This window comes from Rhyacophila brunnea, unplaced genomic scaffold, assembly GCF_057557595.1.
Source record: "Rhyacophila brunnea isolate RB1 unplaced genomic scaffold, BYU_Rbru_1.0 scaffold_14, whole genome shotgun sequence".
In the NCBI taxonomy this organism is placed as follows: Eukaryota; Metazoa; Arthropoda; class Insecta; order Trichoptera; family Rhyacophilidae; genus Rhyacophila; species Rhyacophila brunnea.
The window spans coordinates 31,701,889-31,990,246 of NW_028232796.1; the positions used below are offsets into that span (position 1 = coordinate 31,701,889).

General features: G+C 31.2%; 2 protein-coding genes, 1 non-coding gene and 1 pseudogene across 3 annotated transcripts; all 4 read left to right on the top strand.

Annotated features, from left to right (window-relative positions):
• The first annotated feature begins 14,118 nt into the window (after window positions 1-14,118).
• On the top strand, window positions 14,119-82,063 carry LOC147075863 (uncharacterized). The gene is made up of 7 exons (XM_085942192.1): window positions 14,119-14,213; window positions 16,380-16,537; window positions 41,453-41,561; window positions 42,755-42,969; window positions 60,782-60,896; window positions 70,121-70,273; window positions 81,069-82,063. The coding sequence occupies exons 1-7, from the start codon at window positions 14,174-14,176 to the stop codon at window positions 81,176-81,178; spliced, it is 900 nt and encodes a 299-aa protein (XP_085798318.1). The 5' UTR covers window positions 14,119-14,173; the 3' UTR covers window positions 81,179-82,063.
• A 19,525-nt stretch (window positions 82,064-101,588) lies between these two features.
• On the top strand, window positions 101,589-226,743 carry LOC147075864 (uncharacterized). The gene is made up of 6 exons (XM_085942017.1): window positions 101,589-101,805; window positions 143,783-143,935; window positions 158,686-158,812; window positions 176,647-176,789; window positions 210,211-210,352; window positions 225,005-226,743. Exons 2-6 carry the CDS (start codon window positions 143,899-143,901, stop codon window positions 225,243-225,245), a joined length of 690 nt encoding a protein of 229 aa, XP_085798143.1. The 5' UTR covers window positions 101,589-101,805; window positions 143,783-143,898; the 3' UTR covers window positions 225,246-226,743.
• Window positions 218,805-218,866, top strand: LOC147075865 (small nucleolar RNA SNORD36). Its single transcript, XR_015070004.1, has one exon. It is a non-coding gene; the product is annotated as a small nucleolar RNA SNORD36 (small nucleolar RNA).
• Window positions 219,054-220,168, top strand: LOC147075866 (ATP synthase mitochondrial F1 complex assembly factor 1-like; annotated as a pseudogene).
• Window positions 226,744-288,358: the final 61,615 nt, after the last annotated feature.

Below are 288,358 nucleotides of genomic sequence, written 5' to 3' on the forward strand. Positions count from 1 at the left end.
TACTGTATGGGTACACAGCCGGCGGTCAGACCGCGCCGGTCAATTGGAACGCTAGAGTTCTGGAGTTCTATGCCCGGAATTACAAAGAACGCCGTACCTCCCGTCCAGTCCCGTCATAGGAATTTGAGCAGTCACACAACATAGAGCGAAACCACACGGGGGAGTGAGTACGCAACAGCGGTGCTTTCTCACTTCCACTCGCAGTCGGAATATAGCGGTCTCGCATTATGCAGCGCCTGTGTCACAACGACGTTTGTATACAAATGGAACGCTTATTGTTGACCGCCACCTGTCTGCTGTCCCTGAACGTTAGCGGTCAACGGTCGGTTGAACGCAGAACTCCGACCGCTCTCTGTCTGCGCAAGCCCTTAATTGCACAGGTGTAACGACTCCAGTCGGCCGCGAGCGACGCTTTGGGGATAACGTGTAAACCCGCGTCCCGCATTTTATTTTGATAATTCTATAAGTATTAACAAATTTCAAGATGTTCTATAATTTTTCTTTAATACTTAAGCAGAGACAAGTCGTTTATTTTTTTAGTCTTGATAATGTACATGAACAGTTTTTATTAGGTATGTAAGGTAAGTTCTCATCGTCAAGATAGTTTTCTGATTTTTCTTCTGAGAATAATGTAGTTACTCTTATAATTAATAGTTTAAAAAAATATATTTCCACCTTCAACACCATCTTAGAACAATTTATATGATAAATAATGTAGAGTCGTCACTTCATAACTTTGCACTTGGATATTTTATTAAATATATCTATTACCTATTTATTTATTACTACTAATACCGGGGGGAAAGATGAACTCACATGTCTTCTGGGTAGATGTCCTGATCCGGTATCACTTCAGGTTGCAGGTCATGTGTGGACATCAGGATACATAATTCAAGATAAAACACGTCTTTAATTTGACAGTCCCACGTGGAACTACATTTATTTACGCTAGGGCATAGGCAAACATTGATAATATTACATCATTTTTACATCTTAAGAGGTCTTAAATTAGTTACCGCACTGTCTTTATATTAGGGGTCGGTTTATCATTATTATCCCGCGCACTAAGCACTGATTCACTTTTTCGCTCACTAGGGAATTGATTAACTTTCTTTGGGTTTTTGCGCGAGTCACCGATTGGTATTACAACGATTACGGGTTATTGACGATTGATTTAAAAATGGGCCGGGAGCGTCATTAATTGCGCGGGGGCACGCCTCACGCCCCTCCGGCGTGAAACTTATTTCATGTTATCGCTTTGGTAGGTAGGTCCGGACTGACTTTTCTTTTTTAAAAGCATCTTTTAATTTTGGCGGGTCCATTCTACGGAAGGGAAGAGAGAGGGGAAGGTTACTGAACAACGCTACATTCACTTGGCCGCTCAATCCCGTGCTAGGTAAAAAAAAAATATGCACCCTTGTCCCTCGTCGGCACGCTGCTTCCGCTGACAGAATGCGTTTTGCAATTATTATTACGTGGATCAGGGAAGCTAAACATTTAGCCGGGGGCGTTTTGATTAGGTTGTGGATTTGTGATTTCAAATTGCGGACCAAGGGTTTTTTCGTCTGGTGACACTACATATTATATTAATACAAGTGAATATCATTTGATCTAATTTAATGCGAGGTAATCAGTCGAAGAGGCGTATCAGTGCAGTAAAAAAGTGAAAAAAAGTGCTAAGTTATAAAGCGTATACTCTATAAATAAGTAAATTGTCGTATATAATCCGTTAGCAACAGATATTAGCATTTATCCTTTCGAATATGGACAACCAGTATTCAGAGAATCAGTAGGCAAAGCATGAATCCATGTTTAATAAGCTTAGCCGTCAGGGTTTAAGTAACTATCAAGCCCCCCCCCACGAGGAGCAAGGCGCCTAGTTTTCTTTCGAATTCGGACAACCAGCATTCAGAGAATCAGTAGGTTTGCCTACATATCCATGTTTTTTCGAACACAACATTAATACAGTTCCATTAACTGACTTTTTTCTAAAAATATTTTTTCTAGTAGGTCTGTAGTAGATGTTTTCAAATTACGTATATTCAACATAACAAACAACGTTACATTCTCAAATCTTGTGAGTAATCTGTAGAATAGATTCTAGGGTTTTAGGTACGACAAATAACCATAACCTTAATTATTATTAAATATGGAAATAATAATTTTACATACCAATGCACAGTGGCATAATAGGTGTGAAGAACTGGAATTTCGTTGCTGACTAGATAATGATTTTTAATTACCACCTTTAAAATGCACGTAAATTACATCGATCGGCCGCCTTGTCATTACGCGTCTTCAGCGTCCAAGGTATTAACGTGCAAGAATTAAAAATAAACAAAATTTTTTATCCTACAATAATTACGTTATCAATTATTATGTACTGTTTATCGATTATTTGGTCTTTCATCTGGATAATAATACTAACTTATTGGACGCTAAAAAAGCGCCTAGTGCGTAAAGATTAGGAGGCCATTAGATATAATTAGCATGCTATTTAAATGTGGTTATTAATTAGTAATAATCTAGTCAGAAGTTAATGTAAATATTGAGAATTCACTGCTTTTTCTTCATAAACACATTCCATGCTGGCCAGTTAATTACCACAATACGGTCACTGCTAAAGACACGCCTGGCGTGTATCAATTATTAGCGTAGTAATTATCTTGTCAGCAGTGAAAGTAATAGCCACGCGCCTAGCGCGTCTTTGGCGGTAAAAGAATCAAGTATATAATATTATTATGAAAAGTTCTATGATTTTCTTTCAATTTTAGGGGGCCTTACATTTTTGAAAATATTATTTAATTCTGTTAATGATAACCAGACAACATCGAATTTAGTATTTAAAGGTCCCTTAAATTTTTGTATTACGTCTGGAGCCCAATTTTTCTTATTGACCCCGGCGTTAAAATACCTTACTTCGCTCTTGCTTACGAAATATAGTTTCCTTGATAGTGGTGATGGAATAATGTTTATAGGGGGACTTTCGGCAATCATTTACTATTACTTTACATAAGGCACGTCTCTAAATAATTATGTATACTAGTATAGAGTTCCTATTAAATTAAAAAGCAATTATATGATTATTCATAATATATCCTTGAATAGGCTATCCATCACTTAGTACATAATATGTACAATAATAATTATTATTGTCAAATTTTCCGTGTAATCTGAATACACATATAAAGATAGCAGAAGAACTAAAAATTCTTCTAATTGCAGGAAACAGATATTTTAAGTATATCTGCTATGTAACGACGGCTGCTTTTGTTTTTGTTTTATCACTATTTTTTATGTAGCATTTTTTATATGTGAAATAATAATGTACAAAAGAATAACGTGTTGATTTTTAAGGAAATCTGGTATAATAAATACCCTAGCTTTATTATAAGGCGTTTTACGCCATCTATGATGTAGAAAAACGCTAGATTTAATGTCTTATAATAGCATAACGCTGATTTTACCACAGGATAGGTAAGTAATTTACTTGGTATTGTGTGTGTACCATGAAATCTCCTATCATAGTATATAAGTTACGATAATTATTTATTTAAGTACCTAATAACTTATGCTACGTTGTAAGTTAGTTGATAAGAAAGGCTTGTTACATCATTCATAAAATCTGGTTGACAGCATGTACCTAGGTCACCCAACCCGCCTCAGTTATTTGCCCGACGCTGATTTCATAACAAATAATGCTTTCTTGATACAATTAGCTATTTGTAATAACCTGGAATGCACGCTCAGCAATATTGTATTTATAAATGTCTCGTTAATTATTTTATATTATTTTATAAGGCAATCAGGAAATGCTAAGGGTGTCACATTTGCGTGAACCCTGCGTAGTTCATGCAATAAACAGTGACATGCAGCCTCAGGTCATAGCTCTCAAGCTATTGTAGATTTCCTTTGTTTGGAATTGATATAAATTCTCGGGGCGCGAGAAACCTGACATCACACGTCGTCAAATCTTTCCAACTACGGTCAAATCTCTGATCGCCGAATCCGTAATTTTTCTCATAATACGTCGTCGTAATTTAAATTGTCAAATTAATATTCAACTATAAATGTACTGTCTGTAATTTTTGTATCATTTATTGTTGAGGGTAATAAATTGGGTATTTACTAATCACGCATTCACCTTCGATTCATTGAAGTCAACCTACCTACCACATCCATCAACCTCCTCTTCCCCTCACAATAGTGTTATTGAAAATATTTTCAGAATATTTCAGTTATCGGGTAATCATTCCCTTGATCACCAAAAGTAGAGACGCCACTGTCACTACTTCAAGGGTGTCGAAACTATAATATTATTTGAATGCTTTGGCAAAGTTACATACTTAAATAATATTACATTTTGATCAAATGCGTTTGAAGATTTATTCGGATGAGTACCCTTTTGAAAGTTATTAGATTATTGCTATCAATAGACCTTATTCTCGAAGGAAATCAAAATAGATTTGTTTGACTATAGGAAAATCATAATGCTGTGCATTTGCTCAGTGATATCGTATTATAAGCTTTTTTATTGTATTCGGGAAACAAACAGTAATACGCATATCTAGCTTGTAATGATTAAATATTGTATATATATTATACAATATACAGAAGATGTATCAAAAAATTGCGTGTTAACATCACGTCAGAGTAACCACTTTTGGGGATGATGAGGAGGTAGACAGGTGAATTGATTGAGGCACCAGGGATGTAGATGGATGTAGGTGTTTATTGTATTGATGCAGAGTGAAGAAAGTTACAATCAATCGTCGGTGTAAAGATTAACGGTGCAAAGTAATCGCGGTGAGCTCGTGCTAAGACCGAGCTACGATCCGGTTGCGACGACTACCGATCTACTGTTTACGATAACACTTAGAGTGACAATGGTCGAGTGTGAATTAAGGTGATTGTGTCGAGTGACGAGTCAGGAGTGAGTTCTTCTCAATTATCTTTCCATATTTATATAAATGAAATCAATACATTGCAAGATTCACTGTTAATCTAGGTTACTAAATCATACTAGTCATCGTTGAACTAGGTTATGGTTATGTATGCTATTCGGTTACGAGGAAGTGCAGAACCAAGCGCTTCCGCAACTCCGATTTGTTTCGAAAACTAAATATGAATATCAAAGTCTATTATATTTGAAATGCTGAGTGATGTACTCACGATATATTTTATATTCTTTTTAACACTACAATAATAGGCCAATAAGCATAATGACAGTAATGTAGTAGTAGAAATGCAACAACAACATCCACGTTTTGAGAAAACAATAAAAATATATTGTGATCTCAGCCAGAAACTAAAACGGAGCTCCTGGATGAACCCAATGCCTCACTCACTGGACCATGAGAGCCTTATATGATGATCAGACCATAAAACGCCAGAAGCGCGACGAGTATTCTCAGATATTACCAATATTGAATGCGCGTTACATATAATACGTAACATCTTTATTGCACGGATGAAACTATTCAAAATTATATCGACTGTAGAAAGGAAAAAGGGCGTAACTCTCAGATGTTCAAAGTAGGCTGTTTTGCATAATAATACACGGCTAAATATACGTTGTGTCCAAAGGATGTAAGCTGAAAATTTTGATTTATTATCTAAATTTAGTTAGCAATTTCATAAAAAGACGGAAGTTATGTGGGAAAAACGAATTAATAATTATTTTTAATTAACTCAATAATTTTATTATTATCACATTAGGGATATAAAAACCAAATCTAATATATAAAAAATAATATTTGTTCGTATTGTATGCGCTGCCGTACCGTTCATCCGATTGCGATAAAACTTTGTTAACTTATTGCTTGCACTTCCGCAAATAGTATAGGCTATATCTTATATATAAAAATGAATGTCTGTCTGTCTGTATGCCTGACTGTCTGTCTGTCTTTCTGTCTGTCCCGTATGCGTTCCTATACCATTCATCCGATTGCGATGAAATTTTGGTAAGTGGTTGTATGCATACCCGCAAAGGTTTTTGAATTAGAAAAATCATCATCTTCTTCTTCTTCATCATTCTATTTTCTTTTATTCGTATGGTTCCTATACCATTCATCCGATTGCAATGAAATTTTGGTAAGTGGTTGTATGCATACCCGCAAAGGTTTCTGAATTAGAAACACCATCTTCTTCTACTTCTTCTTCATTATATCTTCTTTTATTTGTATGGTTCCTATTCCATTCATCCGGTTGCAATGAAACCTTCGTTAGTTGTTGTGGTAACACCTGCAAAGGTTTCTGAATAAGTACAACCATCTTCTTCTTCATCATTCTATCTTCTTTTATTTGTATGGTCGCTATACCAGTCATCTGATTGCGATGAAACTAACGTTAGTGGTTGTGCCAACACCTGCAAAGGTTTCTGAATTAGTACAACCATCTTCTTCTTCTTTTTCATTATATCTTCTTATATTGGTATGGTTCCTATACCATTCATCCAATTGCGATGAAAACTTCGTCAGTTGTTGTGGTAACACCCGCAAAGGTTTCTGAATAAGTACAACCATCTTCTTCTTCTTCATCATTATACCTTCTTTTAATTGTATGGTCCCTATACCATTCATCCGATTGCAATGAAACTTTCGTTAGTGGTTGTGCCAACACCTGCGAAGATTTCTGAATTAGTACAACCATCTTCTTCTTCATTATATCTTCTTTTATTCGTATGGTTCCTACACTATTCATCCGAGTGCGATGAAACCTTCGTCAGTTGTTGTGGTAACACCCGCAAAGGTTTCTGAATTAGTACAACCATCTTCTTCTTTTATTTTATATTATTCTATTCGTATCCGTTTCTATTCCATTCATCCGATTGCAATAAAACTTTCGTCAATAATTGTGCCAAAACCCGCGAAGGTTTCTGGATTAGAATAACTATCTTCTTCTTCTTCTATTTTATCATCTTCTATTCACAATGAAACTTTGGTGAATTGTTGTGCGCATGCCCACAAAGATTTCTGAATTAGAAAATCATCTTCTTCTTCTATTCGCATGCGTTCCTATACCATTCATCCGATTGCGATGAAACTTTTGTCAGTTGTTGTGCGCATACCTGCAAAGGTTTCTAAATTAGTATTATATAAAATACAACGTTTTTTGTTTGTTTGTTCCATGCAATTTTGATTTTTTTTACTGCATATTAATAACATTAATAACGTTTGCATATTTTGGATTCGATTTTAATTTAGTGGTCTTTTGTTTGACCTTTACTCCTATAAGAATTATTTTCATATTGCCATATTGTATAACACAGATATTTTAATAAAAAAAAAATAGTTAACTCTTATTATTTTTTAAATATCTAAGATAAATATAATCACGAAGCGACCCTGTGCGAAGCCGGGTACTTCAGCTAGTTATTAATATTTATCATGCACTTTAAGGTTATGACGTCTATTTTGTATTTTAACTTTGACCAAAAACCATAACAAAAACGCTTTTGTGCCTCCTGTAAAATTTGATTTGTGTGGATTACGCCCTTTTTCTTTTCCATGTTCGATATATTATTAAACACGTATAATGATGCCTCATACAAAATGAAACCCAATTCTCATTATTGTTGTGTTCTCTGACTGTAACCTCCTTACGACGTGTTAAAGATGGATTACGTTTCAGTAGACGGCAGAAAGTTCGTAAGGTAGTATAACGTACTATAAGGTAGAGATCTCACGAGGTATAAATAGATGTTTCTTTTATTTCCAAGATTTTTATAAGCGTTGATTTTCAGGCGTCATTAGGGTTTTATTTTACCCTACACGTCTTCAGCCTAATGCTATATATTTTTTGTAAAAATAAAATTATACTTTACCTATGTATTTAAAAAAATAACTACTTTCATTACAATACTCATAGATTTTTGATCATTCTAAAAAAATATGCACTTTAGTGTTCAAATATTTTATGGAATACGGCCCGCTAATAATTTATTGTTATACTGTTATAATTATTATTATACTATGTAAAAAAAATGAAAAACAATACTTTTACGTGAAAAATACCTTTACAAGTAACAAATAAAAATGTATTTAACCTCTTTACTGACTACTTATTACATAAGCACTGGGTGTATACAATTAGTTTCTACTGGCTGGTTTTAAACTGTTAAATTTACTGGTTGAGTAAATTTGATAGGCTTACTTGACAAAGATAATTAGTCGACGTGATAAAACCTCTGGCAATCTAATGAATCACAATTTAACAACGGAACCGTGAAATCATAGCTAACTTAATAACAGCAAAAAAACATACTACTTTATGGCGTGAGATCTGTTTTTAGTTGTTTTATGATTTATTTATTCTTTTATTTTGTTGGTCGGATATAAAACATAGTCAATGACATAAAAACAGGTTGTCAAGAAATAGTTATTAGTTGGGCTAATTGTGGTGGCCGTCATTCCTTATTTCCCCATCTACCTCAAATCCTTATTTATTGTTGTCGCAAGACATCATTTGATCTTCATATATTAAGTTTATTCTCCATTTTAAAACAATTAATAACTATTTTTTTTAAACTTTTAATTATTCATGCCTGCCCGTAAAAAATACAAAAATATATAAAACAAGTGCATTTTTGGTTTTTCGAATTGCGTATCGATAGAAATTTACATATGTACCTACTTACGATAATTAGCGTAATTTGAGATATAATCCGTTGCAGCTTTTAGTAGAGTAATAAATTAAAATCATTAGCTTTTAATACTTTAGTTAATGCCTTCGTGCGGTAGTATTTCTAATTTAGAATATTTAAGAAGGTTAGCACACAACATTGAAATTTAATTTTTAACAATTTATATTTTTTATATCTTTCGTGTATCTAAAATATTATAATTTTATGTAAAAATAAAAATTGTCTTATTTATAAATTGTTCTGTCTGCGGTAATATCCGGGTGGTTTTGTCGGGACCCCCATAAAATACCCCTCGATCTCTACATAATAATAATATAGTCCAAACTATTTGGTATTCATAGTGTCTGTACAGTATATCCGCTATAAAACCAGTCAGCCGTATGCAGAGACAAGACACTTTATTACTTCAACTAGTATCCGTCGGTAGAAAAATGTTATAGTGGTAATAATAGCTGCAGTCGCATGCAAAGAAAGTCAACCAGAATAATTACCGATACTATTTGTCATGTAGGGTAACATTTTTATCATTTACCATTTAATTTAACTACAGGCCACATATAAATAATTTGCATAACATTTATCAGAAAAAAACAAATTGCAAGAAATCATTTTAAAAGATGAAACTTGCCTGCAATCTAAATAATATTATAATATGTAATAAAAACGGCATAAAAAATTAACAATGTAGAACATTTTTTTAAATAATTCTATATGTATATTTTAGAAATTTAATTATTATACAACATTTTAACGTAGATAAGGTTTATTGGCAGAACCGTTACACGGAGGTGTCATATTGTTTTTACAATATAAACCAGATAAACATTATATCTGTGGTACAGTCACCGGGGGCTTAAAACTATGCTAATAACAAACATCCGGCGTAATCAAGAAACAAAATATTTATACTATCCTGGACGAAAACCAAAATATTTGTAATAATCAGTCTCATTATGTAGGTAGGTACATTATGAAAAACTGTTATTTTTTAATACAACTATTTGACGATGGCCGAACGGCGTACGCGTCGGCTTATTATATCGTGTGGGACCCACGTTCGAATCTTGGGTCTGGCAAATACATATAATTAATTTATTGTTTTAAAATTTGTGTTAGGAGTCAGAGTATGGACCTACTTGGTTGAGCAAGTGGTTTACATCCATTTTTGTATAAACAAAAATCTGCTAATACAAAACCTCCACTCTGTGGAGGCCCATAATTATGATCTTCTTAGAATCAGACATGGTAAAAAATATATTTAAAAAAAATGCTGTGCAGTGTTTATACACAAAGAATATAGTTTTGCGCATAAAGTAACTACGATTGATTAATTTTGAAAAATTTTGACTGATTTAAGTGTTGTATTACCAATTCCATTAAATTTGAGTTATTTTTACTGGCCCGTGTCTTGTCTTTTACCATCTTTAGGCACCACAAATTACAGTACGGGTAGCTTAAAACGATCAAAATGTAATAGACCAAAACTAATCCACAGTAATTTATTATTTACTTTGGGCAGCATATTTACCACACACAATAACAACGCTGCATTGAGTATGGAAGTATGGGTATTAAGCAAATCTTTCCTTTAGCATTCTATTCATTGGAGTGCATGTATTTTTATTCGTTTCCGATAACTAAATATGGATGAGAAAACCATTTCCTCGGGCAATATATATTTTATTCAGATGTATTCATATTACCCAGTACGGTATATATTACCAGTGGCGTAACAAGGGGTAGACGAGCGAGGCAGCTGCCCCGAGCGCATCTTGGGTAGGGGGCGTAAAAGTAGAGTTTTGTTTAATGCATAAGAATAAAAAAAAAATAACAGAAAATTTCACCGTAAAATGACGAAATTATGGAAAAACGAACCATCTCTTGATTATGATAAAAAAACAATGTTTAATTGTAAAAAAAATCACCCATATAGTCAATATTTGTGTGTACAATCGCTATAGTGAGATAAAGTGAAATAGTCGAGTCTGTCATTTGATTACTGAAAGCTACACCTACACAATGAATCGCTGATATTCAAAAAGAAATGTAAAGGTCCAATTGAAAGACAAATACAAATGTTGAATTTATTTATAATATCCTGTAACTTCAAAGAAACAGTGAGATAACTGAAATAACCCACTATTAATAATATTACACAAAAAATACAATTATTATGTTTTACAAAACATAATTTTATTTGAATGAAACATTAATGTTAAATTATCTCAAAACTAGTGTTTGTTTGATAATATGTTTATGTAAATAATAAGAACATTTTTTTAAAATTATTAATAACTATTAATAATTATTAATAATGTCCTTGCTTTTTCGTACAAGGCGGTTGTAAGTTTTTTTGAAAAATCAGAAACACCCAGGTTTTAAGAAAAGCACATAAATATTGTTGGGTACCTAAGGTTAGGTGTTGGGTACCAAATTGGAAAGCGGCCACACTGAATAGGGACAGGTGGAGGGAGCTGTTGGAGGAGGCCAGGACCCACACCGGGTTGTCACGCCCCTGATGATGATGACGTAAATATTGTACCCTCATCAGGAATCGAACCAAGAACTCTTGGGTGGAAGGACAGTGCCTTACGCATTGCACCACGAGAGCCGCCAATAGGAACAATTACGATTTCGACTGTTAAGTTTTTCAATTAACAGTCTTAGTGTTAAAAATTCACTGTTTTCCCTTCATAATTAAGTAGAATATGAAGAGCTTTATGATTTTGATAATAATTTATTATTATTATTTGATCGTTATGTTTTTCAATTCAAGGGGTAGTATGATTTTTAAAATCTTTTTAATAGTTATTTGGTCCGTATTAAGTATTTAATTACTTTATAGGTTTGTTGTAAGTGTGAATAAGTTTTGTATGACGATACTGGTACATTTTTTTTGTTACTAGGCCTGGCACTAAAATATCTTTCTACGCCCCTGTCTGTTACATTTAAATATTCAGGTGCAATGAAATTGTACTTTATACATATTATACAATTTGAGATTAATAAAGGGTATAACTCTGCATGATTGACATAATTTGATGATGACATAATTTAAATGTGTTTTATATAAAAAAATACATTATCTAAAATCCTAGAAAAAGCTTGATGAAGTGCTTATTTTCCATTGTGCTATCATCACAAGCCGTCTGCTTCGTGTAAATTTTTTCTTATAAGTAAATAGAGGTGTTTATAGGCATGTGGAGGGCTGACAAATAATTTTTTTATGAGTTCTCCCACTATAAAAATAAAATATAAACCCTAAATCACAAAATAAAAAAAAATATTATTAAGGATGACAGTGACACATAATAATATAAGTGGCTTATTTTTGTGGAAGTACCTATATATTGTATGAGTGGTTATGTTTTAGATCCTTATTATGTTTGTTCCAAAGATTTTCTTAGGCGTTAAGTAATATGATATTATGTTATATTCAATTTTGTAAAATACGTATATTTTGAGATTTTCAATAATAAAATAAATAAATAAAAATAAAAATGCCTTTTTATTTATTACAAACAAAAGTAAATGACAGTTAATTGACTATTATAAATGAATATATTATATATAAACTATGAATATATCCATTATGTATATATATATATATATCTATGATTGTAATATCTACTTATTTTCTAGTTTATATAGTATTAATTATTATTAATTTTTGTGTAATACATATATATATTAAAAAAAATATATTTTGTATATAATACTATTAGATAATATTTATAAATTAAACATTGATATAATTAGTTTGTTTGGTTTGTAAGAACCCCTCTTCGGGTGAAGGCCTCCTCCAAAGAGTCGCACTGGACTCTGGTCCTAGACTGGTTTTTGGCTAGTTGTAGCCAATTTGGGGCCCGCAGTGTTTAGGATGTCGTCCAAGATTTTTAATAATGTAATTTAATAAATGCATGACTGTTTCAAGACCCCCTTTTAAATCTTCGAATTGATTGCATTATCAGTATTTATTTGATTGTTTTTGAGTTAAAACGAAACAGACCGACAAATATATAGTTAATGTACTGAAGCAGTATGAAAACACTCAAAACGCTAAAAGAAAGATAAATATTTCTAAGTCATTGGCAGACACTTTAATATGATTATTAGTATATATTTCGTTATGGTATTTATGTATTTTTAAACACCCGTTAGTGTATCGTAAAAAAATGTTAAACCATGCGATTCATATGTACTTTTCATGCACTGCAAACTGCGATGACAAGAATGATTTTTCAATTTTTAAATATACGACAGTCTGTTCTTATATTTCGATGAAAATATACGTATAATTGACGAGTGGATAGTGATATTAATACAATATCAATTAAATAAAAACATATTTTCTATATCTTTCCATTTAAGTGATAAAATGTATAAACAGTGAAACAAATAGTTTATAATATTTATTAAGTTTTTTTATAAAAGTATCTTAAAAATATTTAAACTATAGTATTATTTATTTTGGAACAATTATTTATTAAATAGAATCCTAAAATAATCAAAGAGAAGTTATCATTAAATTTTTGAGAGTTGGTGAGACTGTAATAATATGCTTGGTATTGCAATTTTATTATCAAACAAAATATTCAAATTTTATTTACAAATCAGTAAAGTTTTGTTTTCGAACAGTCCAGTTGTGAGCAATTTAATATGGAAATTATGTTTCAAAAAGTAACCTTTTACGGTCTGTTAATTGTTATTATTTTACAAGAAGCCATTTCCTTTGAAATGGACAGAAGTTACGTGGTTGGTAACCATGGCAACGCTCACGTCCGTTTAAACAACTTTGCTTCATACGAGTTAGTACCAAAATTAAATAAAGCGACCGACGTCAACGAAACGTCGGGCCACACAAAGAACAGGAAAAGGTTTTTAAAAATTAGCTCAGCCAAACTTTTGACTGAATCGGACAGCAGGGATTTACAAACGAAATCACAAAATAAAAAAACAGTGCTCGTATTTGGCGCAGGAAATTTATCAATCAACGCCAGAAATAAATCAATGAATTCTCTCGTTGATTTCATCCGTTCAATTCCTCGAGAGAATGTGGAAAAAAATCGAAATATATTCGCAGTGAAAGACTTTCAAAACCTAAAACGTATATTGGACGACAGTCGAAGAGTCCAACACCGAATGAAATACATGTATGAAGTCCCTATGATAGAAAAACAATACGAATTAAAAGTCAACAAAACTACCAATAATCGATTAATATTTGAGTATAAGAATCTGACAAGTGGTATTTCAAATGTCCAAAAGATATTATCTAATTCGACCATATTGGATACCAAAAAAAATAAGGCAGTTAATAATAGTTATCTGACGTTTAAAAATCGTGACTCGGATTTCGACAAAGTTTTAACTGCGGAAGTTAAATCCCAGGACGCCAAAGTTACGAAAGGACGGTTTTTGAACATTTTTGAAGTGGTGAATTTTAACAATGTTGATTGTGTTTCAAGTAATGGGCTCACTGGGACATGTCTACATAGATTGGAGTGTGCCGAAGCTTCTGGTATCGAGATGGGATCGTGCGCAGATGGATTTGGAATCTGTTGTTTGTGTAAGTACTTATTTAGTGATTTAAAATTATTGTTAAATAATTACAAGATAAAAAGAACTTTTTATATACAACGTTTTTGAATTCTGTTGAACCATATAAACTTGACTTGACTAGCTTAAACGATCAAAAAATTTTGTACTTGACATGTCATATTGATTTCCATAGTAACGCTCGTATAAAATAATAATTTAGTTACCTTAGACCCCAAACAACCAATAATGGTGTCGAAATAACTTTTCATACAAAACAGAATTAACTAAAAATGAATTCAATTCTACTTAAAGATGGCTAAAAGTAATAAAAAAATGCATTGGCATTGTGTTCTGATATATTCTATTTAAAAATCGATTGCAAGATTTGTACTGGACAAAGAACTACCGAACAAATAAGAATACGAGCTAAGAAAAACGTTGTAAAACGAAAAACCTAATAGGTACCTCCAAATATTTCAAACAAACGAGGGCTCTAAAATAGTTTCCATTTTTGAAAAATACAATTCAATAAAAATGTTTTCTTTCCTTTTATACGTATAATTTCTATAGAAAACGTATTATAAAATGTTATATATTATTAGTATAAAAGCAATATTTAAAAATTATTTTTTTTCAGAATTAATTATCCATACAAAGTTATTTATAATGACAACATTTTATAAAAAAAGAAACTGCCTGATTTTGTTTCTAAAGTTGGGATTATATTGAGATGCATGTCGCGTACTGTCACGCTGTCACGGCGACAAATTTAAACTATGGTTTCGTCATTTTGGAGAATATTTTGAACGGACACGAACTATGTAAATTCAATGATGGAGTAACCTAGTAACGAGTCTCTATAAAATAAATAATATTTTGAACAGAACCCAACCAACAGACCATCGAAAGACAACATTCTTATAGAAAATACAAAGATTTTGACAGGAGTCAAAAATGTGTAGGCATATAGAAAATAATAAAAAAGTTCATTGAGTTATGCAAGTGTCGATGCAGTGCGGTACGCATGAGGTGACCTCATTCTTCTTCTGGTAATTTTGGCAGATTTTGCTAACTGTTAAGTAATGTTCGTTTAAAGGTTCAAAATGTGCTACGGGATGGTAGCATCAGTCTGATAACATTCTAAACACAGAGAAAAACGACCTTACACACGCAACTGTAACAGAACGTGACAGCACATAACGTGATCATAATATATTTGAACCTTAAACCTCTAAGATAAATACTATACTTTGCAAATCGTTTAACTTAAATAAAAAGAAAGAGGAATTTGATTTAAAAAGAGAATAAAGCTTATTAAAATTTTTAGTGTTTTCAACGGCAAATTGATATTTTTCAATGTGATTTCGGTAATAAATGTTTTGTTTTTTTTTGTAAAAGGCACATATAGAATTAATCCAGAGACTCAAAATAAAATAAAACCGCTTAAGATATATTTATACAGAAATATAATTCATTACGATCCGACTGGAGAATTCGGATAGATATTAGTTATATATAACTTTAAATGAAATCATAGCAGAGTGAAAGAGCTTACTTTGGACCGCCTTAGCTCTATTCTGGGAGTAGCAGATGACCTTGATGAGCTCAACTACGGACCTTCAGACATGAGGAAATTACCAAAAAGATAAAACTTTTCCCATTGCATAGTTTGTATACTATCCAACTGCAATTTAAAACTAATCGAAATATAATAAAATCGTTTTACATTCGGAGATTAAGATAATTTGACATTACTTAAGTTATGAGGCTTTTTTGTATTAGGTATCATAAAGATAATAAATTAAAAACATTTTTGGATATTAAAATCGAGAAACTTTTCTACAAAATAATTTAGTTAAAAAACAAATTATTATATAAGTAAATCCATTTTTTGTTAAAACGTTTCATAATATAATATTATTATTTATTTTTCACCCTTACTTGGTGGAAATATTCAAAATTATAAACACTTAAATAGTAGGTATGTATGTATCTATAGTCTAAGGTAGGTATACACTTTCGTAAGAACATTTGAAAATGTTCTGCAAACAAAACTGATCTTGTGACAAATAAAAATGTGAAAATACAAGAAAATATAAAAGGATTACTAATAAATACAATATTATTTAAGTGTTTGTTATTTCGAATAAAAATACAATAAAGCGTTGTCTCACAATTTAATAATATATTTCAGTTCAATATTCATGTGGTGACCAGACATCGTCAAACTGTTCGACTTTCACAAATCCTGGATTTCCAAAACCCTCCACAGATAGAATTTCTTGTACGTTAACCATACATAAAGCTGGTTCTGGGATAAATCAATTGAAACTTGATTTTGTGCAAATGGAGGTTAGTACCTACTATAAAAGTTATGGTTTATATTTTTTGAATTTTCTTATCATTTTCTCACATTTTGTAACTTTTCTGACAATATGTATAAGCGGTTTTGACGTACCTACCTATTATATGTATTTACAAAGTGCACGGATATTAAAACAAAACTAGCAGAGCCAGCTGGCGGTCGCCAGTCTGTCTCGCTAGGTCTTGCAGACGGCTTGGCGGTGTTGGATATTAATATAATTGTGAAGTATGCGTAGACGGCGCCTAAGTTTTCCCTTCGAGATGGATTTTCATTCACCTCTGACAGTTTGACATTTTGCCGATTTGTCAGTTTTACGATTTGCATATCGCCACTACAAATATAAATTTGGGGTCATATGAGTAGTCTATTCTGGAGTCTGGCCGTCACAATATCGTCTGACACTACTTCAGGATAATAGGCCTAGCAGAACAGCTGGCAATCGCCGATTGCTACCACTAAAATTTTAATAGTATATACCTAATATGTTTATATATTGAACTTTTTCATTCATACTTATTTGTTTTCGTTGAACCAAGAAAATATATTACACATGTTGTTGGTTAGTTTTTTATAATTCATTAAACCCTGCCTCAACCAAAAAATAGTGGTAAACAATATTATTCTATCTATTAATTATCCAAAATGATGTATGATTTAATGGCATAATTTTAAATATTTTATGAACAGATTGGTTTTACCAGGGTTTAATTGAATTTTAAAAACTAACCAACACCATCTGTATATTATTGTAATCTTAGTTCAATGTTAACAAATACGTATAACTAACAAAGTTTAGTCTGTACTATCTATGGTGGATCCACCCTACCTCCACCCATCACCACTGCAAGATAGTCTTATTTTTCATACATTTAGATTATTGCGTTATAATATGTTGTATTTATTCAATGGTGGAAGATCCATTATTATCCACTATATCTCATAATAAGTCTTTTAAGATACTCGTAATTACCACTCTGAATGTATGTGTCCATAAATGCTTTGCTTAGGAGCAAAAATGGTATTTTATTTTAAAATTCGTAAGTACTATTCTATACTATTTAATGAATAAATTCCAACATGTTAAATTTATTATTTAACAAATTATCTGGGTGGAGAAATAGAAAAAATAATATTTTATATCATATACAAAAATTGAAAAAGTAGCAGGTACTTACTTATTATACCTAATTGTGTCGTAAAAAGGTCATAATTGTCTATATTTGACTATAAGTATATTATATTTCACTTAAAAGTTTAGTGATCAAAGAACAAACTCATGGATAATGTCATTATTAAAAGAAACATTATTGGAATTTAATTTTTATTGAGTACTTATTAATAGTTACCAATGATATAAAAGAAGAAGAAAGATTACTGTAATTTTATATATAATTATTATTATAAAATATATAAACATCATTAATTTTTAATTACTTGTATTAAACGTCACATCAATTTCATTTACCTACCTAAATGTAAAAATATTACAATTATTACTGAATCAGGATGTGATACTTACTATTATATTGATAAGAACGTAATATGTATAATATAATGTAGTTTCTTATATTACTGAGTCTGAAATTATTCAATTTATTGATAGCAGTATTAAAATTATCTTCATCTTACAATAAATAATGTCTTGATTGAAATTGATTATTTACGGGTGCTAATAGAAATATCAAATTTTTTAGATTATTCCTGTAAATTCAATCATAATCATTAAATGACAATCATTAGTCTATTAGTTTGACAGATAAGTGGCAGTGAAGTGGTTTTAGATTATATTTTCGTAGTAATTAGTAAGGAAATAGGCATTTATTTCTTGTTAAAACTCATAGTACACCAATGTGGCGATTTCAGAGTTGAATAGTTTTGTGGAATAATCATTCTGATTTGTGAAATATCGATTACATAGAAAGTATTAAGCGACATTATAATTAATTTGCGGTAGATAGACAGCAAAGTAGCGAAAATGGATGGTGACGGATATAAAACGCGATTTAAAAATGATATTATCTGTGATTGTGTCGAGTTTTATCAGATTGTGCCGGATTCAAATTTAAGCTAATTCGGGACTCTAAAAAATGAATTGAAATAGTTTAAAAATCAACAAAATGATATTTAAATAAAAAAATTGGTGCGTTTTCCAAAATCTCTTAGGATAATAATATATAGGAGATAATTACAATTATCTATATTATAGAAAGAACTTTTTATATACAACGTTTTTAAATTTTCTTAGAATCATATAAACTTGACTTGACTAGCTTAAATGATCAAAAAAAAATTGTATTTGATAGAAATAATACTGACATGTCATTTTGACACTCATATTAATAATTTAGTTGTTAGGACCCTAGCAACCAATAATAGTGGATTGGATTACGGATTTCTTCCGAAATAACTTTTCACACAAATAGAATTAGCTGAAAATGAATTTAATTCTACTTAAAAATGGCTAAAAGTATTAAAAAATGCATTGGCATCGTGTTCTGATATATTCTAAAAGTTTGAAATGTCTAGCTAGTCGGGATGTTAGTTAAAAATCGATTTCAAGATTTGTACCGGACAAACAACCACCAGACAAATAAGAATACGACCTAATAAAAATGATGTATCAAAAAAGGCATAACTCCTCACACCATATAAAATATAAAATTAATGGTAATTGTTGATTTAAAAATATAAAAATAATGAACATTTCATAACGGAAATAACTCAGGCAGCATAATTATTAGAAATTATTATTTTCAAGAACGACATTTCAACCGATATATTGATTGGAAGGAGTACCCAGGTGGAAATGGAAGATGTGTGTTTTAGTCCCACTTGATTGATTTTATAATACGCTTGTGTGAATTATATATAATATATATAAACTGAGATCTATCTCTTCATTAATTTATGGTCGCAACATTTGATAAGAAATGTTAACATATTTTTTCCTTTAATAATTAAACCGTCTTATTCTCTATTCTAGTGTTGGGATTATACCTCTAATATAGGGGTACCATATTGGCATGTCTCTATTGCTTAGCTTATATGTTTTGTAATTTATATTTTGTTTTTGCACTCATTTCTAGACTCTGATATTTCATTTACGTTATCAAAACCCAAATAGGTTAATTGGTTTTCAAGTAATTTCAAAAACACTATTGAATTAATAAAATATATATAATAATTATGAATTCTGAGCTTAGCAACGACCAGTAAAATAAAAGTTACCTTTTAATAAAATATTTTTTTATTGAACATCTTGCATAGTCTGAAAACACTTCTGAGAAATATATAACAACTAGAAGAAATATTTTTCAAAAAAGTACGATACCCAGCAGGATTCTAACATGCGCCCCCTGGGATTCGTTCCAATGCGGACTGATCACTAAGCTATAATACGTCGCGTTCTATCTAATTGGGACTAAGTTAATTAGTTGTTAATAAGGCTAATGGTCGGCAATAATAAGTAACGCAATTTAGAAAGCGCTTCAAAATGTATTGTAAAAGCCACCAGTTAATTTCATCGCAATTATATAGGAAATGACGCATACAAGCTTAGTAGTCAGTGCACGTGAGTGCGAATACCAAAGGACGCTGATTTGAATCCTGCTGCATGTCGTATTTTATTCACAAACAATTTTTCTAGTGGTTATATTATAGTTGCCAGAAGTATTTTTTGAATTATGTATGTTACTAGCATTTAACGTTATCAGATGTTTTACTTGGGGCTTATAAAACATAGATATGTACTTTATATTCTGAATATAAGCGATATGCTTTTTTTGTATTAAGCTTTCACTATTACGAGAATTCAAAAACCATATAAAAAGAAGATTGCAATCCATAATAGAATAAAGCCGAATTATTCTTACATGTGAGTTTTTTTTAATAAGTTTTATTGTTACTGGTTGTACTATTTGAGTAAGAAAAAGATATACTATGAACATCCAATGAACTTGTATGGTACCATAGGGGTTTACCGACTATACAATTTTATTGATATTCTTTCTTCGTATCTATATATTTGTATAAATCATATTACTCAGCATTAAATTAGTGATAACGTTTAATATGTAGGTTTTGTTGTTAAAACAAAACATTAGAACAATGGTAGTTGTCAGCGTTTCCTCAATCAAAAGTAGTATTTATTTTGATTGGTAATTACGACAATATCTATTGTAATATAATATGTACTGTAGTAATATAAATAATAAGGAAAATCTATGAATCCTCACTCAACTCACCGACTACGCCACGAGGCATGCTGCTATAATAGTATATTCGTTATTCCACTCGAATTAAGTCTTTCAGTGTATCAATTCCTTGATCATAATGATCTCATCTGCACATCATTACCTCGCGATAATAATCTAACGACATCACTCTTATTATTGCATTCAGTGTATTCTAGTATCAACCAATAAACTCTCATCTCAAAAAACCGAGCAACAACGACTCTTCATATACCACCATCTCATCATACAGCCAAATATTCTTATTAGTACATTCATACTCCTGCGCATCTATTATATACACACGACTGCTTTCGGCCGCTACAACAGCTATCTAGGATAGGAAAGTATCAAATTATTAGCACTTATTATAACATTGACAATACGTTAGTTGTAATTGTTACAGTAAGTACTATATTTTAACAACATCTCTCTTGGCTATGATAAATGTCAGAGCGAGATAGTCAGTTTTGACTGTTAAGACGGTTAACTTTGTGTAATTGTTAGAATACGTGTTACTATTTCGATACTTTCCTACCCTAGATAGCAGTCTTGTGTATAGAATACATGCGCTGAAGTATAAGAAGTTTGATAAACAACTGATTGTGTTTATTTTTGGGTTCTCCGTCAAGCTCTGCCAACTTGGTGCCATAGTTCCTACATATGATTTAGTGAGGACACGTCTTATGGTACACCAATCACATTCTCTGAGAGTGTTCTCATGTATGCAAAGAGAAGCTCTACTCAATTCTGATCAAACTTCAACGCAAAACCAGTGGCGGTTCAACTTTAGGGGCTCAAGAGGATGGCACCCGCTAATAAACAAATGACAATGACGACAAAAAAAAAATTAATAATATACATTTTATTTCATAAACATTAGCCGTTTCTTCTAAAAAATAAACAGTAGAAATTAATTTTATAGTTTATTAATTTTAGTATTTAATGATATTTTTTGAATTTAGTTGGCTTATTTTTAATATTTTTTTTGTCAATCCCATTTCTTTATGACACCGATAAGACACGTATAGCATCCCATTAATGCAATCAACGTCCAGCGGCGGTGATTTTGCTATTCATCCCATTCTCATACGAATCTGCTGAATGAATGTATTGTGTATTAATGATATACGCGTATCCAGCTTAAAAGCTATCAAAAAATTGAGTTGATGTCATGATAGGTACTTTTGAAAGAATCGCCGTTAGTGTCATAATGTAGGTATTAATAATGTATAAAACATAGGTACTATTACGTATTTTCTGCATACATGCTGATTTACCGTGCCCTATACGATTGCGTTTCTTATAATAATGCATGTATGTACATCCCTATCATTGTATCTTATGAAGTATTATTATAATATAGCTACCTATCTACTAATATTAGGAACTATTTCAGTCTGTATGAAAACATTGTTTTAATGCAAAAATGCGTTTATTTATAAGATGCAAATAATAAATGTATTAACGGCATAGAATTAATACTGGTTCATAATATCTGACCGTATCACGAGTATAAAAACTATCAATGGTGGGAACAATCGGCTATTCAATTCAATTCAATTCAATTTATTTATTTTTACATATTGTGGACATTACAAATTATAAGTTTAAGACGTTCACAACATGACATAAAAAAAGAGATAGATAGTATGTTATTAACAGTAGAAATATGTACATACAAAAATATTAATTATATAGGTACATGGAAATACACCGGATGAGTTAAGCAGACCCTATTTATAAAAATTTATAAAATAACGTCCACCTATACTCATCCTCACGTAAGTGGAATATATCAACACCCGAAGCAATTTCGTTGAACATAGTTATCGCCCTCCCAATTGGCATTACCAGTGGCAGGTTGGTTCTGCACCTTGGGAGAATAAACAACTGATATTCTCTATTTCTAAGATAGTTATCAGGGACACACAGGTCAACACTGCCCAGAATGGCCGAGTTCTCGTTTATACCTCGTGTGATCATGGCCCCCACAAGGAGGGGCTGACAGGGCTCTAGCCTAAGGGGCCGGGCTCAGCAAGGCCCCGGCGTGGCGAGCCAACCATACCGAGATAAACACGGATCACAAATTTACTCTAATGGTAAAAAAGCGCTATTTTCCTTTGATTAATAATTAAGACTATTTTGGTTGTACAATGAAATTTTTTACTGTGTGACTGTACTCAACAACTCCATAATTTAAATGGATGTAAGTACATATCAAAAATATAAAAAAATGAAAAAAATACACCATTAAATTTGGATAACGCTACTGCAGCGCGTCACACTGACTTTACCCTTAGCGGTAGGTAGGGGGGCCCACAGGAAATCATAGCCTGGGGGCCCGCTTCAGGATGTGGGGGTCATGATTATGATATAATATCCACAAGAATTATTTAATAGATCGAACTATTATAATAATAACGGATCTGGCGTACTGTACAAAACAAGGTCTTTGGATGATCTTTCAGGGATGTTCCAAGTAAAATATTCAAAGCGTCCTTCTCATTCGTAGTGCTGTGGTTTGAACACAAAATGATGTGGATATGTGTAAAATTGTAGTGAGATAGCTTGGCAGTGGCATGCTTAGATATTTAATTTTAATCAATTGTAAAAAAACAACGATTTTTGCTTTTAATTCTTCAATATTTTGACGTAAACTTTGGATAGTTAATTTGAAATTGGTTTTGAAAAATCTCTGAACTTTTTACACATAAACCAAGAATCGAAAAAAATATTTAGAATAAACAAAAATATAATTTATCTATCTATATCATTCAAAAGATTTATTATGTAGTTGTTTTATTTATTTAGTAACGGTTTTTATTCAAATGTTGTGTCTAACCCTCACCGGCGATTTTATTTGACGCAAATGACGCAATCGATTTGGATTTAGAAGGGGGCCTCGGGATAGTTCAAACCAGCCATAGAAGTAGAAGTTAAAAAAATTCGTAGTTACTTCAAATCAAGTATGAATATTAATATTACCTGTAACTAACATCAAAAAGGCCGTAACATAACTACTCAAACCTCAAACAGACCTTATTTATCAGTGAGTACTAGTTACTTGCGTTGCTAGTTGATATTAATGTTTTTTTTTTAATTTTTATCATGGGGGCTCAGAATCAGTACCTAGGATCTCTACGTCCCTAAAACCACCACTGACAACTTTTTTGCATTCCACTAATCACATTTTCTTTCCACTATATTTATAGACCAAGTAGTTAATTATTATTCTACGTACTGTTGTGTCCTTCCGATGAGTGCTTTAAGGAAACAGGTGATTTGGGCTGGCAGGTATCCTGTATGGTTTGATGGTGTTAACTTTCCTTAAGTTTATTATCAGAATTGGGACACGCTGCAAAACTCCTTGATGTAATTCTTCACAGATGTACGTTTAAAGACCGTAAGTATTTGAAGGTAATTTGTCAGGCTAGTTACCTTCTAAGATGCTGGAGCGGTTGGGTGGTGATAATTGATTATGAACACGGAAAATTAATAGAATTTTACGTAAAAGTAAAACGTTACTATTTATTTCAGCGTAATTTCAGTACACAATATTTAACAGACAAAGTTTACGTACTGTACAATGGTTTGGAGACAATAGACAAGGGTGACAACATTTCTTGGGGTTTATACAGCTTATCTAAATGAGTTCTTTGATTTGAATCAAAGTTCAATTGGATGTGCAGGTGTCCATCCAAGGTGTGAGCTTACAGCAACGAAAAATAACAGTTAATGGGTTTCTTGGCCTGGGTCAAAGTCTAAGGGGGTATGCATCCCATAGTGCGCACGTGTACAAATCAACATTGATAACAGTTCGAGTATAAGATGGAGATAAAATATTATGCTGCTCACATAAACAAAACACATATTTAATTTTAATTATTGAGATATCGTACACGTGTGTATTCACAAAGTAATAGATTCGTTTAAAATGTTATCTCGATTAATTTATTGTTTTTAGATAAAATACTAAAGTATTGTGAGTCTTTAAGAACGTTCCTTGCTTGATACAGTCAAGTAGGTATGTACCTAAGTATTTATATTATATTGTTTATTTAAAATTCTTAAGATTCAAAAATCAAATGTTATTGTAAATTTGATAGGTGTGACGCCTTATTAGTGTACACAACAGTACGATGGCCGTTGCAAGGAAAATGCAATTGCATTTTCCTTATTATTTTATTTAAATAATGTTTTGAATAATAGCATAATATTGTCTTTCGTCATAAAGTGACAGAATAAAAGATTTTCTCTTTTGTACACGTATCCTGTGTGGGTGCAATACGTTGGTATGAATTCGATACAAACAGACCCACTCCCATTCATACATGTGAAATGTGCACTACATGAGGGTGGTCGAATTTGTAGAGGGCGGCCAAAAAATATTTTTAGGTATACAAGTCTTCAAAAGATTGTGCCCATCACCTTTCATAAAATATTTTCTCAGCTGAACAGAAATCAGCAATAACTGATGTTGATATAACTTTACATATATCATATTGCTAACTGCACTTTTGACCAAAAATGAGATTTTGTTAGCATTTTGTTATAAAGCATGTTTTCTATGCTCACACAAAATTTGAAACTCCTAAACCTATAAATAAATGCGTTTTCGTTCTTCACACAAAACAGCCAACTGCATGTGCCAAATTTCTAATATCCTCGAAAGAAGTCCGATCTTTATATATTTTTTCTTTATATTATATAAAATGGAAGCTAAAATAGTGTATTGATTCACAATGCAGCTTATTTTGTAAAGAAATATAATTTCTAAGTGTATTTTTGGAATTGTTAGATTTCGCTCGATAGTTAAATTATTAAGTATTTTCTCCATCCCGAAAATTTTTCCAAATGGAGTTAGCCGGTTTGAAGATTAGGCAGTCCTATATTGATTTTCGTAGGATGGCGAGAATGAAAAACCATAAGCACTAACCTTATATTGTTAGTAAGTTGAGGAAATCCCTCACTCTTATCTCACAAGAGTCACACACGCAGACAGTGTCTTGTATCAGGTTGTATCATACTTCACTAGATTGGTTGAAGTGCATTGTCTTTGAAAACACGCGGCTTTGATTTCGCTAAGTCAAAATACTAAATAATATCAATCAATTTTAATAATTTTAATAATATCAATTTTTAAATTTCATATTATGTACTGAAAAATGTATGGAACACCTTTTGTACACATCTGCTATTGCGTATCAAGAAAAACGTATAAATCAAATATAAAATACTTACTGTATTACATATATGACTCATATTTCAATTTTTTGTTTTATTATTTTGCAGCAGTACCTACCTCTCTCAATCACATTCGTTTTCATAATACATAGGTAGACAGACAATCTATTTTATGTTATAGCTTTTTCAAAAGGTCACGGAATAATATGTGATATTTCATAACTTCTGTTGTGAACTATGGGTGAAAAAGTGAATGAATATTTTTATTGCATTAAATACAGAACAGTAAATATTAAATATATTTGAAAATAACAAGGCTTGTCAGGTTATTTGTTTGAACCAATTTCACCCTAACTACCCTCCGTACCCGGGCCCTTAATCAACAATAACTTGTTGTACATTGGCGTTAATACAGTAACGTTCAAATAAGTGTAAAAACGAACCAATATGAAATTACTAGTACAAAGTAATTATTTTAATTAATTGGTTTATGGTCAAGATAGCTGATTTTCGAATATATAATAAATAAGAACTTAGATATAACGCATAACGATACATATTAAAACAAAACTGATAAATAGTTAGTTTTATAAAAAATAAATATAAAATATAGACAAACTAAGATTAAATTGACACACACACCAAGCGAAATCAAATGAATAATTTGAATTCATTGAGAATTATTTTATGCAAACTATTTTTTTATCAACAATAAATCAAAATATTGCTGGGAATACTTTACCAGCGATAGGTACCCGTATTTACAATTAAAACCGTGATTAAGTAAGCGTTATAAATTTAAATTATTTATTAATTTTATATTCTACTGTTTACATATTTTTGCCATTGTAAGTTCATTAAAAAGTATTTTTATTATTTACGGAAAATTATAATTTAACACTTTTAATTGCGGTAAGCGACGTTGTCATTTTACTCAATATTTTAATTATCTGTCATTCTACTCTAATCCATAGTGTTCTCATCTACTTAATTAGTTTAACATAAAATCACTCTTTTAAGCAGGGTAAAATCACTTCTTCTTCTTTAGCCATATCCGCCCCTTAGCTAGAGCATATGGACACCACGCGGCGCCTCCATGAATCCCTGTCGCTCGCCAGTCTTCTTGCTTCGTCCCAGGTCAAACCAGCATCCCGTAGCTCCGCCGTATAAACTCTGTAGATTGTATTTAGGTAAAATTACACTAAGAAATAAAGCATGACTTTAATAGCTATAGCGAAGTGCCTAGAATCTTTTTCGCTTGATAACATTAAGTGCAAGTGCACATCCTCCGTTTAACAGTTTCACCTATATTAATTCATTATATTATTATTATTTATATTATTATGTATATTTCCATGCATCTCACCTATCTATTGCAACTAATATCCAAAGGAGTCAAAAGAGTCTGCCAAGTATTAACTAAATTAGCATTTTAATTAAAACCAACCAATTAAAAGAGTCTATGATACTATCATTAGCTTTTTAAAAGTATTTGATTTGTATTGGTAATAATATAAATTTAAATCCATTAATTGAGCACCACTGAAATTTTGTTATATTTTCATGCGGTATTTTGTAATTATTTCCTTGATATGAGGTTATAAACTCATTATCGAATAAGTTGATAAAAGTTTTTTTTATATTATTAATTAACTATTTACTCATTAAACTATTTTTCGTTAGTTTAATGGATAGTACTTCATTAATACCGTAAACTGTATCAAAGCTGCGATCGAGGTTAGTTTATCATATTTATGCGTTGATGTATTATAACTGTTACAATAAGTAAACCGTCTAAACTGTCAAAACTGTCTATCTCGCTCTAAAAGTTAACACAGCCAAGTACTGTTAAAGCATAGCACTTTTTTACAGTTCGCATGGTTGACTTATTGTAACAATTAACGACCTTGATGTCATAAATATGACAAACTATCATCGATAGCCGCCGATAAAAACCTTGTGTTGTATAGAATAGATGCGCAAGTATGATTACAAAAACATATTTTTGACTATAAATAATAATATTAGGTATCGATGACAAATAGTAACAACAAATAAATAAACATAATTGGAGAAAGTGACATATCGTTGACCTAACATTGCCACTTCGTATCTGGCATTCAATATTTTTGACTGGGGGGAGTTAAAATGTTATACAACAACTATTCAATGCAATTAAATTAAAACAAAAAAGATTAGTGTAAGAATAATTTAGTTTATTTTTTGAGGTAACTTTATTTTTATTTAATTGTTTACCTACGTGATTTTTTTTTAACATTTTACCCATTGATATGACAAATTAAAAAATATATTTAACCAGGATGGAAAAAGGGTAAAAATGAAATTATTAAAAAAAAAATACGATAGACTGCAAAATTCTAACAATATTTCTTTATGTATCGTCGTTTATTATACGATATTATGTAACATCTGCCTGAAAGTGTTTTACTCAAGCGTTACTGTAAAGTTAAAAAAGGTGAGCGTGGGTTTATTAGGTTGACTATAAAGTAACTTTCACAATGGCTGAGCGACTTACGCATCGGCTTATAATATCGTGGATCGCAGGTTTAAATCCCGGGTTTCACAAATAGACGTATTATTTTCTAATGTGTGGTTGGAGTCAGAGTATGGACCTAATAGGTTGATCAAGTGGCTAACATCCGTGGAATGGTACATTCTTAAATCTTGTGAATTATTCGTTGAATAAAAGAAATGGTTTATTAAAAATTGTTAGCAAGTTCAAGTAGACGTTATAACTACATATTTGGCGAGAGCCGGGCGTCGGTTAGTAATTAAGTTAATTAATAATTCTTGATTTAAAACACAAAAACCGATAGTCAATAATAACGCAATTTTATAAGCATTTAATGTAAGACCTAATTAATTATCGTAATTAAGTAAGAGCCCTGTAGCTTAATAGGTTAAACATATTGCCGCGATAGTAGTAGATATACGGGTTCAAATTCTGTGTCGTATTTTTTCTCAAATATGATTAAAGTTTTAACGTGATTTTTTCTAGTAGGTATTATTAAGGTACTTGTAGGTTATGTATGTTCAATATAATATATGGAATGTTATATTCTAAAAACTTGTGAATTATTCGTTTAGTGATAGTTTAAATGTTTGGGTTTTCATGATAAAAAAAATACATCGTCACGTATAAAAACTGTGAACTAAATAAATATAGCGTATACTATATTAAAGGTATAATAAGTAAATAATAAATAGGTGCCGACTAGCTAATGATATGAACTCTCGTCTCGGGTCATGGCGATTCTAGAGTTTCATTCTCTCCGAGAATTCCCTACCTCCCGGTGAAATTCAATTTCTGTGTAGGTGTTTATAAAGATAGGTGGGCGCCAACTCCAAAGTTGGAGTAATAAATAGTATGAAAAGGAAGAAAATAAAAGATTGGTTAGTTTAACAAATGAGGTTATATAATATTATGACATTACGAATTTTGACAGTTGATAACCATTTCGCCTCGCACAAACGTGACACTGTTTGAATCTACACGTGGAATCAAACGGCTATCTGACAAATTACGCTACTCTTGCAATTTTGTAGAAGTCAGGGACAAAAACAATATAAATGGAACGATACAGCTTACTAGATCAGGAACTATGGTTTGATCGGAGGGCCGAGAATAATATGTCGCCGATATTTGACATATCGCCCACTTTTCCGTACGTCCGCCATGATGTCTAAGGTAGCAATTAGCTGACCAACTCCGGTACGTCCGACCTGTACCGAGGTTCCCATGTAAGCGCCTCCAAAAAAACCTCTCTTCTTGATACTTTTTATTAATCTTTTTCGATCTGCCAATCAACAAACATTTTGACACTCGTTTCCGCTCGGCCGCCATCTTGGTACCATAGACGTTCGAGTGTTGCCAGTCTAGAAATCTTGAACGTCATACTAGTGGGCATGTTTATAACATGACAACATTTAAATATGTGCATACCCGTATAACAAGTGAAAGTATGTGTTTTTTAAATGTGAAAAATATGAATTCTTAGCTATAATATTGCCATGTAATTTGTGTAAGTACATAAAGTGAATGTTGGCTATATCAAGGAAAGGCCGCAAAAGAAACCAATGTACAAGAAGGCAGATAAGAGTACGCGACGTGATAAAGATCAACAAACAGATACATTGCAATGAGCTGGACATTTCGTTCGGTAAATTGACAGCCGCAGGAATATAGTGATACACAAAGAACGCTGAGATGATGTAAAGCCCGCTGGGTAGACGAACTCGTAAAGTTTTCGGATGTACGAAGCAGAAAAGAACTAGGGTCCACGGGAGCTAGGAAAGGCCTTCATCCAGTAGTGGATCTACCACGGCTGACGATGATGATATGTATCGTCTGTAAGTTATAAAATAAGTTGATTTCAAAGCAAATATTTTCCTAAGGAATTTTAAGCTTTTAACGGTCTAAAGAAACGTGTCCGGAAACTTGTATGTATGAAGTTCTCCGTATTACACTTCACCGTAAAATGTCGTATCGGAAATATATGGCTGTATATTAAAGACCATCCAACCTCTTTGGGTCGTATAGTCTTCTTCTTCCACCCTGTCACGTCCCAACATTGGGGCATAGGGCAAGCACAAGTTGGCGCCACTTCCCTCGGTCCATCGCCAACTCTTTCGCCTCCCGCCATGTCAGACCTGCAGCACGTAGGTCGCTCTTGTAGCACCGCTGCAGGGTGAGGGAGGGCCGGCCACAGCGATGGAACCCTTGAGGCTGTGCCACAAGGGTACGAAGTGCCGCACTCTTTGGCGGCATCCGGAATACGTGTCCCAGCCACGTAAAGCGTCTAGTAAAGTAATGGTCGTATAGTACTGACATAAAATTCATGTATAAATAAAACACGTTTCTTGTCGGTTTACACTTTACAGGAAGCCAACAGCAAACAATTTTTGAGAATAGCCGATATACTGGATTATTTGTTAGGTTAGGTTGCATTCTTGAATTCATAAATTTTGCCAAAATCAGCTATGGAAATTGAATTAATGTTCATATTGAATCTAATAAATTTGGAGACCGTTTAGTATAAGAACGGTCATCTCTTTCCGATCAAAAGCTCACGGCGAACTGTGCCACGGTGCAAATATTTTACGTACAAAAAAATAATACATGTAACCGTAAAAAGAAGCTTTATTTTATATTGTGCTTTTTTCTCTGGTTGTTAAATTTTGGCTGATTGCCTGCGAATATTTTGAGTAACGTTATAAACACTAAATTAATACTTTCTGTCTCTAATTAATGAATACCCTTTGGCAAAATATATCCAGTTACGTGTATTGGCATGCGGATGGCGTTTTATGAGAGAGCCGGTTAAACCATTAATTGAATAATTGAATTGACATTTACGAGCGAAAATAAATAATCGTGAGAGTCCACTGCCAAAAATAAGGACATTTTTATTAGTCATAATTTCCCTTGAATGGTTGTGACTTTTGATTTTATTGTTTAATTAGCATATTATCAGAAACTTTATTTATTATACTAAGGATTAGCTTTCTTATTAACGATAATAATTAATTATGATAATCTTCCGTACATAATAAAACTACGAATAATTCAAAAATGTCTACGATAAAAATATGGAGCCACAATATTATGTGATATTATCATGATAAAATTAGCCACAAATCATTTCATATCGTGACTTAGGCCAGTTTCAGACGGGACACTGGTGTCGCGCTCGAATATAATAAGGAGGCCTTTGTATTCGAATAAAAGGGTCTTTGTATTATGTTTATGAATGTGAGCTAATGAGTCAACGCGTGTCCGGTACACTTTTCCGTCGGCTGCTACATTTCCAAGCCGCCGAGACACTTGTTTTTATTACCGCAGCCAGTTTTATGTTCTAATTTATAACGTGAAATTATGCGTTGAGCTCTGGGGCGTTCATAAACATAATACAAAGGCCCCTTTATTCGATTACCAAAGCCTCCCATATTATATCGAGCGCAAAACTTGTGTCCCGCCTGAAACGGGTCTTATTTGTAGCCAAGTTTCACGCAAATGGTCTGAAATTTATTTACCGTGATAAAAATATTGTTTTAGTCATAACAGTTTAAAACTCACGTAAAATTGTGTAAAACCTAAAATAATTATTATACGTAATAATGTAAGTAGTAAATTCACTTATAACAAGGAGCCGGCTTCAATGCAGACACAGATAAATTAATATTGTTTTAAATTAGATAAAGCTGTGCAATCTTATATATTGTAATGCATATAACATTGATCTAAACTTAAGGGGGGACATGCTCAGCGTAGGTCAAAATGGAGCTTTTTTCTATTTTCAAAGCATGATCCTGGACATACCTTAAACGTTGTAGATAATCTATTTATATAATTTTAAAGCCTTATTATCCTTTATATTTATTTTAAACATTTGATGACTGGATAGAGTATTTTTATTACATGAAATAGTATTTTTTTAAACCTCTCGCTCTAATGTTTTAGAATATAGTCATATTTCAATACATAAATGTGCAGTGGTTTTGAGATTTTTTACATTTGATTGATTATCAATATAATTTTTTATCGTAAATATTTCACTTTAAGTCGACATAAATTATACTGATGGTTTTATAAATGCGTTTAAAAATTAATAAATGTAAAAAATCTTAACACCACTGCACATGCATGTACTGAAATATGACTATATTCTAAAACATTAGAGCGAGAGGTTTAAAAGAATATTATTTTATGTAATAAAAATACTTTATGCAGTCATCAAATGTTTAAAATAAATATAACGGATAATAAGGCTTCAAAATTATATAAATAGATTATCTACAACGTTTAAGGTATGTCCAGGATCATGCTTTGAAAATAGAAAAAAACTCCATTTTGACCCACGCTGAGCACGTCCGCTCTTAATGAATATATTAAGATTATTTTATTATTGATGCACGGCTAACATCTAATAAATCGCACTTATAAAAAGTTTAAACTGGGTTGAATGGTAGCTATGAATTAAGTTATAACTTACTATGTACCTATCTTTTTTCTTTATAAATACGATAATGAAGATTTAATGAAAATTTTTGTACAACGATAGGGATATAATATAATAGTTTTAAATTGGGTGTATATTTTTGTGGTTTATATTATAAAAGCAACTGTCTTAAATCTTGATACTTGACTTTTTGGAGAAGTAAGCATGAATTACATCCAGCATAGAGTATATAAAACGCTTACTACTTAGTCACAAGCACGCCTCGAAAAATTCTATGGTAATTTTGTGAAAAATGGTGACGGGAGGTGGTCTTAAGCCATTTTTCGTCTGCAGAGTTTTTGAAATAGTAGTCTTATATACAAAAATACCTACTTCTATTAGACAATATATTGTTATATTTCTAAATTTATTGACTATTTAACCACTGCACATGCATGTACTGAAATATGACTATATTCTAAAACATTAGAGCGAGAGGTTTAAAAGAATATTATTTTATGTAATAAAAATACTTTATGCAGTCATCAAATGTTTAAAATAAATATAACGGATAATAAGGCTTCAAAATTATATAAATAGATTATCTACAACGTTTAAGGTATGTCCAGGATCATGCTTTGAAAATAGAAAAAAACTCCATTTTGACCCACGCTGAGCACGTCCGCTCTTAATGAATATATTAAGATTATTTTATTATTGATGCACGGCTAACATCTAATAAATCGCACTTATAAAAAGTTTAAACTGGGTTGAATGGTAGCTATGAATTAAGTTATAACTTACTATGTACCTATCTTTTTTCTTTATAAATACGATAATGAAGATTTAATGAAAATTTTTGTACAACGATAGGGATATAATATAATAGTTTTAAATTGGGTGTATATTTTTGTGGTTTATATTATAAAAGCAACTGTCTTAAATCTTGATACTTGACTTTTTGGAGAAGTAAGCATGAATTACATCCAGCATAGAGTATATAAAACGCTTACTACTTAGTCACAAGCACGCCTCGAAAAATTCTATGGTAATTTTGTGAAAAATGGTGACGGGAGGTGGTCTTAAGCCATTTTTCGTCTGCAGAGTTTTTGAAATAGTAGTCTTATATACAAAAATACCTACTTCTATTAGACAATATATTGTTATATTTCTAAATTTATTTTGAAAAATAATGCAACAATCACCAACATTTTGTGTAATAGCACCTGCTTTGATTAAGATTTACCCTGATTAGCGACGGGAAAAACATCGAAGGTGTCGGCAGTTTTACATATCTGAGGATGCACATTAAGGAAAATAGTTCGTTGTAAAGAGAGCTTTTATCCAAATTTGATGCAGAATATCTGAGATTCATGATTGTATTCGATTAATATGAAATGCGGCTTATTGAACGATTGCATTCTGACGATGCTGCTTTATGGTTGGGAGTCATGGTTCGAAAACAAAATATTTGCTGCAGACACTGGATGTGTTATAGGTTTAGTAGTATTCATGCGATAAGAGATCGGATCACGCAGTCTTTCATTTTATTGAAGGTGGATAAGGAATGTTGGACCTAGCTTAGCTGAGTGCTATGGATGCCTTAAGAGATTTTTTAACCCTGTCTCCATACTCTTCAAATCAATTCCATTGGATTCCAGCATCTTAAAAACCCGCATTTTCCATTGACAGAGTATGTAGGTACTATGGAGTTACAGAATATTGGTATGCTCTAGGAAAATGCAAAAAGACTGGAAATTAGTATCACAGATTCTAGTAGATGTTGTATAGTATTCACATGTATGATATAAACCGCCGTGGTCCATTGCGTAAAACGCTGACGATGGGTGGTGATGGGTGGTGATGGGTGGGGTCACAATATTTCTATGTGATTTTCTGAAAGTCTTGGTATTTGCGATTGTTTCACTTGGGCCTCGTGGCCTGTTGTCTTGTTAATAAGACTATAATATGCATACCTATATATTATTATACATACATAATATTGGATATTGACTGACGTATAATATTAGGGGTTCCGACAAAACCACCCGAACCAAAACCGCCCGGACATTGCCGCAAAAATAATTTAGAAATGAGACAATTTTTATTTTTACAAAATATTATTATATTTTACATACACTAATAAAAAAACATATAAATTATATAAAAATAGACATAGTTATAAAAAAAGCTGGGGAACAAATAAAAAAAAATCATTAAATTTGTATATAAGTAGACTTTATGACTCTCATTTGCATTTCTCGCGGGAATTTTTAGATATCCCAGGTATTCCATTAGGAATCTCAGGTATAAGCTTTACAGATGCATTGGATTAAACACATATTATCGGCGATGTTTTTATTTTTAGTATTAAGTATTAAGAGCTGATGATTTTAAGTTATTACTCTACTAACACCTGCAATGGATTAGATCTAAAATCGAAACTCAATTCGAAAGACCAAAATTAATAGCACTTGTTTTATATATTATTGTATTTTTTGCGGGCGATTCGTCCGGGTGGTTTTATCAGGGTGCCCTAATATTGGGTTTCCAATACAAAGAGTTATTTATTATTAAGTGCCTTTAAGAATTTACAAAAAATTCCTTGTTTACGCTGTAATAAAATCAGATTCCTAACATAAATGTTAAATACCTACTATCGTCTACTATTTTTTTTATGAAAGAACCCTGTATTCAGTACACTTCTTAAGTGTTCGTTACTTTTACATCAAACAACTTGAATTGTTCAAATAACTTATTCACTTACCAGTAACAGAGTCATAATATGTAAGTATATTCTTATGCGAGATATAAAAAAGAGCTAGAAAATCAAGTAATCTTGCCAGTAGCTTTATTATTCTTCGTTCGTGATAATAATTTTTATAAGAAATATCCCATTTGGCGCTTGCTCGTGCGTCGTCAACAGAAATCATATTTATTTCCCACAACGCTTGTTATTTATGTTGCAGGGAGGAATTTTGTGAAAGAAAATACCATACAGGCGTTTATAGAGAGAAGCCTCGTAAATCATTGATTATATCATGTACTCTAGACATTCTAACGTATGAAATAATATAGAATGATTATTTATTTTCCACCAAAATAGGGACTCGCCTTAGTAATAATTCATTTTTCAATTGGAAATCGTGGTTGTACGATTACTTGGAGTATGGACAATGTTATGAGGCACCTATACACTGTGGTCTTTATCATCTTAATTTGTTGTTTGTGATCTTTTATGTTGTTTTGCGAATTTGAAATAATATGTTTCGCTACCCTAAGAGTTATAAAGGTGAAGTTAGTTGTTTTTCATAACGTTGAATAGTAGTTATCAACTGCTTTATTTACTGTGTGTATCCGGATTGTAAAAATTGACATAATAACTCTATATCGTCACTGTTCTGGCAGAAGACATTAATTCGAAAAAATTACATATTGAGTTAGTTATACCAAAATGTTCCTTATTTCAAACTTTACCGCCTAGAAACCTTCTTAATAAATAAACAGTCTTTATTTAAAAGTCATCCTTTTTACGATTACTTAATAAACTCACATGATAGACCATTTCAAACATTTTAACAACTTCAAAGTCAAATTACTCAAAATTAGTATTCTCCAGTTAGTGTGTTCTGCCAGAACAGAGACGATATTATTAATTACTATCATATAAAACACCGCGCTCAAAAACCGGAGAGTGGAGATGTTCTCGATAAAAAATACTCGTTGCTGTGGAGTTACTGGTGATTGGTAGGTGATGCAGTTTCCTTTACTAGCTTTATATCAGCTACTAAGCCTTACCTTTGATCTATTTTTATTTTGATGTTGCATTGATTATATCTAAGTTATTAAATTATTTGACTCCTGACTACTACTCACCAGTCAATTATTTATTGTTGTCTCGCCATGGTGGATTTATTGCCAATATATTTGAAGTTGGTATTCTCACCCGACAAACATGTTCATAAACATACTGCAGGAATAAAACCAGATCTTATAGGAATGTACAAGAATGTGCTCCAAAAGGAAAGAGATGCTGAAGCCGGTCCGGCCTGGTCGCCACAAAGACCAATTTTGTTGTGTTTAAATAATTTGCGGTGTATTATTGTGGACGTCAAGATCTTTTTACATGGTTTTGTATGTCCGTATTGTTTATGTTATTTCACCCCATGCACATCTCTTCCATACGCAATTTTATTCAAAATATATATATATATAAACTCAGACAAACAAAGCACACTTAAGTGCGTGGATAACTTAGTGTTGGGTATCTGCTCATGATGTGTAAAAACTGCTGATAATTATCCACATCAAAACGTGGGGCCCCGTAATACGCTCAATTAAGACCGAGCGTGGTACGGGTTTGAAGGGTTCTATGTTTGTGTTGTTATTACTAAGGAAGCTGGGTATTAAGTGTCCCACAGTTCGGTCATATTTTGTTATTATTTTATACTCGAAGGAAGGTCGGTCAATTTATGACGCAATAGGGTCAGAATTACAGTCGATAAAAATAAATGAATGTATGTTGTAAGGAGTCTAGAATAGTGTAGTTAGGGGGGAAAAGTAAGAGTACTCAGTGGGTATGTTTATGTCCCAGTTCTAAAATATTTGCAATGATTTTTTTGGGATGGTTGATAATGGGGCTGAAGCATGGGGTTGTGGGTTAGGATAAACTCCATGTTAAGGTTGTGTTGGAGTGTTACTCTTCGAATGAATTACGGGGCGTTCGTGACCGCTAGAAAGTGACTTATTTTATTTTATATGGAGTAGATAAATCTAAATCCAGCATAGGCCCATACTGAGAAAGCAGGACGTAATAGGGCACATGGTAGCTGTATATAATAGTAGCTTTCTGCCGATGGCAAGTTTTCTCTTCCTTCCTAACGTGGAGTATAGTTAAGGGTAGATCAGCTTATAAAACGTACTTTATGGATTAAAAAAGATAACTATCGTGATATCGATGATCGAAGTGTGATAACTATATAAATAAAGGTTGTATCAAAAACAAAGTCGAAGTTCATAAAATTGTAATATTATAAAATAAGTATAATATATAAAATTGTATTACAGAACTTGGAAAGTTGGTGTGCTGCAAAAGAGCTTCTAGAGCTTTTTGCTCATGTTTGAAAAGCCGTAGATGAAATGATTTTTATTTGTTTATACTTTTTTACTATTTTGCATATGTATTGAAGTTTTCTTTTTGGTATATCTATATGTAATAATATGTAATCTATATAATATATAGATTACATATATATTATAATGTAAGTATATCGATTCACGCTTTAATGCGGTTACGATAAAAAAGATCAAATCGTTATAAATACAAGTTATATTCATTTATATTTTCTATGAAAATATATGTTTTTTAAATTTAAAAAAAAACTGACTGAATTCTTCAAAAATCGTTTCGTCATATTCAAGAAATTGTCAAACTACTTTTCAATGATAATTATATTATTATTGTACTAATAAATAACTGACTTTTATCTAAATTGTAAGTTTATTGTTTAACGAAAATACCATTTAATGTTTTTATAATTTGTATGTTTGTCATTAATTAAAATTCAATTATTTAATGACACTTAATTTCAACATTCGCTCGCAGATGTATTACGATCTTGGGTTCATTTTATCTTCTTCTTCTTCTTCTTCTTCCGTGGCGCTACATCCCGGGGTGGGATTTGGCCTCCTCCACAACCGCTCTCCGCTCACTCCGGTCTCTCGCCAAACTTCTCCAGTTACCGGGTCTTCCTATATGAAGCCAGTCCACTTATACGGCGTCAGTCCATCTCCTTCTTGGTCGGCCTCTGGGTCTCTTCCATTGGGGTAGCCACTTCGTCATAATCCTTGGCATTTTATAAAAAATAATGTTTTTTTAAATGAATATAAAAAAAAATTTAAACTATAAATTAGTCAAAAATCTTTTCTATATTTAAAGAAATACAATAAATTTTAATAAAAAATATGTTAAGAAATAATATTTAATAATAAGATGGGATTCTTTAACGAATTGAGAGTTCACAAGGTTTTTTTGTCAATTGTAAGTTCTTTGACTTTAAAATGTCCTTTTTAATGTTTTCAGATACATATTATTTAAAACATTTGTCTCAAATTATAAGTTTCATATTTCCCACTTAGTATTCGTCTAAATCTTTCAGGTGGTTTTTAAAGTTCAATAAGTATTTTTATTTTCTGATTCCGCTATCTTTTGTTTAAATATTGCCAATACTGTAAACATCCTTCATTTATTATTTGTATAGTTCAATTTTATTTAAAATAAATCTTTCTTTTGCGGCCAAGATATTATATTATATTATCAGTAGCAAAGGGTGGAGGTAAGCTATTAACCCTTTACTGCATGATTTTTTTTTTTGAAAAATTTTATTTTTTCTTGGTGTCAAAATGCCTTGCTAATGATGGAAAAATAATGAAAAAAATATTTTTTGAAAATATCATTAAATTTTGTATGTTACTGCGTGGTGTCGCAGATTTACGACATTTGGAAATCATACATTTTAGTATGACAAAATACAAAACCAAATGAAAACAATTATAAAAAACTAATGTACACACCTTATTTGATGTGTAGATATTTTTATTCAACCAATTTCAATCTTCTGTATATTTTTTTTTATTTATTTACAAATGCGGATTTTCGCGTACATACGAATTCGTCAACTGTCAAAGCAGAAATGCAGAGACTATAATGCAGAAATGCTTTATTTCTTGAAATGTCCAAACAAAATCGGTAAAGTAGGATGTTTATGGTAAAACAGTTTTCTAGGCATCGAAAAAGGATATTATTTGATAATTTACACAGATGGCATTGGCTATATCGAAATAGTTTGAAATGTCGCAAATTTGCGACACTATGCAGTAAAGGGTTAAGATCCGACATAAATAGTGCACACTAAACTTTGTCAGTCAAACATATATTATGTTTTCATTTAACTAAGACAACGATGTGGAGATGGTTTGTTAGTTTTTAAAATTCAATTTAATCCTGCCTAATTCAAGCCATACTAGATAATAGTCGTTAAGTAAAATATTCGTTTATCTAAAAAATATTGAAAATTAATTTAAGATATTTTATAGATAGAAGAATATTTGTAATTGATTGTGGTTTAGTTAGGCAGGGTTTGATGAATTTAACAAAACTTAACAACACAACATATAAATTGTACCTAGTCTTAGTTCAATAAAAACAAAATAAATACTTATACTGACAAAATTTAATGGGCACTATTCATTCCGGATCTTAAAAGCCTACATCTACCCTTCGCCACTGGCCCGTAGTATACTTAAACTATTATGGTTTGGTTAAAGAAACATTCAATTGCATTTTAAAAACTAACCAGCACCACCAGCATTTGTATTGTTAGTTCAATGAAATAAAATAAGTAAAAGTGATAAAATTTTGTGTGCACCATTAATTTATGTCCAATCTTATCAGCCTACCTCCTCCTATCGCCAATGCTATATATATCTTATAATACACACATTGTTACATTGAGGGCGGACGTGCTTAGCGTGGGTCAAAATGGGGCTTTTTTCTATTTTCAAAGCATGATCCTGGACATACATTAAACGTTGTAGATAATATATATATATAATTTTGAAGCCTTATTATCCGTCATATTTATTTTAAACATTTGATGACTGCATAAAGTATTTTTATTACATAAAATAGTATTCTTTTAAACCTCTCGCTCTAATGTTTTAGAATATAGTCATATTTCAGTAAGTACATAAATGTGCAGTAGTGTTAAGATTTTTTACATTTAATAATTTTAAACACATTTATAAAACCATCAGTATAATTAATGTCGACATTATTATAGTGAAATATTTACGATAAAAAATTATATTGGTAATCTCTGTGATCCCAAATTTGACAAGAATTAGGCATTTTATTATTCAAAAAATGGGAAAGATTAACACATTTGAAGATAATTCTAAAGATACTTATTATAAGGTATGTTTTTGACCATTCAAGTGCGATAAACATCCTACGAATAATAAATGCTTTATAATAATTATTGACCTAAGAATAAGGTAGTGTTTTTTTGAAATACGCCATTTCTTTTGGAATTCCCCAGTGGTTAAGCTACAACATACGGCCGTAGCCATAAATTGACAAACTATAATTGAAGTTGTGAGTAAAATTATGTTAACGCGCGTGTTTGAACATGTACCTAACCGATTTTTTTTTACCGGTTTCATTTAAATGGAACAAAAGCTCCATTTTGACCTACGCTGAGCATATCCCCCCACAACGTTTGAAAATTTGATAGGAACGTCACTATTTTTTATACAAAAAGTTGACCGCAACAACAAACAAGTTAGCAATCCCTGAAATAGAGCTCTATCATATTATGACTAAATGGATTGCTTTTATAGCAGTATATTATCAAGTTGCTTGGAGTGTAAACATTTTTGTGTTTATACTAGCATAGTTTTTACTGGAAACCATATAATTTCATGTAATTAATGTTTTTATTACTTTTATACAATCTCATTTCAGCTTCAGCCACCAACAAACGGGACCTGTGTTGATGACCAATTCATTATAACTGGACAAAATGTTAACAGCATTGTCCCAGTTCTATGCGGAATTAACAATGGACAACACAGTATGTTCTATTTTCAATTTTTACATTTTCGTTTCATAAATATGTAGGTAGCCCGCAAATACTCTTCTAACTGGGGAGTCGCTTGCTAGGGTGAATGCTTCGTGAAAGAAAATATAAAATTGCCCAAGAATATATTTTCCCCAAACAAATTTTATAAGTTTGAAATAAAATTACAATGTGTTTTAGATAAGGATTGTTATTGAAGAAAACATATTTTTTATATTTATATATTATAAAAAAGACCAGGTGGCATTGCCACTTGTCAACATTATTCTAGATGTGCTCGACTCATTCAATGTATTCAATGCGTAGACAATGATAGATAAAGAGTGTGTGTGCCGTGGTGTGATGCCCTGCGTTACAGAGAGATACATCGAGATGAATATATAATTAAATATAGCGATTTATTATGGAATGCAAAATGTGTTTTATTTCAAAAAATCTCTCCAAAATTACGAATCAATTGCAAAGTTCAATGGAAAATTTGTCGATTCATCAGCCGGGATAGATCCACATTGAATAAACAACAGATTTATAAAATTGTTAGGAAATTATAGCGTGATTAGTAATTGCATTTATTGCTAAGTTATTGGTGAATCACAGCAATGTTTTTGGATTCAAATCACATTCGGTAAGCACTATAGTTTTATTTTTTAATATAATATATTATTTTTTTAATAATATATTTTTAATAATAATATATAAATCATTTAATATAGTATTTACGGAAAGTATTGATAAAAACACTATTTAACTTCATCGTTATTAGATTAGATAAGATACGTATATAGCTTAGTGGTCAGAGCACAAGACATGTTGGGTGTCATATTTTTTTTCAACAATTTTTTTTAGTGGTAATATATTTTGCAGAAGTGTTTTCAAAGTATGTATGTTATAATATATACACCCACGGTGGCCACGCGGCTTAAGCGTTGGACTATCACAACATGGGTCTCAGGTTCAAATCCTGGGTCTGAAAAGTACAAAATATATTGTTTTTCAATTTGTGTGTGAGTCAGGGTATGGACCTAATAGGTTGAGCAAGTGGCTGACATCCATTTCTCGTAAAAAAAACTGTTAATACAAACCTCTACTCTGTGGAGGCCCATATGATCCTATTAGGATCGGACATGGTCGAAAAAAAAATATAATGTAACGTTTATGACAATAATAGAATTGTTTACTTTTTGTAGTGTACGTAGAAGTGGGGGACTCGCCGGGTCCGTTTTACCTGTCAGTGCTTACAGCATCAGCCGAGAGACGCCTATTTCAAGTGGGCGTCTGTCAAACAGCGTCGCAAGCACCTGTGGGCTGCCTGCAGAGTTTCACTGAACCTGCCGGGTCGATCGAGACTTTTAACTATCAAACGCTAGGGGCACTGCAAGCGAATGCAGCGCCGGGATATTTTGTGAGTATTTCTTTAATATTATTGTTTACCGAACTTGGAATATATTATGTAGGATGTAATATTAGTATATTATTTTATACTATGTTATTATAATAAGGTGTGTTTTAATCTGCAGAGTTTTTCTGTCTTTAAGTATGTTTCTCATATTATACTCAGAGATTTCAAATTGACTATAGCCCTCATAGTGAGCGCAAGGCTTCCTCCGGGGGCTTCGGGCTTAATCCCGGCGAGGTTATAAAATAGTATTTATGTGATTTTCTAAAATGGTTGTGTTTGTGTGATTGTTTCACTTATATTACTAATTACACTATATTACCTCCATATGCTCACCTTTCCCACGTGTAATCTTAACTTAAGGTCATGTTATACTGTATTTAATGTACATTTGAGTGCATAGCTTCGATAACTTGGATAACTGATCCTTAGAGATTCCCAGTCATAAAAAATGATGTTTCATATCTAAAAGTAGAGTCCTACGATACGCCTGATTAATACCAGGTATGGTGCGGGGCAGTGTGGTTCGGTGGGCCCGTTAACTTTAATGTCATTGGGCTTCATGGCCTGTCGTTGTCTTAAAAAGAATATTGTATGTGTGTTTGTGTAATTATATATTTTTAAACATTTAAATTATTATTACTCAATTTTCTAATTAATGTGGTAACAATACATAATATAAACACTTAGGCCTACCGCGCATAGACGATTACATAACCGGCCGGTAGCATTCGGACAATCGTTGATTTGCTCGCGCATGATCCAATTTTATTACCCGCCAGTATGTTTGAGCGCGCATGGTGTGATATACATCGGAGGCAATGCGCACGCACTGAAGATATGCGTCCGCACTGAAAAATTGTGCATGCGATATGATAAGAAACGTCAAAATGGATTTTGTAGAGCTTATATAAATATATAGGTATAGAGGTTTTGTATAGATTACTTATCAAACTGTTTTAAAACGTGGGTGTATATATTATTAATTTATAAAGAAAGAAACTGAAAAAATGGGACTGGTACGCGCATGCAAAGCCAATAGGTACGCATCGATGAACTGTCAAATGTGGATCTCGTAACGGTTCGATGTATGCGTGCGCTCTATACGACCGCGTCACTTGTGCATGCTTGTGTGAGTGCACTCTCGGCCGGCTATGACATATCATGCGCGAGCTCTCATTTAAAAGCATTGCCAATGGGGCCCCGGCCGATTCGAATCGGTGTAAAATTTTGTGTCTGAACACAGATTTTCAACTCGGCCGTTCGCTCGATCGTCCATGCGCGGGGTTGCATTGCAATACGATGGTTACAACTCCTCGATTGTTGACCGTACGATAGTAAATCGTTCATGCGCGGTAGGCCTTAGGGGTGGTTTATAGCTGATCAAAAACTATATTATTTAATCCTCGCACATGGATTCCGTGACGAAATGTAAATAAATGGATATCGTTGATTTACTTTACGATAAAATTAAACTTTGCACGTTGTTATCATTTTGCAGGAAATAAGGAATAGTGGAAAAATCGATTATCTTATTATTTAACATATATATTTATATTATAACCTTACAACTACAGTATAATAGCCAAGTCTTGTTACATTACATAAACCTTATACACCTAACAGTATTTCCAAATAATGATGTATGTAAATCATGCATACTGTATAATATGGGGAGTTACATTAGTAAGTTTCGCCGAATTATGAACAGTTACATGTTAGTTGTACGTATGCAGTTCATCGTGGGACACTTATTCGTAGTATGTGAAACATAAGTTGGTATAACATTTTATCAAATGACGAGTTCTTTGTTGAACATATCGTCTCTGTTCTGGCAGAACACACTAACTGGAGAATACTAGTTTTGAGTAATTTTACTTTGAAGCTTTTAAAATGGTCTATCATGTGAGTTTATTAAGTACTCGTAAAAAGGATGACTTTAAAATAAAGACTGTTTATTTATTAAGAAGGTTTCCAGACGGTAAAGTTTGAAATAAGGAACATTTTGGTAGAACTAACTCAATATGTAATTTTTTCGAATTAGTGTCTTCTGCCAGAACAGTGACGATATTATCTTACAAAATGCGGCGATAGTTTGCAAATAGTACTGTTCCAATTAGATTAACCCTAACCTAACCTAACTTAACTTAACCTAACCTAGCCTAACCTCACCTAGTAAAGACATCTCCACATGTTGTAGCATACGTACAAATATACTTCACAGTGAAATGTTCAACGAAGAACTCGCCATTTGATTAAATGTTACATGAACTCATGTTTCACGTACTGCGGCGCACGAATAAGTGTCCTGCGGTAAACTATTTACGTACAAATTTTCGGGTACGATTATGAATACTGATAAACTATTATGTTCGACATGAAGTAGTTTGAAAGGTGATTAAACAGAATTTTATAAATTTGTGGCATTCGTATCCATATAAATATTATTGAAAAAAAAATTTGCGACCTAGATCCATTAACATAATATGATACAAATGCACAGAAGACACTGACTATTTTTACTTATACTAAGGACCTGAAGAATCAAGGAATTTGTTCTGTGTTCCGTTCAGCATATACTAAGCAGTCTGTACCGTCCCTAGCATCACAATATATTCATGTTTTTACAGGAATTATTACTTATTAAGGCTATACCTCAGTTGTTGAGGCACGGTCTGAAAAGATCGTGGCTAGGCGATGCGCGAATTGCGGGTCGCGGGTGCAAATGACGCATGCCAAACGAAATATAATTTGTCATATAAATCCAAAATGCGTCCATTTAATGGCCTATTTATTGTTCTATTAGTAACAATAATAATATATTCATACACATGTTATCTTTTTAAAGTAAATGGGTAACGTTTTTAGTCATCTTTACACGATTTAAGAATTAATTCCCCCGTCGCCATCACGAAACAAATTGACGTATTCCCAGCTCGACGTTCTCTCTCCGAATGGCAGCAAGTTCCAAAATTTCGTCGCGCCTATGGTTGAAAATTATGTGCCGTTTCACTGATGTATCGCCTTAATGGAAATTTATCTGGCCAATACATCTGAGTACAAAGAAATTCATTCGTTATCCTTAATAACATTAAATTTATATTGTTCACTATTCAAGTAGCTTTAAATTCTAATGGGTTATTAAAATAAGTATGGATATAATTAACTTTTTTTTTTATTCAAATGAATAATTTAGAAGACTTGAGAATGTAACATTAGTTTTATTAAACTATTAAACATATATAATTTTAAAACACTTCTGGGAAAATATACAACCAATAGAAAAATTCTTTTTTTTTTTTTTTGTAAAAATACGACACTCAGGACCTGTAGCATCACAGCAGGATTCGAACCTGCATTTCTCGGGATTCCCGCCCACATACATTGACCACTATGCTATAGAAATCTTATCTAATTGAGACAAATTTTAACTAATGGTTATTACAATACTCTCTGAAACGCTTTTTAAAGTGCGTTACTATTTCCAATCGGCTTTTGTATTTTAAATGAAAGTAGACAGATATAATATTATATTGTAGTATTATTTTTAAGAACTATTAGTTAAAATTCGTCGCAAGTAAATAAGATTTCTATAGAACAGTGGTCAAAGAATGTGGGCGCGAATCCCGATGGATGCAGGTTTGAATCCTACTAGGTGTCGTTAAAAAAAAGATTTTTTATATTGTTTATATAAATTTTCTCCCAAGTCTTTTCAAATTATGAATATGGACTTAATTTGTCACTGAATTTACGTACGACTTTGTGTTTTCTGAGATACTTTCAATTAAAAGTTTTCCACACAACTTTTTCACCCACTTGCCATCAGTAACTTAGTGCATATTCAACCAAATTAAAATCACTTTATCTACACTGTGTGCTACAAACCGTTTGAATTACACTTTGTAGGTCTCTACCAAAAAGGAAAACTGAAATAAAATGATGTATAATTGAAGTTTTCTTTGTAATTTTAGAGCAAAGTGTAATAAAATGATAAGTTATCTATACGGTGATTGAAAACTTTCTGTTGTGTAATAGAGGAAGTTCCTTTTGACTAAAATAATATTTTATGATAGCGTTTTGATTTCTGAAAATTTTAAAAGATATAATGGGCCATTTTTTTCCCTTAAAGTCTTTTATGGATAATTGATACCAAACATAAAAAACAACATTATATAGGTACCTACTATCAATGTGGTTTAATTTTTTAACGTGTGTTCACGTAAATACACTTGCGAATGATAATCGTACATTGCTCACATTGATCCGTGACTCATTAACTGACAGCCAATAAACAGCCCCAAATGCTTTACATATTTTAACTATAGTAGGCATATGCATGAAATCATTACGTTGAAGTTCCCACCACTACCCGTCATATATGTACAGCCATGGATATGCAAGGCCGTTTACCATGATGCTTTAAACGTGTCTGAAATAAGTGATTTTAAGTGCTCATTCCGTCCCGAGACGGAGCCTCACGGGACTGATGCTGCAACCATGCACCGTAGTGCTTAAAAAAGAAAGTTAAGAAAGATTTTTTTTTTGACTGGCTCTGCTGTTTGCTGAAGTAAAGTGCCCTGTGTATCCGCATACTGAGTGTCATGAATTGAAATAGATGAGTCTATAGAGGAGTCGGGACTATCCCGCTCCCCATACGATGCTGCAAATTTCTCGAATGCCGCAAAGTTGGCCTCGGTTGGTATCAGATATCCATGTCCAATTGGGCCCGTGTGATAACGGACCCTGGCAAACAGCTCTGCTTGTTTGAGTTCCATAAGCGTGCAATGCCAGAGGAAGTGTTTAACATCTTGGTGGTCATGCCCGCAGGTAGGTACAACCCGGCCCATGTACTATCAAGCCAAACTCGTGGAGTCTAGCGGCGAAGTTGCAATGGCCGGTGAGGAACTGGCTAATTCAGTGCAAAGGTTGGAGTCTTTTAGTTGTCGGTAAGTGTGCCGCCCCTTGAGGGAGGCGGTCCATCTCGCCTGCCATGCCGCAAATTCGATCTTGTATAAAATGTCGCTTACAGTCTTTTTGTAAGGAGCGTCCTCGGATCTCTGCGGTGGTGTCAGATGGACACCGGCGTGTGTTGTGCTGATCCCATTCAAGAGGAGGGCGATCGATCCTCTGACTTGGACGTGCAGATCGAGAGGCAGTATCCCCGCGAGTACGGCAAGCGCGTCAGTAGAAGTTATGCGATAGGCTTTGGTAAGCGAGATCAGCGCAAGTCGCTGCCCGCTTAGTAGTGCGCGACTCACGTGAGTTAAGGAGATTACTCGAGAATGCATGAATGAATTAAATCAGTGTGAATTTAAATAAAAGCCTATTCTATATGCTAAATCAATATACACTTGACTAAAATAGTATACGTTCCAATCCAGATATTCAGCATCGGACAGAAAAGCGAGCTTGACTACGAGTTTTCAATATTTTTGTAAAAATTGATATCGTGACATCATTCAAACTTTTTTAGCATCAATTGAATGATTTGGACTCGAAAAACACGTGGTTTGAGTATTTTGTCATGCTGATAATGAAATAATAATGGCTTTATTGCAAGAAATATCAGTTCTTGTTGTACCACCCTAAAGTTTTTCTATCTCAGCTGTTTAGATTTATATTACTTATCTTAATAATACGAGTATTATAGAAGAGCTATTTCCTCGGAAAGGATGAATATTTTTCTATTGTATTGACTTGGAAGTCCTCACTTTTTGACAAAAGATTATTTTCAGTAAAGCTTGTTTTTCTTGAAAGAATAACTGATAGAAAAATATTGTGATTTTCTTTTACCGTTGAACAACAAAGTAATAGAAAATACAATATAAAATAAATATTTAAAAAAATCAAGTAAGTATTATCACCTTTAATAATATTGTATATTTTAATTACTGACTTCCCGATGTCGCGTCAAAGGCAGTGTGATGATCATGACTGTATTACCTGTGTTTTCCAAAGTATCAGTAAATACTTTTGTATTTTTTAAAAAACCCACGTGGATAATAATTAAAGAGTTATGAAATATTGATATAGAATAATCAAAAATTGTATCGCACAAGTATGTATAAAGTAAAATAACACCGCAAGCTTCTTTTTTTACTATTAGAGGAAATTTGTGATGTATGTTTATCTCACTTACCTAGTCAAACCACCATTCCGGGTTTATGTGCCTTTCCCTCCAATGCTGGGGATATGACTGTTGGTCTTGCTATTTTGCAGTTAGAAAAAAGTTAGAACGTAATTTTCAGATCTATGATAGCTAAACAAAATTTAAATGAATAAAAATTGTTCAAAAAACCATAATTAGTGTAGCTGCAGAATAATAGCGATATTGTTTAATATATCAAATTACTCTGCAGTAATATATTCCCAGCGAATCAATTTCCAGCAAACAACTCTTAGCTAGATCAGCAAGTTGATTGGCGAAATTAGATACGGTATATTATTACAACATATCACAGTACATTATATCATTACGGTGTATTAGCCGAATAATCATTTTTCATGGTATCATATTTTCTTACGACTGTAATAATAAATAATATTTCATTTCGCCACTCGATTTAAAACGCTGACTCTATAATTAGTCCAATATGATTATGTACCAGAATTTAATGTTAACGTATTACTTTTTATTGTATAAATAACGAAGAATAATTTATTTAAATGTCACTCGAATCCAAGTACCAAGCTCGTAACTATCTCAGTAGATTATATGTACTATCATTGTATAATATACTATTGTACCGATACGCTGCTAATAAATCTCACCCTGCTACATCGTAGACTTCATTATCATCATCCTCAACCCACACATCGAACACCACAGTAGTGACCCAACATTAGTAAGGAAAGCGTGTGAGTTAGTATGTAGTAGTAGCAAAGATTTTACAATAGATTTATTGAAATAGTAAGAAAACCAATGATTATTAACAATGCTTATAATGAATTACGTTGACAACGAAACAAAAGAGCGAATATAATCGTCAGCATATCCTCAATCATAACTAGATCAGTGTGATCTGTTATGATTTGTTCATTGCGACAATTAATATCTCTTGTAATATAATATGTACTGCATTTATATAAATTGGAAGTAAAATGCATGACTCTTCACTCACTCATCGAGTCCGTCACGAGATGCACTATTATTGTCACGAGTCCTTCACTTAACATAGTCAACTGTCATTCCACTCGAGTTCATTGATATAATCAATCTCTTGGTCACATCTATCTCACCAGTACATCATTGTCCGCTTATAATCTCACGATGTAATCTTTATTAAAGTATTATTGTGTTTATTGTATTCTTTCATCGATCAATAAACTCTCCTCAAAACATCCACGCAACAACGACCTTCTATCTCCTCCACCTTCGTTGACCGCAAAGTGGTGACCCCGACGTGATAACGAAAGGCTAAAAAAACACTTCATTAATGAAACAATAAGTATTTTATGGGTGAAGTTGTAAAAATGTCACCGGATACAATTATTGTATTATGTTTTGCAGTATTATAATACTGCAATGTAATACGAAATTCTACAATACTATCTTTCATATAAAATCATTAAATATATTATTATGTTATTTAAATAATAAACATCCTCAGTAATGCGGCAAAGAATAAATAAATAATGACACAGGTGACTAAAATATCTATCAAAAATTCCCACAAATTTAGTTCATTTATTTGCAAAACGTTTTCACAATATTTTAAGAAAAGAATTATCTGAAAAGACTTAAATTGGTCAAGAAGACTGATTGCACTTTTTTTTTGTAATTACGTGCTAAAAATATGTCTAGACAGAAATGTATTTAAGAAAAATTAACAAGAGATTAACACACAATCATAATATACCATATTTTTATAAAAGAAAAAGTAATATAAATACATAATTAAATCTGCTTGGCATGCCAGGCATTCTTTTGCATATAAGTTTGTTACCCCTGGGATTGACTATAGCATAAGAATACAACTTTTTAATTTAGCATAGCTTTTTTTCAGGTGCATAGCTCATTTTAAATATGTCAACTGACTTGAGTTACTGGGTCTTGTATCTGTTCGTAAACGTAAAAAATAACGTCGGTACGAAATTGGCAATGTTATTTTAGAAATTTTATAATGTAGCGATTCATATAAGTCTGTTATCAACAAACTGAATTGAAATGTGTAGCAGTGTAGTATGATCTTTACAAACAAATTAACTTTACTTTGAAACCGGGAAACAATTATTGTCACAGAACAACAATGGTATTTTCCTAAAATTTACTGTAGGTGTTAGTTATTGGGAAGACAATAAAATTATATCAATGAAAACATTGTTTTGCATGTTGTTTAAACTCAATTTCTGTTTTCAAATTTTCTGCTGAAATTTCATAAAACTTTTAACCAAAGACAAAAAGTTATATTTCGTGTTGTATTTTTAGACGAATGTTTCCCGCTTTTCTCATTAGTTTTCATACTTTTTCATCTCACAACGCTCTCGTGCGTCTTTTCACGGCGCCTTAAAAGTACAATGTAGTCAGGTGGCTGAGCCAGATCTGTTCTTCTCCACGCGATTTCTTACAATCATGAAATCAATCTACACAACTACGGGGGAAAGAACCGTCCTTCAAAATGTCACCACACATTATTTTTTATTCATATATTATAAAGTTACTTAGTATCCTCTTTTTTAAAACAGATATACATATTATTATATAAATAGGTACGATTGTTATGGCCGCAAATGAAGCAATTGTTGAGCCCGCGAAATCTACTCTAATGTAATACACATTATATCTTGAATTTGTTACCATCGAGAAAAGAACCCTTTAATACCATTTAATTCATGCCAGAAAAGAATCAGTAATCATGTTTCTGTAGCGCAGGGGGGGGGCAAACTTTTTGGATGGAGGGCCAAATTCAAGAATCCAAAATGAGCGGCGGGCCGCAAGTAAAATACCATTTTTAGATATACACTATTAATTATCACGAAAAATAAACATTACAAAAAAATTAATGAGAAGTATGAAACTGTTGTACATTTTTAACATTTTTTTAAATTCAGGTGTTAATTTTGTAGTTGATATTCTCAAAACTAAATGGGCCTGTAAATGGGCATCGGAGGTATTTGATCGTAAAGAATTTTTATTGAGGTTCATGATCGAAAATGTTTGTTCACATAATATATAGGTTGATCCAAAAATAACGAACATTTTTCTTGCATAATCTTTAAGTTGGTCGAATTTGTCTGAATTAAGGGCATTGTAAAATTTGGAGATTTCTTCACGACGATGCAATTCTCTTCAATGAGTGTCACAATGCAGATCAATAATCTCAAGTTGTAGCTCTGTCGGTACACTATCAATATCTATTGAAAATGGATCGCGTACTATTGCTAAACTTGTCTCAATTTTTCGGAAGTCACCAAATCTTTGTGAAAAATCGTCATTCAGAGCTTTAATAATTTTACCAAATTCTTCAAATTAATATTCTGGTATATTCAGCAACTTCAAAGATGGAAAGTGGTCCATGTTCATATTCGATATTATTGTCAAAGGAATAACTTCAGTTTTAATTGAAATCCATTCAAACTTTTTACCACATCATAGGCATATATTTTTTTCCTTGCAACTTTCCTTTAAAAGTATTTAAATGTGTCACGATGTTCATCGTAGAAAATAGTGGTTACATGGTGTGAGACGAGACGCAAGGAAGACGTACTGAGATAATACATTTACGAAACAATATTGTCAATATTTTTTTAAAAATTATAAAAAAAGTTATTCGTAATCAGAAGTACAATTAATGACGGCGGGCCGCAAAAAATACCCGGCGGGCCGCAGTTTGCCCCCCCCTGCTGTAGCGTAACTGCATTGGCACTTTCGCTTTCAAAAAAATACGGTCAAATTACACCTCCAGACCATAAGCCACAATGAACTGTTAATTTTTGTGGATGTAAAGGTCTTTCAAGAATAGCACGTGGGTTTTCATTACTACAAATGCGACAATTTTGTTAATTTATTACGCCTTAAAATGGAAATCTTTATGATGAATATGCTATGTAGTGCCATAAAAGGCTTATTGAGAACGACGTGTAATTGATTGTTTTGGAGTTTCAACCACACTTTGATACACAATATTGATATTTTCAGCAGTACGTTTACGTTTTTGACATGTTGGACTTTAACATTACAAAAATTGCCATTCATTTGACTTTAATTTTCTAGTTAAATTTTGAATAATAAGATCTGTAGATTGAAATTTTGACGATAAATTTCACGCAATGCCCGAAACGTGGCTCAAATAGATTTATTACTGTTGTAATAAATTTAAGCAACTTGTATACGCTGTACAACTGTGAATCTAAATTATTATAAACTATTATTATTCATTCAGTCATTCAGATTTTGAATAAGTTTTGAAAGCTCGTAAATTCATAGTATTACAATAGACAAGCTGGAGATTAGGTCATTAGCGGGCGTTTGCATCACATTTAAAAAAAAAATTAAAAACCCTGACTCGCACATTTATATTATTGCAAAATAATATTGATACAATTGTCAGGTGAGTAATTTACGCACTTTAAAATTAAATTGAATTCGCACATTAATTTTCCATTTGAAAATACTTCCTTTGGGGATATACCAATCGTATGATATTAATTTTACTAAGTGTGTTCCAACACCTTTTTGTTTGTCGGCGTCAGCAAAATTATTGTTTTTTATTATCAATATGTTAATTTTATTAAGGGCGGGGGAAAAGGCGTGTTTCTGAAATTTGACCATCAACTATAATTACAACTGACCTTTTTTACACAGCAACATCATTGTTAGTATAAGATTTGCCGGTTCTTCTGTATCCTTTAAAACATTTAAATATGATAACGGGGAACCTACCGGCAAATGGGGTGGGGGCTATTCCACCGATTTTTACAAAGATGTATAAATTATTTTGTGTTTTTTTTTTATATAACGGATCAATTGTAAGATTGTTTTATTGATTATGTATTGGTTGAGCTAATTATGGCGGCCTTATATCCTTGACAGACCTACTTTTAATGGGTAGCAATTCTGCAACCGCGTGATTGTAAACATCTTTAATCTGTCATTATTTGCACTGGTTTTGACCGACCATTCCCGCGCAGGATGACTCAATAACCAGTTAACGCATGATAATGGTAGCGCGAGTGAGTAAGAACCAGACCACGGATCTAGCCTCATCATCATCTGTTTGATTGTAAATACATATAACATGTAAAAACAACGTCATTACGTGCAGTGATTTTGACCATCCATTGCCGCGCACAGGATGACTCATAGCCAGTTAACGCACGAGAGTAGTAGTGCTAATGAGTAAAAATCAGACCACGGATCCAGCCTTATCATCATAAAATGTTGGTGTCTGGTATCCTTGGTATAACCTCACCCAGCATCCGAATCATTCCATCATATTAAAGTCCACTGAAAAGCGCCGCCGTTACTTACTTACTATAGTTATTCTAAATAGGATATAAATGTAGTACCATCAATTTATATTCCAGCCATTATAAGTGTAAAGTTATAATCGTGAGGATGATGTGGAATTATCTTCAACACAAATACTGTAAACTTAATGCTATAAACTAACCTTATAATATATTATTTATCACTTATATTGTATGTATGGATTATTTAAACCTGATTTTACCCCATATTTTACTATATTATTCATACATTTTGATCACTGCATTAAGAGTTGTACCAACTATTATTATTATTATTATTTTTTGTATATGAAATATATTTAAAACTCTCATGTTTTTATGAGAATATTTAGGTATTACCTACTTGGTAGAAAATAATGTGTTAGCGTAGCTTTATTTGCTTATTTAATTATCGTTTAAAATAATTAATAATTCATTTTGTGTTACAACTATAAACCGAATAACAATAAAAAGATCTTACCGTATTGCAGGCATGTACATCACTGTTGGGTGTATTTCTATATTTTTAAAATACGCTTTCTGAATGCTGACATAACAGAATGATAAGCTTAAAACCAGAAGCTTATTTTTTTAATTTTTGGGAGAAAAAAGTTTTTAAACTTCGCAAATTTCTACAGCATTTGAAAAATAATTGTCAGTCAAGTGAAATAGTATTAAATGAGGCCGATTAAACATCAAGACAAATACAAGATTATAAATTATTATTTGATCCATTGCACTGTAAAAATGTGTGGGTACTTCAACGAAATAAATTTTACTACATGGAAGAATACTGACAACGTGGAATAATGCCATTTTGACGGTACCCGACAAGGAAAAACATACATTATTAAATTTCAACACAAGGTTTCTTTACAATCAGGTATTCAATCAGGCAGATTCTGAAATCCACGGCTTTATAAATAAATAATCTAGAAAAAATATTATTATTCTGACGTTCCTGAATTGGTAGAAAATATTATTATAAACTATATCGGTGAGACTATGTTTGTATAAGACAAAATTATAGATAATTATTAACTTTAGATATTATGATGTATCATCATCAACCTGAATATACCTACTGCTGGATGAAGACCTCTTCAAGCTGCTTCCACTTCTCTCGGTCATGTGCGTTGCGTTGCCACGTACTTTCACAGAACTATATCATTTCATCGATCCAGCGGCCTCTAGGTCTACCTTGAGGGACGTTTTGTACCTCTTGGATACCACTGGATGACTAAATTTGTCCAACGATTGTCTCTTCTTCGAGCTATGTGTCCAGCCCATCTCCATTTGAGGCTTTTAATGAACTCTATTACATCGCAAACCCTTGTCTGCTTACTTATCCACTCATTCCTCTTTTTGTCCTTTCGCGTTATGCACAGCATAACAAGTATGTGCTACTCTAAGTTTTTGGATCTCTCTTTTACTAAGGGTCCATGTTTCCAGATATGTATAATATTATACCAAAAATTGATTTTTATTTTAACCATTATAATTATGTTATACTTAATATAATTATAGCTTCAATTTATTATATGAATAATAAATGAAATATTTTAAAATTATATAACCAATATTCACACCATAGTATGTACATAATATTACAATAAAATGATAATTACATTAACAATAAATACTACGTATTTATCAATATGCGAGGTGAAAGTAATTTACATGTTATTCAACATTTTTGTATATAAATAAATGTACATTTCCGTCTGTGCTTTTTAAAACATCCACAAAACATTGGAAATTTTTTTTCAAAGAGGTTAATATCGACGCGTCCACCTGTGAAAATTCACATGAAAGAATTTTCTGCTTAACGCAGTGTAGTGACATCCATTCCCGGACAAATTTCAGTCATTTCCTCTGGGAAAGCTCTTTATCATGATTTTACCATTTCCGGGAAATCTTTTAAGGAAAATTTTCATTAAGATTTTACTTGAAGCTTACGGCGTTTTTACTTCTCTGAGATATTAAAAGACCACAGAATGTTCTACAATTTAAAATACCTGTGTTTTAGCTATTAAAATTAAAATGATTCTTCAACATGAGTGACAAGTACCGCCATAAATCGTATTCAAAGTTATATGTACTTTTTGATGAAATAGATCATAGATACAAACTGTAAACGAGTTTATTTGAATGAATAGTATCGTTAAATGTCATCTCTCACTGTATATTACAGTGTATTATGTAAGTGTTTACTAACTAAACTAATTAGTGCTACCACTGCAGGCGCACCCAGGGGGAGGGAATTGAAATTGAAAGCCAATAACCTACTTATACCTTGGGCTTAGACAAATAAAAACACGGCAAAAAATGATTTGTAATTCCCAGCACCCTTTTTAGAAAAAATCTTAGATTTTTACTTAGAGAGACACAAAAATTTCGAAACACATGTCGGGTTTTTTTAGAAACCCAATCCCTAATGGAACTGTCAAAAAATTCTCAGTGTCCACCCTAATTCCGGAGTGTTGTGGGTCATGGCTGGGGAGGGCTGACAGAGCTCTAGCTTGGGGGCCCGTCGTGTCGGGTTGACCAGATAAGTGAGATATACACACATCATAAATTATCTTTAATAGTAAAAAAATGTCGCCTGCGGCGCTATTATATTTCATGCTTATGAAAATTTTTAATTCTATAATTGTGCAATATATTGTCTGCTTCGACAGCTCCATTATTAAAGTAGATGTATTAAAAATCGCTAATAATTCACTGTATAAGTAGGTACCCTTAATTTGAACGAAAACACTATTTGAAAAACGTTAATGTAGTGTTTCACACTGCCTTTAATCTTAGTTGTAGGTAAGGGGGCCGCCAAATATCCTAGCTTGAGGGCCCGTTTCAGGATGTGGAGATCATGGTGTAGATACACCGAGTGCAATAGACAAAAGACAGATAAACGAAAAATTAGGCTGTGAAGAAGAAAAAGAGCCTATAGGACTAATTTAAATTCTCCTCCTTGCCCCCCCCCCAATATTAAATCCTGGGTGCGCCACTGTACCACTGCACACACATGCGTTTGAAACATGGATTTTATAATGCAAGAAAAATCCAAAAAATACGTGTAGCGCAATGTGGCATGGAAAGGTGCATGTTAGACATAATGTGAAATAATCATAAAATTAATCAATTGATAAAAGTACACAATGTGATATAGGTAATAATAGTAACGGGCTGGATAAATGCTATCATAAAGAGATAGCCAATGGGCACTAAATGACCACAGGGTCGTCCTAAAACTCCGCTGGATAGACCAACTCATAATGGTTAGTGGATGTATGTGATAGCAATAACTAATGATCGTGGAGAGTAGAAGAGATAAAGTAAGACCTTTATTCAGTACTGAATCAACCCCGACTGATGATGCTGATATCCCTTTTTATTCCCTTTGCACTTCAACCCAGTGTAGGACTAATTGTTTCCCTATCTAAAAATCCCTATCCGTTTCGAGATAGTGATTATCAATTAATTCATGTAGCACATTAGTTAATATGTCTTCTCAAGTCGTTTTGCCATGGGTGTATCATTTATCCTGTGTAAATAGCCTAACCTTACAAAGCGTTTAATGTTAATGAGTTTGACTATATTATATACGGGTCCATATGACTCATAAAGTTCATTGTCAAACCTCTTTTTACCCCTTCTAATTTCCATTGGAAATAGAGCACACCAATGAAACCAAGTGACAAATAATAGTAAAACTATAGTATTTATTAGTGAAAATTATAACAATAATACTCAGGCTTTGATAAAATCACATAAATGTATTGTAAATCAAACCAAAAGTCACCGGATGAGAAGCTAAAAATGCCTTATCCATTAAATTATGATGAACTCAATATTATATCTATATTTTTGTAATAACATCAACTCTGTATACCTAATATAAGAAGATAAAATTTTGTGCACAGATGTTACATTAACAATAATATTATATTTTAATACAATTTGGGGTACCTACTCCAAACATTGGATCTAAATGCAATGTTCTTCTTAAAAAATCTTTTTTGTTAATGACGCCATAAAACTTTCTAAACAAAACACTTTCTAGATATAAATGTAAAAAACTTACATACCGTTGATCTACTTTTCGAGATATTTGATAGTTGAAGTTAAAAATTTCATCAGTGTCCATCGTCATTTTGCGCATATAGCGAAAAGAGTTTGAAACTCTGGCAGTGGGCTGAGGTGGTTGGCCGTAGCCTCGCTCGTATAGTACAAAGATGTAAAAAAAATGTAATAATAAGTGATATATATAAAAGAAAATAAACCAAATTAGATTTATAGATCCTATCATAAAATAATTATAATATGACATATTCAAAACTCAGCCCATGCCAATCGAACATCTTGATACTTAAATTAGTTTCGTTAAAGTACAGTAAGTTTTTGCTATTAATTTTAATGTTAGCTGAGCTGACTTTACGGCACGATACTAACTCCCTAGGTACTTTGTAAAATTAATTTGTTATGTTTATACAATATAATATGTTTATTAATATAAATGTATATAATATTTTTTTGCGTGTTGGGTATTATACGAGCACGTACACGGCGAGATCGGTATATTCATTAAATTATTGTTTACATAATAATATAGTGAAATTTTTCTATTGGGAAGGTCATGTCATAAGGATGAGAGACGCTCAACCACCCAAGTGGTCTTATTTATTAGGCTCGACAAAATGAGAGGGTTGGGAGATTTAAACTGAGGTTGTTGGATTATGTAGAACACAACTTCCTTAAGCCCTAAGCAGTGTAGGGCTTAGGGAGTTTGTAGTAGACAAATAAGAGTAAAGATATTTCATTGTGATGTCGCCAGATGTTATTCTTGTAAATGAGGAAATCTCGAAAACGGTCATTGCCACAAGATTTGCGGGTCTCTGCAAAGGGACATAAAAACACGTTATATAACATTAAAAAGAACATCTTTCCGTTGGGTATTTATATTTCAATAGTATTTTACATCAATGCCAAAGTGCGCCTGCTAAAGAAAAGTAGCTGAAAAAAAATCCCAGGACAGTAAAGTTATATTTACAGGAAATTAAATTTAGTTTTATTTTCAGTATTTTACTGATACAATTTACTGAACATAAAATAATATAATATATAAATATAACATATTATAATAAAAGTGATGCCAATCCATGAGTCAATAATTCAAGGCTAAAAAAATCTATGACTAATCTTATATTATTTGTATAATATAAGACAGAGACCGCACGTAAAATATTTGGACGTGGATGATTTGGATGCTGGGGGGGGAGGGGTTATACCAAGGATTCCAGCTACTAACTACAGCTACTACTTCTACTACTGATGAGGCAAGCGCGCTGGGTTACATCCGTGGTCTGGTTTTCACTCACAACACTACCACTCCCGGTTATACTGTATTTTTTGAGTCACGCTGTAATTTGTTGAATAGATAGTTAGAGAATTAATGAGTTGATGATTGTTTGAGAATAACCGTGATTGCCGTGACATTAGGTGAACCGTCATTTGTAATTGAATTACTTCATTGGTGCCGCTGGGGTCAAACAAGTGCATGTCTTAACGCGTTGATGCTCTAAAGATAATTGCCTGTCATTTAAATATTAATGTGTCTTGTAGTACAGTGCTTGGATAGCGGTTACAATTATGGATTTGGGTAGGGAATTTAATATATGGAATTAGTGCTACCATAATTGGTACAAACAGAGAGTTATAATATTAAATATATTTATAATTATATGAACAGACATATTATTTAGAAGTAAGACTCGTTTCATATTATAATATTGAACCAGACAAAACATCTCAAGGACAAATTGTTTCAAACTACATTTTTTTTTGTATTTTTTTTTGGATGTGTTTGCGTATGTTAGTAGAACATTCTATAGACTCCTCTACAGACTATATTTATGCAGATGGATCTAAAATTCAATAATTATGTTATTATAATATTTAAAAACCGATTCAAGCTAGTTTTTCTTCAATAAACATCTTGTTTAATAAGGTTATTATTTTAAAGTTTTTTTTATTTCCAACAGATTTTTGATGAAGCGCTCGCTTTGATATGCAATTATATGAATCTGTTGTGTCATCGCTGTAGGTTTGGTTTGTCGAATAGACCAAATGTCAAATGTTCAGGAGACGAAAAGCAAATTTCATTATTCTATATTTAAATGCATGTAGGTATTTAAATTTTTGTTTTTACAGCATATGCATGCTGTATTCATTACAAAGTAATTTAAAGAAAAGGATGGTTATGGTCCATTTAGATACAAAAAAAATCATTCTGCATTAAACGGTCGATTTCGACAAAAACGGATATTCGACAAACTAATCCTATAGCGACGGTGTGTATTTTTTATTCTAGAACAACCTGAACTATGCAATTTGTATTGCTAGAGCTCCTGGAACGTGCAGCGTTACGTATAGCAACACTGACGAGGCGGGAGCATACGAGTATCAAATTCTCAACTACGATTCAGGTAAGGTTTTAATTGATAGTATGACTTCACTATTTTCCCTTCTCCAATATAAATTATTCTGCAAAAAAACAACGAGCATAGAAAATGCTACGGAATTTAAATTATAGATGATTTACGTTTTGTAATATTTCATTAGAATTGTATTTATGATAATGTACAATATTTTATATGTTTGTACACCTAACTAATTCCATAACTCAGATTGTAGACTAACTTTTTAAATGACTTATAACATTATTAAGTTATTTTATTGTAATACCTAATTTGATTTATAAATAATAATGACATATCTATATTCTTTTTTAGTTGTGCATTTACTAATTGGTGCAATGTGCACACTGCATTAAGATGCTAAAGGGTGAAACCCGGATTGAAAAGAGTACCAAAGTCCAATAATAGATTAAAACCAATATGAATTTTAATTTTAATAACATCAATTCCCCTTAGTCGATAGTAATAATTAGTTAAATATTTTATTCATAGTAATTTATACATTAAAATTGTAAGATTTTTTCAATAGTTATTAAATTATGTGGAAAAATAGACTGCGGTAAGTATAACGTGAAGTGTGACCGTTTCGAGAACAACAATCCTCCATAACTCTTTTCTCTTCATTCCCCTCGCCAAGCAATCATTATTCGTTATTTGTGCGTGCTGAAAATCCGTGTAAAGTGTATAAATGTATTAATAATAATGCAAAAAGGCTTGGCAGTGGTAGCAGGAGGATTATACGTTGTACCTACTGTGAAGAAGAAAAAACAAAATGAGCTCATTGGGCCTATAAAATAATGTCGGTGATAGAGTCGCTGCAATGACAGGTAGTTATTATTTGACATATCAGTGTTACCATATAACTAAAAATATCCCGACAGATTGGAAAAATGTAGGTAGGTAGCACATTTTGAACCAAAGTAGGGAAAAAAGTATTCTAATTCTGCCAATCCATTCATAACATATCGCAGCGCCACGACTGCGGCTATGACACTTCAAGTTATAATTTTAGCAGTCTAGTAAATACTGTATTTTATTATAATTAATACAATGTTTTTCCACAAAGAACTAAGCTTCCGTAGCGTGAGGTGACCTATGAATGGTGAATGCATTTTGATTAAAAATATCTCCCCACCCATTGTCAAACTTTACAAAATTACTAAGTACATAGTTATTATATTTAAAAATATTCAACGCATCATTTTATTTAAGTTTTTTTTTTTGGAAAGAAGAATATTTGAGTCAAAGTCACCCCACGTTACGGTGATAATATAATTATAGCTATAATTAAATACCATTATAAATTATTTTGTCAACAAATTCGTATGCAATCATAAAACATTGATTAATATTTTCGAGTACTTCATTCGGTTCGTTGGTTACTTCAAAAAAATTGCGATATGACCGTAAAAAATATTTCACAAAACAATGCCGGTGTGAAAGCTTCGAAATACGAAAAGCACATCTCGTAGGCTTTCGTCCAAAATCGCAAATCAACTTTTTTATTTTCCTTCGCAGTTCGTTGTGAGCATAACCCCCGCCCCCAGGCCTTGAGTCGCTGTGGTAACCCCATTTCTTTTTGAAAGCATGTCACTAGCATTTCTTTTTAAGAGCTTTCAAATGACGTCATATAATCATCTAAATCTGTTATAAACATCAAAAGAGGCACACTTTTTTATGTTTAGTACACGCCTGAAATATTAATAGGTTATGGAGATGAATTTTTATTTACGTGTCTTTTTAGAAGGGTGGAATTAGTCAATAGTAGAAATAGTAAAATCCGATATGAATAGTTCACACTAAGCTTTGTAAATCAAATTTATTTGTTTTCTTTGAGCTAAGACTATGATGTGTAGATAGTATTTGTTAGATTTTAAAATTGAATTAAATCCTGCCTAATTCAAGCATTAGTAGATAATAGTCAAAAAATATTTGTTTATCTATAAAATATCTAAAGCTATGCCATTAAACCATACACAACTTTGGATATTTTATAGATAGAAGAATATTTTTTATTATCGATTATGGTTTATTTAGGCAGAGCCTAATGAATTTTCACAAACTAACTAATGCCATCTGTAATATTGTGTATTTTGAATTCAATGTAAACAAATAAGTATGACTGAAGAAGTGTCTACTATTATTTTAGTAGCATACCTACCTAAAATATTATAGTGTGGTTTAGGCAGGGTTTAATTGAATTTTAAAAACTAATAAGCATCATTTTGTAAATAGTATTTATAGTTCAATGAAAACAAATAAGTATGACTGACAAAGTTTAGTACAATATATCGTCGCTTAAGAAACAACACCGCGGAAGTCAATTAATTAAAATTGTCAGGGGAAACAAAAAACGTCTCAAAAAATTGAAAATTGATCCAGTATCAATCCAGTAGTACGTCACAATGATGTCATATGACGTCATGTCGATCGGGCGACTTCAACTCGCAAGTTCTAACGGTCGCTAGCAAGTCGCCCGGGGAGACCAGAGTCGCCCGGTGTGGCTCGGCTCTAAGTATATAGTTTTTATTGTAGTGAAATTTTAAATGTTGTATCTGATTAATGTTTATTACTATCGTAATATTGTTTGATTTCCTGTCCCATGACAGAGCCACAGTTAAATAAAGATCTATCCCTGTAGCCCAAGATGATTTATTTTTTTCAGGCTAGGCCACATCATACCATATCAGCTAATCTGCCAAATTCAGCCTGTTAAAAAAACATAAATTTTAGATTTTGTCAAAAAACACTAGGTAGGCATGAAAGCTACGTTATTTTATATTTTTTTTGAAGTACATGTTACACAGTTCAGTTTTAGTAATTTTGGTAATCTCAAATTGTAGCTGATTTATACGTTGAATGAAACATTGTTAAATAAAATGGTAAAAGCTTCAAGGCTTAGTATAAAATGACATGTTTCATTGAACGACATATTTTTCCGTGGACAGTTTTGTTTACAAAACTCCGACGATCGCGGATTTAAAAATTCAACGATATAGCATTGCATAAAATGCTCACAAACACACGAGAACAATTAATAATTAATATATTTTTTTAAATAGTGGACTAAAGCCCGGGCTTATAAACGTTTATTGGTAATTAAACAAATACATTATAATTAAATTATGTAACCATTTTCTATGTAATTGTATAATCGTTTAATGTACCTTACAATACAAATAATTATACGTAGGTACATTATTGGTTGTGAACATCTTAAAATTATAACTTGTAATGTCCAAAATATATTAAAAAGAAATAAATTGAAATTGAAATTATTGTAATGATAGTCTTAAAAATGGCTAGTTTTTTTTAATTAGGTATTTAGCATAGGTCGCCTAGATCCAATAGTTCAGTATAGTATATAGAATATATACAATTCGTAAAAGTGGAGAAAATCAGAATATTCCGTAGTTGTACATTTTTTTTTTTTTAATTTTAATATATTATGATAAAAATACATGACATTAATTATTATAGAAAAATAAATGATTTAATCATGGCACCCACAAGGGGAGGGTTGACAGGGCTCTAGCCTGGAGGCCCGGGGTTAGAGGGGAAGGTGAATCCTTTACTGAGCCGTTTTTAAAGAGGCACCTAGCGGAAAAATACGAAGCTTGCAATTTGAGATTTTTTATTGATAATTTACAATTTCAACTGTATTAATTGTTAAATATGTATCTGAAAACATTACTGGATTATTTGTTAGTTTGGGTTAGTTTAGGTTAGGTAAGGTTGGGTTAGGTTAGGTTAGGTTAGGTTAGGTTAGGTTAGGTTAGGTTAGGTTAGGTTTGGTTAGGTTAACCTAACAAATAATCCAGTTTATCGGCTATTTTCAAACCGAACATTACCATATTTTTTATTTTAAGTCAAAGATAAACTTACAATTGTAAAAAATGTAATAAAATGTGAATTTGTTGAATCGGACCGCACCCTATTGTTACATATATGTTATGGTCATATTTATTATCAAAATTTAGTTTATTAAGTTGTCTAAGCATCACTTAAGAGATTTTTGACTAATTCATAGTTTTAATATTTTTTTATATCTATTTTAAAAAACATCGATTTTTATAAAAAATATAAATGTGTATAACTTGAAATTCTTTTATTTATATCAAATCAAGCTTCAATATTGGGACCATAGATAAATAACATATATTAGATACATATTTATTAATTAGTTGAAAATGTAGATTATCAAAAAAAAATCTCAAATTGCAAGCTTCGTATTTTTCCGCTAGGTGCCTCTTTAAAAAGGGTTCAGTAAAGGCTTCACCTTAAATGAGAAAAACACACCGCAAATTTGCTTAATAGTAAAAAAAGTCACCTGTGGGAGCTATTTTCCTTGTTGAGTATTAGCATTTAAAATACTCGACTCTGCTATGTAATTTTATGTGATATAATGATTGTAATAATTAAATGACAATTCACGTATAGAATTTTACTTTATAATTATTTTAAGTGTGTTTCCAGACTTTGATTTACAAAATAGGTTTTTATCCAATATGGCGAAGGTTTCCATATTACTTGAGTACCACAAAATGAGGTCGCGATCAGTGGTTCATAACATGGTGAGTGCCAACAACTCAATAAATCCAGTTGATTTATTTAAAAATCCCTAAAAATACACGGAATACCCTTAACGGCCCACGTGCTCGTCATAGGTCAAAATTGAGTTTTTATTGTATTTTCAAACCATGATCCTGGACACTCCTTAAACGTTGTAGATAATCTATTTATATAATTTTGAAGCCTTATTATCCTTTATTGTTATTTTAAACATTTGATGACTGCATAAAGTATTTTTATTACATAAAATAGTATTCTTTTAAACCTCTCGCTCCAATGTTTTAGAATATAGTCATATTTCGGTACATAACTGTGCAGTGGTGTTAAGATTTTTTACATTTATTAATTTTTAAACGCATTTATAAAACCATTAGTATAATTTATTATGAGATAATTTTTGTAAAATATTCACGATAAAAAATTATATTGATAATCTCTGTGATCCCAAATTTGACAAGAATTAGGCATTTTATTATTCAAAAAATCGGCAAGATTAACACATTTGAAGATGATTCTAAAGATATTTATTATAAGCTATGTTTTTGAACATTCAAGTGTGATAAACATCTTATGAATAATGATTGCTTTATAATAATTATTGACCTAAGAATAAGGTAGTGTTTTTTTGAAATACGCCATTTCTTTTGTCATTCCCTAGTGGTTAAGCTACAACATACGGCCGTAGCCATAAATTGACAAACTATAATTCAAGTGGACTGTATGTATTTCAGATGGTGGGAATGAGGGACCAAGGGCATCAACTTAGTATTGTGCATGGCAGGCACGTATATAGTTTATAGGCAATTTAGTTTAGCGAAAATACGTGAGAATGAAAAAATAAGAATAACGAAGAGTGAAAATGACAATTCAGTTGTATTAAACTAGAGTGGTTAGATGATGATAATAATTCTATAAAAATCACTTAGCCACTTTAATATAACATTATCTGTGGTTTTCTGTCTTTTTGACTATCACTGTGTAATAGCTTAAAGATTAAATTCACATCTTATCATTTTGAAATCCGATCATCTCTTTGACGAGCGTTTGCTTTCATCTTGCATTCACTTATATGAGACCCTTGAGTAGAGATCCTGTAACAGATTTAAAGTATCGGATCGGAGGTACAAACAAAAATACGGTAAAAGCATATATACTATTATATAAAACATGAAAGCCTTAATAAAAAAAAAATATATATATATATATAATAACGAATGAAAATGTCAAAATAAAAGAGGAAAATGCGACCTTTCTAATATCTATCAGTCAAGTGAAAACATGACTTTCAAGTTTTGGTTATTTCAGAATATTCGGTAATATTCCATAAAATTCATGTTGTTATTTTGTAACAAAATTCTTGATTGAAATATACCTACATAATACAATACGAAATGTATTATAATGGATAGGCTACCTTCAGTTTCTATCTCGTTGTACACACAAAATGACATCGCGCATGAATTCAATGTTTATATTCTGGTTGAACCGATTATGATCCTAATCTAATCCTTAAACCCGCATAAATATCTCATACCTACTATCCTCATTTATTGTTGTCATCCAGGCGCTTAACTATTTACGAGTCAACAGTCGCCCGTAATTGATACAAAAGCAGTTATTAGTAGACCACGACCGTGACAACTTGCTACCGTGTGACCGTCGTCCAAGCATTATTTCAATTCAAGTCTCATTACGAGCTCAGTCAATTAGACCACCTATTAAACAGTGTTGCCGGCACAGGGAAGTGTATACCGTGCGAGTGATAAACATAACCATTTACGTACTAGTATATGAGTGCATGACCCGGTATCTGCTGCAGCCATAAAGTCGTAGAACATTAAGGTTAATGCCTGGATCGGTTTCCGTTTAAATCACCATCCCCCAGCATCCACACCCACAATCATCCTAAATAACAGTCCAAAAAATCGCAGCCATGTTCTATTGTCTCTAGAAGTTTTTGATACGGTTTTTTTAACCGTTGATGATAAATCTATTTTAGATCAATAGGATCCTAAACAAAAGTTTTTTAAAAACACTGCATAGGGTTCCCACGTTCGGACTACAGTACCGCCCCATTTTTCTATAATATACTATCACTGCATCACCACCTATGTATTGAATTTTCAATCCACGAGTAAGCTGAAAGTAGGCAAAAAGGCGATAAGAGATACACAGAAAAACCTGCAGCTTTGGCTTATCTTTATTTATTGTACAAATAATGAAGTAAATATTATCATATTTAAAAAATATATAAAATATGTTTTATTATAATAAACTATCATGGTTGTATTATAACTAAAATAACACAATCAATAAACGAAGGTTTACATCATCAAACCCTAATAATATATCATTAAATAATAGTTACCGAAATATACTACATTCAAGAGGTGTAAAATCTTCAATAGTAGGAAACAATGGCAACAATAAATCCGTTAGAATTAAAAATTAAATTCCATAAAGTACCTGTGGTCGATAGCATAAATATTCTATGTTACAATAAGTGCTAACACTTTGATGATAACCTACCCTAGATAGCTGCCGTAGCGGCCGAAAGCAGTTTTGCGTATAGAATAGATGCGCATCTTTGTTTAATAAAGAGAGAATATTTACAATAGAGTTTTTGGCGAGACAATTTTTTTATGTAAAGTGAAAATATCAAACGATCATATTATGGAAAGCTGTAAAGAAGATTATTCAACACCCTTATTATTTTCAAATGATTACGACAAACTTATTGTAATTATTACAATAAGTGCTAATACTTCGATATAAACCTACCCTAGATAGCGGCCGAAAGCAGTCTTGCGTATAGAATAGATGCGCTGAAGGATAAAAGACACGTTAATATTCAAGAGGCCGGAAGGAAAACGATGATCGCGGGAAACCTAAACTCTAGAAAGAAACATAACATTCCGGAAGGTATGACTGTAAAAGGAACTTGCAGCAAATAAATGAGGGTACATCGCTATTATGACCGATATTTAAATTATACATTGGCAATAAGAGAGACCATACAAGAATATTATGCAAAAGCTATAAAAATAAATCGAGCATTTTTTAGAAATCCATTACATTTCTTTGAAACGTGCACGTAATTTATTTCACAGAAAAAAAGATTTTTTTCCGTAGTCATAAAGATCTTTACTATTGAACAAGTACCTATCTAGATGGTATGCATTTTTGAAAAACGTTTCTAGGAAAAGCTATTCAGAAGGCTTTTATGATGATAGAAATTTCATCCCACAAAAGCTTTTTATTCCTCTTTTAAAGTTGGCTGATTGAGTTGCAGCTCTTTCAGGTATACTTTAGTAAAAGCTCAACTTGTAATCTAAGAAAAGCACTATTTATTTTAACAAATTTTTGCATTAATTAATTTACAATTAAGTTACAGCGAAGAGTGAGCGAAACACATATCGTAGAAACAGCATATAGGTACATATATAATATGATAACTAGTACATCTTTTTCATTTCTGTTTTCGATACGTATCCGCCAAAATATTAAAACATGTTCTTTCCTTGGATTATGATGTTTTAAAACCGCTACCAGGCACACTTTTATAATTATTTAGCTATAATTATATCACTGGTGATAACCATTTTTTAAATTATCATAACCACCAATACATAAAATATTTTGAATTATATTTTTTATTGAAAATACATGAATTAAAAAAATCTGACGTTATAAATCATGTAACATATATTATCTTTAAAATATATATTATATTTATTTATTTAGAAAAGAGTATTAAGGCATTACAGCGATTGGCCAATGTGCCATAATACTTAATAAATACAAATTACAAAAATGACCTAATTACAAATAACAAACAAAATAACAAGAATGTATGTGCTTATATGTAGATTTTAAAGTAAAACGATAAATACAATTATAAATTTAACATATTTAACACGTCCACAAACATATAAAAAAATCGCCCGATATATAGCATCATATCTGATGGGGTATAATGAAGACCGTAGAGTTACGAGTGATATTGGTGGGAACATGAACACTAATATTTGCCGGTATATACGGATTGTAAATTAACCCACGAAGAAGTAAGAAGAAATGCGTTAAGAGAGCAATTACTCTTCGTGCGGATAAGGATTGCATTGATAACATTACCCTGAAGAAAAATACCTAGTCGGAAAATTCATTTTATTATCATTACCATAAGGAAAAAACAGTAAATTGAGAACAAATAATCATAATAATAATATTTATTACAGTAATGTATAATTTATAAAACAAAATTATAAATCGTTGAAATAAAAAAGAAGAAAAGTAGAAAAGCATAAAAGCAGCATATCCAATTATAAAAAAAGAATTTATGTAAATAGATATCAGAAAAAAAAATATATTGCAGTGCTTGAGTGCCGGAATGGAGGTATTGAACATGTCAATACTATTAGAAAAATAGGGACACGAAATTGGATTATACTCAACAGTTGGAGGCAGTCAAAACATATTGAATACAAATCCTTCAGATAGTGTAGTTAGAAGCAATCTTATATTACCGGAACGTATATCCTTGAAAGTTATTTCTCGTTAGTCCACATTTTTATGATAATAATGCATATATTATAATATTATAATATTATGTTGTAGTTTCAAAAGTATTTATTTTTAACAAATTTAATGATTTTTTATAGACGGAGTTCCAATAATTCCTCCAGAGCAGGCCGGAGCTGAAATATTCAACTGCCCTGATGATTTTATAGTCATTAATGGAATTCGTCTTTGTGGAGAGAGACTGAACGATGCGAGTATTAGTGAAGACTTCACATTGAACGCCCCTGTAACTGGTAGGTTAATATATAATATTTTAATATTAAATAGAATACAAATATTTAAACAGTTCTATTGAATATTCGTATAAGTATTTTGGTTGAACACAGTTATTGCCCTCTCAATTGGCATTATAAATGACAGCTGAATTTTGCATCTTCAAAGAATAAATGGATAATGCTCCCGATTTCTAAGATACTTAGTTATTAGACATACATAAACCAATACTACAAAATAATTACAAGATAAAAAAATAACTTTTTATATACCACGTTTTTAAATTTTCTGTTGATTAAGATTAAAATGTCTGGCTAGTCGGGAAATTAGTTAAAAATCTTCAATCGTCCAATATAAATCTTGGACAAACGAGAAAAAAATGTACTGGACACACAAGAAAAAATTAGTACTGGACAAATAAGAATACGAGCTAATAAAAACGTGGTAAAATGGTAGAGTTCTCATTCACACCACGTATAAGTCGGAAAAAGTACTTGGCCAAATATAATAATTAATATTGTGTACAGGTGCAGTCTGCTAAAAAAATACAATTCTAATGGAATAAGCCAAACAAAGCTCTATTGTGTAAACTTTAAACGTATGTACAACTATATACGTTTACCAGTTTATCGCATAATAGAACTTTTAACAATGTGTAAAGTTTATACATACGAGTTTGAACCATGTCCGGTAAGTCACTTATACCTGAATGTAGCTGTTTGTATATGAAAATAATATCTGAGAAGTTGTAATTACATGCCAGGTAAACTAATCGTTGGACATAATAATTGCTTCGGAAACTTGGATAAACGTTTAAATAATGACATGGCTCACACTATATTATTGAATATTAGAATTTAATTTTGTTATTACACTGATAAATGTTGTTACAATGACTAGTTCTTACTAAAGATAAATCATACAAGTGGTTCGACATTCATATTAAATTTTATTAAAAGAGTTAAAATGAGTATTTCAAAAATCTATTAATTTACATCCTGGATCAAATAAATTTTAATTAGTTTCATGGCTCTTTGGATGTAGTTATCTTAATAAATTTGTAAGATTTGTAAATCCAGCGAAATACGTTTTACACAATTAAAGGGGTCCTTCGAAAAAGGGTCTGTTTATATAATATGCAACAAACCAACATTTTACAGGAGAAAGAAAACATAGGTAAATAAATAAATAATGAGAATTCCGGTGATGTATGGTAATATTTTTCATCATTGAAATTTTGCTTAACTTAAAAATTTAAATCATGGTGGCCGAATGTTGTGGGTTGAATCCTGGATCTGGCATGTGTTTGGATAATATCAACCTATTAGTTTCAGCAAGTGGCTAACACCCATTTCTCGTGTACAATCTTCCACTCCGTGGAGGTCCATTATGTTATTCTTAGGATCGGGCATGGTCTAAAGAAATTCTAACTAAAAATTAACTAAAATCCTTGTTATTTATTTGTTAAGTGTTTTCCTCTCTCGTATAAAAATAGTTTTTGCATACGGGTTACCTTTGCAAGGTAAGCTTTCATATTATTATAAATATATAACATTAATTTATTAATAATGTGAAATTTCTCAAAATTTATTAAACGAATAGTATTCAGAAATAGATATTTGATAAAGTATGTATTGACACATATGGACACATCAATTTTGTTGATGGTGTGACATGAATTTTTATTTGTTTTAAAAATTGTTTATTTACATTTTTTATGTATCTGTAATATAACAGAGAATGAATAGTGAAAATAAAATTTTCATATCGTTTTATTATCATCGTATAATATTATATATCGTATAATATTATTATACTTATGCCTAATTTGAAAACACTTCTGAGAAATATATACAGGGGGTCCTCATTATCCGAGGGTAATTGGGATCGAAAAAATTCTTCTTAAAGCGCTTAAAGGGCCAAAAATACTTAGTAACTGGGTTTAATAAAATTGGGGCACGATAAGAAAAAAAAAAGACACGTGAGCAAGACAGAAATAGCGTAGGAGTATGGGATTGAAAGATTGAAAGTAGCATTGAATGACTGTGTTTATGACTGAATTTTCCTGAAAATTCGTTAAGACGATACATACGTGTAAAGATGACTAAAAACGTTACCCATTTACTTGAAAAAGAAAACATGTCAATGAATATATTATTATTGTTACTAATAGAACAATAAACAGAACATTAAATGGACGCATGTTGGATTTATATGACAAATTATATTTCGTTCGTCATGCGTCATTTGCACCCACGACCTGCAATCCGCGCATCCCCTAGCCACGATCTTTTTAGACCATGCCTCAACTGAGGTATAGCCTTAACGCGGTGACTCGGATAACGAATACTCAAAACTGACAACCCCCTGAGTACTAACGCTAGAAAAAATATTTTTGAAAAAGTACCTACGCCCCTCCGGATTCATGCCAATGTGGCACGGGTCTAGGACGATTTGGCACCGCGAACTGGCCTCCGGCGATTGGTCTCCGGTAATTGGCCGCCGGTACAATCGGATGCCAATATGCATTTATGCATAATAATATACATGTTTAAGCTTTATTATAATATTAAGTCGATAAAACGCTGAAATATAATGTTATTTTCATTCTAACATCTAACATTATTTTTAATATTTGTTGTAAATATAAATAAGTACCCATGTATAGACAATAAATTAATTGATTATGCACATCTTTAAGTTTTAACGAGGGAAGAATTATTTTCTTTTAATAAATATCATAAGGCATAATTATTATTCTCAATCTATATTAAAAATGTATCAAGCACGAAATGTATAAGGTACAACTACTGATAAGATAGAAGCATATTAAACTGACTTGCTTATTTACTCCAACAAGTCGTAACGTACGTCTATTCCTTTGCGCATTTAATTCAACTGTGCGGCGTCCAATCCTCCCGGAGGCCAATTGGGTCGGCGTCCAATTGGGCCGGCATCCGATTGTACTGGCGGCCAATTACAGGAAGCCAATCGCCGGAGGCCAGTTCGCGGTGCCAAATCGTCCCATTCCCTGTGGCACCAACCACTATGCTATGCGAGTAATATCTAACTTAATTGCTTTTGCAATACTCCTTCTGAAAATTTTCAAATGGTTATAATATATTTCACAGACGTATTTTCAAAATATATTCGTTCAAGAGAAGAATTTTACGTTCTTAAATCTTATAAATGATTTTTTGAATAAAAATAATAGTTAATGTAATGTATGTTTTTTTTCCGACCATGTCCGATCCTAATAGGATCATATTATGGGCCTCCACAGAGTAGAGGTTTGTATTAATAGATTTTGTTTTTACGAGAAATGGATGTCAGCCACTTGCTCAACCTATTAGGTCCATACCCTGACTCACACACAAATTGAAAAAATATGTGTACTTGCCAGACCCAGGATTCGAACCTGGGACCTACGGCATGATAGTCCAACGCTTAAGCCGCACGGCCACCGTGGGTGTATATAATATGTATATGATATGTAAATAATATGTATATAATATGTAAAAAAATATTAATATTCAATTAGATAATTACTTAATAATTATTGTACATATATGAAAAAATTACAAATAAATCTGGCTAACGGCAAGTACCGTCTATAAGTTATGTCAATAGGTACTAGGTACAATAATTATTTACACTTAATTATTACAAAGATTAAATTTAATATACTTCAAGCCTGTAAATATTGAACGTATAAAATATTAATTTATAAAACATATATAATTTTGAAAAACACTTTCTGAGAGAGTATACTTTAACCAATAGAAAAAATCTTTTTTTTTGAAAAAAGTAAGTCACCCCGACGGAGAATCGAACCCCGTATCTCCCGGGTTTACGCGCCCCATCCGTCGTATTTAACCATAATAATAATCAAAATGATAAATTCTTAAATCTTTTGAATTATTCGTTGAATAAAAGAAATAGTTAATTATATATTAATTTATACTTTAAATCTAAAGCCTAGACTATTATAATATAATTACGCTTTCTATAAATTAATCGTCAACTAAAGATAGTTAAAGCTGAAACTGTCAAGAATACATGATTAACTCAGTTAATCGTTAAGCCAGTTACATACATATTGGATAATAGTGTATCTTTTATATATGTATACTAGACTAACAACAAGGAAATTGAAATTGAAAAAAAAACGCTAAGTGAAAAAAAATTGCAACTAATACAGAAGAGCAAAACCATTACTAAATTAACTAAAATACGTCGTATAGTAATATAATATCTTGTTTTCCCAATTTGTGTATGTACATAATGTCAGTAGAGGTAGGCTGTTAAGAGCATACTAAACTTTGTCAGTCATACGTATTTGTTTTCATTGAACTCAGAATATAATCTAAATATTGTGTTTGTTAGTTTTTAAAATTCAATTATACCCTGCCTAATCCTAGCCATCGTAAATAATTGCCAAAAACTATTTTATAGATATAAGAATATTTTTTATCGATTGTGGTTTGGTTAGGCAGGACTAAATTTATTTTAAAAACTAACAAATTTCATCTGTAATATTATATTCTTAATTCAATGAAAACAAATAAGTTTGACTGACAAATTTTATACAGTTTAGTATGCACTAATTATGTCGGATATTAACAGCCTACCTGACATATTATGTACATTCGTGACATGAACTGTAAAGGTAAAAGCAAGATACATGTTATATATACTTAAAATAATGATGCAGGATGCACATTTTGATAGTTTCGTGGATGGCTAAATGGATGAACGAAGCAATCATTAGTGAACACTCTATTATAAATAGACTTTCTTCGATTTGTTGTTCATGATTATTAAATGGCAAGGTAAAAAAATAATCGTGGAATTTTAATTACCACAAAAATGCACAGACTACAGTTAAAAGAATGGCTATCAACAATGTATTTGAGACGTATTCTGTGCGTACCGGATAATCTGGAGAGACTGGTAGTTTTAGGTAGCCTACTGTAGGTACGCTGGAGCCGTGTCCGGAACCTTCTACGTAATATGCAATTTGCCGTATCACAGTTTGACGTGAAATATTGTATTGGAAATATTACATGGCCGTATATTAAAGACAGCCCAACCGCTTTGGGTCGTATAGTACTGACATAAAATTCATGTCTAAATAAAACACGGCTTTTGTTGGTTTACACTTTACAGGAAGCTAGCAGCAAACACATATATTGGAATATTTGTCAGGTTAGGTTAAGTTAGGTTAGGTTTTCATTCTTGAGTTTATGAATTTTGCCAAAACCAGTTATGAAAATTGAATTAATGTTCATAATGAATCTAATAAAATTCGAGACCGTATAGTATACGGTCATCTCTTTCCGATAGATTTATCACGATTAACTGTACCACGGTGAATTTTTTTACGTAAAATTCACATGAAACTCGCTGGAGCGACTCAGTGAATGATTCACTATATCATGAGAGAAGCAAAAAATCGATAGGGAAAGAAAGTTTCGGTCACACAGAAGATGACGGAATGTCAAGGTGGTCACGATCCTCACCTATGAAGGGAATGACAAAGAAGAGAGATATTTGGTCAAGTTGCAGGTTAGAGGCATTAAAAACAAGTTATTTTCAATTAGACGGAAATCAAGAGATCTACAAATAAATTTTTGACAAAAGCCCTTTGTCACCGAATACTAAGAAATGTGAAGCAAAATCATTTACTGACGTTACGATCTACAGTCACGAAGTAGAAATGTTAACGAAAATAATATAGTGAAATACATAAAATAGAACGCATTTATTCGAGCATTTATTTGTGGTTGTAACAATATGATGCGAAGGTCTCGAATCTCGATCGTACAAAGGGAGATTTCCATTCAGATGAACTCAACCGATGTATTCATGCAATGGAATTGAATCACCACTGTGGGATGTTTTGCATCGTAAATCCGAAACGTTTCGTGTAAAACGATCGAAGATATCCCTTTTTTAACAACATAACTTTACCCCGTATAGTGTGCCTACATACTATAGTATATGTCTATTGAATAATAGTTACGGATTAAAAGATCCGGTCTAAATTCCGTTGGTTTGGCGAAATTTACCCGAACTAATGCAAATAACTACAACGAAGTTAGTGATGCTTTACAGAATCGGGTTTGGGCTCTTTGGCGTATGGTAAAAATATAAATTTTGGCGAACTAGTCTTTATTAGTAATAATAGACAATCTTATAGACTTATAAATATAAATGTTAATTTAATATAATATATATACATACGGTTATCAAATAAAATATATAAATATTGAACTTTTCTCTCAATAGGTTGATTTTATTACCACATATCGTCCAGATCAAAATAATTTAATTCATGCCACAAAAAATCAGTAATCATGTTTCTGAAGCTTTCTCCATTGACAGTAACTACATTGCCATTTTTTTTCAAAAAAAAATAAGGACCAATTATACCTCCAGATTACAACCTCACTAAACTGTTGATTTTGTGTATGTAAAGGCGTTTCAAGAATAACGTGTGGGTTTTTATTACTCAAAATACGACAAATGTGATTATTTATGAAGCCATTTAACCAAAATGAGCTTTATTGCTAAATAATTTTTTCATGAAATAATAATGGGTCTATTTCAAGTATCTCTAAAGCCCAATCAGCAAAATTTCGACACACCAAATGGTCATTCACCTTAATTTTTGTGTTAAGGGGGGACATGCTCAGCGTAGGTCAAAATGGAGCTTTTGTTCTATTTTCAAAGAATGATCCTGGACATACCTTAAAAAAACCGTTAAAAATCGGTTAGGTACATGTTAAAACACGCGCATTAACATCATTTTATTCCCTACTTCAATTATAGTTTGTCAATTTATGGCTACGGCCGTATGTTGTAGCTTAACCACTGGGGAATGCCAAAAGAAATGGCGTATTTCAAAAAAACACTACCTTATTCTTAGGTCAATAATAATTATTATAAAGCAATCATTATTCGTAGGATGTTTATCACACTTGAATGGTTAAAAACATAGCTTATAATTAATATCTTTAGAATTATCATTAAATGTGTTAATCTTGCCCATTTTTTTAATAATAGCCTAATTCTTGTCAAATTTGGGATCACAGAGATTATCAATATATTTTTTTATCGTAAATATTTCACTATAATAATGTCGATATAAATTATACTGATGGTTATATAAATGCGTTTAAAAATTAAAAAATGTAAAACATCTCAACACCACTGCACATTTATGTACTGAAATAGGACTATATTCTAAAACATTAGAGCGAGAGGTTTAAAAGAATACTATTTTATGTAATAAAAATACTTTATGCAGTCATCAAATGTTTAAAATAAATATAATGGATAAGGCTTCAAAATTGTATAAATAGATTATCTACAACGTTCAAGGTATGCCCAGGATCATGCTTTGAAAATAGAAAAAAGCTCCATTTTGACCCACGCTGAGCACGTCCGCCCATTATTTAAGTCTTCAAATGAAACTTTTTATGAAGAATATTTCGTCTAGTGCCATAAGAAGTCCATTTTCTTATGGCTCTTAAAATGGATCCTATGGCAATTTAAAAATCTATACCTAGTACTGATATTTGATAACCCTTCATTATAACATCGATAAATATTATAGATTATTATTTATAATGTGTTTTCATTAACCCACTTTCATTGTAATAGTACCACAATATGTATATAATATTATATTATATACTAACAATGACATTAATATGCACGAAGCATCTGTAAAATAAAATGACACTCACTTTGTGTAGGGTCTGCCGGATGGCGAAATTCATATTTTAATATCGGTATCCTACGCTCAAATGAACATTCTGCTTGCAAGCGGTCTGGTGATACCGCTGGGTCTGCCCATACAAAATTTCTGACTGTCATTTCCGTTATTATTGTGTTACAAAATGCCAATGTGCCTAGTTAAAAATTGTAAAAAAAAAATCTACGTAACACTCCAAGAAAGATGGGATATCATTTTTCATGTGTTAGTATTATTTATTATTGATAAAATGCCATTTTAAGATATTGATGAATGTTTATTCAATGCAATTGAATGGCAGAAACCATTGGACAGACGCCTGTGATGCGTTGGACTCATTTGCGTCTAATCTTCGAGAAGTTGTAAGTAACCGAGAATCTCTTTCTAACGAATGACACTAATACGCCATTACAATAAAGGTTATATTACTATTAATTCTCGAAGCTTGTATCGCATAATGGAAATAGATACGTCATATGGTCACGTGACGTATACCTATACATCTGTGAATGATTTTCATGCACAATTTCTCGTGCGCGCCGATATGAAGTGAGTTGTCCATTTAATAATACTCGTATGTCATTGTATACTGATAAAATAATTATTGGTGTGTCTGTCTGTATGCTTGTTTGATTGAAAGGTACTCGATGTCGCTACCTGAAAGCAACGGTGAGATAAAGTGAAAAAAAAACAAATTTGAGATAAGTATTTCCGTATCCGGAAATTTGTACGTAAACAGTTCACCGTAGGACACTTATTCGTGCGCTGAAGTACGGGAAATATGAGTTCGTGTAACATTTAATCAAATGACGACTTCTTTGTTGAACATTTCACCGTAGAATACATTATTGTGGGTATCTTACAAAATGCGGCGATATGTTCACGTACTGCGGCGCACGAATAAGTGTCCCACGATGTACCGCATACGTACAACTTATATTTAACCAAGTATTCCAATCGATTGCAATATATTCCATATGAAGCAAACATTACAGTTAAATTAACTCGAAAGTAGGACTTTTTACTTATCCCACTCTTGCTTTCGGGTGGCGATATATCAAAATAAACTTCATGTAAATATTATGATGGCGCGGGTAGAAAAGTACAGGCTTACAAATCGAACAATCTCCATATCAGAGGTAAACTATTATGAAAATACATCGCCAACTTTACAGGAGAAGCAAATTAGTATTGTTTATTGCTTTAAACATTTAGTATTTATTACGGAGTAGATTTAAAATACATATTCTTTTTTCTGAGATATGTTTTTAAAAATCATCTTTTTTCATTGTGTATTTCTATTACTTCTTTCCATCTTTCACACGAATAACGTCGTAGGAAATCACTGGTTATAATATAATAAAAGTAGATTAGAAGTTAGCAACAAACTACGTGATGATACAAACTTCGAACATGTTTTCAATAATGAAAAAATATTTAATTTCTGACATAAAGAATCGTCACTGAATTATTCTAACAGGCAGTTAAATAATATGTCTCGCCTAGTTATTATTATTACAATAGTTAACATCATGATAAAATATTTCAATCTGGGTTTAATGTGACAATATAAAAAATAATGAGATATCAAAGCAGGATTATCCACAATAAAAAAAAACATTTATTTTTACTTGCTATTTATTTTCACGATGATGAAAACCAGACATTTTAATACAGATAATACTTTGGTATTCCTATCACTATGCCGATTGAAATAGTAGATATAGTGAGATATAAATAAATAATATTGCAGTTGTTTTGAGTACTTGAAGAATATTATGAAAATAGTATGAATGTTCAATATCTATAGAGTTACAAGTTAATGATACTTCGAACACTGGAGTATTGCCTAATATTATCCTTAGAAATACTAATACAAAAACTACCCTCCCCCAGTTTTTAAAGCACATAATATTATAATATTGTGAATTCATTTTATTGGTTAGCATGTTTATTGGAAATATAAAATTTTGAAAAACCTTAGAAAACAATTTTGAACCAAGTGAGATTTCCACTTTCCATTTTAACTTACCTACCGACCCAAGTGTTGTTTCTCCGGTAAGTAAGTGGTTAAGGGGGATGCTTATATCAGCTGAGGCGCCTAGCTGAAAAATATGAAGCTTGCAATTTGAGACATTTTCTTGATAATTTACAATTTCAAGTGTATTAATCATTAAATAATATATATAGAACAATAAAAAGAAGAATATATTTTTAAATCAAAGATAAACTTACAATTATTGTAAAAAAATGTTATAAAATGTGGATTTGTGACAGGACCACGTCTTGTTATTACATTATATTTTATGGTTATATTTATTATTAAAATTTAGTTTATTAAGTTTTCTATTTTTTTTTGTACAGATTTTTGACTAATTCATAGTTTTAATATTTTTATATCTGTTTTAAAAACATCGCTTTTTATAAAAATAAAAATGTGTATAAATTGAAATCCTTTTTATTTACTCAATATTTTTGCAAAAAATATATTATGATGGTGACACACGGTAGGGTTGATTTATTATACCTAATTAGTTTGACGATAGTTTTTTTCATATTTCATCATTATTTTTATATATTTTTAATATCATAAAAATCATAAACCGTATTATTACGTTATAATGCTATCTTTTTAAATTACCACCCACACACATTTAGATGTAATGATAACGACCACATGTTATATATTGTTAAAAATGAAAAGAATATAAAATTAAACTATAAATGTAAATAATTAATTAATTTTTATAAAAAAAAACTAGTCACGTATGTAGAAACATAATCTTATTATATTTAGTGTAGGTAGCAATTTAATTTATCATATTACCACCAATCTACACTGTCAAGTGTTTTGAAAATGTTTTTTTTAAATCTGTAAGTTATTTAAAAAAATCAGTTTACATAATAAATTACTAAATGCAGTTTAATTATTTTCTGCATTGTTAAGTTTCAATGTTCTGACGTCATATTTGATCAAGTAAAATATCCGGTTAAATATTTTTCCATGTTTATTCATCCATGAAAAGTTACATTGTATTTTTTTTTCTTTTCAGAACTGAGCGCTGGACCAATTGTTTTTATTTTTCGCACAAACGGGAACGTAACTGGCAGAGGCTTCAAGCTGTTCTACAAACAAAACCCTTGCATTTCACCCCGAAATTAGCATGTGATTTTTTTTACTTTTTATACAGCAGTTTTTATTAAGAATGTAGTTAAAACTAAAACTTTTAAAAGCATTTGTGCTTAACTGTTCTGGTATGTAAAAAAGCTATATAAAAGAAATGTAATATATGTTCTTTATTCTTAGAAATCTCAGTCTAACAATTTTAGTTGTAGAGAATTAAGGCTCTTTGTTATTTTAAATCGTAAGTTTAAATTTTAAAACAAGTAATATACCTATTACTTATTATTTATATATACGATTGATTTGTCATAAACATCTTAATCTTGAGATGGTTTTTTTTTTAAATATATATTATCTTCCTAATGCTGTAGATACACCGCACTCCATGATACAACTATTTTTGTTTATATATATTAATGTCTTTATAATCACTTGGTATATTTAACTAAAAATGACAAAATTGTAAAATGTGAGGCATGACTCTTTTTAAGCGACTCAATTGTTCAATTGTGAAAATTTAATTATTGTAAGCGCAGACGGATCCATATGCGTTTTTTTTTTTTAATATAAAGTTGTCAAGGAAACATCACGGGTAGAATACGAGAAAGTATAACAAATATTATTTTCGCTAGCGTCCGGGATTTGCTTGATTACGCCAGCTGTCGAATGCTATGTGAATCAATGCCGCATGAATGCAATAACTTGCAGCACTGTTTGTCTTTCAATACATTTCAATTTATTAAAAATTACATAAATTTTGATTTTTAAGATTTTATTTGACAAGCCAGAAGGAATAGGTACTAAGAACTGTTTGGCCTCATTCATAATATTAAATTGATATTGTAGAGTCAGACGTACAAAAAAATGAAGCTTAAAAATATTTCTTCTTCTTCTACTTGCAAACTTAATTTGAAAACAAATTTAATGGTGAAATAAAACGAATTCAAAGTATATAGTAATTATTATTATTATTATTATTAAAAAAGCATGTTCGAAGTTTGTTGAAAAATAGATAAAAATGGTGACTGATGAAAATAACCGATTTTACAATCAACCTCCAGTTTAATATTATTTAGGTAACAAATTAAATTAGATTTGATGATATGAATATTGTACGCAAAATCAGAATCTAAAAAAAGTGGAAGTAATCCACTAGTTGTAATTAATAGAGGAGAATATTGAAGTAAGTGTATTTCTAGATAGAATTTGTTTCGCCATAAAGATGAAAAACAAAATTATTTCAAATATTTCAAGGATTTTTTAAATTAAATTAGTAGACAGTAGTGGAAAATATGATATGAACTTTTCTAGTATTATAGAAATAAAATAATAAACACTCATTTTAATATGTGAAATGAATAAAATTTTCCAGCATATAATTTGAAATTTTAAATAGAGAATGTAGATATATTATTTTAATATGAAAAGGAGTAGATTTTAGCGATTGTGTATTTATACAAAATTATACTAATGTGGATTAAGATAAGTTTTTGTGAAAATAAGATAATCGGATTATTCTTTGAAGGTTTTGAGTCTTCACCAGCTAAGGTGTCACTACAGATTTGTCATGAAAGTCTACACTATTTTCCTTAGCATTAATTTTTATTTTCAAAATTAATAATGCAGAACCTTAAACCTTAGGTCTTTCGCTCATGGGGAAATTAAAATCTGACGAACTGATTGATGATGGAACTCATAAACCGGCCAGTGACTGATGCTTAGCACACGGCGATACTGAAACCTAATAATCTCATAACCTCAAACTGTCAAACCCATTATTGTCTGTCCTACTTCATTCTTAGCTTTTTCCGTAATATCGTTACGGACATATTCTGGCAGCCTGTGATAGGTGATATACAGGCGGGAGTAATTCTCAATACCTGCCACATATTTTAAATTAAAAATCGGTTCGCCCATCTTTCTGTAACTTTTGACGTCTTGGCTTGTTATTTCTTGTTCAGTTCAGTTCAGTGCCAAAAATTTTGGTAAAAAAATTAGATTTTTCATCGAATCTACTGATATTGGTACCACTGTTTTATGTGTTTTATGGGTGACTTGAAACTGAGATACTGGGGGACTAGCATGTCGCGTCTCATCGATTTCGGTCGCAAACGTTTTGAAACTGAGAGATTCCAGTCTTGCCGTGAGCGAGCTGCCATTGAAATACATGAGCTATATACTGGAGTTTCAGTCTCGTATTTTTTGAGTAATCACGTAAGCGGATGGCCGAACTGTTAAGGCCCACCCACATTGAGGTGCATGTCACGGTGCTTGTCGTCTGCTGTCACGGGCTGCCGCTACGGGAAAAAAAGTGTGTAATGTCGTTGTTCAAGGTGTTTAAAATCTCCCATCCCGTAGCACATTTAACCTTTAAACGAACATTGTCAGTTGGAAAAATTTGCCGTAATCATTAAACCAAGAATAAGCGTACTTCACGTGAACTTCACTGCATCAGCACCTGCGTGATTCAATGAACGACAATTGAACGTTTTTATCATATTCCACATACCAACACTTTCGTCTGTCACGTCAAAACTGTCAAACTGACGTTATTTTTTTGTTTTTAGCAGTTGGCACTATGTATTTTCTATGAGAATGTTGTCTATTATCTATAGTCTGCAGACTGTGTTCTATTATCTATGAATATCATGCATCGTGTATTTTAACGTAGGCACACGTAGAAAATGGTCAAATTAACTGAAATTAGTATGAATAATTAATAATAATTCAAATTACTAATACATTATAGTAGGGACTCTTCATCAGTGTCATTATTCAGTGAATTTTCGAGATGGTGCATGTTCAAAATATTCTGCAAAATGATGAAGCCATAGACATTTTTATCTCCGTGAGTTCACGTAACAGTCCGCGACATGCACCTCAATGTGTGGGGGCTTTTAATTAAATCATCTCTCCTTTATTTAATTATAAAATTTACCATTTGACTTCGGAAAATGTATTAATTAGAATGAATTTCCATTAATCGTAGATGTGTTTAAATACCACACGGTCCATTTTTTACCAATTGTGGTTGTTAAAATAGTGGATTTCTTTATTGTTGTGGTTTATATAATATTATAATACCCAGCAATGATTTTCAAGGCTATTTGTAACATTTGAGTGACATCTGAGAAAACGCAATATAAATATCCGAAATTGAAAAAGCATTGACTGTATGAATTTAAATCTCATTCACTGGTGAATTTTGCAGCCTTTTGGTATTCGTCGAGAACTCGAAATTCAAATCTATTTATCGAATGGTTTTGACAAGATATTTTGATGTTTAATAAAGACGCGGCTACACGTGCACTGTTTTGTTTTGTATAATATACCTATGTTTGAAATAGTTTTGATTTTTTTTTAAATACCGACTGTCTATTATTATTTTTTCATTACATTATGACTCGCTTGCTTATTTTATTTGTTTGTTCTAATTTAAATTCCTCTCTCCTCTGTATGTGATTATTGTTACATATTATTATGGGGGGACATGCTCAGCGTAGGTCAAAATGGAGCTTTTGTTCTATTTTCAAAGCATGATCCTGGACATATCTTAAACGTTGTAGATAATCTATTTATATAATTTTGAAGCCTTATTATCCTTTATATTTATTTTAACCGGTTAAGTGCCCAAAGCGTCTTTGGACGCCCTAATTACACCAATTCTTATCTTAATTACTATCAATTAACTAATTGCGGCATAGAAAGGATTAAACATATTTGATGACTGCATAAAGTATTTTTATAACATAAAATAGTATTCTCTTAAACCTCTCGCTCTAATGTTTTAGAATATAGTCTCATATTTCAGTACATAACTGTGCAGTGATGTTAGAATTTTTCACATTTATTAATTTTTAAACGCATTTATAAAACCATTAGTATAATTTATGACGAGATGATTTTAGTAAAATATTTACGATAAAAAAATATATTGATAATCTCTGTGATCCCAAATTTGACAAGAATTAGGCATTTTATTATTAAAAAATTTGGCAATATTAACACATTTGAAGATAACTCTAAAGATATTTATTATAAGCTATGTCTTTGACCACTTAAGTGTGATAAAAATCCAACGAATAATGATTGCTTTATATTAATTATTGCCCTAAGAATAAGGTAGTGTTTTTTTAAAATACGCCATTTCTTTTGTCATCCCCCAGTAGTTAAGCTACAACATACGGCCGTAGCCATAAATTGACAAACTAAAATTAAAGTAGGCAGTAAGATCATGTTAACGCGCGTGTTTGAACATGTTCCTAACCGAAAAAAAAATCTTTTTTTTTAAATGGAACATGTTCAAACACGCGCGTTAACATCATTTTACTACCTAATTCAATTATAGTTTGTCAATTTTTGGCTACGGCCGTATGTTTTAGTTTAACCACTGAGGAATGCTAAAAGAAATGCCGTATTTCAAAAAAACACTACCTTATTCTTATGTCAATAATTATTATAAAGCAACCATTATTCGTAGGATGTTTATCACACTTGAATGGTCAAAGACATAGCTTATAATGAGTATCTTTAGAACTATATTCAAATGTGTTAATTTTGCTCATTGTTTGAATAATAAAATGCTTAATTCTTGTCAAATTTGGGATCACAGAGATTATCAATATAATTTTTTATCGTAAATATTTTACTAAAATTAACTCATCATAAATTATACTTATGATTTTATAAATGCGTTTAAAAATTAATAAATGTAAAAAATCTTAACACCACTGCACAGCTATGTACTGAAATATGACTATATTCTAAAACATTAGAGCGAGAGGTTTAAAAGAATACTATTTTATGTAATAAAAATACTTTATGCAGTCATCAAATGCTTAAAATAAATATGAAGAATAATAAGGCTTCAAAATTATATAAATAGATTATCTACAACATTTAAGATATGTCCAGGATCATGCTTTGAACATAGAAAAAAAGCTCCATTTTGACCCACGCTGAGCACGTCCGCCCTTAAGTACCTATTTTGAGTTATGGATACCATCCGTTAGGTAATTTTGAAAGCTATGTATTTCGTTCACTTTAAAATCAGTATTATTACTAAAATACCGTTAAAATCCTTATTGAAAAAATGGACATCTGCTAAATTAATACAAATTTCATAGCAAAAAGCCAGTAATTGCATCTATTTATTGCAGTTACTGCTTGTTTATTATTACTTTATTTGTATTTTAACATCATATAAATAAAATTATCACCGTTTTTTATTAATTCACAGTACTAAAGTTTGAAAAAAAAACACATTATGTCATTCATCTCGAAAGTGTGTGAGAATCAGTTACTGTCTCCTTCCTTAGAAGGGCAGTATTGGGACCATATTATACTTTTACATATTTATGTGAATGATCCTGTCCAAACAACATTGGATTACAATATCTGATTTTTTATAATTGTATCATATTGTATAATGGAGAAATTAGCTTTCCCGTATTTGTTGACCTCAATTCACTCTGTCAAAAGTATGACAATGGTTATATTCTTAACCATTGATTTGGACAACGTGTGTAGTATTTCATTAGAAAAGTGGAGTAACATCACGAATTTACCTGTATGAGATGAAATGTCCATAAAAATAATAGAAAAGTCAAATTAATGAAATTAAAAAGAAAACAATTGTTATGTTTTTAACGGCTCATCCAAGGTAAGCGCATTGAGCGGCGCGCGCTACTCAAACGCATAACCATATAAACGTAAAACTAAAAAAAGACTTTGTCTACGAACATTTTCACATATGGTTATACGTTTGAGTTGCGTGCGCCGCTCAATGCTTCGCCGACTTCGCCCATGTAAGAGATTCAACGGAGACTGCTGGATTTATTGCAGTTTCACGGAGTGAAAAGGGTCTCTGTTTAAAATACTAGGTATGTTTTTGTTTCATGTACACCAATATAATCACGGAAGATCAATAATTGATCGTATAGGTCGACATGGATTGAGCTGTCAGAAAAGTGCTAGAATTCATAATCGTCATTCTGTCACCAATCGTGTGATCTGTCGATCTTTCGTTTCGCCGAGAGTTCCGCCAAGGTAAGAGCATCTAAGTGTTACTCTGTCGACAAGATGGCCAGCGACCTGGTGGTATAACGATGATTCTATGGATGGAAGGGAAGTTTATGATTTGTGATGCCACTGCGTTGGATGCAATCGCGGCATCTAATGTAAATGCATCGGTTGAATCGTCTGGGTTTCGAGAAATTTTGACCCTGGGAACCCTATGCTTTAAAGGTGATGGCTGAGATTGGTCGTCGTGCCGCTGAATTGAGTAAGTACCTGAGACAGAAAATAAGCATAAAAATTTGTAATGAGGAAAAAGAGGTAATGTTGTCACTGTTTTAGGTAGTCTTGAGATGACCAGGGGGAGAGGACTAGAGGAGATATTATTATATATTCTAGGGGAGTTCTGGGGTATCGAGGGTTTTGTAAATATTATATACCTCTATCGTTATATATAGTTATTTTGTGTAAATCTTTTATTATTATTGTTGTGTATCTGCATATAAGTATATTAATTCACCATGTATTTTTCCATGCAACCTATGATTATAAAAAACTTGTGCTTATTTAAAAAATAAATGTGTTGAATTGAAATAACTAATATTTAAATTCTGAATAATAAAAGGTTTAAAAATATATTTTGTGTTTATTTCTGTAAATGATTCAAATTGTCATTATATAATATTATCTCTGTTTGGATGCCGTACCTGTTCAATTGTTTAAGTATATACGTCATGGGTAGCTGCCGTATATGCATAGTATAATTATTATTATTTGTCGGCAAAGCCTCAGGAGAATCTAGGTATAATATAATTATGTATCTCTTGTATATTCTATAACAGTAATATTATATTATCTAAGAACTGCATATACAAACTAGTTTAGTGATGGTTGAGAGATTTCTAGATGCGGAAACATACAAAGTACACATGGGTGCTCGCAGAATATAACCGTCTATAATAGCGTAGCTTAAAATCAAATCTTACACTAAGCAGGAACAAAGAACTTGAATAAATTATAAGATTCTTTGTGCAAGATAACATATTATTTTATTTACTGTTAATAATTTACACATTGATAAACTTAAGAACAAAGAGACATAAAGCACATTAATTCAAAGATGAATGAAAGAAAGCTTCAACCAATCACCGAAGCTTTAATGTGGGTATACTTATAAAAGATTTTTGTTAAAGCTGTGATGGGATGAAATGAAGGGACCAAAGTAAATGCAGTCCTTTTCAATAACTGGTAGTATGTCTATAATGATCGTTTGGCTTTTATTTTAGCACGGTTTCTATTCTAGTCTGTGCAGAACTTTTTTAGTATTCCAACCACATAAAAATTTAAAAATTATAACAAACGTTAGTGTAACAAATTGTGCAGACACTTATTATATTGTCCGTAGATTTATGCTCCATCAAGATAATTAAAATTATTTTTTTAAATTAGGTTTTACAAGTAATTTTAGTATCACGTCGATTAAAAAAATAACTAATATGATAGTGAAATCATAATTTTGAAAAACGTCACAAACATACATTGGGATAATGTCTTTCATTTTCAGGTGAATTGCCTCACCTTTAAGCTATCATGTAAATTATTTATTATAACTAGGTGAATTTTAACTGAGGAACTTTGTGATCAATTAAAAAAAATGATTAACTTTGGTGCTGTTTGTGCATTACCTGATAATTTTTTTCGGTGATTTTATGTTAACAGTAAAAATTTATAAAACATTATCTTACATTTGGTAATAAACTGATATTTGTATTCCATTTGAAAATGATCAAAACTCTACCGTAATATTATAAAAATATGTAAACAAACACAGTGATTAGTTTGGTCAAAACATGATCAAAAATCTTATCATATTTTGATCACTGATAAGTGACATTATTTTTCTAATTAGTAGAATAATTTAAAAAACATTTTTGTCAAAATATTCTTCTTAATTTATTTATTTTAATGGGTATTCTCAATATTAGACGAAAAATGTACTTACCTAAATTTATATGGACAATTCAAAGTTTAAAGTTTGCAGTAAATGTAATATTTTGGAGTTAATACGTTATGCCAAAAAAACCGAATTAATCGTTATAAATATGACTGATGCAAGCCAATTATTTTATTAATTATTTGTACTTATATAAGCTGCTTGCAACTATCGGGAAAAAATCTATTATGTACCTTGTCATCAATTCGGATTAGTCATAATAATGAATCACATTACTTATCGTACATCCGAAGTAAAGTGGAAATACCATTTAAAAATCATTTAGATAGATGTCTACTATTGTTTCTAGTATTTCTTTGGTTCTGAATAATAATTTCTTTGTGCCCATTGTATTTGAGTATGATCACCAGCAGAGTAGAGAATGTATTTTTTACACCTGGTCTATGATCTTACATACATTAAATTGTAGGTGTGCTTGGATTAATTTGTCGTATTGTGTTTTAGTGAATGTTTAGTTAGACACTAGAACTCTCTGTATATATTATATATTATACCTATTAGTTTTCCTTGAGAGGTGTTCTTAATTTAATTATTTAGCTGTTTAAAGCGACCAATGAAACAATTACTAGTGGTTAATTCAGTGGAACTCAATCATGGGTCGGAAAATATATTCAAATAAATAAAAATCTGATTTGATCTGACCAGGAGAGGTAGTCACTACTGTAGTTTTTTTTTACCAAAGGATGTTGATAATTGCAGATTTATCAATTTACAGGAAAAAGGTTTTTCTCACATACTAAATGGTTAAATATTAAATTTTTCAAATTTCTTCCAATACAGATTCTAAAAAATAAAATTAAGTTGTTAATCATATTTTATCATAATTCATTTTTAAAAATATTTACTTTCTTGTTTAACATAATAACGCAAGATAAATTAATTGGATATAAAACTTTTTCCTGTAAAAATATGTCAAAATGCCATTGATAATTCAAATGCAGCCTATTCGATGGTTGTATTTTGGCGGTGCTTTTTTTGGTAGCGAATTATGTTACCTTACAAAAGCTCTGAGCAAAGGAATTCTGAGCTCTGAGAATTGATGTTTGCGATGGATAATGTGAGTATGATGATATGATTTTAGGATTTTAGGAATAACTAGGATATAAGAGAAAAAATAATGTAGCTTTTCGTCATGCTGAGATTGAAGGGGTGACGTTGGACCTGGGTTGGCCCTGTGCTGCGGATGCCTAAATAAAACTTAAAGATGGCTTACTGTTCTTTCGTGCGCCGTGTACAGTCCATATCTTCCAGCTAAGGGGTAGACGAAACCGAAGAAGAAGAATTACCCCAGGTCGATAGTTTTTATTTTGTAAATATATTATATTATTTCAAATAATATGCCTAATTTTAAAATAATAAATGCGATAATGAAAAAATGCAAAATAGTTGAATATTAAAAATTGGATATAAACCTACACGATTTACAAAATCGACTTTTTGTTTAGATTTATGGAAACAGATGATATACATAATAAATATGTGTACAAAATATACCAAAATATACAATATATAATAATAATTACCTCTGCAAATTGATCAATTCCGCTGGGATTGACGATAAATTGTCTGTATTGTATCGATAAAATGAATCTATGGGCAACGTCTACGATGTAATTAATCTATAAGACAAGTGTTTTGTTTTTTGATTGATTGATAAATAAATTAATATCCTTGCTTTAATTCGAAATGAAAATTGAGCATCTGTCAATACTAAAATTGTTTACAACAATTTACGACTTTGAGAAAGTTTACAAATCTCGATTTTCTATTTTATTCACTTATTAAATTTTTAGTATCTACCTATAATAATATTATTATTTTATACATTATGTTTTATTCATAAAACACATAAATTATGTTAAAATAATTTTGTAATTTAGCAGTCATGAACCCGTATATCCACAAGTATCGCGCCAATATGCAACCATTTCATGTAGGACTTACTAATTTAAATTATCGTAATTAAATAGAAGGCCCGTAACTTAATTGTTTAAAGCATATTAGCGTGATACCAGTGGACAATATTTCAGTTCAAATTCCGTCAGGCGTCGTATTTTTTTCCAATATATTTTTTTCTGGTAGACATAAATAATATTATATCTGAGGTGTTTTCAAGTTAATCTATTACCAACGCCTAAAGTAATCCGTCAAAAAAATATCGAAACCTTTTCATCGATACTTTAAAATCAATATTTTCTTTGATACTGTACCGATATTAGATATTAATGGTTTTTATTTCGATATGACAGCCCTATGTACGCCTTATGATCCGAATAATTCTCAGCGCGACCTGAAAAAGCGAAGCACTGTATTAATAATATAATAAAATTGAATTCTATACGTATGGATATTTGAAAACCGCATAGTGGAAAAGTCTGTAAATAAAAGCTTTCATTTTACATAAACATGACAAAGGCTGCGACGTCAGTTGAAACATAAAAGAAAATAAAAGTCTTAGTATATTTTTAACCTTTCTTTTTAACCTTTCTAAAGGGAGGACATGCTCGTCGAAGGTCAAAATTGAGTTTTTATTGTATTTTCAAACCATGATCCTGGACACTCCTTAAACGTTGTAGATAATCTATTTATATAATTTTAAAGCCCTATTATCCTTTATATTTATTTTAAACATATTTGATGACTGCATAAAGTACTTTTGTAACATAAAATAGTATTCTTTTAAACCTCTTGCTCTAATGTTTTAGAATATAGTCATATTTCAGTACATAACTGTGCAGTGGTGTTAAAATTTTTTACATTTATTAATTTTTAAACGCATTTATGAAACCATTAGTATAATTTATTGCGAGATAAATTTTGTAAAATATTCACGATAAAAAATTATATTGATAATCTCTGTGATCCCAAATTTGACAAGAATTAGGCATTTTATTATTCAAAAAATTGGCAAAATTAACACATTTGAAGATAATTCTGAAGATACTTATTATAAGCTATGTTTTTGACCATTTAAGTGTGATAAACATCTTATGAATAATGATTGCTTTATAATAATTATTGACCTAAGAATAAGGTAGTGTTTTCTTTAAATACGCCATTTCTTTTGTCATTCCCTAGTGGTTAAGCTACAACATACAGCCGTAGCCATAAATTGACAAACTATAATTAAAGTAGGGAGTAAAATTATGTAACGCGCGTGTTTGAATATGTACGTAATCGAAATTGTTTTTATTTTTTTTAAACGGTATATGTTCAAACACGCGAGTCAATATCATTTTACTCCCTACTTCAATTATAGTTTGTCAATTTATGGCTACGGCCGTATGTTGTGGCTTAAAAACTGAGGAATGACAAAAGAAATGGCGTATTTCAAAAAACACTACCTTATTCTTAGGTCAATAATTATTATAAAGCAATCATTATTCATAAGATGTTCATCACACTTGAATGGTCAAAGACATAGCTTATAATAAATATCTTTAGAATTATCTTTAAATGTGTTAATTTTGCCAATTTTTTGAATAATAAAATGCCTAATTCTTGTCAAATTTGGGATCACAGAGATTATCAATATAATTTTTTATCGTGAATATTTTACAAAAATTATCTCGTAATAAATTATACTAATAGTTTTATAAATGCGTTTAAAAATTAATAAATGTAAAAAATCTTAACACCACTGCACAGTTATTTACCGAAATATGACTATATTCTAAAAAATTAGAGCGAGAGGTTTAAAAGAATACTATTTTATGAAACAAAAATACTTTATGCAGTCATCAAATATTTAAAATAACTATAAAGGATAATAAGGCTTCAAAATTATATAAATAGATTATCTACAACGTTTAAGGAGTGTCCAGGATCATGGTTTGAAAATACAGTAAAAACTCAATTTTGACCTACGACGAGCACGTGGGCCGTTAACAGAGATTATCATTAATAACGAGAATTTTGTATTAGGCTCTTTATCTGTATTTTTTACGTAAAAATACTTAATAATAATCAACAGAATACAAGAGAAAAACAGAAGAAAATAGGTAGGTGAGTAAATTGGACGTACAATCATATCTTATAATTTATATAAAATTCTGGTGGGTACTTGTAGGAATTTAGTCGAATTTGTCGAATATCTTATAATAATGATACGGTTGTTATCAGATTTTTGATATGAATCAATATTAAATGGATGTCCTTATTGAATCTAATAAAATTGGAACTTTACTATCTGCAATGCTCCATGAACAACGCTCGTTTTTTTTGATCTCAATACAAATCGGCCATCTTCTTCCAGTAAGACAGCTCACAGTAAACTGCTATGGGGAAATGTTACACGTACAATTTACATGTAACCCGTTTTTATTATCAATTTAGTTATAAAATTAAAATAAATTGAATTTGCTGCGATATGAGATGAAGCGCGGGTAAAAGAATAATACGAATTAATCTATTAAATTTGTTCATTCTGTATATTTGTGCCTCTTTTCTTTCCGTACTTCACACAGAGGAAGTCGTGGGTTTTCGTTACTATTAAGTAGATATGACCTATTGACCTCGATGAGTAATAATGACATTTTTATGTTCCATTATCTGGAGAGGTAGATCGACAACACCCAAGTTTTTAGATATCTATAATATTATTATTTAATATATGTAACCCGTTTTTATTACCAATTTAGTTGTAAGACTAAAATAAATTGGATTTGCTGCAATATGAGAAAAAGCGCGGGTAAAAAAATAATAATACGAATCAGTCTATTAAATTTGTTCATTTTGTATATTTGTGCCCCTTTTCTTTCCGTATTTCACACGGAAGAAGTCGTGGGTAATATTATTAGGTCGGTATGACCTACTTGTAGTACTCGATGAGCAATAATGACATTTTTATGTTCCATTATCTGGAAAAGTAGACAGACAACACCCATATTTTTAGATATCTGTAATATTATTTAACACATTCATCTATGAATTAAGGTTTCAGATTAATAGTGTTATATAAAAATAGTGTTTTTTAATTGTATATAGACGAACCACCCCTAAATTTTAATAAAATACTCTGCTACCATATTCTTTTCTTCTTCTTCTTCCACCCTGTCACGTACCAATATTGTGACATAGGACTAGCACAAGTTGGCGCCACTTCCCTCGGTCCATCGCCAACTCTTGTGCCTCCAGCTATGTCAGACCTGCAGCACGTAGGTCGCTCTTGTAGTACCGCTGCAGGGTGAAGGAAGGCCGGCCACGGCGACGGAACCCTTGAGGCTGTGCCATAATGGTACGAAGTGCCGCACTCTTTTGTGGCATCCGGAATACGTGTCCCAGCCACGTAAAACGTCTCTTCATGATAACTTCAATCACCGAAGGCTGTTGTGTATGCTCACGAACTCGGGTGTTTGTAACGCGGTCGTATCGGCTCGGGGTCGGCTACCATATTACCATAATGTATACCGAATTTAAAAACTCCGACTGTACGGAAAGTTAATAGTAGACAAAATATGACCGTATACCCTGATAGAACAACGTTGCAGAATTCTCTTATATTCTTATTTTCTATATTCTAAAGCCTTATTAAATATTGTCTCTTTCAATTTTGGTATTTATTTTTCAAAATTTATATTATTTATATGTTTGATGGAAATGTGTGAAGTTTCAATCCAATGGAAGACAACACAACTCTACATGACAGTATCTTGAAGTGACGCTCTCACATTAGCGCGTCACAACGTAGGCATAACAATAATCTGTCAAATATATTTCAATGTTGTTTACTATTATGAACAACAAGTGGTGAAGGGTGGCAGTAGGCTGTTAGAATGCGACATAAATAGTGCACACTAAGCTTTGTCAGTCATACTTATTTGTTTTCATTGAACTGATGATATATTTTTTTGCAGATGGTGCTGGTTAGTTTTTAAAATTTAATAAAACCTTGCCTAACCAAACCATAATAATTAACTATTTCTTTTATTCAACGAATAATTCACAAAATTTAAGAATATATCATTCTGATTATTGAACATATATTATAATTTTGAAAAGCACTTTCTGAGAGAATATATTATAACCAATGGAAAAAATCTTTTTTGCCAAAGTAGCTTGATTTGGTAGCGCACTGATAAGTAGTTATTAAAATTGACCAATAGTTAAAACTTGCCGCAATTAGTATGTCACCTTGTAGCATAGTGGTAATGCACGGATCAGGGCGTAAACCTGGGAGATACGGGGTTCGATTCCGCGTCGGGTTGGCTTACTTTTTTTTCAAAAAAGATTTTTTCTATTGGTTATAATATATTCTCTCAGAAAGTATTTTTAAAAATTATATATGTTCAAACCATAATAGTTTAGGTATACTGTGGGCGATCCGACAAAAATAGTGCACACTTTTTCAGTCATACTTATTTGTTTTCGTTGAATTAAGAATTAAGAATACATATTACGGACGGTGTTGGTTAGTTTTCTTAAATTCATCAAGCCCTTCCTAACTAAACCATTATCGATAACAAATTTAGTATTGTATGGTTTATTGGCATAATTTTAGATATCTTATAATTAAACGAATATTTTTCGATTATTTTCTACTATGGCTTGAATTAGACAAGGCTTAATTGAATTTTAAAGACAGACACCATCTCTACATTGTAGTCTTAGTTCAATGGAAACAAATATGTTTGACTGACAATGTTTAGTGTGCACTATGTATGTTGGATCTTTTTTTTTTTAGAATTATTAATAACCATGTTCTTGCTTTTTCGTACAAGGTGGTTGTTAGTAGTTTTGAACAAACACAAACACCAAGGCTTTGAGAAAAACACATAAAGATTGTGTGTCCTGACCAGGGAATTGAACCCAGGAACTCTCGGGTGGAAGGCAAGCGCCTTACACTTTGCACTACGAGACCCGTCTGTATGTTGGATCTTAACAGTTTACCTCTACCCTTCGCAGCTGATATATAACGAATATTTTTTTTTTAATATTATCTACAATGGCTTGGGTTAGGCAAGGTTTAACTGAATTAAAAAAAATAACAAACACTATCTACACATTGTACGCTTAGTTCAATAAAAAAAACGGTATGTGTACTTATGTACGCGCGTTAGCAGTTATTCTTCTTTGGCGTAACAAAACAAAAACAAAACTTGTGATTAACTAGATTCTTTGACTAGCTCTTAATTATTATCTTGTTAAATTACACACTCAAGAAAAGGGACCGCTTATTGGAATGCCGTTGGTTTATTTCTGTACACTTTAACTTATATTACTAACTGACGCTTAATCGTTTGTTAGATAAGGAATTGTAAATGGTCGACAATAATAAATCTGCTGCCTAGGCAACGGAACAATTCTAAACTATAATATTAAACTGTATTATCATCTCGATTGCAATTTCATACTGTGGCGTAAAGGTAGTGCGTTCGGGTGGTTCGAATCCAATCAAGTGCGTTTTTTTTTCGTGTGAAAAAATAAATTATGTGTTACATGGCACACGTCTAAAACACATTCTTATCTGATTTCCCAAACACGCCAAAAGAATTATAACTTCAAAAATACGTTTGACTAGTAAAGTTTAGTGTGCACTATTTATGTCGGATCTTAATAGTCTACCTCCACCCTTCGCCACTGATGAACAACGAAATGCCCTCGATAAAAATTTACGAAAGAACATATTACTTTTTATAGGCATATCACATTATTGCGGAATTTACATGAAAAAAGGTTGATCAAATTTCATCTAATTGAATCACGGATACAAAATTATAGCGGAGGCAAAATACGGCTATTTATACCTACATACGCCTTAGTATTTCACAAATTAAATTATTTTGTTATTGTGTTTCTATAATAGTGTATTTTATTTAAAACAATTGTTTTTAAATCAGTACCTACATAATATATTTTGTGAATTATTCAGTAGGTATGTATAAAAAATCGTAAAATTACTTATTAAAAATGAAACAAATAAATTAACTACGCCTACATAAATCATAGTGGCCGTTTAAAGATAAAAATATAATATTATACACAGAGCACCCACAGTGGCTGGTGGCTTAAGCGTCGGCATATAGCGCCGTGGATCCCAGGTTCGAATCCTGGTTCTGGAAAGTACAAATATTATTTTTAAATTTGTGTATGAGTCAGAGTATGGACCTTATAGGTTGAGCAAGTGGCTGACATTCATTTTTCGTTAAGAAAAATCTGTTAATACAAACCTTCACTCTGTGGAGGTCATTTTGATCCTATTAGGATTGGACATGGTCGAAAAAAAAACATTGTATTATTATATACCGTGGTATGAAATAAAATAACGATACGTTCAAAATACTAGTATAATATGCATAGTTTCAATCAATCGACTTTCAATTAAATTTATTTATTTTACATATAATGAATTTGACAAATTATAAATTCAAAGCGTTGACAACATGACATAAAATAAGTGTTAATAATTTTTAAAAATAAAAATACAGTGAAGTGTGAGTTAATAATACAATAAATAATAAAATTAGAAATAAAATAAAATAACAAAAATAACAAAATAATAAAATAAAAGTAGATGGAAGCACACAGAGTGAACTTTGATAGACCCTATCTTAAAAACTTTCAACGTTCACCTAAATTCACCCTTACGTAAGTGGAATATATCAATGTCCAAAGCGATTTCAATAAACATAGTTATTGCCCTCCCAATTGGCATTACTAATGGCAGGTTAGTTCTGCACCGTGGCAGAACAAACAACGGATGCCCTCGATTCATAAGGTAATTATTAGAGACACACAAGCCAACACCACCAAGATTGGCAGAGTTCACATTTACAGTTTCAGCTCAGTAAGACTTAAACATTCAAAGTAACATTGTGCAAAGTGAGTTATAATATAATATTATAAGCCTTATAAAAATAGCTCAATTTATAATACTTTTCAGTAATAATATTGTCTCCAGAAGGAAGGTAATGGTTAAATATAAATTATGTGTATGCAGCTCATAGGATCACAGTTTACCGTAAGCGGTCGTCCAAAAAACAAAATGATGCGTTATTTGTGTAGTATTTAACGAGCACCTACATGCTAATCTATTTTCGAATCATTCATAATTCTACATAAATATATGACACGATATAATTGTATGTATTTCTAATTTACTTCACTACTTATTATTTTATGTCTTTCCTTTATATTCCAGTTGTTTTTACTAGCTAGTATGTATTTTTAAATATTTTATTTATACATCTAGAATCTTGTTCAGGAGACTCATACTGCATTATTGAGCCATTTTATAGATACACATCAATGATGCTACACCAAATGGGCGGAAGGGATGAAATTATAGAGAAAAACAATAAATACTATTTTAATAGTAACAGCCAAGGCACAATCTGTTATGTAGAGCCATACAGAAGAATACTATCCTACTAAATTTAACATACTACTGGAGCTGCTAAATAAGTTATTTCTGTAGAAGAAAAAAATCTGTCCAAATTATATTTTTATTTTGACAAATTGATATTTATAACTAACCACTAATTATTTAAATAATTCCCTATGCTTATTTAAATACTTTCATATTGATTATTTTAATACTTAGCATTAATCATTTTTTACTTGCTGTTAATATTAAACAATTGCCACTATTTATATTAAATACTTACAATTTTTGCATATAATATTATATACTTACCGAATAATTTGAAGCCATAAAATAACCATAAATAGATCCACGGACTCATGGTGGTAGACAGTCTGTTCTTTTAAAATATATAGTCATGTTTGAAACGAATAATTATAATGTGAAGAAGGAGATGCCATTAAAGGCAAGATGATCCTCAAATTAACGGTGATTGTAGCACGCAGAAGACTATAGATTTCTTTTACAGTTCAAGAATTGAGAATTATGAAAAATACAGTTTGGAAAATACTTTGTCAAATATTGTACATGTCATAGACTACTAAGTAAAAGACATATATTGGATGGTTAAACCATTTTAGAAGAAGACTATGTGCCTAGATAATCTCTATAGTGAACAATAATTCTGCTATTAAGGTTGTGGAAACTGTCATTGGAGAAAGAACTTTTTCTTCTAAAGTTTATGTAACACAAGATGGATACATGAAGAATGAAAACCTTAGCTAACCTAACCTAACCCAACAAATAGTCTAGTATATCAGATATTTTCAAAAATTGTTTGCTGCTGGCTTTCTGTAAAGTGTAAACCGACAAGAATCTTGTTTTATTTAGACATATTATATAATTATTTCCGATACAACGTTTCACGGTGAAGTAAGTGTGTTACGATGAACTGCATATATAGATACGTACAAGTTTCCGGACACGACACAAGATATCCATTACAAGAGTTAAATTTGAGTAGTTTAAGTGTCTATAAAAAGAAAAAGTATTTATAGGGGACGGTAGGCTAAGTTTTAATTTATTAATTATGGAATTGGAAATGACCTGGCCAATTTAATATACATATTATTAACAATCTCAAAGAGTACGTTTATTTGTGTACGTAATAAACATTAATATAACTATAAAACCCCCATTGAAATTATCCGTAAATATGGACCTAAGCAGTGGATAAACAAGGTATGAAATTTGGTTGAAAGTTAACCTTTAGCTCGGGCAAAGTAAACACAAAATATGTTATTTATTAAAACGGCTAAAGTTTTATGAAAAGCCGCATCATGTTGATTAGAAAAGTTAACTACTTTTGTATTTTAGGGGAGTGTGCAATAACTTTGTAATTTCGGAATATTTGATATGGATCGACTTACTTAATGTAACAATCTTATTATAAAGTTCACCCTCAAGCAATTTAATAAAACGTCAAACTGTCATCATGTGAAAATAATAAGGCTGTTAAAAATTTTCTTTGGAGAAAGCTTTCCATATGATCGTTTTATATTTTTAGTTTACATAAAAGAATAAATTGTCTCGCCAAAAGCTTTATTGTAAAAATATTCTCTCTTTATTAAACATACATAATTCAGAAATACCTCAGCGTCGATGTGCTTTACCATTTTATCTACCAGCGCATCTATTCTATACACAATACTGCTATCGGCAGCTATCGAGGGTAGTTTTTCATATGTTTGTATCGAAATATTATAATTTTTACAAAAAGTTAGCCGTCTAAACAGTCAAAACTGTCTATCTTGCTCTAAGATTTAGTTTACCCAAGAGGGGTGCTGTTAAAACATAGAAACTAACTTATTGTAATTGTTACAATACGTGTTATTACTTCGATACAATACTATCCTGGATAGCTGCCGATAGCGGCCGATATCAGTATTGTGTATAGAATAGATGCGTACCTAATTACGACAAAATTAACTAATAAATACATAAACAACCGAAATGTTTATCAAAAAGACGGATTCTATTGATTTATAGACGGCCTCAGGATCTTTCAAGATCGTGAATTTGCTAATCATTTTAATCATTAATAGTTAAACTATAAAATGAGTAATTTTCAGGTATTTCCGAATTATGTATGTTAAATAAAGAATGATACCTACATTCTTATAGTTTGGAAACTATTCAATGAATAAAAAAATAATTTGCATATATTTTGATTGAGCTATTATGCTGTCTGTACCTTAGAGCTGAAAGTCTGGAAGTCACATATTATTCAATATTTTGCAGAAGAGCATTTTAAACATAGTTAATCTTCTAGTTAAAATACTCACTCGCGTTCGGACTAAAACTCCATAATATGTTGGAATTAATCTTTTTGTTATAGTTTAAAGAAAAAAAATACTTAAATTGGTCATCCACTCTTTCAGCTCTTAAGTATAATAATTGGACTACCGCCTTTGTAAGTATATATTTGGAAACCATTATGACATTTAACTCCAAAGTTTTCAGCATTAAGGAAACGTGAATACACATTTAAATCTGCATACTTAACTAAAAAATGATAAAAGGTACATTGTTATTTTGCAGAAAGTATTTATAATATAAAAAAAGAGGTAAAATTTTTAATGAATAAAAAAATATATCGAAATGGACATCGTGAAGTTATTAGAAATTAAACAGACAGTTAAAGATATGTACCGTACCTATTTGAATTCTATTAAGTCAACGTTTTTTGGAATTTGGTGGTTTTTTTAAGTTTTACTTGCAGATAAGTCGTTAAATATTTTATTTGCATAGTTTGAAGCAAAATGGATATTAATTAGCAGAAAAAACGAGCTAATGCCGACACAGTTAATGTATTTATAGCCTAAAAGTCTAGAGTACCTTTTTTCAATTTAAAAATTTTCGGTATAATTTTATGTCAGCGCAAATGAAAAAATCTGCCCCTAAAGACATTAAAACCAGAGCCAGCCGTAATTTGAATTAGGAAGAGTTTTCACAGCTTCCGAAATTTCCCGCTGCGCTTTGCGCCCCGCCTTACTTAAGGGATGAGAGGACGATATACTTTCAGTATGCGTCCCCACGTGGTGATGGATAGGCGGGTGGATCTTAGACGCGCACTGATAATACCGTGTTATCGATAAATAATTTGTTACGTTAAAACTAAAACAAAGTTTTATTTTATTTAAATTTAAATAATTCAAAAATAAATTATTTTGGTTGTTTAACAATATCATTTTCGTTATATTTCAGAAAATGATTGTGTAGCATAAAAAAATTAATGAGTGTTCAACCTTGTTGTCATTAAATTGGTGAATAAGGGTTTGTTATTTTTATTATCTTATTAATAATGTTAATTTAATTATTATTAATTAATCTATCGTTAACGTGAAAAAAATCCATTGCACTAGAATTATGATTTTTTTTACATTTTCAAATTTTTTGGACTGTCTGTAACTGTCTAAGAGTACATCTATCTAAATGCTTAGACAAAATTAACTACCTAATGATGTATTCGTTGACCGAAAAATCTATGAACAGTAATTTTAATGCCAAAAATTACTTTATTATCACTCTTTAACAAATTATTAAACATAATTTCAGTTTTCTGCAAAAAAAGTACATAATGAAAAACGAGGTCAAATATTTTGGTTAACCCACTTTTTATGAAAAAACTTGATGTAAGAGTGTTTTTGTCCTTCAATACAATCACTGCTGACCTGTTTATTAATATTGAATTAACACATTTAAATATAATGTTAATTATATCTAATTGCCAGGTAATGCAAACGCGCCAGTCGCGTTGTTAGCACTAAATGAGTTAATAGATATGTGATTTCTAATATTTATTTTTTTAGATAACTACGTAGTGCACACTTATATATCTTAATTTTAACAACACGTATATATGATAATTTAATTGAATCTTTTATTCAACCTTGAATAAACACAAATTTTTAATAGATTATGTATAATTTTTAAAACTACATGTTTTCAGGAACTATTGAATAAAAAATAGTAATATAATATGTCGAAAATGATTGTCTTTCCACAGTGAAATTTGAAATAATTACAGATAGCGTAGTTATTAGTAAATAACGAAATCATAGACACATCGATAGCTTAATGGATAAAACCACTCGATTATTGAATTATATGAATTTGAACTCATGAATTTAATTATGCAGGTTCCTCGTAATTTTAAGACAAATAATATTGTAGATAATGTAAAAATTATCAACATCAAATTATGTATTAATTATTCAATAATACAAACTTATATGAGGAATTAGAAGGCAATTTTGATTGTCATTAACAAAAATATTTTTAAAAATTAGACAGTAAAAATGAATTGAAGCAGGTGAAACCGGTTATGACTAGAAGTAAAATTAGCAGAACAAGTACTACGTCATATTGTATTTTATTGTAATTAATTTAATGCGTTTTCACAAAAAATTGACAGTTATTAAATATCTCCTCCAGTCCCCTGAATACATCAAGAGTACCTACTCAAAACAGTGACTGTATTAAATTAATAATATTCAGAAAATTAATACTTTTTATTAAGGTTACTACAATTTGTTTGGATTTAAATTGATTTAAGATTCAAACTTTTCTCTTGCATTTACATTTGGATTAGTCCGTAAGCTAGTCTCAAAGTGATTTTTTTAATCCAATGCAACAACATAATGGAGAACTATTTCTCGTAAAAAGTCTTTTGATGTTCATAATATGGTTTGCTTGAGATCGAACATGGTAATTTAGTTATTAATTACTTATCTTCCCCAATAATTATGTAGTAATTTTTAACTTAGTGGGATATTGATATATAATATATTCTGTGTCGGTTGTACGTTTGCCATTGATGAGAGGTACATAATATCTGGAGACACCAAATGGCAAAACCGTGGTCACAAAATGAAAAAGTACAAAACTGATATCAATAAAAATTTAATTTGTCTCAAATCAACGTGCTATTTCTCCAATTCGTTATTATTTTGATTATATGTCTGGTGACATATTGTATTCAAATTTCATACTTATTCAATTTTCTGTAAAGTAGTCACTATGTGACTTCTTGTGACGGAGTTGTAAATTAATGTATATATCTCAACTAGTAATACCTACTAACTCCTTTGACATGCTATGTATGTTTTCAATTTCATGCAAATCTGTACTTCATTTAATTGGCAAGGTGTCAGAATTTTGCTTGTGACATATATCATGAAAATATTCTTCAAAAATACGCAACAGAATTCAAGGAAACATTTTCTTCTTTTCAACATAAAAGAAAATTGTATCGCTTCCACTTATAAAATAAAACGTTCGTTTGTCGAGAATTCTGGGTGAAAGATACAGATAAAAAAATGTTTGAAATAATAATTGAGAGTTTGCACAACATTGTGTAAAGAAAAATTTCTGTTAAGGGGGGACATGCTCGTCGAAGGTCAAAATTGAGTTTTTATTGTATATTCAAACCATGATCCTGGACACTCCTTAAACGTTGTAGATGATCTATTTATATAATTTTGAAGCCTTATTATCCTTTATAGTTATTTTAAACATTTGATAACTGCATGAAGTATTTTTGTTACATAAAATAGTATTCTTTTAAACCTCTCGCTCTAATGTTTTAGAATATAGTCATATTTCGGTACATAACTGTGCAGTGGTGTTAAAATTTTTTACATTTATTAATTTTTAAACGCATTTATAAAACCATTAGCATAATTTATTACGAGATAATTTTTGTAAAATATTCACGATAAAAAATTATATTGATAATCTCTGTGATCCCAAATTTGACAAGAATTAGGCATTTTATTATTCAAAAAATCGGCAAGATTAACACATTTGAAGATGATTCTAAAGGTATTTATTATAAGCTATGTCCTTGACCATTCAAGTGTGATAAACATCTTATGAATAATGATTGCTTTATAATAATTATTGACCTAAGAATAAGGTAGTGTTTTTTTGAAATACGCCATTTCTTTTGTCATTCCCTAGTGGTTTAGCTACAACATACGGCCGTAGCCATAAATTGACAAACTATAATTGAAGTAGGGAGTAAAATGATATTGACGTGCGTGTTTGAACATGTACCGTTTAAAAAAAAATAAAAAAAAATTCGGTTAGGTACATGTTCAAACACGCGCGTTAACATAATTTTACTCCCTACTTTAATTATAGTTTGTCATTTTATGGCTACGGCCGTATGTTGTAGCTTAACCACTGGGGAATGACAAAAGAAATGGCGTATTTCAAAAAAACACTACCTTCTTCTTAGGTCAATAATTATTATAAAGCAATCATTATTCATAAGATTTTTATCACACTTGAATGGTCAAAGACATAGCTTATAATAAATATCTTTAGAATCATCTTAAAATGTGTTAATCTTGCCGATTTTTTGAATAATAAAATGCCTAATTCTTGTCAAATTTGGGATCACAGAGATTATCAAAATATTTTTTTATCGTGAATATTTTACAAAAATTATCTCGTAATAAATTATACTTATGGTTTTATAAATGCGTTTAAAAATTAATAAATGTAAAAAATCTTAACACCACTGCACAGTTCTGTACCGAAATATGACTATATTCTAAAACATTAGAGCGAGAGGTTTAAAAGAATACTATTTTATGTAACAAAAATACTTCATGCAGTCATCAAATGTTTAAAATAACTATAAAAAATAATAAGGCTTCAAAATTATATAAATAGATTATCTACAACGTTTAAGGAGTGTCCAGGATCATGGTTTGAAAATACAATAAAAACTCAATTTTGACCTTCGACGAGCATGTCCCCCTGTTATGTTAAACCAAATTTAATATCGACGATAAGGGTTTACAGTATAGACGTATGATTTTTGTTGTTTGGTGTGTGATATGGCATCTATTAATTGTATGCAGAAGGTTGCGTCGTTTGTGTGATATTATATGTTCGGGGCACAATAGAAATAAGACACACTGAGTATTTTCATGTGTTTGTATTTGATGTATTTGATATTTTTTGATGCATGGCATTTAATAATGATGACACATTGGTATTGATGTTATGTTACGTATAATTTACATTGATTTTCATCGTGTTGGATATTCAGTGAATTGCGAGTGAATATTTGACTCTACAGTTCTATGCGGAAATTGTAATTGATTTTTTGGCTGTAATTTCCACTTGGTATTATTGTCTGTGCCATACAAAATGACCACAGACAATAATACTTCGGTTGAAGAGTTGGGTAAACCTCTACAACAGTACTTTTATAACGATGTATATATTTATTAATACGAACAAAGAGCTTTTTTTAATGGTTTGAAAATTAGGATTTCGTTAGCTACAGATTAATTTGAATTGAAAATTAATCTATTATAAAAATAAATATATTTAGCATATTTGTTTTCCAAGATAAAATACACTCCTTAAATTGACGTATTTATGAATTGAATATACATTATTCAGATAAATAAATGTATTCAGTTGCCAAAAAATGAAGAAATGTTTTCTTTTTTATTTACAAATTATTCCAAAAATGCGGCTCAGATATTATATTATTTTTATCCTTGCCAATAAATTCTACATAACTAAAATCTTTGTAGATTTAATTTCAAATAGGTATTAGTATAAAAAGTCAAAGCCATTTGGCTACAATTAAAATATTAACATAATTATTTTGGTTATATTTTTTTTAAATTTAAATTAAAAAAAAATTATTTCACATTTCCACATATTTTTTAATAAATCTAATGGATGTTTTACTCATACTAGAAGAGTTTTCAATCGGTTATCAATTTATGATTACATATGTCCATAGCTATAAATAATGGAAATTTACTGGGAACTATGTCATCCGAATATAAAACTATCATAGATCACGTCAGAGTAATTACTTTACATGATGGATCTTCAAAGTAATTATTTTTATCTTTACATGAAACATGGTAATTAATTTAACTTTATAGTTTCATTGAAGTTCCATTGCATTCAATCTACGTTCGTTTGAATAAATTAATAATTTAATATTAATATTAGTAATTTTGATTGCCTATTAAAATGTTTTAACAAAAAGTGCAATCTAAGATAATTGCGATTTAAAATTACGTAGCAATTCTCATTATAATGTATTTTCAAAATTCCTTAATATTTCAAAAAGAATTTGGCAGTACATCCGTTATCAGTAATTCATCCGACATTCCTATAATACATAGTTTATATAACTGTGTTTTTACAGAATATTGGTATACAATTAAATTAAAAATAATTACAAGATAAAAAGAATTTTTTATATACAACGTTTTTAAATTTTCTGTTGAATGATATAAACTTGACTGGACTACCTTAAACGATCAAAAAAAAAATTGTATTTGATGGAAATAATACTGAAATGTCATTTTGACACTGATTCTATAGTAACGCACGTATATTATATAAATAATTTCCTAGCAACCAATAATAGTGGATTGGATTACGGATTTATTCCGAAATAACTTTTCATACAAAACGAAATTAACTAAAAATGAATTTAATTATACTTAAAGATGGCTAAAATTATTAAAAAGAATGCATTGGCATCGTGTTCTGATATATTCTAAAAGTTTCAAATGTCTAGCTAGTCGGAATAATCGATTGTAAGATTTGTACCGGACAAATAAAAATACGACCGAATAAAAACGTAGTAATGTAAAATAGACCTATTCGAGTTATTCATGTGAACACCTTTTTTCCTGATTGGATTTAAACATAAACAACATGTGAGTATGTACATATTGTTTAAAAAAATGCTTCGTAACTATAATTCATTTATTTTAATGTATATAATTATTTTACTTTTGACAGTTTCTCAAACGAGTAGTCTCCGACTAACTTTCTTCGAGGCATGTTCGTCTTTCATTCTGTTGAAGCACAGAGTTCTTAAAGCATTTTTCCCCGCTCGCACGTGGTGTAGTTTCCAATCCGATATTCTGATTTTTTGATATTCTGATTTTTTTATGCACCCGGCAATTACATGCGTGCTCCTATTTTGGGTGAAAGCTGTTTCCTCATGTCAGGCTCACCAGGTCCCAATAGCGAGGGCTGTGCGGCTGGTCAATACACTTCCTAGAGATGTAGACATTTTTAACGATGCATTAGGTATTTGGTTTTTAAAATCCTATTTTATTGTTTAATTTGTATTTTTCTTGAATTATTGTTTTTTTTAAATTTATCTTTTGTTTTATTTATTTTTTTACAATGTAATATATCGATCTAAATATAACTAACTTATAATACACAGATAAAATTTACAAGAACATCATATTAGATTTTTTTTTTTACTTTGATCTACTGAAATATTTTAAGTCCCGCCTACTATGTTGGTAAAGCAAAAGCTTGCTTTATAAGATACGTTTTGTAAAGCTCGTTGTAACCTTCAAATTGAAAACCTGGATATTATTTCTGTGAAATAAATATGCCCTAAATATTTTATAAAAGAAAATACTCTCACCATAATATATATGGGTGAATGATAAAATACTGATCATTATTATATTTATGAAGATTTCAGCGTAGTTTAAATAATTTTGATTCTCAAGAATCCGATGTGCACTATTATAAACATGACAATAATATTCTGGAAAAGAAAGTAATTCTGAGTAGTTAAATAGTGAGCGTAGAGAAAACACTGGGGTTAACATACACTTACATTAAAAAAAGGCTACTTCGAATAGAGACATGACATAAAGATAGTAGGTAACATGAATTGGTTAAATTGTAACAGTTATTAAAGCATTCTCTGACATATTATAAAGACTACAAAATAACCGAAGGTTAAGGACTACCGCCAGTGACGTCCCTAGATAAAATGCCGCCCCTAGGCAGCGCCAAAATGTCGCCCCATTTTTTAAAAAGTATTTTTATCATCATTTCATGAGTCCAATATCTAGGAAATGTATTGTATGGATACATTACTAACAACATATCAGAATGTAATTACTCGTAAATCTGCACGTGTTGTTTTTGGTTACCAAGGACGTAGAAGGGCAACGGAAGTAAACTAGATGTTGCGAACCCGACAAAACCAGTGAGCTGAATTTGTTAATGATAGTTTCGTTATTATTAAGTTTAGATAGCTATTTATATCTATATATTCCAAATGATTCTCCTCGATTTGCCGCCCTTCGAGTAACTGCCGCCCCCAAGCGACGCTCAATCTGCCTACCCCCACGGGACGTCACTGACTACCGCTCACGATAACGGCTGGCCACAACGATGCAATGCAAATAGGCCACAAACGGCTGGTCGGTGGGTTAAACGCCTGTCGCTACGTCTGTAGATTAATATATTGACCGGTCGTAGGCGGTGGCAATAACGGATGAAGTATAATTCACTTGAGATAGTAATATCGACTGTATTTAGGAAAAAGGGAGTAACCCACACAGAACAAATTTTACAGGAGAGGCAAAAAACGTTTTTTGAATGATTTTGGTTCAATATTAATAAAAAAAATAGTCACATACATTGGGTGCATGGTTGCTTATTTGTGTAATATCTTTTCGATCTACTCATAATTAAAGAAGTTATTACAGAAAAATCATTACAATTGAGGGAAAATGCTTTTTTCCTTTAATTAAAACTCAATTAAAACCTGAATTTAGATAATAAATCGGCATTTGCGGCTTACTTCCTTTTTACAGAACGTGTACTTAGTTGTATACATTATTAATATCTAATAAAGCACTTTTCGAAAAATCAAGGGTTACGCCCTGTTTCCTAAACACAGTCGATATGTATTAGGTAGGTACCTATTTGCAGAGAGGATAGGTAAATATAACACTATAATATCGATACCCCATTTAAATAATGAAACAACTCAAAATATCAAGATTTCCAGTTCATAATGCCATTCGATGTAGAAAGGTATTCTCTTTTCAGCACATTCGGTAAACAATTCAGTAAAAAAAGTCAGCAATTTCTTCAATGTGTCATAAAATCGAAAAACCTTTTCTGAGTTTAACTATTAATTCGTTACTGAAATCTCTGGCTTAATTCCTTACTAAATTGTAGAATTTCATGTTACATTGCTGATTACAGTTGCGCACCCAGGGGGGGGGGGGGCAAGGGGCCCTGGCACCCCCCAAAAATAAAAATTATTTATTTATTATTTAAATATTGAAATTGAAAGCCAATAAACTATACCTTTGAGCTTAGGCTTAGACAAATAAAAATACGCCAAAAAAATGATTTTTAATAATTCTCCAGCACCCTTTTTAGAAAAAAATCTTAAATAAGATGATTTTCAATTACTTATATAATTGTGCAATATATTTTTTGATTATTATGTGTCGATACTCGACAGCTCCATTATTAAAGTAAATGTATTAAAAATCGCCAATAATTCACTGTATAAGTACCCTTAATTTGAACTAAAACACAATTTGAAAAACGTTAATGTAGTGTTTCACACTGCCTTTGATCTTAGCGGTAGGTAGGGGGCCTGCCAAATATCCTAGCCTGAGGGCCCGTTTCAGGATGTGGGGACCATGGTGTAGGTACACCGAGTGCAATAGACCGATAAACGAGAAATTAGGCTGTGAAGAAGAAAAAGAGCCTATAGGACTAATTTACATTCTCCTCCTTGCCCCCCCACCCCATATTAAATCCTGGGCGCGTCACTGCTTCTGAATTCCACCAAACTAAACATACATTTTTCTCAAAATCAAGGCCTTAAAATTAAAATTAAAACTTCTGCAAAAAATTCAAACACCATTATCTTGGAAGTTTTTTTGAGTAATTGTACTATTGAAATATGGTATCGATATGTATAGAAATTAATGAATACTTATATTAATAATTATTATGACATTTTCGATTGTAATGAAAAAAATACTTATAATATTAAATATTAATTATGTTCTAATTTAACGAAGTCACACTGTAAAAAGAAGAAATAATATTATTAATATTCAATACCAAGTTATTTTGAAAACAATTTCATTCAATACCTTTGAACTGATATAAGCATTACCCCGTTTTCAATTAATTCATTTGAAATCGTTTAATACTACCTGATTCACAATTAAATTTACTAAGTAGAGAATGAAGGCTTTTATATTAAAATTTCTACCTACCTCAAAACATACTTGTCTTTGAAGTGCGATACAATATCTATATTTTCAAAAAGATATCTCAGTTATATATTTAGAGATTATGTTGTTTATTTAGCGAAGCTTTTCCAATATCAAAAGACCTTGGTTACATAATATTTTGTTCAAAAAGATCGACAATGATTTACAATATTTTTTCCACTGTTACTACTTCAGACTTACCGCATGAACATCAATCATCAATGTGTGTGTTTATAATAATAAAGTTTTTTGTTTCTATCAACAAAATTCAATCCATATAATATTTAGAGGTTTACAGTGAAGGGCACAAAAACATACCAACCCATTTTAAGTAAAACACAATAAATATAATATTGTAGTTTAATAATTAATAGCCAGATTAGTTTGATACGCTTCAAAAGGACATCAATAATTGGAGCATACCATAATAACACATAATATATTTAAACTAATAAATGTTAAAGGAAAAATTATTTATTGAAGAAATTAGGAACAATAATTTATTAAAATTCTAAGAAGTTTTTCGTTGAAAAATGAATCGATTAGTCTTAACTTGCATTTCAAAAAACACTGGTTTATGTTACTTGTTGGTATTTATATAAGTATACATATTAAGTTAGTATAAACAAAGCGGCACTCGTGGTGCAGTGCGTTTGGCGTTGGCCTTTTTTCCGGGAGCTCCGGGTTTGATCCGGTGATGTCAAAGTCACAATGTGATTTTCTGTTACTAAAAACACTATTAAATTACAAACTACCTGTCATTATAATAATATATTATAATGAAAAAAACTGAATAAGTAAAACATATTGTGTTTAATTTTGAATAAAATAATTGTTTTTAACTAAGAATATACACTTATTAATACATACCATAAATGATAAATTAAAAAAAAAAACTTTGCAACCTATGTAAAGGCTCCATCGCATATATTCTATACACAAGGCTGATATCGTCAGCCATTGATGGAAGTTTATCATATTTATGTATTGATATATTATAATTTTATTGTTACAATAAGTTAGCCGTCTAAACTGTCAAAAGTTTCACTTTTACTCTAAAAATGTACACACCCACGAGCATGGCCTCCACATCCTGAAGTGGGCCCCCAGGCTAGGATCTTTGGCGGGCCCTAGTCCCCTGTCGAGTATTGATATACAATTAATAATTGTGTCGTACAACCATATAATATTTAATAATAATATTATTGAAGAAAATAGCGCCGCAGGCTACTTTTTTTTCTAGTGAAGCAAATTTGTGATGTGTGCTTATCTTACTTATCTGGTCGACTCGCCTCGCCGGGCCCTCAAGCTAGGGCCCTGTCAGCCCCCCTTTGTGGGGGCTATGCCCAATAGTATTAAAACATAGCACTTATTGTAACAATTATAATGTCCCAATACATAAAAATGACAAACTACCTTCGATAGCCAATAGCCAATAGTGGCCTTGTGTACAGAATAGATATGAAACTGCATGTAACCATTGATAGAATAATGTAATGCGTTTATTTAAATAGTTCTATACACTATTTATTTCCTTTTTTTGTTAATTATAACATCAAATGACGTAGTTGTTAGAAGTAATTTACATGAATCAAATACGGACAAGTAGACTTTACAGATTTTTAATAACAGGTATATCTCTTATTTTTTTTCAAAATTAAGTTGACGTAATGACCTAATAAGTTTGGTAAGTGGCTGACATTTTTATCTCTCGAAAAAAAAATGTCACGAAACCCCACCTTGAGTCAGGTTACATGTACATTATACGTACAACATTTCACCGTAGCACAGTTTGCCGTATTGGAAAGAGATGACCGTACACTATATGAAGCGCCTAGTTTCAAAAGCCCCTAAAACGGTTTTCATAAAATTTTGAGTTAGATATATATTTAGAGATAAGTTTTTGTCCACTATAATATGTTGGACAAAGTTATAGTTTCAAAAAAGGTCTAAAACCCTCAATATTTATTATCAAAAATTAGGCTTAATTTCAAAACCCCCTAAAACAGTTTTCATATGAATTTCAAATCCCCCTAAAATGAATAAGCCAATCAGCGGCTGCTCTGATGGTCATGTGATACGGATTTCAATATGTCTGCCTGAACAAAATTAAAGTGACGTCGTGTTGATCGCTCTGTAGGTTAATAGTATTTTTCTATATTTATAATGAATGTTAAACTGATTATTGTGTTGAAACGTAAGCCCAGTGAGTCAAGGAAGCGTTTAGAAAGAAAATAAATATGGGACATCAATATCGATCGCCAAAAACGGCAAGTGAATATTGACAATAGTCAATAGTCATACTGTCCCTATTGTTGATTATAAAATTACTTGATTTAAAATTATTACAGTTTACCATTGAAAACGTTAAATATGTACCTATTGACTAAATACTTTTTTCACATATGTTATTAATTATCAGGACCGGTTTTACCAACTTATTATTTTCTATACAAATTTAAAAAAAATGCATAATAACAAAATATAAAGTAGGGACAGCCACTAACTAGAATATAAATAATTATATGTATACTATACCTATACCATTTATCCGATTACGATAAAACTTTGGTGAGTTATTGTGTGCACATCTGCCAAGGTTTCTGAATTAAAAAAATCATCTTCTCCTTCTTCATCATTCTATTTTATTTTATTCGAATGGTTCCTATACTATTCATCCGATCGCAATGAAACTTTCGACAGTTGTTGTGCGCACACCTGCAAAGATTTTTGAATTAGTAAAACCATCTTCTTCTTCTTTTATTCTATCTTCTTCTATTCGTATGCATTGCTATACCATTCATCCAATTGCGATGAAACTTTCGTCAATTGCTGTGCTCACACCCGAGAAGGTTTATGAATTAGTTTAACCATCTTCTTCTTCTTCTATTCTATCTTCTTCTATTCGTATGCATTGCTATACCATTCATCCGATTGCGATGAAACTTTCATCAGTTGCTGTGCTCACACCCGCAAAGGTTTCTGAATGATGGTTGTACTAATTCAGAAACCTTTACGGGTGCGCGCACAATAACTGACGAAAGTTTCTTCGCAATCGGATGAATGGCATAGGAACCATACGAATAAAAGATGATAGAACGAAGAAGAAGAAGATGATTGTACTCATTCAGAAACCTTTGCGGGTGTGCGCACACCAACTGACGAAAGTTTCATTGCAATCAGATGAATGGTATAAGAACGCAGACAAATAGAAGAAGAGGAAGAATATGGTTTTTCTAATTGAAACACCTTTGTGAGTGTGCGCACAATAACCGACGAAAGTTTCATCACAATCGAATGAATGGTATAGGAACCATACGAATAAAAGAAGATAACATGATGAAGAAGAAGAAGATGATGATGATTTTTCTAATTTAGAAACCTTTGCGGGTGTGCGCATAATAGCTGATGAAAGTTTCATCGCAATCGGATGAATGGTATAGGAATCATACGAATAAAATAAGATAGAATGAAGAAGAAGAAGATAAAATATTTTTTTTCCAATTCAAAAACTTTTGCGGGTGTGCACATAATAACTCACCAAAGTTTCATCGCAATGGGATGAATGGTATAGGAACGCATGCGTGACAAACAAACATTCATTTTTATATATAAGTATAGATTACTGTTCTATTTCATTATTATTTGTAATATTTTTAATTATATAATATGTATGTACGCAATAGTAAATTCTATATCATTTACATAATTTATATTGTTAATTTTAGTTACGAGTACCTGCTTCGAATAAATATTTTTTTAATTTGTACAAAACATATTTACTTTTTCTCCAAGAAATATAACCACAGGACGCCTTTTGCAATTTTCTCATGCGCCCCTGCATGAATTACCCCCTAAAATCATACATGTTAATTTAAAAAGCTCCTAAAACGGTAGTTGAGTTTCAAAGTCCTCTAAAATGAAAATCATTTGATTTTTAATATATTCTCTCAGTAAAATATGCAAAAAGTGAGTAAGAGATACTAAATATTATACTCTTTATAGTGTATAAATCAAATAATAAATACATAAAGTTCACGCATTCAATAAATAATATGACTTTTCTCATTTTTTTCAGATCTGTCAAAAGTCGTTTTAGGGGCTTTTGAAACTATACGCTTCATATGGTCTCCAATTTCATTAGATTCAATATGATCATTATTTCAATTTTCATAGATAATTTTGGCAAAATTCATGAATTCAAGAATAAAATCCTAATCTAACCAAACAAATTAATAATCTAGTATATCGGCTATTTTCAAAATTTGTTTGTTGCTTGCTTCTCGTAAAGTGTAAACAGACAAGAACCGTGTTTTATTTAGACATTAATTTTATGTCAGTACTATACGATCCAAAGGGTTGGATGGTCTTTAATAGACGACCTTATATTTCCGATACAAAATTTCACGGCGAACTGCATATGTGCAAGTTTCCGGATACGCTTCAGTCAGCCAGGGCTCACACAGGATTGTAGACCCGATGCACAAAAAATAATATGAATAATGGGGAATGGGACGATTTGGCACCGCAAACTGGCCTCCGCCGATTGGCCTCCGGTAATTGGCCGCCGGTAAAATCGGACGCCGGCCCAATTGGACGCCGACCCAATTCGACGCCGACCCAACTGGCCTCCGGGAGATTGGACGCCGCACAGTTGAATTAAATGCGCAAAGGAATAGACGTACGTTACGATTTGTTGGAGTAAATAAGCAAGTCAGTTTAATATGCTTCTATCTTCTCAGTAGGCGTACCTTATACATTTCGCGCTTGACACATTTTTAATATAGATTGAGAAAAATTATTATGCCTGATGATGTTTATTAAAAGAAAATAATTCTTCCCTCGCTAAAACTTAAAGATGTGCATAATCAATTAATTTATTGTCTATACATGGGTACTTATTTATATTTACAACAAATATTAAAAATAATGTTAGATGTTAGAATGAAAATTACATTATATTTCAGCGTTTTATCGACTTAATATTATAATAAAGCTTAAATATGTATATTATTATGCATAAATGCGTATTTTAAGATAGTATGAAATTACAAACAAAATATTAAGTAAGTTATCTGCTAAGTATAAATGTTTCAGTAGTTTGATTGATAAACTACTTAGGTACTGGATGCCGGATGAAATCCCGAAGGCCGAAATCCCGAATGCTGAAATCCCGAATGGCCGAAATCCCGAAAAATGAAAAAATACAAATATCAATAATTGCGCAATTTTTGCAAGAGAGACAAAAACCCATTTTTTGTGGAAATATAAAAAATGTAAAATACAAACATCAATAATTGCGCAATCGTGAGCGCAATTTTTGTAAGAGAGACAAATCCCATTTTTTCGGAAAATGGGTTTTTCTGATTGCGCAATTTTTTTCAGGAGAGACCATTTTGTAGAACGAATGGATTTTGTGCATCTTACAAAAATTGCGCAATTCACGATTGCGCAATTATTGATGTTTGTATTTTACATTTTTTTTATATTTCCACAAAAAATGGGTTTTTGTGTCTCTTGCAAAAATTGCGCAATTATTGATGTTTGTATTTTTTTTATTTTTCGGGATTTCGGCCTTCGGGATTCCGGCCATTCGGGATTTCAGCGTTCGGGATTTTGATATTCGGGATTTCGGCTTTCGGGATTTAGGCTTTCGGGATTTTGGCCTTCGAGATTTCGTCCGGCACCCAGTACCTAAGTAGTTTATCAATCAAACTACTAAAACATTTATACTTAGCAGATAACTTACTTAATATTTTGTTTGTAATTTCATACTATCTTAAAATACGCATGTATGCATAATAATATACATGTTTAAGCTTTATTATAATATTAAGTCGATAAAACGCTGAAATATAATATAATTTTCATTCTAACATCTAACATTATTTTTAATATTTGTTGTAAATATAAATAAGTACCCATGTATAGACAAAAAATTAATTGATTATGCACATCTTTAAGTTTTAGCGAGGGAAGAATTATTTTCTTTTAATAAACATCATCAGGCATAATAATTTTTCTCAATCTATATTAAAAATGTGTCAAGCGCGAAATGTATAAGGTACACCTACTGAGAAGATAGAAGCATATTAAACTGACTTGCTTATTTACTCCAACAAATCGTAACGTACGTCTATTCCTTTGCGCATTTAATTCAACTGTGCGGCGTCCAATCTCCCGGAGGCCAGTTGGGTCGGCGTTGAATTGGGTCGGCGTCCAATTGGGCCGGCGTCCGATTGTACCGGCGGCCAATTACCGGAGGCCAATCGGCGGAGGCCAGTTCGCGGTGCCAAATCGTCCTAGACCCGAATAATGAACTTGTATTTTACTTAATTCATTCAACAATTTATAACTTAATAAAAATATTTGATATCACTGTATTGATATTTCATAACGTATTGATGTTTCTGTAAGCGTTCATTGGCAAAAATCCAGGATATATGAAAGTAGTTTAATTCGTTGAGCATGAAGTAATCATTGATATATCCAATAATTGTTTGGACTTGGGGCAGTGGGGATAGGATCCAACCAGTATTATTGAATTTCATTGATGGATATACGCATTGCGCATACGTTAAACACCCACTAGACAAATCATAGTATGTGGCTGTCATTGGAATCCCAAATCTCAATTATAATAATATTTCATGATATCTCACTCGATTATAAGTTTTCGCGAAAGACCGAATTGCCGTTATACATATTTATTATATTGCATCGATTGTACCCTTGTCGTTATTTGAATCAGTAAATAAATTCTCACCTCCTCCATCATCACGAACAAGTAGTACTACAACACCTATCTACAATACCTACACCAATACTTATCATTTATCGATTCAAAGAATACCACATGTGTCCAAGAATCCTACAAGTATAATAACAAGAAACAGAGAATTCCCCATTTTTACCCATATTTGTCATTAAACATAATAATTAATATTATATATAGTAATTATATCAAACGTGTTTAGGAAAAAGGGCGTAACCCTCACAGAACAAATTTTACATGAAAGACAAAAAACGATTTTTTAATGATTTTAGTTCAATATTAAAAAAAAATAGACACAGACATTGGGTGCAAAATGATTGATGATTTGGTTTAATATATTTTCGATCTAATATTAATTAAAAGAATTATTACAGAAAAATCATTAAAATTGAGAGTAAATTCTTTTTTCCTTAAATAAAAACTTAATTAAAGCTCAGTTAAAACCTGAATTTAGATAATAATTCGGTATTTGCGGCTTACTTCCTTTTTACAGAACGTGTATTTAGTTGTATACATTGTTAATATCTAATAAAATCACTCTTCGAAAACTCGAGGGTTACAGCCTTTTTCCTAAACACAGTCGAATATATATATTATGTTCACATCCTGGGGAGGTTTTTATCACAATATGTCTGATTCTAATAAGATCATAATATGGACCTCCACAGAGAAGAGGTTTGTATTAACAAATTTTGTTTTTACGGAAAATGGATGTTAGCCACTTGTTCAATCTATTAGGTCCATACTCTGACGCGTATTTAAGTTAAAAACAACATATGTAATTGCCAAACCCAGGATTCGAGCCTAGGACCGACGTTATAGGCCGAAGCTTAAGATTATTTTCAGATTATTAGTACCAACCATAGTAAATTGTATAAGTACATTTTGTGATTCACGGCTTCAAATCCTGGAATGGAATCCTGGGTTTGGAAAAATTTACATTTCAATTTACACTCAAAAATATCTGTTCTGTGTGCCATCTGTTAATACTGACAACCTAATACGTTTAGAAACTGATAATTTATTGGTTTGCCCCTTCTTTCAATGAAGGAACATCATATAAATAAAAATTAGCATTTAACCAGTGGTCAGAATAGCGTATCGACAGCTTGCGCGTTTGCTAATTAAATGTTCTATGAATCAATCCCTCCCGCTATCTTTGATTTGTACTGTTTGTCCAGTAAATCATGATGGTTTTAATCGATCAGTATGATTGACTCTATCGATAATTTTCTTATAGTGCATAAGATTTGCCTTTCATTAGGCAGCTCCGGGGTTGATCCCGGTGAGGTCCAATATATTTATATGATTTTCTTCAAGTCTGGGTGTCTGTGATTGCTTCACTTCCATTACAAAATACACTACTGTTTAGTTTTACAATACTACTGTAATTGGGCCTATTAGCCTGCTGTAGTGTTAAAAATAGTATGTGAAAATTTGACAACATTAAATTGGATTCGAACCCGTGACCGACGATTTAAGAAGCGGGAATTTTGACACACGTTTATGGATGGCTACCGTCATTTGTTTCTGCTATAATAAATAATAATAAGATAAAATGGAGACTTTTAATGCTAAATATATAAGTACTAATAACTTACTTTAAACTGTTACTCAAAGTAATAAGTTTTAGTAACAAGACAATGATAGTAGAAGTAATTAATGAGAATAATGGAAGCTAAATACCATCTGGTATCTTGTTATCGTAAATGTATACTTAATTTAATATGAAACTTATTCAAAACTTTCTACATTTATCTGATTGAACGTGTTTCTACCTTACAAGTATAATAGTACAATATGTATTATGTAAGAATACAGAGATTTTTTATTTAAAGTTTGCTGATAATAATAAATTATAATAGTTTTATTATGTTTTCGGCAACGGAAATCCTTACCAATGGGCTCCGATCCTTCGGGTAGTCCAGTGTAAGGTGTATGTCAGTAATAAGACTTGATGTATGTTAATCTTTAGGGATGTTTATTCGTTATGTCCCAATTTACAGTTATATGGTGTAAAAATAAAAAAGAAAGAACTCAAAAGAGTTCGATCCGCAGTGAAACAATTCGGTGAGTAGACCTGAGTTAAGTTTGAACAAGTTGAATGATATTAGAATCATTTACAATAATACAAATATGAAATCGTAAGTAAGTAATATTAGTGACACTTAGTTTACGTATAAGAGTTTATCTGTATGAAGTAAGACAGCTAGATAGGGTGGATAAATTGGGGTTGATCAATAATATAATATTGCGTAGGTACATTGTAATAGTTCGTCTAAATCACACCGATCGAATATTCTTAACGCACATAATTAGTAACTTAGGGTGTCGATAAATTAAGGGGGGACATGCTCGTCGAAGGTCAAAATTGAGTTTTTATTGTATATTCAAACCATGATCCTGGACACTCCTTAAACGTTGTAGATGATTTATTTATATAATTTTGAAGCCTTATTATCCTTTATAGTTATTTTAAACATTTGATGACTGCATGAAGTATTTTTGTTACATAAAATAGTATTCTTTTAAACCTCTCGCTCTAATGTTTTAGAATATAGTCATATTTCGGTACATAACTGTGCAGTGGTGTTAAGATTTTTTACATTTATTAATTTTTAAACGCATTTATAAAACCATTAGCATAATTTATTACGAGATAATTTTTGTAAAATATTCATGATAAAAATTATATTGATAATCTCTGTGATCCCAAATTTGACAAGAATTAGGCATTTTATTATTCAAAAAATCGGCAATATTAACACATTTCAAGATGATTCTAAAGATATTTATTATAAGCTATGTCTTTGACCATTCAAGTGTGATAAACATCTTATGAATAATGATTGCTTTATAATAATTATTGACCTAAGAATAAGGTAGTGTTTTTTTGAAATACGCCATTTCTTTTGTCATTCCCCAGTGGTTAAGCTACAACATACGGCCGTAGCCATAAATTGACAAACTATAATTAAAGTAGGGAGTAAAATGATATTGACGCGCGTGTTTGAACATGTACCGTTTAAAAAAAAATAAAAAAAAATTCGGTTAAGTACATGTTCAAACACGCGCGTTAACATAATTTTACTCCCTACTTTAATTATAGTTTGTCATTTTATGGCTAAGGCCGTATGTTGTAGCTTAACCACTAGGGAATGACAAAAGAAATGGCGTATTTCAAAAAAACACTACCTTATTCTTAGGTCAATAATTATTATAAAGCAATCATTATTCATAAGATTTTTATCACACTTGAATGGTCAAAGACATAGCTTATAATAAGTATCTTTAGAATCATCTTCAAATGTGTTAATCTTGCCGATTTTTGAATAATAAAATGCCTAATTCTTGTTAAATTTGGGATCACAGAGATTATCAAAATAATTTTTTATCGTGAATATTTTACAAAAATTATCTCGTAATAAATTATACTAATGATTTTATAAATGCGTTTAAAATTTAATAAATGTAAAAAAAATTAACAACACTGCACAGTTCTGTACCGAAATATGACTATATTCTAAAACATTAGAGCGAGAGGTTTAAAAGAATACTATTTTATGTAACAAAAATACTTCATGCAGTCATCAAATGTTTAAAATAACTATAAAGGATAATAAGGCTTCAAAATTATATAAATAGATCATCTACAACGTTTAAGGAGTGTCCAGGATCATGGTTTGAAAATACAATAAAAACTCAATTTTGACCTTCGACGAGCATGTCCCCCCTTAAACAAAAGACAATTTATGGCCATTGGAGGGATATCATAGAGAGGGGAGTTATGGATACATTACAAGTGGCTTGTCTGGATTTGATACAATTTTCGGTACAGTTCGGTTATGAGGAATACAGCGGAAAACACATTTTGAAAATACACGATATACTGGATTATTTGTTAGTTTGGGCTAGTTTAGGTTAGGTTAGGTTAGGTTTGGTTAGGTTAACCTTACAAATAATACAGTATATCGGGTATTTTCAAAATGTGTTTTCCGCCGTATTCTTCATAACCGAACTGTACCCAATTATCTTTTAAACCTGTTCTTTTTTACAATTTTAATTTTTAGTGCCACATTTCGTGAAAATAGTGAGAGAAATAGGACGAAAACACCTTTTAAAATATATCACATTTGTTTATAGATGACTATGGTGGGTGATAAACCTCATTAGTTATAAACAATCTTAGAAGATGTGATAATCTATCTGTTGGCTATCCACGTATTCCATCGGAAACATGTTGGATTTTAATGAAGACAGTAACCAAGACGTTGATTGGAAAACTTTAAGCACATTTCTTGCACAGAGACAACATCAGAAGTAAAACTTAGGTAATCATTTATGAGAATTTATTAAGAAATAGGTATTACATTGGAAACATGTTAGGAAAACGAAACTATTATAAAACTTGGGAGTAGTTAAGCTTTTTACTACATACACAGAGTAAAAAAAGCGTACACACAAAAAGCTTTATTTGTTTTAGTCTTCTAAAACCAAATACATTTTACGGCCAAGCGATTCCATTTGACATTTTCTTTTAACGCCATCGAGGTTTCCCGAGACAACAACGGATGTACCGCCTATTTTATTTTCCAATCACTCTTACCCAGGTTTCCAGTTATTACCACTTCCGCTTGGGAAAACCAACTCACTGCGCCATTTGACCGGATATCGACACATTATTCTGTTATCGATTAAATTAAAATTTATTAAGGTATTTACTCACATAAATAATATCGTATTAGATAGCATCAAAAATTTGACGTAAATACGTAGTTAAGTTTAGTATATATCATTTTTTATTTATTTTTAAATGATAGTGAATAAAAAAGTTATTTTAAATATTCAAATGGATCATTCCAACATAATATTCCAAAAAGCTTAGTATTAATTTATTATAAAGTTTCCATAATAAAAAATATTGATTTAACACATTTTATAAATGAGAATTACAAATTTATAATAATAGGAATAGGTTTAAATAATTTACTATTATAGTTGCATAATTAAGAAAGTGTAAATTAACACAATACAGCTTATCATTTGAAAGAAATAGAAAAAGTAAAATAAAATAAACATTTAAAATTATAAAAGACACCTTAAGTGAGTATTTAATTCAAAAATAATTTTTGTGGTTACTAATACTGTTTGTGTGGCTGAAATTAGGTATTGAAGATGTTAATAAACGAACGAATACTATTAATACGATTACTACTAATTCACCATGTTTCACCAATTTTTATTATCGCAATTAATTTCCATCCTTTGTTATATAGAGGAAATAGCAATGTGATATGTGACTCGATAATGTTAGATGTTGAAAAATCGATTAAAGCCAATTTGGATTTTTGTTTTAAAACTTTTACTTGGCTTTATGTTGAGATTTGTTTTTACGATGAATTTATAGGTCACTTTAAAATGATAGATGAAAACATCAGTGTAATCTGGATAGTTGTAGAGGTTTCCGGTTTTTTATAAAAAAATCTATATATAATTTCAATGCTTTTGGAGATAATATTAATACAGCAAGAGATTCTAATAAAATATCATTATGTGTATTCACTTTAATTTATTTTTCATGTCACAATAAAAAATAAAGTTGTTAATATTTTACGTGACATAATATACAAAATATGCTTTTTAGATAATGAAATATTCCCAAATAAATATATTTCGGAATATTAAATTTCCTTCCGTTTTCCCTAATATTCCCTTAACGAAAATCTTCTTATTTGCTCGTAATATTTGTAAAATATAAGCATTAGTACATCAAAGAGTTTGAACTATATTTAGACAAAATATAGAAAATCATATTAGGTATTATTAACTTTTTGTTGATTCCCGAACGATTTTTCGTGTTTGAATTATTGTAACTATCGCACTAAATATAATTCTCAACATTAGCATATTTTTTTCAAATACAAAATAAAATTTAGATGCGTATTTTGTATATTTGATTTAAGATTTTATGTAATTTTACATCAAAATCGATTTCCCAAACATTTTTGGAATTTCACTCTTTTTAGAACATTTATTATTTATATTGTTATCAGCCTGCAACCTCCATGACGTGATTAAAAAACCTTTTTAAAATACGATGGTTATTCTTATATAAGGAAAATGCATCATTAGCCAAACCACATAAATCATAAATGTGATGTAATGTGTTTATATAAAATTATTCCTGCAGGTGAAATCTAGAGGTATCAATTTATTTTTGTTGGCCCATTTCAACATGTTAGAGTTCACCTAGACCTTTTATTAATACCCTCTTATCATATCATTACCTTCCAGTGCCCTCTTCAGTCTTTTTTAAGGAAAAGGAATGAGGGGTACCATTCACTTTTTGAATCACTGAAATAAATGAATATGTTCATAAAAAAAAACTTTTTATAATGCAAGACCTTGGGAAAAATCAATTTCAAAATACAAGTGTAATGCTTGCTACAATCAATAAAACTATAATGAAATCTACATGTAGTTATTATTAAGGGCGGACGTGCTCAGCGTGAGTCAAAATGGAGCTTTTATTATATTTTCAAAGCATGATCTTGGACATTCATTAAACGTTGTAGATAATCTATTTATATAATTTTGAAGCCTTATTATCTTTTATATTTATTTTAAACATTTGATGACTGCATAAAGTATTTTTATTACATAAAATAGTATTCTTTTAAACCTCTCGCTCTAATGTTTTAGCATATAGTCATATTTTAGTACATAAATGTGCAGTGGTGTTAAGATTTTTTACATTTATTAATTTTTAAACGCATTTATAAAACCATCAGTATAATTTATATCGACATTAATATAGTGAAATATTTACGATAAAAAATTATATTAATAATCTCTGTGATCCCAAATTTGACAAGAATTAGATATTTTATTATTCAAAAAATGCCCAAGATTAACACATTTGAAGATAATTCTAAAGATACTGATTATAAGCTCTGTCTTTGACCATTCAAGTGTGATAAACATCCTACGAATAATGATTGCTTCATAATAATTATTGACCTAAGAAAAAGGTAGTGTTTTTTTGAAATACGCCATTTCTTTTGACATTCCCCAGTGGTTAAGCTACAATATACGGCCGTAGCCATAAATTGACAAACTATAATTTAAGTAGGGATTAAAATTATGTTAACGTCCGTGTTTGAACCCCCTTGAGTTCAGGAATATTTTTAGCCCGACTTTCATGTATTAGGGTTTCATCATAATAGAGGAAGTTTTTGAGACCAAACATTATCACCAGGTGAAGAAAATCATATTATTTTTTTACATAGTTCTTTATTCCGAGATTGATTCACTACTGGATGAAGGTCAACTCAGGATTCAACTCCGCGACCTATAACGTTATATTGTGACCGTTCGGCCATCGTAGACGTATTAATTTATTATATTTATTTAAATAAAACAGTTACATTATTACACGTTAGTTGAAATATCTCTAAACTTCTTCGATTTTACAAATGAAAACCTATTAGTAGTTAGTAAGTATCATTAAAATATTTTAAAGTAGGTAAGAAATACTTTCTTGTCCCGAAATTTTGGTAAGTATTTAAAAGCGTTTATATGGAAATCCAGAAATAAAATTAATTTCATAATGCTGCCGAAGAATAATAAAATTACTTAGTAATTTCCAAAAGGCTCTGGTAAGCGATGTCTGTTTTTCTTTACAAGCAAGTTAACATTATCGCTAAAATAATTTGAATTTAATAACTGTCGTAAAAACGATACTCCCTTTTACTCTGTTTGCCTGTTGATTTTGTCTTTGAATATTTTAATTGCTACAGATGCATCGCTTTACGTGGTATGTATTTATTAGTCTCGGTGGATTTGTTTTTAATTTTTGTTTATCAAACAAAAAATATAGAAACATTCATTTAGATAATAAAACCATTGTTCAATATGTATGAATGTGTAATAAATCTTAGATTACCTCAAAATTTTGTACAGTAATATTTATAGAAAAATCAAGAAAACCCAAAAGGTAATTCGCCATCCATAGCAAACTAGAACAGCTAGATCATTATAATAGTAGATAATAATTATTGTATATTCACTGTGGATTGACAATATGAATAAGAATTAATCACTTCATTTGCATGTTTGTATGATTCTATGTTAAAAACAAAAGATACTCGTATTTTCTTGGAAACTTTATCTCAGTATATATTATTTATTTATTATACCACACATATAACGATAGTTTAACCATTGCATTTGGTTGTTTGGATAGTATATTCTTCAAAATTGACCTCCCAGTATGCCTTAAGTTCACGTGCGCATAGGATACTATATAACTATGGCGATCGACGAGTCCTGTGAGAACAAGCATTGTCAGCAAAATCCTTGATATAGGAATCATTACGAAAATATTATTTAATTATTTTTGTATACGTTTGTTACTCAGTGAGAAAACCTGGACGAAAAATAAATAATTTAGTACATACATTTTTAGCATAAAAAATCCACACAAATCTAATAACCAATTATTGTAAATAAGAACTTTGGCCTCAGTAATATTATTAAATATTAATATTTATTATATTAAAATGCATTTCACCGAAGGCAAGGGATGCTCAGTGTCAGCTCATACTCTGCTCATTACATCATCAACATAATCACCCGCACACTTTTTACCCCCAAATAACCCTTAATTATTAAAGATAAATCTAGAAAAAGGTGCAAATTGGACATAACGCGGAAAGACCATAAAAGAAACTAATGGTTATAAAAGCAGATAAGAGTACGTGATGCGATAGATGTCGCTATAAAGATGAAATGGACAATGGATAAACAAATGCGGTCATACAGTGGTACCCAAGAGGCACCAAACGACTACAGGAATGTCTTAAAATCCACCGGATATACGAATTCATAAAGTTTGGTGGATGTACGTAGCAGCGAAGAATCAGAGACTGGAGAAGAGTAGAGGGAGTTATGGGGATGCCTTCTCCCATCAGTGGATCGATCCCAGCTGATGGTGGTGATGATTTTCCTTTTTCTTTCACCCTGTCACGATCCAGCATTAGGGCAAAGGGCAAGCACAAGTTCGCGCTACTTCCCTTGGTCCATCACCAACTCTCGCGCTTCCCACCCTGCTAGATCCGCAGCGTGTAGATTGCTTGTGTAGTACTGCTATAGGGTGAGAGAGGCTTAGCCACGGCAATGAAACCCTTGAGGCTGTGCCACAGGAGGACAAAGTGTCGCACTCTCTGGCGGCAACCATAACGCATGTCCAAGCCACGTAAAGCGTCTCTTCGTAATTACCTCAATAACCGAAGGCTGCTGTGTCCGCTCACAAACTTGAGTGTTTGTAACGCGGTCGTAGCAATGTACCTCTAAGATTCAGCAGAGACATCGATTCTCAAAGCTCAAAAGCCTAGACCTTTGAAGCTTAGTAAGATGCCATGATGATGCGATGCACGCGTTGAACAAACGACATTTGGTCCTCACAGAATACAGCCTTGACCTTTATGCGACTCCAATTTAGCTGAATGCATCCCCATCATACCCATGCGATTCCAAGAATACTGGAAATACCACAATAATTGGCAACCGTGGCACCTAAAAAACGTATGGGTCTTTATCTGAATGCGACTAAGACCAAATCCATGTGCTGTGCTGCATACATTGATGCCGACATTCCTCTGCGGGTTTCCGGTCTACCCGTCGAGCTGGTGTCCAGAATGATGATGATACACCATTATAATATTAACAGTAAAATTTTATCAGTGTTTGCGTAATTAATCATATAATAAATTAAATTAGGGGAAATTGCACAGCTATGTTCAACCGTAAACTCCAATAATTGCGCATCTAATCATAACCGGATATTGTTCTTTTAAGGTTTCATAAAAAAATGTTATATGGTAACAAACGAATATAAATGAATGTATTAACTTATCGAATAAATAACTCGTTTAAAGCTATGAAAATATTGTGAATATTAAAATAACAATATCAAGGTGTGGCTTTCATTTCATTTATATAGATTTTGTGTATTTAATTGGACGCACGTCTTGCAAAACCTCAATAAATAGAAAAATATCAAATATTTGAAAAACAATGTACTTATCTTTATAATGAGAATATTATTTTGTTCATTAAAACGTATTAAAGGGAGATTTAATCTTTAATTATAATATATTGATGCTTGGATAAAAAAAAGATCAAAATTCATGGAATAAATTAAAAATACAAAAACAATATTTTTATTCAATTCACTTATGTTTTATAGCCCACTTAAACATCCTTGGATTTACTGCTGGCAGTACGCATTATCGCGACACTAATAATAAAAGGAAAATGTAAATATTTACAAATGTTTACTACCATGTGCTGACCAAGGCCTGAACAAAAATAAACCATAAGTGTGAGTGAGAAAGCATTCGGTACGCTTATATCTCCTCAATATGCGTTAGAGTAAGATAGAGTTTCTACGACTGAATTAAATATTTTTGGTTAACGTCACTGAAAAATATTGATTTGAATTACTACAATATAATGTTTTGTGGTAATTATTTGCAATTAATTTAGTAAAAAAAATATGTTTAACTATGTTGTGTTTAAATTTGGTAGCCGTATTAAGAAACAGCATGATGGTATAACGCTTATCTCTATATATATAAAAATCTCGTGTCACGATGTTTGTGGTCGCACTCCTCCGAAATGGCTCGACCGATTTTTATGATTTTTTTAATGTATATTTGTTAGGTATGAGAATAGGTCAACAAGTATATTTTATATCGCTAGGTGATTAGGGTATCTCTATCCAGAAAAAAATTTCTTTTATTTTTTTGACAATTTTTTTTTGTATTTTTTTTATTATTTTGCATCAAAAAATACCTATAATCCCAAATTTTCACTCTCCCACCCCCACCCTCCGATTTTTTTATCGCGATTTTATTATTTTTGTATGAACAAATTTAACCGTCGTTCGTATTTCAAACAGAACGAGATTATTTATGTTGTTGAATGACAGGTGGCGCTACGTCCGAGAAGAATTCAAGAGAAGCGTCGCATCATTTTGACATTTCATTCGGCATATCACAACGCAGTGCGTGCAAAATTTTGTACGATTTATTTTAATTTATCTATTTTTGTGTGCGTGTATTACAGTGCACAATGCCAGCAAGATGCAAGGGGGGCCTTTTGGGCCGTCGAACGAATAAAGCAACAAACATGCGAAATAGTAGAGGAGAAAGAACAGACGAACAAATCCAACAAGATAACAAAAACGTGCGTGTGAGCATGTCGCAATTGCGTGCATCTCAATCATAAAAGGCGCGAGCTGAACGAAATCAACAACGAGAATTAGAACGGAGCCAAGCGCGCCGGTTCGTAGTTAACACACGCAGAGCAAATGACTGACAACGCCAACATGTACATCGAGCATTTACATCCGCTTCGTTCCTTCGTCTCACATTGGATTACGAGCCAGATATTGAATATTCCGCTCATCCGAAAGTGCTGATTGGTGCTATGGACAAATAATGTCCCTATTGTCATGCGCTCAAATTCAAACATGAGTCAGCCGGGATGTGTTGCGCATCAGGAAAAGTGCAACTACCAGAAATTGAGATACCACCAGTACCATTGAACGGCTTGCTCATCGGCACGGTTCCAAATTCAAACCTGTTCCTGAATGCGCACATTCAATTCATGCTTCCAAATGACTTCGTTCGGAGCAACAGAAATAGTTCACAATACTGCGGTAAATGGTCAACAATTCCATTCTACGTTCAAAATCAAAGGTCAAGTATACCACAAAGTAGGCTCATTGCTGCCAATGCCAAACGAACCACATAATTTTTTACAAATCTACTTCATGGGCGGTAAGGACATCAATCGTGTGGATGCACGTTGCGGCTACAATAACCTCAATTCGCCTAATGCCAGGCGCATCGTCGGCGAACTGGACGCCCTATTGAATGAGCACAATGAATTATTGAAATTCTTTAAAGCACACATGCACAAATTGCAAAGTGACAATCACGCTATTGTCATAAATCCTGATAAAACACCAGCTGGAGAGCACGTGCGTCGATTCAATGCGCCTGTTATTGACGACATTGCTGGAATCATGGTTGGCGACCACACATCGACGGGAGAAATCGTGATTCGAAGAAGAAACAATAATCTGGAGTTCATCGCTGACACACACCGTTCATACGACACTCTCCAATATCCGCTAATTTTCTGGAAGGGACAAGGCAGATATTGCATAAACATTAAACAACGAGATCCTGTCACAGGTAATTCATTCATTATGAACATCATTACTCATTTTGAATTGAGAAAATGAATGGTTGGTGTTTTTTTGATTTTATCGGCGGTCATCGTCTACAGCGCTCCATTCCTCTTTCTGTCATAAATCCCATCCCCACACATTTACGATACATTCGTTATTTTTTATTTAACAACCAAAATATTCACTAGAAATAATTTATATGGCAGAACAACGTTTGCCGGGTCAGCTAGTCTCTTTATATTATTACTCTAAGGTTCTGACAGTATAAAGAACTGCTCTGCACTGGGCGTGTTGCGCTGCCTACATACGGTTATTTTCGTGCAAGTTGCAACACTGACATGCATGGATCAAAAAAGTTTAGCGGCTTCTAAATTTTTACGCGATGATAATATGTGGCCATGCACGGTAGAGCAATCCTAGCGACCATGGCGGTAAACTATACGAACTACATCATACAAAACATGCATTCAAAAAATGAGAATGGTGCGACGATCAGAATTTTTGTGTATTCATGGACGTGTACAGTCGCTATTACAGAATTTTAGTCCAAGTTGTTGAAATTTTTGATAAAACTTGATGATTTTAAATGAAATTTAAAAGATATGTGAATGCAAATGGAAAAAGGAGCTATTATGCCTGAAATCACTATTTTTATGGAAAACCAAAAGACTCTGTACTTGTAGGATTTCTTAGTGAAATTTTCTGATTCAGTGACAATGGATATTTTTCTTATTGAGATATACTTTATGGTTATTTTTGCATATTCGACTTATTTTATTTTATTTTTCTCTCGGGCAGGTATTTAATATTTAATTTATTTATGCAAATATATTTTTTTAATAATATCATATAATTTAATATAATAAAATCTTATAAAGCCTTATGGCTTTGCATGAGAAAATAATTGTAAATCCAGGCGTCATCGATATAGGTTATAACATCTAGCTTATGTGTTATATGTCTGATATTGGAAATCATAAAGCATATCAATACTAAAGGAAACCCCCTAAGGGTAGCCGGGGAAAATAGGCTAGAGAAAATTTAATAAGCAATGCTTCACAAATTGCTTCAACAAAAACATGCAATTACGTAGACTTATATTAATATAATATTATCATTACATTTATTATTGTTATTAAAATCAAATTTTCTGAATCAATCAATTACGTTATATATTCGTAACCTAATATTTTTCTCTAATTAAATATTTTTATATTAATGGAATAATAAAAATTAGCCAGGATTGATGCATTAGTGGGTCCTCAGTTATTAACTTCTACGTTGAACTTAATGATTTTGTCCTGAAACTAACGTTTTTGTTTATTTATTTATTTTATTCAAGAAAAGAACATTGTGGGCATAATAAATGAAAATCCAAGACGTTGATAACATGAGATTTACATTATAACAAAAATAATACCCTCACAGAGAGAAGAAGAAAAAATAAATAAACATAAACAATTTTATACAGTAAAATAAAATTTCAGAAACAAAATATATTATATAACATCACTGAAAATGTCTATATCTTTGGTGAGTGTATTGACTAAGCTTGAATCCCTTTTAATGGTGCCGATGCATCGTGGCTGCTAGCATTTCGGTAATTGACAGGCACATGCAAGTTCAATTTTTTTAGGACGCCAGGATTAAAAACCATCCGTCGCAACAACACGTTAAAAGTATTAAAAGAAGATGACAACGATCAAACTTATAACAATTTTTATTTTAATACCAATGCTGTCTCTGAAGTAGTGTTGCCAAATTTCGTTGACAAAAACATGGCAGACAGGCAGGACATAACAGGCAGGGTATGAAAACAAGTTAGATTTTGTAAATTTACTTATTCTACCAAGACGAAGTCAATATTTTTCTTTCGTGTATCGAAAAAAGAGCAAAAATCGAAAAAAATGTCAATACGTGTAAAAAATACACATTTTAGTAGAAATATATTTCAAAATTGGCAACAACTACCTATATTTTATCAACTGCGTTCAAATTTTGTCATGTTTCATGGACAGACATAGAGAAATAAAGAACATTAACAAATAAAGAATATTAGATGAATAATAGTTAAATTATTATTTTATATACGCGGAGATTATGAATATTATACAAAAACATTAAATCGTTTCATTGCACTTTATTTCTCATTAAAATAGGTATCGACCTACCTGCATTAAGTATCTGATAGTCAGACATTTGATGCGCATGAAAAATAAAAAACTAAATAACTAGCTTTTTTTCAACACATTTAAAACTATTAGAGAAATCAAAAAAACGCTAGTAAAAATGCCACAAGCTAGGTCCGTTTTTTGCAAGCTAGATGCCTATCGAAAAATGATACTTTAGTAACGCTGCTCTGAAGCAGTGGAACACGGGTTTATATCCCATGGCTGGATGAAGACACAACGGCTAATATCTAGTTCTAATAACAAATCCGTTAATACAATCGCTACTCCATAAAAGCCCATATTTTCTATTTTGGGGTGTAGCCAATTTTAAATGAGTATTTTTTGCATGAGTAATACTTTGCCATGTGACAACTAAAACAGTACTTACGCACTGCACTTACTTACGCACTTACGCACATCTCAATTTTATAACTTCACTCCCTCAATCTAACATAATATCCCATATGAGTGGATGTTGTAATTTCTGTATTTTAATATTGTACCTATACAAAGTATATGTATTGATATAGAGAGGTATATGTCAGAGGATTTGTTTTGAGTCAATCAAAACGAAAAATTCAGGGAAATTGAATATTTGGTTTATTTTAATTTTCACATAAAATATTACATATTACAGAACATGACAGTTTTATAAACATAAGTGAAAGTTTGTATATTAGTATATTGTCAAAATGGCACAGGGCTTTTGTTGCTAGGGGTTAAATACAATTTATTTACTATAAGCACCAACTTTCATCTGGTTTACTTAGTTTTTAATATTGGTGTGTATGTATACTTGGCTGAAAGTTGACGTATTAAGTTGTGATGCACCTAGAAATTCAAGAGATAATAATTGCCGACTGACTATTATTTTTTTCTTCAAGCCGCGTAGGTGAAACTAACATAATGGTTGTTTTTTTGTCATGCTGAAATATTAATAATTATTAGCTGTGTTGTGTCCGAAAACGATACATATGCCAGGATTACATGTGATCACGACATCTTGATAATATCAATTATGGACAATTTGGTACCATTTTAAAAGTATACTGGGTCATAATATGGAGGACGAAATAGTTCCGATCCCCCCTTAGATTCATCACTTTTAACTCTCGATTCCGCTGTGTTTCGGTAGAGTTTCAGTACACTCGCACAAAATAACATACCAGAGCAAGTCAAGATTCTTTTTTATTTTCTATAAACTCTTTCTTTAAGCAACAAGGTGCATGGTTGCTACATCAGTCTCGTCCAGCTTTGTTTTGGTACACGGAAGTGTCGCACTAAAAAACTTTTCATTCTGACTCGTTTATAACGTCATGGAAGACAGCCATACAAAAATTTTAATTGCATTATTATACACGATAGGTAACTCAAATCATTGATCTAGCATTCATCGATCGTTTGGTTTCGAAGTGACGATAAATATCATATTTTCTTCTTTATTCTATCAATTTCACGTTTTTTGATGAGAAATTTAGGCGTTTGTTACAGAAATACACATATGTATAATAAAAATAGCTTAGAAATTTCCGGGGATAAGGAAATAAAATAAAAACTAATAATATACATTAAATTAAGAGAGTGTTGTAAAATGGCTACTTTTATATTTTATTTTCTTATTATTCCTGTATAACACATTAGTAAGCTAATAATGAAGGTATACCATTAAAAGATAAAACAAGCTAAAGGTAGCTTTTGTACGCAAAGAGGTTGAACATAAAGTATGCTTAATCACAGATCCACGTTAATTAGCAGAGAATATTGTCGACCATCTTTTGTTTCGGCCTAAATTTTCATCTTATGAGATTATACTGAACATTAACCCGTTCCTTTATTTTCATATCATTTTCAATTGTTCTATTTTAGTTTATACTATTGTCTATGCAAAAAAGGATCCAAAACTGCTAATAATCATGCTATATTATTATAGTTATTGCAGAATACGTTAATAACATCTACTTACACGAGATTAAGAATTACAATTTTATAAACTGTGCTTAGGTAAATTACTATAATTAAATATAATGTTTTTATTATATTTATTAAGGAAAACTATTAGATATTGACATTCATAAATCTCCATCTGATTCGTTTTATATGAGATTGTGTTTGCGAAATCATGAATGTAATAAGTCCAACATATTATACTATTACGATCAAGATTCTTTTTGTAATCAAATACAATACTTTTTGACTTTTATACTGAAACTGCCATCGATGCGGATAACATTTATTTGTCAATAATATTAAAAAATATTATATCTATAGTATACAAATATATAGCAATCATACCACTCAGGATTACAGGTATGACACACTTCAATATCTATGTTTTGTTGTTAAAACAAACCAGAGTGGAGGAAGTGATTATTAGCAATTTTATCAGTCATAACCTAGATCAACATTGTCTATTATGATTTATTTAAATTGATACAATGACTTTTGTAATATTGTATTGAACTCATTTGTAAAAATAGCAAGGACGATCCATAACTCGCCACCACTCGTCTCAAGTCCATCACTCGAGTCATTACTCCACTCGAGTCCGTCACTCAAAGCAGCCACTCCTGACTCATCATTCGATACAGTCACCCGCTTAACAGTAGATTGGTAGTCATCGCAACCAGATCACGGCTCGGTCTGAGCACTAGCTTACCGCGATCACTCTACACCGTTAATCTTTACTCTGACCATTGTAACTCTCTGTACTCTACATAAAGATAATAAACATCCACATTCATCCATACCACCACTGCTTTCATGACTCACCACCTTCTCCCCCTCTCGATATTCATAAATGTAAGCTAAAATCTGCAATGATTTTCTGTTAGAGTTTTTCGTCACGTTTGGTTTTTGCATACCTATTTTTTATACGAAGACACTTATAATAATTCAACACACAGTTACGTAAGAAACATGGGGGCGGTCCAATTCACCTAACGGTAGGTTTCCAAAGAATGTTCTTCAAACAAACTTGAATCTGAAAAATGTCTTGATTTTTTCATTAATTAAAATAAATATACTAAATAATATTAAGAGTCGTCGACATACTTTAACGAATTAATCATTGCATTCGTGTGTCATCGTTGTTATGAGCATCTTAAAAAGAGAAATAGGTACGCGTTTTGGTGGTCTTAAAAGTAAGCATGGGAAGGTGAAGCAGAAAGATATCTAGGTCACATTCTGAGATTATTCCTTCTGAATATCGAAATCACAAAAATCTTTTACTCAGACATCATTTTGTAATGGACGCAAAATTGTTTCAAGTACTGTATTATGTTCACTGAAACAAATCGTTATTAATATGTTGAATATGCTAGAAAATTATATTTAAATATACCTAGCTTATTTTAAAAATAATCTTTTGGGAACAGGCATTTATTTATTACCAGAGCATCCTGAATTGGCACCGTACCAACGTCAAAACAGACATTTCAAGTTTTGTATAATGAGGATAATTATCTAGCCCGAATAATAAGAAGCCATCTGCTGAAGTCCAAAGGTTTCTTAAAAGTTTGCAGCTAGTTACGAAGTATGAAGAACATTGCACGTACTACTTATAAACAAATCGTTATAATAACCGCTGCATTCATTTTAATAGGACATAATTTCCATATATATTTCAAAAATATTATCTTATTAAGTTGGTGGTAAGTTAGTTGGTGAAACTTATGTATTGCATATAGGGTCTATTATTATAGATACACCTTACGAAATAGGTATTTTAATATAGAAGTATCATTAAGTTATTTAGTAAGCTTCGTTTTCCTAATCAAAAAATTGGGATCTGAGATGGGAAAAACTTAAAATAAAAAACTAAACTCATATATTGACAAATCCAATATTGTCATACATATAATATTTAAAGCTACTCAATTGTTTTATTATTATCAAATTGTACCAATTAAATTGGCGTAATGCATGTCCAAATCCACCATCAAAAATCCTGTAATAAAAAATATTTATTTAACTCGTAATCACAATATAATATTATAATGTATTTCTGAAACAAAATTATTGAAAGATGCTAGACCAGTGAGTTCTATTTTAGAGAAATTTTATCTTATCTTCGACACAATTTTAGATATCGACATCATATTATATAAAATTTGTGCCAACAATGTAGTCTCAAAACTGTGGAAGTTTCATCAATATTGGACTAATAATTTATGAGTTATAATATAACAATCAAGTAAATATATATTATATCAAAATCCAACAAAAAACAACACTTTGTGGTCAGATAAACATGGTTAAAACGCTGATCAAAATGCAAATTGAATATAACTTTCAGTATAATGTCGCAACATACATGTCAGAGAAATTCTCTAATAATTTAATTAATTCTTACGTTTGTTTAATGTTATACCACTCTGTTATTCATCACATATGAAATAATGTTGTAAATTTTATGTGACACGTATTTAATGAAAGCTGTCATTGAATTAATATAATATTGTAAATTATATGAGGGTTAGGTACATCAAAAGACATGACGTGAGGAATGGATAGTTGGTAAACTTAGTAAATAAAATTATTCATTATTACATACTGTACATTGAAAAAAATGTAAGTTCAGTACTAGTACTCTCACTATTATGTAAAGTAAGTTCGCTAGGAAATAAGAAAGGGATGCATGCTATTTTTTAACCAAAATTTAATTGTAACTATTATAGATGTGTATTGGTCAATAGCCTCGGGCCTTGTCAGCATTATTTCGATAATGTAATAATTAGCAAGTCATTTAATTATCGCATAACCGTCCCATCTACAGTCAGCATTTCTACACGCGCGATATTCTTCGATTAGGTTCGACAGCCTCGGGCTTGGTCATCGAAACGCTCGAAGTTACAATAATGTAGAGGCCAGAGATTTCCCAAATCGTAAACTATATCAACAATGACGCTCGAAATTTTACCGACTATTCATGTATTTAAATAGTCGGTCATCATTGATGAATCGTAGTATCACTCTTGAGCTCATTCAGTTCAGTAGTCTTAGTACCTACCAATGTTAATTTCAGTCTAATCAGTGTGTCAGTCTCTGGATTACTCTGCACAGCATTTCATCCACTGAGCCTTGGACCTCGGACGAGTAACGTAATTCTTATAACATAACTCGTACCGACTGTTTACGCTGGAATAAAAACTCATTCCTTCATTCATCGGAGCAACCACCAATCTGATAAGTACACACGCACGTTCTTTCTCGATAGTTTTACGCTGATTCCAACATGTCTCAACGTGTGTACCATCTGGCTCGATGGTTTTTTGTTCGACATCGAACAAATTGCGCTATCCGAAAAAAATTGAAGGTCTGTAATTATTGCGCGAGTGATTTTGAGCGAGGGAGTGAGGACGCAACGGCAAGGCTAGTGTGGCCTCGCTCTCACTCGTGGTAAAAGTAGTGGCGGTGCGACGGTGGCCTCACAGCGTCGTGTGTCGAGTTGCTCGACTGTGTGGATGCAACGACGAGCATGCTTCCAAGTCAACATTCTCGATCGAGCAAAACCGTCGAGAAAGAACGTGCGTGGGTACTAGACTTGAGCTTTACCTCTACTCCGGGTCATTCTCTAAACTAAACGGTCTCACCCCCTCTACAACGAGACTGCCAAAGATGGATTGATTTTTTCAAAGAGATTTTACACTAAAGCCTCGATGACATTGAGCTACTTTACCAGCTGGTTGTTGGCGAATTTACAATCTGCTTGTAAACTCGCCCAGTGTCATCAGATCAGTCAGTCAAGCAGACTGTAAACAATCTACCAAGAAAATTTGAAAGCCGGTCAACTTTACACGCTACAAGCTGGCGTGTGGGCCTATTACGTCTGCGCAGTAAAGCGATAGTAGCGACATCCCGGTGAAAAAACGAACTACTCAATACGTCCTGTCAAAATAGTACCAAAAATGACGGTTTCATCTCGCTAGCTTGTTGGCTTCTAAGCGAGTGGAAAGTTTTTTGTGTCATCATCACAATCGCACTAGCTGACTCGCCCGCTTTTAAATCGGCCAACAAGCAGCTTGTAAAGTAGTTCAATGTCATTGAGGCTTTAGCTTATGGTAACTAAACAAAGATAGATAGCTGCCGTGTCAGCCAGCAATCCTGCTACAAAAAAAAATAGTTACATGATATCTTAGACGTATTTCCTTTAAGGAATAATAATTGTCATTAAAATAGAGATAACAGGATTTAAAGATAATCAACGAATTAAATTAGTAATAGTTATAATTTCATAGTAAAAGTTGTAATTGTGGCCCAACGGGCATTGAAAAATTAAAGACTATGCGATATTACCAGTAAATAGAGAATTACTCAGCTTATATGAAGAATGTATTAGGTATCAACAATGCCCATTGAATTTTTGCAATAGACGTTAAGATAATTATTAAACTACAATAAAATATTATAACTACCGAACAACGCGTTTAAAACATAACATAACCTCAAAAGTTGACAGATGACAGGATGATTGTTTTGTATAATATAACCATATAGACATTCCTCATTTTTCCTAGTTTTGGACTGACATTCCCCCTTCTTACCCTTACTTGGAAAATTTGAAAGTGAAATATCTCGTGAGTCAACGCATTAATGTTATGTACACTTTTGGCATAATATACTTCGCAAAATTTGCTACCAGATGATATTCAAATCTCAATTTCACAAATTTGATGACATTCCTGTTTCTTCCCGTATAACCTTAAAATCTACCCACACAAATTTAAAAAATGAATAATATTATTCTGATTTGTAGTTTTTTTTTTTTTGTTTTTAGAAAAAGATTTAAAAGCCTACATACACGGTTATAGTTGAATTTAGGGTATATTTGGAACTCTAAACATTTTCTAAGTTTTGTAGGGTAGATCTAAGGTACTAAAGTATGGCTATATACTTAATATCAAACGATGTCACTTCCAGTAAATACTAAAAATGTATAATATATATATTATATATTTTTCTAATATAATAAAAGACAGAGCATAATTAATTATTAATTATAATTAATAATTTAAATAAAACGCAATTTTATCAAACTAAAATTAGTACGATAAAATTGGGTTTTATTTAAAATATTAATACAATTAATTTCTTCCATGAATTGACAGTTACCACTATTACCCCATATTCTTTATGGTCACATGTAATTTGTACGTATGCAATTCATCGTGGGACACTTATTCGTCCGCCGCAGTACGTGAAACATGATTTCGTATCGTAACATTTTATCAAATGACGAGTTCTTCGTTAAACATTTCACGGTGGAATACATTTGTATGTATCTTACAAAATGCGGCGATAGTTTGCAAATAATATTGTTCCAATTAGAATAACTCTAACCTAACCTAACCTAGTAAAGACATCTCCACATATTGTAGAAAACTCGTCATTTGATTAAATGTTACACGAACTCATGTTTCACGTACTGCGGCGCACGAATAAGTGTCCTGCGGTTAAGTGTTTACATACAAATTTCCAGATATGATTTTTTATTATTGACACAGGACACGTGGGCATTAAAAATGCTTAATTATTATTCGATTGAGCTTTTTCTAGTACCTATGTGTGTTTTTTATTTGTGTGTATTTCTTGATAATCATAAAACATCCTTATAATCTAAAATCGTACATTGCCCACCTTCAGTTAGGGCAAACCTATATCATATCCTCATTGGCTGACAACGACTCCATTCTAATCAATCGAATAATCATTGGCTGCATACATTCTAATACTGATGGCCGACCAATTAATTTCTTTGAATGCTTTACGAACTGTCGAAAAATTATGTAGGATATCCTTTACGGTAAATTAAAGGTGATTTTCAAAATAGTTTCCTCGTGAAAACATTTTCTCGCATTGGTCATTTAAAAATGTTAAGTTTAGGTTTGGTCGTGGTAGATTTTTGGGTTTCCACCATGTGTCCTTCTTCCTTCTTTCCGCAACGTTTCGGGCTTATTGCAGAGGACATTATCAAGAGATGATCATCATTATGATTATCATTATCATCTCTTGATAATGGCCTCTGCAACGAGCCCGAAACGCCGAGGAAAGAAGGACACACGGTGGAAACTCAAAAATCTACTACGATAAAAAATAAACTGTGAAAGCCTGTTATTTAAGTTTGATTTTTTTTAAATTATTTTCGAAATTTATGTTAATAAAATTAATTATAATTAGATAAGATTTTTGAATTTATAAAATTTCAATTATTAATAACATATGTTATTTTACGCAAGTTGTTTTATTTGTATTGAAAAAATATGTTGTAAATGAATGAAAATTTATTCAATTCATTACTAAAAGCAATACAAATTGGGTGTACGCAATTCAATTAAAAAGGTATTCCCAAGTAATTTATTAAGGAAAAACATTTGCAAACATTACGTAAAAAGGTGTTTTCGGTACCGACCAAAACAACATTTCTAACTGATTTATTAAAATACTAGAATTGGCAGTAAACAGAACAGAATTAAAGAAAAAACTAATTAATCTGTAAAGATAAATTAATATTGTATGTCTAGTTGTGCTCAATATATATATATATATAGGTATATATCTGTATCTGAAAGCTAGTGGATCGTATGTCCAAACAAAACACTTTAAAGAAATCACAATTTTAGCCGTATTATGCCTATGGACTTTTGGTTATTAGGTTTAAGGAATTTTTTGTTTATATTATGAATAAAATAAAAAAAATAGCTCTCGCTCTGAGATATAATATGATACTTTGACTTGATCGCAAATACATGTTGAATGTGGAATTTGTTTATGTTTTTCCGCACACAGCGTCGACGTAACATTGTTGGTAAAAAAAGTTTGCAGTCGCATAAAACGTATTTGAAAGCACGCATCATTAATGTCGTTTGTGTGCAGATAAAAATGCACTACTGCGCCGCATAGAGTCCATACTATTTTACAATATCCCGGGAACTTTAAAATCTAGTACGCACCATTGTCGCGTCACCCCAGGGGCCTGTCAGTGTTAGGTCACAAGATAGTAAAAAAGTTAAATATGAGTGATCGTTATGAAATGATATTTTTAGGTTACGAAAGATTGTTCTAAAAATTGGAACACCGTATTTGTGTAAATTTAAATTTCTAAATGAAAATTAATGTACTCAATATTTTTACCTTCTTTTGTCTTAAATGCCAGTAGAAAATTGTTGTTTTATTGTCGAATGTACAATGGCGTTTATCTGTTTTGACAGGAGATCGCGTCGCGTACCTAACTGTTGCGGTTGTGTGCGCGAAAGAGACAAAATTACGAGTATTTTTAAGACCATGTTGATGCTTGGATGTTTGGCGGAGAGAAAGCTTATTAATGGATACAAGAATAAATGAATACAACGATACAGATGACTTGATCATATAATCGCGGGTTCAGATGTACCTACTGAAGAGATTGTCTAGGTATATCAATGAACGGGCTGGCGATGTACCGACATGTAATATAACCGAGGGCTAGACTCGAGTGAAATGACGGTTGATTGTGTCGAGTGACTGGACTCGAGATGAGTAGGGAGGCGAGTGATGGACTTGAGGTGAGTGACGAGTTATGAATCGTCCTTGCTATTTATACAAAATATGCAGTCCATATAATATTACAAGAGACATTGTCGCAATAAATAAAATCATATCAGACTATATTGATCTACGTTATGATTGCAGAAATGCTGATAATTGCTTCTGCTATATTCTTTTGTTTTGACAACAAAACATAACGCTTTCGCTGCTGAATAGATAATGAGATTTTAATTGCCCCCTTTAAAATGCACGTTAATTACATCGATCGGCCGCCTGGTCATTACGCACCGTGTGCGTCTTCCGCGTCCAAAGTATTAATATATATTACACTGTGCCACCCTTGTAATGATGAGTGGTATGATTGCTACATATCACTCGAGCACAACAGGCGCATCATATTATCCTATTTTTTTTCAATACTACCGTAGTAGTATAGTATTAGTAAGACAGTTCTGTAGTTGTAGAAGTGAAACAGTCACAAAAACACCTCGGCTTTGAGAAAATCAAATATATATATATATTGTAATCTCACCGGGAATCTAACTCGGAGTCAAAGAACTTGAAGTTAATACTTTATGCATTGCACTACGAAGGATTAGGTTAGATAGAGTATTAGGGAAAATGTATCCGCAGCTCAACTTATTAATGTTTCATGGAATGAGAGTTTCTAAAACTGACAATAAAAGGAAAATTCATATACGGAAAATAATAAATCAGAACGTTAAATGTTTTTAAACTAAGAAAAAATAGAAAAATCTTTGGCTATGGTATGGAAGGTACGATTGAAATCTCAAAATAAATTAAATAAAAATTTAGATACCCATATTATAATACTATGTAGCTACGGAGTATTTTGGAAAAAATGCCTATTAGAAATTAATTACCTACTTTCTTTTCAACTGATAAATGAAGAAAAATAAATTTTAAGATTATTTTCATAAGTTAGTTGTAAGTATCAAAAGCGATTTTTATAAAATATTTGAGATATTTATCTTCATAAAATTTACTATTAATAATTTTCGTTTTTCATTACTTCGATTTACATTGATTAATTTACAAAACCGATCATATTTCAATTGACGAAAAGACGTAGTTAGTAAAAATAATTCATATTGAAAAGTGAACGATGTTAGTTTGAGTCCCACTAGATCCAACTTTTTAAGGGTTAAAATTATGTATTTTCTATAATGTGCCAATGATTCTTAAATTTCGTGTATATTCAGTAATAAATAAAACAAAATATATATTGACCTTACATAAATTAATATGTTTCTACTGTAGTACTCGTAGTGGGGATTATTATATTTAATTATTATATTAAAGTAAATAAAAGAAATATTTTTTTTATATTTGGTCACCATGGCATCGTGACAATTATTATTCCTAGTAATTTAATTTATGAAGTACAATAACTAATATATGAAGAAATGAATGAAATGCGGAAAATACATCTCAAAGAAAATACGGAGCCTATATTGTACCAAACAAAAATAGCTCTTATAAATTGCTTCTTATTTACAAACGTAAACAAGATGAAAGCGATATTTCCATAAAAATATAATAACTTAAGTCGCTTAAGAATAATAATTATTATAATATTTCATCAAAATTACTATTAACAACTTTTTAAGGAATTCATTATGATGTTTTATTTTATCAGAATATAATATTATGGGGTATTGAGATATAAAGTAAATCAAGTCAAAAAAAAAACTTATTTGTGTCAACCCAAGAGCTAGATACAATAATGTGTCCATAAATAAGCCAAACATATTAAAAAAATCTTAACATATTCTAATCGAAATATATTCTCTATATAAATGACTATTTTTTGCATATCGCCGCGTGTGCAGATGTACCGACAAATAAGCTAATGTTACATGTTTGAAGATTTTTTTTTTTTTTTAATATTTTCTTATAAATTACAATCACAGAAAGTGCATAGGTAATCTATATATTTTTTCTTTCTCCCATCAGTGGCGTAGTTCTATTTACTTTTATGTTATATAAGTATAATTATTATTGTTTTTGTTATCATTTTTTACTATAACGATTTAGTTATATGAAAAAAATTGAGTTCTACCAAGTTATTAATAGGTCAATTATTATATTATTTTCTTTTTATAATTTTAGGATCTATTTATAGATTGCCATTAATTTCGGTACATAAAAAATCATATAAAATAAAAATATATAATATAAAGTCATATTATGTAAGTGTCATTTAATTTAATAGCCATTCCTACTGTTAAACTTTAATCCTTATTATCTCAGATTAAACTTTGGTGAACTTGATCCAATGTAGAGTTGAACAATTGCCGACTCAATAAAGATGGCGCTGGTTGAACCCATAGATAACATGCTGAACCCTTCTCTTTGTACTTATTTGTGCATGGGATTATATTATTAAAAAAAAACTTTATCATAAAATTTGAACAAGTGTATATTATTATTTCAGTTATGAGTGAATAATACTAATAATAATATCAAATTTCATAAAAATAATAAAGTGTCGGTGAAAATGCAAATTAAATTAAATTAAAACAATTAATACAAGTGAACAAAAAAATTACCATGGTGGGGCTATTGCTTCTAGCTGCGACATTCTCAGGTAAGAATATATTTTTACTTCTTATTAGAATTACGTGATTAGGATTTAATACTCACTATTGAAATTATTTTTTTCGTTATAATGAGTTTTGCAAATAGTAATAGTGGATGATAAATTTTTATTTGTTTTTAATGACGTGAATAAACTACCCTGGGCACTCACATTATGTTGTTGGTGGCAGGCACCTTCTTCACTCCTCGCACCGGCTCTATCTCTTGAGAAACTCTTTTTGTATCAGACTGTAAAGTGCTAAGGTTGCTTGCTTAGTAAATAGCAGCAAATCTAACTCAATTAAATGCTAACTGCATCAAAGTTCTTGTCACCAAATTTACACAACCCCGCACGGGTTTAAGGTAGTGGTGCACAATCTATTAGATAGAAAAACCGCTGTGGGTGCATTTGTGTTAAAAAAATGATAATTATTATACTACACTAGACATATTATATTATATATTTTTTAAATTTAATAGTTACACGGCGTACATGCCAAGGGTTGTGCATTACTGGTTTAGGGTCATCTTATGTAGCACTGCCTTATGGTCAGGAAAGAGACGGAAACCGTAGTTCAAAGAAATCGGCGCAAACATGTTTACTATGGAATGGGATAAACAACTCAATCAGTGTCAGCATATTGATCGGCGATATTAAATAACTAAACGCAATTATAAATTCCTTAATATCTCTTACATGTAGTGTAAAATTATGGCAAACTAAGTAAATAGCTGACTGCAATTATAATTTCCGCAATATCCATTTTCCACATAGTCAGCCTGGTCAGCCATATCCAATGACGTAAACTCCATAAAGAGTTAGTAGCTGACTCAATTATAATAATTAATCCTAAATATTATTTCGATTGTGAGTACGTCCATAAATAGCGGATCATAATAAATTATTCATTGGACATGTCACTCGAATATAAGTTCGCGGTCTGTTAGTGTCTCAGTCTCTGTATTGCTCCGCAAAACATCTCATTCTACCAAAACTCGGACCTCGGAACGGTATCATAAGTATTGTAACATAATAACTGTAATATACTCTTATATGTACCGACTGTTTATGCTGGAAATAAAACTCGCTCCTCCATCCATCGGAGTAGCCACCGTCCTATCCCGCACCGAAGTAGATTCCCACAGTGTTTTACCTTTACTGTACCTATATAATATGTTTTATTATATATTATATACATGTGTTTAATATTTTGAACGTTCAATAAAGAACGTTACATTATTATCTTGTAAATAATTCGTCGAATGAAAAATAGTTTATTAAATGAAGCTGTATTAGTAGTTTCAAAAACAAACACAGCTTATTAGACGATTAGGAAAAATGATGTTCAAAGCATATTGATTTTCGCAAGAGAAGATTTACCATATCATTCATAATAATATAAAGTACATATTTATTACAAACGTAACCAAAATACGATTTAGTTGAAAATAAGCTCTTTGTGGAAAACAATTCCTAAAATATGTATTGATATTTTGCATTTCAGCTTCTTAATTTAAACATAATACTGTTTTAAAAATAACACCTAATAAGTCATATTATAATAAAACGTAATAAGAAAAAAATGGGCACATAAAGTCAGTGGAAATGACAGTTAAAAAAATGTAATGTACAGATAAATATAGCGTTATTATACGTACCTACTCATAGATTATGGTTATTTCTTCACTTCTTTGGATATAAGATAAAAGCATTGAGTCGAAACATGGCAATAGTTTTACAATGGTTATTACTTCTCGAATCCCACACCATTATTAAATATAAAATGTACGTAAGTGAAGTTGAAGGAAAAGCAAAGTGACAAGAGCAAAGAAGACCGCTATGTACGTAGCACTTTGTTAGTTTGGTTTGCTAGTAATTTTTTAAATGCTCATGTAAATTTTGTGTAAATTATGCAATTTACCACACCTTATGCATTTATATAAAAAAGAATAATTATGAAAATAAATAAAAAATATATGGTTGGGCCAATTATAGTCGCCCTCATCCCTATATTTCTCTCCTACCTCAAATCTTCATTATTGTCGCAAGTCCAGGTGCAACTCAATTACGGCTCGTCAGTCGAGCGTGATTGAATAACATTCAGTTACCTCAAGTTACCTCAAGACAACGGGCGTGTTTAGGCTTGTCACAGCTAGACCGTCGCGAGTAATTCAAAGCGTATACAGACTGATTAAAAACAATAATTTCGCGCCTTAACAGAGGTTTTTTTTTATTATTATTAGTAGCCATGTCCTTGCTTTTTCGTACAAGGTGGTTGTTGGTAATTTTGAACAATCACAAACACCCAGGCTTTGAGAAAAAAACATAAATGTTTTTGTCATGACCGGGAATCGAACCCTGAACTCTCGGGTGGAAGGCCAGCGCCTTACCCACTGCACCACGAGAGCCGCCTCCTTAACAGAGGTTACGGATAGTTCTCTCGACAAACATTCTCCCGCGGATTCATTCGTAGCTAATCAAACGCGATCGAAGATATAATTTATTGCGGATACAACACTCGCGGCAGGTTTGAATAAGATCTTGTTTACAACATGGACTTAGTACTAATCAATAATATTTATTACTCGCACTAATACCAATACTTGGTGACAACAGTATCGAAGGGTGACTTTTGGAAAGAGGTAGGCTGTGGAGATCTGAGAAAAAGAGCGCACATGTCAGGTATACTTACGAGAAATAAGAAGATAATAAGATATTACTAATAATTAATAGGTACACACTAATGACGATACACTAATTCAATGAAACTTAAAAAACTCACTGACGACATAAAATTAAGCGGTTAGCCATGTATGGAGTCTTAACCACTGGTTGACAGGCCAAATACTAATGCTAATTACTAAGCGAGTGCGAGTAGTAATTATTACTGATGATTAGAACTTTTATAATGGCCGAGTAAACATTTGGACTATAGTAATATCAAAAGAAGAAGTAATTAATAAAACTGATGACCTCCTATGTAGAGGAGTATAGGCAAAAATAGTATACAGTAGTTGAAAGTGTCGGCACCTTCTCAAACTATTGCGTATCTCTAAATTAAATAGAAAATCCATGGGTAGCATTTCCACAAGTTCCATTTAATTTCCAAATAAGTTTAAATTAATTTTATTTCGACTGTGATGAAATTCTCTACTTTCAAACAAAATACAACTCAGTTATGTGTGAAGGAAGAATTTAAATTTATCGTCATATTATATTGTAAATAGTTGACAAGTTGTCATGGAATGTTGTAGTGTTTGAACTATCTGCAATAAGTCCACTTAGTTCTAATAGTGCTCGAGAAAAGTTTTACGCTATCATACATAATATTAACATCGTAAAGTAGGTAATAGTTGTGATTATATTAAATATACTGCACGTCGCGTACTATCACGTGACGTCACAGTAGCTGCCGTTACTGAAAAAAAGTGTGTAACGTCGTTTTTCTTGGCGTTTAAAATGGCATCACACTGATGCTCCTATCCCGTATCACATATTGAACCTTTAAACGAACACTGTAAGTTGGAAAAAACCTGCCGAAATCACCAGGACAACAATGAGGTCACCTCATATTGTACCGTACTGCATCGACACCTGCATGACTCAATGAACGTTTTTTTGTCATTTTCTAGATGCCTACACATTTTCGACTCATGTTAAAGTCGCGTGTTTTTGTTTTTAGCGGTTGGCACTATGTATTTTCTATAAGAATGTTGTCTATTATTTATTGTCTGCAGGTTGGGGGTTTTTTTTTTTTAGAATTATTAATAACCATATCCTTGCTTTTTCGTACAAGGTGGTTGTTAGTAATTTTGAACAATCACAAACACCCAGGCTTTGAGAAAAACACATTAATGTTTTTGTCATGACCGGGAATCGAACCCAGAACTTTCGGGTGGAAGGCCAGCGCCTTACCCACTGCACCACGAGAGCCGCATGCAGGTTGGGTTCTGTTCAAAATAGTATCTATGGATGCGATGTCGCAAGTAATTTTTTACCTACGCACACGTAGAGACTGTTAAAATTAATTGAAATTAGCATGAATAATAATCCAAAATACTAATAAAATATAAGAATTGGCACTCTCCATCATAGAATTTACAAAGATGGCAATCGTTCAAAATATTATGTAAAATGACGAAACCGTAGATTAAATTTGTCGCCTTAAAAGCTTGATAGTACGCAACGTGCATCTCAATATCATCACAATTTAAGTGATATTTTCAGACATATATTTTGAATAGGTCTATCTTTTTATATACCTAGGTAATAAATACTTTTATTGTTTCTATAATATCGTCAGCTGAATGCAGAACTATTCTAACTCACATTTGAAATGTTAGACTAATAACGATGTTCGTTTGTTTCATCCGAATTTGAATTTTTACCACATTATAAGAACGTTTGCATAACGTGCATTTGTTTTAAATTCGCTGTTCTTTTGTTTGGGAGTGTGTCAGAATTATTTTCATTTTGACGTCATATTGAGTGCCTAGATTTATTTATTTTATACTAATTATTATTTTTTTGTTGATAATGTAAAATCGGATACTTCAGCTAGTGTTTCCCCGACGGACATTTTCAATTGGTCAACCATTGAATATTCTCAATTGGAGTGAAAAGGTATTGTGTTGAAAAAAATCATAAGTTGTGAAAAATTTGCTTTGAAACCTAATATTACAATTTTAAAATGCATTATTTTGACTAACTATGTGATGAAACTTTTTTTTTAAAACAAATGCATGTAGCATTATTTGAGTGGAAACGTTAAATTTTAATACATTTTTACGAAATAAACATAAAAATGTGATATGTCAAAATATTGGCTATTTAATTAATTGCTAAATTACCTAAATAATTACTAAATTATTCTCCAGTAATGTTCAGTAATGGACCTAATAGATTGAGCAAGCGGCTGACATCCATTTCTCGTAAAAACGAAATCTGTTAATATAAACCTCCACTCTGTGGAGGCCCATATGATCTTATTAGGATCGGACATGGTCGGAAAAAAAATTGGCACATTGGATTATAATAAAGAAAATAATCATAATTTGTAAATATTGCATCAAAAGTGGTGAAGGCTGCAGGTAGGCTGTTATGATTTGTCATAGACAGTGAACACTAAACTTTTTTGAACTAAAAATGCAATTTACAGATAGTGCTGGTTAGTTTTATAATTCAATTAAACCTGCCTAAAAGAAACGATAACAGTTTGGGTATGTTAATGGGCAATAGGAAAAAAATAGTGTACATTTTTTCAATCATACTTATTTGTTTTTGTTGACGAAACAAAACCACAATAGATAAAAAAATATTCTTCTATCTATAAAATATTTAAAATTGTGTATAGTTTAATGGCATACTTTGAGATATTTATAGATACTTAAAAAAAAAAATTGACTTTTGTCATAGCTATTACAGTAAGCTTGAATAATTCAGGGTTTAATTGAATTTTAAAAACTAACAAATACGATCTACACATTGCAGTCCCTATTTAATATAATATACAGATATATTTGTCTGACAAAGTTTAGTGGGCACTATTTATGTCGGATCTTAATAGCCTACCTCCACCCTTCGCCACAGGCCAGTACCATACATATCAGAAAAGTCTTGAAAAAAACATTGTGTGATACATTAAGTAAAATAACTTTTCTAATACGTTTGTATCTAGGATGTTTTTACATCAAGTATCTTCAATAAAGAATGTACTATTCTTAAATCTTGTGAATTATTCAATGATTAAAAAATATTTATTGAATAGAAAATAGTTTAAATAATATATTATCGCAATATAACACTAAGTGTAATAATATACTCTCTAATACAGATATTTTGGTATTTGTGAAATGTCAGTTAATAATTTACATGACATATTATTACTGTACAGTATTTTTTCAGTAATACTTGTAATGCCAAATTAATAAATAAAAACACAAATATATTGCTAGTAAGAGACAAAACACCAGGCTTGTTTTTTTATCCCAATAGTCTTCAAAGCTATATAGTACTTATACAGAATACTGAAGCATCGTTGAGAGTGACTTGAGTTTTTTCATTGTATTCAGTAAAAATTGTGAGCCTCAACAGTTATAACAAAAGACTGCGAGAAAAGATGTAAAAACAAAAACGAAAAAAATGATATAATACTTCAAAAATGTATTACTGTTTGGCGTTCTAATATTAATTGAAAGGTTTGTATTATTTTCTTTATCAGGAATACCAAATATATGGTGTGTAAATAATAGAGAAAAAAATGTACTCATACTTATTCTTTTTCATTGAACTAAGAATACAAATTGCAGATAATGGTGGTTAGTTTAAACAAATCAGTCCTGCCTAAACCAAATAATAATATTAATAAACCATTTTTTTTATTCAACGAATAATTCACAAGAATTTGAGAATGTAACATTCCATATATTAAACATACTTACATAGCTTGCAAACACCTCAGATATTATACCCACCAGAAAAAAATATATTTAGTTAATAAGGGCCTACTTAGGTCAATAATTATTATAAAACAATCATTATTCATTGTATGTTTATCACATTTAAATGGTCAAAGACATAGTTTAAAATCAATATCTTTAAAATTATCTTCAAATGTGTTAATCTTGCCCATTTTTTAAATATTAAAATGCCTAATTCTTGACAAATTTGGGATCATAGAGATTATAAAATATAATTTATTATCGTAAATATTTCACTATATAATGTTTACATTAATTTTACTAATGGTTTTGTAAATGCGTCTAAAAATTAATAAATATCAAAAATCTTAACACCACTGCACATGGATGTACTGAAATATGACTATATTCTAAAACATTAGATCGAGAGATTTAAAAGAATACTATTTTATGTAATAAAAATACATTATGCAGTCATAAAATGTTCATCAAAATCATCATAATTATATAAATAGATTATCTACAACGTTTAAGGAATGTTCAGGCTAATGCTTTGAAAATACCATAAAATCTCCATTTTGACCTACGTTGGGCATGTGGGCCATTAAGGTAATATTCCTTGATGTAATATACAAAAACCGATAGTCAATAATAACTCAATTTGATAAGCATTTCATGTATGACCTACTAGTTTAAATTGTCGCATTTAGATAGGAGGCTCGTAGCATATTTGGTTAAGGAACAGTTGGCGCGATACCAGTGGTTATACGGGTTCAAATCCCGTCGAGCATAATATTTTTTTTCAAATATGATTTTTTCTGATGGGTATAATAATACATATAGGTATGACGTGTTTTCTAGTTATCTATGTTCAAACAACAATAGTTTACGTATGCTTTGGGCAACCCGAAACAAATCGTGGACACTTTTTCAGTCATACTTATTTGTTTTCGTTGAATGAGGAGTAGATTTATTATTATTACAGATGGTGATGGTTAGTTTTTTTAAATTCTTTAAGTCGTGCCGAAACCAAACCATGCTATATAAAAATATTCTTTTATCTATAATTTTTTTTAAATCTTGTATGATTTAATGGCATAATTTTATTTTTTTTGTAGATAGATGAATATTTTTTACTGTTACACATATACTATTATTATGGCTTGATGTAGTTTTAGTTCAATGAAAACAAATATGTATGACTGATAAAGTTTAATGCACTATTTATATGAAATCTTAACAATCTACCTCCACTTTTCGCTACTGCCTTATTTATATATGAGACTGTCCTTTCAGAATACGGTGATTGAGAAAAAATAAACACGTATTATACAATAGAAGACTGATGTAGACACGACTGGGGAGTAGAAACCCTATACTTCACGCGTTAGCGTTGTGAAATCGGCAAAGTCAGTACCTATTGGAAAAAGCTCGTTTTTCAGGGTGCTTTTATTGGTCACGTAAAATAAATGCACAGTCACTGAAGGTCTGCGTCCTGTTAGTGAAGGCGGAAGCTTTTCTTTGTTCCGCCGATTGATTAATATGGGGATTGGAAAAAAACCTATTACTTCTTTATCGAAAGCACAAATTAATTGGAGACATACTCATTCATTGTTTAGCTTTACAGCAACTACAAATGGTTATTGAAAAGGAAATAATTTATTATCAACTCATTGAGTTTTTATTCATTCTTTTGAAACCGTGTACTATTTTATTTGCTCCTAAAATTGATGGAAAAAATCTAAATTTATATTAAATTTATCAATACCAGTTATTTAATGTTTTAAAACATGTTTTATTTTATAACATTGTTATGGTTTCATACCGTGTTTTCTTGGTGAAAATAGTGGATATTATTGATTTTTCTATGCGTAAAAATTATGAATTTTTACAGTGTTCCGATTAGGATTTAAGATTTCCTGATAGGTAATAGTTCGTTTGTGTCGATAATATAGTTTAATAATAGTAATATAATTTTATTTATTGTTTATTCATGCCATTGAATATTGTAGAAATTGGCCGAAAGATGTCAGTTAGCTAAATAGGACATGCAGTCACTGTTTTTTGACTATATAATAATTATTATTCTATCTACTAACATAACGGGTATTAGGCTGGAACTAGCTTCTGACGGTCTTATAACTAGAAATGGCTGCAATTTTCCTGAGATAAATATTAAATTTATTTAATTATTTATTATGTGCTTCAGTTTAACCCATTCACTGTGTCCAACGCAAATATTGCGTTGCCCATCAGGTAGCCATTATATACAACTAGCATGTTATTTAAATGTGGTAAGTAAATATTAATTAAAAGATTCGCAGTGAATTTAAGAATATTGGTTATAACAAACATATTATTTCCTGTCTGGTTCGGCCAATTCCGAGGATCAAGGAAAGATCAATGGTAAGCGTAGCAAAGGACGGCGCTGCATTTCGTGGCTTAAGAACCTCTATGATTGGTAAGACTGCAGCTCCACTGAATAATTCCGGGAAGCAGATGACAAAACTAAGATTGTCTTGATAGTGGCCGACCACTGCTAGGGGATGGCACAGTAAGAAGAAGAACAAAGTTTACTGACCGAATCCATGAATTCAAGTCGATATACAGTAGTTAACTAACGTTAATGATTGTCTAGTTAAAATACTAACTTATCTTACACTGTCTTTAAAAATATTGACTGTTTTTTGACTGTCATCCAGGATACTTCTTATTAGTCTCGCCACCCATTGTCACAGCAGTACATATTTATAATATTTACAACATCCATAAATCAGTCAAATTTCACTATGAATTCATGACACTGTGCTTTAATACCTGATTTTTTACCTGTAGTTGCTGTATATGCTCTGACTTATGATGCCAAATTGCATGCATTGATGAAATTTTAAAAATGAAACTGCGCAGAAGACCCGTGCTAGTTTAAGGTATATTATTTTACTGGGAAAAATTAAATTATATTAGATGTAATATGACTAACGAACCGTGAAGTGAATATTATAATATGGATGGTTACTTTGATTATTATCAAAACAAAACATAATTTCTTGGAAGAGTAACACTATGTATTATGCTGCAACGTACAATATAGATTTCATTAGAATGATATACATACGCACAAGAATTTTGATCATAGATAATAACATTATTGTCTGACATGATTTCGATCATAACATCAGATCATAATATTGTTAAAGGTTGTTTTGGTTGTGGTAACAATATTATTTACATATTCATTATGTGAAACTAAGAAAAATATTGTTAAAATAGGCACCGAATATAAATAGGTACATACTTCAAAATTAGTAAGATTATTTCAATTAAATTTGATTTTACAGAAAGTTTAAATGTCAAGGTAATGTTTGAAATCTACTCAAAACTGAAAAGTTGGGTTGTCATATTTACATAAAATCCTTTACAAAATAATATTATCAAGTCGATTGACTTTACCACAGCTCTCTTTAGGGAGTATTAAATACGATCCAATCTTTCTCTAAAGTATAATATTATGTAGGTAAATACTTTTTCTCGAAGGCAGTTTATATTGTAATCCATGGAGTGAAGGTTATCATAACAGGTTTTTGCATAGAATTGCTGCTAGATATTTTTGGCAAAGTGGATTCCTGCATAATATGCTTATTTAGTGGATAGGAAAATTCCAATAATGCATTTTGCCAATTAACAGAAAAGAGTATTTAACAAGATATTTTGTATTTATTCAATATAAGTAATGTAGAAGCACATGATTTTTAGGAATGTGGGATTTTTTTTATTATTAAAAATAATTTATATTTAAAAAGATCACCTCCTTGTTAATAAAAGTCATCACCCGAAAAATACTGTTGCAAATTGTACTTTTTTTTACATTGTGTATTTTTAAAAAACATTTGAAATGTCTTCAATAAATAAAACAAATATAATTATCAACATTACTGGGGTTGATTGACTGCTGTATGAAAACCTACCCTAGCTATTTCCACTATTCTCGGTTCCCTTTTCTTCGCTGCCACGTACATCCACCAAACATAATGTACCCATTGCCATTTCATCCGCTTAGCGATCTCTCTTCATTGGTTTATTTTGTGATATTTTCGCGTTATGCCCAACATGCATTTTTCCAAGCGACGTTGCGCTACTTGTAATTTTCTCTTTTATTAAAAACCAATTAAAAAAATAGTAAATGCAAGAACGTCATTAAAAAAAATAACGCTTGCATCCGACGTCAGCTATCATTTTCTTATTCTTCCTAGGCCATATCCGCCCCTTAATTGGGGCATATGGACACCATGCGGTCTCCAGCAATCCCTGTCGCTAGTCAGTCTTCTTGCCCCAAGTCACACCAGTATCTCGTAGCTCTGCCGTATTTATACAATATATAGATAGTATTTAACAATGGCTGATCATTTTAGTAATATATTATTACGTTGATTTGAATTACAAAGTTGGTAGATATTTTTTAAATAAATTTAAAACACTCCAAAATAACGGATGGATCGCTATTTCTACCATAACCTAAAAATATGTGAATTCATTATTATCCTAAAAGATCCAAATATTTTTATCCCATTATTTTCAATATGAACGTTATGGGGTAACCCAAAATAATATGTATATTCAACATTACGTATATAATATTACTTATATAATATTATTATTTTTATAATATTCTGATGGAAATTATACAAAAGATGAATGTTACATACGTCATTATATCGGTTGTGAAAATTCGTAGTATGAAACTGCACATTTTTGGTTTATTTATAAACGGCATACTCACAAAATTTCATTACATAAAGTAAACAATGTTACACTTAGGTATATTTTATAATAATATGCTAGAAGATATAAAGCTTAAATTGTTAGGAATTGAACAAAGAAATTTCACGCCGACTTCTGGTTTAGATGATTTTTTTTTTTTGGGAAAGTAATGAATTATTTTCTCCATAAATTCACCAGCCTATTAATTAATTAATTTACATTATTCAGATGTTTTTAATAATTATTCCTCTGAGAATAGGGTGCCCGAACATTTTTAATAAATCATAAACATAACGACTGTAAAATTATTTTTTAGCTTATTTAAGACAGTCTTAATTAAAATTCCTCCATTGTGTTACGGCATTAATTGAATATTTTGTGTTTATTTACCGAGAAAAATAAAATAAGAAGATTTTGTTTAAATGAAAATAAAATATTATTATAGAAACTTGAACTGGAAATTCAGGCAATATATTAGAATAATTATTAAATGTTATTATTGTCAAATATATTATTATTTATGAGCAATCATAATGAGTATGTATTAATTATGAATGAAGATATTAGATGCTACTGATTTAACATATTTACCTAAGTTTACCTATTATATTTGTATTATTAAGCAATTTTACTTATAATGTCTATATAAATATAATGGTATTGTACGTAAAATGTTGAAATGATTCATTCTACTAGTTCCAAATAAAAACTCTTCCATTCTTAGTTACATAGACTTATGTGATCCTGCTAATTGGTGCAGATGACACAATCGAATCATTAGTATATTTAAAAAGTGGCATCGAAACAGTAAAATCCAGTCAAAGAATTATTAATTATTTTATACTAAAATCGTGTTAATTTTTTTTAATCAATATTAAATAAATTTAACGCTCACGATGGCCGAGTGGGTTAAGCGTTGGCCTATAATGTCGTGGGTCCAGGTTTGAATCCTGAGCAAGTGCACATATTGTTTTTCAATTTGTGTATAAGTCAGAGTATGGACCTAATAGGTTGAGCAAGTGGCTGACATCCATTTCTTGTGAAAACAAAATCTGTTATTACAAACCTCCACTCTGTGGGGGGCCATATTATGATCTTATTAGGATTGGATATGGTCAAAGAATAATTATAAATAAAAAATCTTAGATAGATAGTTTGGTTTTATTGTCTTAATATTTTTTTTTTAATAACATTTTGTATGTACCTATATATTCTATAAAATATTTACGGAAACAAACAAACAAAAACAAAGAAATAACAAGCGTTCAAATTAATGATATCTTATAATGTTGTAACAAAAACATTGACTGAAATAAATTTATAATATAGTTTGACATTAAACATAGCCTTATTGAAAGCCTGCGGCTCTAAAACAATACATTAAGTTTGTGTGTTATAATAACAGTCAGCCCTCGCACAGGAAAGTTTTACGTAACGGTGGTAAAAGATATTTCTAAACAGAAATACTTATTTATTTATACGCGGAAATATATCTCCAGAGCCCCGTTAAAAGGAGGCCTTTTTACCGGGAGGGTCTACTCAGCAAAGACAAACAGATGACAGAACATTGTATTGCAAAACACGTGATAGGGGAAAAATTTTTAACATATGATCACGTTTATTTGGTCAAACATAGTAAAAACGTATTAGGTATTGTCAATTCCCTCTATTTTAGAAAGTGAAAACTTTGTTCTTTTGTATGGATTTTTGTCTGGATTCAGGACTTGGAGATGGACAAATAACACACCGGAATTGTGGTGGAAACGGCGAGATGTATTTACGTTTAATATTATCTAATGATTACATTTTTATACCAATTCTTTTCAATTTAATTTTGGCGGATAGCAAGGTTAACACTGCTTACTGCGTTGCTGTCAAAAATGCTTTTTTCGCGCTAAAACAAACGGCCGCTTACGAGCGGTATAAATGCGGCGTTGCCGTTCGTATTTTTTGTAACGGCATCCAGACAATGTTGCCGGTCAGATATTTAACATTATTTAATTATTTTCGCAATCAACTCTTACTATTTGTTGGTTTGATACCGCCTCTCCATATACACAGAGACATCCCCAAATAGGGACCATTCGGGGGTGTAACAGTATATAAATCATTTTACCAGACAGCATTTTCTGCTTACTGTAATGTCTTAAATTGGTGGTTTATTAAACTGAATCGACCAATTTATAATTAGAAGAAACATGAATGCGGTTAGATCACCAAGTACTAACAGATAAAGTCTCTTTGAAATTAAAAGGTAACGTTCGGGATTCTGTATTTTGGACTTGAAAATAATAGTATTGTTTGCTTATATTTATTAAATTGTACAAACATACATTAGTATGTAAACATATATTTTTCAGTGTTTCGCTCTCATGAATCAGTCTTTATAATAAACTCAATCACTAAGCGTAGGATTGCGAATATTTTAAATAAAGTCGTCTAGATTATGTAGGTTATTATTTTAATCTTTAATATTTCTTATATTGTGTCGAAATATATTAACTTTAAAGAAAAAAATGTTACTACATTATAATATAAAATATGTTCAGAATATGTAAATGATGTTGTTTGAAGGCATTATTTTACGAAAGTTTTTAATCACTCGTTCAATCAGTCGGGTGCCTACCCTAAATCAAACTTACAGTCTTCATTTGACATCGCTCAGTCTCTAAACGAAAGTTAGTAATAATTATCAATTATTCTACGTCTAGGACCTAGGTAATTGTGCCTTTATCTAAATAGTGATTTTTTATAATTTGTCATTTTTATGTATATTTCTGATATTGTTTCGAAAGTGAACAATATAACATTTTTCTTCTTCTTCGGTCATATCCGCCCCTTAGTTGGAGCACATGGACACCATGCGGCGCCTCCAAGAATCTATGTCGCTCACCAGCCTTCTTGCTTCGTTCCAGGTCAAACCAGCATCCCATAGCTCCGCCGTATACACACTATAAATAGTATTAAGCGGCCTTCCAGGACGCCGGAATCATTATTAACTATACATATTTAACATAAATAGTGTTACATTCTTAAATCTTGTAAATTATTCGTTGACTAAAAGAAATTTATTTGTTAAAATTATTATGTACATATTGGCAAGTCCAAACTAAAATTGCTACTGCCACCATTTAGAACAAAAAATAATATATTTGAAAAGACACTTAAGATGCATAGTTATAAAATTTCTTGATTAGTGGTTTAGGTATATAATGCAATAAAGAATATTACATTTTAAAATGCTTACTATGTTTTATTACTATTATTACCTTATCTGACATCCAGACTAACTTTACTAAAAAAAGCTTACTTTCGGAATAATTTAAATTGAATATAGGTACTTATAACTTTATTTTTATACAATTTTTGGGTTTTTAGCCGGTTATAAAGTATAATATTATAATACAATACAATATAATGTTTAATTAAACTACTATTATTAGATAATACATTGGTAACTAAATTGATAAAACACTCGGCCGGATAGCAATGTTCAAATTTTATTCGATTCAAGATTTTTCAAGAATATGTTACAATATTTTATCTTTAACAATGCAGTAATTTTTGTTTTTTATTTTCCAGTTTTGTGGAGCAACAGTAATGCAGAAGATAAATGCAAAGGCGAATTGGGTCGCTGCCTCGCAGGACTTCCGCTAGAGGGTCACGGAGGACTTCCGGTGTCGCAAGAACAAATCAGCGCACTTTGCAGGTATCACTACCTGCTTGACAGATTTATTTATTGTATTCCATACATATAGTATTTTTAATACAATAATATTCAGTGTATAGTCACAATTTTATAGGTAATATATTATATTTAAGGGTGGACGTGCTAAGCGTGGGTCAAAATGGAGCTTTTTTTCTATTTTCAAAGCATGATCCTGGAAATACCTTAAACGTTGTAGATAATTTATTTATATAATTTTGAAGCCTTATTATCTTTTATATTTATTTTAAACATTTGGTGACTGCATAAAGTATTTTTATTACATAAAATAGTATTCTTTTAAACCTCTCGCTCTAATATTTTAGAATATAGTCATATTTCAGTACATACATGTGCAGTGGTGATAAGATTTTTTACATTTATTAATTTTTAAACGAATTTATAGTACTATCAGTATATTTTATGTCGACATTATTATAGTGAAAGATTTACGATAAAAAAATTATATTGATAATCTCTGTGATCCCAAATTTGACAAGAATTAGGCATTTTATTATTCAAAAAATGGGCAAGATTAACAAATTTGAAGATAATTCTAAAGATACTTATTATAAGCTATGTTTTTGACCATTCAAGTGTGATAAACATCCTACGAACAATGATTGCTTTATAATAATTATTGACCTAAGAATAAGGTAGTGTTTTTTTTTTAAATACGCCATTTCTTTTGGCATTCCCCAGTGGTTAAGCTACAACATACGGCCGTAGCCATAAATTGACAAACTATAATTGAAGTAGGGAGTAAAATGATTTTGACGCGCGTATTAGCGTTTAAAAAAATAAAAAAAAATCGGTTAGGTAAATATTTCAGTTAATATGCAAGTCATCATATTCATATTTTGGCTATTTCTAGAATCTTCAATATTACATCTAATTAAAATGTTATTATTTTCAATATCGATAAAATTATACAGTAAATACAAATAATTAATTCATCAAATTTCATTTATCTGTCATAAATTTTATAAATAATGTACATTGAAAACAGACCGTCGCATATAATTACAAACAAAAGACATATAGATCTAAATGTATATGCAACAGAATAGGTACTCAATTATTTTGAGAAAGAGATATGAAAATAAGGCGAGAGATCAAGATAGTGGTAGGACTGTAGGCTGTAATAATATATATAAAAACTCGCATGGTTAAAATTTAGTTTTGATGCTTTTTTGATCATACTACTCGTATTACAAATAGTAAATAATGATGCTGAAACATTTTTAGTCTTATTTGTGTTGCCAAAATAAGTATTTCCCGTTTATGTACTGTAATATTATCAACCTCATATGGTAACCCAATGTGACATAATTGGAACGGACGGAATATATTACCACCGTAAAAGGTAAAAGTTAATAATATATCTGATTGTTTTGAGCATTCTAGATGTGCTTATATGACGGGTATATAGGCCTTGGAGAATTTTCACTTTGCGAGTGAGGTGAGATTCAGGCTATGGAGTATATAGTAGATTATGATATCTCTGGAATGATTTCAATCATACACCATGCTAAGTCGGAGATTATTGCATGGTTAGATGCTTTAGCGGCTTCACTTTGACTGTTATTTGTTATATGACTAGCTCTGTGATTTTATTTTCAAATGTATTTTTTTAAATTTATCTATTTAGGCCAACCAAAAGGATCAATCACAGATAATAAATATAATTATAATATAGAACAAAATAATATAATCTGATAGTCCAAATAACAAGCGGACACAAAAACATAATAAATAAAATTAAAGTAGATCAAATATTAGGTACAGCTGTAATGAATATAATTGGAGAATTATTGAAAATAGTAAAAAAAGAAAAACACATTAGTACCTACTATTAGTAGTAATCATAAGAAAAATAGAGAAAAAAAAATAAAAAGTATAATATGTAAAGATAAGACAAGTAGAATATGAAAAGAAAAATGCAATTTTAAAAAATACAATAAAAAAAGCAATCGTCGAGATACAATAATTAGTCGTAGATTTTGAGCTAAATACTTTTATTTTACTATCGCCATAATATGATTTTATTAATTAATTAATATAACTGTATGTAGATATTTTATTAATATTATGCTTGTGTTGAAATAAAAAAAATGTAGAAGCTCTGAAAATATGTTATAATAGGTTAACAAAAGTTTCCAGGAAGCTGAAATTAAACCGATACTTACTTATTGTACAAGAAATAGCTTTTACAGATATAAAACAATCCGTAAAATGCCTTAACAGATGAAAACATTCACATTTTTATTAAACATGTTAGTATTCAAGATTGCGGAAAAGATTTTTTTAGTTGAATAATTTATTGTGGAACCAGAAAATGTGGGCGGAAAGAAATGGGGTTGAAAAACTGTGGGGAAACAGTTAATACTTCTATTCATAAGTAAAACTGTACTAATACAAAAAATAAGATAACAGCAAAGAATTTTATCCTGAAAGAACCATGTGGCAATACTAGTCGTCCGGTAGTCCGACCATAAGCACAAGAATTTATCAGCACGTAAATAATAGGTTGGTATTCTTAGCTGAGAACACGTCCTGTCCTGTATGTGGTACTAAGCCATAGTACAAAGTGCTAGATATTGCTTATATATAATGTTATATTAGCAATTCGTTAATATGTATATTTGGGATCGATCATTACTGGAAAGGCGGATGTGAGTAAGAAGTAATAACACGCACATAAATTAAAATGATTATTGGTTCATATTAAGAAATATGCATTTGCAATTTATATTTACTGCGAACAGATCACCGCATTGTATCGTCACTGTACAGGCCAAGTAGCGTAACCCTCAAATAATAAGTGTTTCACAATCATAGTGAACCAAGTCCATTCTGGTTATATTTGAGTAAGCTATATTCAAACATAATATTTGAGTATTTTTAATTCTGTAAGGGTATGCTTGTAGTTCTGAAGTGTTATTTTCAGTACTTTTAAGTTGGTTTGTAAGGAAAATCACACTCTTACAGAATAATAAATACTCAAATATTATGTTTGAGCCTAGCATACTAAAAAATAACCAGAATCGACTTGGTTCACTATGCTTGTGAACCACTCAAATATCAAATTGCTCAGGAAGTGAAAAAAACTGTGGGCATTCGATTTACTTATTATTTTATGTAATATTTATTTATGATTTTATATAGTAATATATTATTTTATTACAAATTGAGTGGCTTACTCTGAACGTACTCTATGTTTAGAGAGGGTTACAGCATTTGGCTAGAATATTTTTAACTTTTAATTTTTAAGTTAAGTTAAGTTACGAATGGCTTAAAAATAGTTTTGAATTATTTTGATATGAAATATTTTTTTGGGATTTATGATACTTTGCCAGTTCGTGTAAGAGAATGCAAGAAGTCCATTATCATCAAAATGTCATTTTGATAAAAAGTGAGCATTTCAGTAATTAGCCTGTACAGTGACGGTATTTAACGTTAAGCAATAATTAGCAGTAAGTACCATCAGAACTTGCAAGTTAGTGCTGCAGCTTGACAATTATTGACGGCCTTGGATACAAATCTACAATTATGAAATGCGTGGAAAGTGGACCCAATGAAATCTTCCAGATCAAGCTTTGAGCTTCTGAAACCTACGTTTGTCACGTGATATCTGCAATTACACTTATCAGCATGTTAGACCCTAAGACCATAATAAATATGGGACTCCAAAGAGTGGAAGTTGTATAACAGTTTTATTTTACGAAAAATGTGTGTTATCTCAACCATCGTGGGTGTGGGATACTCTTAACTACTAAAACACTTGTCAAAAGAGGAATCCGCTAGACATTTTGAACGAATACAAAAAAAAACCTGCGAGTGCACGAAAATGAAAATCATGGAACATCTATGTTCGTCCAAGGTATTCCCACTAATATGCAAATTAAACGAGGTCTTATGAGTTGAAGAAAATAGCGTTGCCTTTGTCAGCTCCTGAACTGACAATCTTTTATCATTGCAAACCCTACAATATGACAAAGAAGAGAAATCATTCGGGTATCTTGGTTTGTTTCCTCTTCAAACACCATATTATTCTCAATAAAGGGAGTGTTTTTTTAGATGTTGTTTTCTGTGTTTTATTTTGTTTCAATTCAACTCTCTTTTATTATCTTTACTGAGTATTTTCCTGGCCCAACAGTCTTTCACGTTCGAGTGGAAAACTCATCAATTCGTCGAAAATTTCGTTATTCATGATATAAATGAAAAATGTCGGTCAATATTATTTATATTTCAACTAAAAGTAATAATTAAAGAATAGCAGCGTATTTTATTGGAAAATAATAGCATGCAAAATATCGTTAAAACATCGGATGAGAAAACATTACTCATATTATATTAAAATAATAATTTTCAATTATAAATTAATCGCAATTTACAAGAGCAAATGTAAATTTTCTATATATATAACTAACCAAATAATATTTGAATAAGCTGCCATGCGGATTTAATCCATTTCCAAGTATTTTAAAAACAAATTAGGATTCTATATGATTTGCATCAACGCTGAACACGATGTTATAATAATTCATCCAAGACGTAATATGGATATAAATAATTATTATCGATAACTATCAACGTGAAAATTATATATTATGTATCAATCTTTTAAGTATGAATAATCTATATTATATTGTATGATTAAGAGATGTATGGTGATAAACAACTAAATTCGTGTCAGCATATTGACCGGCGATGTTAAATACCCATTTCCCGTAGTGTCCAATTATGGCAAACTCAGTAGATAGCTGATTGCAATGATTGTTTCCGCGATATCCATTTTTCCACATATTCAGCTATATACGATGACGCAAACTCCATATTATAGTAGCTGACTCAATTATAATAATTATTTATTAAATATCCTTTTCTAAGATATTATTTTGATTGTGAGTACGTCAATAAATAGTGAATCATAATTCAATGGGCATGTCACTCGAATATAAGTTCTCGGTCTGTTAGTATCTCAGTCTCGGAATCGCTCCGCACAACATCTCATTCTACCGAGATCGGATCTCGGAACAGTATCATAAGTATTGTAACATACTATTGTACCGAATGTTTACGCTGCAAATAAAACTCGCTCCTCCATCCACCGGAGCAACCACAAAATCTCTCCTTCTGACAACTTTTTTCATCCACAACATCATGACCTCCACAGATGGATAAATATAATGTTTAAAGTTGTCTACACAAAAATTATCATTGTATTTACCTTCCACCTTTAATGATAATAAATTCACTCCATTCCAGTGATGTCACTTTGGGTTATCATACGAGATTAACGATATTACGGTAAGTAAGTAAAGAGAAAATTCTTAGTTTGGAAACGCAACATAAATAAGTTTAATAATTTTCTATCATCATTAATAATTATTGCTATTTATTTTATTTGTAAATCAAAAAGGCTTCAAAACCTAATTATTATGATCATACTAGTATTTCTATACATTCTTACAACAGCATACGAGGCATAATAATAATATATTGTTTTCACTGCAATAATATTATGTCTCTTTGTGTCGCATACTTTTAGATCTATCTTTTTTGTTCGTAATGGAATGCGACGCTCCAATTGCAATGTGTTACAATAATTATTCTTCTTCTTTCTTCTACTTTGGCCACATCCGCCCCTTAACTGGAGCATATGGATACCACGCGGCGTCTCCAAGAAACCCTGTCACTCGCCAATCTTCTTGCTTCATTCCAGGTCAAACTAGCATCCCGTAGCTCTGCCGTAAACACTTTGTATATTGTATTTAGCGGCCTTCCAGGACACCGGAATCCGGTCGGCTTGAAAAACAGGCAAGCCAGGTTGAAGTTCTTTTCTGGCATCCGCAGCACGTGGCCGAGCCAGGTCCAACATCGCCTCTTCACTTTCAGTGCGATGAGAGGCTGCTTGGTGCGTTCTCTTATCTCCTCGTTGCTCCTAAAGTCATACCACCGCACACCCAGTATTCGTCGCAAACATCTGTTTTCGAAGCTCAGTATACGGTTGCTCTGAGCCTTCGTAAGATGCCATGATTCGCTACCGTAAAGCAGCACCGTCCGAATGCAAGCGTCAAATAGGCGGCATTTGGTTTTGACCGAGTACAAAGTCCCAGACATTCTGCATCGCGTTGAATGTTGCTCCAGCCATTCCCATTCGGATAGCAAGCTCTTTCTGCAAAATGCCATCTCCCGTGATGTGTACCCCCAGGTACTTGAAGCTGTCGACGTTCTCGATGTTGTGTCCGTTGCTAATCCGAGGGAAATCTGGATCAGGACAGGTGCTATTACAAAATTATTTATGACAGGTAAATGAAGTCTGACTGATATCTATCAATTATATTATATATTTATTTGATAAAACTATAGATTTTAATAATAATAACACTGTAATAGGTGTAATATTGATCATTTTAGTAATACTTACCTAAAATATGAAGATAACGAAGTAGTGCAGATTACCTAAAATATTTGCAGTTTAATGGGTTGGGTAACCTAAGGTAATATCATAGTAATGAGAGTGTTAAATTAAACGCTTAATTTACATGGCTAAATGCTTAATATAAAGTGAATGACAGTTTTGAAAGGAAACCTATCTATGGTATTTCGTAGTGTGGTGATGATAATAACATTCATTTTACTATACATAGTATAAACCATTTGCCACACCCATCAAGTCTCTGTATTAGTTTAAACAACATGCATTTATTGCTTGCTGCGAGACTGAACTTGTGATTACAGCTTACAAACCAGGTTAAACCGAAATCGGGTAACCGTGCGGTTTTTAAATAACCGAAAACCGGGTAATTGTACTCGGTTAACCGGACAAAATCTTAGTAGGTATTGCGATACTTAAATTGGGTAGCAAAATTACTTTTCATTGCAAATAATACCTTATAATATGTAGTTATTTATTAAGCAAGCCAATATTCTAGGTCAGTAGCGTCAATTACATTGAGTTACTTAATGAGCTGTTTGATGACGAATTAAAAGCCTGCGATTAAGCTACTGCGATTGTGATAATGACACACAAAACTTTCCATTCGCTGAAAAACCAACAAGCTAGCGACTATTTTGACAGAACGTAGTTTGTTTTTTACCGGGAGATAAACTAGTACGCTCTACTGCGCAGACGCAGTAGGCCCACACGCCGGCGTGTAGCGTGTAAAGTTTACCGGCTTTCAACTTTTCTTTACAATCTGCTTGTTAGCTTGTTCGATAATGACACTGGGCGAAGCAAGCGACAAGCAGCTCGTAAAGTAGCTAAATGTCATTGACGCATAAGTTATCTTGTATCACTTCCATTCGAAGTCACTTCCGTTCTCTTATCGATTCCCACCAATTAAGTCGCTCCAGGATAGAAACGTGTTTTAAATGTTTAATTTATCACGTATATTTTATTTAAAATATTTATTTTGGGGGATAGCAAATAAAGTTACTGTTTTAAAGTAATTTATGTCTATAATTATTTCTTTTTGCTTTAAATTATTGTAAAAATCTCTACCATCTATATATATAAAACAAAGTCGGGTTAGTTACACCATTTATAACTCAAGAACGGCTGGACCGATTTTTATAATCTTTGATTTGTTGGATTTGTCTTCGCTCCGAATAGCAGAATAACTATTAAAACATTGGATAAATCACGGAAAAAATAAATTATGAAGAAAATTCATTTTCTCATACATTTTGTATGGAAAGGCTTTTGACTGACATCGATGAATTTGAACGATGAAAACCTCGCGCATTCAAAAATAAAAGAAAATCACAAAAAAATTAAATCCGTATACAACGCCATCTCTGATACATGACAGAAACAATAAAGAAGAAACAAACAAACAAAAGAAAGAATGATAGTCGAAATGTCTAACTGTCAATGGTGTAGTGTGCCCAACATTTCGTGCTTAATGTCAACAGCTCAATTTGCTTGAAACGATACTCATTGGGATATGATAATCGCTGAAGCAATTGTTTCTGCATCTCCAAGTCAGATACGCACATTATTTGATATCATTATTTCGACATGCTTCCCATCGAATCCACCTGAACTGTGGAACAAGTGAAAGGATGACATGTCAGAAGACATTTTACATCGAATTTGTGTCAGTTCAGGGAATCCCGATCTCGAGGTGAATGAGGAAATACATAACCAGGCTTTGATTTTGATCGAATACATGTGTTACCTCATGTGCGGCGGTTTTTTAGTCAAGTTAGGAATGCCAACGCCACATCGTGGAATGAACGACGCTTTCAATCGAGAATTGGAACGTGATCGTGAATATGATCGAGATGCATTGAACCAATCAGTTAGAACGAATGTACCACTGTTGAACCATCAACAGAAGGAAGTGTACGATACGTTAATGAAGGCAATTGATGATGGAAATGGTGGCTTATTTTTCCTCGACGCGCCCGATGGAACGGGGAAGATATTCCTCATGTCATTGATTTTGGCTACTGTTCGTGCGAGATCCGAAAATGCTGTAGCAGTTGCTTCTTCTGGGATAGCGGCCACGTTGTTAGAAGGATGCCGAACGCCTCATTCAACGTTGAAATTGCCGACTGAAAAACCGACATGCAACATTGCTAAATACTCAACAATCATGGCCAAAGTTTTTTTAGCAAGTGAAATCATCACCTGGGATGAATGCACAATGGCGCACAAACGCGCATTGAAAGCACTCAATCGAACTATGAAATATCTGCGCTCAAAGAAGTTTTGGAGGCACAATGATTCTACTATCTGGCGATTTTCGCCAAACACTACCAGTCATTCCAAGATCGACCGCTGCTGATGAAATAAATGCTTGCCTCAAATCATCGACTCTGTGGTACTATGTGAAGACACTTCATCTGACGACAAACATGCGAGTTGCATTGCTAAATGATCCATCTGCCGAAGATTTCTCCAAGCAATTGCTGACTATCGGTAACGGCCGTGTTCCTGTCGATGAATCGAGCAGATTGATTTCGTTTCCGCTGAATTTTTCCAATTTCTTCTCAACTAAGGACGAACTCATCAACAAAGTGTTACCAAACATCATTGCTAATCACAAACATGACAATTGGTTGAGTGAACGAGCATTCTTGCGGTAAAGAACAAAGATGTGGATCACTTAAACTTCACAATTCAAAATCAAATCGTTGGTCCACTGCATTCCGTCAAATCTATCGACATGGGCCGGGTTGTACCTGCGGGCATGACCACCAAGATGTTGAACACATCCTCTGGGATTGCCCGCTTATGGAATTCGAACGAGCAGAGCTGTTTGCCAGGGTCCGTCCTCACACGGGCCCAATTGGTCATGGAGATCTGGTAACAACCGAGGCCAACTTTGCGGCATTTGAGAAATTTGCAGCGTCGTATGGGGAGCGGGATAGTCCCGACTCTTCTGTAGACTCATCCATTTCAATTCGTGACACTCAGTATGCGGGTACACAAAGCGCTTAACGTCAGCGGACAGCAGAGCCAGTCCAAAAACAAACATTTTCTTTCTTAACTTTCTTCTTTCAGCACTACGGTGCATGGTTGCAGCATCAGTCCCGTGCGGCTCCGTCTCGGGACGGAATGAGCACTTAAAATCACTTCTTTCAGACACGTTTAAAGCGTCATAGAAAGCGGCCGTGCATATCCACGGTTGTGCATATATGACGGGTGGTGGTGGGCACTTTAACGTATGTGTAACAAACGAAGACGAAGCAACCAACTATCCAACTGAACTCATTGGATCTGCTTGGCTTGCCACCGCACAATTTACGACTGAAGGTTGGCTCGGTAGTAATCATTGAATTGAAATTGAATTACAATATGTGAACTTACCAGACCCAGGATTCGAACATGGGACCCTCGACACTATAGACCGGTGCTTAATCCACGCGGTCATCGTGTGTGTGCAGTTCAATATAATTAAAATACTTTTCATTTTGATTTGATTTTTGCACATTTATTGAACTTATTCATTTTGAGTATTCATTTTAACTTAATAAAAAACTGAATTTAATTCAGCTAATAAGTTAACACAAGATTATTGATTCTGAGGCGGTACGAAGTTTGCCGGGTCAGCTAGTATGAGATAAATTATCCAGATTTTTTTAAAATTATTGCACTTAACCAAACTATCTAAATAAAAAAGCTGGATGAGGAATCTTTCAATAATATGGAGTACATAATATCGATTTTTCGAAATGAATTGCTAAAGCGTCAATTACATTGAGCTTCTTTACGAGCTGTTTGTTGGCAAATTTATAATCTGCCTGAAAGTCGCCCAATGTAATCATCGAACAAGCTAACAAGCAGGTTGTAAACACTCTACCGAGAAATGTTGAAAGGCGGTCAACTTTACACGCTACACGCCGGCGTGTGGGCCTACTGCGTCTGCGCAGTAGAGTGCAGTAGCAACCTCCCGGTAAAAAAACGAACTACGTTCTGTCAAAATATTCGCCGGCTTGTGGCTTCTTAGCGAATGGAAAGTTTTGTGTGTAATCATCAAATCGCAGTAGCTGAATCGCCCGATTTTAAATTAGCCAACAAACAGCTCGTAAAGAAGCTCAATGTAATTGACGCTTAAGAGGGACATAAAATATACAGATAATTCCGAAAGGTTTTATTGGGTATACTCCCAAATCTTTTTAATAAAATTAAGTCGAGTAGGAAGGTTTGTAAGCCAAATAAATTTATTTAGTCCTAGTTTTCTAATATCTTTTAATATAGCATTATATAACGAATACGTTAGACGCATGATGGACGTTTTTTTTCTAATTACTCAGTTGTACCCCAGAGATCTTACGATTCTACCTCGGTTCAATCTTTTCTTAACATATTTTTATCAATGATACGTTATTTTATACTTTGATTAGGATTGATTATCTTCTTTTAAAGACGATTTATAACTACATAATATTATAAAAATTGTATGGTATGTATGTGGTAAGCACACTATGCAGTGAAAAACGAAATATTTAAAAATAGGAAAATTATTTTAATGAATATTAATTCGGAAACACCTCAGATATATACTTATCTGAAAAAATCATAAAAATTAATCGCAAAAATGTATGTAGTATTTATTTAAGTTAAAGTATTGCAATATTAGTATGATTATAATTGTTTTTCATGATCAAAATAAAATATAGATATATTTGTTTGAGTAAAAATTTCATGGAATTGACCAAAATAATATCTTTTTTTATTCCTTCATATTTCCGCAAAAGGTAGAACAGGGTTCTCAAATAGTTCGTTACAACATCTATAAATTAATGTTAAAAGCTAAACATAATAATATACTTATGGTTTTTTTTTCGATCTCGACTAGGTTTCCAATAACAAATAGTACCTACATGATATGATATTATGAATGCCTGTAATCTTTTTGCTGAACAAAAAATCTTTACATGTTTACGCTAAGTGAATATAAAGAATGGGTTTTTTTTATATTTTCATATAAATATATAATTATATTCATTCGCAGGAGCTTTCTGTAGAATAGCATAATGTTATCGTAAAAAATGAAACTGACAAGGACATCGCATTTTCAAAATTGATTTTTCTATTGAAATTATTACTTACGACCGATTTACCAATCACTCAGACAGACAGACTTGAGTAATTCTTCCTATTTCACGTGTCAATTGACTCGTAGAACACTTTCAAAGATTTCACTCTATATTATGTTTTTATTGTAACTATTTGTTTATTTTTATATTGGGCTCTACAATCAGACGTCAGATTGATTTCGAGACAGATATTTTTGAAGTTATACTTATTTAGGCGCATTTGGGAAAACAAATCATATTGTGTTTTTGTGAGTGTGACATGTAACACATTATTTATTTTTTGACAGAAAAAAACGCACTCGATTGAATTCGAACCACCGATTGTTCGGTTATCAGCCGAACGCACTACCTTTACGCCACAGTATGATACTGCAATCGTGTCTATTATACTGTATATATTACAGTTAAGAATTGTTCCGTTGCCTAGGCAGCGAATTTATTATTGTCGACCATTTGCAATTCCTTACGTAAACAAACGATTAAACGTCAGTTAGTAATATAAGTTAAAGTATATAGAAATAAACCAACGGCGTGCCAATAAGCGGTCCTATTTCTTGAGTGTGTAATTTAACAAGATAGTTAAGAGCTAGTCAAAGAATCTAGTTCATCACATTTTTTGTTTTTGTTTTGTTATGCCAAACAACTATAACTTTTAACGCACGTACATAAGTACACAAACCGATTTTTTAATAATAAATAGGCATTAGCCACTTGCTTTAGACGTCTAGAGGAAGGCTGTAAGGGATTTTGGTCATTACGTGGTTATTTTTTGGACATTACCATTAACCGGACTAATCTGGTTATCAAAGTGTATTCTCAACGGGTTGGCCTCATTTCTTTTGGCATTATACGAAATGCAAGGTTCGTGTCATTGGAAGACCCACAACACTCATGAGTCGGTACAACCATCTAAATAATTCAATATTAGCTTTTAATATTCTGGTGCGGCGAAGATAGTGCAGACGATATAAATGTATGTTAATGATCCTTATAATTATGCCCGTTGTTAGGCCACGCGTACTCGATAGCAATTTGTGTATGCCATGGGTCACAGTAACTGATAGTTGAGTAGCCCTGCATACATTTAAGCTAGGTTTTCATTGCAAGACTTAAAATGCGGAGTGTTTGGGTATGATGAATGTCTCCGGAAACATACAAGCAATTAGAAGCTATACGTAATTGGCGGAATAAGTACGGAAGTCAGTATCATAGTCTAGATTTTGTCCCTTCCTCGCCTCCCGTAGCAATAAAAATGAATACACAATAAATTCTTACATTTTTTTTCGGAATGGATCTCCCTATACCATATTTCTTTGTGACTTGGGCAACCCATTAGATTCATGCTCTGGGAATAAAAGTAATTAAAGTTTCAGAACCGGAATTCGAACACAAGATCCAGGACTTCATAATTGTTGACTAGTCGACTAGTTGACAATGTCTGTTTGAAACGGACGAAGTTGATTCAAAATTGAAGTAGAATTAGTAATTAATATTGTATTTTATTTTAATTATTACACATAATCAATAAGCGCAATATTATGTTACTACTCGTTTATCGCAGGCGCGTGTATTTTTATTCAATAATCGGGCTTGTCGGGATTATTATTTTCTAATGAATACTAAGTGATATTAAATGAAATTATGTCATGTAAAAATATTATTAAGTACTTTTATGGAATTAATAATTTACTTATCGTATATTGAGCCAATAGGTAGTCGTTTTTAATTCCAATTACCTTCTCATCAAAAACGATTTGCAAAGTACTTTCCATTAGACCTTGTTTAAATTTCTTAAGTAGATTATATAATATTTTTATAAGCACGAATGAGGGAGTATTTTTATATTATACTAGCTGAAGTACCCGGCTTCGCACGGGGTCGCTTCGTGGTTATATTTATCTTAGATATTTGAAAAATAATAAGAGGTAATTATTTCTTTAATATTAAAATATCTGTGTTATACAATATGGCAATATGAAAATAATTATAATAGGAGTAAAGGTCAAACATAAGAACACTAAATTAAAATCGAATCCAAAATATGAAAACGTTATTAATGTTATAAATATGTAGTAAAAAAAAAATCAAAATTGGATGGAACAAACAAACAACAAACTTTGTATGTTATATAATAATAATTTAGAAACCGCACACAACTGACAAAAGTTTCATCGCAATCGGATGAATGGTATAGGAACGCATACGAATAGTAGAAGAAGATGATTTTCTAATTCAGAAACCTTCGTGGGCATGCGCATGACAACTCACCAAAGTTTCATTGCAATCGGATTAATGGTATAGGAACGCATACAAATAGAAGTAGAAGATGATTTTCTAATTCAGAAATCTTCGTGGGCATGCGCACGACAACTCACCAAAGTTTCATTGCAATCGGATGAATGGTGTAGGTACGCATTCGAATAGAAGAAGAAGATGATGGTTGTACTAATTCAGAAACCTTCGCAGGCGTGCGCACGACAACTCACCAAAGTTTCATTGCAATCGGATGAATGGTATAGGAACGCATACGAATAGAAGAAGAAGAAGATGGTTGTACTAATTCAGAACTCTTCGCGGGCGTGCTCACAACTGGTCAAAATTTCATCGCAATCGGATGAATGGTATAAGAACGCATACAAATAGAAGAAGATAGAATAGAAGAAAAAAGAAAATAGTTGTAACAATTCAGAGACCTTTGCGGCGTGAGCACAACAGTTGATCAAAATTTCATTGCAATCGGATGAATGGTATAGGAACGCATACGAATAGAAGATAGAATAGAAGAAGAAGATGGTTGTACCAATTCAGAAACCTTCGCGGGTGTTGGCACAATTACTGACGAAAAATTTGTTGCAATCGGATGAATGGAATATAAACGCATACGAATAGAAGAATATAGAATAGAAGAAGAAGAAGAAGAAGATAGTTGTACTAATTCAAAAACCATTGCGGGTGTTACCACAACAACTGACGAAGGTTTCATCGCAATCGGATAAATGGTATAGGGACCATACGAATAAAAGAAGATAGAATGAAGAAGAAGAAGAAGAAGATGGTTGTACTAATTCAGAAACCTTTGCGGGTGTAGGCACAATTACTAACGAAAATTTTATTGCAATCGGATGAATGGAATAGGAACGCATACGAATAGAAGAATATAGAATAGAAGAAAAAGAAGAAGAAGAAGATGGTTGTACTTATTAAAAAACTATTGCGGGTGTTACCACAACAACTGATGAAGGTTTCATTGCAATCGGATGAATGGTATAGGGACCATACGAATAAAAGAAGATAGAATGAAGAAGAAGAAGAAGGTAGTTGTACTAATTCAGAAACCTTTGCGGGTGTTGGCACAATTACTGACGAAAATTTTATTGCAATCGGATGAATGGAATAGGAACGCATACGAATAGAAGAATATAGAATAGAAGAATATAGAATAGAAGAAGAAGAAGAAGAAGAAGATGGTTGTACTAATTCAAAAACCATTGCGGGTGTTACCACAACAACTGATGAAGGTTTCATCGCAATCGGATGAATGGTATAGGGACCATACGAATAAAAGAAGATAGAATGAAGAAGAAGAAGAAGATGATGATTTTTCTAATTTAGAAACCTTCATGGGTATGCATACAACCACTTGCCAAAATTTCATTGCAATCGGATGAATGGTATAGGAACCATACGAATAAAAGAAGATAGAATGAAGAAGAAGAAGAAGATGATGATTTTTCTAATTCAGAAACCTTTATGAGTATGCATACAACCACTTACCAAAATTTCATTGCAATCGGATGAATGGTATAGGAACGCATACGGGACAGACACACAGACAGACAGACATTCATTTTTATATATTAGTATAGCCTATACTCTTCCCGCAAGTGCAAGCAATAAGTTTACAAAGTTTTATCGCAATCGGATGAACGGTATGGCTGCGCATTAAATACGAACAAACAAACACACAAATATTAATTTTTATATATTAGAAGATTTAGACTTTTTTTATTGCATACCGATTCAAATCCAAATACGTAGGTCTAATTTTCTATGAGTATTACTAATTTTTATTAACAAGCTACTAATATAGTTAACTAATATAGAGAGCCCAATTTCTTCCGCGTAAAATACAGAAAAAAAGATATAAAATATCAAAAAATTGATTGGTCTAATGTTAATATCTCGTAAGTGATTTTTTTACAAATTGTGCAGGAATCTAAAAAAACTAAATATTTAATATCCCGTATATTATGTCTGTTATTAGTTTACACATGTAAAGCCTCAATTACATTAAGCTTCTTTACGAGCTGTTTGTTGGCGAATTTATAATCTGCCTGTAAAGTTGCCCAGTGTAATCATCGAACATGTTAGCTTGCTCGATGATTACACTGGGCGACTTTACAGGCAGATTATAAATTCGCCAACACACAGCTCGTAAAGAAGCTCAATGTAATTGAGACTTTACTACATAGCATGCCAATAACCCATTACGTAAAAAGTGATAAAGTAAACCACATAACGCCTAATATAATGATAACATCCAATAAAATGTGATATATTATTAATAAGCCAAATTTAACATCCAAATTTGTTATACTTCTTGTTGTTTTACCTTTTAAATATTTCTAAGGTGACATTTTGAAACTGAATTCAACACATGTCATGCAACACACTTGACAGCTTAGAGGCAAGATACGGGCGATTACTAAAATGACTGTTCAGTTTTTGTTAAAATAACAACAGATACGGAAATTTCGCAGTCGATATGCAGTATTTTTGTTGTTTTTCAAAAGTCATTTTCGTTATATGGGTCAGATACGGGGTATTAACATTAGACCATCGGTATGTGAATTTGATTAGAATTTTACAAAAATCAATGAAATAAATAATAGTTGGGTGTAGGCATGTGTCCAGTTACCCGCTTTATTTGTTTAACGAAAACAAACCACGCATTCAATATAACACAAAAATAAATTGTTCGTGTATAACTGACTGACAGCGTACGAGTCAGAAGCTGTCTTAAAGTCAGTCATACACCATCTTGTTTGACCTTGCACATGGATATCATCATCATAAGTGGCCCAACAATCCAGGGTTGGTCCTAGCCTCTTTAGAGAACTTCCTCTATTTCCGCCAATCCATGGCCAGTGTCCTACATGTGTTTATCCTGAAAGCCGCTCTTGCATCTCTGTTGACACCGTCCAATGTTATACGTATCCAATTAAACATATCTCTTTATATATATATATGGAGATGATGATATCATGTCGATTTTTTTTAATCAATTGATTTTTACTTGATTATTGAATTGACTGGCAATTTACCGATATGATAATATAACCAAGAGACTCCAGTGGAGTGAGGAATCATGGGAGATAAGTAGATTGTCCTTGCCATTTATATGAAAATGCATTTCATACATTACAAGAGACATTTTCGCAATTAGACAAATCATAATAGACCCTACTGATATAGTTATGGTTGAGGAAATGCTGACAATTGCCTCCGCATCATTGTTTTGTTTTGACAACAACACATACATATTAAACCGTGTCACCTTTGTGTTGCTTAGTGGTATGATTGCTTCATATAATATGTGTCCCAATATCAGAAAAAAGGTTAAATTTAATAATACAATTGGATACATACAGTCAAGTCAGATTTTTTTTTTGTCAAACTTTATATAACAACCCAATGGAAAATTTAAAGAAAAGGAATTGTACTAGAGATTGAAAGCTTTTTATTATTAGCCTAACTTTATTTCAAAAAGTTTTTCCAAAGTCGTTTAAATATATTCAATTTTAGATGTTATAAAAAAATTAATTATAATTTACCTCTTATGGTTTTTATTTAGAGTTTAATTAAATTTTAAGAAACATACTAACACTACATAATAATATATTTATTTTCTTAATTTTGCGATATTATTCTATGTTGACATTAGTGTGCGGTCTTGTAAGTTTGACTGAGAAGTACCGACGTAGGCATTATGATCCTCACAGTCTACCTTCGTACAAAAGTCACTTTTTGCCTGCATTGAAACTGCTATTTTTTTAATATTGATGATTTTAATTATTACACAATTATTATCGATAGTAACTGTGTAAAATTATATTAAATTATATACAATTTTGCATACAAAAATGCTTGGTAAGAAAGTAATACATTACACATGAGTAAAATGTCTGTAAGGACCCACACAACTGAAATAACAATCCATTGCAACAGTAAAATAGTTAAATCACTAGCCAAACTAATCAATCTATCTCTTTTTTCAGGGCTTACAAAAAAGGGATGGAGTGTGTGGAGTCGTGGAACAAAGAATGCCTCAGTACAGAGTCGAGATTAATGGCCGAAAAACAAATGGCCAGCGCTCAACTATTCATGGGACTATTATGCTCTGAAGGAGAATTCAAGAAAGGTGAGTTATATATTATATTATTTTCAAATTAAACTTTGTTTATTTACATATAGTGAACTTTACTAATAACAAATTCAAGATGTTAACAAACAAACAAAAATTATAAAAAAACCGTAAATATTAAAGAAAAATAGATTTTTATTGATCAACTAAAATAAAGCAACTTTTTGTTCACATTTTCCAGCGGGTGTTTGACCACAGTCTTTTGTACGGGTATTATAATTTAAAATGTAAAATTGATTTACAAATTTAATTTAAAATTATTCTAATAATAAGTAATTATAAAGATCTATATTTATTCACATTTTTTTCCGACTTACACGCGTTGTAAAAATAGAAACTCTCCCATTCTTGTTAGTATTGACTTGTGTGACCCTGATAATTATCTTATAAATCTGGATCATCCGTTGTTTGTTCTCCCAAGCTGAAGAACTGACCTGCTATTATTGGTAGTGCCAATTATGAGGGCAATAATTGTGGTCAATCAAATCGCTTCGGATATTGATATATTCCACTCACTTGAGGTGAGGTTAGATGGACGTTGTTTTACGAATTTTTAAGATAGGATACAAAATTCAATTGGTTTGTTTCCATGTAGGTAGGTGAATTAACAAAAAAATATTGTGAAGACATATTACACACAACATTTTTATTAGCTCGTATTCTTGTTTGTTTGGTGGTTGCTTATCCAGTACAAATCTTGCAATCATTTTTTAACTAATTTTCCGACTAGCTAGACATTTGAAACTTATATATCAAAAAATGATGCAAATGCATTTTTTAATACTTTTAACCATCTTTAAGTAGAATTGAATTCATTTTCAGTTAATTCTATTTTGTATGAAAAGTTATTTCGGAAGAAATCCGTAATCCAATCAACGATTATTGGTTGCTAAGGGGGTGGTCCTAGCAACTTAATTATTAATATATGTGCGTTACTATGAAAATCAAAATGACATTTCAGTATTGTATATTTGTTTGTGTATTTTTTATTTACTCCATTGTATATATAAAGTTTTTTTTATCTTGTAATTATTTTTAATGTCATTTCGTAAACGTTTAAAATATTTTGTAATTTGTCATGTTCATTACATTATGTAAAATAAATTGTGTGCGAAAAACATAAAATGGTATCTTAATAGTAAAAGATGTAATTCACTTAAATCCCCATCTTCGAAATTCAAAATTAAAAAAATCAAAACGTCTCTAATTTGGTGGATTTAAAGAGAATTTATACCTTGAAAACCGACAAACCGATGAAATAGGAATATTAAAATGGGTAATTCTGATTTTAAATTAAATATTCTCTGGGAAAATAAAAAGCGATCGATTTTCCAATAGGCCTGTTTTATATTCCGGATAAATTGAATGACGCGTTTGATCGGTAAGCATGACTTGAAATATTTCACGTCAAATTATATAGATGATGTGTTTAAAAATAATTTGACTCATAACACGTTTTACATTAAAATGCTCTCGTGATGTTAATGGATGACTGATGATAAAACACTAACTGATTTTAAATATTTTATACACACAATAATTAGTAGAATAATTGAAATATTTTTAGTATGGCAATTTAAATAAATATATTTTTTTCCAGGGGCGGTAGACAATTAACCGTTATGTTCCCTTTCACGTCACAATAATAAATCCAGTTTTCCTGTATACGTGCGTATTGGGGATAAAAATAATAACGTTTTACTCTTAATTTAATGATCCTATGTAGCAGTATAAAAATCTATAAACAATCGTCTATAAACACTGACGCATTGTTTTCCAAACTATTCCTAGTGGCCCGATGATTTTTGCAACTGTTAAACTTGTGATTGCCTATACGTACTGGTCTAAATGTAATACAAAATGGATTTTAATGTTTATACAGTTTTAATAATATATAACTAAGGCATGTAGTCTTATAAAAACGTTAATTAAACTAAAACCAATAAAATATCACAATCATTATACAGTTTATTGTTAACTTGAAATAATTATCATACGGCAGTGGCAATATTACAATAATTAATTGTCAATGCTCCCAACAAAGATACAATCACTTTTGCATGCAATTGTACGTAGTGCAGGAAGAGACAGCTTATGCGTTATACAAAGACATTTATTATCTCACCACTTCTCATAATATATTATTTTTATAGTTTACACACTTATAAAATTCTGAGTTAAAAGCAATGTATTTTTACGCCCAATGTTTATCTGTGAATGCTATAATGAACCTATATTATATTGAATAGTTTCATAGTTTTGTGAAAAACGAAACACTTTTATGCTACTTGATGTTTTGTTTCTGTAGTCCTAGCGTCTTGCCAAACATTACTTACCATGAAGTAAGTAGTTGGCGTCTACTTCAACGTTACTTTTGGCGACCGCATTTCAACGTCGCTCAAAAAGCTTACAGCTCCAAACCGCATGTATCGGAAATCATTGCATCGCAGTAGCTTTTGGCGTAATCGTTGCCACGCGCTCATACTACTCCGATAGAATGTAATGCCAGATCCTACTCATGCGTAACGGATAAAATTAAACAATATTTTTCATTTTACAACGTTTTCTTAGCTCGTATTCTTATTTGTCCGGTGGTTCCTTGTCCGTTGCAAATCTTGCAATCAATTTTTAACTAACTACTGACTAGTTAAACATTTGAAACTTTTAAAATATATCAGAACACGATGCCAATGCATTTTATTAATACTTTTAGCCATCTTTAAGTAGAATTGAATTCATTTTCAATTAATTCTGTTTTGTATGAAAAGTTATTCTGACACCATTATTGGTTGCTAGGGGTCTGGGGTTCTAGCAACTAAATTATTAATATATACGTGCGTTATTATGGACATCAATATGACATGTCAAAATGACATTTCATTATTATTTCTATCAAGTCCAATTTTTTTGGTCGTTTAAGCTAGTCAAGTCAAGTTTATATGATTCAACAGAAAATTTAAAAACGTTGTATATAAATTTTTATCTTGTAACCATTTTAAACTGATATCATAAGTGTAACTAAACAGAGTCCAAATCCAACATAAGTATTTTTTTTATTTTGTAAAATCAGTTGTACAATAACGTGGGAAAATAATCAGAAGTTTAAAAAATACATTTATAATATCTCACAATGAAAATATATCCATATTTTGCTCGTACATATTTGTTAATTTTTAAGTAGGTTAAGAAAATCACGTCTAATTTAAGGCATACTCTAATAATGTATTTAATTCATGGGGTGGTTACTTCCAAAAGTTGGTTAGTCTCGAAATCACGTTATGGAGTAATTGCAATTTGAAAGTTTGACATGCCCTCTAAAATAATGCTCATTTATTTGTAATTCATGTACATGTTCTATATATCGGATAACATTGATTTTTTTTAAGCATACATAATTGGACATTGGACAGAAAGTTGCCAGTCCACAAAAAGAAAAAAAATGAGATATGATGCGAGAGGGTTTTCTACACGTTCTGCTGAAAATAACCAAGCCGCAAAAAATATTCTTGAAATAAAATACTATTTACAATTTTACATACATTTTTAATATTATGTTATTGATAAAGTGCCATTATCTGAGCTCGACATTATTGTGGACTGGCTACATTCTGCATAGCTACGTTCAATTATAATATGCCTATTGACACCTAATCCGCTGTTAACTTAGAATACATAAATTGTCGACTAATCAACTTTTGGCACAATCCATGATATATTGTAATATTTATTTACACTTATACTATAATATACTATAAGTGTAAATAAATATAGGCTTATCGTATATAGTATACCTATACAATAAACCTAATTCAGCGTTATTTTGTTAAAATGAAAATAAATACAACTATCGAAGGTTTATTAAATTTTCAATGCAGGCTACTTCTGGTACTACTGATTTTCAATAAGTAGGGTTTGGAGCTGTAGTCTGTTGGGCAACATTAAAATTCGGTCGCCAAAAGCTCCAACAATTTATATCATAAAATTGCCTCTACCTTGCATTCTGATAACTAGCGTTTGGCAAGACGCGGCACAGTGCTCTATCACAAATAATTTTGTTCCTATTTTAAAAATCTGCATCCTGTTGGTTTGTCTTTTATACCCAAATAATTAATGTTATTTTTTATCTGTGAATGGATCATACTAATAAATATACTGTTAATAATATTGTGATAATAATTTATTTTTCGTTTTATAGGCCTTGAAAAAGAGTACAAATTGTAGTATTAAATTATAACATACGACAGTAAATATAAATTAAAATTAATATACAATTTTCCTTGGAGTGGAACATGCTTTATTTATTTTTTCGCGGAATCCTTAAATTTGCCTCGTAGATTGCGTGTGGCACAGGTATAATGCCGCAGGGAAGTACATATAAAAACGTCATGTTTCTGATCAGATGTTTACGACGTTGAAAACATTTATTTACACGTTCCCTCATTAAATACTTAAAACGCTCACAACATGACAGGAAACAATACAAAGTGAAAACAGTAGGTAACATAATAAAACCAAATTTGATGACAATTATTTAATTCGCCCAAGTAAATTAAACAATATTAAAAAAACAGTTTGACAAAAAATAAATAATATCGTAGAATTGCTAGTCGATCTTTTAAGCATTTTGAGTTTATTAATACATATGAAGAAGTACATATATAATTAAAAAGGTGTACAAGAAAATAAATAGAATTGAATTAATCATGTAAAGGTACTTCTTTCGATAGGTATATTAATTTTAATATATCGACAGGGATAAATTAATAATTGTAAGTCGACATTGCTCAATTTATTTAAATATTTAATTACTTAACTATTTCTTTAATTCAACGAATAATTCATAGGATTTAAGAATGTACTATTCTAATTATTGAATGTACATAATTTTGCCAATAGAAAAAATCTTTTTCGAAAAAATGACGTCTGTTAGTAATTAAAGTAATGAGTACTTTAATTAACAATACAAAAATCGATTGCCTACCGTAACTCAATTCAGAGAGCGCTTATGATTTAAAATTTAAAACTTAAAATTTGTCACAATTAAGCATGGCAGTCGTAGCATAGTGGTAATGCACAAGGCGCGAAACCCAAAAGACGCAGGTTCGTTTCCTGCCAGGTGTCTTACTTTTTTCGATTTTTTTTTTCATGCGTGTCTTCAGAATTATGTATGTTATTTAACAATAATATGTAATGGATTCCGAATATTAATGAAATATCTATTATTAATTATTACAACACCACTCCCCGAGAAGAAATCTTAATCCTTTACCTCTGCCGTCTACAGTAAAGCTACTGACCCTGAAAAGACTAAAGAGTTATAATAAGTACCTACACCGATTGTACAAAATTTAAAATATCTTTGGAATAAAATAATATAATATATTGATATTGGAAGCAATGTAGTTATACAAAGTTATCGATTTCTCGGTTAGCATAGAGAATATACTTTAGACTTGTAGTGGTCAATGACTTCGGGCCTTCTCAGCGTAATTTTGACAGTGTAAGAATTAGCAAATTATTTAAACTATTGCACCATAGTCGCATCTACAGTCAGCATATTCTACACGCGTGACATCTAAGTGTAATGATGCAGAGACCAGCAGATTTCTCAATTGCAAACTTCATCAGCAATGACTCGCAATTTACCGAATATGCATCCATATAATTACCATCATATTTGATTAGTTGCTCAGTCTAAATATTTATTAGTATCAATTATAATCTTGGTCCGATCAGTATTCAATTTCACTGAGTTGGACCTCGGACCATTATCATAAGTATTGTAACATAATGCTCCTGTAACTCTTGTACGGACTGTTTACGCTGCAAATAAAACTCGCTCCTCCATCCATCGGAGAAATCACTAAATATTGACTTCTCATCTCTCCTCCTGACGACTCTCCATCTAAACCTCCTGGTCATCCCAAAACACTGCGGTCTTGTCCTTTCAACAACGAGACTCGCAAATGACTTTAAATTATCCCAATCCATATTTTTCCAATGTGTTATAATAATATATTCTTGAATTTCAATCGAGCCAATTAATATTGTGGCGAATGAGGAAAGGATTAATTGGGTCAAGTGATTTTTCTAGCTACTTTATAAGTAAAAAGCTTATGAATAATTATTTCCAAGAGCAACCTACACAATATTAAAATATATAATAATGATAAATTATAATATTATAATGGTTGCTGCAAAAAAAACTGTCGTATTTAAAAAATTAACAAATACAATTTTAAATTAGTTTAGCATATAATATCGTCCAGATAATGAATGACCTTCATTCTCGAAATATATTTATAGGTGATATCTGAAGTTTTACATCAGTCAGTGGATCATTTTTCTTTTGTTGAAATTTCTTGGTATATAGCAAACAGGCTTGATTCTCAGATCTCAGTTTTTAGATAGTCTCAAAGAAAAAGACAAGAGAGGTGATTCTGGATGAATGTCTATCCAACATCACCGCGTAATGATATCATTCCTTAAAACAATTCTCGAAAAAAGTTCCGTTATTCTCGTCGTGTGAGCGGTGGTTCTATCCTATTTAAATCTCACATGTGTTTTATGGTATGGTCTATATAACTTATTATTTCAGAAAAACTTTAAGAGTGGGTTCATTTTCTGACCTCCGCATAGTTAGTATATAGCCTTGCTATATAGCTACTATATAGCTTTTGAAACTCCCTTTCTTTAGACTGTATGGATACTGTCCGAGTCTATCCGACTGACTTTATCTTAAGTATGCTCAAATACTGTTTATTAAAGTTTTTACAATATCTCAACTAGCATGAATTTGGTAATGCCAATTGGGAAAGCAATGACTGTGTTCAATCAAATTGCTTCGGTTATCGATATATTATTCTACTGACGTGAGGATAAGTGGGGACGTGTTTTAAACTATTTTTTAAGATAATGTGCACACTATTTGCCCAGTGTACTTCCATGTGCTTTTTATAGGTAGGTACACATTTTACCCTGTATTTTATTTACACTTATTCTTTTAAATCATGTTGTGAAAGCTTTGAATTTGTAATTTGACGTTTTCATTTAATGTAAAACAAATATTTTTTAAATTTGAAATGATGCCCATGTAAGAAGGCTTTTACGAAGTTCAAGAGGATTTTATTCGACCCAGTTATGAAATTTATGATTGTCAATATCTTCAGGTGCATATAAGTGTGCTTTGTGACTTGTTTTTATACAATGTCATTTTCCGAGGGAAAAAATAATAATGAGAGAATGGGGAAATGGCACAATTAACTACCTCACTGTGTTGACAGTTTTATAAGGTCTGTAAGTTTCGTGATCTTTAATTTAACACTGTTTGACGTAAAAAATCAACACATAACAACTTCTGCAGAAAATATTTCATTGATCCAGTTGCATATAGGTCATAATCAGTAAATTCGAAAATTCTCGTCTGCTTGGTGATCATATAGAATTATTTTGAATTATCGCAATAACAAACGCACTGTGAACATCCCTCGAAGTAAATTATGATTGCAACTGAAAACGGTAATGTATATGCCATTGTAAATGACAACATAGTTACTCTGACACATTTAATTTTACTAGCACTGAGGTTTCTTTTACTGTACTCATATTTCTTGAAATTGAACATTCTCATAATGGGCTTAAAGTGCAAAAGCTCTATATTGAAATTCATATCAAACACAGAATAGCTTTTACTTTGCGTTTGTTTATTTGAAATATTGCTCACTTAATTTCATCAACAAGTATTTTTTTCCACGCCAAACAATTTTCCAGCCATTTTATATTACTTTTAAATGTCTTAGAGAATATGCTAAAATTCTTTTAAGGTATTTAAAACTTTTTCAAAACATTGAATTAACATTTCAAAAGGTTTTTCAGTTCACGCTCAATAAAGCAATTTCAATCAATGGTAATTTAGAGAGTATTTCAGATTCTCTTTCTTACGGTTTTTCACCTGCACTTGATTTAAAAAGATTATCTCTAGAAAATAAACGTTTGATTTTGCTTAAACGATATTATTTTTATCGTTAAGTAAAAGCATTTTACTTTTACCATAAAAAAGTTTCTTTAGTATAAAACCATTATCTAGACTTTTTCTTTTCATTTATTACTACTCTGACATTGAATTTATCGCAATATTACCTAAAAATTTGCAAAAAACAAAGATGTTGAAAAATCATCTGCATAAAAAATTGAAACTGAAAATAAGTTACTAAGAGTTATTCCTAGCGCACGTACACTTGCATGGATTTACTTGCGCCAATAGTGTGTATGTTAAACGATTGCGATAAAATAACTGTTAACACGTAAAAGTGCTGACTGTCTCGCCAATCTCATTCTTCAAGAGTACACGAGACGCGATGTTGACAGTCGTGAAAATCGGTTAACCTCAAAATGAGTCTCTGCACGGTGTAGTTCGTTTTTTTTCCGGTAGGTTCGCCACTATCATTGTACTACATAGTTATCGAAAAAATCCCAACTATCGCGTGAAAATTCAGAAGCGTTCGAACTTTTTTTGATTCATGCATGCAATCTTGCAGCTTGCAGAATAAGTCAGGTTTACACGTGAATTTTATTGTTATTGCCGCGATAATACGTACCGCCAGCAGTAAATCCATGCACGTGTAAACGGGGTAGAAGTTTACTTAATAACGAGTTATTATGCATTGCAAATTTATTAATTGCACAAATACAATATGCCGTCATTATTAAAATGAAAAAAATACGTAATCTCTCAAAAAACAGCAGGTATGGAACCTAAAACATATTTTTTTAAAGTATCTAACTAAATATTATTATCAAAAAGGAGATGCCACTGTTAAAAAAATCAGATGCCGGTCGAAAAACTAAAAAATAGCTTTAAACTACCACAATATAACGTTTGATAATAAATGCACTGCAAAAAATGCCCTGAAATGATGAAAATTTCTTCAGATATTCGAAATATCTTATCGTACAATTGCCACAGTTTAATTTTCAATATTCAAGCACATTTCTTTGCATGTTATTTGACCGGATGTGGAAAAAAAATTGAACATCACTGATATATTATACAATTTACTTAATAATCCGTGCTTAAATCAGAGCTTCAAATGGACCGGAACGCAGCTGCGATTCATGAAATCTTCATCGCAATCTTTTTCGCGCAATTTAAAAATTATTTCTTATTTTAAATTGCGCTTTGGTATGTGAATTATTAAAAAAATAATTCCGAGTATATTACATATTTTTTCTTAAAGTTTAATTTATAAACGCATGGTACATAATAATATATAACAAAAAAATTAAACACGTTTTAATATTTTTGTAAAATTATCGAGCGCTCCTGTTAGTAAAATACTTAATTTCGAGTGCTACTAAACTTAGTTCGTTTGGTAGGTAAATGCAATAAAATATTATCATAGTAGAAAATCGTATAAAGTATTTTTATTACAGTTTTGAATAAGTACCATAAATAAGAAAAATAAAATTGATTAAATAAAAATAAATAATATTTTGTTATTATATAAAAACTTTTTTTGAGATATAATAAATCATGTGTCCAAACGAAATACAGTAAGGAGGAATGCAAAATCTGAAGAGAGATTGTATTTCAGTGTAAGTCGGTGGAAGTAAGAAAAGGTATTCCTTTTTGTTTCCTCCGTATGTGAAATAACACAAATTGGGTAAAAGGACTCTTAAATAATTATATAGAAGGACTCAATTTGACTGAGTGAATCTAGGCTACTAATTATTTTTTTATCGAATGAGAGTGATACTAGGAAATTTATAACAACGAAATCCCTTCAGTCATAATATTCGTCTTGGTGAATTATAATAAATAAAGAATTATAATAAAAAAAATAATAAATTAAAAAAAATATTATAGTAAAGGGTTAATTTGTGGACGTATGCCTTTTAGACCAGTGGAAAAGGGTGGAGGTAGGCTGTTAAGATCCTACATAAATAAAGCATAATAAACTTTGTCAGCCATACATAAGTATGTGTTTTTATAATATAACTAAAACTACAATTTTACAGATGGTGTTGGTTAATTTTTTAAATTCAATTAAACCATAGAGAATAGTAAAAATATATAATAAAATATCTAAAACTGTGCCATTAATTAATTTATTGATAGAATGATATTTTTATTTATTATGGTTTGGTAAGACATGTCGTAATGAATTAAAAAAAAATAACCAACAACTTGTGTAATATAGTATATATTCTTAGTTCAAAAAAACAAATACATATAATTATTATCAAAATTTATTGTCCACTGTTAATGTCAGATCTTAACAGCCTACCTCTACCCTTCGTGACTGTTTTAGACACTTATTTTACGACAATATTATATTAGTATTTATTTTCACTAATTAATTTATATTTAAATGTTGTACATTATTTATAATTTTATTCACCTAATTAAATAATAAGTATAATATGTATATAAGAAAACATTTTTAATTTTGTTAACACAATTAATAAAAAATAGGTAAATAGATTAAAAATCATTAACTATCATATGAATCAAGATTTATTGATATAGTAAAAGAATAATTTACCTTGAATTTGCACAGATACGATTAATTTTTCTACTGCGCAGTAATTAGGTAAGGTAATTTTCATTGATTAGTGTTTTAGTTTCTATCTATATATTATATATATATCTATAATTATTATTTACAATATTTACATCAACAATATTGAATGGCTATTTATCGCTCGGAGTCCTTTCTATTATGTCTATTTTTTTGACAAAACTATTGAGCTTCACGCTTATGTGGTTCATTTATAAAACCTTGATTGTAAATAACAAAAGATCGACCCCAATTTTAACGGAATTTTAAATATTTTCTCAGATTTTTTTACGATTAGTAAGTAAATCGGTCGTTTAAATGGTTGGTACCATGCGGTGTAGATATTTTTTTGATAATAGACCAGTTAGTAGCATTCGTTACTGAAGACAATATAACAAAAATAGAAACATTAGAAACACACACTCATTAATTAATATTGGTGTATTACACACACTATTGCACGTGTAAATGTGTGCTTCATTTTCGTAGGACACTCACACATTCATAACCCTGAATCAATATGCGGCGTATTGAATATAGCCTATCGGTATTATATTTATTATTTGTTCTTTGATTGTGGCTATTGAAGATATTTAAAGATATTGTTAAATAAATGTCGATATTTTGGATGAATTCGTTAATTGTTGATAGATTAATTATTTTTTCGATAAATATTCATCAAAACACTATTAATGAATTAATTAAGATATTTATGTTTGTTCAACGGCCCACGTGCACCGCGTAGGTCAAAATGGAGCTTTTATGGTATTTTCAAAGCATGATCCTGTAAATTCCTTAAACGTTGTAAATAATCTATTAATAAAATTTTAAAGCCTTATTATCCTTTATATTTATTTTAAACATTTGATGACTGCATAAAGTAATTTTATTACATAGCGTAGTATTCTTTTAAACCTCTCGCTCTAATGTTTTAGAATATAGTCATATTTCAGTACATTCATGTGCATTGGTGTTAAGATTTTTTTGATTTATTAATTTTTAAACGTATTTATAAAACCATTAGTAAAATTAATGTAGGGAGTAAGATCATGTTATCGCGCGTATTTGAACATGTACTCTTAAAAAAAGGATGGAAAATTATGGAGGCCCATAATAATATGATATTAGGATAGGTCATCGTCAAAAACATAGTACATAAGCATAAAGTTCGACAGTTTTGACTAAAAATAATTCATAGTTAGAGCGACGCCCAGTGATAAAAAACGAAGGCTTAATATTATAAGAGCAGTCGGAAATAATAAAGGCAAAAATAATTAAATTTAAAATACGTAATTTGTGTGCAGTAGAAGAAATCGCAATCTGTGCACTTTCAATGCTGCAAGTTAATCCACTAAAGCGGACATTGAACATGCATGTTATCTTATCTAATTAGGTATGCGTCTTTTTATTTAGTTACTTACCAAATGCACTTAACATATTTGATTGTATATGGGAATATCTAAAGATCTTGAAAAAAGCTTTCATTTGCGATATTTTAGGAGAATATTCTAATTGGAAAGTCGTATAACAAAATCTGAAAGTCTCGAAATACTGGGGAAAAACTTTTAAGGGGTTAATGAAAATACTCATCGAATAGAAAATATACCAAATATATATATAGTAAGGGTAAACGTGTGGTGGATGAAAGACTGGTGGGTGTAGAGTGGATTGAGTTTTAGAGTTTATTTACTGGATGATAAATTAGAACAATGACAGGTGTGACGGCTTAAACAGAACACATGGTAAAATATGCTCAGTCCGAAGCAGGATGATAATATAGAGTATAAATGTCATCAATTATTGCGATTTGCTATTTATTGAATTTTATATAAAACTAGCTGAAGTACCCGGCTTCGCACAGGATCTCTTCGTGGTTATATTTATCTTAAATATTAAAAAAATAATAAGAGGTAATTATTTTTTTATATTAAAATATCTGTGTAATACAATATGGCAATATGAAAATAATTCTAATAGGAGTAAAGGTCAAACAAAAGAACACTAAATTAAAATCGAATTCAAAATATGCAAACGTTATTAATGTTATTAATATGCAGTAAAAAGCCAAAATTGGATGGAACAAACAAACATCAAACTTTGTATTTTATATAATAATAATTTAGAAACCTTTGCAGGTGTGCGCACAACTTCTGACAAAAGTTTCATCGCAATCGGATGAATGGTATAGGAACTCATACGAATAGAAGAAGATGATGATTTTCTAATTCTGAAATCTTCGTGGGCATGCGCACGACAACTCACCAAAGTTTCATTGTAAACGGATGAACGGTATAGAAACGCATACGAATAGAAGAAGAAGAAGATGGTTGTACTAATTCAGAAACCTTTGCGAGCGTGCGCACAACAACTGGTCAAAATGTCATCGCAATCGGATGAATAGTATAAGAACGCATACGAATAGAAGAAGATAGAATAGAAGAAAAAGAAGTAGAAAATAGTTGTACTAATTCAGAAACCTTTACGAGTGTAAGTAACCACAACGACTGACGAAGGTTTCATCGCAATCGGATGAATGGTATAGGATCCATACGAATAAAAAAAGATATAATGAAGAAGAAATAGAAGATGGTTGTACAAATTCAGAAACCTTCGCCGGTGTTGGCACAACCACTGACGAAAGTGTCATCGCAATCGGATGTATGATATAGGGACCATATGAATAAAAGAAGATAGAGTGAAGAAGAAGAAGAAGATGGTTGTACTAATTCAGAAACTTTTACGGGTGTTAGCACAACAACTGATGAAAGTTTCATCGCAATCGGATGAATGGTATAGGAACCATACGAATAAAAGAAAATAGAATGAAGAAGAAGATGAACATGATGATTTTTCTAATTCAGAAACCTTCATGGGTGTGCATACAACCACTTACCAAAATTTCATTACAATCGGATGAATGGTATAGGAACGCATACGGGACAGACAGACAGACAGACAGACAGACATTCATTTTTATATATTAGTATAGCCTTTACTCTTTGCGCAAGTGCAAGCAATAAGTTGACAAAGTTTTATCGCAATCGGCTGAACGGTATGGCTGCGCATTAAATACGAACAAACAAACAAACAAACACACAAACAAACAAATATTAATTTGTATATATTAGATATAGTAAGCTATGGTGTGTGTTACAATAATAATTGAAGAATATGTTGACTGTCGCGTTGCTGCAATCTCGCAGCGTTTGATGCCAAGGCTTGGGTTGTTGACCCTCACAGACGTATGTGACACTTGCAGAATGTGCTGACTGTAGATCCTGTAGGCTAATTTGCTGACTACCGCATTGCTACAGACGTATGTGACACGTGTTTGGGTTGAAATCCCGAAAGCCATTCGGGATTTCGGCCTTCGAGATTTCATCCGGCACCCATGTGACATTTGCATAATGTGCTGACTGTAGATCCTGTAGACTAATTTGCTGACTATCGCACTGCTGCAATCTTGCAGCGTTTGCTGATACGGCCTGTGGCCGTTGACCCCCACATATACTTGCAGAAAACATGTACTCTATTTAGGCGAAAATATTATTTTGGACCCTGTGAAAAATCTAGACAAATGAAGAGCGCCGTAAAACGACAAATTTTTAATACCACTGACCTAATGTATTAAGCATTCCATCAACGTCTACTTTATAGCTCTCTGTTTTGCAGTGATATAGGTAATATTATTTTGTTGTGGTGTTACAAAGTAGGAAAAAATATATTACGGAGAAGTAAACCTCTGTCAAATGACACTCAGAAGCTAACGAGGGATGGACGCTGCTCCCAGAGGCCATTTAACCCTTGCCTTCCTGTGACATTTCGACATAAAATACCTTTCAAATAAATTAAGTTACTTTGCAATATGTAGGTACACATTATTTTATAACCAATGTAATAGATTTTCATATGGCTTTTATATAAGTACAATAATATTATTTGGTAGGTATTATTTTTTTCGAAAAGCTACCAACGCATATGAGAAATGAACTGACAACAGTAATAATATATTAATTATATGTTTATCGGGTATATAATATGAAGTCATTACTTAATATAAAGTTATCTCTTCCAATAATATCACTAATATAAGGCGGCTCTCGTGGTGCAGTTGGTAAGGCGCTCGCCTTCCACCCGAGAGTTCCTGGGTTCGATTCCCGGTCATGACAAAAAAACATTTATGTATTTTTCTCAAAGCCTGGGTGTTTGTGATTGTTCAAAATTACTAACAACCGCCTTGTACGAAAAAGCAAGGACATGGTTATTAATAATTCTAAAAAAAAAAAAAAAATTTCACTAATATACCTACGTAAGTGTGTTTTTATTCAATTTTATTTTATCTTTATTTTACAACAAGATTTTATTTGACATTGCTTTAATATAATGATGTCAGGTTCACCAGGCACCAATAGAGAGGGCTGTGCTGCTGGTCAATGCACTCTACGTATGTTGTACAATGTATGCTGTGTATTTTGTTTTTAATATTCTATTTTATTGGTTAATTTGTATTTTTCTGGAATTTTTGTTTTTTGAAGTTATACTTCTTTTGGCGGGTTTGGGAAAATATTTTTTATTTATTATTTTTGGCGTGTGACGAAGTTGCGCGCGCCGATGTAACACATAATTCTCAAGGGTACAGTACAGGGTAAGGGCAGGGTAGCCCTGTTTTAAAATGTATGTCAAAGTTAGTCGAATTTGAACGCATAATACTCGAGAATATCTGTGTATTTAAATACATGATTATAAATATCTTGTCAGAGAGCCATTCCAATTTAAATGTATCACAATTTGAAATATCACATCCACTCCTTTTTGACATTTTTAGCGGATTAGTTTTCTATAATAATTAATAAGTATAATATTGTACTATATATTATGTAACTGTGCAAGCAATTATATTGTTCACTTGAAATGTTTGTTACGTACACTGAACACAACTGTAGTTATTTAATACAAAAATTGATTATTAGTTTTGTATTATAAATATTTTAAGTAAAACACACTGCTTTTTGGCACGAACACTTCTACCGTTTAAAAATATTGTAAAAACTGTGATATTTTCACAATAAGGACTACTATGAGACTGTACTGACAATGTTTCTTGCAAGTTGAAACATTTCAAAGGAAATGAAGAGGACCCGGCACATAGGTGGTCATTGTTAAACACTAAAATACGTATCTTTTTTTTTGTATACTTTGGCATGCAATAGAACGGGACGGATATGGTGATCTCTTCTTGAAACTTTCTTTTAGAATATTTTTGTGTGAGGACTGTGCGGGGGATGAAAACATGTGTGCGGATATATTTGGTAGGTGTGCGCGCGCGCGCGCGCACACCTTAGAGGAAACATTGATATTGCGTTATATTTTTTACGTGTAGCAAAGGATGTGTAGGACCTTTGATATGATGAGAGTTGCGGCATCCCACTAGTATACTGTGTAAATATTGTAGTCTAAAATATTATATTGTATTGGAAAAGATACCATCTCATGGAAATCCATAATATAAATATATCATCTCCATTTTGCTTCGATACAAATTCGTCATCAAAGATCACGCCTTGATTATTAACTAATTTAAAATTTACGTACATTGCAGATTAATACATTTTAGTTATTGGAGTGTAGTTTTATTGAAATTTGCATCCACACGAATTGAGCACTAGTAGGGTTAAGATGATAACTTTACGGTAAGTCATAGCACTTCTTATACGGTTATACAGAACTATAATTTATATTATTATCTTTTCAGTCGCCGGTTACGTTATTTTCCTCTAAGTGGATCGGACAAGCTTCTAAGAGGATAAGATCTTACCTACTTATTTATTTCAACAATATAATAATACAATATACTTCAAGATTTTTATATTAAATCCCTATTAAGGTACCTTCTATTAAGAATGATGAAAATTCATTTTTGTTATAAAAATATTAAATGATATTTGAAGGTAGATATTATATTATCTGATCAATAAGTTAGCACTTAGTTAACGATAGTTAACTTCAATGAAATGCCATTAATTACGTACCTGATTTTCTGACATCAAACGTCTATTGAATAATACAAAATATTAATGTTTTGAATGTTAGATGTATTTACGTAAATATTGAGGATTCAAGCGCGCACATAAGAGGGAGGGATATGCGTCCAGACCCTCTCAGTAACGAAAAAAAATATTTAGGAGAATATAATTTGACTTCTTCTTCGTCGTACATGCGTCGGAGAAAAGTAATATTTTTTTGATGCAGCGACAATACCAAAACACAAATTAAATCGATATAAATAAAAGGGATATCAAGTTATTATAGGTGCACAATTATATTCTATAGAATTATAATTGATAGTTTTTGAAAACGATTTTTGAATTATGAATTTTTCAAAATTATATTTATTTAAAAAAGATACACTGAGAACATAACAAATTATTAATTAAAGACATTCACAACATGACATTAAGAATAAACAGTACAGTTAAATCAGATTAGTAGGGAAAAAACAAACCAAAAAAATAATTTTATAGCAAAAGAAATAAAATAAAAAAAATAACAATAATTCGTCAAAAATATCGTCATCTCTAGGAAATGCATTGACCAGCTGCACAGCCCACGCTATTAGTGCCTTATGAGATTGACATGAGGAAATTTGCTAAAAACCATGATTTACTAATAAACATGGAATTTCCAATATAATTAAGTTAATGTACCTATCTATTAAAAAAAATGCTTTTAATAATTAGGTTTACACATACTGTTTTTTTAGTTTTTCAGCAGTTTTGAAATTCACTCTCAAGACATATTAGTCACGTTTAAGAGAAAAACCGCATAATTTTTTCATACATCAAATTTACTTGATGATAATTTGAAATTCGTAAATTGGAATTATACGAAATTCAGGTTTCAAACAAAATTCAAACACGTTTTCAATATACGTATTAGATCCATTTTATATCACTATAGCATTATAGACAAAACAATAATTTAGAATTTCGTACAATTGAAATGCAATCAATTGTCTATGTTCGAGTGGTTATTCGATTCTTTAGAATTAAGCCATGAAAGAAAATTCCAGCTACGAAATATGCATCTGGAATGCAATAGTAGTTATTTACGATGTCTAATTATATCTCTCATATTGGCAGATTTAGATTGACACAATATCAAGAAAAATGAAATCAGTTTGAAGAAAAATTCATCTAGTTATAGAATTAATAGTTGAGGGTAATAATGATAATATTTAATAAATGGGCATTTAAAATTCGGAAAACTAATAGGTTTAGTCATAGCGAAAAAATATAACTTTACATATTACAAACAATATTATCGTCAAACTGCCGCTACCAGCTGATGGCGGTTTTTTTTCATTTCCGTGTAAAAGCTCAAGGAAAAGCTAAAGACAGATTTAAAATACCCCAGGCTTCTCTTTCATCAGATATGATCTTCAAAGAAAATCACGTTTATAAATTTCCGCCGTGTTAACGGATGGTACATTTTTGACATTACTCACAAAGACTGTGGTAAAGATAGAAAAAAGACTCTGCTTTTTTATGGAAATCGAGAATATTACGAAAATGGTTAGTTTGTTTTTTTTAATTTTAATTATGTTATGATTTATAAACGTTTAGTTCAGCTGAATCATTAGCCATATAATTTAATGTAACTTTATAAAAAAATTGCTAAAACTGAAAAAAAGAATTGGTCTCTAAAACTAATGTGGGAATCCCTGTTGCCAAACTCCATAGTGGCAAATTGTCCATGAAAACGTGGTATCTATCTATATTGGATAGTCAGCCAGCTTGCACTGTAAAATAAACTTTTACCGATGGCACCCACAAGACAAGATTTTCCTATTAAGATATAGAAAAAATGTTTTATCACAAAAAAAAACATTATTGATTCATATTAATTGATACTTATGTTCGATTACGTAGAATCAGAATAATATAGAAAGAGCCTGTTTATATCAACTTTTTCTTGTTTTGCGTCTTTTTCCTGTACCTACAATAATTATTAATAGTGAATTTATTTAACATTATAATTCTTGTTTTTTATGCAAACTAGCATGTGTAATTTTTATGTTTTTACAAAGTGAAAAAGATCAATGTTTTTATGTTGTAAAGTGTAAACCTATAAGCAAAGTGGTAAGTATTATAATATATGATTCTTTGTACTGTTTAAATATCTTATGCTCAGTGATTAAGACTTTTTACAATCAATAAAATAATGTGCTAATAACCGAAACTTCTCTCTCTGAAAATTAGTCTCTTTAAAAATTGTTGCTATATAAAAACGCTTAATATGATAAACATTTTATTGGAAATATATTATGTAGCTACATAATATAATCGATATAAATTCTTATACTTAACACAACATATTTTATATTGCTGTGCGCATAAACAACTATGAAAAAACGTGCCCCTTCGCCGACTACCTTTAAAGTCGCTCAGACCATAAAAACTAATAAAAAATAATAATTAAACTCTAGTATTAATACTCGATTTACTATAATTGTATTTAATTTTGATTTTTTCCTGTACCAAAATCAACTTGAAGTGTGTGTGCCGTGTTTGTCTCACTGGCGGGACCAAATGAAGCATAAACTTATCTATCAAAATTACTCCCAGGAGTACACAGACGTTGGTTTCTAAATCAATATGATGTGGCTTCGAATTTCGCTGATGGATAAAATTCGGATAGCTTTTTTTACGTTTGCTTAGTTACGGAGAATATACGAAATCGGTTAAACAAATGCCAAAAGCATTCGTTGTAAATCAGTACATTATGTATTAAGAAAATTCCTCAGGGGGTGATTAATATCCACATTTAATTAAAAATTGGTTTTAAAATACTGATAATTGGAATCCGTGTAGATATTTGTATGTAGATAAAATGCGATGACACGTCTTATAGAAGGATCGGAGAATTTCGATTGCCACAAAAATTATGCAAACATTAGTGTTATTGATATTTTTATACGTAGTCGAGTCGTAGACCCTGAAGGCAAAGAAACGGAAAGCAATTGATATCTTTTAGATGTGGTGTTGGCGCCAAATGCTTGTATTTCTTGGACGGCGCATAGGATGAACCAGTCAACCATCCAGAGACTGCAGATAAAGGAACGGCTCTCGACAATATGTCTGAGACAAATTCTGCAGTTTTTTGTACATATTGTCAGGCGCGGACCGGACAACCTGGAGAAACTGGTGGTTTTAGGTGGCCTCCAGGGAAAGCGATGCAGAAAAATAGCGTCTTGTGAACTTCACCAAGTGAAATAGCTGACTGGGACTATCCATTCTGCCCTAAGAGAAGCGGAATATCAAGAAGGATGGAAAGTCTTGGTCGCTCAAAGGATGACGAAATTCAAATGTGGTCACGATCCTCAACCATGAGTGTACGACCAAGAAGTAGATATTTAGCGGAAACATTATGTTCGTCTTTTGCAATCAATATTTTATTATCTTTATACGACAATAATGTACCTATATATGTTGTGCAATTTTCTATGTTAATCTATATATATAAAACAAAGTCGGGTTAGTTACACCATTTATAACTCAAGAACGGCTGGACCGATTTTTATGATCTTTGATTTGTTGGATTTGTCACCGCCTCGAATAGCAGAATAATTAATAAAATATCGGATAAATCACGGAAAAAATAAATTATGAAGAAAATTAATTTTCTCATACAATTTGTATGGAAAGGCTTTTGACTGACATCGATGAATTTGAACGATGAAAACCTCGCGCATTCAAAAATAAAAGAAAATCACAAAAAAATTAAATCCGTATACAACGCCATCTCTGATACATGACAGAAACAATAAAGAAGAAACAAACAAACAAAAGAAAGAATGATAGTCGAAATGTCTAACTGTCAATGGTGTAGTGTGCCCAACATTTCGTGCTTCATGTCAACAGCTCAATTTGCTTGAAAAAGATACTCATTGGGATATGATAATCGCTGAAGCAATTGTTTCTGCATCTCCAAGTCAGATACGCACATTTTTTGATATCATTATTTCGACATGCTTCCCATCGAATACACCTGAACTGTGGAACAAGTAAAAGGATGACATGTTAGAAGACATTTTACATCGAATTTGTGTCAGTTCAGCGAATCCCGATCTCGAGGTGAATGAGGAGATACATAACCAGGCTTTGTTTTTGATCAAATACATGTGTTACCTCATGTGCGGCAGTTTTTTAGTCAAGTTAGGAATGCCAACGCCACATCGTGGAATGAATGACGCTTTCAATCGAGAATTGGAACGTGATTGTGACTATGATCGAGATGCATTAAACCAATCAGTTCGAACAAATGTACCACTGTTGAACCCTCAACAGAAGGAAGTGTACGATACGTTAATGAAGGCAATTGATGATGGAAATGGTGGCTTATTTTTCCTCGACGCGCCCAATGGAACTGGGAAGACATTCCTCATGTCATTGATTGTGGCTACTGTTCGTGCGAGATCCGAAAACGCTGTAGCAGTTGCTTCTTCTGGGATAGCGGCCACGTTGTTAGAAGGATGCCGAACGCCTCATTCAACGTTGAAATTGCCGACTGAAAAACTGACATGCAACATTGCGAAATACTCAGCAATGGCCAAAGTTTTGTTAGCAAGTAAAATCATTACCTGGGATGAATGCACAATGGCGCACAAACGCGCATTGAAAGCACTCAATCGAACTATGAAAGATCTGCGCAATGACTCAAGAAGTTTTGGAGGCGCAATGATTCTACTATCTGGCGATTTTCGCCAAACACTACCAGTCATTCCAAGATTGACCGCTGCTGATGAAATAAATGCTTGCCTCAAATCATCGACTCTGTGGTGCTATGTGAAGATACTTCAACTGACGACAAACATGCGAGTTGCATTGCTAAACGATCCATCTGCCGAAGATTTCTCCAAGCAATTGCTGACTATCGGTAACGGCCGTGTTCCTGTCGATGAATCGAGCGGATTGATTTCGTTTCCGCTGAATTTTTCCAATTTCTTCTCAACTAAGGACGAACTCATCAACAAAGTGTTACCGGACATCATTGCTAATCACAAACATGATAATTGGTTGAGTGAACGAGCATTCTTGCGGTAAAGAACAAAGATGTGGATCGCTTAAACTTCACAATTCAAAATCAAATCGTTGGTCCACTACATTCCTTCAAATCTATCGACTGTGTAACAAACGAAGACGAAGCAACCAACTATCCAACTGAATTTTGAAACTCATTGGATCTGCCTGGCTTGCCACCGCACAATTGACGACTGAAGGTTGGCTCGGTAGTCATCATTGAATTGAAATTGAATTACAATATGTAAACTTACCAGACCCAGGATTCGAGCATTGGACCCTGGACACTATAGACAGCCCCTTAATCTACGCGGTCATCGTGGGTGTACAGTGTGTACAGTTCAATGTAATTAAAATACATAAATATAGGTAAATAAATATAATATGTAATAGAAATAATTTATGTAATTAAATAATTTCATTTTGATTTATTTTTGCACATTTATTGAACATTTTGAGTATTCATTTTAACTTAATAAAAAACTGAATTTAATTCAGCTAATAAGTTAACACAAGATTATTGATTCTGAGGCGGTACAAAGTTTGCCGGGTCAGCTAGTAATAAATAAAAATAATTTTAATCGGGATAATAATAAACACAGTTAGACACATAATTAGAATTTTAAATTATTTTTCATCATAATGATTAGTCTGAAATATTACTTTTTAATTTAATTGTTTATTTATTTATTAATAAAAAAGAACATTACAAAAATTTATAAGTTCAAAACTTTGACAACGTGATATAAAGTGCCATACAATTAAGTTATACAATGAAATATAGTGGCAACATCACATTAATACTCTCTGAATTAGCGCTCAAAATGGAAAAAAATTACGAACCGGAGCGGTCGACAGTTTTCTGAAGATATTCACAAAGTTATAAAATTTTATGTGTTTTTTATAAAAATAAATGTATTAGATTTTCTATTATATGGCCTATCTAGCTCATTCGGTCAAATTATTTTTTCCACGAGACGGAGCGATAATTTTACCGATTTCACGAACAGGAACGGCGCTCCGGTGCGCTCCGGTCCATTTCGAGCCCGGCTCTGAGTAAAATATCCTGATCCTGAAATAACCTCTCAAAAATTATTTATTTTGTCAAATAAATCTTTCTTTGTTGTGCCAAGGATATTTAAATAGATTTTACTTGATTTAGGTATGAATTTTCGAAGTTTTTGTTAAGAAAATAATTTATGTCCTCGAAATAAATATATTTGGTACGTGGATACATATTAATAAAAGAATACAAAAAAAACTGTGGAAAAATAAGATAATTAACAAAATGTCCTGTGAGTATAAAAAGTACAGTGTGAGTTAAGTGTAAGTATCTTGTTTTAAGAAATTATAAAATAGTCCACATGAACTCACTGTCAAGTCACTGAAATACAGTCGATTCCGGTTAATTGAGACACATTGGCACTAGGTCATTTTGTTCCAATTAAGCGAACTACAAATGGAATTAAACGATGATATTCAATGTTTTTTTATATATTTCTATATAAATAATGAAAATTCCAGGAGAATAATATATTTTTAAATACATACATACTATTTAATTATAAAAAAATCAATCATCTATTATAAAAAAACAATCAGTTATTCTAAACACACAAACATCTTTTTCATCGCAACACGATACATAAAATTGTTATCTCTATTGATAAAAATTCTTGACAACTACCAATAGGAACTGGTGACAATACTTCCGTTACGTTACCGTACTACAAACATGGGCTCTCTTTAAAACGTTATTTAAAAAATGTTTGTAATACGTCCTAATTTTCCTCGTTGTGCAATTTACTAGAGACTAATTTAATCAGCAGTGTAGATAAACGTCATCTGCATAAAAATTCTCTAAAAAATAGGAATTTTCTTTTTTTTCACTATTCCAGAGGATTTACTGTACCAATTTAGCGGAATATTATCCCAATTAGCGACGTAAATTACTGTTAACCTAGTGTAAATATAATTATTGCTACCCTTATTAATCCCGACTGCATCGTTATCCATTGCTCGGCATCGCTCTAACTGGGTAATTTATTTTCTGACAAAACTATAAAACTTCACGCTTGTGTGGTATGTTTATTTATAGTTCCTAGATTTGTTTTCCGTTCTTTGAGATTGGGCCCAAATAAGCGGATACACCAAATTGACCGGTAGCCTAATTAATAAGTCATCTATATATCAACACCTTACTATTGCAGGTTATTTCAGCACTGACACACTAATAATATTATAATGACGATTTCTTCAAAATCATTACTATCAATATTGACATAGCTCTCATTTATAAACATCGCGCATAAGAAAGAAAAAAAAATACATTTATGTATTTTTAATAGTGGAAATGTATTTTTTTTTTATAAAAAAAAACAAAAAAATTGGATAAATTAAAATGAGCAAACACAATAATCTAATAATATTTTTAACCACACTGTAAGCATATTTGAAACAAGAAGATACTTACCCATTCTATTTAACAATATTATGCAAACGATTTACTGATAATATCTGAAATAAAATATTTTGATATCGACTAAAGCTTCAAAATTCTACAAAATAAGGATTCATAAAATTATTAATATACGTGCGTGCATAATATATTATCAAACTTTCCATGGAAACCTGAACAATGTGTTTATCATTAAGCCTAATTGGTTAGATACAGGATTTAAAATAATATTATACCAATATGGAATACCAATTAAATTAGGTAGGTACGTTGTTTATTAAGAGCACAATACTGATATCATCAGCCGGGGTCGATCCATTGCTGGATGAAGACCTCTCCAAAGCTCCATTTACTCAGTCCTTAGCTCTTTGTTGCCACGTACATCTACCGAACTTTATGAGTTCGTCTACAGAGGGTTTGAGGGCATCCCTGTGGATGTTTGGACACCAATGTATGAAAGAATTTTTTAAACGGTTGTCCTCTTGCTGAGAGTCATGCTCAGCCCATTGTCACTTCATCTACTTAGTGATCTCTATCATATCGCGTTCTCTTGTCTGTCTCATTTTCCATTAGTTTATTTTATGATATTCCTTGCCACATGATAATACGGTAAAAAACTGCAGGTATTTTTCTAAAATATTGTAATTGTATTTCACTAGATTAGACTAAAGGCATAGTATGCGGCTAGTTTGTATACAAACACGATATGCAAATCAATCCATATGTTCACATAATGCTGTATTATAAATTAATTTCGATAACCGACTTTTATACAGAATTAATCCGAGAGTTATCGGTTTTTTTCACGGATTTAGGAAAGTATGAAGATAGTGTTAACGAGTTGAAATTGCTCTGTAGGTATATCCATACTAATAAGTCGACTTGAAGTGACTCAACCAACCAATTGTAAACAGGGCAATTGTATACTGAGCTTCGAAAATAAATGTTTGCAGTGGATACTGGGTATTTGGTGGTATAACTTTTTAGGTAATGAGAAGATAAGAAGCCGGTTTGAGCAGTCTCTCATCACACTGAAAGTTAAAAGGTGATGTTGGCAGATGCAAGAAGAATAGCAAGCAACGTCGATTCTTGGAGGCATCGTGTGATGTCCATATGCTCTAACTAAGGGGCGGACGTGGTCAAACAACGGACGTTATTAGATTATTTTTTTTGTAAAAACGATAATTTTCGATAGAGCCATCGATCTAAAATATATTATGCTTTCGGTGAAAAAGATATTACATTGAATCAAAAAATATTCTTCCGAGAAAAATACGAATGAGAAATTACTATTTCTCCTGTCATTGTATTAAAATTGTTTTCTTGATATCTATGGCATCTCTAAAAATAGGTTTCTTGTCAGCTGTTGCAAGTAATCCCTGATTCACGATAAAGTTACAGTTTCAGGGCTCGGATTGTTAGTGGGTTAGTTGGAATAGACACCGGTTTGAAAAATCTACAATATAATAATTCCGGTTCACTTGCTTTCTTAAATAGTATTTCTTACAACGGTAAAATTAATTATTACTAACTTTACTAACATAATCAATATACGAAAAATATATTTTTAAAAGAATTACAAATATATTTAGGTAGATATTAACAGCCTTTTTTTTGGGCTCTCAGTTTGCTTTACCGCAGTTGAAATAGTTTTGTAATTGAGTAGGATAGATACTTACGATTTCAACAAATTTCGAAATTTTTGAATATATTTATCTACCCGACGAAAAATCTAATATTTCCATTATCATTTGTATAGCATTATCAGTTTTTTTAATATCCAAACAAACTGATAATTCAATATTAAATTTCATTTCAATTTTTTTAACATATTGTGGACATTACAGATTATAAGTTTAAGACGTCCACAATATGACATGAAACATTATTATATAAAAAAGTAATACAAACGATAAAAACGAAAATATAAAAAGAGAACATAATAATTTAAACTTACAAAAGCAGAGAAAAACCAATTATACTTCTATAAAAGTTCAAAGAAGTACACCGAGTTTGCTAAGAAGACCCTATTTTAATAATTCATAAAATAGCGTCACCTAAACTCATCCTCACGCAAGTAGAATATATCAACACCCGAAGCAATGTTAGCAAGGTTATGTAAGTCATATAATATGAGGCATTAGTTTCAAAGTCAGTAACTTCCATGTTTACTTTTTTGATATTTTCTTTATTCCCGATTCTGTGATTAGGTACTTTTCCATTGTTTGCAAAAATTATATTTATAGTCCTAAGTATGATGGTTGACTAATTTTGCGATTAACTTAACTCAGGTAAAGGAATGTGTAGGTTACCTACCATTGTTGTAAAATCATAATTACTATTGTAATAAATACAAACAAAATAATATTACACGTATTATCACCATTTAATAGTAAGTTACTATTTTTATAAAATTTATTTATAAAATAGCAGATTATAAAGGTGACAAACTTGATACACATAGCCTCATGTACTTTTTACTTATATTTTTTTATGTATGGTTTGTTTGTTGTGTTTATAATAGTATACACCCACGATGGCCGCGCGGCTTAAGCTCTGGTCTATTGCCTCGTGGGTTCCAGGTTCGAATCCTGGGTCTGGCAAATACACATAGTGTTTTTCAATTTGTGTACGAGTCAGAGTATGGACCTAATGGTTAAGCAAGTGGCTGACATCCATTTCTCGTAAAAACAATATCTGTTAATACAAACCTCCACTCTGTGGAGGTCCATATTATGATCCTATTAAGATCGGACATGGTCGAAAGAATAATAGTTTTAAAACAAAGTTTTTGGTTAAATCTATGGTACTTGTGCTATTTGTTTAGACACCTGTTTTAGGCTATAAATTCATGTACAGATCGACACAAAAATAACTCGTTATCGTTCGTTATTTCAGTATTGTTTTGAATATGCGTTTTTAGCTCGAAACAGTGTCAACATAAATTAATAAAAAAATTCCTAACAAGAAATATTTTTAAACCGTACAATTTCTTAATTAAATTATTTTTATAAAAAACTCCCACCCGAATTACGAAGGATATGGGTAAAGTCCAATTCAGATCAAGTTCTTCATGTATTGTGGATTTAATTATTTAGATCAGTGGTATTGAAATTGAGTACCGTGTACTGCCACACGCTCTTAAAATAATCTCTATATATATAAAAATCTCGTGTCACGATGTTTGTGGTCGAACTCCTCCGAAATGGCTCGACCGATTTTTATGAATTTTTTTTATATATATTTATTAGGTATGAGAATAGGTCAACAAGTATATTTCATACCGCTAGGTGATTAGGGTATCTCTATCCAGAAAAATTTTCTTTTATTTTTTTGACAATTTTTTTTTTGTATTTTTTTAATTATTTGCCATAAAAAAATACCTATAACCCCAAATTTTCACCCTCCTATCCCCACCCTCCCACTTTTTAATCGCGATTTTATTATTTTTGTATGAACAAATTTAATCGTCGTTCGTATTTCAAACAGAACGAAATTATTTGTGTTGTTGAATGACAGATGGCACTACGTCCGAGAAGAATTCAAGAGAAGCGTCGCGTCATTTTGACATTTCATTCGGCATATCACAAGGCAGTGTGTGCAAAATTTTGTACGATTTATTTTAATTTATCTATTTTTATGTGCGTGTATTACAAACAAACAAACAAAAAGTGTAAAGCAACAAACATGCGAAATAGTAGAGCAGAAAGAACAGACGAACAAATCCAACAAGATAACAAAAAAGTGCGTGTAAGCATGTCGCAATTGCGTGCACCCCAATCACAAGAGGCACGAGCTGAACGAAATCAACAACGACAATTGGAACGGAGCCAAGCGCGCCGGTTCGTAGTTAACACACGCAGAGCAAATAACCGACAACGCCAACAAGTACATCGAATATTTACATCCGCTTCGTTCCTTCGTTTCGCATTTGAGTACGAGCCAGATATTGAATATTCCGCTCATCCGAAAGTGCTGATTGGTGCTATGGACAAAGAATGTCCCCATTGTCATGCGCTCAAATTCAAACATGAGTCAGCCGGGATGTGTTGCGCATCAGGAAAAGTGCAACTACCAGAAATTGAGATACCACCAGAACCATTGAACGGCTTGCTCATCGGCACGGTTCCAGATTCAAACCTGTTCCTGAAGTCCATTCGCACTTTCAATCCATGCTTCCAAATGACTTCGTTCGGAGCAACAGAAATAGTTCACAATATTGCGGCAAATGGTCAACAATTCCATTCTACGTTCAAAATCAAAGGCCAAGTATACCACAAAGTAGGCTCATTGCTGCCAATGCCAAACGAACCACATAATTTTTTACAAATCTACTTCATGGGCGGTGAGGACATCAATCATGTGGATGCACGTTGTGGCTACAATAGCCTCAATTCGCCTAATGCTAGGCGCATCGTCGGCGAACTACACGCCCTGTTGAATGAGCACAATGAATTATTGAAATTCTTCAAAGCACACATGCACGAATTGCAAAGTGACAATTACGTTATTGTCATCAATCCTGATAAAACACCAGTTGGAGAGCACGTGCGTCGATTCAATGCGCATGTTGTTGACGACATTGCTTGAATCATGGTTGGCGACCGCACATCGACGCGAGAAATCGTGATTCAAAGAAGAAGCAATAATCTGGAGATCATCGCTGACACACACCGTTCATACGACGCTCTCCAATATCCGCTAATTTTCTGGAAGGGACAAGACGGATATTGCATAAACATTAAAAAACGAGATCCTGTCACAGGTAATTCATTCATTATGAACATCATTACTCATTTTGAATTGAGAAAATGAATGGTTGATGTTTTTTTGTTTTTAACGGCGGTCATCGTCTACAGCGCTCTATTTCTCTTTCTGTCATAGATCCCATCCCCACACACTTACGATACATTCGTTATTTTTTTATTTAACAACCAAAATATTCACTAGAAATAATTTATATGGCAGAACAATGTTTGCCGGGTCAGCTAGTAATATTAATAATAATAAGTAATAGGTACATAAAGTGTTACTCAAATTGTACTTGAACAATACATAATATCACACCTTTGCAACATAAAGATATTACAGAGATGTACATACATATGGCTGAGAAAAATATGATGTTATATCTGGTATGTCTATGCGATTAATTTTGCGTTACTTAAAACTCGTTCGACGCGGACGACACGGCTACCGTGTCCCCGTTAAGCGGTCATTATATGCAATTAGCATGTTATTTAAATGTGATAATTAAAAATTAATTAAAATTTATGCAGTGATTGAGTTAAGGATGGAAAATTAAAAAAATAATATGAATAATACAAATTATGAGAGTACCGTTCGTCATATCAACACACAGGTAAAGTCACAACATGTGTCCACATATTATTATGTTAACGTAATTCAGTTTATAAATAAAGATTGCACTACGAAAGTATGTGAAGAAAAATAGGCTCAACCATCCCATTAATTGGTATTTTTAGTAAAGGATTGGAACTAATTGATTCAACTCCGCTATATGGTCTGCTTTGCTTCGGGTAAAAATATTTTATAGGTATTTTATCTTCTTTCTTCTTTGCCCATATCCGCCCCTTAGCTGGAGCATATGGACACCACGCGGCGCCTCCAAGAATCCCTGTCGCTCGCCAGTCTTCTTGCTTCGTTCCAGGTTAAACCAGCATCCCGTAGCTCCGCCGTATACACTCTGTAGATTGTATTTAGCGGCCTTCCAGGACGCCGGAATCCGGTCGGCTTGAAGAACAGGCAAGCCAGGTTAAAGTTCTCTTCTGGCATCCGCAGCACGTGGCCGAGCCAGGTCCAACGTCGCCTCTTCACTTTCAGTGTGATGAGAGGCTGCTTGGTACGTTCTCTTATCTCCTCGTTGCTCCTAAAGTCATACCACCGCACACCCAGTATTCGTCGCAAACATCTGTTTTCGAAGCTCAGTATACGGTTGCTCTGAGCCTTCGTAAGGTGCCATGATTCGCTACCGTAAAGCAGCACCGTCAGAATGCAAGCGTCGAATAGGCGGCATTTGGTTTTGACCGAGTACAATCGTGAGTCCCAGACATTTCGCATCGAGTTGAATGTTGCTCCAGCCATTCCCATTCGGATAGCGAGCTCTTTCTGCAAAATGCCATCTCCCGTGATGTGTACCCCCAGATACTTGAAGCTGTCGACGCTCTCGATGCTTTGTCCATCGCTAATCAGAGGGAAATCTGGATCAGGACAGGTGCAATATGTGGTGTATATATAGGTACAATAAATGTATACAAATAATTAAAAATTAACAAAGTAAGTTTCACAACAAGGTTTATCATACAGTCATTTTCATTATTAATTATTATATTAAACAAAAAATCCGACCGCAAATCGTCTTTCATTTTCTACATCTTCTTACTTAGAATCAATTTTGATACTGAAAATAACTTCTCGACACTCGCTTGGGTAGTGGGCATACTGAGTACTACTCGACATGCACTTGAATTCGTCTTCGTGTCAAATATAATATTTTCATTGGACTTTAGGACGACAATTTAATAATAGGTAATAAAAAAAAACATCCGGAACAGTGGAGCACTACAAATTGTTGATGCTGCGGCTCCGCTCCTGCTCCGATTAAAATCCTATTGCTCCACAGCTCCGTGGTCCTGCTCCGAGCTCCGCACTAACGCTCTGATTTTGAAGGCACCGTAAAAATGTCTTGGCGCCACTAGATGAAAAGGTTTGAAAACACTAATTTAGATTATTGTCGACTATTCCGGATCATGAAATTATCTTTTTCGATAGCTGTTACGTATACTGGCTACATTCATATACCATTTGTATAGGGACAGCATAGTATCTCATTACAGCCATATAGTAGATTTCGTGTCCTAATAGATTACTCCTAGTCATGTTAAGATGTCGTTTCCACCGGACCTTTTTATTATACCTTCGCAGTGTATTTATTTATGATATGTCACAATTACTTTTCCCCAGAAGAAAATCGCAAAAAAATCCTATTTTTTCTGCCTTTCTCATTTAATAAATGTCACACCTAGCACACTCCGCAGGACAATATTATGACATACTTACATATTATAATGTAGTAATTTATTTTATTTATATTATGGTGAACTAATAAAGAAAAATATTACGTATATAGTTAATTAATTTACGGTATGAAGGTGTATCAAAGTCAATGGAAAGTTATGTTATATTGTATTTCCTATGAGTGTTATATAATATAACAATATCTTCAGTAATATGATTGCTACCCTTTTAATAAATAAAATATTATGAATGAATTATTATTATTATACTATATTACATCAGAAAATTTGGACTATTAATAAAAGGAGACGTATACATTTTCTATATTATGACATTTGAAATTATTTATAGCAAATCTAATATGAAACATGGTTAAATCTATAAACTCTACATATATTTAATTAACACCACTCAGTTGTCATTTTAATTTTCTTACTCACGTAATGGCTGCTATTTTGAATGTTATTTGTGATGACTTACTCAAGTGCAGTTATAAACAGTTTTACACAAATGTTACAGAATTAAATAACAATACCGAAGTGTAGTATTAATGGCTGATTATCTACTCATCGGCACAAATTGTCTTTTCATATGGCCTACAAATGTTCTAATAAATGTCATAGCAATCGTGTACAATTATCTGCAAATTAACCTGCAATAAAATTTGTAGTCATTTGTAGCTAACTTAATCAGTAGACTTCCTTTTTATGCTTCAATTTTATACATTAAGGCTCTATCTATGAACTATAAGTATAACTTTTTTTAAATAACATTTTATCATATTGTTTTGTATTATTATGTTAATTGAAATAAAACACAATATCGTGTTGAATCCAGACAATAATATTATCATGAATTGCATCAATCTGAACATTTTTTAAAATTAAAATATGTCTTTAAAGCACTATATAGGTACACACCTATTATAAATATGGTGTTAAGATTTAATTGTAACTACTTAAAGCTAATTTCATAAAACTGTGGAATTTAAACTATGCGGCGCAAGCTTATCCAAATATAATAAGTAATCTCATATAATCTCAATTCAATGTATGATTGCCAAAGATATTTGCGTATTTTAGAGGCTATTTTCGTCAAACGATAACAAAAAAAATCTTTAATTTACTATTTTAGTGAACAGTTCTTTATTTCAGCGCTCTATTATTTTTTTTAATCTATTCTGTCCTTCATAGAGCGATATATACGTTGACGAAATCTGCATTTCCACATTACCTATCCGTATTTTGAATTTAAAAAAACGTACACTTTGTAATTTCAACATTCCTGAACTCAAGGGGGTTCAAACACGGACGTTAACATAATTTTAATCCCTACTTCAATTATAGTTTGTCAATTTATGGCTACGGCCGTATGTTGTAGCTTAACCACTGGGGAATGACAAAAGAAATGGCGTATTTCAAAAAAACACTACCTTATTCTTAGGTCAATAATTATTATAAAGCAACCATTATTCATAAGATGTTTATCACACTTGAATGGTCAAAGACATAACTTATAATAAATATCTTTAGAATCATCTTCAAATGTGTTAATCTTGCCGATTTTTTTAATAATAAAATGCCTAATTCTTGTCAAATTTGGGATCACAGAGATTATCAATATAATTTTTTATCGTGAATATTTTACAAAAATTATCTCGTAATAAATTATGCTAATGGTTTTATAAATGCGTTTAAAAATTAATAAATGTAAAAAATCTTAACACCACTGCACAGTTATGTACCGAAATATGACTATATTCTAAAACATTAGAGCGAGAGGTTTAAAAGAATACTATTTTATGTAACAAAAATACTCTATGCAGTCATGAAATGTTTAAAATAACTATAAAGAATAATAAGGCTTCAAAATTATATAAATAGATTATCTACAACGTTTAAGGAGTGTCCAGGATCATGGTTTGAAAATACAATAAAAACTCAATTTTGACCTTCGACGAGCATGTCCCCCCTTAACGCGATTTGATAAGCATTTCATGTAAGAATTACTAGTTTAATTCATCCTAATTAATATTATCCTCGTAGTTCGTAATTGGTAAAAGCACATTGGAGTGTATCCAGTTGTTAAAAATGTTCAAGTTCCGTCAGACGTCTTATTTAAAAAAAATCTAGTAGGTGTTTTAAAAATATATGAAAATGCATTTTTTTTCTCGTGCGTTCCAGATAATTTACGACAAATATATTATAAAATACGACTAAGGCGATTGTTTAGTATTTGAATTTCAGGGTGAATATTTTTACATTTATATTTTTTCTTTATTTCAGAATACTTAAATCATACGGAATGCTTCGGAGGAGTGACCAAAGACTGGGATAGGTGCAATGAAAAATATCAAGAAGCTGTTCGAGAGGTCAACGACAGGGGGGTTATCCTCAGCTATACACAGAGAACAATCGACTTTTGTTGGTAAGAAACATATGCATGTAATATGTATTAATAGATCTATGTATTACATGTAAGTATCAAATTCACGAATAGGAAATTATATCTTAAAGCAATACGAAAATCACATACATAAACAATTTAAAAAACGTCACCACGCAAATTCTGTATACAGAGACAGAGCCGAAATCTTTACTGATTAAACTGTAATATATATTTCGATCATTCCGAAGATAAGTTTGTAACTTAAAACAGGTATTAACATTAATATCTCAAATAACACAGAGGACTACCACGCAAAGGCCAATTGAGTCGCCTACAGTCATAACTCACATATTTAAAAAAAATCGAGTTTTGAGATAATCGCAAAAGACCACCAGAGCACTGTTTTTGTAATTAGAAGAAAAGTATTGAATTATCTTGTTTATTAATAAGTAGGTAAGTCAATATACATTTAAAAAAAATATAACACTTCTAAGGTTGCGAGACACAGCATACTATGAGAGATAGACCTCTCCGATTGCTTAGAAAGGCCTCGATGACAGAACTCACATTATTCATTGAAAAATGTGAGTTATGACACCAACAGTCAACTTTGTCCACAATTTTCACATGGTTTAAAATAACTTTTGATAGCCTACTATTTTTTATATAGACTAATGCTATTAGAATCATTTGATATATTTAACTCAAAATTGTAAAATGTGAGTTATGGCTCTAGCTGACTCAATTATATTAAAATGGAAAATATTAAATTTATTAACTTGTAAGACAGATAACTGAAATTGAATACCAGTATGACCATGTTTCATACAGTCGAATTCAACCTTTTTCGTGAATTCAAATAATAAAATAATGTCGAGAATGCTAAACTATAGTGAGTAAGAGATATTTTAGCAACAATGACTTCCTTAGAGGGTTAGTTAGATTCTATAGAAATTTATTTTCAGTATCCCAAAAGTTTTGTCAGAAAAGATATTCCCAAAGAAGTTACAACATTTTTGATAAGGTATATGTGAAAAATACACAGATGAAAATAAAAGTTTAAAATAATCAAATTGTCCCTTACTCTATTTTGATTTTGTATTCTCAAAATCACAGAATAAGTTGATCACAATAAACACACTCGATAGATATATGAAAACGTCTTGTTACTCATTAATTTGAAGTTTATAATAATAATATATAAATACTATATAATGCAAAGTTTGTCTGCAATTTAATGGCTTAGAAATGGTGAAATTTTACTGAAGATTCCTTGACAAAAGTTAAGTTCAATGCATGATAAAATAATGAAACAAATTTTTGAATCAGCTCCCGGCTTCATTTTGCATTCTTTTAATAATAATGTAACCTTGGTAGCGGAATAACAAAATTTTCTGAAGTCATTATTCAATGTCAAAAATTGTATTGATTTTAATTCATAGTTCACGAATAATATTTAAAATTGTACAATCAGGTAATAATGGATGATGATATATTTTCGAAATATTGCAGGAATCTACATCATACGAACAATAAAGGAACTGAAAAAGTAAGGAAAGATAATGTCCCTACATCGACTTTTGTTAAAAAAAATTCAATCTTATAATATTATATTATTTAATCACATAATGGAGACAATTATCATTACAGCAACGTTAAAGATGTCAAAGATCACTCAAATTCGTAATAGTATTATCTACAGAGTCATTAGTAGATAACTACGGGACGGTAGCTGTTATATAATATTATTATATACTAGCGAAAGCTTTTGGCATGATCATGACGTGCACCCTGATTTCTCAAGAACTTTAGCTTAAAGCTAAGATAGTTTAGAACTTACAGACCGATCAGCGGAAACTTACCTAATGATATGCATCGAGAATATGTTTGTTTCCACAATTCCATCGACTGTAAGTGATTTGCTTAATATTATAATATTAGTTAGTTAGTTTCAAACGGTTTTAACTCTCGGTTTACCTTGCCTTCGCCATGGCAATAAGTAATAAGATCAATCTTTCAATGCGATATAGAATAACTTATGTGGTGAATGCTACTTCTATTGTCACTTTTATGTCGCAACGTAATAAATGAATACTTCGAAAACTTAATGATAGAAGAGTGTATATGTTTTAACCATCTCTACAACTGACATGTATATTCTATGCTGATTTTTAGAGCATTGACAAAAACCAGACGGAAACGTCTGTTGTCAAGAGAGATTTAATACATAGATATTAAGAGAAACGCGTCCGTTTCTTAAATGTCAAGATAAAAGTATCACTATAAACCTGTACGTGTAAACCTTAGATTAATTTACTTTTGTGTATCCTGCCATGTAATATCACCAGAAGTGCACTTGTGCTTATATGAAATAAAAAAAAAACTATATAGATGCTCGCGTGCGTTTCCTTTAAATATCATCCTAATATCATATCGACACATCTAAACGCAACCTGTCTGAACATATTATATTAGCGGGGTAGTCGATACCAAACTACAACTACTACACCCCCTAATAAGAGAATAATAAAAAAATATATGATTGTCTATGTCAAAGGCTGAAAGATTATCTATATTTGCTGAAAAAAAATCTAGCCATGCAATCCACAATCAGAACCTACTCATTCGCTGCTGACTAGATAATTATTTTTGAATTACCATCTTTAAAATGCACGTTAATTACATCGATCGGCCGCCTGGTCATTACGCGCCAGGTGCGTCTTCAACGTCCAAAGTATTAAGTCCTTACATACTGGACGAGAGACGTAACAGCACATTCGTTATTTTGCATTGTTGTGTGTGTTTAATATGTAACAGTAATAATACATTAACACCAAAGAAAGCCCCCAAGCAAAGGCTCTAGTTATAAATAAAACTTTTTTTCATGTTTTTCAATTTTATGGCTTCATTCTCTGTTATAATAATTATGATATTTTATTCTCATTTAACGTCAAAAAAATAAAAAAAAGCATGGTCTAATGAAAAACTGTGCATAATATTATCAAAACTATTTTGTTTTTACCTCGATGTCATATATTGTAATGAGAGATATGCTAGATAAATTTAAATTTAAGAAGATAAAATATTAAAAATTATCCTATAAATTTAATATTAAGCGCTAAGTTGAATAAAAATGTTGTATTAATATTTCTCATCCCTGAGAGGAAAACTAACGCAAATACTGGCGATATGATAAACATGATAGTATTAATTTCTTTTCCAAAATTACGTCATTCACTGATGAAAGAATTTATGTATAATTAATTATAAACAGATAATTTCTAATTAACTAATAAAATATTTGTCAAAAGAAGAAAGTAATCAATATTTGGGTTGTTTACAATAATTATGGATCAAGTCCAATTTTCATAAAATTCGTTTTTTGTTTGTTTCAGTAGCTAGATAAAATATATTTATATATTGCATGTTAATATCACAATCGTAGCTCTTCAATTTTTGGCATAAATGGCAATACTAGTATTGATAAGACATCAACTTGAATGTAAATCATGTCCATTTTGACAGTTCTTTCAGCAGTATAAAGTGGTATTTGCTAACAATATTTTTTTAATATTAATAAAACTTGAATAATATACTTTATGTTTCGACTATTCATTTTAATGGATCCACGTACTAGCATAATATGGTAAATATATACAGTGAAAACATTCCTGAATTTACAAAAGGAGTTTTAACCTTATGTACAAATATCTCAGGATCCATTTCTATGGACTTAATCCATAATTATTTTGAACAACCCATTTATCTAAATTGTCCAATACGTAAGGTACTATTTTTTCATCCGGGGTCTCCGAGTATAATTCCCATACCTTCTGTAGGGATAGCTTCACTAAGATCAGGTCACACACATTCATTTTTTTTATAATATGTAATCGTGACTGATAATCATTGAAAACTGGTCCATATAGGATAATAATAATAATTAAGACAAAATTTTCTACTACCATATAACTGAAGTTTTATTTAAAATTCTGTTATCGCGACAAGCTTTTGTATTTGAATTAAGATATTAATATAACGTGTTGAGTCTTACAATGGTTGTCGATATATTTCTAAAGTATTCCAATAATTAAAAAGTTAGTATAAAAATAAATTCCTTTGAACCTATTCTGTATAAATGATTTTCTATTGTTACTTTTTATTGAACGTAATGTAAATATTTTATCTCTCTGAAAAATACTTTTTCAAGAATCTTTATGGCAAGTATTTAAATCATATTTTTTGTTACGTGTCGCGACAGTCGTTGCTTTAGATTAGAAAACCAAAGACAATTGTTTATTTTTTTCAAATCGTTTTTTTTTATTTAAAAAAAATATGTAAAAATTGCTGAATTACAAAACAGCATGCGGCGATTGTTTGTGCTTTCGTATTATTTGAATGAAATTTTGTAATTAAAACAAAAGAAATTAATGAAAAATGATTAGTATTTATCCAAACAAAATAAAAAAAAATATACTTTACTTAACAGCGCTAATGTGAATAATAATAATAATAGTGTAATCATAATAAATAGTAAAAGCCTGAATTAACATAATAATAGGTATTATGTAGTCATATTTTTTAACTCGGTAAACTTCGAATAAATTTCGAAGTCATTTTTTTTGTACCCTCTGTAGAATTAATTGTTACGTTGAAAGATTTTTTTATATACAAAATATTAATATCACTATATATTTTTATGCTATCCATGAAAAAATATTCTTTTGGTCTAGGCCCTAGTAGGTATGTCTTTTGGGTAATTCTTGCATTCTACGGTCCGTAAAAAGGTTTAAGTTTAAGGTATTGGGAGACCTGTAGTAGCATTCTTTACTTTGTCTTTCTTCTGCGTCAACTCTCAATATTTTCACTGAAAATGGATTTTTATATTTTTTTTTTCTTGTTTAGCTATGTAGCCACAGGACTACATAACTCTTTGGATACATATTTTATAAAACAGTTCTTATACTTTAATATATTTTACTTACATAGAGGCATTACATTATGTAGGTATATTCTAATATTAAATTCTTCTTTTTATCGTGTCATCACATAACAGTTCAGTAGAATTTCACTTGCACCAATCACGAAGGTTTTTAAACCACTAAATGTGGCGTCATCGGGTCTAGGACGATTTGGCACCGCGAACTGGCCTCCGCCGATTGGCCTCTGGTAATTGGCCGCCGGTACAATCGGACGCCGGCCCAATTGGACGCCGACCCAATTCGACACCGACCCAATTGGCCTCCGGGAGGATTGGACGCCGCACAGTTGAATTAAATGCGCAAAGGAATAGACGTACGTTACGATTTGTTGGAGTAAATAAGCAAGTCAGTTTAATATGCTTCTATCTTCTCAGTAGTTGTACCTTATACATTTCGCGCTTGACACATTTTTAATATAGATTGAGAATAATTATTATGCCTTATGATGTTTATTAAAAGAAAATAATTCTTCCCTCGTTAAAACTTAAAGATGTGCATAATCAATTAATTTATTGTCTATACATGGGTACTTATATTTACAACAAATATTAAAAATAATGTTAGATGTTAGAATGAAAATAACATTGTATTTCAGCGTTTTATCGACTTAATATTATAATAAAGCTTAAACATGTATATTATTATGCATAAATGCGTATTTTAAGATAGTATAAAATTACAAACAAAATATTAAGTAAGTTATCTGCTAAGTATAAATGTTTCAGTAGTTTGATTGATAAACTACTTAAGTACTGGGTGCCGGACGAAATCCCGAAGGCCGAAATCCTGAATGCTGAAATCCCGAAGGCCGAAATCCCGAATACCGAAATCCCGAAGGCCGAAATCCCGAATGCTGAAATCCCGAATGGCCGAAATCCCGAAAAATAAAAAAATACAAACATCAATAATTGCGCAATTTTTGCAAGAGACACAAAAACCCATTTTTTGTGGAAATATAAAAAAAATGTAAAATGCAAACATCAATAATTGCGCAATCGCGAATTGCGCAATTTTTGCAAGAGGCACAAAATCCATTCGTTCTACAAAATGATCTCTCCTGAAAAAAAATGCGCAATCGGAAAAACCCATTTTCCGCAAAATCGGATTTGTCTCTCTTACAAAAATTGCGCTCGCGATTGCGCAATTATTGATGTTTGTATTTTACATTTTTTTATATTTCCACAAAAAATGGGTTTTTGTCTCTCTTGCAAAAATTGCGCAATTATTGATGTTTGTATTTTTTTATTTTTCGGGATTTCGGCTATTCGGGATTTCAGCATTCAGGATTTCGGCCTTCGGGATTTCGTCCGGCACCCAGTACTTAAGTAGTTTATCAATTAAACTACTGAAACATTTATACTTAGCAGATAACTTACTTAATATTTTGTTTGTAATTTTATACTATCTTAAAATACGCATTTATGCATAATAATATACATGTTTAAGCTTTATTATAATATTAAGTCGATAAAACGCTGAAATATAATGTTATTTTCATTCTAACATCTAACATTATTTTTAATATTTGTTGTAAATATAAGTACCCATGTATAGACAATAAATTAATTGAGTATGCACATCTTTAAGTTTTAACGAGGGAAGAATTATTTTCTTTTAATAAACATCATAAGGCATAATAATTATTCTCAATCTATATTAAAAATGTGTCAAGCGCGAAATGTATAAGGTACAACTACTGAGAAGATAGAAGCATATTAAACTGACTTGCTTATTTACTCCAACAAATCGTAACGTACGTCTATTACTTTGCGCATTTAATTCAACTGTGCGGCGTCCAATCCTCCCGGAGGCTAATTGGGTCGGTGTTGAATTGGGTCGGCATCCAATTGGGCCGGCGTCCGATTGTACCGGCGGCCAATTACCGGAGGCCAATCGGCGGAGGCCAGTTCGCGGTGCCAAATCGTCCCATTCCCGGCGTCATCCTCAGCTACGCTTACGTAAGTAAGGGAATGCTTTTTTCTCTCATAATGTGGTTTTGATACTACGCAAGAAAAATTCAGTCCTTTTCCAGTGCAGTTGAGAACGTCAACATTTGTCACCCGGTCAATCCAAAGAATTTGAAGGATGCGCTGATGTATTGGAACTATATAACTTTAAGCATGCGCCGGTGCAATTTCTTCTATTGCGCATGAATTGTACACAGAGTTATTATTGTTATTTTTTTATTCCCGACTTCATTTACATTACGCCTATTGCATCACTTTCATTCACTCGGTGCCGCCCTTACCATGACTTATTTTCTGTCAAAAATATAGAATTTCACGCTAACATGAAATATTTAAAACTATTACTTATTTACATGTATTATGTACCGAATATTATTTGTTTACCTAATTGTATTCATTCACTTAAGGCTAAATTCAGTCTAAATAGTTTTCCTTGCTTTACATTACTCAACAGCATTGTATTGTTTGGGTTAGCCGTTGCTCTCTTTGTCTCCCATAGGTATCTACTCTTAGTCAAAGCGAACTTGAGTAATATGTACTAACCACATGCTTGAGTAGCTGCTCCCGTAAGATTCTCAGTCCAAATGTTGTACTGGGTGGGCTGCATTTGTTATGTTAATTATTTAGATATCAAAATGACATAATAATGTAAAAGAAAAATGTCGGTGAATCTTAGCTCATTTCACGTTTTATACATCGCCACTTCACCGGTTAACTGTGACAATCAGACTTGAATTTTAACACAGCCGATACCTGAATGGATAGATTTTGAATAACTCTATATTTACGCTGGCTGTATTTTTAATCTTACCGTTATCCGTTACAGCGTGCTATTGATCGCAACCCGCCCTATTGACAATTTGACCAAGACACACCAACGACTAGAGCCCTGCAAGCTTTATCAATTTGATAAAAAATGTCATACATTGCAGACTAAAATTGATTAGTTCACTTGGTCAAAGTTACTCACTCATAATTACTTTACTTTTACGTTGTTATCGGTCACTAAAAATAGTTTTTAATGATTACCGTTATGCAACGAGCTTTTTAATTTAAAAGTTTTACTAAACTTTCTCTCGTTAGACTGTTAATTAGTCACTTGTGTAAGTAATGTTGCAAATATTTTTTTTGTGCTAAATACCGCGCAAGGTGGATTGGATTCAGTGTACATCTTTATTAACTTCTCTATTTTAAAAAAAGTAAAACTTATTTATACAGAAAGCATCCAATCTAAAAATGTATACTTACATGAAAAAATTATTTAATCGTAATATACTATAGTAACTATATGACACACAAAGTACGTACAATCGTACGTAGATATTATAGTCTATAATCTAGATTATGCAATTCAAGCACAGTGCGTTTTTATTTGAGCATCCAACCAACCCAATAGTTTGTATGTAAGGCGCCTTTGAGGGACATCGGCTAATTGAAGTGGATAACAGGTAAGTAGTAGATTTCAAACGATGAACTGCTTTCAAAAAGATCTTGTACATACAATATTAATGTCGAATACTATAATGAAATGGAATCGATTATATGCATTTGATGTAAATGGATGTGTTAAGCTGAAACATCAGTGAAGTGTAAAATATTGCATATTGACACAATGGGAGATACTATTCAGGCGCCAAAATGTACTCCATGCCAGTTTGGTTCTGGAAGTAATCATGTCATCGTCGTACATCATACATAAGGATTGCAATAATACCGAATGAAAATTTCACTACCGGGTTTTCGGTATTTCTTATTTAATACCGGTATTTCTTAATATAGGTTAACTATCTGTCAGCTGGGATATAGTATTTTACCATTTTTACGAATAATTTCGTTATATTTGTAAAACATTGGTGTTTGTTATGGCATTGGCATTTGCCAGATTTTGTAGACTTGTATTTTTCTGATCTATTATGACGTCTAGCTCCAGGGCTCAAAGGGTGATGGATGACTTACAGCAAAATCCATATTACGAAAAATATGCCCAAAAGATTGCTGCGTTGCAAAAGACATCTCCAGAAGAATTTATGGAGAGAATAGAAAGGCAGGAAAAATCTCAACACCCACAACCAAGTGACTCTGGAGAGCGTCGTTACGCCTCAGTTCTTAAACCCAAAGAAGCTTTAAAAGAAAATCTTTCTCCATCCCAGAAGAAATTGGAAGAGATATTCAAAATAGAGTTAGTGAAAGATAAATGTGCTTCCGAAATCAAGGAGATCTGGCAAAAGTATCACATACAAAAGGACTATTGCGGCAACCATACATGTGGATATTTATAGAAAAATGATGTAAAGAGTTAAAACATATCCAACATTCTTATTGCCTCTGCCGCGCTCGCAAGGATATGAATTTATTATATGCTAGACATCTGCAAATAGCGTGTATTTTACCACACTCTTGTGTTACCAGGTACACAAAGAAAATGCTCCCGAATGTCTGCAAATGGTGCATTTTGAAGAACTAGCTGGTGACAAAGGGATAGTTTTAATGAGAGGAGAATTCGATAAGAATGTCGTTGACGCGAGAGAGGCACAGTGTCTCGCTAATGAATTCTAGATGTACCTACTACGGCCAAGACCAGCCATCCAAACTACGATTGCTCGAATCCTTTACGAATGCTTCTGATAGTTTTAAACACATTCACACCTTATAACAGAATTAGAAAATTTAAGTATCGTTCAACCAATCATCCATACCGACAAAGCAGCAAACGTCACTTCTAAATAAATTGTATTATTAAATATCGATCGTTGTAAAATGAGATTCGTAGTTTAGTTATTGCTTATAACAATATATTATATCGATAATGTGTGAGAGTTTTTAACTAATTTATTGTTGGGAAAATTCTGGCAAAGGTGTGGTGGCATCTGGTTGATTTTGATATCACACACCTAGACTGTATATATCACTGCGAGGTGTATAAACACCTGTGTGCGAAAAGAAATGATGTCCTAAGTTAGACATAGTTCACCCAGTGTTTCTCATCTTTTTTGCCGACCACTGAAAATAACAGAAACGTTTCGCGAACCGCTAACACAGAAATAAAAAATGTTATTTATATTGTAACGAATAATGGCGCGATTGATTACATTATGCAAAACCATTTATCTATTTTAAGAACAAAAACACAATGCTAAACACTTGCAGGTGCAAGATTTTATTGGAATTTGTGGATGCCAAAAATTCGCGGACCACCAGAAACTACTACTGAACTACTTATGAAGACCGGAAAATCAAGGCACGGTTGATGCAGTGAAATAAATTCATGAAGTGGCCTGTGGCCGACTTAATTGTGCCCACACATTGCGTAGGTATATGACAGTGGTGAGAGGTGAAGGAACGCTGTTCAGATCCAACATAAATAGTGCACACCAAACATTGTCAGTCATGATTATTTGTTTTTATTGAGCTAAGAATACAAATAGCAAATGGTGCTGGTTATTTTTTTAAATTTTATTAAACCCTGTCTAACCAAACCATATTAGTTAAGGTATTCTATGGATGATCCAACAAACATAGTGCACACTTTTTCAGTCATACCTATCTGTTTTCTTTGAATTAGGAATACGTATTGCAGATGATGTGGTTGGTTTTTTTAAGTTCAGTAAGTCCTGCCTGAACTAAACCATAATAGATAAAAAGTATTCTTCTATCTATAAAACATTTAATGGCATAATTTTAGATATTTTATAGATATGTAAATATTTTGTACCACACGGTAGCCGCGCGGCTTAAGCGTTGGACTATCACGCCGTGGGTCCCAGGTTCGAATCCTGGGTCTGGAAAGTACACATATTGTTTGTCAATTTGTGTGTGAGTCAGGGTATGGACCTAATAGGTTGAGCAAGTGACTGACATCCATTTCTCGTAAAAAACAAAATCTGTTAATACAAACCTCTACTCTGTGGAGGCCCATATGATCCTATTAGGATCGGACATGGTCGAAAAAGATTTTTTAAACATTAAAAAAACAGAAGTAGGTGCTTATCAATAAATATAGCTATTAAAATCTTTTTAAAATATTATTTTATAACAAAAATCTACATACATACACATTATTTTATTATGTTGACATTTAAAAATATGTATTGATCATAACTGTAGAACTAGTGATTTTTTACAAATAATTTGAATATATTGATAATTTTAACTAAAACCCTCAAAATTTCATCAAGCGCAAATAAGTTAGGCTGCAGGAAAAGCTTCTTAAATTCAACTCTTGTACAGTCAACAATAATTATAAAAAAAATTTGACAATTTTCGTCACGGATGATTTCTATTTCGAAATAATATTATGATAATTCATTGCAACAATCACAATCACAATCTAAATTTATTTGATGAAATTTGGTTTATTATCTTTTTACCTCTGTTGGATTCACTCAACATATTTGCATTTCAGCAGCACATAAAACGTAAACGAGTGTACTTTCTTAATACCGAAAATTCCGGTATTTTGAATTTTTAAAACCGGTATTTCGGTATTGATAAAAAATGGAATACGAGTTTTGCAATCCCTAATCATACATCTGTCAATATTGATATTTTTTGTCCAATATAGATGTTATTATTGACTCGCTCATTTTAGGTGCACATTATTTAGCTCAGCAAAGCAGTTTATCATTACTTAATACGTATACGTATACCTAATCTGAGGGGGCAGGTAGGGTAGTTTTAGAAAGTTCTTTGTAAACCTATAGTATGTAGATTGTAGTTCATAAAATAATGCCTATTCGGAAAATTGTACGTATGTAGTTCACCGTATCAAGGTTCACGGTATTTTGTTGCATCAGACACCGATGGCCATGTCGTGTAGCATTGAGATGTCTTGTCTAAATAATACACCTACAATACGTAATAAAAATAACTGGAATACAAGGAACAGACTGAATAAAATAGGTACGTAATTAAATTAGAAATACAATCATTTTGTATTTATTTGTATTAAATTATGAATGATTCAAAAGTCGGTTAACATGTGGGTGATTGTAAGTATCTATACAATATCTGATATTTTATACCAGCATTGGAGCACGCTTTTCAATAAATTATCAAAATTAATGACCAAATTGGAACGGTGAATAGTTAATAAATATTTTCCACGTAAATAAATATTTGGTGATTAATAAATTGTCGTAGAGTCACCAATCTTTTGTAACGTATATTTTTAATTTTGTTTACTGTTTAGGTAGAAAATAAATAGCCAATTTAATATTATAATAGTTATTTGAAACTCTTTCCATTATTAATAACCTGACATAATAAAAATAGTTTTTCTTTAAAAAAAAAACGTGTGAAAAAATGATGGATGTAGTCGCGGAAATGTACTTTTGTGTAGCGGAGGTACTCAGCATCAGGCGACTGATGCATTTGTCATAGAAAATTGTCCAACGAATAAAACAAAATAATTATAAATCTTTTTAAAATAATATTCCCGATTTAAGTATACAATATGCTGAGTTCTGTATATATCTACAGGAGTCAAAAATTGCCGTAGTTTATAAACAGAGGAAGGAAAAGGGGCGCTGCGCTAACCATGTTGAAAATATTGTTATTAAATGCATCCAACCTCTAATCTACATAAATCACAGCTGGCGGCTCTCTATGTAGGTACTAGAAGGAACCCTGGAGGGGAGAGATGTGGTTTCAGTATGTATATCAGATTAAAGTTTCTTGCTTTAAAGGCCTGTTCGGACTGTTCCAGTGATTTAGTAGAGTGGCGAGTGATTTAGTGAATTAGTAACAGAAGTGTTCGAACACAGTGCATTATTAAGTGACGTGTCAAAATGAACAGAGCGACGGATATTTCAAAACGGACACCATTCACGCGACACGAGAGTGCTGCCGTCTGACAGATAAACTTGTAACTTCAAAAATAATTCAAATAACATACTATTCAAATAAAAATGACGTAATTGAATAGATTTATGCTCCAAATTTTTATTGATGAATACTAATTTACATAGGATACCTACCTATTATATTTTTGTGGTTTCTTAAATTTTTATATGCTTACCTATGTATTTTTGTAGTTTGTTTAGGTAATAAATATGTACTTTATGCACACTAGAATAATGTGTACCTACCTCTTTACCTACTCTCAATAACAACAAGTTTTCTGTGAAATATTGCCATTATTTATCAACGTATTAATCAACAAATTATCCACACTACCTACCGACATGACATAATATCCTTCATACTGAGTATACAGAATAAACGGAATAATAAATGAATATAACTTATAAGATAATGTGTACCTCTTTACCTATTCTCAATAACAACAAGCTTTTTGTGAAATATTGCCATTTATCAACGGATCTATTAACACACGTTCGCGACGGTTTGTCGCATTCAAGTATAATAACTATAAATTATATTATTTCGAGTAGTATCTTCGCTCCAACGCTCTGCCATCTCTGCGGCAGTCGGCGACTAATGAACTCGCCTGTTTAGACTTGTTTCGTGGCTTGTTTAGTATATAGTGAGAGGTGGTGGGGGTCGTTACTCGACCGGAATAATAGAATAAAATGGATCGACTGGACTTACTAAACTACTCGACTAAATTTGTCTGTTCAGACACGGTTTTTTACCAAATCACTCGTTACTCTACTAAATCACTGGAACAGTCCGAACAGGCCTAAAGAGTGTGGTTAAGAACTTTCATCCATCCTATAAAATTAATAATGGCCGCAGATATCAGAAAAAGATTCTACACCAACACCATAATAAAAACTACGCAATAACTTAAATGTAATTTATAAAATATAAATTTAGTTATCTTGTGAATTTATTATTTTGACAGCTTTAACTTCGTCATTGACTTTTTTATATACTTACGCGGGAATTTTATATTCCGAAACGACTATTGTATTAAACGCAATATTATTATACTGATCGACTGTAAAGTTGTGATTGAGATGCATGTCGCTTACTGTCACGCTGTCGCGGCAACAAATTTAGTCTATGGTTTCGTCATTTTGTACGATCACCATCTCTGTAAATTCACTGAAGAATGACACTGATGAAGAGTGCCAACTATAATGTATTAGTAATTTGAATTATTGTTAATTATTATTCATGCTAATTTCCATTAATTTTAACAGTGTTTCTACGCATGCGTACGTTAAAATTACTTGCGATATGACATCCATAGATAATAGACAACATTCTTATAGAAAATACATAGTGCCAACAACTAAAAATAAAAAAACGTGATTTTGACATGATTTGAAAAAGTGTAGACATGTGAATTATGATAAAAATGTTCAAAACGTCATGAAGGTGTCGATGCAGTGCGGTTCAACGTGGAGTGACCTCGTTCTGGTGATTTCGGTAGATTTTCCCAACTGACGATGTTCGTTTAAAGGTTCAAAATGTGCTACGGGATGGGATCATCAGTCTGATAACATTTTAAACACCAAGAAAAACGACATTATACACTTTTTTCTCGTAGCGGCAGCATACTGTACGTCACGTGATAGTAGGCGACATGCACCTCAATTTGATCAGAATTTAAGAGTAATTTATTTTTGCATCGCTAGTGACGCCAAGTCGGAAATGTATAAGTACAATAAACACGTCAAATCCAGAAATCCCAATGGTTTAATATTAAATTTTCTGTCAGATAAAAAAAAATTCTGTCAGATAAAAAAAAGTAGTCAATCTAAGGCTACCAACTTTAAATAACTTTTGTATCAATAGAGTATGTATAAAACATTATTTTTTTTCTTTTTTTACAGTGCGAGGTTTGGCTTCAATCGCTGTGTGTCGTACGCCTCTCGAGCGAAATGCGACAGAGGGGGTGCCGTGATGCTACGCCGCATCTCAGAGACGCTGTCAAATGACCGGAGATGTGAGAGATTCGACCCAACACCGTGCTCGGCCGGAGGACTTATCGTCGTATCGAGACATAACACCACAATCTTGTTCGCTCTCGTGATATCTGTGTTATTGTATAACCTTATGGTGAAACAGTTTTAAGCGGATGTAAATATATTTTTATTTATTTGGTTAGTATTTATCGATTATTTTGGTGAGTTAAAAAAAAAATCTTGCCAAAATATCATAATCATAATGCTTTCATTTATTCACTCGCATGGCAATTGATATTCGGTCAGATAAATAAATTAATTGAAAGTATTTTTTTGTTTTTAAATTTATATATTGAAAAGCTCTGAGAACTAGCAGAAGCTTTGAAAGATAAATTTACTTTTGATACATCTACGTCATAAAAAAGTTAGTCACTTATTTTTGTTATACTCGACGCGTTCATAATATTATTAATTAAGTCTTTCAGCGCTAGGCGCGTAACCATTAGATATTATTAGCATGATAATTAAATGTGGTAATTAATTAGTAATTATCTGGTCAGCAGTGAATGTGTTAGAAATGTATATATTCTATAACGACAGTTTTACAATGGATGCCGAAACAGATATTATCTTATATACAAAACATATACAATTTTACAACAGTAAAGTTTCATGTTTCCCTGCGTTGCCACGTTGTTTATTATGTACACTGTAAATATCAGTTAATTTATCAATATATACCTTTTCTAATTTTCACAGAACAGATTATTATGGTGCCGGTGGTAGGTATGATATTTTAATAAAAAATGAACTTTGAATACAATATTTTATGCAATCCTGTGATTCATCGTGTCAGATAGTCCACTTATATTACATTTCTAGTTTTTGATCACATATATTTCGTTTATGAGTGTGCAAGTTTGCCGCTCAATGTAGAGCAGAAGTTAGCGCACTGCACTCCTTGATCGGTGGTTTGCTGATTCCCCACCACTGGAATATTTTCAGTTTGCTTCGATTTGGAATGGAAATTGTATTTTTTTTATTCCGATGAATGATAGATAGCACTTTATAATGCACTTAAATTTTCAGCGCTAAAGACGCGCTAGGCGCGTAAACATTAGATGGCCATTAGATACTATTATCATGATAATTAAATGTGGTTATTAATTAGCAATTATCTGGTCAGCAGTTATTGTGATTAATTAATCGAAGGAGACCCAGATTTATTGTCAAAAAGGACAAGATGAAAGAGGCCAAGCAGCGACCAACTCAACCACAGACTATCCTAGCGTATTAGCAAAGATTCGATTCAAAATATATTTTTTTCAGGCTTATTTTTTGAGTTAGAGAATATTTTTTTATATCTAGCCACTTTCAATAAGTTAAAATCACTTTGATACTTGTGTAAAACTACTATATAAATGTTATTTGTCGAATGTGTAAATTGGTATCAAAATAATTAATGTTTTTGGTTGGATCCGATGGTAAATGAAATTATATACTCACTCCACCTGACGAGTTTTCTGCCATTTACCGTAAAGTACCACTTAGTATGACACTGTATAGGGAAATAACCAAAAAACTAAAATTAATAAAACACCTACTTACCTACTCCAAAAGAATAACTATTACATTAGGATATAATTCTTCATATTATAGTATTGGCTAATATTTCAGTTCTGTTCGGCACCATTACAGATTATAGACAGAAAGGAATAAGAGGTAGACCATCTATCTCTACAACAGTAACAGTGGATGCAACCTTTTTGAGTAAAAGTTTCGGTTACTATACTCTGATCTTTTAAACCCATGAAATACTTATAGGAAAGATAATATTTATGATGAATTTATTCAGACAATCAGCACACAAAAAATGTATTGAAATTCTATAAAACTAAATTAACTTTGAAAAGGTAGGTAAGGTAGGTAGGAATGATGCTTTATTTTATAATTTTCAATATAACACTCATAATATCGTATTTTTCATTATTATTTTACTGGCAGCAATTAATATACCCCTTGTCAAAAAACATGACTATTTCCTATCATTACTATTTCCACACACTGTGAAAATCGAACTGACAAAAACATAACTATTACTGTACAGTTTATTTTAAATACTTACCATATTATAAAAAAAAATACTAACCAAATACATAATATAAATTTACGAAAGTCTTATTGTAATATTCCGATGTACATTCCAATTAAATGTATAGAGCATGATATTATTAATTATGTAATTTAAGGATGTATATAATTTATAATAAATTTTGCACAATAACAACAATAATATTATTAATAAACGTTATATTATATTTTATGATTTAATAAGTACCTACCTATTATAAACTCGATAGATGTTTTAATTAATTGAGATTTTTTTATGTACCTACTGAAATATAATATTAACAAAATATTATGTTATTGAAAAAAAATCCCTTTGATCGTGTGAGCCAGCGGTCAGAGTGATTATAAATTTAACTGTTATATTCGCGATATAATATTAACACTTAAAATACTAAAAACATTTTTTTTAATGATGTCGATACATATTGTCCGACAACAGGAAATCACCGATAACAGGAAGTCGCTGTAGTCACATGTAGAAGACTCCTCACCGACGTACCTGCCATGGCGGCAACGCGTGCTAAAGACGTGCTTAAACAATGTATCGCTTCTCTTTTTAGACTCCTTTTCTTCATCGCAATAAATCAAAATTTTACTATTAATATTTTATCACTCTTGATTGCTTTAGACATATTTTCATTACAAAAAGTTTCAAATTACCTAAATTGACAGATATGTACACCACGGGAGTGGAAAATGAAAATATAAATTTGGGGGCGTTCCACATTTGAAAACGAAAATGCGACTAGCTGCACTGGAGGGAATTGTTAGTTCACAGTTTAAGCATGTGGAGAAAAAGTTTTTGTACTACAATAGAGTCACCAGTTTCAAAAGTATGTTTATAAAAATGATAAGTATACAATTTTAGCCTTATAGGAAATTACATCTCTCTGTCAATATTTATATACTTATTCAAATGTTAGTCACTCTATATTATATATATATAAAATATTTTTTACACATAATAAATACTAAAGAGTTATGTTTAATATCAATCAAATTATCTACCTATTTAGAAGTATTTTTTTACAGATAAATTTCTTAATGGTCTACGAGTATATTGTTGAATCTAATAGAGTTTTATTTTACTAAACATATTAAATTATGCTGTTTCTGCACAAATAAATTGAATTCAAGTCAATAATAATTGTTAAAATATAATAGTATTTAAAATAAATGTTAAATGTTTAATATTCTAAGTATATAACAAGAAAAATGCACAAGATTTCATATCTACATGTATGAAAAGGTTCAGTGTTGTGATGGACCCATCTGATTTTTTATAGTTTGAGCTTAAAACTACTAATTATTTGAAGGTTTAAGCAGCGGCGATTTTTTTGACGCAGATGACTTAATCGATTCGTCAGAAGATTTAAAAAGTGGCCTCAAAACTGTTCAACCCACTCATATAATCAATATTAATACTATCGACCGAGGGTACTTAATGGAATTTGAATTTTAATTCTGATGGATTTAAGTTTTGTACTATTCCATTTTAGTCGTTTTTTGCGACCCGGGATTCACCTTTCGGCAGCTTTAGGCGCACGCGTAGGTACTCACCAATAGTAAATACACACTGGCAATGAAAACAGTTAATTCTAACTTATATAATAAATTAATACAATACAGTAGGTAAAAAAATTTAGATTTAAAACTTAAAAAAAAGTTAAAATTAACTGTATTCGTTGTCAATGTGTATTTACCATTGGTGAGTGTGCATGTGCCTGAAGATGACAAAAGGCTAAGCCCGGGACGAAAAAATGACTCAAATGGAATAATACAAAACCTATATATAAATTATACCAACATGTTAATTAATGTTATTTTAATCAGCGATAAGTCAGTGCATCGGTCCTCTACGACCTACGTCATTAAATGCGCCACTGGGTTTTAATTATTTTGCTACGCTGGCGACTCTGACAGAGCCCACTTTCAGTTTTGACATACATGACTGCATCTTAGCAATATAAGAGACCATTGACTGCAAACCGCTCCGTACCGATTTATGGCCACCTCATTGGCTGCATACCGACTAATAACTAAATAGTTCAAGCAATGAATGACCCCGATTTCAAATTTCGTAAAACCAATACTAGTACTAAACTTATGCTAAATTATTAATTAAACCCATCCTATATTATTGTTTTTCAATGATAATATTATGTTCAATTACTACTTATATTTTTTTTTTACCAGAAAACCACCAATGCTGAATGAATTTTAAATAATATAAGTGGAATAATTGTCATTATATCATGATATTTGTTTAGAATTAAATTAATATTTATATATATATTATAATTTAATTAAATTATATTAAAGTAATTTCATATATATTTGTAGCATTAATGACATTATATTTTTATTAGAATGTGAATATTTTATAATTTGTGTCACAAAACGTTAAGTCCAGTAAAACAATGTGTTACAAAATCATGATTATAATAATTAAAATAAAAAAAACACTTATTTTATTAGTGACATATTACTGACAAGTGATTTTTTTGTGTTATTTCCAAGATATGATGTTATATTTCAAGATTAGTGTCATTCTTGCGACGTTTTTAATCGAATAAAAACTAAAAACAGATTATTCTTCAATTATTAAAAATTAGTTGAATGACCAATAGTAATTCGAAAAGTCAGTAAAAACATAATTATTTCATAACCTTCGTTTCAGGAGATATAAAAACTATCTCATTTTTTTAATGTTCGAAATTCAATATTTATGCGGTTTTTGAAAAATGATGAGACGTATTCTTCTTCTTTCTTCTTTCACCCTGTCACGTCCCAACATTGGGGCAAGCACAAGTTGGCGCCACTTCCCTCGGTCCATCGCCAACTCCTGTGCCTCCCGCCATGTCAGACCTGCAGCACGTAGGTCGCTTTTGTAGCATCGCTGCAGGGTGAGGGAGGGCCGGCCACGGCGACGGAACCCTTGAGGCTGTGCCAAAAGGGTACGAAGTGCCGCACTCTTTGGCGGCATCCGGAATACATGTCCCAGCCACGTATTATGATTGAAATAATACTGTTATGAATTTTTCGTACTAAATTATAGATATTATTTATAAATGTAACAAGATAAATCCAGTATATTATGATCCGGGAAGAGAATAGCATGGACTATGTACGCACAGGTGAACTATACGAATATATTTCATTTCGCTATATCAACCACAAATCGATAACAACATTGTTTTTTAAAGAACCTGAATCAATCAATACTGAAGCATAGATAATATACTATTTCAACGCTACGCGGAGCATATGGATCTATTGAGTAAAGATTTTTTTTTTCATAATAATATAAAGTTGTTAGCTTGCATTGCATTGAAAAAACACTAAAAATGATTTTGCCAGACTTGGAAACCAGTGACCATCATATGAAAACTCTTCTACCACACCACAGAGGGAGAACTTTTCAGTGACATGAGCTCAAGTTGATATCTAAAGGTTCTAGTAAAAAAAACTCTGAAATTCAGCTAGTGTGGTTACCTTCGCAGTGGATATTGGCTAACACTGCTGTTTTAAGACAGATAGACGTAAGCCATTTAATCGACCTATTAGGTCCATAAAACACATGTTTAAAAAAATGCGTGAATTTTACAGACTCGTAATTAATTCGTTCTTGGGACCCACGACTTTATAAGCTAATTTATTACCATTCGGCTATAGCATGCGAGGACATCACATGGACACTTTATACTTATAGTACTGAACTGCTCCTAATTTTGAAATTGACAAAGCATTATAATATCACAATATAAATAAATCCCTGGCTATAAGGAAAATAGGCGAAAATTTAACGTGGCAGAAAAACTAAGCATACAAATTTGATAGAAAACATTGCAGAGTTCAGCGTTTCTTTTTATATAATATATTATATTAATAATATATGATTACTACTATATTTTCATTTAAGATGTGTAATTAATTATCATTTCCTGTAATAATATCTAATATGGTAAGCGGTGTTTATCTTAGCGGCTTGGATGTATAGTCTGGCATAATTTTATCACATTAATCATTAATCTAATATTTACAATGTTTAACGTTATTATTAAATTTGTATGAGATGTTTATATTGAATATTTGGTAAAGCTTTATAAAAAAAAACATGAAAATTTATTGTACTTAGCATGAAAATAATATTTAATTATGTAATTATGTGAAAAAAATAGATTTCTGCACTGTTGTAATGTATTGCATGAACTTTTCAGTTAAAAGAAAAAAATAAAATTTATAAAATCAATGTAATATTGTGAAAAAATATATCAAACATTAACTAAGGTCTATACATTAAATGAATGTAATGTAGATTCTGTGGGTTAAAACCATACATATTTGGGATTGTGTAATGTATTTTATATTATAATATTGAAATATGAGTGGTTAAAAATATAAAAGTCATTTAGTAATTATTTTATTATTATCAAATTCAGAATTTAATTGATAACTGTGCTGACAAACAATAAAAAGTAAGTATATATTTATATGATGATAGTGTTTAAAATAATTTCATTTGTAGTTGTTAGGTATATATTATTATTTATTTTTTTAAATTATGTGATTGCATCGGATATTATTATATTTATGTTATAAATAAAACGTATTCAGTTGACAGTAAACGGATTGTTTTTTTAGAACCACAGTAAGTTAGTATACCACAAAATTGACGTTACAAAAAATACTCATAATAAGTCTCTCACGTAAGTATATAATATTTTTTATTTATGTTCTAATATATGTTGTAGACACTTTTTAAAACATGTGAGCCTATTCTATACACAATGCGGCTATCGGCGGCTATCGATGGTAGTTTATCATATCAATGTGTTGAGGCGGTTAATTGTTACAATAATTTAATCGTAGACACTTAAAAAAAATGCTATGTTGCTATGTTTTAACAGCAGCACTCTCTTGTCTGTGTAACCTTTTAGAGCGAGATAGGCAGTTCTTTAACTTACTGCAACAAGTATAATACCTCAATACATAAAGATGATAAAATACCGTCGATAACCTCCGGTAGCCGAATTATGTATAGAATAGACTCACTGAATATTATATATACAATTTAAAATATATAATATTCAACAAAGATTTATTCATAAAATAATTAATGTGATAAATAATTTTATATATAAATGATATCCACATTTTGGATTGAAAATTTCCATATAAATTTATCAATTTAAGGCAATGATGCCATCTGAGTGAGTTTATATATTGCTCATGCGTTAAGTTTCAAATTTTGATGATACAAAGCAGCTATTATAATAATATTATAGTCAGATTCAATTGTACTGGGGGCTTTCAATCCAACATTTCATTAAATTTGGAATCCATTAAAACTTTAGGACTTTACTGCTCAGTAACATTTAGTATAATAATTAATCCTTTGTACTACAACTATCACTCGTACAATTCAAACGTTTTCCATTATCTTATTATTTTATTGTATAACTGATCATACTGGTTTTATTAATTTAATTGACAACGCCGCAGAAAAGGTATGAAATTGATTAAAATTCGCTGGATTTTATGAAATCACTCTTATATTTGTATTTTTTACCACGTTCGACCCTTATATGATCGTATGGACCTCCATAGAGTAGAGTTTTGTATTAACAGATATTTGTTCTACGAGAAATTTATGTTAACCACTTGTTCAACCTATAAGGTTCATACTATGAGTGAAAAACAAATTGAAAAACAATATGTGTTTTTGCCAGACCCAGGATTAGAGCCTGGGATCCACGACGTCATAGGCCGACGCTTAAGTTTTATTGAAGTAGATATATCAGTAAGTTTCTTTACTTTAGTGTATATTTAGATATTATGATAAATATGAGCATGACAGCATCTGTACCAAAGGCTACTGTGATGTACTCAATTCCAATAAGTAGAGTTTGGTACTGTAGTCTGTATCAAAAATTTTGAAGTGTGGTCGCCAAAAGTTACGTCGATATAGCCGTGAAAATTGCCTCTGATTTTCTTCTTCTGATAAGTAAGGTTTGTCAAAACGCATCTGGGCATTGATAAAATTAATTGTTTGGTTTATAATACAATATATATTATATTAAAAAATAGGTGATAGTGTTATTATGAAATGAAAAATGAGTATCTTTTGTACGAAGTGTATACAAGTACATATTAGCGAACTTGGTTGCGAATGTTGCGATATTAAATTTATGAGTCCTTTTGTTCTTTCACTTGAGTATTTACATATAACAGCAAAGCAAGAGAAATCAAATGTAATATATCAGCTAATGAAAGATGGGTACAGTTCGGTTATGAGGAATACAGCGGAAAACACATTTTGAAAATAGCCGATATACTGAAATATTCGTTAGGTTAATCTAACCAAACCTAACCTAACCTAACACAACCTAAACTAAGCCAAACTAACAAATAATCCAGAATATCGGGTATTTTCAAAATGTGTTTTCCGCTGCATTCCTTATAGCCGAACTGTACCGAAAGATGTACTCTGGGTTAATCTTATATGAAGTCTCATTTATATTGAAAATAATAATGACAAAACGATTTATTCAGCTCCGGTTATGGCATTCTAAAGAGTATGATTATAAAAAGTGTCATGTACTTAGGTAAGTAACTAAATAATGAAGAAAATCTCTTATTTGTTCATATCACGATAAGAATTATGCATGTTACTTCAAGGGGTTTGTTTGTTTCCATAGTATCTGGCGTGTAAATTTTCAAAATTTTAAGTGGGGGAGAAAATTGTTGGTATGTATATTTCGAAAAAATGTCCATTAATTATAATTATCATTATTTTTAAGGCGTCGGCATTGGTGGAATTAACCAAATCTAGCGGATACCAGTAGTATCACTGACTTCCGTATTTATCCTACTCACTACTTAGAGCTTATTGTCACTTTAACCGCAGACCCCCGCACTTTGTTAGATAATTTTTCCATACCAAGACACTCTGCACTTTAGCTATATCTATGATGACTTAAAAGTGATATAACTACGGGTGCTCATAAGTAATTACAAGTGTTTATCTTGTCTTTTAGATATTGCACGTCAGAATATTAAAGGAAACATTGTATGCCTCAAATTATTGCATAAATTCATGAGTGACCCAGGCCTTGTGTATCTTAGAATGCCAAGAGGAAAGGAATTAACCCGTTAACAATTTTTTTTAACAGCCCGGGTCACGATCATCAGTTATAAACCAAGTCCATTCTGTTTATTTTTGGATAAGCTAGGTTCAAACATAATATTTGAGTATTTATAATTCTGTAAGGGTATGATTGCAATTCTGAATTGTTATTTTGAGTACATTTAAGTTATTATGTAAGGGAAAAATTACCCTTGCAGAATAAGAAATACTCAAATAATATTTTTGAACCTAGCTTACCCAAAAATAACCAGAACGGACTTGTTTCACTATGCTTGTGAACTATTCATTATAATCCTGACAACAAAAAGAAATAAGTAAAATTTTATTCATATAATTAATATAATATATATATTTTTTTGTTCCTGGGGGCTCAAAATAAACCCACCTCCTAGTGTGTGTATCTGCACAGTATTCAAAATGTATTTATAAATTCTCTAGTTCAGAATACGGTTGATAGTTTATCGATACTTTGTGAATGCAAAAAAAACTTCATATTCACAAAAATGTATCTATCGTTTTATTATGTAAAATATATTTTTTTCGTTTCACAAGGCTTTTCATAGGGGGTCCGGAGTAGAATACAATCGTCTATATTGAAATACACTGTGATCATTGACGTATTATAAGGACGAGGTATATAAAAAAATGTCTATTTTAGTCTACCAGAATTGTCTAAAACTTGATTCGTTCATTAAAAACAAATGCTTGCATTTCTAATGGGTTAATTTACAAAAAATAGTGATTTGCATACGTTATTATGTTTTTTTTTCTTTCCTCAACGTATTATATTGTAATACTCAATATAAGACGTACTCAAAACTGAACTCGTCCTACTGTAAAATAAAGGTGATTCTTAAAGATGCTTGTCTATAACATTTTTCAGGGAAAAAATGCCCTTTTTCTATTCAAATTTATATGAAATGGTGTATCATGTAAATGTAGATATTATATAAAAAAAACTGTGGTAAATATAAATAATAACTAAAAATTAACAATCGATAATAATTCTTATTAAAAAAATCAATTAGCCACGAAAATTCAGCTGGTGCAAATATTATTGATCTAGATATTTTTGTATGACGTTGAACCATGATGACAAGAGAGCGGAAGGCAATTGATTTCTTGGATAATAAATCAGTCAATCACCCAGGTAAAGGAACATCTCTCAACAATGTGTTTGAGACATATTCTGCAGTTTTTGGACATATTGTTCGGAGTGGAGAGACTGTTAATTTGTCGTAGCCTATTACATCTTCGATACACTGTAGTGACCGAGCAAAGGAGCTTACTGGGGATATAACTAAAAAGATAAGTATATAAAACGGCAATATATTATTATTATTAGGTATATTCAAAAGCAAAACAAAATGGGCCAATACGATTCCGTCTACAAAATTAAAAAGAAAACTTTGCAAATTCCTCATTAATTTAAAATTCACCTTAATAAAATATTAATTATTCTTGAGTGAGTTTTCAGTACTATTATTTTTTCCAACCGGATTTAGAAAATATATGTTTCTGGCTGCGTGATATTATTTTCCCCTCCTTTGATCAATTTATGTTATAGCCGTCAACAATTTGACATCCAATTACATCGTATTATTACTTCGTTATAAATATAACATAAATTCAATATATTATTATATTTTCATTATTTTTCTAAAAATATTTACATATTTTCAATTTGGAAATGACTACAAAACAAAAATAGATACGGAAATACCTACTTATCACATTTTATAATAATGTTATCAAAGTGACAATTTGTTATCTAATTACTTGTTGACAATAAAGAGAGCAACAATTTTATGTTTAGATTCATCCATATGAAATAAAATGTCCACACGACAATTTATTTATAATACAATACATGAATACATATAGAGTATAGAAAAGTGAAGTGTAAGGTTAGATTGAGAATGGGCTAAATGCCTAAATACTTCTTTTGTAGTAATCCTTAAAATCCGATTAAGATTCCGAAGGCTCTCAGAAACAGATACATTTTGGTTTTATCTTCATAGCAGACGTTCTGCAACATTTTTTCAACAGTTTCAAACGATATCATTAAAGATTTTTACATGAATATGCTCACACGCATGGTTATATGTAGCACAGTTTGCCCTGAACTATCGGAAAGACATGATCGTATACTATACGGTCATCTTTATTATAGCACCGATATGAAAAATTACGGGTTATTCGTGGAGCATTGCAGACAATAATGTTTCTATTCTAACCTAACCAAACAAATAATCTAGTATATCGGTTATTTTCAAAATTTGTTTGCTGCTGGCTTCCTGTAAACTGACAATAACCGTATTTTATTTAGACGTAGATTTTATCTGAGCACTATATGAACCAAAGAGGTTGGACGGTCTTTAATATACGACCATAATAATATATTATTTCTGATACAACATTTCGTACAAATTTCCCGACACGCTCACGCATAGCATGTCTATAAATCTTACTGATTATACTAAAGTACTATTATAAAACTTTACATTTATAATATTACTTAAAAAATAGTTATTACTTTTACAAGAACATATTATTTTATAAGAAAAGACAATTAGCGTGGGAGTCCCGATAAAGCCGCCCGGACATTGTCGCCCAGACATCGCCGCCAAACCAAATGCGCCTGTACCCTGTATCGATGCTCATCAATACCACCCGGACAAATCCGCATCGACAAAACCGCTCGCAAAAAATACAAAAATTTATAAAACAAGTGCTTTTTTGGTTTTTCGAATTGTGTTTTTTACATAATTTTTTACGAAATTTACATACGATAATCAGTCTATTTTGAATTTTTATCTATCGCAACTGGTAGTAGAGTAATAACTTAAAATCATCAGCTTTTAACACTTAGTTAATGTCTCTGAATGGTAGTATTTCTAATTTAAAATATTTAAGAAGGTTAGCACACAATATTGAAATTTAATTTTAAATATATTTTTTTTATATCTTTATTCGTATGCTTTTTTTTTAATTTGTGTATCTCATCTAAAATAATATATTAAGTAAAATTAAAAATTGTCTCATTTCTAAATTGTTTAGGTGGCAATGTCTGGACGGTAATGTCCGGGTGGTTTTATCAGGACTCCGACGCTAATAATTGTCTTTCTTCATTTTGATTTTTTGATCTAGCAGTATCTTCTTCCTGGCGCTACAATCCTATATCCAGGCTTATCCAAATCCGCTTGCTTCCAGTTCAAGACGCTCAAGATCTTTAAATCCAACTCGACAGTACTCCTCAATTTTGTACGGCATCGATCAGATCTTCGTTTGCCTTCCGGCTTCTCGAATCTAAGTTTATTATTGTCATGAACGCTTCGTTCATCCTGTGTATCTAACTATCTAAGGCTGCCCAATTTGATCAACTACATTCCCTTACAAAGCATATAGTTAGTAAAATATTACCTTAGTGTTCACTCCAACCATAATAATATTATTATGTCATTATTATAATATTAATACATATTCTGTCATTGGTGGGTTCGAAGATAACATACAGTACGCTCCGCTAGAATAAGTTTAACATCTCTCAAAAGCACTGTCTTGTACCCTGAAAGGTTTAACTTATAGAGGTATTAAATAAAAAGAGGGGCAAAGAATCGGCTTTCTCATGCAACTGAATGAAGCAGGCCAACAATAGCCGACAACTTACGAGAAATAGGAACGCGATAAAAAAAATGCAGGACATCACGGAGGATTTACTTTGGTCTTTTGACAGTCATTATAACGTACCCATATAATATAATATAATATAACAATGATAAATGGAAGTTTTTCCGCAACTTGTTTACCTGCCTGCCTTAACAGACTTTTTTAATATAACCTGCCTGCTTCACCATACTTCCATATAACCTGCCGCCCCTAGGTTTAGCTTTAGATGTTCGTATTTTAATTATATTTAAATTTGGCAGTACCGCATCCAACTATTAAGTTTAGTTTTTTATATGGATAGGTACATGTTTATTTAATAAACACAAAACTGTTCGTATGGTTTTTTTTATTGTTCCATGTCTATTTTAATATTACATGATGGTATGACTTTATTATTTGAGTAGGTTTACGTCTATTGCGGACAAACACAGGATGCGACGAGTGATTTTAGAGATTATTTGTAAAGACCGCTTGGTTGTAAGGTTTGATATCGACTCTCTTGATATAACCATAAACGCGATTGTATATTTATATATATTTATTGACCTCGCAGTAAGTCTAGAATTTTTTAGAATGATACTTTTTTGTGCAATGCAAAATGGCGTGGATCGTGAAACATGATTAAAAATAAATATAGCTAAATACTTTGAGAATAATCGATTTTAATAATACTGCGAAACCTAAATATGCCGTATCCGGAAATTTGTACGTAAACAGTTCACCGCAGGACACTTATTCGTGCGCCGCAGTACTGAAACATTTAATCAAATGACGAGTTCTTCGTTGAACATTTCACAGTGGAGTATAATTGTACGTATGCTACGACATGTGACAAATTTTATGAGATGTCTTTACTAGGTTAGGTTAGGGTTAATCTAATTGTAACAGTACTATTTGCAAACTATCGCCGTATTTTGTAAGATACGTACAAATGTATTCCACGGTGAAATGTTCAACGAAGAACTCTTCATATTTTGATAAAATGTTATACGAACTCATGTTTTACGTACTGTGGCGCACGAATAAGTGTTCCACAATGAACTTCATACGTACAACTTACATGTAATCTAAATTTGAATATAAATGCAGCCACTAAAAAGTTTGTATTTTTAAATTTAGAGCTCGGGAAAGATTAAAAACGTTGCTCATTACTTGAGTACTCACTGCAACTAGAATCATCTTTTGAATCAGAAAATTGATTTTAAACATTACGATTAACAGTTGTGATAAGGGTTGTAACAAACTAGGCCGGCTGAATAGAAGCAATAAATCAGGACAACGCCTGACTTATGGTATACCGTCATCTAAGAAACGCAAGTTATTGATTGTAAATAAATTATACGTTTTGCGATAAATCAACAATATCGTAGACGCTAAGCTGCCTCTAATGTATGTTTATTGTAATAATATCAAGCTTAATGGAAAGGTGCTCTCTGAGGGAAGTAAGAAAGTTAGTTATGTACACACTAAGATCTTAACTTTGATTTAGGATAATGTAGTCATGGACAACAGTGTCTTGTATTACGAGTCCCTGGAGTGGTTTGAATATGGTAGGGTATTGTCAATTGAGAATAATGGCATAATATAAATACTCGTAGAAAATGTCATTAAATACTGCGACAAACATAGAAATGTATCATTAAGGATTGTGATGATGACATGTATATACATAATTCTGAAAACACACATGAGAAAATAAAATAGCCAATAGAAAAAATCTTTTTTGAAAAAAGTAAGACACCCGGCAGGAATCGAACCTGCGTCTCTTGGGTATCGCGCCCTGTGCGTTACCACTATGTCACGACTGCCATGCTTAATTGCGACACATTTTAACTATTGGCCTACTTAATACCTGCCCATAAGCGCCCTCCAAATTAACTCATTTAGTTTTAACACCGTGACTGGCGCGTTTGGAGTCGTTAGCCATTAGATATAATTAACGTGTTAAATGTGGTAATTAAAATGTTACCGTGTTAAGTTACGGTAAGCAGGTATTGAAAGGCCAATAACAATGGTCCATAGTTGCCACCCTTAAGCAGACTTAGATTGACAAGCCTTTACATGTTTATCAAAATTGTGTGCAATTTAGTAAACTACCTATTATTAACTAACTTTTTATTAACTATTTTATTATTTATTTTATTCTATGTTACAAGTAAATAAATCATAAATCTTTATAATTGACATTTACATCATCTGCTGAGAATTAAAGCCTTTTCACAGAACCTATTCTCAAACAGTGGCCGCCTTAGGTACGTGGAGGTTTGTGGTATTGATTGGTTTAGAGACACGCTATAGAGAGATAAAACGCCATTACAATATGACGTATAAACATGGGTATTACAATACAATAATAGTTATGTTCCCTGGATTTTTCATGATTTTTTGAAGTTATACTTCTTTTGTGGCGTTTGGGAAAACAGATCAGAGTGTATTTTTAGCGTGTGACGAATTGCGCGCGCCGATGTAACACATAATTTATTATTATGATTATATTCATTTCGGTCTCATCGGTACATGCGCATGCGCATAGCGTCATTTAGTTATTCATTCAATACAACCAAGTAAATAGCACGTGTTGTAAACATAACCAATATTGTGTCATAATAAATATATATGTTTATAAACAAATTTCTGGAGACTTACATTCTACACTGTTAATTTATATTCATAAAATTTTATTTATATTGGAGTAAATATTTATGTTTCATTGTAAAGATTATGTATAAAGATTTGAAGCTATATTTATGTAAGTATTAGTAATGAGTAAAATTTTATATCAATAAATAAAAACAATTGTGAATGTTGAGTTGGTAAATAATTCAAAAAATATATTAAAATTAGATTTTTTATTAATTCATCATGGGCACTTCTGAATCAATTATAATCGCTGTATGGCAAAGATGAGTTTTGGTCCAATACAATAATTAAATTACAGTTATCATGTGCTATATGAGACACAGATGAATCGCGTACATTTTCATCAACCTAATCCACTGTAATATTAATAGACTCAGGTAACGGTTTATTTTGTTTTGTTACGCCAAAGAAGTAAAACTTCTAACGCGCGTACATAAGTACACACACCGATTTTTTTTATAACCCTTTATAGGGCAAAGAATTTTTTTCTTTATTTCAAACCAATGTCTATCATTTTGCATCAGATATCTAATATCTTAAACCAATTTCAATATAAAAATAAAAAATATCTATCAGAAATTTGTAAAAACTATAATTTATGGTGGTGTTTTTATCAACCAGTGCCCATTCAGGTGTTTTTTTTGATTTTATGAAATATTGTTTTCAAATAAAACAAATAAATAATGGTTGTACATATTATTTATTTAATCATTAGAAAAGTTACAATTCAATTTTTATTTTTTTTTTAACCTATTTACGTAATATTTTTCAAAACATTGTATGCAAAGCGGTAAGATATGCGTTAATAAGATATGCGTTAATAATTAGATAATAAGATTAATTGCGTTAATAATAAGATATGCGTTTTGGCTCTCTAGCCGTACTATAAGCACATCGACAGCTCTTTTTCTTAGATTTACACATAATGAACTGAAAAAAAATAAAACATACTATCGTAACAGTACATATCGACTTAAAACATTACCATATTCCGAGATGACCGCGAAAATGGAGTATAATAGGGAGGCCTTCATCCAGCAGTGGATGGACCCCGGCTGATGATGATGATGTTACTTCTACAGTCAAATATAATACAATACAACCTCATAAAAGTTGCGATATTGATAGTAATTGAGTACTTTAGCATTCAATTGATATCACAACTAACAAAAAAACACCATTTTTAAAACAACAAAACATTTCAAACAACATTTTTTTTTCACAAAACATAATATAAATGGGAACAAAATGACTTGCAAAGTCAAGTGTCAATCGCGAATTCGTCGAGTCGCGACCGCAAACGCGCAATGGCCGATACATCGACCAATCGGTGAAATAATGTTTTGCGAGCGATTGACGTACACTTCATATTATATGGTTTATTTCGTAACCAGAGAACGTTCTCGACAACGTCTTAAAGCACTATGGTTGATATTTCCATATTTAGTGTATGACTTATAGCTCATAAATGAGGTGGTCGATAAATAAACCGTTTTTGACCTTTGCCCTATAAAGGGATAATGAAGCGACAACATTGCCTGCTTCGTGAAAAACTTCAACTGCCTTAAAAAGTTGTGATATTTGTATGCGTTCCTTTATTTTCTACCCTTACGCAACGCGTAACCTGCCTACCTCAGAGGACATCACTATACAATGATATCCAAAGGGAATTAAGCCACCACAGAGATGCCGTAGAACTCGGTGAATTTATAAAATCGAACAAAGTTCAGCGAAGAAGTTGGGAAAAGGAGAACCGAGATGAGTGGAAAGAAATAGCTTTCTTTAATTTGTCTACGCGTGCAACTATCCATGTCGGTGAACTGTTCGAGTATGTAGTCTCCGTGTGCGGACCGTCTAATATGCAAACTTGCACGCAAATGCTTTTATTGATTAACGTGTCTCTCAACTCTCGCCGTGAAAATGTTTCCGCGTAAACAGCGCTTTTCCATACCAAGTTTACTTTTACGTCCCTCTGCAACGTAGTATGTTATAATGTACGAGTATGTTACGACTCTGTGAAAGTAATATTAATTTCTTATCATTACATTATCTCCCGGTGGGTTTGGTTTTCGTGCGAAAAAGATATGAAAATTTACTTTTATCCCTGGTCAGTATCGCTAATGGAGATTAGTATAAATTCCCCTGTGATATAAAAAAGAATAATTACAAGATAAAAATAACTTTTTATATACCACGTTTTTAAATTTTCTGTTGAATCATATATACTTGACAAATATTCTATGTATTAATAATTTAGCACAAATAAGGCAAATGTCAACAGATCATTTTTTGCTATTTTGCAACAAACAAACAAATATAGAATACTGAAATGTCATTTTGATTTCCATAGTAACGCACGTATATATTAATAATTTAGTTTCTAGGACCACCCCCTTAGTAACCAATAATAGTGAATTGGATTACGGATTTCTTCCGAAATAACTTTTCATACAAAACAGAATTAATTGAAAATGAATTCAATTCTACTTAAAGATGGCTAAAAATATTAAAAGAATGCATTGGCATCGTGTTCTGATATATTCTAAAAGTTTAAAATGTCTAGCTAGTCGGGGATTAGGTTGAAAATCGATTGCAATATTTGTACTGAATAAACAACCACCGGACAAACAAGAATACGAGCTAAGAAAAACGTGTTAAAAATTCTTTGTGATACTGTTTATTATTCAAAAAAGTTCGGTAATATTATTCTTTTTATTCTTTCACGCTGTTACGCCCCAGAATTGAGGCATAGGGAAAGCACAAGTTCACGCTACTTCACTACTTCCTTCGGTCCATTGCCAACTCTCGCGTTTTCCGCCATGCCAGAACTGCAGCACGTAGATCGCTTTTGTACCACCACTCCTGGGTGAAGGACTACGGTGACAAACCCCTCTGCCACAAAGGTATGAAGTGTCGCAATGTTTGATTACATCCGGAACACATGTCCCAGCCACGTGAAGTGTCTTTTCGCAATTACCTCAATCACTGAGGGCTGCCGTGGCTCCGCATGAATTCGAAAACTTGTAACGCGGTCGTATTAATGTACTCCTAAGATTCAGTGGAAACATCGATTCTCAAAGCTCAGAAGCCGAGACATTTGAAGCTTAGTAAGATGTCATATATTGTCTTGCAGTCATACAAGAGCACAGATATCTACAGATATATGTTATATTATAATTTAAAAAAATAAAGCTTAACTTATAATATTCATGAAAAAATATATGTAGCTTCCAAGAGCAACAGAAGTATAACTTAATAATGAACAAATAAAAAAATTATGAAAATAACTTCTTATTTAAAAGTATTCAAATACAAATAAGTTATACGTAGGTACCAAAACCATACTTTAATTTTAAAAAAATTATAAAATATTTTGTTATGTTTTATAAATGTCAAAAATTGTTTTCTTTTCATATGAAAATAAATTTTAGCTTTTGTGTTAAAATAAAGACACTAAAAACACTTGTGTCGAAAATTATAATATTATTATTTTGAATGTGACTTATTTTTTTCTAATTTCTTTATCGCCTCTCGAAATTTGTAGTCATTTTTTTACGTAAATTCTTCAGTACTAATCATAGGTCTAATTTTTTGTTGATTTTTTTGTTTTTACCAAGGTTAATGTCTCTTGATTATAATATTGATGTTTACATTTTATTAGATGTAATTATTTTAAAGGAAAGACTTTTCATAAGCAAAACACTAGTTTTCAGTAGGTCTTGGTGACACCATTTTGAAAACAGCGGCTGATTAAAATAATTCAGCTAATTAAAAAAGCACATGTGGTGAAAATTGAATTAAAAAATGTCTGAAATTGAAATCTCTTCTATTTTTACCATCCCTACATACGATAACCATGGCAGATACTATACAAAATAATACCTATATCTAATATAAAAATGTATTTATTAATGTTGTTCAATTTCTATAATAATATGAAATATTTTTCGATATTTTCATCCCTTAATAAATATGACTGAAAAAGGGAAAATCGGTCACCATTTACAGCATAAATGGAAGTGTTGGTATTTGGTATGTTATTACTGTGAATTAGCATTATACATAATTAAGTCTCCTCAATAGTGAAGTTATTCTCAGGTAAAACATTAAACTGATTGAACTAAAATTCTATGGTGCCAAAGTAAAGTAGCACAGACCACACTATGGATAATACAAGAATAATAATTATTAACATGAACCCGATGGATATCCTTATAAAAAGTTAAAATTTGAAATAAATTCAAAAAGCGAAATTGTTTCCCCAGCAACTTAATACGACACACAACACTGTCCTTTATTTTTAATTAATACCTACTCTTATCCTTTGTGAAGGATACCAGGGTGATTTCCTACCCCCTAAGCGACGGATGGAAAGAGGAGACAGACAGATACGTGAATGTTTCAAAATAGTTTAGAATGTATTTCGTTTAATCGTCATATTAAAACGGAACAAACAAATAAATGGCTCGAGGGAAATTTTCTACTTAAGTGCCCATGTATGTATGTAACTCTCGTATCATACGGGTGCCTATATCAATAGTAATATATTTATGTATACAATATATATTATATTATAATATACGTATGTCGTCTATATCTATATAATTTATTCCATCATTGAATGTACAAAATATGTGAATAATAAAAAGATACCATGTCTCGAAAATAATTGTATCTGCCAGAATTCGCTTATATATGATATTACTAAAATGAAAGTGAATAATATTATAATAATAAATTATATATATTATATATAATTCTAATTATAATAAATGCATTCATCTGTATAATATATAACAATATTTTCTATGTACTAACGCGTTTATAGTTTACCAAACTTATATCTTAACTGATAAATAAGTTTATTTCATAAAGTAGTTTCTATAATGTTTTTGAAAACCTAAGTAATTTTAATTGATTTATTTTTAAACGTAGAATTTATTTGAAATTTTATTTAATTATTATTCATGCCTTCAATTAATAATTCCATCTTTTTATTGCGGTAGTATAAATTAGCTGTAATATTATATAAGTTGACAATATCCTATTGATGGGGATGAAACTGGTTCTGATTACTATTAAGCTATGGAAGTGGAATTAGTAATACAAAATGCATTTTTTTCTTATTAATAATTAATTATTGAAAGCATAATGAATTTCAAAAAGCTAATTTGCAAAATAAAACAACTTGGAATTTAAATCACATTACGAAAATAATATTAAAATATGAAATAACAATAATGAAATTGCACATAAACACTTCATATTAATAATAATTAACTATTGTAAGCATAATGGATTTCAAAAATCTAACTTGCAAAATAAAACAACTTGGAATTTAATCACATAACTATATTATATTAAAATATGAAATAACAATGTTGAAATTACACATAAACACATAAAATTTTCTTACTATTATTAATAAATTAGTTAGTAAATTAAGCTATATAATGAGTAATGGACATGAGCCTCGTATTAATTATTGTATTAATTTATTTATATTAGACCAAACATTTTCCACGCGTTCATTGTGGTATGGATTTTGGTCGATCTTTTATGTCCCTCAAGGAAGAAGGCATGGGAATCAAGTGACCTGTGTTGAAAGCAACCTGAGGTGGTATGATGGTGTTCTCCTTTCTTTGTCTCCTTACCAAAGACTGGACTTTTGTGCAACTCCTGAGTAGTATTAATTTACTGTTGTTGTGTTTAAATACCGTAGTCTTGAAGGTAATTGTCAGGTGATTTACCTTCAAGGATGTGTTTAGACTAGATGGCGAGAAGATAATCAGAAAAAAATAAAGCTTTTACGAATGTTATTAAACGGAAATACAAGTACATATACAGCGGACAAGATATACGCGTTACAAAGTATTACAAATAATATAAAAAAGGCATGAGGTGCTTGGTTCTTTTTATACATGTTGGTGATATAATATTAATTAGTTTATAGAATTCTTGTATATGATATCCGGGCGTGGTCCACAGTACTATGATCGTCTGATGGCCTACACTTTCTTGTGTTTATCAAGTTAGAATAATTTTGTAGGTGTTGAATCATATTATATGGCTATTGTTTATTAGCCCTTAATAAATTTGAAACTTTTGTAGGTATAATACACTCTGAAACTTAAGACGTCATATTATGACAGATCGCACCATATTATAACCAAAGGAATTAATTGAAACGTGAACATTAAAAAAAAATGTGTACATTCCGTTGTAATGTAATATGATTTCACTGAGATTTAAAAAAGATAGCTTTAATTAACCATTCCTTTTTGTATTTCCTTATTTTTTTAAATTAATCTAGAAGAAGCCTCTATGGTCAATTTAACCGTTGGTAATATTACATTGTAATAAGGGAAATTCTTGAAGACATAACTTTTATTGATAAATGCATTTATATCTTAATAATTACAAAATAAAAAGAACTTTTTAAATACAACGTTTTTAAATTTTCTGTTCAATCATTATGCTAAATATGCTCAAATTTGTACTTGATATGAAGTAAATAAAAAACAAACAAACGAATATAGAATACTGAAATGTCATTTTGGTTTCCATAGTAATGCACGTATATATTAATAATTTAGTTGCTAGGACCACCCATTTAGCAACCAATAATAGTGGATTGGATTACGAATTTCTTCCAAAATAACTTTTCATACAAAACAGAATTAACTGAAAATGAATTAAATTTTACTTAAAGATGGCTAAAAGTATTAAAAGAATGCATTGGCATCGTGTTCTGATATATTCTAAAAGTTTCAAATGTCTAGCTAGTCGAAAAGTTAGTTAAAAATCGATTGCAAGATTTGTACTGGATAAACAACCACCGGACAAATAAGAATACGAGCTAATAAAAACGTTGTAATAATAAATAAAAAAAATGTAAAACCTGAAAAATGACAACAACTAAATGTATAAAAATGTGTACGCAGGATTTATGTATATCAAGCTGAGATTCCAGAAAATAATACTTGGACTAATTATTTCTTTAAACTTGTATTGTATTTCTGGTAGCGACTAATGAACGAGATTTGCTGACTCTTTTGCAACAAAAACATCTTTATTTTATCGGAAACTCTGGATTCAATTTCGTTATATCGATAAATAACGAACACACTATTCACATACAGACTAAAGCATGGATTTTGTTTGTGGTTAATTATTAACCATGAAAATAATACTTACATAATAAACAAGATTTAACAATGAAGCATTCGTTATTGAATATACATGTTTCTATGGTATTCCAATTAATCACGTATGAGTATATTCTATAACGAATATTATATTCTTACATTTATTTTTCTTGTACAATTAATATTCGCATACTAAACGATTTTTTAATTGAATATGAATAGCAGTGCGATAAATAGATACATTTTGAAAGATCACGATGCCATGTACGAATCAAGGCAAGTATCCACTGTTACTTCGATAACAAATCATAAAATATAGTCGTGAATAATAAAGAAACTTTGACATGATAAGTGATGTACTACTTACTTCACCCCGTCACGCCTCAAGTGTTAGGGCATGGGACAAGTACAAGATCGAGCAAATTTTTCCGTCCATTGACATGTAAGACCAGCAGCGCGTACAGCGCTTTTGTAGCACCACTGGAGAGTAAGAGAGGGTCTTCCATGGTTACGGACCCTTGACGTTGTGCCACAAGGGGTATAAGGTGATGAACTCCCTGGCGGCAACGGAATACATGTCCCTACCACGTGATGCGACTTTTCAATTACCGAGGGCTGTCGTGTCCGCTCACGAACTCGAGTATTTGTAAGTGGTAGTACCAATGTATCCCTTAGATTAGTATTAATAATACTAGTTAATTATTAATTGGTGAAACACATTAGCCGTAATTAAATTGTTGCAGATTTGAGTTCCACTCTCTAGCTATATTTACAATGCATACCTATACATACTTCCGATTAAAAAAAAAAACATTTTAATGGGTGTTTCCTTTATGTTGATATTGAAGTTAAATTTTGCAGAGAGATAAATAATAAAAACAATTTTCTTAACTACTAGGTACTGAAATATATTAAAAAAAAACACCTTGCATCAAATTTTCACGTCTTAACAATATTTTCTTATACAATTAACGTTATTATTCAAAATATTCACTTTTCTTCTATTATATTAATCCTGTGCAGAGCTACGTATCAGAACACGGAAGTGGTGCATTAAAATGGTTTCATTCTGATACAATAAACGCTGAAAAGGAAATAGCTGTGCACAATCTGCAGCTGCATAGTATACAATACATACTGTTGATGTATGACTGACCAAATTCCCACAGTAATAATATTATTTTATATTGTTAAATATTATAGCACGGAATGTTTTTATGTAAATAAATAAAAGATACGTTCAGAATAAGTACAGAATAGACTAGGTTAAGATTTATTTTGTAGAAAATCATGAATTATAATTTAATTAATTTAATTTAATATTAATTTTACGTCATAATAAATCCGTAGTTTATAATGTTTTTGTAGAACACCTGCATATTATAGGCGATCTAGGTATTCTCACGGTGACCCTTGTCCATGTGAATAATATATCGTATATAGTAGGGATTGCAATATCAAATGAAAATATCAATACCGGTTTTTCGGTATTTCTTATTGAATATCGGTTTTAATGCCGGTATTCGTTAAAACATAAGTACCTACTTATCAGTAAATATACCTATTACAATCTCTGTAAAAACATTATTTTACAGAAAAAAAACCTACCTACCTACATTTATTATGGTGACATTTAAAAATATGTATTAATCACAATATTGTAGAATTGGTGATTTTTACTAATAATTTGAATATATTTATTATTTCAACTAAAGCCCTCAAAAAAGCTAGTTCATCTAGTGTAAATAAGCACGGCTGCAGGAAAAGCTTCTTCAATTCAACACTTTGTACAATCATCAATAATGTTATTATATCGACCGTGTTTAGGAAAAAGGTCGTAACCCACACAGAACAAATTTTACAGGAGAGGCAAAAAACGTTTTTAGAATGATTTTGTTTTAATATTAATAATAAAAATAGGCATAGATATTGGGTGCATGATGATTGATGATTTGGTGTATTATCTTTTCGATCTACTTATAATTAAAGAAGTTATTACAGAAAATCATTAAAATTGAGGGTAAATGCTTTTTTCCTTAAATTAAAACTTAATTATAGCTTAATTAAAACCAGAATTTAGATAATAAATCGGCATTTGCGGCTTACTTCCTTTTTACAGAACGTGTATTTAGGTGTATACATTGTTAATAGTAACAGTCGATATAATAATTGAACATATTTTTGTCACTGACGTTTTTTATTTCGAAATAATATCAGTAAGTATGTTAATTTATGGAAACAATTTTATAAAATATATTGTTATTTCACTTATGTTAGATTCAGTCAATATTTTGGATTTTATCAGTACATAACTTATACACTAAATTGAATAGGAAATACAGTACAAACTAATTAAGAAATAACATTAAATTCACAGTCAAAAACGTAAACGAGTGTGGTTTCTTAATACCAAAAATGTCGGTATTTTGGATTTTTAAAACCGGTATTTTCGTATTATAAATACATAAATACTGGAATACCGGTTTTAAAATACCGGTATTGCAATCCCTAATCGCGAGTACAATAGATCCCTTTGCAGTATTCAACCTATAATATTATATTGAGCACAGTGGCGATTCTCCCTTGAGAGCGTTGGAGCGGTGCACACCCACCCACTCAATTTATGCGAAAAGACTTTTTTTAAATGAGTATTTAATTTATATTTGATTAATTAAAAGTGTTCTGATCTATTACCGTAGTCATTAATTCATATACAAAAACAAATTCTAATATGTGTTTTTAACCGGCTATTTTAAATAATAATATTATATGTTGATGTGAGCGATATTCGCCATCGCTCGACCAAAGCGCCCAGTAATCTAATTTCGATTTCTTTGCAATGAGAAAGAGCGTCGTCTGGCGCGTGGAACAGTAATACGTAAATATTTTTTCTACGTGCTCGGGAGCGACAGTTCAAGTCGCTCTCGGCCCGAACGCAGATTCATCGGTTTTAAAACAATACAGCCCGTATAACACGTACAATTATTGTATGACAATTTTTATTCAATATTATTATAAAAATAAATTCTTTTCACAGTACGCATTTAAATTTCTGCACATGTTGACAACATTTCTCAAATTTAGGCGAAGTACAATTTAAAAATAAACTTCAAGTTTTTTTTCAGTTTGATAACTAAATTCACAATGTTTATCAATTATGATATCTCTTCAAACTAGCTCTGTAATACGTCTGACTTTTTAGATAAAAATAAACTCAAAAATGAATTGTCTGTTATTTACAGCTTGGATAATTTTTAAAATGCTGATGGCGCCTCAGCATTATAAAACATTTTAATCGAAAAAATCTCATTGACACATTTACGGAAACAGTTTTAATATTAAATTTAATTTTTACTATTCCGATGACATCAGTGGAAAGCGAAAGATGTTTTTTCACACTCAAACGGATCAAGTGTTTTAGTAGAAACACCATCGCGCAATCAAGATTGAACGCATTATGTATGCTCAGTATCGAAAAAAGAATGATACAAGAGATTCCTGACTTCAACAAACGCGTAATTGAAAAATTTGTGTCGATGAAAAACAGAAGAATGGATTTCTCATACAAATGAACAATAAATCCCGGTCACTGCCAGATACGAGATATTTCGGTACTACTAATAATTCGGTCAAAACAAAATAGTTTGTGTTAAAGTTTAAAATCCATTTTTTTTTCAAGAAAAACTGTTTTTAGAGGTACAACAAATAATAAATAGTGAATTATTTATTATTTCTTTTAAATGTACTAAATTAAAAAAACCAATAGTTTTTTTTTTTGATTTTTTGGTGAAGTTTTGATGAAGGCAAATGCCTTTTTACGGCAGTCAAAAGGTGAAAAAAGTGAACTCCCAGTAAAATAACTCACCGGTCGCCACTGATTGAGCATGTAGTCAATGAAAGGCAGACCTTTGTATCAGACTCCATATCGATAAGTTATGTTTAATACCTTATTTACAATTGTCTCAATTAAATAAAGTATTTTATAAGATAAACTCGTTAATTACTAGTTATAGTAATAGCAGCCTGGTTAAATCTTGTTATAATAATACATAGTGGTTTAAGTTGGTGTAACTAAGATCGTCATGGAAACATTATTAACTGTTTAAACATATTATGTTTTTATATAGTACATACGTATGTCATTAAGTTCAGTTTAATTCTACTAAATTGTGAAAATTTGGAATTATGGTATTGTTAGAATAATATTTTAATATTATAATGCAGTTAGTATCGGTCATGGTACAAAATAATGCAGGGAATAGCTGTATTCATTAGATCAGTCATGGCGTCAAACATCAATAAGGCTGTGATCTACTATCCAGTAACAAAACCCTTATTGCAATTCTTCAACTTGAACAGACATAATAAATTATTATATATTGACTTATACTGACTTAGTCGATATAAGATGGAAACTCAGATTTTTTGCGAAGTGGCACAGAATATGGAGTACAATCTCTAATGCCCAATGCCCAAATCATCCGCGTCATGATACTCAGTCATGAGTATTGACAAAGGAGAAGAACATGTAATCAACGACAATAAAATAATTACATGAGATAGGGTATGTTTTTTGTTGTGTAGGTGTAGCTTTCAATATAAGTCATGTCTAAATCAATCAAAATTTAACCCAAAGAGCCTTTATATGCCACCGCCTTTCATGTTTTTGTTGATTTCCCTCTATATTCAGCGCCAAAGGGTAGGTTAACATCCGAACTAAATTGATTTATTCAAAATACATTTTCTCAGTCGGAAATTGGAATACTTACATACAATAAATTTATTGATAAGATAATAATAATATATTACCATACATTTACATGCATATTATATTCGTGATGATTCTAATCGGGTTATATTAATAGGGTATTTTTTTAATAAACTATTTTTTTTATTCAACGAATAATTCACAAGATTTAAGAATGTATTGATCTAATTATTGAACATACACAATTTTAAAAACACTTCTGAAAAATATATTATAACCAATAGAAAAAATCTTTATGAAAAAAGTATTTTTATATCATTTTAATATGGTGTGACTATTTTTTGCAAAAAGGTGGCATATTTTATTAAAAGATTTTTGAGTTTTCACCACATGTTTTCATCTTTTCTTGGCGTTTAAGGTTCGTTGCAGAAGCCCTTCTCAATAGATATGTTATGATGAAGTGTATGAATGCGAACTCCGCTCTAAGAATGTCATACTATTATACAAAGATGGCATGTTCTGTGATAAGAGAATTGTCCTTTAAGGATTTGAAGAACATAATATTATTGTGTGAAGAAAGTATGTGTGATTTACGCAGAATGCAGAAAAAATATTGAATTATAATATTAAACGCGATAACTCTTTTTTCTCTGATAATTAACTGGCTACTTTTAGCATAACTACATTCAAATGAATTTTGATCATTAATTTTGCACTGTAGGAAACTTGACTATAATTTGGTAGATGGCGACTAACTAGAAAATATCTTATGACTACAGAGAGATCCTAATCCATTGGGTTGGGTACCCGTGTAATACAGTTTCATTAATTATACAATGCATTTCTACAATGAATTGACAGTTAACACAATAAAAAAAGATACAGGTATAATAAATATGTAGGTAGGTACTTTCACTACGCTGAAAAAGAGAAATTTTAATACGTTCTATAACAAAATATTAATATAATATTATATTAAAATATACATAATTTGAAAAAATCTCGTGCATATACATAGGTACTATAAAAAATCATTTTTGTAGACACCTGATAGGACTGAAATATTAACCTAATATAGAATGTTACGTTCTAAAATCTTATGTCTTATTCGTTGAATAAAAAAAATAGTAATTAAAAATTGAATATAGGTATTATTAAATAATAAAAACTTCTTTTAAATTTAATTACGATGGTACCTATATGGTTAAAGGTCTTATTTAATTTACCATAAATATTATTATTCAATAATATATTCTATAAACAACTTAAGTATTGAATGTTTTACTAACAGAGCAAGCTGGTGATATCTAGATCTCTTGCTAGACCGGTGATTTCCAACCGAGTTCCGCGGAACACTTGGGCTCTGCGACTAGTGCCAGAGGCTTCGCGAGAATTCACATAAAATTTTTGATATTGTAGTAAAAAGAAGTTTAAAAATAACTATTTTCGGAACATTTGATTGATATTAAATCAAATGAATCGTTTAAAAATCGAAAAGTATTTAGCGAGATTTATATTTACTTAGAAGAGGAGTTTTTGCAGCAAATGAACAAATGAATCCAAATTTCTTTGCCAGTAATGAACTATGGTTTTTTGTTTTTGTTTATGTGAAAGCGTGTAAAATATATTATACGCTAACGTAGCGGTTACAGAAGTATTGATTTATACCTACTCCAAGTATTAAGAAAATTCATATACTGCTTATGCATACTATTTATATATACATATATATATATATATACAATATATATATACATATGTTTTAATATTGTATGTTGTTATATATTATGCCGCATTGATCAATAGCTGTAATTAGGGATTGCAATACCGAATGAAAATGTCAATACCGGTTTCTCGGTATTTCTTATTGAATACCGGTATTTCTTAAACATTAAAAAAATAGAAGTAGGTGCTTATCAATAAAAATATAGCTATTAAAATCATTTCAAAATATTATTTTATAGCAAAAACCTACATACCTACATTTATTATATTGACAATATGCATTGATCATAATTGTAGAACTACTGATTTTTCACAAATAATTTGAATATATTAATAATTTTAACAAAAGCACTCAAAAGTTTATCAGGTCCAAATAATAAGTCCAGCTGCAGGAAAAGCTTCTTAAATTCAACGCTTGTACAATCATCAATAATAATTATAGAATAATTGAACATTTTTGTCATGGATGTTTTCTATTTCGAAATAATATTATGATAATTCATCGCGAAAATTACTTATATATAATATATATTTGACATTTTTTTTTTATTTTTTTTCACTTCTGATGGGTTCACTCAATATATTTGCATTTTAGCAGCACATAACTTATAATTCATTTTCAAAAACGTAAACGAGTGTGCTTTCTTAATACCGAAAATTCCGGTATTTTGGATTTTTAAAATCGGTATTTCGGTATTGATTAATACTGTCATACCGGTATTGCGATCCCTAGCTGTAATGCCATAATACTATTTTCTAATAAATAATATTTTTTTTAAATCTTCTAAAATGCTCTAACGGCTCCACCAACAAAAAAAATTGAAAATCACTGTGCTAGACTTACTGATAGCTCATTGAATATACTATATTATTCATAATAAATATAATATTATATTATATGGTAATTATTAGACACTTTAAATCCATCTTGTACAAACAGTAATAAGTCTATCATGAAAGGCTTCAAAAACTTGTGCATGGCCAAAAACTGCTGAGCTCATTTTAGTAAAACATATTGTGTAGTATATTATAATAGATTGTGGATTAATCAATGACGTAAATCCAAGATGGAGATGGATATACAACAATGAACTTTACCTCTTGTACGAGAGCTATTAAATTTGGTCAAATTATAATATGGCTGGGTTTCGTACATAAGATAAATGCGTCACGCATGACAAAAACTGATATTCCGGAAATCGGTTGACAAACAAACACTTGATTGATCTCGTATAAGTTGAAAGGATCATTTTATATCCGGGCATAAAAACCTTGGAAATCTAAAATGTGAGGGAAGCAGTTTTATGCATGCTTTCGTAGAGGCCTGCAGAGAGGATGAAATTGGCAACATGTCACTTCAATGATCACTATACTCAAATTCATATTCAATTTCAAATTTAACTATTTACTCACAACGTTCACACGAAAAACAAAGAAATAGTATAGTAATAGTAATATTACGTCGTTGTAGAATTGGTTCGTCGAATAGACCAAATGTCAAATGTTCAGGAGACGAAATATAAATTTCATTTTACTATATTTTTAAATTGTTGTTTTTACAGCATTCATACAAAATCATTAAAAAACAATTTAAAGAAAATGTTGGTTCTGGTCCATTTAGATACAAAAAATTGTTCTGCGTTAAAAGGTCGAATTCGACAACAACGGATATTCGGCAAACCAATCATATTGCAACGAATTAGTAAACGAGTAAACACCCATGATGGCATCGCAGCTTAAACGTCAGCCTATAGTGTCGTGGGTCCCAGGTTCGTATCCTGGGTCTGAAAAATACACATATTATTTTTCAATTTGTGTTTGATTCATAGTATGGACGTAATAGGTTGATCCAGTGGCTGACATCCATTTCTCGTAAAAACAAAATCTGTTAACACAAACCTCCACTCTGTGGAGGCCCATATGATCTTATTAAGGTCGGATATGGTCGAAAAAATACAATAATTATTATAAAGTCCGCCGAATGAGCTAAGTCGACCCTAATTTAAGTATTTATAAAACACCGTCCACCTAAACATACCTCATGTAAGTGGAATATATCAATATTTGAAGTTATTTGGTTGAACACAGTTATTGACCGCCCAATTGGCATTACCAATATCACGTTAGTTCTATACTTTAGGAGAACAAACAACCGGTGTTTTGAGATAGTTATCAGGGACAGTCAGGTTAATACTACCAAGAATAAGATGGAAAACGCACATAAGTATACATACATACGTAAGGACATACTCAGTAAATACGACAAAGAATTTTTTTTTTCGACCATGTCCGATCCTAATAGGATCATATGGGCCTCCACAGAGTAGAGGTTTGTATTAACAGATTTTGTTTTTTTTTCGAGAAATGGATGTCAGCCACTTGCTCAACCTATTAGGTCCATACCCTGACTCACACACAAATTGAAAAACAATAATAATAAGAATATATTTAATAAAATTTAATGATAACATTATATTATTATTTTTATAGTGATAAGGGGCCGAAGTATTTACTAAGAAAGTAGTCATGAATTCTGGAAAATGATTACGTTTTTTTAATGCGGTAACTTTATTTTTGAGACATCCTGTTTTCCATGACGTGTTGGTTGAAATCTTTTACGCTTTGTTGAATTTAACATCGTTATATTCTGCCGAGATAACGTTTCCAAAAAAAATCTGCAAATTCTGTGAAATTCTCGACGAGTTATGCTCATAATGTTATATCTCAAAGAGTGTTAATGTAAACATAACTAACTATATACAGAGAATTGAAGGAAGTAGACCACCTAAAGAAAAATAATATTATCCTATGTTTAATAGATATAATGTTTTATTTATCTATGTAATAAATAAATATAATTTGTATTGTTGTTTTTATTTAATAAAACGCAATTTTTTTATAGTACCTATTCCACTTTAATTAATATATTAGGACCGGTTTCGTCCGCCTCAGTGGGACATTTTAAACTTGAACTTGAAAATGTCCCACTGAAGCGGACGAAACCGGTCCTAATATATTAATTAAAGTGGAATAAGTACTATAAAAAAATTGCGTTTTATTAAATAAAAACAACAATACAATGCAGTTCCACCATGAATTGACAGTTACCAAAATAAAAGAAATATAATTTGATATAGAAAGCAAGCGAATAACATTTTACAACATTTTTATTAGCTCGTATTCTTGTTTGTCCAGTGGTTGTTTGTCCAGTACAAATTTTGCAATCGATTTTTAACTAACTTCCCAACTAGCTAGACATTTGAAACTTTTAGAATATATCAGAACACGATGCCAATGCATTCTTTTAATAAGTACTTTTAGCCATCTTTAAGCTTAATTGAATTCATTTTCAGTTAATTCTGTTTTGTATGGAAAGTTATTTCAGAAAAATCCGTAAAAAGTAAAAGACTATTATTGGTTGTTAAGGGGGTGGTACTAGCAACTAATATATATATATATATATATACGTGCGTTACTATGGAAATCAATATGAAATGTCAAAATGACATTTCAGTATTCTATGATCGTTTAAGCTAGTCAAGTCAAGTTTATATGATTCAACAGAAAATTTAAAAATATTGTATATAAAAAGTTATTTTTATCTTGTAATTATTTCGAGTTAAAATTGGTTAAAATTGTAAATAAAATAAAATATACTGTTTTGTAATAGTGTCAGAATAATATCGATGTTTGGCATTTTTAAACTATGTTGATAAAAAGGTTTTGCAATTCGACAGGTTGATATAATAACTTAATGGGTAAATCTACTTTATTAGATGTTTACATTATTATACATTTGTATGTCTTTTGAGAAACCTTTACAGTCATTTTATAAAATAATGATAGTATTGTAATTTTTACATTTGCAAATCAACCAATATAAACATAAATTATTACAAAGAAGTATACGTTTTAGTTAATTACGTATATAAATGTCTATATTATTATCTTTGCGCATTCTTCAAAAGTAAGAATCATTGGTGATCATTGACATGAATGGTGTTCATTGACATTTTACTTTTTTATTGTTTCAGAATCTACATTAATATGCTGTCGATCGTTGAGGTTTTGGCTGCGCAGAATAACAGCAAACAATTATTCAAATTTATAAGGAAATCTTCAGGCTACTTATAGGAAATTAATAAAGTCATAAATCTGATAGGAAGTGCTCAAAATAATTACCACCAACGGTTGGAGTGCATTACGATTATTATTATAAGTAAGTACATAATTATATCTCTTTAATTAATTATTCACGTCACTCATAATTTCAATATTTTTATCATTGCAATAAACTGTATATGATTTGAAATATCATAATATATTTATTTTTTACTACAACTTCGTTCTTATAATTACGAATATTTTTTTTTATTCCTGGGGCTCATATAGTATTATATAAAATTCATAGTCACGTCACTAGATGGCACTGCAGGAGGGATCTTCATGTATGGAACTTACGAATCTATATTATCTATTTATCTATGAAGGTAGTTTTTCGATAACCTTTTGAATTATTAATGTCATTATTACAACGCCTCTCACAAAAAAAACAAATGTCAAAATAAGCGAGTGTCCATGATTTAGTTAGTTAATAAATTGATAAATAAATGGTCGGACAACCCGAAAATTGAAATATAATATTCGTAATAAAATAATGTCTCTCGTAATTCATTGTATTATTACGAGATATTGTTTTTGCCGCATGCACGAATAAGAAAAAGATATTCAGAGGACGAATCTCGATAACAAAAACATTGTGTGGGTTTGGCTTCAGTATTGGGTTCCTGGTGTCCCTTTTTTAACGTTGCCCATCTGGCGTAGAAAACATAAGTAATGTCAACAATAATATTTTTCATTGAATACTACATTTTATTATATAAATCTTGTCAGTTAAGTAGTGATTTAAAGTTTAAACCTACATAAGTAAAATGTAATGTTATAGTATTACGTATCTACGTATGCGTATCATAATTAATATTACCTACACATTGCAGTTGGTTTAAAAGTTGGTAAAAACCACCATTTTAAGATGATCACAAAAAACCGCAAAACACATTAATTGTAACTGCAAATATAATATTAACTTTTTGCAAACATTAGAATACAATTTGAAAAATCAAATAGCGAAATGAAATATTCTTAACGAAATCAGGCTTCAATTTAGTCGTAAGATATAAAATGGCACCTAATGAATATAATGTATAAACGACTTTGCAATGGATCAACTGCTGGTTTAGTTTTTTTTTTTATATTAATAACCATGTCCTTATTTTTTCGTACAAGGTGGTTGGGTGGGTTAGTTATGGCCAGGATTAAATATTTTGTGTAGTGCTCTTGTGTTGTTCTATTGCTTAGTACTTTGTGAGGCTTTTGGAGGTCAATTTCATGATTATGCTGCCTATACCGAGTCCTGAGATTCCATCGCTCTCTTTCTAGTATAGAGCAGTCGTTGATGACATGCCACACAGTTTGAGATGTGTTGCCGTCACATGGACAACAGTCATCATCCCTAGATTTAAATCTTTTTAGATAAGCTCGCACCGCTCCGTGGCGTATCTGTATGAGTTCGTGTGTTATTTTTATGTTCCTGGCAAGAGTGATGGCAGAGTTTGTGTTTGGAATAATTTCTTGCTATTGATTTAATGTTATTGATCCTGTGGCGGATGTTGGGTATCTATGGTTCAATAGCTCTATTGTGTCTTTGTTTAGTTTTTGTTTTGCGTAACTTAGAGGAAAGTGTGTGTAGGTTGAAGGTCTTTTATCTGCTGTGGCTTGTTTACCGTATTTATCAGCTTCCTCATTTCCAGCTATCCCTGTGTGACTTTTTATCCAGATATCTGATAGCCAATATTTCTGGTTTTTGCTGATTTTGTTGCATTTAACTAACAAACCAAGCTAGATTTAATATTGTATGAATATTATTTTTACTACCCACATACGCTATACAAATATAAAAAAAAGTAATAATTGTGATTACTTACATGTAGACTAATGGACTAAATTTCGCCTATAGAGTGAATCTCATTTTGTATTTATTTCAATATTATTCCTTGTGGTGACTAGTCAAATATAACTTTTGCATAACCAGATCCCATTAAATTTCTTGATCTCAAAGTTGACAATTGGACAATAGTGTAAAAAATGGTTCAGATTCCTTACAGCACATCGGTCAGTTACCACGTCCTGATTTTAGGCCTCTTACATCACACACATCATCAAGTTTGATACTATATAAATAATAAACATCTCTAGTCTTTACAAAATGAAGATTATATTAACAAATTTACAATAAATTAATGTTTTCCCTACCAATAAGTACTAAATCTGGGTCCAAAAACACATTGAAAAAAAACTTTTGCCAGACCTAGGATTTGAATACGGGATACACAACATTATAAGTAGCCCGTTACCACTCGACGATCTTAGGTAGATTAGTCTATGTCAATTATAGAAATTTATATGATTATAAATGAAAAAAAATATTGTAATTTAAAAAAAACTACCACATTTTTACATGATTTCAGTATTGAAAAATTATATAAAACACCTATAAACTAAATCAACAATAATAATTAAAGAAAATTTTACTAGAGGTGAAATTTCTTATATTTTATTTTGTTTCGTTGGTAGGATTCAAATTATATCCGTACACGACACTTAGTTCATTTTAATTTACCCTAGTTAATGTCTTCTAAAGCCTTTTAAAACTTACTCCGGACAACAAAAATAATAAAATTGTCGACAAGCACATTTTCAACCGTACTGTATAACATATTACCAGCATTCATAGTAAAGTCATTTTCCGATAAGGCGAGCATTAGAAGACTGCAGGAGATGCATAGGGGCTTGCACATTGAATGCTTGCAGTCTACGTTGAAATTAAGTGAACGTGACTTGACTGTACTTTTACGATAATCTTGCAGTAATATTCTCACCTTTCCTGAAAACTGCCATTTACCTGTCATTATAGAATATAAATCCAATCACCAGGCATTTTCCGGGTATTATTTCAGTGAAAAATAAAATATTTGATGTAGTTTTTCGTTATTAAATTTATATTTTAATTTGGTATTACATCCAATTATTGAGTTTTGTTTTTTTTTATTTTGTTTATATTCTTTTATTATTACATGTTTGTATCGCTTTATTATTTTGGTAGTTTTATGTATATTGCGGATAAACACAGTATGCGAGTAATGATTATTCATTATGTTAATACTACCGACTGAAAGCACTTGATGGAATTTGAATTTAAATCCATTGGAATGATTAGAGATTGAGACATTATTCGTGAACCGTTTGATTGAAAGTTTTGATATCGACGATATTTTGTGACGATTATTTCATTACCCACTGAAATCATTGGTTCTATTTTATGTCAATATATACAGTTACAATAGGTATTTAAACCAATACATTTATTTCTTTGAGTTGAGTAGGTACTAAGTAGAATTATATTCCATTACGTCATAATATTTCAATGCATTTTTTTGTATGTATAGGAGAGAGTAAGATAGGAAGAAGACGTTTTAAATAGGCCTGAATAAATAATGTGAATGAAATGAATTAAAAGAATAAATTTGAAAAATAAACTGACACCAAATTGAAGGAATCGTTTATTCGTTTAAAAAATCGAAAATAAAAATTATGCAGAAGTTTTTACACATGGGAATAAATTTTTTTATAAACTAATAAACGAAAAGTTTATTAACTATTGCGATTCATCTTTTTATTTTCAATCTAAAGCCTTTTTCTGCCAACGCAATTTTTTTAGACTATTTTTTGTTTAGCTTTCAAAAGCTTTCATTCATCTCATTATAAGCCCACAAATTACTTTTTTTCTGAAAGCATTTTTGTTTAGGTTTATAATTGACCTTCTTTGATAGAGACCTTTATAAAAGACGAAAACAAACACTTCGGAAGACACGGATAAGTTCAATTATTTAATTTGTACCTACGCATTATTTATATAATACATTGTTACTTAATTTATTTTATGTTGTAATTAATGTTTTTGTTTCTATATTATTTAGTGAATTCTTTTAACCTCTCTTTGGTCTCAGTTATTATAATATTAAATATAGAATACGCTACTCTACACGTCAAGTTTAAGATAATTAGTTTCTCGGTTTGGTTTCTCATACTTTTATGATTCTGTATGTATTTGTTCTGTTAGATTTTTGTTTCAATCTTGTTAATAATATTAAATAGGTACCTACTTTGGTTTTCACGGTAAATATTAATTTCAATTTATAATTTGTATGTTTGTTTCGTGTAAGTAAAGAAATACATGCGGTTTTAAGACAAAACGTGTAATAGCTAAGATAACTCAACAATGTTTTGCAACGACAACAAAATTAATAAATCATTAATTTTTTTTAGAAATGGCGTGTAATGGGCGTGTCGTTGTTCGTAGTGACAAAATCATTGATATACTGGATTATTTGTTAGATTGGGTTAATTAAGGTTAGGTTAGGTTAGGTTAGGTTAGGTTAGGTTAGGTTACGTTAGGTTAGGTTAGGTTGGGTTAGGTTAGGTTAGGTTAGGTTAAAAAGCCGATATACTGGATTATTCGTTAGGTTTACCTAACCTAAACTAACCTAAAATAACACAATCTTACGAATAATCCAGTATATCGGCTATTTTCAAAATGTGTTTGTCGCTCTATTCTCCATAACCGACTTGTCTACCTACCTACTTATTGATTGAATACGTTATTGACAAATAATTTTGTCGCTACGGGAAACGACACAGTCATTGCTGGCTTTCTTGAGAAGTTGAGGGCTACACCACGGGTGTATTCTTTATAACCGGTACCGGTATGTACCGGCGCTTTTATAACAATGTGGTTTATGTATTTTTATTCGCCGGCTAGACGGCAGCGACTTGCCTGCGCGGTATAGACTTTTACAGCGCTTTTCGGTTTGCGAGCGCTTCCGTTTTCCCATCCATGTACACAGGCTTCCCGATACAAACCGGTTTGCGCAAGGAAACTTGTCGTAAAGCAAAGGCTAATATAATAAATATCCATTAGTAATGAATATGTTATTAGATATGACTGGGAATCAATTTCACTAAATAGGTACATCCAAACATTTAATTAAAATAAAAATAATTACTTTTTTTAATACTTTTAGCCATCTTTCAGTAGAATTGAATTCATTTTCAGTTAATTCTGTTTTGTATGAAAAGTTATTTCGACACCATTATTGGTTGCTTGGGGTCTGAGGTCCTAGAAACTAAATTATTAATATATACGTGGGTTACTAACTATCAAAATCAATATGACATGTCGAAATGACATTTCAGTATTATTTCTATCAAGTACAAATTTTTTTGATCGTTGAAGCTAGTCAAGTCAAGTTTGTATGATTCAACAGAAAAATTAAAAACGTTGTATATAAAAAGTTCTTTTTATCTTTTAATTATTTTGTTATTTCTTGGGTTACCATTTGCCGAATTACCATTTGTAAATAAATATTTTAGATAATATTTAATTTGTTATGTGATTTAATTCCGCAATCAATCAAGGACAATCTTTTGTCCTGAGTGTGATTTTTTGTATTTATAACGTATAACTGTGTAATATCTATATTAACTTTCTGGATAAATACATAATATCCTGCCTTATGTGTAAATGTGTGTTGCTATTGAATTAACTTAACATCTAGTTTGAATCCCATCTCGTAGCTTTTTGCTTAATAGTGAATTGTTTGTTTTCATTGCGAAAATTAAAAGAAAATGATCCATGTTTGGTTTATAATAGATTTTACATGAAATACTGAAAATACTGAAATACTACAATTGAAAACTGTAATTTAGGAGTAGTTTTTTTTAAATTAAATACATAACTCCTCTTATTCACTACATCTTTAATTATATCACCTAATAAATCACGAGAATCATAATATTATGATTATTCATTTTGAATAATTTGTGCTGCATTTTATCCATACTAGTTTTTAGAGTTAAAACCTCAACGTTAAAAAACATACCAATAGAAAACTATAAGCTTTTAAAATGTCGATATATCGTTAAATGATGAGGATTGCTTAAGTTGATCACATTATATATGATAAGGTTTTAGATGATCGAAAAAGATGAGCTTGATTTGTTTTAGCTCATAATGAAAGAAAGTCAGTGAGCAGAATATATGTGTAGACAGAAAGAGATTCTCTTTGCTTTGCAATAAATCTAAATGGGCTTGGCATGCTGATACAACTGGACAAGCTACTGCAGTTTGGTCATTTGTTTTCTACAGAAGACGACATCAAATGAATGAAAATGCTATATAAAAAAAAATACAATTTATTTTCCTACTATACAATATACTATGTGTCACATAAAATATAATTTATGAAAATGTACCGTTTTGAAAACATATACGTAAACCAAAGCAATTAAGACTTCAAAGAAACTAACATAGCTGTCAAATTTGAAAGAATTACTAAAATAATATATTATGTATACTTACTGTTTAAAATATTATAATAAACCATGACAGAAACGTGGGGGATTGTCAAAGACTCATTTATTTAAAACATTGAGTTTTTCCACAACACGTGAAAGCTACATAAATTTGATCCATTATGAAAAAAGCAAAAAAAAAAAACTAACTTAGCATTATTCTGCAACGTAAAAAAACAGCTTTACATACACGTTCCAATTTTATGCGAGCTTTTAGCGTGCGACGTATGAAACCCCATTCCAAAATTTTACGATGTCTTTTTTTAAATGAAGTACAATTTATAGTATGTAATAGGGTGTACAATCCAGGATTTTAAAAATATTGAAATTCCGTGATTAAAAGATTAATTTTTATAGCAATAAAAATAAGCGATGTCATCAATTAAAATGTTGAATATTATAAGCAATGCCTAATTTTAAAACTATTGGATAAATAATTACTAATTTATTAAGTTCAATGCAAAAAGCGAGAAAAATCGTAATGCCTATAATACTCTAGATATACGTTGCAGTTCGTCTTGGAACTAAGTGTATGTAATAAAGGACGTGAATGTAAATGCAAGATTGTATTTAAATTTTGTAGCTGTAACGCTCAACGTCGATGGCATTGTGTGATATAACGTAAATGCTAGTGCGAGTGATCTCCCTTTGGATGTGTTTAAATAATTGTAGAAAATTTCTCAGTAGGAAGTGGTACCTTCGTACATTTCTACGAATCTGTTGTTTTCTGTAGAATACTTTTTGAAATTCCAATTATTATATTGTTGTCTTTCGTATACTGACATTGTTAGATAATTCAAACTTTGGCACACTATGAGGTATAATTTTTCAATTACAGCAGATCAGGATAAATGTTTGACACATCACTTATTTTGCTACGACAACACGACATTTCAGCCTTCAATCGCGTAATTATACTTTTCTTCCCTACCGAGAACCATTATTGTTCCCACCTATACTATTACAAGCAACTTTTATTTGTTATCTATACAATGTCATCTTATTCATTGCAATATATTGAAGATATTTGAAATTAGCAGCATTTTAAATTACTCATAACACCCCATACGAACAGCAAAGAAAAACCTAGTTCTACTACTAAAGACTGATATTGACTAGTCACACAGAAAAAACCAATGATTCTTACTATTTGAAGACAACATAACATATTATAATCACCGTAATAATGTATAAATATGTGTGTAATACTTATTAAATTATATTTTAAGAAAGTATTATGGAATATGATTTTTTTTTTCTGTACGTTTATTTATTATCATAATATTATTATGTCGATACCAGATTCTAAACAAAACATTTCTTAACATCTTTCCACCAGTTTTTGTCGAATTCTTTAATCCCAGGTTTGAATATGCTACCCTAGATTAAAATCCCTTGCATGTAGATGCCTACTTATAATTTGTAGTGTATGGGATTCTTTGAGATTCGCAAAAAATGTTAAAAGTATTCGTAAAAACTAGACTTCAAAAGTATGTTTTATCGTATAAAATGCGATTGACTAACAGATTTCAAACAAGAAAATGAAGTCTAAAGAAAAATAACATAATGGTATATTTTTTTACTCTACTAAAAAATTAAAACTGTCTGATAGGTAAAATATATTACGTTGTTAAGAAGGTAAACGGTAGGTATATTTACAAAGCAAAATATATTATAATAAATTGTTTTTCTAATAAATTAATCGTTATTACCTACTCATTTTTTTTCCTAGTCTACTATTACTATATACTAGTATTTGATCTAATATCTTCTGAAAAGTAATAAAACGAATATTTTTCCATGGCGTCGTGATGAAATCCTGTGCCAAGAAGATAAAAGGTTAGCGGTCCATTTTTTAATGAAAATAAGTTACCTTTTTGTATTTTTTTTCTTACAAAATAATATTATTATCACGGCATATATTGATTCCATCTGCTTCAAAGTATAAGAGCGAATCAAAAATGATTGTACCTAATGAAAAGCAAACAGAAGAGACAATTAAATATTATTTTATTTAATAAATAAAATACACGATGAAATGAAAATTAACGAATTATCAACTTTATGAACATTTAGAATTACTTATATTCTAACTGTATGTAACTGTAAGTCAATGGTGAATAGTATTTCTTTCTAAGCCACGTTCACTCATAATCGAATTTAGGCCTTTATATGATGTTGGTGACTTTCTTCAAAAGTGATGATTTTTATCCATACTAGGTTGATATAGTTTTACCGTAATGGTTAACCTTATCACTGCCAGCCAATTTTTACCAGGTGGACACTTATTGTAGGCCAGTTATTTTTGGAATTCCATAAATCCCTTAAAAATATGAAATAGGAACATAATGATAAATATTAATTTGTAAAAATTACCAAATCAACATGTTTCTCGAGTTATCCTAAATATTTTCACGCTAAAAATATGATAAATATTGTTTAGGAAATATACTAACACAAACAGTTTATTCAAAAGTTATGCTGCTTACAAGAACGCACGAGTTAACTTGTCTATGGCCTGACGCGACATATTACATGCTTTGACGAGTTAACTAGGCTCTGTCAGTGATCAGGTTAATAATATAATGTTCAGTTTTGTAGAAAATGAAATAGGATTTTTAAGATAATGATGTTTGACAAAGTTATATAGCCACCATAGATAATAGACGTAAATACGATAAAAGTCGATATTTCAAGTCAGATACAGTTTATTACAATGATATTAATATTTTCATTATGAATAAGGACATACATTTACGGGGACATAGTAGTTATGTAGTAATAATAATCTTCTAGCAATCCGACCATTATATTTTGTGGTAATTATTTGTCAATACTTCTTGTCAGATCGATGATTTTATTAATTTCCTATTGTTTAGCCTGAAGATTTCATTATAAATTTTCATTGCTTGCTGTTATTCTGTGCAGCCAAAAATCCAACGATCGGCAACATACCTAATATTAATGCAGATTCTGAAACAATAATTATTTTCAAAATATGTAATGTCAAAAAACAAAATGACAATATTGTCACCGTTTCTATTTTTGTAAGAATGCACGAATATAGTATAGACATTTATACAATAAATTTACTAAAACGTAAACTTCTTTTAATTTTTATTTGTGTTCACGTTGGTTGACTTGCAAACGTCAAAATTACGATAAGTAATAATATCATTATTTCGATGCCACGACTGAAAAAAAATTTCAAAGGACAAGCGTATATAAACACAATATTATATTGAAAGTTGACTTACCCATTATTTTATTTTATCAGCTATCAAATAATTGCAAAACCTTTTTATTAATATGGTTTAAAAATGCCGAACATCAATATTATTCTGACATTATTACATATTATATTTTATTTTATTTACATCAATTCCAACTCGAAAAATTTTGCACGATTGCTTTTATTTTGAAAATATTATATAGAATTGACATGACATTTAAAAATATTGACATTACAGTAGTGACAAAATAGTCTCGCAGCTCAAGTGTTGATTGGTTGGTTCATGATTGAGCTCTGATTGGTCATTTAACTGGCCTTGTATCATTACGATTTCGTGGTTCAAATACTGAGCGCATGGGATATCCTAATATATCACGATATTTGTATGGAAGATTTACCCCTGATAACGATGGCAAACCGATATTTGAAAAGTAATATGTTTTTATAATTTATTATCTGTATCTACTGAATGTTAATTACATAACCAAGTTGGTCATATTATTTCTGTTTCATTTTTCTGTGCAGTCTAAAATGTGACTTCGAACTTTTTACTACTGAAGTGTAGATTTAATTTAATAAATACGTGACCCACAATAGTCCACTTAGGCATGCTAAATGTGGTAAAAATAAAACATTTTACTATCTCTCATTAGGGTAATGTAATTAGCTACGTTTCAGGCCAACATATATCATACGTTTTTAAAATAATAAACATAATCTAGATAAAGTTTTATAATTACGTGTGGAACGTATCAATTTTCTTTGTGGTCGTTAAATTCGTCTGAAAAGGAAGACATGCATTTTCCAAGATAACAAAAACATTTTCTACGAAAATACAATGTTGCCTAACATAATTATAAAACCGGAACCATGTTAAAAGCATTTCCAAGTACGTTTAGATGTACATGGACCATGTATTTTTAAGCCAAAACATACCTCCATATTATGTAGGTATACAAAAATATTTAATCTATTTTCTAATTATCTACATTTCTAGTAAATATTATTATCTATTTAGTGAAAAAAATGTTAAATAAGATCACAGGGTTTTTATTGGTTTTATATATAAATATCATCATCGTCAGCCGGAGTTGATCCACTGCTGGATAAAAACTAGCTCCTTCTAGAGACGAAGGGTGGAGGTAGGCTAATAAGATCCACCATAAATTAATAGTGCACACTAAACTTTTTCAGTTATAGGTATTTGTTTTCATTGAACTAAGACTGCAGTGTGTAGATAGTGTTGGTTAGTTTTTTAATAATGGATTTAAATTTAAATTCCATCGAGTACCTTCGGTCGATAGTATTAATACTATAACCAAACGTTTGAATTGAGAATTTGATTAAATTCAACTAAAATATATGACAGAAAAGCTATTTTACCAAAAAAGATTACACTGATCTTGGGGAAGCTTTCATGAAGCAGTACATTATTATATATTTGTCTTTATTTATCTGTATATTTGATTTGTCTGCCTGTAACGCATGAGTGCTTGGCCCGGAAAATATCTTTGTGAAAAGTGGTGGTGACTAACGTTTGAGAAATTTATGATTTAAACGTATTATTGGCCACCCAATAAATTTGACCACTTTCGTGCAATGCACATATCGCACATATCGACGAGGCGGATCTGTTTTGTGCTTTCGTCTACCGAAAGCTTGGATATTCACAACGAATGCTAATTTAAGTGGTATTTCATCCAATAACTTTTGCTTTTACTAAATTTTATAAGCTTTTTTTACAATCTAACTGTCAATAGATAAAGTCAAATAATAAACAAAATCAAAGGAATTGTATACGATCTTTAAATTTAATTAAACATAAATTTGATACGAAAATACGGTTAATAGTATAAAAAATAGGCTTTACAAAAAGTTTTATTAACTCAATATAATTATTTACCTAATAGTTACTTTGATATTGTATAAGATTACTAAATTATTAACAATACTCTATTAAATTAATTATTGTATTCAAATTGTGCCCACGACGGACGAGTGCCTAACTGATCATAATGTCGTGGATTTCAGTTTCTTCTCATGGGTGTGAAAAATACACACATTATTTTTTAATGTATGTTTGGAGTCAGAGCATAGGAAAATAATAGGTTGACTGAAAGTGATAAACATCCATTTCTCGTAAAACAAAAATCTTTCAATACAAACTATTCTCCGAGGGCTTCTTAGGATTGGACATGGTCAAAACGCATTATTTTGTTAGTTAAGATATTTTTCGAAATGAGAGCTTTAAAAAAGTTACTAGGATAAGTATAAAACTAGTTTTTTGTCAAGAAATAATTATATTTTTCAACAATCTATCTCTCTCGTTGACATTTTGATTTGATGAAATATCTTTCAATCGAGTTAAATAATATTTAAATTCGTAAACAGAAAGAAGCCACATAGGGCCAAGTCCAAGGAATATGGTGAATGAGAAACCAATTCGTGGAATTTTTCCATTACAACGGCCAAGGACGCCTATTAATTGTGTGCACCAATATTAATTGTCATAAACTATACTTATCATTTAAACGGCGCGAAAAATCAATCAATATGCCTCTGTTTTTTACTTATCCCACAATCATCATGATTTCTTGTGAATTCCCATAATATGCAGTGTCCATCTTTTCAGACGAAAAAACGGTCTTCACCTTCTTCGCACACATTTCTTACCGCTGTTTGGAGTTTAGTATATTATGGTCGTGGATTAAAACTTTATCAAACATCACAAATCTATGGAGGAACTGGAGTCCAAATAATGAGATAAAATTCAGAATTGAGAATCAAATTAGCACTTTTGCAATCAAATTTTTTTTGATACACAATGAAGGTATACAAGATAGTGATTAAATAATACTAATATCCAAAAGTGTAACTAGATACCCTATGAATATAGAATAAAAGCCATAATTTGTTAGGTACCTATATTTTATTCCGAAGTTTTATTCTCTTTTTAATATATCAGTTATCAACATTATTTATATAACCTGTATTATTAACTTGAGACAATCAAGTTTCTCAGTATATTAGCTTTTTATGCCGAGTAATCAACATCTTGTTGTATAGATTATTAATAATATCGTTTGCCTCTTTATAAAAGTATTTTTTATGTGGTAGATTTTTTATCAAAATTCGTCATTAATTTTAGCAGTAAAAATATTATAAGTTTTTTTTTCTTTTAATATGAATACAACTTACAATCCAAAGTAAAATACTGTCCCAATGTATATCTATAACATCCCTATATTTTGAAACAAGAGAAATTTAATATACTGATGTTTATATTATTGTCATTCACATTTCATAGATTAAGCAATGTCGCAAATTCAAAGGCAAAATTACCTCTTAATCATTGCCAAAGTGTCTTTCATGAAATACTTACTCATTTTATGTAGAAGGAATTCGTTACCTTTTCTAATAAAATCGCAATGCGCCTGTGAAAATTGTAGTAATAAAAATGACAGAGCATTAAACGTTTTCACCGCACTTCCATATACAAAAGAGGAAATGACAGGTATAAAATATTTAATATATATTTTTACAACCGTGCGTTTTCTTTGAAATAAAATTTTGAATCTCTTTATGCTTGATATCTTTATCTAAGTACTGAGATATCACCGCCATTCTCTTTTGTCAGCTATTATTGTATATATTATATTTGATTGTATTCTTCTTCTTCTTCAAAAATATGTTTTGGACTTTGTGGAGTATTTTTTTTACCAAGTACGCACCCAATGGGGTATTAGGAGTGCGAAGCAATCGGGTGGGAGGATTCAAGTTTGCATTAAAATGTATAGAATTTACATTTTACAATTTCATTATTAAAAATCTAATATTATTCAATTCAATTACATTAACTACGGTCCTTTTAATTAATATTTAATTGCCACATTTAAATAAAATGCTAATTATATCTAATGGCCACCTGATAGGCAACGCACCCGTTGCGTTAATGTCTAAATATATGAAGTACCTACGTGTGTTGTAAACTACCAAAGACCGACACTTATCAAAGGGCGCCAATCAAAGAAATTAGCGCATGACATACTTAAAATTTTTGTTTTCTTACATACAGTAAACATTACAAATTATAAATTCAATACGTTCATAATATGACATTAAAAAATAGTATTAAAACGATGTAAAGAAGAAAGAAATATATGCAGTATCACAAAAACAGTATAAAAAGTAAATAAGTACAAAAATTATAAAGCATTGAAACACACCGAATGAGCTAAGTGGACCCTATTTTAAGAATTTATAAAACAACGCCTACACTCATCCTCACGTAGGTAGAGTATATCAACATCCGAAGCGATTTAGTTGAACAGAGTTATTGCCCTCCCAATTGGCATCACGAATGGCAGGTTCGTTTTGCACATTGGGAGAACAAACAACTGATTCTACCATCTCATAACACATATAGATTCTGCATTGAGCCTGAAACGTCAAGAAAAGAAGGAATTCGTACACGCGGTGAAACTCCAAGAATCTATTACAATATAAAACAACCGTGAAAGTCTCAAACACGATAAAAAATCTTGAAAATAAAACAATAGTAGGTACCTATATGGATCTAGCTGACGATAATCAAACCCTGACCCTCCGGATCCATAGAGTACAATGGTAGTAACTATGATAATAATATTTAAAATACTTTGACTCTTCTCACTACAATATATTATATTTTCATGAACCTCGGTAGGTTTATTTACGTATATTTTTGATTTGTTTGAGACACACGTGTATAATCAGCTGACAATGTTATAATTACCACATGTCTATCACGAGGAAAATGTTTTTAATACGTCGGCAACATAAGTTATCTGATTATGTACATTATGAAACAGGCTGTCATTTCACAGTTGATACCATTTCTAAGTTGAGGAGACGTTTATTATTTACAAAAACTGTAATTCAATATTACTTGTGAATTTGGATTTTATTTGTCAGATGAAACTGGTTGGTTTTAATGTTTTGTTTGGTACCTTTATTATACTGTTTGCTCCATATTTTGATATTATAATTTATTTTGTAGGGGAGAATTCCCAATAAACTGTCGCCACGGTAGATCTTTGACCTTTTCCCTTCCATGGTAACAAATTTTATCACTGAACGATATTATAAATTTGGTAATTTTAGTTGTCTCACACGATTGCCCGTTTGCCATTTTGTTACTTTGAAAGTCAGCATCACATTGACACAGAACTAAGTATGCACAATATGTAACAATCATACCACTCAGCATTAAATACTAAATTAAACACAAAACAAAACAATACAGCAATGGGGATGTTAGCAATTCCTCAATCACAAGTAAATAAGTAGGTTTCGATTTATTAATTGCAACAATATCTCTTGTAATATGTGTACTGCATTTGTATAAATTAGAAAGATAATGGCATGAATTCTCACTCAACTCACCGAGACCGTCATGAGACGTAATACTATTGTCATGAGTCCTTCACTCGACATAGTTAACTATTACTCCACTAGAATCAAGTCTGTTAGTTCATTAATATAATCAATATCTTGATCACATCAATCTCACCAGTACATCATTACCCGCGATTATAATCTCACATTATCATCCTTATTATTGTATTCAGTGTATTCCTATAAAGATCAATAAAGACCCTCCTCTAAATCTAAAAGCAACCACGACTCTATTTCCTCCATCTCATCTACTGCCAGACATATATCACTTCAATATGCATGGATATGTTTAAATATGCTCAATATTTTATTTAATACTGTAGATAATAATAATTATTTCAGTACGTATGAATACGCACTTTTCTTGATATGCCGGTAAGTACTTATTTTTTTAATGTGTTACCAAAACGATATCGAATGATATGATGCTTTCTAAAATACTATTTACTTGAAAGAAAAAAACATCATTGGATAATTAATTATCTATCAATACATGTCATATAATTATTACTGTGTCTCTGAATACAGGGTATAGTGATGTATGTTATCTGTTATCAGTCTTCTATTTCCGTTTTCTAAAGACCAATAATTATTCTAATGGTTTGCAGATAATATTCTATCAAATTTGTTTAAAGATATATCTGGCACAGTGCTATCTATGTATTTCTATTATAAATTGATTCAAAAGATAAAAATATTTTACCCTCGGTTAATAGTATTAAATGAAGGGTGTAGTCAAAAAACTTTATACACTACCAAAGTGTGTTTTGGAGATAATCAACATCAAAGTTTAAAAAAATTGTCTTCAATATACTGAGTGAAATTTTGCTAGAATCAAATGTATATGTTTTCATTCATATAAATAACACACATCCTATTTATGTACATTTTTATTGTAAATTACAGTTTTTAATTTTGCTAATCCAGTTTTTCAATATAATACCTATAAAGAAATGTATGGATTTAGATAGTATTACTGTACTTACTTATTATTATTTTACATGGTAATTTTGCTTAATTTATGTATACTCAATGATCAATAGTTTGATCTTACATTCTTTTAAGTTGTAATTTTTTAAAGTTTTTTAGTTTTTAAAAAGCAAGCATTAAAGAAAAAACTGGACACAAACAACATACAAGTTGGAGTGACTACTTGCTACATCAGTGAATTTATCCAATTTTGATATTATTTTCATCTTGATTAACAGTTCACCAGATTGGATTCTCACTATTTCTTCCATAAACATCACCTGGATATCTTCGTCATTGAAGTTTAAATTCTTGAAATACTCCCAAGAATCTCTAACGTCGTCCATATCGATGTGGTGGTCTTGTTTTTTAACGGGATAGTGGCTACATGTGAAATGTATTTTTGTGTATTACTGTCATCTAATATTATTATGTTTTAACTAAAATGATTGAAGTATTTGAAGTAAAAACTTCTTTAGTCGATAAAGTAGTTAACTAAAATATCACATGCTATGAGTTATCCATTTTTAACCCCACTCCTCAATTAATACTATCAACCGAGGGAACGTTATTGATGGAATTTGAATTTAAATCATAGTTGATATTTAAGTTTTGTATTTCATTTAAGTATTTTTTTGCGACACGGGTTTCACTTTTCAGAATTATGTACACTGACAATGAATACAGCTAATTATCGTAAAAAAACAATCCAATAAAAAACGTGAAAGCTCTATAACTAAGTTAAGGAATATGTAAGTATTGTTGTTTTTATTTAATAAACGCAATTTTTTTTTATAGTACTTATTCCACTTTAATGTGGAAATTAAAGTGGAATAAGTACTATAAAAAAATTGCGTTTTATTAAATAAAAACAACAATACAATGCAGTTCCACCATGAATTGACAGTTAACAAAATAAAAGAAATATGTAAGTATAAATACTAATGCTGAAAATTTAAAGTCTTTATAGAAAACTAGTAGTCAACTAGCAGACACCATAGTCAGGTATAGCATAGTGCCTCTTTCGGGCCGTACACATCTTAAGGTTAAATATTCCTATATGTTTATCATGATAGGAGGTGATTGAACGAGAAAAATTACATGAATTTGTACTTATCCTATGCTCCGATAGGGTAAAAATGGTTAGCAATATTTATTATATTATATAATTATTATAATTCCACAGTTTTAGTAAATAATATAATCTTGAATATAATATATTATCTAAAAGTCGTCAGTGTGTGATATATTTCAACACTTTAAATTCTCCATGTGAACCAATAATCAATTGATATTCCAATAGTAATTATAGATTATAGTATATAAATAACGATTCTATATAAACATTATTTCAATAGATTGCATTTAAGAATAGAAGATTTCAGACAACTTTTATTATCAATAAAAACAAAACAGTTTTTTTTTTAAATTATAGATGTTATCAAATGAAAATCCGAACCCATTTGAGAAAATCGGCGCCAATTTGACGCCGCTATTGACCAAGTAATTATGGACAATCGGCTTCAGTTCGACGACCCTTGTCCTTGGTAAAAATGTTTTATTTTTTTACTTTTAGATATTTCTTAAAACCCCACATATTTACCTACGTATTTATTTAAAAAGATGAGTTTATATTTAAAAAATTGTTTTAATATCTCAATACCTACATAAGTTTTGAAAAAATATTTAAATAAATCATATAATATAAAAGTTGTAGCAGGTTTAGTAATTTCTTGATAAATTTACTACAATATTTTTATAATCTGGCTGTTGGTCCACTTTTTCTAAGTTTTTGTCTATCTCAAATGGATTAATACTAAAGTTTTGAAAGATTTATGATTCTGGCTAGTAATTAAAGTAAGTACTGATACCAAATAACTCAATAAGTGCCTAAATACCCCATCAATTGGGAAGAAAAATATTATGACCAACTCGTGTGTAGTTATAACTTTAAAATTTTTAAATAAATGAAATAAAATGAGAGAGTAAAATAGTAATACTGAATAAAAGTACTGTTGTCTTTTGACTCAACGGAGTTCGAAGGATAGAAAGTAGGTACTAGGTAGCTATCAGTCGGGAAGCATCCTTCGCAACCTAACCTAACCTACTCACCGCCTTTTTTATTTTTGCGCCAAAGTTTTGTTATTTCAACCCATGCCCATGTTCTATATCTCATGTGAAAACCCAAATGCACGTAATATTTAAATTTTCTGAATCCATGGTTTAATTATAAGTGTAGATAAACTACTCAACATAAACTCTTTCATATCAGTACCTAAGTACTACCAATTATTGGTATCTTGATTCAAACACACAAAATCATTGTAACATGTTTCAACCGTTATTCCAGCTATTCTTCCACCAATTATCCAATATTTTTATATTGCACTCGGTTATAATCGTTTTTATAATGTAGGTACCCAAAGTATCTTAAGAGTTCTACTTTGTATAGTTTTTAATACTTCTGTTTTTCACAGTCTTTCACTTTGAATTAAGGTATAGATAATAGATACTTTTCTTGATTACTGCCCAGCGTCAGAAATCTCTCCAGATTTAAGTCTTAATGTACTTGTATTTTTGCTAATAATTTTTAATTTGTATAGCTTTTAAGTTACATGACTACTAGTTAATTTTGTCTTAATTAGTTAGAATCGAACTGGCTTAATTAATAAAGTAATTTTTTGTCGGAATCTGAGAGAGATTCGAGTCCTGCGTATTATAAGTACGAGTGTTTTTTTAAATTATATTTATTGTTATCATTGGCTCTACCATCAAATATAGGTGTTAGACACTTGTTTTGCACCCAAACAGACATTTAAAAGCAATCATTAAAATAATCAACTTTTCTCGTTTCAGAATTTCGTGAAAAACTATAGTTATTAGAGGTGGGGAATACCATAAATGAAATAATCCAAAACGACGCTTTATTCGCCATTTTCCATTTGGTCCAGTTTGAGTTTTCCATTATTGACTTTCGCTTTCACCGTTTTATGTATGCGCATTATTTATTTCGTCTCCATGGCAACCGCTCAAACGCAAATCAAAATGCCATAAATAATCCCCATGATCCGAACACCGGTTCATTGCCGTAAGATAGGGAAGATTATTTTTTATCGTGCGTTTTTTTAATTTCTTTGGTTTTTTAAATTAAATATTATTTTAGAAATACAGTCAGATCAAAAACGTATATTTTAGTAATAATAACGTATTGTAAATAACAATTCAATTATTATATTGTAATCATAGGCTATATTATTATCATGACAATCTAAAAATATGCATGATGCTATTTTATACCATTTTTTTATTAGCTCGTATTCTTGTTTGTCTCGTACAGATTTTTTCTTGTTTGTCCAAGATTTTTAACTAACTTCCCGACTAGCTAGACATTTGAAACTTTTAGAATATATCAGAACACGACGGGAATGCATTTTTTAATACTTTTGGCCATCTTTAAGCAGATTTTAGTTCATTTTCAGTTAATGCTGTTTTGTGTGTTTCGGAAAAAATTCATTAAAAGTAATATTTACTACTCACTATTATTGGTTGCTAAATGGGTCCTAGCAACTAAGTTATTAATATATACGTGCGTTACTATGGAAATCAATATGAAATGTCAAAATGACATTTCAGTATTCTATATTTATTAATACATATAATCGTCAAGTTTATATAATTCAACAGAAAATTTAAAAACGTGGTATATAAAAAGTTCTTTTTATCTTGTAATTATTCAAAGTAATAATGAGTAAAAACAAATAATTTTAAAAGATTTTTTTACAATTTCGTTGTTGCATAATTTATAAATGGATAAAAAGAAAATTTCCTAGTGAAACTATATTATTATAAATTTGAAGCACCTATTTAAATTTCTCAGTGAGACACTGCTAACAAGTATTTATAATGGAGTCGTTCTACGAATGGCACAATGGATACGACTAGCATAGCGACATAGCGATACATTTTGTTATGTTGAGGCACAATAAAATCATTCAAAGCACACTTGTATGCATCTGCACTTGAATTATTCCCAGGCGTAAAAAATAGCTGACGATCTATAGTCTAAGAGCTGATGCTTTACCACCAAACGTACGGCCTGATGATACGGTCAATTAAGACCGAGGGTTGTGCGGAGTGTGTTGGTTTGGAGCTTGTGTAATGTTTTTAGTAAATCAAACTGTTATCTAGACAAAAACACAATAGATAAGATGCGGGTGGGTTCGCCCTTGCGATCAAAGAGTTTTTACTATCACTTATAATACATTCAATGTAAATCAAATTTGCATGTGTCTGGTTGGCTTAATACGATATTGTTTTATAGATCCTAAAATCCTATAGTACCTATATGTTATAAAAGTATTTCAATCCTACCGTGCACTACTGCCTTTTAGTGAATATAATTTAAAAGTCAATACAGACAATATCCCCATTTAGTCAGTCAAAGGACATAGATATAATAATAAATATTATAAATGTAATTTGAATTAAAACAATAGCATGTTTGTTAATAAAATACAAGTGGAACATATCACCACTGACAATTACATAAAATGAGACATACGGAAGAAAAATCATATTATTTTATGAATAAACATTACACTCATACGGGTAAAGATAGGAGGAGAAATTAGATGAGAGATATTGAAATTATTTGTAATAATTACAAGATAAAAAAAAACTTTTTATATACAACGTTTTTAAATTTTCTCTTAAATCATATAAACTTGACTAGCTTAAACGATCAAAAAAATTTGAACTTGATAGAAATAATACTGAAATGTCATTTTGACATTTCATATTGATTTCCATAGTAACGCACGTATTTATTAATATTTTAGTTGCTAGGACCCCAGACCCCTAGCAACCAATAACAGTGGATTGGATTACGGATTTCTTACGATATAGCTTTTCATATAAAACAGAATTAACTGAAAATGAATTTAATTCTACTTAAAGATGGCAATAAATGTATTAAACGAATGCATTGGCATTGTATTCTGATATATTCTAAAAGTTTCAAATGTCTAACTAGTCGCGAAGTTAGTTAAAAATCGATTGCAAGATTTGTACCGGAAAATTAAGAATACGAGCTAATAAAAACGTTGTAATAATAAAAAATCAGATATTATTATGTTTTCACTTTTTATGTATGAACAATAATATGATATTCCAATTTTTGAATTCATTATTCTGATATTTTGATTTTAAAAAACCTGGATTTCATAATATTATCGTTCACATAATAATATTATGTAATACCGAATATTACCGATTGAAAATATTTAAAATAAGTGTAGTTTGTATAAGTAAGTATCAGAAAGCGACATTTTTTAACACGTATTTCCTACTTCGATTTATAATCAGTACCTACGAAGTCTTTATATTATATAACGTATTTTCATTCAGTTTCTGGTGCCAATATATTTATGTGATCGTTTCACTTCTACGACTGCACTATCATTTCATGACATTACTATTATTATGTCACATTATTTATATGTTAATATTTATATCTAATATATAAAAATTAATGTTTGTTTGTTCGTATTGTATGCGCTGCCATACCGTTCATCCGCTTGCGATAAAACTTTGTTAACTTATTGCATTCACTTCCTTAGGCTATATCTTATATATAAAAATAAATGTCTGTCTGTCTGTATGCCTGTCTGTCTGTATGTCCTTCTGTCTGTCCCGGTAAGTGGTTGTATGCACACCCACAAAGGTTTCTGAATTAGAAAAATCATCATTTGCTTCTTCTTCATCATTATATTTTCTTTTATTCATATGGTTCCTATACCATTCATCCGATTGCGACAAAACTTTCGTCAGTTATTGTACGCACACCCGCAAAGGTTTCTAAATTAGAAAAACCATCTTTTTCTACTTCTTCTTCATTATATCTTCTTTTATTTGTATGGTTCCTATACCATTCATCCGATTGTGATGAAACCTTCGTCAGTTGTTGTGGTAACACCCGCAAAGGTTTCTGAATAAGTACAACCATCTTCTTCTTCTTCTTCTTTATCATTCTATCTTCTTTTATTTGTATGGTCGCTATACCATTCATCCGATTGCGATGAAACTATCGTTAGTGGTTGTGCCAACACCTGCGAAGGTTTCTGAATTAGTACAACCATCTTCTTCTTCTTCTTCATTATATCTTCTTTTATTCATAATATGGTTCCTACACTATTCATCCGATTGCGATGAAACCTTCGTCAGTTGTTGTGGTAACACCAGCAAAGGTTTCTAAATTAGTACAACCAACTTCTTCTTTTATTTTATATTCTTCTATTCGTATGCGTTTTTATTCCATTCATCCGATTGCAATAAAACTTTCGTCAATAATTGTGCCAAAACCCGCGAAGGTTTCTGGATTAGAATAACCATCTTCTTCTTCTTCTATTTTATCTTCTTCTATTCACAATAAAACTTTGGTGAGTTATTGTGCGTATGCCCACGAAGATTTCTGAATTAGAAAATCATCTTCTTCTTCTATTCGTATGCGTTCCTATACCATTCATCCGATTGCGATGAAACTTTTGTCAGTTGTTGTGCGTACACCTGCAAAGGTTTCTAAATTAGTAATATATAAAATACAACGTTTGTTGTTTGTTTGTTCCATGCAATTTTGATTTTTTTTACTGCATATTAATAACATTAATAACGTTTGCATATTTTGGATTCGATTTTAATTGAGTGGTCTTTTGTTTGACCTTTACTTCTATTAGAATTATTTCCATATTGCCATATCGTATAACACAGATATTTTAATATTATAAAAATAATTACCTCTTATTATTTTTTAAATATCTAAGATAAATATAACCACGAAGCGACCCTGTGCAAAGCCGGGTACTTCAGCTAGTATATTATAATATCTTATTCTTCAAAATCACTAGAACCAGCAAGATCGGCTGCTTCTGCTCGCCAACGTAAAAGAAGAGCTTTTTCAAAAATGTAAATTGTACCAGGATTGGCGTTTCAAATACCAAGTTACATCAGAATCTGTCCCATTAGAAAATAAATAGCATACAGCTAGTAAATTTATTATTATGACCTCATAATCTTACCTAACTAAATCTATCCAACAAAAAATATAATATTATGTGTGTGAGATTTAAACAAATACGTTATGACTATTTTACGATAAAATAATATTATTATATATTATGATATTATATAATAATAATATATCATTATTTGATTAAGTATATTATCGAACAGATATTTAATAGGTAGTAAGAAGGCCTTTTAAGTGGATTATGTATACCAGATGTTTAAGGACAACAGATAAAATTTGAAGGGTGGCATTAATCATGAGATTATTTTTATCCCCTTTTAAAATGTTCGCGTTTTATGGAAATTTTGCTTGTCTCGTTCGTTTGAATTTACACAATTGACATTATAAGACATATAACAACTAGATAGGCAAAATATATACTTAGCAGAGTGATTTGAAGAAATTTATTTTCCCACATCTATCATATTTATCCTCAACTCCAATATGGCGTGATATTTAAGCAGAGAAATATTAATATAGTCAATGTCAATAATTTGAATACCATTTAATTATATTGAACCGTTATATATTTACTTATTTATTTAAAAAAAATACATATTGCGCACATTACACATTATTAATTGAAGTCGTTCATTTCGAATAAACAGTACAGGTAAATCAAATTAGTAGGTAGTAAAAAAAACAATAATTCAAGAAAAATAAAAATAAACAATAAAATAGAATTTTGTGCATCACTAAAACTATCTACATCTATAAGGAGTGCATTGACCAGCCCTCAAAATTGGTGCCTGGTGAGCCTGATATGAAGAAAAAGTTTTCTTCCAAATAGGCAATGACGACCACACACGTAATTGACGGGTGCCTAGAAATTTAAATTTTTCAGAATATCAGGATTGGAAGCTATGCTACATGAGAGCTTGGAAAAATACTTTAAGAGCAAAAGTTACCTACGAGCCTCAAGAGAATAAAAGGCCATGTTATATTGAATCAATTAAGTCAACCCCTGGCCGGCCACTCTAGCATATCCGTTGACAAAATCCAACCACCGGAGTCTGGGTCTGCAAATCGACCTCCGACTATCCGTTCTGATATTCAGAATTCCCCTCGGCTGTTGGGCACCGTCCATTCTTGCTTCATGCCCCCCCCCATCGAAATCATCCAAGTTTAACGAATGCGGAGATACATGTTTCTTAAGATACATGACGCTGTAGACCGTCCAGATTCATGGTTGACTACAGAACTGTCTTATCTAGTCAGTTTTATGTGACGATGACTGTTATTCATGTGATGGCAACACCTCTCAATCACTGGAATAGCATTAACGACTGTCCAATAATAAAAAAGAGCGATGTGCTTTCGGACACTACTACGATGATGACCTCAAAAAAACCCACGAAATACAAAATATCATTTCTGGCTTTTACAAGAAATAAATGGAGTACCATATTATGTAACTATACCACAATATTTGCATTTTGACCTAAAAGTCATAATATAAAATATAGACAACTCAAGTAGTTTTTAATATATTTCACTTTGCCCAACAGTATAACTATCTTTCAATCTTTTAAGAATGCATATAATTTAATTCAATTACTCGTATATCTATGTAAAAACAAACCACTTTGTACAAAAAGCAAAGGTTGATTTATAATAAATTAATTTAAAAATACATATACACCAATCTTAGGGTCTCATCAATTAATTAATATATTATTATGTGGCTGTCATCGGGTTACTGTGGCCCATATTTATTTATTTATTTATTTATAAAAAGAGTATTACGGCATTACAGCTATTGGCCAATGCGCCATAGTAGCAGCATAATAGCAGTAGTCAATAAGTAGCTGACCATTGTATAAAATATAGATATCGCGGAATTAACAATAAAATAATATTTACTGATTTTACTATAATTCGACACTACGGAAGTAGATAAATAATTTATAATTATTGAGGTACAGTCTTTAATTTCGCCGATCAAATATCTGCTAACAGTTTGAAACATGTTATTAAAGGTTCGTATCATTCAACCTGAATCAAACTAAACCATATACAATATACGTACAAATTGTATGAGTAGAAAGTAGACCGGAAATGGTTTGAGATTTAACATTTGGTTCAGTGTATCATTGAAAATCAAACCGTTCTCGCACCATCAGAAATGGTTTGACATGAAGATACTTGAATTATGTATATTATAGATTAATAACCAATACCTATTATTCATAAGTAACCGTACGCAAACAAAACGCCGCTTTTGGTCTTATTATCTCAAAATCCAGCCATATTTTCTATGCAAAGAGTTCGATTTAATATCATTACTATAATTATTATGTCAGACCAAGAATTTATTTTCATTTTATTTATATTTTGCAACGGAGATTTTAAACTATAAACTGTGTTAAATCAACCCGGAATGATCTTTATATTACCTACCTAACGAATTTTATCAATTTAATATGTTCGATTGTCGTCTAAGTCACAAAATCATACTGTCGACATGAACAATTAGTGATCAATTATAAAAAGCTCTTATCAAAAGTAATTTTTAAAAACTTGTCATACCTATAAATCTTATAAATTAACTAAATGGCTACCTATTTATGAAGCATTCTTTATATTTTGTACATTTAAAATGAATGAATACGAATTTGTATTATTGTAGATGATGATAGGAGGTTAGAATTTCATAACAAGTTGACGTTTCAATAAATATGTTTCTGTTTTAGACACTAATATATTGTTATGAATTAATTTTAAGTACTGGCAACACTAATTAGTCGTCAGAAAAGCGTTTCCGTGGATATTCTACCAAACGGTTCCAAATCAAATAAATCCAATGGTGCCATTTGATTCGTTCAATTCAGGTTCAATGATACGAACCTTAAATAGTGCAACGGTCAATTAATAGGGGGTCATAATTGATTGGACATGTCACTCGATTATAAGTTCCGTTAAAAACAAATCACACCGAACTTTCATTATATTATATTGTATCGATTGTACCCTTGTAAAACTACTACAGTCTTTCATCTGCAACACATATCCACCCCCGAAGAGGAATACCTACATACGAGTATATATTATAATAATTATATACAAGTGAAAATTCAAAGCCTTTTATACTAAATTACGTTTCAGAAATATAAAGTTACATCAAAACAAATTCTATGTAATTTTATAGAAACCTGCTTTCTTAATAAAAATATTGTTCTCTTTCTCGAATCACTCTCTTGTTTAAAAAAACGTGACAAGAATTTTCTAGCAGCTGTTGAATTCATAGTATTTTTTATCATACTCGACTCGTAGAAAATAAGCTTCACACTGAATTAATTAAAAATGAGTCGTTTTAATAGAAAATTTTTAAGCTTTTCATAAAGTAGGGCGACAAACTCTGTTATTATTATTAAGTAATTCTTGAGAAAGGTTTAATGATATTATTACAGATTAATATAGAAAACACTGCTTCTAAAAATAAATATTTTTTTACAGTTTCACTCTTCTTGTGAATTTTATATTATACTATTTTATGAAAGATTACATCAGTATTCAGATGGAAAAACTTGATAATATGTGCACTATTGTAATTATGCAAGAGGTGTTTTAAATTTAAAAATTGTTTGAATCTTTCTAGCGAATATATTGTTTAAAAATAATTTATAAAGTAATTGTGTATTTGAAATGAATTTTATGTAGAAAATATATATTTCAAAGTTTTGATAATTCACGTTTGATAGGAAAAAAGATTTTCTGGATTTTCCAAGATATCATGTTTTGCCTTATTTTTTTCAAGTATGTTGTAATTATAAATGGTAACTTAGAATAACATGACATGTAACGTAATTGGATAATAAAACTTCAAAAATTAGCTTAAAAAATAAATGTTTAATGCTTGATACCAATTAAAAATATTACATAGGTTTTCAGAAGGTTATAAAAATAATTCCTAATGAGGATTTAATAAGATGAAATAATATAAATTCAATATGTACCTATACATATACTTATTAATATAAAGAATCAAGTTATTAAGAAAATATAAATTTTAATCCAAAACAATACATTCTACATCTACATTACCCTCAAGTTCATAAAACTCTAAAGCCCGTCTAGAAATATGTAGTATTTTATAAATGAGATTACAACAAGATTTTAATGTATAAATCTTCCCTGCATTACAACAGTACTATGTTCACACATATGTTATAACTTATATTGTTACGCACATCCTATGAATTAGAAAGTACCCACCAGTGGCGACGGGTGAAGGTAGATTGCTATGAGCCGACATAAATAGTTCACAATAAATTTTGTCAATCATACGTATTTATTTTATTATAAGTCCACAATAATTTACAGATGGTGTTGGTTAATTTTTAAAAAATCAATTAAACACTGCGAAAACAAAAGCCATAATAGATAATAGTCCAAAAATAATCGTATATTTATAGAATATCTAAAATTATGTGATTAAACCATACATAATTTTTATATTTTATAGATAGAATAATATTTTTTTATCTTCTATAGCTTGGTTTAGGCAGGGCTTAATGATTTAAAAAAAACTAACCAACAACATGTGTAATAATATGTATTTATTCTTAATTCAACGAAGACAAGTAAGTATGAATGAAAAAGTGTGCATTCTTTTCTCGAATCTACCAAAACTATTACGGTTTGGCGTAGGCAAGATTTAAATATTTTAAACTAACTAACACCATCTATCTGTAAATAATAATTGTAGTCTTAGTTCAATAAAAACAAATACGAATGACTGACAAAGCTTAATGTGCACTATTTATGTCGGATCTAAACAGCCTACCTCCACCTTTCGCTACTGCTACGCTGATTTCTGATATATTAAAGGGTTTACATCAAATAATAGTAGAAAACGTAAATTAGGTCAGCAATTTGTATGGTTTAACGATAATGTCGTTTTTAATTTAATTTAATTTCTTAGCCCCCATTAGTTATTTCTTTCTTCTATATTCTTCCTTCGTTAATTCTATATTTGCGTCCCTTCGCCACTGGTGCCCTCTTACTAATAAAAATGAAATAATTTTGCACACTCATTATATTTGAAAGAGATAGTAATGTACGTATACTACATTTCATTTACATAATATATAAAATTTATGTTGTAAAAAAAATAACAACAAAAAATACAATGTATGGTTTCTTAAATTACTTAAACTTTCTATAAAGAAATTCTTTTCACAGAGTATTCATTCTTGGCATCAATTGAAATTCCCACATTATCAATCGACTGAATTCTACTTCTGCCCTAATGGCGCTCGTAGAAAATTCTTCTGGCCAGATATTGAATAATGACTTGCATTTAAAGTGAGTTCACAGTCGAGGATTCTGGCCGGTGTCCAACATTGAATGTAACGCCTGGAAAACACTTAATCATTTCACATTGTGCTACCATGAGATTGCTACGTCGTTTTGAATAGATTTTGCGATGTAAATTCTACGTCGACAGCTTAGCTTTGCTTCTCGGAATGGCCACTGTAGTCCGTGCAGTGCCAGATAAGTGTCCGTTCAGTGATCTGACTGTGCATAATGTTTACGACTGAAACTATGTTCATAATAGCAAATACTACCAGGTGGCTGTGCACTCTCATCGACGTATTTTTTCTATCTTTCAATCCGTTCCATACGTTAACGTGTATATTCAATCTAATTGTCTTTACCGTAATAGATTTTTGGGTTTCCACCGTGTGTACATCTTTTTTCTTTCCTCCACGTTTCGGGCTCGTTGCAGAGGCCTTTATCTAGAGATGATATTATGTTTTATGATGAAATGTAGTGTAGATAATGCCCAAAAAAGTATATTGTCCAAATTTCTAGAACGGGAAGCGTGTGAGTGAACACAAGAGAGCTTACCGACTTAAACACTACACGATGTCAGCAATTACCGAGCACTGGATACGGGACCATTTGAAACCAAAATATTGGATCGGAATAAAGGATATTTCGCACGATTGGTAAAGGAGGCCATCGAAATCCATAGAAACTCTGAAAATATTAATAGGGATAATGGGTTACGGTTAAAAACGTCATGGCTTCCGGCACTATCAGAAAAATCCAATATTCGAGCCGGTTTCTCTGGTCGTAACGATTGACACATTACTCTGAGCAACGTTTGCTTTTAGTTAATTGGATTCATTTTGATATTCTTAGAGCAACGTTTACATTCATATACCTACACTACACTTCATCAACGAGCCCGAAACGTAGAGGAAAGAAAAAAGAAGTACACACGGTGGAAACTCAAAAATCTACCACAATAAAAAACAACCGTGGAAGCCTCAAACATTATACATTTATTGTCTTTGTTTCGGTGGAACTCGTTCATTTATCAAGCTTCGACGCTTAGCTATTCTTCTAGTTCTTCCATAATATTCTTATTTCTCATAATATACTTCCATAATATTTTTATTGGTTGATTGAGTGTGTATATGTGAGCACCATTTTGATTTCTCGACGGCCTGAATAAAATGAAGGATTCCTCCGATCTTTCAAATTTACCATTTGCGTTTGTACGTGACGTGTAAAGTATGTTTAGTATGTCTTCTCTCTGTCTATTTTCTCTCATATTGTGATACAAATAATTAAAGAAAAAATATAAATAAGGTAATAGAAATACCTGATTATAAATTCAATAATATCGGTCATTTACTAAGCAATACGTCCTTAAAATGCTAGATATATGACGTTATAATTACCATACATATTATCATTCTACTCTTCTTAAGGCCATGCATTAGTTGAGGCACAGTCTAAAAAGATCGTTGCTAGGCGATGCGCGGATTGCGGGTCGCGGGTGCAAATGACGCCTGTCAAACGAAATATTATTTGTCATATAAATCCAACATACGTCCATTTTATGTTGTGTTTATTGTTCTATTAGTAACAATAATAATATATTCATTGACATGTTTTCTTTTTAAAGTAAATGGGTAACGTTTTTAG

Coding starts and splice junctions, on each gene's coding strand:
- LOC147075863 (XM_085942192.1), top strand. CDS start 14,174: ATGGGATCGTGCGCAGATGGATTTGGAATCTGTTGTTTGT. Junction 41,562..42,754: donor AATTAACAATGGACAACACA/GTATGTTCTATT, acceptor TACTTTTTGTAG/TGTACGTAGAAGTGGGGGAC. Junction 42,970..60,781: donor ATGCAGCGCCGGGATATTTT/GTGAGTATTTCT, acceptor TTTTTATTCTAG/AACAACCTGAACTATGCAAT.
- LOC147075864 (XM_085942017.1), top strand. CDS start 143,899: ATGGTGGGGCTATTGCTTCTAGCTGCGACATTCTCAG. Junction 143,936..158,685: donor TCTAGCTGCGACATTCTCAG/GTAAGAATATAT, acceptor TTTATTTTCCAG/TTTTGTGGAGCAACAGTAAT. Junction 176,790..210,210: donor TGAAGGAGAATTCAAGAAAG/GTGAGTTATATA, acceptor TCTTTATTTCAG/AATACTTAAATCATACGGAA.